This window comes from Giraffa tippelskirchi, chromosome 3 (assembly GCF_054371585.1).
Source record: "Giraffa tippelskirchi isolate mGirTip1 chromosome 3, T2T-mGirTip1v1.2.pri, whole genome shotgun sequence".
In the NCBI taxonomy this organism is placed as follows: domain Eukaryota; kingdom Metazoa; phylum Chordata; class Mammalia; order Artiodactyla; family Giraffidae; genus Giraffa; species Giraffa tippelskirchi.
The window spans coordinates 71,661,534-71,949,891 of NC_137277.1; the positions used below are offsets into that span (position 1 = coordinate 71,661,534).

Here is a 288,358-nt window from a genome sequence, read left to right on the forward strand (position 1 = left end):
TCTTCTATCCTGCTTAAACAAATACACATCATAAAGATGAAGTTGTAAGATACGTTGTAAAGTTGTAATTTTTATATGGCCAAAAGCTGACAAAATTGTAAGACATTCCAGTTGAATTATTATTGTGTATATTGGACATTCGGTTAATTAGTGAGTGATGCATAATTGAATAATAAGCTAATTACATAATTTATAAGTATATATTTATTCCATACTATTGATCTTTCTTGCCTTTATTTCAGAAAAATTAATAATTATGTGGTCATCAAGATTATCACATAATTTTGCTATGCTGCAATTTGAAATATTTTGTCCAAAATGTAAATTAAATTAAAGCATTAAAAATTTTTATTTTTTTAGACTTTTTCCTCTGAAGCAATCAAAATTATTTATTATAATACAAATGCAAAGTGAAGAGTTTTAATGAATATCACAACTTAAAATAGAAATTTACATGACAAATTTTAGTGTAATTTTTAAAAATCTGATTGCTTTATTAAAACCTTTGAGAAAACAATGTCAGCATTTGTGGTGTCCAATGTTCATCTAATTGTCAATAAAGAGATTATTATTACACCCCATGTGTCATGTATACTCTCACACAAAAAAAAGTTCAGAGTTCACATGTATTGTTTAGTATAACAAAACATTCCTCAAACTCCAAGAGCAACTATTGCAGATACTTCACTAATTTGTGTATTTTTTCCAGAAAGAGAAATTAGAATTAAACAAGAAGCCAGAAAATGGACACTCGGCACTTTGAGAAAATGATATTTAGCATCTAATATCTACTCTTCTTGTTACCTGAGAGAAAGGTTATGACAAGGTAATTATTTTGATTGTGTCCCTTTGCTGAGCATTTCTGCCACTCAAATCCTATCTGTGCAGAGAAGCAGAAAAACTGGGGAGCTCACAACAGAGAGGACTGCAGACAACACTTTGATCAAGTGATCAAGTTAACATCAGTCATCAGTAATAAAACAGACCCAAATCAAATATCACCGATGAAATGAGAACAAAACCGTCTCACTTCTGTAAGAGTCCAAGAAGAGATGCACAATCTAAATTAATTATTAGAAATGTCAGGCAGCCCCAAATAAGAACATTCTAAATTTGTCTGTAACCCTTAGAAGTGTCAATAAAACTGTCATATTAAAAAATGAGTTATATCTATGTGAAGTAATATAGAATAAACTCTAAAATATGTTTTCCTTTTGTAAAAAGCTGGAGAACAGTACTTCAATTTTGAACACACACACACACATAATTTCCAGAATGACAAAGAAACAGTTAATAGTGGCAATCTCTGGGAGTGGAATCAGATGAAGAGTGAAAGATGTTTATTTTTCTCTTCTTAATTTCCTTTCTTGTATGATTTATTTTTAACCTGAACAAATGTCTTATTTGAAGTTTTAAAATAAAATAATTTTTTAAATTCCTTTGACTCTTGTAAATTCTGTTTCTGACTCTGGAAATTAAAAACATTCTCTGGCAAAAAAGATAATTGCAGTTTTCAATTTAGTCAACCCAAGACTGATGGTAGGTCATGGTACCTGGGGTCTCATTCCATCCTTGCCATTAAGAAGCCACACTGTTTGGACAAGGCACTTCCATTCTCTGGGGTTTAATTATTCATCTTATTGATGAGATTAACTCTAACCTTAAATAAGAACTTACAATAAATGAAGACATATAACATGCTGCCAACAGAGGGCAGTAATTAACCACAAATAGTTCCATGTTCTCTGAGCAAGAAATCTATCTTTTTCATACAATAGACTATGGTTTCCAAGGCAAACCATTCAATATCATGGTATTCCAAGTCTATGCCCCCACCAGTAACACTGAAGAAGCTGAAGTAGAACAGTTCTATGAAGACCTCAAGACTTTCTAGAACTAACACCCAAAACAGATGTCCTTTTCATTACAGGGGACTGGAATGCAAAAGTAGGAAGTCAAGAATCACCTGGAGTAACAGGCAAATTTGGCCTTGGAGGACAGCATGAAGCCGGGAAAAGGCTAATAGAGTTTTGCCAAGAGAACCCACTGGTCATAGCCAACACCCTCTTCCAACAACACAAGAGAAGACTCTACACAAGGACATTATCAGTTGGTCAACACCAAAATAAGATTGATTATATTCTTTGCAGCCAAAGATGGAGAAGCTCTATACAGTCAACAAAAACAAGACCAGGAGCTGACTGTGGCTCAGATCATGAACTCCTTATTGCCAAATTCAGATTGAAATTGAAGAAAGTGGAGAAAACCACTAGACCATTCAGGTATGACCTAAATCAAATCCCTTATGACTATACAGTGGAAGTGACAAATAGATTTAAGGAACTAGATCTGATAGACAGAGTGCCTGAAGAACTATGGACAGAGGTTCGTGACGTTGTACAGGAGACAGGAATCAAGACGATCCCCAAGAAAAAGAAATGCAAAAAGCAAAATGGCTGTCTGAGGAGGCCTTACAAATAACTGTAACAATAAGGGAAGTGAAAAGCAAAGGAGAAAAGGAAAGATATACGCATTTGAATGCAGAGTTCCAAAGAATAGCAAGGAGAGATAAGAAAGCCTTCCTCAGCGATCAGTGCAAAGAAATAGAGGAAAACAATAGAATGGTAAAGAGTAGAGATCTCTTCACGAAAATTAGAGATACCGAGGGAACATTTCATGCAAAGATGGACTCGATAAAGGACAGAAATGATAGGGACCTAACAGAAGCAGAAGATATTAAGAGGTGGCAAGGATACACAGAAGAACTGTACAAAAAAGATCTTTACAACCCAGATAATCACGATGGTGTGATTACTCACCTAGAGCCAGACATCCTGGAATGTGAAGTAAGTGAGCCTTAGGAAGCATCACTACAAACAAAGCTAGTAGAGGTGATGGAATTCCAGTTGAGTTGTTTCAAATCCTGAAAGATGATGCTGTGAAAGTGCTGCACTCAATATGCCAGCAAACCTGGAAAACTCAGCAGTGGCCACAGGACTGGAAAAGGTCAGTTTTCATTCTAATCCCAAAGAAAGGCAATGCCAAAGAATGCTCAAACTACCGCACAATTGCACTTATCTCACATGCTAGTAAGGTAATGCTTAAAATTCTCCAAGCCAGGGTTCAGCAATACATGAACTGTGAATTTCCAGATGTTCAAGCTGGTTTTAGAAAGGGCAGAGGAACCAGAGATCAAATTGCCAACATCTCCTGGATCATCAAAAAAGCAACAGAGTTCCAGAAAAACATCTATCTCTGCTTCATTGACTATACCAAAACCTTTGACTGTTTGCATCTCAATAGACTGTGGAAAATTCTTAAAGAAATGGGAATACCAGACCTCCTGCCCTGCCTCTTGAGAAACCTTTTTGCAGGTCAGGAAGCAACAGTTAGAATTGGACATGGAACAACAGACTGGTTCCAAATAGGAAAAGGAGTACATCAAGGCTGTATATTGTCAGCCTACTTGTTTAACTTATATGCAAAGTACATCATGAGAAACACTGAGCTGGAAGAAGCACAAGCTGGAATCAAGATTTCTGGGAGAAATATCAATAACCTCAGATAAGCAGATGACACCACTTTTACGGCAGAAAGTGAAGAAGAACTAAAGAGCCTCTTGATGAAAGTGAAAGACAAGAGTGAAAAAGTTGGCTTAAGCCTCAACATTCAGAAAACTAAGACCATGGCATCCTGTCCCATCACTTCATGGCAGTTAAATGGGGAGACAGTGGAAACAGTGGCTGACTATTTTCCTGGGCTCCAGAATCACTGCAGTTGGTGATTGCAGCCATGAAATTAAAAGACGCTTACTCTTTGGAAAGAAAGTTATGACCAACCGAGACAGCATATTAAAAAGCAGAGTCATTAATTTGCCAACAAAGGTCCGTCTAATCAAGGATATGGTTTTTCCAGTGGTCACGTATGGATGTGAGAGTTGGACTATAAAGAATGCTGAGTGCTGAAGAATTGATACTTTTGAACTGTGGTGTTGGAGAAGACTCTTGAGAGTCCCTTGGACTGCAAGGAGATCCAACCAGCCCATCCTAAAGGAGATCAGTCCTGGGTGTTCACTGGAAGGACTGATGTTGAAGCTGAACCTCTAATTCTTTGGCCACCTGATACGAAGAGCTGACTCATTGGAAAATAACCTGATGCTGGGAAAGATTGAGGGCAGGAGAAGAAGGGGACGACAGAGGATAATATGGTTGGATGCTATCACCTACTCAATGGACATGGGTTTGGGTGAACCCCGGGAATTGGTGATGCACAGGGAGGCCTGGCGTGCTAGGGTTCAATGGGTTGCAAAGAGTCAGACACAACTGAGCGACTGAACTGAACTGAAGCTAAGATTACAATGAAGGAGAGATTGAGATGGTAGCTTGTCTCCTATACTTTTAAATTCTGGGCAGGATCACATTATCTAATCATCTAGGCTCTCTGAGAGCAGAATCTATCAAGGAATTAGCTCCCTCTATCTAAAACTATAGGAATGGAGATATAAGAATAATTCTGAGGCAAACTTTCCTTATCATTCTTAATCAATGAGAGATGTTTTGCATTATAAGTAACGATCCCTCAAACCCAGTCAATAAAGAAGGTGAATTAATATGTAGATGTTGGTAATGCAGACCAAAATAAAACTTAGCTATCTGCACACACAAGCTTTCTGGGAGGTTCAGAATGAAAGTTTGTGCTGTGAGAAGATGGACTTTTCATGCAATTTGTCGGTGTCTATCCTGGCAGTATAGGTAAGCCAGTGGTTGGAAATAATTTCCTTCCATGGGCCTATCAAATTAATCAATGTGGTGATCTTAGAGTCACTGAATCCCACTTTGGTTAAAAGAGGATAGTCTGTCCTAGCGGACTGAGAGCTTGCTGCTTTATTAACTTGAAGGAAATAAAGACTCAACTTTCCTAGTTGACACCATGCTATATTCACATCCACGGGCATCATACATTATATCTTCATCAATATGGTAAAAATAATAATACTTTATGATAAATACTTTCATTGAAATTAAAATAACACTAAAAATAACAAAACTAGCTAAAATATTATAGATGGGATTAGTAATACAAGTAATATAAATCAGAGGAATGATTAAGAATAATAGTATTACATAATAATTAAAAGGACCAAAAAACTAAAAGCATAAAATGAGTTTTAAATCTAGAAAATATGTAGAGGCAAAGCAATTAAAGTCTAGAAGATTAAAGGGTAAAACACAACATTGATAAAAGTATCAACTTCAAGGCTTAACATTTAAGTGAAGGAACAAGCAGGTAGAAGCTATCTATGTAAGTCAAGATCACTTCCTTCTCTTGACGTCTGAGATTTGACTTTCTTTGGAAAGGGTCTCCAGGCAGATTTCCTAAAAAAGGAGTATTTACTGAGATGCCAGTGAGCTCAGTACTGGTTAATCTCCCTTAGGAGCTGGACTAGAAATTTATTCTCTGCATTTTTGCTTCTTCATTCCATGGTCTTTTCTCTGTTTGTGTTCACCCAGCCACATCTATGTACACCTATGTGAAGTGAACAGAAATTTGCTCAGCCGTGTCTGATTCTTTGTGACCCCATGGACGGTAGCCCACCAGGCTCCTCTGTCCATGGAATTTTCTAGGCAGGAATACTGGAGTGGGTTGCCATGCCCTCCTCCAGGGGATGTTCCCAACCCAGGGATCAAACCCAGATCTCCTGCATTGCAGGTGGATTCTTTACCAGATGAACCACCAGGGAAGCCTAAGAATACTGGAATGGGTAGCCTATCCTCTCTCCAGTGTCTCTTCCAGACCCAGGAGTCAAACAGGGGTCTCCTGCATTGCAGGTTAATTCTTTACCAGCTGAGTCACCAGGAAAACCCATATACATCTATAATGATCCCTGAATATTCATTGGAAGGACTGATGCTCAATCTGAAACTCCAATACTTTGGCCACGTGATGTGAAGAGCCGACTCATTGGAAAAGACCCTTATGCTAGGAAAGATTGAGGAAAAGAGGAGAAGACGGCGGCAAAGAATGAGATGGTTGGATGGCATCACTGTCTCAATGGACATGAGTTTGAGCAAACTCAGAGAGACAATGAAGGACAGGGAAGCCTGGCATGCTGCAGCTCATGGGGTCTCAAAGAGTTGGACACAACTTAGCGACTGAACAATAACAACAATAATGATCCCATCCATCCTGTAATGAAAAAGGAATCCTTGGTCTTAAAAAAAAAATTCAATGAGGCAACAATTGTGAATGGCATAATTGTCAAACTCAAGGATTCTGGAGTTGGACTTATTCTTTGTAATTTTTTAAAACACTCTTTGTGCTATCATAGAGTTGATACAAAAATCAAAGGAGTACATTTAGTTAAAATAACAGAATAGTTTGGGGTACATAATGACTTTATCATTCTACTAACAAAACTTGAACTTTAAAAGACTATTTGGTGAGCAGACAAATGCTTTCTTCATTACTGGGTGCATTTCATTCATGGCAGAACCAGGGATAAGACCCTGGAAAATGTGAGACTTTATCTCACTGCTTATCAGATCGCATCTTACAGGAGGACTATCTGGACTTTTTCTCTCAAAAACATTCCCAGAAAGGATGAAAAAGCAACCTGGGCCAGAGGACCCTGTCCAAATTTTTACCTTTCACATAGAATTAGGGAGGGACAGGAAGAAACAAGAGTTATACTTCCCAAGTTCTCACAGAAGGAGTTAAGCAAACTAAAAGTGATTAGGAAAAAAATACATGAATTAAAGTGAAGTCTCAAAGTAAAATCACCAGGCCATTTAATAGACTATCTGATTCTAAAAAAACCATAAAGAAATATCTAGGAATTCAACTTATTTTATTTTTCCTCTGAGACATTACATATACTTTAAAAATATCATAAGTAGAAATAATTTATTGTCAAGTGCAATGCCTAAACACATGATACAATGATTAGCTTTCCCAACTCTCTTAGTCTATATGTTTTGCCTGATGAGGGAAAAATCACTTACTCAAGAGGTCCACCTGTTGATAATGTGATTTATCACTGAAATTCCTGTGGAGACTCTCCTGAGAGGGCTGATTATACATCAATTATGACTTTATGATAGTACATATTACCACTACTTCTCAATAATTGATTATTCTCATTTTAAACTGGGTAAGGAATATCATATTAATAAGAAATATGAATCAAATAAAACAAAATAACATGATGATTCCAGTACTTATGTTTGCATGCATGCATTTGTTTTGAGTTCCATGTAAAAATTTAACCTAATTTGAGAACTTGTTTTCCTACAGATGGAATCAGCTTGTGACCATAACATTTCTGGAAAGACTTGTATTACTGTATTACTTAATAAGAATTAAGTTTAATCTGCAACATATTTGAAGTTGATTGTTGCTTAATTTTGTTTGTACTGCTGCTTTAACATCAGTAAATTTCCAGAAAGCATTCTCTCCAAACTACTTCATATTATTCAGTGAAGTACATAGGATGAAAAGGAACACAGAACACTGGGGAGACTGAGAGCATGGAGTCTGGGGGTCTAATTTAGTCTAGTGTCCAAGGTTATATAACATAATAATACATATGTGGTCAAGATAACATATCTTTAAGAGAAGAAGGTAAAGGGGTAGGGAGTATATTATTTATCTCTTCCTAAGTTATGCTTGATAACAGAGTCCCAAAGCCTTTATTTCTTTTATCAAGAAAGGATTTATTTTCAGTCCCCTTTCTGGGTCACCTTTACTGTTAGCCAGTTTTAAAGAGTGACCTTTATGTAGGACATGTGCATCATCTGGCAGAGAAAATGAAAAATAAGTAAAGAATCATAAAACTCATAAACTTCTGATAAAGCTCATACAAATCTGAAATGTTATTTGGATTGTATGAGTGTTGGAAAGGAAAAATTAAATGTGTGGTGAGAAATGAAAAGGAGAATGTCTAGTATTTAGTGGGTACTTGGAACAGCCAAATAATGATTAAACACAAAGCACTTAAAGATACAATGGCACATAGTCAAATTGTTGGTGAGAAAAATCTTTTATCCATACAATTTTGACTGAAGAGTTGTACACACTAGAAAGGCAGACTTGTAATAAGACCTCAAAAAAGAGGTCACCCAAGCCTCAGGGAGAGAAAAGCTGAGTCCACAGAGGCCTTAAGTGACAAGGTCAGGTTGGCTAATCTTAACAATAGTTTACATCAAGTTCCTGTATTGTGTTGAGCACAAGAATACCCGCGTGTGTATAAATTACTTGGGAAACAAATGCAACTTAAATGTGAAATCAGTGTTCATTGGGGAAACAATTTCAGCTCAACTGTAGCTCATTCAGATAGAGTTCTTTACATAGTAAGAAAAAGAGATTTCTTAAATGACCTTAGGGGAAAAGTAGGTTTATTACAAGAGTATATGAAGTGAAGAATCTGCCTGACAATGCAGGAGACTCAAGGGATGCTGGTTTGATTCCTGGGTCAGGCAGATCCCCTGGAGCAGGAAATGACAACCCGTTCCAATATTCTTGCCTGGAAAATTCCATGGACAGAGGAGCCTGGCGGGCTACAGTCTGTAGGATCACAAAGAGTCAAATGTGATTGAGTGACTGAGTGTGTGCCTGTGCGTGCACACGCACACACACACACACACACACACATGTTCTTGAGTACTTAAAAAAAATCTGAATTAGGCCTGGGGAAGGACTGTTACTGTAGAACTCAGGTATCACTGTCTCATCTCTCTGTCTTGCTCTTGGTTTCATTCTTTCCCTGTTTCTCTCTCAGAGGTCACTCATCCTCTTCCTTCATCCTTTTCAACATTCTCTCTCAGCTAGCTTTCTCCACATAATCATCTCAGCCTCACCATTGTGGCTGTCAGCACTTCCTCTATCTTGGCTTTTTAGTCAAGACCCTACCACTGTATACTTTTTTCTATAGCTCTTAGTACAAGTTTCCTAAAAGGAAATCTAATCTGCTGAGTTTACCGCTACCTGAGTAGGGCCTGTAGATTGACCAAAAATGAATAATGTCCATTCCAGTCCAAGAACAGCAACTTTTCTTAACTGTCTAAGAAAGACAGGAACACTGAATGTGCTTGAGCTGCAACAGGTAATAAAGGGTAATCATTATGCTACAAAGTTCTTTTAACTTTGTTAAAAGAAAAAGTTCTATTAACTTTGTGAATAACAAACTTTCAACACACAGCAGAGTTTTGTTATGGTATGAAATCCAGAAAATGGGTGAAAAAGAAACACAGAAGAGCATTTAAATATCTGTACTCTGAAGTCAGACTGCATGATTTGAATCAGCTCCACAAACTGTATTCAAAGGTCATGCAGAGAGGGCTTTCTTCACAATCTGGTTGTGAGAATTAAAAGAGGTAATTTTGGTGACAGACATCTAAAAATTACTCAATAAATAGTAAAAACACACAAGAGGAAAAGTTACCTTGTAATAGTGAAGAACCTTTGTATTCTATTACAAATTAATCACTAAACGGATGTTGCCTATAAGATTAAATTATACACAATGGCCAATCTCTGGGAACCTTGCCTCCCACGTAATGAGCATTAAGCTAAAATACCTTTGTTTAGCTCACAAGAAAACATCCTGAGCAGTCCACCTGTGAATGACTGCAGCAGGAAAAAATTAACACAACCCCTCCAGAGACTGACCAGAATCAGGAAATGTTTGACTTAACGCCCTTCCCTTTTAGTATAAAAGAAGTCTGAACTCAAATGCAGGAAAGATGTTTCTTTGGAATATGAGCCCCCCATCTTAGATTTCCGAATAAGGTCACTATTTCTTACCTCAGAAAATTAACTTTTGATTTATTGCCTGTCCTGTGGTATGAGTTGGAGTTGGTAACAACCTCTTACCCAGAAGTCAAAGGAAAGAAGCCAGAAAACATCAAGACACAAAGACACTCAGAGATGGAAAAAACAAGAAACGGATGAATTTTCTAATCAGGTGGCTTCAGCCATCATGGCAAAGTAGATTCTTCCATCTTATGAAATATCTAGTGATCTTAGTCTGATATGATCGTAATTCCATTACAGAAATACTAAGGGTTAAGTTCAGTAATAAAGACATACAGCAGAGCAAGGTGAGTGATGTCTTTAAATACTTACATACCATTTAAAATAATAATTATGATGTAAACAACAGCAATAAACATGATAAACATCTACTGAAGGTTTGCTATGTTTGGAGCCCATGCCAACATCCATTCGATCATAGAAAAAGCAAGAGAATTCCAGAAAAACATCTACTTCTGCTTCATTGACTATGCTAAACCTTTTACTGTGTGGATCACAACAAACTGGGGAAAATCCTTCAAGAGATGGCAATAGCAGACCACCTTACTTGCCTCTTGAGACTCTGTACGCAAGTCAAGAAGCAACAGTTAGAACCGGACATCGAACAACAGACTGGTTCCAAGTTGGGAAAGAAGTACGTCAAGGCTGTATATTGTCACCCTGCTTATTTAACTTATATGCAGAGTATGTCATGCAAAATGCCATGCTGAATGAAGCACAAGCTGGAATCAAGATTTCCAGAAGAAATATCAATAACCTCAGATATGTAGATGACATCCCCCTTATAGCAGAAAGTGAAGAACTAAAGAGCCTCTTCATGAAAGTGAAAGAGGAGAGTGAAAAACCTGGCTTAAAACGGAACATTCGGAAAACTAAGATCATGGTATCCGGTCCCATCACTTCACGGCAAATAGGCAGGGAAACAGTGGAAACAGTGGCTGACTTTATTTGCTTGGGCTCCAAAATCACTGTGGATGGTGACTGCAGCCATGAAATTAAAAGACGCTTGCTCCTTGGGAGAAAAGCTATGACCAACTTAGACAACATATTAAAAAGCAGAGACATTACTATACCAACAAAGGTCTGTCTTGTCCAAGTTATGGCTTTTCCAGTAGTCACGTATGGATGTGAAAGTTGGACCATAAAGAAGACTGAGCATCGAAGAATTGATGCTTTTGAACTGTGATGTTGGAGAAGACTCCTGAGAGTCCCTTGGACTGCAAAGAGTTCCAACCAGTCCATCCTAAAGGAGATCAGTTCTGAATATTCATTGGAAGGACTGATGCTAACGCTGAAGCTCCAGTACTTTGGCCACTTGATGTGAAGAACTGACTCACTGGAAAAGACCCTGATGCTGGGCAAGATTGAAGGCAGGAGGAGAACGGGTTGACAGAGGATGAGATGGTTGGATGGCATCACCGACTCGTTGGACTTGAGTTTGAGCAAGCTCCAGGAGTTGGTGATGGACAGGGAAGCCTGGCATGCTGCAGTTCATGGGGTCGCGAAGAGCAACTGAACTGAACTGAACTGCTTTATATGTATACTTACATGTATTAATGTACATGTATTAATCTGTTTACTACTTATCAATCTTAGAAACTTTTGCTGTTATTATATTAGGGAAAAATAAACTGAGGCAGAGAGAGTTTAAATAATTAACTAAACTTACAAAGTTAGTAAGTAGCTGAGGCAGGGTTTACAGCCTAGCAGTCTTTAACAGTCAGTTTCCCAGTCGTATATGGATGACTTTGTGATCCCATGGACTGCAGCCTGCCAGGCTCCTCTGTCCATGGAATTTTAAAGTTACAGTACTGGAGTTGGGTTGCCGTTTCCTACTCCAAGGGATCTTCCTGACTCAGGGATCAAACCTGAGTTTCTTGTGTCCCCTGCATTGGCAGGCAGATTCTTTACCTCTGTGCCATCTGGGAAGCCCATCAGTCTACAGCTGACAATACATTATATTGGCTCTCTAATCAAAGGGAATTTCAGCAGCCCTCAGATTTTTTATAAATATAATGACAATGTAGATGAAATAACTAGAAGAGAAATAAAGTGCTAAAAAGGCTCACTTTATTAAGTAACAATGTAATGACAAATACGTAAAATTTTAGAATATATAGCACAAGGAGGAAGAAGTGGATTTTTAAAACTAATTACAAAAAGAATCTTGGAAAGTAAAAGAAATGGTAATTTTGAAATCTTAGTGTCAGCTGATTCCTTTGTTTCCTCCATAATAGAAAAGGCTTTTGAATAGTTTGGGGAAATTAGCCTAAAGAGAGTTGCAGTGACCTAAACAGGAAGCGTGGCTGTTCCCAGCGGCGGGTGATCTCCGAGGCTCTTCTTTGCTCCGAGAGCGACTTTGGGCTGGATAAAAGTCAAATTCTTACCTCGCCCTTTCACTACGGGCAGGATCAGATTGCATTTCTTTCATTATTCTCCACTCCCCAGTTTCTCCATCTGTTTAAAAGAAGAAGTAGAAAAGATAAATTCTCTCTTCGATGCAAGGAAGGGAAAACAAAATGACCTCAATTCTGCTTTGAAAAAATCTTTCTAAGAACTTTCTTCAGAGATTTTACTCGTGAGTACCTGGCAATATACTTTCTAGCCCATGGGAAATAACCTTTATTTCTTTTTCCTGGGGGAAAAGCAGGGTGCTGAGAGGCAAAGACTTGTAGGAAAGGACCATTGTCTATAACCCTACAATGAAAATTGACCCTTCTCTGTAAATAAACTGATTGCAATGCAAAACTAAATTCTCATCATTTTGCATTGAATTTTAAGCAAATATATCATGTTTTTTAAAGTTGGTGAGATGTACCCTTGTTTATAATTTTAAGCTTGGATTGGCAATTCTTTACTAATTGTGTTTTTATTGGAATTTTCTGAAGATTTTTTTTAATCTTTAAATATTATTTAGTAGCATATAAAGAAATACAATAAGACACCGATAGTCTTATGTTTAAAGAAAATTCTTTCATTGCCATCAATTGGTGATGTTTAAAATAAGGTATAAACAGAATTCTTGTTGTCTATTTCATTCCAGCATTAACTAATCTCAAAATATTAAGGAAGTATTTTACAAGTCTTCAAAGACAAAAGCTCATATTCTAAGATACTAAAATAAGAATAGATAGGATTGCACTATATAAAGTATAATTATATGAATTAAAGCAATAGGTTACATACCTAATATGATGTACTGTCATATTCTGGTTGCTTATAAAATGGTATTAAACTTAGCTTCTGGTAGTAAAGGAAAGCACATAATATAGAAATATACAACCACAGAACTATAATGAAACAAAAAATTATTTATGTAAAATGCTTATTTGTATGAGTATTAATGAAAAATGAAAGCAAGAGCAGTGCTGTGCAGGAAAAAAAAAGAAAAGATAAGCAACAGCCACACTGTGACTCAGTGCTCTGGAAATTAGTCACAAAATGACTTTGTATATTTGTGATAATGTAAATACACAGGGCAGAACCCAAGCAGGAAACATGCAGCCCCAAGAGTCATAGTTTATGTGTAAAAGCATAATATTTATATCAGAGGTTAAAATTGTGTCCATTTTGAGATATTGCTGAGGTTTTCAAACTAGCAAAATCCTTTCATAAAACAGTTGTAGAATTCTTTTATATATATATATGTTGTATATATATATACACACACATATATATATATCATTCCAGTGCATGATAATTTTAAGACATATAATCTATATTTTATCTAATCTTTAAATTGAAGGGAAAATAATCTCTGAAAATGTATTGGTGTGTGAAATTTTAATTAGGGGCATATGGGTTAATAAAATGATACAAAGTATCCTTAGGCATCAACAGAGATGAAATACTCTTAATATGAATACAAATACTTAACTCTGTAGATCTAAGAATATAATTAACTTTATAGATCTAAGAGTAAAACCTTAAAATATATGCTTTTAACAGTTTGAACGGTTATATGGGGAAGCCGAATTTGTCTTATTCAGGTAACCATAAAGTCTTAATAGAGAGTTTTAATGATATGTCTACTATTAATAACTTGGTTCCTTTCTCTATTAGGTATGCTGGCTTGTGCAAGTTTTGTTTTTTTGTTTTTAATTGTACAGTTTTATATCCTTAAGGTTTTGTTTTATCTCCAATGACTAGATCAAAACCCTTTTGGGAAATGTGGTCTTGTTCAAATGCATTATGCCATCAGCTGATGCTTGCTTGTTCGTAATTCTAGGTTTTATTTTCTTATTGATTGTACAACAACTACTGTGCCTAGAATCTTCTAATATAAACAGTATTGCTAAATTTAAAAATAATAATCTTTGAAATGGTTTTGTATCAAACCATAGTTTTCATAAAACTAATTCACTTCTTCCTAAGAATTAATTACCTGATCTTAGCTATCTATACTATTCAAATTCAAAACATAATTGGACAGATGACAAACTACTAGAGGAAAAAAAGCCAAGATGAAAAGGCTTTATTAATTCCCAGAACTCCTAGCAATCGAACCAAGCTGTGGATGTACTATAGATTCTTTAGGAATTGTTGGTTTATTAAATTGAGTGTCACAAACTCTTAATACAGATTTCAACTGACATCTCTACTTAATAGAAGAAAAAAATGAAAATAAGCATCATTGCCCACAAAAGGTGGGGTGGGGGAGTAGGAGATAATATGAAAAGGAAAGGAAGGTACTCAGGATAGAGTTTTAAAAAAAATCTTGTTTGTTGGTGTAAATTGAATAAGTTCAATGATAGTATTGGTTAAAAATTAGTTAATTGTATCAGTTTATCTTTGCTAGTACACCAGGTCTAAGAATTGTACTGCAGACCAACTCATCTTTTCTCAAAAAAGGCTGTCTTCAGCCACCCTTTTTTTGTTTACCATCTAAAACATTTAACTCTGCTAATTAAAGTTGCAGAGTTGTCTTTTTAAAGACAAAAATACTTTTAAATATGTTATATTTTTATAGAAATATTCCAGTACTATAATGATTTCTGATTGTTACCATGTGCATTTGGAGAAACCTGAATTCTAGACTTGAGGTGACTATTGAAGTCCTTATTTCTACATATTATATCTCACCAAAATGAAGAAAGAATGCAAGCTATTCCAGAGAGTGCTCTTTCTGCTAGACCACCTCTCGTGGGTCTCTGCGACCCTCAATGAGTGCTTTCTTAGTGTGATGTATCATCTCTGGGAGCCCAGTCCTCCTACTACTCTTCTCTCCCTGTCTTCACTTCTCCAAGTAGCAGATGCTTTGTAGAACCAGAACCTAGGATTCAGCTACCAATAGGCTTAGGGCACCCTAGTCATTTCTAATTTTCTTCTTTTCAAAACCAGTAAGAAAAGCATTGGATGCATGTCAAATCTGCTCTATTCCTCTCTTCTGGCCTTCCTTTGGGATTCTATGTTCTTTCTTAGTTGGAACAACACAATTTTTAATTATTTTAAAAACAAAAGAGATCCATGTTCCATAGTAGAAGTCCCAATGCTGCAATATTTCTATCCCAAGTTGTTCTATCTGGTAGACCACTGGTCCTGGGGAGACAGTTTTCTCTGGACTGAATAGATATTGCATGTTATTTATTGGGTTATTTCAACATCAGGAATGTGAAAGTATCCATCAATACAGCATGATATAATATAATATATCATGATAATATAGCATGACGGTGTTTTTATTACTAAGCATAGACCACCATTGACCCCCTTCTGTACCACACCCTCAGTGCCGCCACCCCCCTACTGCTGACCTCATTTTCTCTCTCCTACTCATGTTTCTCACCAACATGTATCCCATCCTTGAATCCTATAAAAACAATTTTTAAGTATCACCTCATTCTTTACTTTCCAAGGCTTATGAATGGCATAAATAGCAGAAATTGGGTGAGTCTCCAGAATAGTGCTTGTTGCAAAATATTGGTAATATTTTTAAAGTTCTTTTAGGCGTAAACTTCAGAGTATCCCAGGAAATAAAGCAAAATGTTTATACTAAAATATCATATGGTGGCTCAGATGGTAAAGAATCCACCTGCAAAGCAGGAGACCTATGTTCAACCTCTGGGTCAGGAAGATCCCCCGGAGAAGGAAATGGCAACCCACTCTAGTGTTCTTGCCTGGAGAATTCCATGGACAGAGGAGACTGGCAGTCTGTAGTCCATGGCGTCTCAAAGAGTCAGATACAACTGAGCAACTAACACTCTACTGACTCTTTTATGTGCAACTGAATTTAAATATACATGACTGTAAAATGAATGAATTTCTGATTCATGCTACAGGAATGAATTTGAAATCATTACACTAAGTGAAATAAGCCAGGTATAAAAAAGAACAAATAGTGTATAATTTTACTTACAAGGAATTTAATTTACAGTAGGCAAATTCATAGAAAAAGAAAGTAGAATAGAGGTTAACAGAGTCTGGAGGAAGGAATGAATGGTGAGTTATTACTTAATGGATACTGAATTTCTGCTTGGGGTGAGGACTGCAAAAACATATAGATATAATTAGTGGCATGAAGTTGTACACTTAAAAATACTTAAAATTGAAAAATGAGGACAAAAAAAATAATACTTTGGGTTTTTTTTTTCTGTTTCAATATACATAGTTTCTATCATTATGTCTTCAGATTTACTTGTCTTCTTCTACGTCCAATGCGTTTATCCTCCCTTCTAGCGTATTTTTCATCTCAAATATTGTTGTTTTCATCTGTGGAAATTCAGTTTGAGTCTCTATCTTCTTTCTCTATTTAACACACTCAATATTTTCTCTAGTTTCTTGAACATATGAATGCAGCTAAAATTTTAGTTTAAAGTTTCTTGTCTGTTAGTTCTATTTTCTGTGTCATTTTGAGCCTTCTCATTATATTTTACTGTTGTTTGCATGCCTTGTAATTTTTATTTGAACGGCTAATATTATGAATCTTATCTTCTTAAGTGCTGCATATGCTGTCTACCTGTAAATAATATTGAGTTTTGGTTTGAGTTGCAGTTTAACTACTTGCAAACAATCTGGTTTTTTGTTATCTCGCTGTCAGGCTTTGTTAGGCAGAGTCAGAGAAATGTTTACTCTATGGTTAATTTCCCCCCCGGGGCTGAGGAAAAAAAATGAAAAAAACTTTCTGACTACTCAGTGCACCATGAATGGAGGTTTTTGAAATTTAGGGACAAGAAATACTTGCAGCTTTACGTGTGTTTTAACTGTTATTTCCCTTTAGCCCATTAAGGTGGTTCTTTACCCAGAATTAAGTAATAGTCTCTCATGTGTGCAGTAATCGATACAAAGCTGAAGACTTGAGGCCATCTGAAGATTTCTGGGTCTCTCTTTCTGTATAGCTCTCTACTCTGTTACTCTGCCATGAATACTCTAGCCACTGTGGCCCCTCCAGAGAATGTGCTTTCTCCTAAACTCAGGGAGACCACTGGGCAATTCCAGAGCCTCCTCTTCCTGTGTTTGAATGTAGAAATTCCCTTCAGTCGGTGTGCTGGAGCAGATCGGAATATAGGGCTGAAATCTTGTTTCCTACCCTTATGGGAATCACTGCTCTTCACTGACCAATATTTAATTAGCTCAAATATTATTTAATACATTTTGACTACTCTATTTTTTTAAGTTGTTTCAGGTGGGAGAATAGAGAAGGCAATGGCAACCCACTCCAGTACTCTTGCCTGGAAAATCCCAGGAATAGGGGAGGCTGGTAGGCTGCAGTCCATGGGGTTGCTAAGAGTCGGACACGACTGAGCGACTTCACTTTCACTTTTCACTTTCATGCATTGGAGAAGGAAATGGCAACCCACTCCAGTGTTCTTGCCTGGAGAATCCCAGGGACGAGGGAGCTTGGTGGGCTGCCGTCTATGGGGTCGCACAGAGTCAGACACGACTGAAGCGACTTAGCAGCAGCAGTAGCAGCAGGTGGGAGAATAAATCCACTGTTAATCCATTATAGCTGGAAGTGGAAGAACTATTTTTCTTTAAACTTTTACTTTATATTGGCATATAGTTGATTTATGGTTTCCCTGGTGGCTCAGATGGTAAAGAATCTGCCTGCAATGCAGGAGACCCGGGTTCAATCCCTGGGTCAGGAAGATTGCCTGGAGAAGGAAGTTGCAACCCACTCCAGTACTCTTGCCTCGATAATCCCATAGACAGAGGAGCCTGGTAGGTTACAGTCCATGGGGTCACAAAGAGTTGGACACGACTGAGTGACTTCACTTTCACTTTATAGTTGATTTATAACGTTATGTTTAAGGTATACAACAAAGTGAATCAGTTATACATCTATCTATTCTTTTTCAGATTCTTATCCCATATAGGTTATTATAGAGTATTGAGTAGCGTTCCTTGTGCTGTAGAGCAAGTTCTTGTTGATTATCTGTTTTCTATTTAATATGTAGTAGTCAGCGAGTGTCCGCACTCAGCTGTGTCTGATTCTTTGCAACCCCATGGACTATAGCCCACCAGGCTTCTCTGTCCATGGGATTTCCCAGGCAGGGATACTGTAGTGGGTTGCCATTTCCTCCTCCAGGGGATCTTCCCGACCCAGGGATCAAATCTGCATCTTCTGTGGCTCCTGCATTGGCAGGTAGATTCTTTACAATTTGAGCCACCTGGGAAGATATATAGTAGTGTGTATATGTTAATCCCAAACTCCTAATTTTATCTCTCCCCCCAGACTTTCCCCTTTGGTAACCACAAATTTGTTTTTTAAATCTGTAAGTCTGCTTCTGTTTTGTAAATATGTTGTATCAGTTTTTTAGATTTCACATATAAGTGATATCATATGATATTTTTCTTTCTGTGACTTACTTGACTTAGCATTATAATCTCTAGGCCCATCCATGTTGCTGTAAATGTAGCATTTCATTCTTTTTTATGACTAATATCACATTATATATATGTACCACATCTTTATCCATTCATCTGTCGAGGGACATTTAGACTGCTTCCACATCCTGGCTATTGTAAATAGTACTGCAGTGAACACTGGAGTGGATGTATCTTTTCAAATTATAGTTTCCTTCAGATATATGCCCAGGAGTGGGATTGCTGGATCATATGGTAGCTCTATTTTTAGTTTTCTAAGGAACTTCTATATTGTTCTCCATAGTGGCTATACCAACTTACATTCCTGTCAGCACTGTAAGAGGCTTCCCCACCCTCTCCAGCATTTATTGTTTGTAGATTTTTTCAATGGCCCTTCTGACTGACATGAAGTCATACCTCATTGTAGCTTTGATTTGTATTTCTCTAATAGTTAATGTTGAACATTTTTTTCTGTGCTTTTTGTCCATCTTCCTTGGAGACATGTCTATTTATGTTTTCTGATTGGGCTGTATTTTTTTATATTGAGCTGCATGAGCTCTTTTATATATAAGATCTTTTTTATATTGAGCTGCATGAGCCATTTGTATATTTTGAAGATTGATCCCTTCATGGTCATATCATTCGTAAATATTTTCTCTCATTATGTGGGTTATCTTTCCATTTTGTTTATGGCAGTGTGGAAGAGCGTTTTTGTTTTTTTTTTAATTTAATGATACTCTGAAAAACTAAAAATGAACTTAAATAGACATATCTTAAGAGCACATAAACTGTAATTCATTGATTGTCCTGGATAAGGTAAATATTTTTTGCTTGCTATATCTCCGTTACTATGGTAAATGAGTAAATATATTTACATATTTATATAATGAATAAATTCACTATTTCTAAAAAACAATTATTTCATCTCAGATAAGCAGTTTGTTTCATTATGATTTTCTGATAACAGTAGCTGTTTGGGTGACTAATATTTTACTCTCTTATTTTAGATGACAAATTAATCCTACTAGCTTAAAACCAATCAACTGTCACTTGTTCAACAAGCATTTCCAAAATTGAGTGCTGAGTGTTATTTACCTAGAGCTGCAAGAGTTTTGTAATGAATTAAAGATTGGCTTTACTGATAGTGTCCTATCACAATTTCTCACTATTATCTTTGCTCCCCTGATTCCTGGTTATTTATATGTATTGAAAGTTTAGAAAGTTCATTGACAGCACAAATTAAAATATTTTTCTTTTTATGAAAGGAAACTTAGTTTCAGGTATTACTTGCTTAATTATATATACAAATTGAGATAAAAAGATAATCCCAAATGACAAACATTGAAAACAATGTATATTTAGCATTAGAATTTGTTTTTATAACTATGTAACAGTGTGTACATTATTCAAGTTTCTGTGCATCTTTTTGGTTTGGATCTCTTTGGATCTCTTTTAACACAGTCTATGAGGAAAGGAAACAGGCACACAATAAAGCAATCATTAGAGCATGTACATCCCGGCACTAATGCAGGTTTATAAAAAATGAGGAGATAAGCAATAAGCAATTTACCTTAGGAACACTCAAGCTCTCCTTTCAGTGGCAATAATTTTTTTCAAGTTTCACATTTTGTATGTTTTTCTCTTAAGGAATTGCTGAAGAATATGCCAGAGGAAGAAAAGTGTTTAACTAGGGAGAATTTAAATTAGCCTCAATTCCCATGGCAAGAGAGGGCTCTGTTTTCTATTCGTGGTAAACTCTGGCTGAAACTAATTTAAATCTATTTAAACTTATTAATTACAGCCCTAAAGAAAGTAAAAGTTTCCTTAGATACCAGTGTTTGCCCTGCCACTACTATGTCTACCTTGCTCTCCCACCCCCTCTTGCCTGCATTCCATATTACTATCTCCTTATTCAGAGGACGAAGAGATACAAGTGACCATCTATCCTCCTGAATGGAAGCCTCATCTGAAAAGATATGAGTGAATGAGCATTCACAGATGGTCCTCAAAAATGTATGAGGAAATATCTGAGCCATGTGTGTATTTGTTCCTTAGAAAGGAATCAATAGCTTTCCTCAGATCCCTCAGGATCTTACACATAACCATGAAAATTGTATCTGAACATGACTAAATAGTCAAAGAAACCAGTATAAAGCATTAGGATAAAAAGAGTGTCAAGTAATAATATATCCTGAAGAAGGCAAGATAAAGATTTCAAAGGTTGATAAACTTGACATAGGATGAATAAGGGTGGGGGAGAGATGCCTAAGTTATCCTATGGATAAGAAACTTTTGAGAAAAGATCTTTTTTGAAAAGCCTAGGAGGAGATTAATTTTAGAGCCTCACTTCAATCATTACCCTTGAATCAGTCTCTCAGTCATGTCCAACTCTTTGTGATCCCATGGACTGCAGCATGCCAGGCTTCCCTGTCCAACACCAACTCCCAGAACTTGCTCAAACTCATGTCCATCAAGTCCAGTGATGCCATCCACACATCTCACCCTCTGTCATCCTCTTATCCTCCTGCCTTCAGTCTTTCCCAGGATCAGGGTTTTTCAGATGAGTAGGTTCTTCGCATCAGGTGGCCAAAGTATTAGAGTTTCAGCTTCAGCATCACTCCTTCCAATGAATACACTCAGCATTAATTAATAGATTAATTATGATTAATTATGTGATCAAAGATTGATTGACTCATGGACATATAAGAGAAATGGTGGTTCTGAAATACCATTTCCATTTTTTTAATTAATTAATTAATTTTAATTGGAGGCTAATTACTTTACAACATTGTAGTAATTTTTGCCATACATTGATATGGATGAGTCATGGGTGTATATGTGTCCCCCATCCAGAACCCCCCTACCCTCCATTCCATCCCTCAGGGTTGTCCCAGTGCACTGGCTTTGAGTGCCCTGTTTCATGCATCGAACTTGAACTGGTGATCTATTTCACATATGATTATATACATATTTCAATGCTATTCTCTCAAATCATCCTACCCTCACCTTCTCCCACAGAGTCCAAAAGACTGTTCTTTACATCTGTGTCTCTTTTGCTGTCTCACATATAGGGTCATCATTACCATCTTTCTAAATTCCATATATATGCATTAATATACCATATTGGTGTTTTTCTTTCTGACTTACTTCTCTTTGTATAATAAGCTCCAGTTTCATCCACTTCATTAGAACTGATTCAAATGTGTTCTTTTTAATAGCTGAGTAATCTTCCATTGTGTATATGTACCACAGCTTTCTTATCCATTCATCTGCCAGTGGATATCTAGGTTGCTTCCATGTCCTAGCTATTGTAAACAGTGCTATGATGAACACTGAGGTACACATTGCGGTACCCGTGTCTCTTTCAATTCTGGTTTCCTCCGTGTGTATGCCCAGTGGTTTTGCTGGGTCGTATGGCATTTCTACTTCCAGTTTTTTAAGGCATCTCCACACTGTTCTCCATAGTGGCTGTACCAGTTTGCATTCCTACCAACAGTGTAAGAGGGTTCCCTTTTCTCCGCACCCTCTCCAGCATTTATTGTCTGTAGACTTTTTGATAGCAGCCATTCTGATCACGTGAGATGGTATCTCAATGTGGTTTGATTTGCATTTCTCTGATAATGAGTGATGTTGAGCATCTTTCATGTGTTTGTTAGCCATCTGTATGTCTTCTTTAGAGAAATGTCTGTTTAGTTCTTTGGCTCATTTTTTGATTGGGTCATTTATTTTTCTGGTGTTGATCTGCATGAGCTGCTTGTGTATTTTTGAGATTAATTCTTTGTCAGTTGCTTCATTTGCTATTATTTTCTCCCATTCTGAAGGCTGTCTTTTCACCTTAGAGTTTCTTTCATTGTGCAAAAGCTTTTAAGTTTAATTAGGTCCCATTTATTTATTTTTGCTTTTATTTCCTTTACTCCGGAAGGTAGGTCATAGAGGATCCTGCTGTGATTTACGTCAGAAAGTGTTTTGTCTATGTTTTCCTCTAGAAGTTTTGTAGTTTCTGGTCTTACATTTAGATCTTTAATCCATTTTGAGTTTATTTTTGTGTATGGTGTTAGAAAGTGTTCTAGTTTCATTCTGCTACAGGTGGTTGACCAGTTTCCCAGCACCACTTGTTAAAGAGATTGTCTTTTTTCCATTGTATATTCTTGCCTCCTTTGTCAAATATAAGGTGTCCATAGGAACGTGGATTTATATCTGGGCTTTCTATTTCCATTGATCTATATTTCTGTCTTTGGGCCAGTACCATACTGTCTTGATGACTGTAGCTTTGTAGTATAGTGTGAAGTCAGGCAGGTTGATTCCTCCAGTTTCAGTCTTCTTTCTCAAGATTGCTTTGGCTATTCAAGGTTTTTTGTATTTTCATACAAATTGTGAAATTATTTGTTCTAGTTTTGTGAAAAATACCGTTGGTAGCTTGATAGGGATTGCATTGAATCTATAGATTGCTTTGGGTAGTATACTCATTTTCACTATATTGATTCTTTCAATCCATGAATATAGTATATTTCTCCATCTATTTGTGTCATCTTTGATTTCTTTCACCAGTGTTTTATAGTTTTCTATATATAGGTCTTTCATTTCTTTAGGTAGATTTATTCCTAAGTATTTTATTCCTTTTGTCACAGTGGTGAATGAAATTGTTTCCTTAATTTCTCTTTCTGTTTTCTCATTGTTAGTGTATAGGAATGCAAGGGATTTCTGTGTGTTGATTTTATATCCTGTAACTTTACTGTATTCATTGATTAGCTCTAGTAATTTTCTGGTGTTATCTTTAGGGTTTTCCATGTAGAGGATCATGTCATTTGCAAACAGTGAGAGTTTTACTTCTTCTTTTCCAATCTGGATTCCTTTAATTTCTTTTTCTGCTCTGATTGCTGTGGCTAAAACTTCCAAAACTATGTTGAATAGTAGTGGTGAGAGTGGGCACCCTTGTCCTTTTCCTGACTTTAAGGGAAATGCTTTCAATTTTTCACCATTGAGGATAATGTTTGCTGTGGGTTTATCACACATGGCTTTTATTATGTTGAGGTATATTCCTTCTATGCCTGCTTTCTGGAGGGTGTTTTATCATAAATGAATGTTAAATTGTGTCAAAGGCTTTCTCTGCATCTATTGAGATAATCATATGGTTTTTATCTTTCAATTTGTTAATGTGTATTACACTGATTGATTTGTGAATATTGAAGAAGCCTTGTATCCCTGTGATAAAGCCCTCTTGGTCATGATATGTGATCTTTTTAATATGTTGTTGGGTTCTGTTTGCTAGAATTTTGTAAGATTTTTTGCATCTATGTTCATCAGTGATATTGGCCTGAAGTTTTCTTTTTTTGTGGCATCTTTGTCTGGTTTTGGTGAAATACCATTTTCTTATCCTACTAAATAATGAATGCCTAGAAAAGCAGAAAGAAATGGGAGAAAAAATAGAAGTAGCCAAAGGTCTTTCTGTATAATGTTCTTTCTTATTATGGACAGTAATGATAACAGAGAAAGACATGGTAAATATATTCACAACTTTTCTTTCTTCTCTCACATAAAAATTCATTGTATTTCTTTGTATTTTTTCCTTTCATTTGGAGTTACTGACATTAGTAGTCGAGCAGAATTGTATTCTCAGAAATCTCCATTTTGGTTTAGACATATAATACCATGTGTTTTTTTTTTATCCATCTATTTATTTATTTTCCCACTTAAAGGAAAGAAATGAAAACAGCATACTATGAAGATCTTTGCTGTTAAGTAAACTGGATTAGGGGGATTCCCTGATAGCTGAGTTGGTAAATAATCGCCTGCAATTCAGGAGTCCCCGGTTCGATTCCTGGGTCAGGAAGATCCACTGGAGAAGTGATAGGCTACCCACTCCAGTATTCTTGGGCTTCCCTGGTGGCTCAGCTGGTAAAGAATCCATCTGCAATGCTGGAGACCTGGGTTCGATTGCTGGGTTGGGAAGATCCTCTGGAGAAGGGAAAGGCTACCCACTCCAGTATTCTGGCCTGGAGAATTCCGTGGACTGTATAGTCCATGGGGTTGCAAAGAGTCAGGCACGGCTGAGCAACTTTCAGTTTCAAACTGGATTAAATTAAGAGTCCCTGTGATGAGAAAAGATGAATTCTTTCAAAGAAATGAATGCCTCCTTCTCTTGACAAAATGTCTTATATTTTTTTCATTAATTTATTTATTTTAGTTGGGGGCTAATTGCTTTACAATATTGTAGTGGTTTTTGCCATACATTGGCATGAATCAGCCATGGGTGTACATGTGTTTCCCATCCTGAAGCCCCCTCCCACCTCCCTCCCCATCCTATCCCTCTGGGTCATCCCATTGTACCAGCTCTGAGCACTTGTCTCATGCATCAAACCTGGACTGGCGTCCTGTTTCACATATGATAATATACATGTTTCAATGCTATTCTCTCAGATCGTCACACCCTCACCTTCTCCCACAGAGTCAATAAGACTGTTCTATGCATCTGTGTCTCTTTTTCTGTCTCATATAATATTTTTTTATAATTTTATATATTTTTGCTGATGGGTTTTCATTGCTGTGTGGGCTTTTCTCTAGCTGCAGGGAGCGGGGGCCCCTCTTTGGTGTGGTGCATGGTCTTCTCATTGTGGTGTCTTCTCTGTTGCAGAGTACAGGCTCGAGGCTCACAGGCTTCAGTAGCTGCCCTTCTCAGGCTCTAGAGCACAGGCTCAATAGTTGGAGCACAGGGGCTCAGTTGCTCTGTGGCATGTGGGGTCTTCCCAGACCAGTGATAGAACCCATGTCTCATGCTTTAGCAGGAGAATTCTCTACCACTGAACCATTAGGGAAGCCTTACCTTGCAAATTTAACAGTTTATCTAGATAGAGTAACTTCCCACCTTTGTTCCTAACGAGTTTTAGTAGATAATGAGCAACTATATATGGAAAATCTTTGACATTATTTCTTTTATTATGTATTTTTATTTTACTTTCCTTTATTCTTTATATTTTAAAGTAAAATATTCACTACTCTTTTTGAAATTGACTTACAAATTTCATAAATATTTTTACATGTATACATTTCCCCTATTCTTAACTTTCAGGCTTCCCAGGTGGCACTAGTGGTAAAGAACCCACTTGCCAATGCAAGAGATGCTGGTTCAATCCCTGGATTGGGAAGATCCCCTAGAGTGGGGCATTGGAACCCACTCCAGTGTTCTTGCCCGGAGAATCCCCTGGACAGTGGAGCCTGGGGGGCTACAGTCCATAGGGTTGCAAAGAGTCTAACACAACTGAAGCAACTTAGCAGGCACATTCTTAACTTTATGTCTGTACTCACTTGCTCTCTCTTATTTCTTCTCAATTTTCCTTCTCCACATCCAGATTTCTCACTCTTTTCTCTAAACTAGTAATAAGAATTAATATTCCCTGTTGCCATTTAGAGGGAGATTATTTTCCCTCTTAAAAATGTAAACACAAAATTAAAAAAATAATAATAATTGGTGAGTTTTTTGACTGACTTTACTTATAGGACTTTGGTCTAGAACAGAGACTAAAAATCCCCTACTATGATTTGATGAATTGCTAATTTCTAGAGAATGTAAATGATCTGAAATTTACTTCAGGGGGAAAAAAAGAAAATATTTGTGAAAATAGTGGGTCTTACTTGGACTTCCCTGGTGGCCCAGATGGTAAAGAATCTGCTTGCAATACAGGAGACCCAGGTTCATACCCCTGGGTTGGGAAGATCCCCTGAAGAAGAAATGTCAACCCACTCCAGTTTTCTTGCCTTGGAGAATTCCATGGTCAGCCATTCTGGCAGGCTGCAATCCAGAGTGCTGCAAAAAGCCAGACATGATTGAGGGACCAATACTTGACTTGGGTCTTAGGCTTGCATTTGCCCTTTTGGGGGCTGGTCAAAATTCCTATGTTTGAGTTGAAGCTCTGCCAATATGCAAATGAAATACTTGGGGGTGGAAATTAGTTTCTGGGATTCTGATTCCTCATTAAAAAAAAAAAAACCAGCATATTTCAGATACTTATCCTTGTATTTTACCTTATCTCTAGCCATATATATACACAGAGAAGGCAATGGCACCCCACTCCAGTACTCTTGCCTGGAAAATCTCATGGACGGAGGAGCCTGATGGGCTGCAGTCCATGGGGTCGCGAAGAGTCGGACACGACTGAGCGACTTCACTTTCACTTTTCACTTTCATGCATTGGAGAAGGAAATGGCAACCCACTCCAGTGTTCTTACCTGGAGAATCCCAGGGACGGGGGAGCCTGGTGGGCTGCCATTTATGGGGGTCTCACAGAGTCAGACACAACTGAAGCAACTTAGCAGCAGCAGCAACAGCAGCCATATATCATTGTGTGACTTTGCCTTTCATTTCAGCTTTTTTAAATTTTTAAAAATAAATTTAGTTTACATATGTTGTATGCTGTTTGGTTATTAGCATGAAGATATTCACATTTTTCTCCTGACATTGCTATTTCTTTTCCCTTTTTTTTTTTTTTGTGAGTTTTAGTTCTCATAGTATTATAATTGACAAGAAATTAAACCTCCACAATAAACAGCTTTTAACATGTCATTCCTAGAGAAAATTTCCCTGATTTATAAAATCATACCTAACAACTACTTCATTATCCAAAAGAGAGAAACAGACGTTTTTTATCAGTGAAATTGTTACACTCTGAAATAAAGATAAATGTTATGATTTGGCCTATTAGCTAACATTAAGGACTCTCACATTGAGCAATTCTCCAGAATTACGACTTCCTGTAACGAGTCACATAAAGAAAGGATTGGTCAATCTTTTAGTAAACACGATTAGAGTCAATAGTCTACAACTATTTAGGGAGGCTTGTTTTTTTGTTGTTTTGTTTATATTTTATTCTGTTTCCAATGTTAATTTACTTATCATGTTCAGAATGTTTTGCTTCATTGTTTCCCACCTTTTATCATAAGTTTGGGTATGTTTTTAAGATATAATCTGAAAATCTGACTCTTACATATGAAACATCAAGCATTATTTTAATGACAAAACAATTTTAATGCCAAGTAAAGGGGATTCTGACCTGAGCATTATAGTAATGAAATAATGAAGTTATTTTCCCGTCTTCCAAGCATCCTCCAATCAAAAACACTGAAAAAATAAAAATTAGTGAATAGCCAGTTTGTGAAAGTAGGAACAGCAAAATAATTGTCAGATTACATTTGGCTGCCAGAAGGAAAAATCCATAGCATGAGTAGCTTAAAAATGAGGCCATGTATTAGTTCACATTGCATACAAAGTTCAGAGGATGCTTCAAGATTTGTTAATTCAAAACGATGTAAGTGCTTTCCATCACTTTTTTTCCATCATTAACAGCAGGTCATCTTTATCTTGGGATCATTCACCTCAACATTACAAGGTTGTTGCTCCAGTCATAGGCATCATATACAGATAAAACAAGTGATAGGCACCATGTACCTGTCCCATATGGTTCCTTTAAAACAAAGGTCTTTTTCAAAAGTTCCCCAGCCCTGGAAGATAGCATGCTTCCTTTCTCATCTCATTGGTCAGAGATTTTTCATATAGAAATATCTAAACCAATGACTATAAGGGAAATGGAATTACCATGATTAATGTGGGTTGTGTGTGTGTGTATGCTCAGTCACTTAGTCATTTTCAACTCTTTGTGACACCAAGGATTGTAGCCCACAAGGCTCTTCTGTCAATGGGTTTTCACTAGCAAGAATACTAGAATTGGTTGCATTTCCTTCTCCAGGAAATCTTCCCTACCCATAGGTTGAACCTATCTCTTGCAACTCTTGCACTGGCAGGTGGATTTTTTAACATTAGTGCCACCTGGGAAGCCTGTATGGGTTAATGAAGAGTTGATTATTTATAAATTTAGTTCTTAGGTGGGCATAGGCTATCCTTCCCTGAGAACTGGACTTATGAACATATACATCTTACCTTCTATCAAGGAAAAGCGGCAAAGAACAGTTTTTGCATAAGTAAATTAGATGACTGCAACATCTTACAAAGTTGAAAATAAAAGACAAAAATATATCCATAATCTCACTGACCTAATTTCCCTTCTTGAAGCATATTTTTCTGTATAAACACTGATTTTTGCTTAGTTGATCTCAATGTATACATATATTTTTGTATACAGCTTTTAAAATTCACATTAACCATTATTAACCCCTACTTCATCTTCTAGTCATTATCATTACCAACTTAACTTTGTGTAATATGACATCTGGTAGGTGCATGTGCTGCTGTCTCCAATAATTGTCATAATGTTGCATATCTACATTGTTTAAAAATATAATATCATTTCTTATTCTAAAAAAACTTGATCATGCATTTAGTCATTTTCTTATTTTTAAATTCTGAAGTGTGATAGCACTAACTTAAAGTATCACGTACATTTTTTAACAAAGAAAGTATCACATTTAGGAAAAATTATTAGTTGATGATTAAATAATATGCCACTTATATACTTCCTCTTGACAACACTCTTCCAAGTTCTACCTTTTTTGTACTTTTGTTACTTTGTTGTTTAGTTTTTATCCTTTTTCTCTGTCCAGTTGATAAAATCCAACCCTGAATCCTTCAAAAGCTTAATTTCTGAATCTAGAAGGAAGCGGCACTGAATTTTGAAGACACCAATTACTATGAATTCATAGTTTGGGACTCTAGCAGCTCATAGTCCTTTAAGGTTTTCAGTATGCCATTTTATCTTACCTAGAGAAAACGTCAAACCCTCATGTTTTTAAAAAGTCTACCATTTTTGATATTTTGAACAGAAAATCTCAACCTCTTCTTCACATAGAAAATTGAATCACAGCAAGAAAATCTTCAGCTTTCTGTCTGCTCTTCAACAACTCTATCACAAAGCATATGTACACACATACCTGAAAATGTATCCTGATTTTCTCCCCACCAAGAAAATCTCATTTTAACAGAAGTTCCTCTTTTCTTCAGGCCAGGGTTAGACCTTCTTCCTTTGTGTCCAGGCTCTCATTGTCTGTTTACAATTTTCTTTTTAGCTTCTGTCTCTGCCTCTCTAGTGGCAGAAATGTATTAAACTATGTCCTCCACAAAAGTTTCCCTTCAAACACCCCCTCTCACTTTTCAGCATAGATTTATAAAATGATATCTTTAATTGCTGTTTTCACAGCCTATGTTCCAATTTCTTCCTCAGGTCACCAGCTGCCGCCCTCACTTCTGTGCCAAATATTATTTTGCAGTGTTGCAATGGTAAAGACAATACCATGTCACTAAATCCCATGCGTGATTTTTTCTTTAACTCTTGTACTTGAACCTTCTGTGTTCTAGACATTGTCAACTTGTGACAATTGTATGAAGTACTCACTTCCTTAGCATCTGTGTCACTACAGCCTCCCACATTTCCTTTTGCTTCCCTGGCTATTTCTTAATCTTCTCAGACCTATTTCCCTCATCCTTGTTCTCCACAGTTAACTTGTAGGATATTCCTTCCCAGTCCTCACACTCACCTCATTGAGTCACTGTAAGGATTATGTGAATTAATGTTTGTAAAAGCAAGGGCTCAGGGTCGGGGCAATGGGATGATCCAGAAGGATGGGATGGGGAGGGAGGTGGGTGGGGGGTACGGGAAGGGGAACACATGTTAACCCATGGCTGATTCATGTCAATGTATGGCAAAAACTATTACAATATTGTAAAGTAATTAGCCCCCAACTAAAATAAATAAATTTATTAAAAAAAAAAAAAAAAAAAAAAGAAAATAAATAAAATAAAAAAAAAAAAAAAAAAAAAGCTCTTAGAAAAACACCTGCTTCATATCAAATGCTACAGTACTTATTAATCACATCAATTGCATGCACTCCAGAAGTAATTATTTCTATATTGTTTCTCACATTTATGTTTCCATGGAGATGTCTACCATGAGCTCCATGTCTACATGTTGAGCTTCTTATTTTGTGGCTCCAACGAATGTCTCACAAATATTTAAAATGCTTCTGCTCTGGATGAAAATATTTATTTAAATATATTATAATTAGTAATACATAGTCATAGTAAAATTTTGCCTAAGATTCATGCTATTTTAGTAACACCAAATAGAATGCTTACTTTTAAATTTTTATTGAGATATACTTTACATAAACTTTGTATAAATTTAAAGTGCATGATGTGTTGATTTGATGTATTTATATATTGCAATATGATTATCACCATAGCGTTGACTAACAGCTTTATCATGTCACATGATTATCATTTCTTTTTTGTGGTTTGAACAATTAATATCTATTCTCTTAGCAACTTTGATATTTATAATCACTATGCTGTACATTAGATCTCCACGACTTATTTATCTACTGGCTGAAAGTTTACACCCTTAAATAACATCTCCCCAATTTTCCCATCCCCCAGCCACTACTAACCACCATAAAGTACCTACTTTAGACTTATGCAGATTTATCACTTAGATGAAAACCACATTGTATGTTTTTTCTAGGTTGTATCAAACACAAATTAAATAGACCATTTCTGGATGGTTTTACTGTTACATTTTTTATATATTTTTCTCATTGATGGAAAAAAATAAAACTTCTAGGTACCTGGAACTTATAAGCTTATTGTAGTCTTGAAGTTATAAGAATATACGGTAGTTATTTTTGAATGGAAAAATTAAATTGGTATCATAAAATTATAACTAAATTATTACACAATACACATAGAAAAATTCTGTGAATACATTTACTTTACTGTTATTGACTTTTTTAATATTAATAAATATAAAAGACATTGACCATTTTGTCAATTATGGTGACAAAATATATCACATTTTAATTATGTGTCATAAATAAAAATTCACTTAGATGAAGTAAACAACACATATAATAAGACCTCAAGGGCACAATTGGAATTCCTTGATAGACTATGGAATACTTAGGAGAACATACAGTCCTGAACTAGGGCAGAGACTGGTATGTAAACAACTAAGATCACCACTTCAGCCCCTCTAATGAGCTCTTGTTATTTGACCTTTTCTGGAAGTCTATACCACACCTCTCTCTACAGACCAGCAAATCATCTGACTCTGTATAGGTGTCTAACTATGGCAAGTCAGCAGTAATCAGATGTTAATGTGACTTCTTTATTATCCAATGACTAGGAATTTGGAGAGCAGACAATATGAGTAGAGAATATGGGCAGGTTTTTTTAGAATTAAGGGTGGAGAAAAGAAGAAACAATTAGTTGAATACTTACTGTCATCTTGAACAGAGGTTTAAGTTGTAATGAAGTTCATTATGTTCCCTTTCATTCCTACAGTTTCAATTAATTTTAGTTTATGTGTTTGTTTTAAATTTCTCCAGTGAGTTTTTACTTTCATTTTTGCAGAATCCTTAATTCATTGACTTGTTCCATAAACATTTATTGAGCTCCTATTAGGTACCAGAAAGAACGGATATAGTGCTACATTTAAGGACAGAGAAAACAGATAGTAAGTAAATAAATATATAATGTGTTACATAGGGGAAAATGCAGTCATTAAAAAAAAAAAAACGTGAAAGGGAATAGAATATATCATGGGGCTGTCTCAAGTGTTCAAGGCAGGATTATGTGAAGATATCATTTGAGCAGAAATTTGATACAAAACCAACATACCTATAGATTTATGAGATTGAGTCAGAGCATCATTCCAGGGGTAGAGAGGTAAGGAAATCCTGTGATAGGGATTTACCACAGAATTTCCTCTCTGCTGAGGTTGGGAGTGTCTCTACATCTTTTTCCATAGTAGTAATCATAACTTCTCATTATCCTGAAATCTTGTAGAAATGCTACATCTTAGTTTTTGGGCCCCTAAGGTAATTTAATAAACTGTATTATGCAAAATTATGAAAAAATTCGATCTTAAAATTCTCAGTAATTTCATACTTAGCCCACAAAACTGACTGGCTGAGGAAACATTATTCTCTAATTTCAAGTTACAAGGAATATATGATTTGCGATTACAGTTGAAGAATGAAGCAGAGAGGGGATTAGGGAAGGCAGTGAGGGTCTGTTTTACCTGCCAAGTCTTCCCTTCTTCTGAACTTTGATACTTTCTTCCTAAAAGAGATTATAGAGAACAGTTTTCCCAAAACACATATCCCCTCTTTGTAAATAACAACAAAAATCCAACAAAAACACATAATTTGGGAGAACTGGGTACTAAGCATCCTTCTTATGTAGGAATGTGGCAGGTCATAGCCAGTATTGTCTCAGTCTTCATTTTTAAACAACAAGAAATAGAACATGGTGGCCCGCAATTATGCCGAAAGGAAAGAACTGGCTTATACATTAAAAACCAAACTCCAGGGCTGCTGTATCCATTCCCACAGTCTAATGGCAAAAGGGAAGTTACCCTTCTTCTGAAACAGATTTAGTCACCAAATTTAGAGATACTTAAGAAACTAGGAGGACTCCTGCTATGAACTGAATTGTGTTCTTCCCACCTCAAATTCATATATTGAAACCATAACACCCAATATTATTATATTTGAAAATAGGACTCTTAGGAGATGGTGGTGATGGTGGTTTAGTCACTAAGTCATGTCTAACCCTTGTGGCCCCATGGACTGTAGCTTACCAGGCTTCTCTGTCCATGGGATTTCCAAGGCAAGAACTCTGGATGGGTTGCCATTTCCTTCTCCATTTTATGAGATAATTAATGTTAAATTGAGGTCATAAGAGTGGTGTCCTAATCTGATAGAATTGATGACAATACAAGAAGAAAAAGAGAGCCATTTCTCTCTCTACATACACACACAGAGGAAAACCATGTAAGGACATAGAAGGCAGTTTCTACAAGCCAAGGAGAGAGCTCTCCCCAAGAACCTGATCCTACCAATGCCTTGGTCTTGGACTTACCAGCCTCCAGAATTGTGAGAAATTTGTTTCTGTTGTTGAAGTGGTCTGTTGGGTTGGTTAAAAAGGTCGTTTGTGTTTTACCATAAAATGTTATGGAAAAATATGAATGAATATTTTGGCCATCTGAGTAGCTCATGGTATTTTCTTATGGTAGCCCTAGTAGACTAAGATAGCTGCTGTGAGCTTTATCCGCAAAAACACTTGTATCCTTACCTAACAAGATCCATTCAAGCCTTTTTGGTTGGTTTGAAGTGATAGCAAAGAAAAACTACCTTGAATTAGGTCTAGTTCAGCATTCTTTGGGGCTTTCTTGGTGGCTCAGGTGGTAAAGAATCTGCCTACAGTGCAGGAAACTCGGGTTCGATCTGTAGGTTGGAAAGATCCCCTGCTCTGGAGAATTACATGGACAGAGGTACCCAGTGGGCTTCAGTCCATGGGGTTGCCAAGTGTAGGACACAACTAAGCAACTATCACATAGCATTTTTGCCAGACCTCAAACCTGGACTAGGTCATTGATGGTTGCCTACCTTAAACACTAAGGCTCTTTTATTCTTTTTTTAACCAGTTGTCATATAAACATAAACTTGATGTAATAATATTATGATAATAATAATATAATATTTCATGTTCAGAGTTCCCAAAAACTTACAGCCACTGACATGGTTTGGAGCATGAGCCTATTGTAAGATGGTAACTGCCTTAATCAAATCTGCAGTATCTTTTTCAAATCTTTATTTACCATTTTTATTACAACAAAGTACACTAATGCACAGCTGCTGCTGCTAAGTCGCTTCAGTTGTGTTTGACTCTATGTGACCCCACAGATGGCAGCCCACCAGGCTCCCCCGTCCCTGGGATTCTCCGGACAAGAACACTGGAGTGGGTTGCCAGTTTCTTCTCCAATGCATGAAAGTGAAAAGTGAAAGTGAAGTTTCTCAGTCGTGTCTGACTTTTCCCGACCCCACGGGCTGCAGCCTACCAGACTCCTACGTCCATGGGATTTTCCAGGCAAGAGTACTGGAGTGGGTTGCCATTGCCTTCTCTGACTAATCCACAGAGGGATGTACAAATATAACCTTTACTAATATTTAAATTTTCTTTTACCAAACTTTTTTTTTAATCTGACAGTATAGAGTGATAACTAAGGAATTTGCTTTAGAATTAATACATCTACACAACCACTTACAAGTTGTTTTCTTAAAAAAAGTTATTTTATCACTTTGAACCACCATTTCTTTTTTTTTTTTTGCTGGAATTATTTAGGCTTTTATTTTTAATGGCATTTTATCACAGCTTCATTAATTAAGAAAAACATTATCTATTAGCCACATATGTATAAACACTGTACTTTTTTTCAGATATACATGTCAATGAATATGTGAGCTAGTTTAAAAAATATGAACTTAATTGTTGGGTAGCTGTATAGACTAGAAATAATCTTTTTACAATTTTTGCATTTGCACAAGAAGCTTGAAAAGGAACAATCCCTGTTTGTGAATTACTCTGTTGACAATTTTGGTAGAAGATTTTTGTGGTTGTTAACATCTCTATTTTTTAACTCAAATGCAGGATATGCACTTCTAAATTGTATAAATTGACATGAAACTTGTGTTTCTATGTATTTCCTAAACATATTCAGTGGGACAGATTCCCCTAGGTTAATGACCAATCATGTTTAAAAAAAATCTTTTATGATTTACTTTGTTTCCTTTGCTTTTGAATCTTCCCAGTATCCAGGGACAATCAGGTCAGTTCAGTTCAGTTGTGTCTGACTCTTTGCAACCCCATGGACTGTGTCCGGCTCTTTGCAACCAACCCATGGACTGCAGCACACCAGGCTTCCCTGTCCATCACCATCTTCTGGAGCTTGCTCAAACTCATGCCCATCAAGTCACAAATGAGGATAAATTAACAACATTCTCCTAGAGGGAGTGTGAAATATAAATGAGAAAGAAATAATAATTAAGGCTCATTGGAAACTGCTTTTTGCATTATGATTTGAAGTGACAAACAGTAATTTATCCACCCCATGGGGAAAAAAGTAGCTTAAAAGCAGGCATCTAGAAAGAAATTCTAAACAAAGACATAATCTACCATGTGAAAATTAATCCCAAATAACTCAAGAGCTGACTATAATTACATGTTTGAAATGAGACTGAAATAAAACAGGAATTTGCTCTTTTCAACTCTGATCTTTAGCCAAGATTTTTTAAAATGAATGTATATGTGGTTTCTCTTTCTTCTAAAGTTTGGGAAAAAAGAGAAAATATGATACTTAACAGACTTTCCAAGTACCTCTTTTAGATGATCCTTTGTGTAAGCTTGTTCTAATCTATTCATTCAGGCTTTGACCGATGGGTGAACCTCTGTGTCCTTTTCCCAGATATGAGAGGCAAGCCCCTAGTTTTTCTAAGGTTATGATCTATTCCCTTCTGTGTGGTTTGCTAAAGCTTGGGCCGAAAGCCCTTACCCATATATATGGATAGAGTGATGTGGAAATATTTACATAATAATATGTATAAGCACTAATGAAGTGTAGCATTAAAGCTAGTAATAGAAAACATTTAGGCAACATACTGAATCAAAACTTACAACAGTGATCACAGTAAAAACTTGCATTCATCAATTAATTGTACTTGTGGGGTTAGCAAACATGATAAATCAGTTTTTTTTTTGAGAAATCAATTTTTATCCTGTAGTTCTCATGGTGATATTGTCTAATCATTCTTCAAGTCACAATAAAGGTATATTTCAAAAAGAAATAAACATGGGCTAAGTAATTAATACATTTTTAGTTTCCTACATTATATTCAGTCTTTGTTCCACAAATCTTGTTTATTTTAAGGGTGCTTTCGGACCCTGTCCTGCCTCTGTCACTGAACTTGGCATCTAGGCATATGAAGTTGGAAAACAAATCATGGTATCTCTAACATAAATTCAATATACCTGCCCCATTGGCAGCACAGCATTATTGTCAAGGTACAGTAACCTAGTAAATAAGAAACCACTTGAAAAAATAATAAATCATTACAAAATGCAAATACTTTGTAATGATATAGCTTTGTACTTCTATTATCACTCTTGAATGTAGTGAACATACCATACTGCCAGAGCCTCAGGAAATTTGATCTTAATTTTAATTGTGGGTCATAAAAAAATAATCCTGATGTCAAAATATCCCTTATAGTGATGACTCAATGCCTCAGGCATGTGTAATTTGAGGGGTGGGTAGTTAATAAAGAGATAAAGAAGGCTCCGTACTGACTTGTTAAAATTTGGTATCTGGCAAATGTGCAGTTACACAGCCTTAGATCTCTTTTGGGAAACTGCCCAAACATTTGCATTTTCACAATGTATTTATTTGGACAATACTTTTTTCCTGAGAAAAATCTGGCTCTCAGACCTCTCACTGAGATTATGCAAGTTCAGTAACTATCAGGAACAGGAGTTGGAAGTCTAGTGAGAAATGTATTTAACAAAAATCCATGTACAGACTCTAATTGTTATGAATAGTTTGGAATTTTCAGTTGAAAATACTACTTATAAAAAGTAAATTCAAAACATAAGAAAATAAATAGAAAACTGTTAGAATCTCAATAGGACTTTTTTCTTCCTCCCCTCACTATAGATTTATTCCTATGTTTCCTTTCTTCATTCATTAGCCTTGGTATTAGGGTTCTGCAAATTCACCCACAATGAGAAACACTCGAGGAAACACAAAGGTTAGAGATAAAAACAGGCTCCAGTTTTTAGTGGGCAGCCTCCCCAGGGATCAGCCAAATTGAGTGGATGGAAGTAATAAACACCAAGAAGATAATGACTTAAGCCACTGCTGAGTAGAAAATTGAAATTATTTTTCAAGTTATAGTTTTTTATATTTTTCTGGTTGTCATGTTTTCTCTCCCTGTCTTTTCATTGGCATACTGCAAATAAATAAGCAGCCAAATGAAATTTCTTTCAGACATGGCCAAGTACTCATTGAGCTTAATTTTAAGAGTAAAATTTTTAAAAAGGAGAAGTTCAATGATATGTGATAAAGAAAATCTAAACTAAAAAGTTTAAATTATATAAGAAGTGTGATGCTAATATATATGTAAACACATGATTTTTCCAGATAAATTTATAAGATGATAAAATAACAAGACTGTACCCAAAACTAATGATAGAATAGAATAATAACTGCCTCCATGTTGTTATATGCTTTTCCCAAAATGGTGTAGTGAAAATTTAATGCCATCCTTCCAGCTTACTATGCTCTTCCATTCTTTGTGAGCTTTTTGCATTTTGCCGCCTGCCACAAGTTCTCAATCATTACCCAATACCATTTCATTTGAGTTGTGCTCTGCCAGGCACCAAAGCTGAACTACCAACATATTTTTAGCTCCAAAAGACTTTTATTCTTAAAAAAACATTCACTTTAGATTAAGATTTGTATGTCTAACCTTTCAACTACCATCAGTCAATTCAGTCGCTCAGTCGTGTCCCACTCTTTGCGACCCCGTGGACTGCAGCACACCAGGCCTACCTGTCCATCACCAGCTCCCAAAGCTTACTCAACTAATGTCCATCGAGTTGATGATGCCATCCAACCATCTCATCCTCTGTCGTCCCCTTCTCTTCCAACCCTCAATCTTTCCCAGCATCAGGGTCTTTTCAAATGAGTCAGCTCTTCGCATCAGGTGGCCAAAGTATTGGAGTTACAGCTTCAGCATCAGTCCTTCCAATGAATATTCAGGACTGATTTCCTTTAGGATGGATTGGTTGGATCTCCTTGCAGTCCTAGGGACTCTCAAGAGTTTCCTCCAACACCACAATTCAAAAGCATCAATTCTTCAGCGTTCAGCTTTCTTTATAGTCCAACTCTCGCATCCATACATGACTACTGGAAAAACCATAGCCTTGTCTAGACAGACCTTTGTTGGCAAAGTAACATCTCTGCTTTATAATATGCTATCTAGGTTGGTCATCTTTTCTTCCAAGGAGAATTTTGAGCATTACTTTGCTAGTGTGTGAGATGAGTGCAACTGTGTGGTAGTTTGAGCATTCTTTGGCATTGCCTTTCTTTGGGATTGGAATGAAAACTGACCTTCTCCAGTCCTCTGGCCAAGGACAAGTTTTCCAAATTTATTGTCACATTGAATGCAGCACTTTAACAGCATCATCTTTAGGATTAGAAATAGCTCAACTGGAATTGCATCACCTCCACTAGCTTTGTTCATAGTGATGCTTCTTAAGGCCCACTTGACTTCACATTCCAGGATGTCTGGCTCTAGGTAAGTGATCACACCATCGTGATTATCTGGGTCATGAAGATCTTTTTTGCACAGCTCTTCTGTGTATTCTTGCCACCTCTTCTTAATATCTTCTGCTTCTTTTAGGTTCATACCATTTCTGTCCTTTATTGTGTCCATCTTTGCATGAAATGTTCCCTTGGTATCTCTAATTTTCTTGAAGAGATTTCTAGTCTTTCCCATTCTATTGTTTTCCTCTATTTCTTTGCATTGATCACTGAGGAAGGCTTTTGTATCTCTCCTTTCTATTCTTTGGAACTCTGAATTCAGATGGGTATCTTTCCTTTTCTCCTTTGCCTTTTGCTTCTCTTATTTTCACAGCAATTTGTAAGGCCTCCTCAGACAACCATTTTGCCTTTTTGCACTTCTTTTTCTTGGGGATGATCTTGATCACTGCCTCATGTACAATGTCATGAACCTCCGTCCATAGTTATTCAGGCTATCAGATCTAATCCCTTGAATCTATTTGTCACTTCCACTGTGTAATCGTAAGGGATTTGATTTAGGTCATACCTGAATGTTTTAGTGGTTTTCCCTACTTTCTTCAATTTAAGTCTGAATTTGCCAATAAGGAGTTCATGATCTGAGTCACAGTCAGCTCTCAGTCTTTCTTGTGTTTGCTAACTGTATAGACCTCTCCATGTTTGGTTGCAAAGAATATAAACAATCTGATTTCAGTGTTGATCATCTGGTGATGTCCATGTGTAGAGTCTTCTCTTGTATGGTTGGAAGAGGGTATTTGCTATGACCAGTGTGTTCACCTGGAAAATATCTATTAGCCTTTGCCCTGCTTCATTCTGTACTCCCAGGCCAAAGTTTCCTGTTATTCCAGGTATTTCTTGACTTCCTACTTTTGCCATTCAGTCCACTGTAATGAAAAGGACATCTTTTTTGGGTGTTAGTCTAGAAGGTCTTGTAGGTCTTCATAGAACCATTCAACTTCAGCTTCTTCAGCATTACTGGTTGGAGCATAGATTAGGATTACCGTGATATTGAATGGTTTGCCTTGGAAATGAGCAGAGATCATTCTGTCGTTTTTGAGATTGCATCCAAGTACTTCATTTTGGACTCTTTTGTTGACTATGATGGCTACTCCGTTCTTCTAAGGGATTCTTGCCCACAGTAGTAGACATAATGGTCACCTGAGTTAAATTTATTTGTTCCAGTCCATTTTAGTTCTCTGATTCCTAAAATGTGGATGTTCACTCTTGCCATCTCTTGTTTGACCACTTCCAACTTGCCTTGATTCATGGACCTAACATTCCAGGTTCCTATGCAATGTTGCTCTTTACAGGATTGGACTTTACTTCCATCAATGGTCACATCCACAACTAGGTGCTTGTTTTTGCTTTGGCTCTGTCTCTTTATTTCTTCTGGAGTTATTCCTCCACTGATCTCCAGTAGCATATTGGGCACCTACCGACCTGGGGAGTTCATCTTTCCGTGTCCTATCTTTTTCCTTTTCATACTGTTCATGGGGTTCTCAAGGGAAGAATACTGAAGTGGTTTGCCATTCCCTTCTCCAGAAGAATAAGGGAGAAGAAGCTCAAGAATCAACAGCTTCACGTTTTGTCAGAACTCTCCACCGTGACAACTACCATTCCTAATCAAATTAGAACAAAACTTCTCTCAGTTTGGGCCTAAGGTCTTTACAAATCAGTGCTGTGTTTCAATTTTTTATTTTATTTATTATTATTTTTTTTTAGTTTAGGTACATCACATTTTATTTATTTATTTATTTTTGGCTTCATTAATTTTATTTATTTATTCATTTTTAATTAGTTTATATGTCTATTTTTTTAACTTTACAATATTGTATTTGTTTTGCCATACATTGACATGAATACACCATGGGTATACATGTTTTCCCCTTCCAGAACCCCCCTTCCCACCTCCCTTCCCATCCCATCCCTCTGGGTCATCCCACTTTCAAAGAGTCTGAGATATATTTTCAGTGAAGAATAAGGTCTATGAATATTGTCCTTCCATTTTTACAGTATACCCAAAATGATGTCAGGATTACCTAGAATGATTATGATAGCTAACATCTGGAATTAGTTATCATTCCAATGACTCTTCCATTTAATCCTCACACCCTATGAAATAGGTTTTAGTAAAATACCCAGTCTATAAATTAGTAAATAGAGAGAAAATAATGATAAACATATTGTCAAATTTATATAATTAGTAAGTCATCCAACTGGTATTTGAAGCTTTATAGTCTGTGCTGGGTTACTAGAGCTACCATGAACAAAGTATGACAAAGTGGGTAGCTGGCTTAAACAACAGAAATGTATTTCCTCGCTGTTTTGGAGGCTATAGAGTTTGAGATCAAGGTGTCACTTGCATTGATTTCTTCTAAGGCCTCTCTCCTTGGTTTATTTGTAGTCAGTCTTTCTCTGTGTGTCTGTGTTCTAATCTTTTTTTTGTAAAGACACCAGTTATATTGAATTAGGACCCACTCGGCAATGGCACCCCACTCCAGTACTCTTGCCTGGAAAATCCCATGGACGGAGGAGCCTGGTAGGCTGCAGTCCGTGGGGTCGCCAAGAGTTGGACACGACTGAGAGACTTCACTGTCACTTTTCACTTTCATAAATTGGAGAAGGAAATGGCAACCCACTCTAGTATTCTTGCCTAGAGAATCCCAGGCACGGGGGAGCCTGGTGAGCTGCCATCTATGGAGTCGCAGAGAGTTGGACACAACTGAAGCGACTTAGCAGCAGCAGCAGCAGCCAAGGACCTCATTTATCCTTAATTATCTCTTCAAAGGCCTTATATCTCCAAACACAGTCACATTCTGAGGCACTATGGTTTAAGATATTAACCTATGAATGTGGAGAGGACACAACTCTGCTCATATTACAGAGCTGGCAAAGAATTTATGTCCATAATATATAAAGAACTCCTACAATTCAATAACGAAGAGACAAAGAATCTTAAAAAAAAAAACAAACTCAAGTTATTTGGACGGTAACAGAGGAACTGGTAGTTGATACTTTTTAAATATGGTACTCAAAGAAGATAATTGAAGAAAGAATATCTGACGAGTGTCCTGACTAAAAGGACAGAGTCTTTCATTCTGGAATCTTGTATAAGAGTATTCCCATGACAGGAAATAACAAATTTAAAGTACTAAATGTAGAATGAGTATGGTTTGCTCAAGAATCAACAGCTTCAGTGGAGCCAAAGGATTAGTAGGCAGTATCCATAAAGTCAAGTAATTACAAAAAAAAAAAAAAAACTGACAGGAGATAAAGTTGAAAGAGGAACTAGGAGTGACTTATTGGACTCCTTTTCCCATGCTGAAATGATCTTACTTAATGATGATGTTGGGAATACTGCAAAACATTTCCCAGGTCCCTCTTTGTGTCTTTAACTGCCCTTAATATTGTTGCACTTAGAAAACAATCTCAAATGTAATCTGTCCTGACCAAATTTGTCCCTAATATGCACACTGATCAATACTTACATTAATTTACTAAGTTGTATGACTAACACAACAGTTCACTCAGGATATACTTGAATCCTCTGTTCACATTCTGTATCTATTCAGTGACTCAGTTTTATCAATAGTAATTCAAGATATCTGCCCCTTTACCTGTAATTCCACTGATAACCCTTAGTTCATAATTTCAATCTGATTTGCTACATTCTAGCTGCTAATTCCAATTATAATTTTGCCCTCTCAAAATCTCTCCATTTTTGTGGATTTTGTTAATAGAAAAATCATATAATGTTTTTTAATGTTTTTCTGGTTCAGAAAATCTGACTTTTTCTTTCCTGTAACATTATCTCTCAAGATATTTTTGAAAAATATTTTATGGGAAAATAGACTCTTGACATGTAGATTTAGAAATGCAGTTATGTATCTCCCATAGAGGTCACCATTGCATATTACCATATTAAGTGTTTGTTAAAAGTCCTATAGTTGAGAAACCTATATAAAAAGTTAAACTTAGATATAAATATATATTAGCCTATGAAAACTCTTTTTAATGTAACACTAATAACATCTTACTGAACTGGTATTCTAAGAACATACTTGACTAAAATGATAAAATAGATGCTACAAATTATCATTAAAGAGACTATAAAATGTAAGTTATGCAACATAACTATAAGTTATTCTGCAAAGTAAGTAAAATGTGTTACTTCATAAATTTTTAGAACTGAAATGGAAGTTAAGGACAACCTATTTCAAGTCCTGCATTTTATGAATCCGGTTCATAAACATAAATCTATTTCCAAAGGTTACTTAGATTGCTGGCAGTGCTAAACTTAGAATTTCTAGTTTATTGCCCCAGTATATAAATACTATTTTTATTCAAGATAAATAATTTTGTTTGTTGTCCACTACTATGTGCCTAGTATATGCAAAGCTATTCTCACAATTTATCTTGGCATTTAACATTACATGTGTATAGAATTCAATTGGTTGAGCATAAATTCCTTAAGGGTCAAGGCTTTCTCTAATGTTTTGAATATCCCTTAGTGTCTAACATATTATTATATACAACTAGTCACTGAATCAACACATATATGCAATATACTCTTGCTTAAATAACTTCTGATGTCAGATTACAAATTAAATGGGATTTATTAAGAGTGAAGATCCTATCTTGCTGTGACTTTACATGATGGGAGGTACAAGGAACCTCTGTGGGATCTCTTTATAAAAACCCTAATTCCTTCCTTCATGACCTAATTACCTCTGAAATGCTTCCTAATACCAAAACCTATGAGAGTTAGAACTCTACATTAAGATTTGGGGAAACACAGTCAGACCATAGCATAATCCAACCAACAATTGAATGTTCACATCCTAACCAACATTTTGTATTGTCAGTTTTTATTCATTTTAGTTGTAGTATCCCCCACAATAGTGCTAATTTGTATTTTTTGAAGAGTAACAATGTTGAGCATCTTATACTATGTTTATTGGCTATATGTATATAATCTATTGAAAAGTTCCTATACAGTCTTGTTTTGCTGATGTTTTACTTTTATTTTAGGTTTGAAGGGTTCATTAACAAAAGAAACCACTTATCACACACAATAATTTTGATATTTAATAGATTATTTGACTTAATTTCAGTATGTGTGCATGCTAAGTTGCTTCAGTCATGTCTGACTCTTTGTAACCCTATGGACCGTAGCCTGCCAGACTCCTCTGTCGATGGGATTCTCCTGGCAAGAATACTGGAGTCAGTTGCCATGCCCTTCTTCAGGGGATCTTCCTGACCCAGGGATGAGACTTGTATCTCTTATGTCTCCTTCATTGGCAGCAGGTTCTTTACCACTAATGCCACCTGGGAAGCCCAACTTAATTTCAGTATACAATTATTAAAAGAGAAAATGTAGAGACAATAGAGAAAATAACAGCACATACATCCTCAAATTCCGCCATCCAATATCTAGACTTGAACAGTGCTGGGAAGTCCCTCAGTTAACACTAATCTGGAGTCCCAGTTGGGAAAAGGTCCCAGGCAATGCGTCCACCTCATTGGCAAGACTTCAAATTGCTGTTTGGGGGATTTGTAATTGCTTGTACCCCAGGGCACAACCTGATACTGTCATCGGTTTGCATGCAAAAATGCAGCTCTGGTTTAACTTTAACTTTTACAGTGCTGTTTTTTTCACCTTGTAAGTCATAAGACTTCTTAGACCTGAGGGTAGAGGGGACAGGGGGGAGCTGGCCAGGCCCTGGGGGCTTAAAAGATTCCAAGACCCACTCCATTTCTTATCTAAAGTGCTGCCTGACTTGCTGTGCTTGCCAGCAGGCTTGGAATGCAGGCAGTGTGCAGGCAGGTCAGAAGCAGGTCAGAGGCCTGCTATTGCTGTCTTGCTTCTGAAGCCTGAATAAGACTTCCTCATTTTAATTTCCTTAACAAATCATTAATCCATTTTTAATTGGATATTTATTTGTAGCTCTTTATACATTTTCAATATATAATCTTAAGATATATGAATTTCAAATACTTCCTCACAACTTGCCTTTCCAATATCTTAATGGTATTTCCTCTGATGAACAGAATTTCTGGATTTTAGTGAAATAGAGTTATCAGTATTTTATTGTATTTAATTGGTGCTGTCTGTATCCTGATTAAAAAATGCTTGCCAACTTCCTCATAAATATATTCTCCTGTGTTTTTTTCTCCTAACATTTAATGTTTTACCTTTCACATTTAGATGGTTGAATTCTCTAGAATCAGTTTTTCTGTATGATACTAGATTGGGTAATACACATTTTTAATGGGACCAGCTATTAAGACAGTAGAGTGCAGAAAGGTACAAGGATGTATAAGAAGTGAGTTAATAAGTACACAGCTTCAGTTTGGGTTTGTTATTTATCTGGTCACTTTGCAGTGTAATACATCTTGAAATTTAAAAAACAAGTAAATTACAATAACATATAATTAAATCAGTTCTCTCTGATCACCACAAATTACAATTTTATGAATGTTATAACATGTTGTACTATTTCTTTTCAGCGGTGCACCCAAATCAGTCTTCTACATTGCTCTTAGAATTGTATTATTTAATGCTTTTGGTCACTTTTCAGAAGCAATATTATGGAGAAGAAAGAGCACTGAACTAGCAGTTTGCTCACTTGAATTCAAGATCTGTATCAGTCATTAATTAACTATGGCTTGCTAAATAGCATACTCATAATTTTTTCTGTTCAACTCCCTTTTTTTCTGGAAGCAATAGCCCACTTCTCCTGGGAGCTACACCTATCCACTCCACCCTTAAACTCAGATATTTACATTAATATTTGCAGTGTTTTGACATATTCATATTTCCTGACCCTTTTATAGAGTCCACCAAATATGTGCTAATCTCCTGTAGTTTTTGACCTCAAGCATATTGGTTCAGTGGTGGGACACTTCCCTGGCATTTCTGTGCTCAAGCTTTGTGAATCTCGTCCATGAAGAAAAGCAATCATACTGTTTTGACCAGGCCCTCCTATGCAAATGCCTTCATGTTCACGTTTCCTGTATAATAGCAGTTCCAAGTCCAAAAATTCAAGCAACCATAGATCAGGTAGTACTATAGCATTTACTATTGAAAAAAATCCAGCTGTAAGTGAACCCACATAGTTCAAATCCATATTGGTCAAAGGACAATGTTGTGTATATGTATATTTGTGCATACATTTAAGTACACATATATATATATTTGTGGATTCAAGTACTTTATGATATGATTTAGAAGGTATATAGCACTGCTACCAAATATAATTTTAAAATGTGTTAATATTTGTAGTGTCGTGAGAAAATAGGTTATCCATTTCACTAGTGATTTTAATGAAGTGTAATGCAAATTGTCATTTATCACTTTATTTATTATTTAAGACTACACTTTAATGATGTATACTGTAGCTGTGATCCACTATAGACATAAACGAAATACTCTCTAAATTGTTTTTGATGGAATATCGGTTCCTGCATTTATGAACATGTACTGATAACATTGCTCTTTCCTTCCTGATTCCGATGGCATCAGCGACTGAGAATGCGCATGCATTCTCTTCTTTTTCTCTGCCCATGCTGCGTGAACATTACACATTTCCTTCCACTTTTGAACACAAAGGAATAATAGCCTTTAAATGTGCTTTTCCATTATTTTTTGCTATGGATCTTTAAATAATTTTGAAACAGGAAGTCTCACTCTTTTCCTGAAATCTGTTTCCTATAGACTGTAAATGTGTTGATTTATGACTTAAAGTCGCTTTTCTGTGAAACTCTTTTGCATGAGATAACTCCCTAAGTTGATGGAGAAAAACTGGGGCAAACAACTGGCTATAATGTTAAGATATTTCTTTTTTCAACAGTTCTGTTTGCAATCTCATAGACAACCTGGTTAGGAAATTGTATAAAAACAGGAATATATTTTAAAGGAAACAAAGATGAACATTTGGAAATGTGTTTCTTTTTTGAACATGATAGTAAAGGGAAAGAGGAATCAGAAATTGAAAGTTGTATTCAAGAAATGATAGAAAAATTCAAATAAAATTAGTTCAGAAAAGAATAGTTTTGAAAAAGATGTGGCAAATAGAATTGCATATGAAAATGAATATTAATACGTACTTAGTCATGTTGATTAGTATTACCCATGTCTCAATTGTTGCTATTTAAGTGTGCATTTTCAAGACTGAAATATGACCTGTGTATTTGAATATTATTAGCTATAAGCACTGAAAGTATGTGTGTCTACAATACTGAATGCTAATACACATGTTTTAAATATGACTTATGGAATTTATAAAGAGATGTATGAGAATACACATTAAATGTCATAGACTGTCATAAATGTCAAAGGTATGGTTAAGATTTCTACTAAATTGTATATAAATCCACATCAACACTCTATTTATTAGGTATATCTCTGTTTTATATTTCAGAGATGATTAACATAATGAAGAAAGAACAGATTTTGGGGGTTACTGTATGTCTGCTGCTTAGCTGTGCCTCTGCCCCTCTCAATGCTGTTCCTGAGGAAACTGAAGAATATACAAACATTACAGGTAAAATGTTAGAAGTATTCATCCTTTTAATCCAAAAATTAATATATTTTTCTTCATCTTGAAGAAAAAGAAGTTTTATTGAAATGATATTTTTCCAAAACCTTAGTACAAAAAAAGTCACTTTAGGGAAAACGATCTCTCATTTCTCAGATTGTATATTAAAACCTGAAGTATCTCTGGAAAATTGCAAGTAAAAAAAATGATATAGATACAGCTCTCTATGAACCTTGATGTCACCTTTTGACTGGGGAAAGTGTGAGAAGGAAAAGGAAACAGCAGACAATGAAAGTTTCAGTTTTTCTCTCCTTCTCGCCTTTATATTCCTCAAACAAGAACTTCTCAGATGAGTCCAGTGTGAAAATACAGTCAAGCTGGATACCAGGAGATGAGGATAATAGAAGATAGTTCTACTCCCATAAAGTTCTGTGCTTAAAAATAACATACAGTTGACTCTTGAGCAATGCAGGAGCTGGTGCACCATCAGTGAAGTAAAACATCCACGTATAACTTACATTCAGCCCTCTGTATCCACAATTCCTCTATGGCTGGTGTTCTGCATGCAGATTCAGCCAACCACAGATCATGCACTACTGCAGTATTGACTGCTGAAAAAAAAAAATCTGTATAAGTGGACCCACGCCGATCAAACCCGTGTTGTTCAAGGGTCAACTGTTTTAACAATAAAGCAATAGAACAAGGAGGAGACTATGTAGTGATCATTATTATACATTTATTTCTTTCTTAAAAGTAATATTTTGTGGCAAATTAGTAAATTATTGATAGAAACTTCAACTCATTGTTAATAGTGAGAGACTGAACAAAATGAAAGCTTCTATTTGTATATGTGTTTATGATGTACAAACGATTTCCACAAATACCTTTTTATTTCATATCTCTATCAGCTCTTTAGTGTGATTTTGTTCAGTGTACTTCCCATTGGTACAGATTGAATAAATACACCTTATGTGCCTGAAACTCTGGTAGATGCTAAGGAAGATCCGATGACTGAGACTAGGTTCTCCAAAATGTCATGGTTTCACAAGGGAGACAGGTTATTTCAGTACAGTGTAGTAAGTGAAATGATAGAGGCATAGGGTGCTGCTATTGATACAAAGAAGAGGGGGGCTCATCTATACTTGGCTGTCTAAGAGCTTGGTCCTGGGAAGTCCAGATGTACATGCTACACCATTTCAGCCTGCACCCACGAATCAGACACTGGGAGCGGATTTGAAGGTCTGCCCCAGCTGACTGGTAGATGACAGGCAAACCCAGCTGGGATCAAAAGGGTCAGTCTCATCCTATCCATGAGTGAAAAGTAAAGGCTTATTGTTATATGCCACCAGAAAAAATATATTGTTGGGAAAATTCCCTAAAGATGGAATGTTATTTGATAAAGTTAAAAACCATTATGTGTCTTATCAAAGTAGGAATGTCGTCACTATGAGATGAGATCTAATCCTTCATTCTGCTCATTTCTCAAAAAAGGGATGGCTAAAATTTTAATATTCTGGAGGTAGGTAGAGAAAGAATATGGAGATTAAAGTAAATCCCAATAGGAGAAAAGCAAACAATCCCATTTTAGGAAGTGGGAGGAGAAAGAGTCCACGTATTCCCAGTATTCACCTAGTCCAAGAAGTTCTCTCAATTAGGCTGAGAAAGTGCATGCCAGTTAATCAGGAGGTTCCCAAAGTTTTTGCTACTGCCACAGTCCGCCAAGAAAACAGAATTAAGCCATCAATGATTAAACCCAAGTTTAAAATCTCTGGGTAAATACAGACCAAATCCAGCTGGATAAGGAAAAATCTTGACTGTAAACCCAGATGTGAAGACCACTCAGCTGACTGTCTGCACAGACTTATGCAGTTTTGTTTTTGTTTTTGTTTTCAATTAATCTTGTGTTAGCATGATCCTTTGTCTGTCTCAGGGCTTCCCTGGTAGCTCAGCTGGTAAAAGAATCCACCTGCAATGCAGGTGACCCTGGTTCGATTCCTGGACCAAGAAGTTCCCCTGGAGAATGGACAGGCTACCCACTCCAGTATTCGTAGGCTTCCCTGGTGGCTCAGCTGGTAAAGAATCCACCTGCAATGCGGGAGACCTGGGTTCAATCCCTGGGGTTTGGAAGATCCCCTGGAGGAGGACATGACAACCCACTCCATTAGTCTTTCCTAGAGAATCCCCATGGAGAGAGGAGCCTGCTGGGCTAGAGTCCATGGGGTCCCAAAGAGTCAGACTCAACTGAGTCATTAAGCACAGTGTCTGTCTCAATTCAATTTTGGAGATATCATCTATTACATTATGCCATGGTCACGCCATCATTTTATAGAAGTTCAGGGAAATAATGTACTAGTATTTTATTGAAAAACATTATGAGATTTTATGGCTTCTGTCATAAGTCAATAGTAGACATTTTAAAATTAAGTCAGCCAGCAGGGAGGATGAAATAGAGAAACTTCTTGATAAAACAAAAATGACAAAAAAATTGTGGTGAAAACTTTCTTAAAAAAAATTCCTTTGGACTAGGAGAGACAAAATTATCAGGCAACATTTAGAGAAAAATAAATATATTTCATAACATTTAGAATCAGATGGACCCAAGTATGCATTTGTAGTTTGTCACATGGAAGCTTTGCAAAATTAGATGAGTTTATATAAACTCTCTGACTCCTAGTATCCTAATCTATAAATAAGTGATGTAAATAACTACATTCAGATGGTTGTTATATAAAGTGCATAAAAGTATCGGCACATTTCCTAGCACAGAGAAGGCAGAGTACATGTCTGTGTTCTACCTTTCCAGAGAAACCAATCTTTTAGCGTGAGAGTCAAGTAGCATGTAGACTCCCAGGTAGTAAGTTACCTTTAAGCTCTAGGCTTCCAAGCAAATTCCAGGAGGAGGAGGATTCCAACAACCAAGGACTTGACACATCCCCAAATATTGTCTTGAGCTTTCCCTTCAATATCCCAGGAAAGGTGGAAGGAAGGGTGAAATTGTAATCCTTAGACTGTGAAAAATAAAATACAAGAAATTAATTATGAAAATGATTAAATATGAACCATAATTCTGTTTATTTCAATACTTCAGATTAAATCCCTGTTACATTGCCCTGTGTTTTCCAGGTGTATGGCCTTAGGTAGATCCTTGTCACAGTCAGTGCTTTCTTCAAGTCTCAGGAAGGAGAGTTACCCCTGACCCCCTCAGAGAAGCTTAAGTTATTAAACATGGTCACAGCATCTTGAAGTTCTTTACTATTTATATAAGTAAGTCTGAGTGTCTGCATGCGCAGGAAGTAGGGGCATAGGGTGGAGGTTACAGCCACTTAATTTTCTGTCACATCTGCCATGACAGCACGGTGCGGGACATCCACGATCAGCACACAGTTGTTAACTTTTGAAAAGGTTTATCTAAAGTAAAAAGTGAAAAAGACAGACTTTCAACCCATTTTAGTAGTGGCGTGGCTTTGTGTTTAAAGGAGCCACGTGATCACTCCCCCAATCAGGAATGATGTTGCTCAAGTGGGAGGTTGCAAGCTCACTGCAAAAAGAATAAAGAATATTCTAATGCAGGATTTGTGTAAGAAAGACCATAAAATGTGAAGGGTAAAAATGAATAATTAGATAACGACTAGTAAAATATGTTAATCAAATGAATTCTTAGTGCTTTCTTTTGGAAATTTCTATAAAATCATTACCTGCTTTCATCATTGAAACTTTTTACCATGTTATGTGGCATCCTGGAAGGGACGGGAGTTTGGGAGAGAATGGATACATGTATATGTATAGGTTGAGTCCCTTTGCTGTCCACCCAAAACTATCAGAACATTGTAATTGGCCATATCCCAATACAAAATAAAAATTTTTTAGAAAAAGGAACAACAAGAAAAAAAAAGACACTATTCTAATTTTTATAAAGTAGAATTTAGAAAAATTTTTTGAGTAGAAATTGTAAAATTCAACCTACGTTCTTGATCTAAATGTCAGTTAAGGAATCTCAGTCACACAGACCTGTGACTGTATCACTCAGTTATTGACAAGGTGTGAGATATCTGATATAAAGTTATCTGGGGGTCAGACTTAGCAGCAGCAGCAGCAGCAGATCTAAAGCCATCACTTAGAGTGTGAACTGAGAAATTAATTTTTGCAGTATTATTTTATAATTTGTAAAGTGGAGATAAAAATGCCTAATTCAGATGGTTGTTGTGATTATTAAATAACAGTTGCAAAATGTCTGGCGCACAGTAATTTCAGTAAACCGTTTGCTGTCTTTCCTGCCCAGACAACTGCTACAACTGCCGTGCGATTATCTTTTGTGTTTGTGGTGCACTACCGCCCCCTGGTGGCACTATTACTAAATAGCAGGTTGAAAATAGGCTGGTACTTCCATCTTTAGAACATAAAATGTAAAATAAACATTTGGCATGATGATAAAGAATATCAAATATATGAAAAGTCAAAAACATTGGCAATTATCAATAATAAAAATCTGATAAAATTATTATAAGAAGTAGTTTGCCTACATATACAGTATATGGCAACTCAGGTAATGCTTTCCACATTCTACAGGTGTCCTCTTTAAAGGTGCTTGTCTGAAGCCCTGCTGCAATGATTTGGTGTCTGTAAAGTTCCACAATAACTGTACCTTGGGAATCAGGATCATCATATTATATGAGAAGTGCTGTGCTGTGTTGTGCTGTGCTTAGTCACTCAGTTGTGTCCGACTCTTTGTTACCCCATGAGTATAGCCTGTCAGGCTCCTCCCTCCATGGGGATTCTCCAAGCAAGAATACTGGAGTGGGTTGCCATGCCCTCCTCCAGGGGATCTTCCCAACCCAGGGATCGAACCCAAGTCTCCCGCATTGCGGGTGGATTCTTTACCATCTGAGCCACCAGGGAAGCCCAAGAATACTGGAATGGGTAGCCTATCACTTCTCTAGGGGATCTTCCTGACCCAGGAATCAAACCAGGACCTCTTGCATTGCAGACGGATTCTTTATCAACTGAGCTACCAAGGAAGGCCTAGGAATTTCTGAAATAATGGAATATACCTATACAATTCAAAATGTCAGAATATTTGTATTCTAGCTCATTTCTTAAAATTATTGACATGACTTCTGAGATCTGATTATAAGATCAGATATTTATAAAACTGATAAGTCAAAATTTGGTCAGACCTATCTAGAGTAGATAAACATAAAACGATAATTCCAGTGACACATGATGAGCCATCTCTCAGATGTACCACCTAGTGTCTTTGATGCAAAGCCTTCTAACTTCTCACAACTTTCTAACAACTTGGAATGTTAAGTATAGAATTATCAGTCTTTAAGTAATTATAGGAATATAAATAGCATTCACAATTATGCAAAAATGTATTACTCAGAAAATGCTTTCACTTATTTTTGAATTTGAATTGACAATTGTAACTCAGTTTTAAAGGGAAACTATATATTTTTTCATAAGTCATTTTTTGTTTATATACAGTTATATATAATACTCTAAAATGCTGTTATATATTAATTTCTATAGAAAGAAGTTCTTGTGTGTATAGTGTGAAAGTGAAAGTCACTTAGTCGTGTCCAGCTCTTTGGGACCCCATGGACTCTACAGTCCATGGAATTCTCTAGGCCAGAATACTGGAGTGGGTAACCTTTCCCTTCTCCAGGGGATCTTTCCAACCAGGGATCAAACCCAGGTCTCCCGCATTGTAGGCAGATTCTTTACCAGCTGAGCCACAAGGGAAGCCAAAGAATACTGAAGTGGGTAGTCTATCCCTTCTCCAGCGGATCTTCCCGACCCAGGAATCGAACCAGGGTCTCCCACATTGCAGGTGGATTCTTTACCAATTGAGCTACCAGGGAAGCCCTTGTGTGTTTACTTTAAGAAAATAAATTATTTGGAATTTATAATAAATTACATAAATTTTCAAAATTAGGGAATAGTTTAATGTAATATGATATATACACACATATATGAACATAGATACCCTATTAATTTTTTTCATAAGGCTTGGAGTCATGTACCAGCCCTAATATTGTTGCTTTTAAAGACCTATTTTATATGTAAAAAATGATGCAACTATTGATTAGGGAGACACCTCTATGACTCAATTACATGTTGGTCAACTGGTACAAGTTTAAGCAATAATAAGAATCTATTAAAAATTTCAACATTTTCCCCTAATGGTTAATAATCAACAAAGTTTAATAAAGTTGGTAAGAGCTGTCTCATTTGGTGAGTTTGTATATTTATCCACCTTTTTGATAACTTTCATAGTTTCTTATATCAGCTTGTTTTATTATTGCTGTACTTTTCCTTAAAATTAAAATGTATTAAAAAGGAAATGAAAAGGAAGTAACATTATTACAGTATTGATGAAGGATTATATGTTATTCTTTTATTTTTACCTTGTAGATGCTGAGTTGCCACCATTGAAAGTTGTACATTCATTTTGTGCAATGAGAGCAGATGATGGCCCATGCAAAGCAATGATAAAGAGATTTTTTTTCAATATTCACACTCAACAATGTGAAGAATTTATATATGGAGGATGTGAAGGAAATCAGAATCGATTTGAAACTCTGGAAGAGTGCAAACAAAAATGTACAAGAGGTAGGTTTTTGGAGACACTATCATCCAGAAACCTTTCAGGTTATTAGATCTAATCATAGATTTGATAATTTTAGAAGAAAAGTTAAACTATTTTAACATTACAAGGAATCTTTTTTTTTTTTACTTTCTCAGTTTTAACAATTACTGTTTTTCATTTTTTGTATCAGTTATTATAAAACACATTAATTTTATTGTCTGATACACTTCTCCATAATGAAGAGGGAAAAAAACTTGTGCGCAGAACAGATTTTATATCTGCAACAAATTAAGTGTAATTCCACCTCTTTAGGGAGCTATGAGTTCACAAGAAATAAATCATTATTCACAGTGATTTAGACTTTCCTTTTTCAATATGATATAGTTTTTTCTGGGTCAAGATAATGGATTATATATATATATATGAGTTAAATCCTACTCTTTGGAACCTTGGAATAATGTAGAAAATGTTATCTCCAGTGGCTTATGAAGACGTTACTGAACCTGACTTTTCTTTTCATATTTTACTAAATTATAAGTTTTAAAATCACATCACATTCTGTTATTAAACTTAATTTAATGCTTTTATTATTTTAATTATATTAAAACTTTTTAAATTCTACAAGTTGCAATGTTTTATTTGGTTTTCTCTCTTTAGACTGAAATAAATTCTGAACAATTACTTGTCCAATTTTATCTTAATTTTATTCTTCTGAATTGAGAGCTACTTGAGAGAAAATCCTGAGTTGGCCTTATTGCCACAGTTTCTAGCCCCAGATTTCTGCCTTGCATGTTCTTAGAGTTGAACTACACTGTAAGTCTATAGATGGTATCTTTAGTTAACACTGGAGTCTTGTTTTTTGCAAAGCAGGTGGCTTGGCATTTTCACACTGATAATGCTTTCTCAAATTGCTTTTACAAAACAGCCTTGGCATCGTGATGCTCTTGGCTTGTGGGAAAAATCTCAGTGTGGTGAAAAGAGAGAGCTTTTCTCCCCTGTGATTGTTGTATGCTCCTGAGCTGACAGAAAAGAAATGATGTGAATGTATTTCTTTATCTCAGAGCACTTATTTCCCTCTTCTTCTCCATAGATGTGCTGGGAAATATAACTAACACAGATTAGGCAGTTCAGTGTTTCTCTGTAGTACATTTGGTTTTGTGATTGCCTGGTCATTTTCCATCCATCACAGATTTCTATACCTTATCCTCTTCCATACCATGCCAAGTATCCTTTTGTACTGAGTATCACTCAAGTTCAGTACCTTGGCTAGAGGTCAGGTTGCCTCATTCTTTGTAATCCTCACTTTCTCATGTAGCAGCCCACTTATTTTCATCAACTGGCCTTTTTCCTGAAATACAATTCTATTTAGCTTTTATAACTTAAAAATCTCTTATTTCATCATTGTGACAAGTTACCCTTTTTTTCAGAAATTAATCAAATATAATCATTTTGTCTTCAGTGAGTGTCCTGCTGTAATATTTTCTCAAATACCATTACTACCTAACATAACTATATGTCTTTTGCCCCCCATCTCCTCATTATCTCTTCAAAAGTCATTGACATTATTGCTTGAATATCTGAGTATTTTATATAGTAAACTACAGTTAAGAGTATTGTTGACATATAGAAAAAGAATTGCTAAACTTCAAAGAAATTACCGAAGGAGAAAATTTCATCTTCAGCTATGATAGAGTAACTGGAGATGAATTTTTCTCCTAATGTAAATAACTAAAAACTGGAAAAAAATGTATGAAGCAATTTTTTTACAGACAGTGATCAAAATGCAGTACATGATTGTGATCTCTGAGAGAAGGGAGATAATGAGGTGAGGCTGCCAGTCTCCCTGGTGTTCTGCATGAAGGTACATCTGGACCACAGTTAGAAGAGGGAAGTACAAGCGTAGCACACCAGTCTCCCTGGTGAAGGATGTGGCGATTGGAGACTGGTAAACTAATGTGGCTAGGTTCTGAGGGACAGTGTGTGAAACAGAATGGACATACAAAGTGAAAAAGCTAAAAATTCTGGATAAGGGTCCCATTGAGTTTGTTGGTGAATAATAAAGCTGCATGTACTTGATGAAATTCCATGAACTGAGAAACTAGTTAAAGGGATTTGTAAGTGGAACAACTCCCAGAGTGCTCACAATTAAGAGAAATTTTGCATTTAATTTAGTACTAGAATGAAATTAGACCTAGAGTAAAAGCTACTTTATACTTGAGATAGCAAAGCTTAAACCAAGCCTTAAAAATTCATAATTAAATACTTGCCAAAAAAGCCCTTCTTTAATTGTTGTGTTCTGTCGCTCGTTTGTGTCCTACCCTTTGTGACGCTATGGACAGCAGCACACCAGGCTTCCCTGTCTTTCACTGGCTCCCGGAACTTGCTCAAACTCATGTCCATCAAGTCAATGACGCCATCCAACCATCTCATCCTCTGTTGTCCCCTTTTCCTGCGTTCAATTTTTCCCAGCATCAGCTTGTTTTTCAGTGAGTCAGCTCTTCACATTGGGTGGCCAAAGTATTGGAGTTTCAGCTTCAGCATCAGTCCTTCCAGTGAATATTCAGGGCTGATTTCCTTTAGGATTGACTGATTTGATCTCCTTGCAGTCCAAGAGACTCTCAAGAGTCTTCTGCAGCATCACAAATCAAAAGTATCAATTCTTCAGCACTCAGCCATTTTTATGATCAAATTCTCACATCCGTACATGACTAATGGAAAAACTATATGGTTTTTTGACAATATGGACCTTCGTTGGCAAAGTGACGTCTCTGCTTTTTAATATTCTGTCTAGGTTTGTCATAGCTTTTCTTCCAAGCAGCAAGCGTCTTTTAATTTCATGGCAACAGTCATCTTCTGCAGTGATTTTGGAGCCCAAGAAAACAAAATCTGCCACTGTTTCCATTGTTTCCCCATCTATTGGCTATGATCTTAGTTTTTGGAATGATGATTCTTAAGCCAGGTTATTTCACTCTCCTCTTTCACCTTCATCAAGAGGCTCTTTAGTTCCCCTTCACTTTCTACCATAAGAGTGGCGTCATCTGCATATCTGAGGTTATTGATATTTCTTCTGGCAATCCTGATCCCAGCTTGTGCTTCATCCAGCTGAGCATTCCACATAATGCACTCTGCATCTAAGTTAGATAAGCAGGGTGACAATATACAGCTTTGACATACTCCTTTCCCAATTTGCAACCAGCCCATTATTCGTGTCTGCTTCTAACTGTTGCTTCTTAACCTGCATACAGTTTTCTCAGGAGACAGGTAAGGTGGTCTGGTATTCTCACCTCTTTAAGAATTTTCCACAGTTAGTCGTGATCCACACAAAGGGTTTAGCATGGTCAGTGAAGCAGAAGTAGGTGTTTTTCTGGAATTTCCTTGCTTTTTTCTGAGATCCAACTAATGTTGGCAATTTGACCTCTGGTTCCTTTGCCTTTTCTAAATTCAGCTTGTACATCTGGAAGTTCTTGGTTCAAGTAGTATTGAAGCCTGGCTTGAAGGTTTTTTAGCATAACCTTGCTAGCATGTGATGTGAGTGCAGCTGGGCAGTATTTTGAACATTGTTTGGCATTGCTCTTCTTTGGTATTGAAGTGGAAACTGACCTTGTCCAGTCCTGTGGCCACTGCTGAGTTTTCCAAATTTGCTGAGATATCAAGTGCATCACTTTAACAGCATCATTTTTTGGGATTTGAAATAGCTCAGCTCAGATTCCATCACCTCTACTAACATTGTTTGCAGTAATGCTTCCTAAGGCCCACTTAACTTCACATTCCAGGATGTCTGGCTCTAGATGAATGACCACATCCTTGTGGCTATCCAGGTCATTAAGACCTTTTTTGTATAGTTTCTGTGTATTCTTTCCACCTCTTCTTAATTTCTTCTGCTCTAGTATGTCCATACCATTTCTGTCCTTTATTGTGCCCATCTTTGCATGAAATATTCCCTTGGTGTCTCTAATTTTCTTAAAGAGATCTCTTGTCTTTCCCATTCTGTTGTTTCCCTCTATTTCTTTGCATTGTTCACTTAAGAAGGCTTTCTCATCTCTCCTTGCTATACTCTGGAACTCTGCATTCAGATGGGTATATCTTTCCTTTTCTTCTTTGCCTTTCCCTTCTCTCCTTTTCTCAACTATTTTTTAGGCCTCCTCAGAAAACCATTTTGCCTTCTTGCATTTCTGTTTTCTTGGGGATGGTTTTGATCACCACCTCCTGTACAATGTCATGAACCTCCATCCATAGTTCTTCAGGCACTCTGTCTGTCAGATCTAATCCCTTGAATCTATTCATCACTTCCACTGTATAATCATAAGGGATTTGATTTAGGTCATACCTGAATGGCCTAGTGGTTTTCTCTACTTCCTTCAATTTGAACCTGAATTTTGCAATAAGGAGCTGATGATCTGAGCCACAGTCAGCTCCAGGTCTTGTGTTTACTGATTATATAGAGCTTCTCCATCTTCGGCTGCAAAGAATATAACCAATCTACTTTCAGTATTGACCATTTGCTGTGTCTATGTGATGTGCAGAGTAGCCTCTTGTGTTGTTGGAGGAACGTGTTTGCTGTGAATGACTGTAAAATGTTCTTTCATGGAAGACAATAAAATCCAGCAGCCAACAGCATAATATTCAAAAATATCTATATTCCCCCCTTCCCAGAACACTAAGCATTCAAAGATGAAGCAAATTTGATCCATAATTAGGAAAAAAGTACTCAATCTTAACAGACAAGGAAATGACAAAGATGACAACATTACTCAACAAGAAATTTAAAATAGCTATTATAAATATGGTAAAGGATTTAAAGAAAACAGGAACATAATAAGTAGAAAAGTAGAATATATAAAAGTGAAGTAAATGCACTTTTTTGGTTTTGGAATGAAAACTGATCATTTCCAGTACTGTGGCCACTGCTGAGTTTTCCACGCTGCTGACATAGTGAGTGCATCACTTTAACAGCATTATCTTTTAGGATTTGAAATAGCTCAGCTCGAATTCCATCACCTCTACTAACATTGTTTGTATTAATGCTTCCTAAGGCCCACTTGACTTCACACTCCAGGATGTCTGAAAAGTACAATATATAAATAAGAAATCCAAGTCATAGTTCTCAGTTCAGTTCAGTCACTAAGTCGTGTCTGACTCTTTGCGACCCCATGGACTGCAGCACACCAGGCCTCCCTGTCCATCACCAACTTCCAGAGTTTACTCAAACTCATGTCCATTGAGTTGGTGATGCCATCCAACCACTCATCCTCTGTCATTCCCTTCTCCTCCCACCTTCCATCTTTCCCAACATCAGGGTGTTTTCCACTGAGTCAGTTCTTCACATCAGGTGGCCAAAGTACTGGAGTTTCAGCTTCAGCATCAGTCCTTCCAATGAATGTTCAGGACTGATTTCCTTTAGGATGGACTGGTTGGATCTCTTTGCAGTCCAAGGGACCCTCAAGAGTCTTCTCCAACACCACAGTTCAAAATCATCAGTTCTTTGGCGCCCAGCTTTCTTTATAATCCAACTCTCACATCCATACATGACTATTAGAAAAACCATAGCTTTGATTATATGGACCTTTGTTGGCAAACTAATGTCTCTGCTTTTTAACATGCTATCTAGGTTTCAGTGGTCTCCTAAATAAAACAAAATTTCAGCTTCAAAGACTTGAAGATATAAATCATATTTCTTCTTTCAGTTCAGTTCAGTTCAGTTGCTCAGTCGTGTCCGACTCTTTGCGACCCCATGAATTGCAGCACGCCAGGCCTCTCTGTCCATCACCAACTCCCGGAGTCTACCCAAACCCATGTCCATCGAGTCAGTTATGCCATCCAACCATCTCATCCTCTGTCGTCCCCTTCTCCTCCAGCCCCCAATCCTACCCAGCATTAGGGTCTTTTCCAATGAGTCAACCCTTCGCATGAGGTGCCCAAAGTATTGGAGTTTCAGCTTCAACATCAGACCTTCCAGTGAACACCCAGGATTGATCTCCTTTAGGATGGATTGATTGGATCTCCTTGCATTCCAAGGGACTCTCAAGAGTCTTCTCCAACACCACAGTTCAAAAGCATCAATTCTTCGGCGCTCAGCTTTCTTCACCGTCCAACTCTCACATCCATACATGACCATGGAAAAACCATAGCCTTGACTAGACGGACTTTTGTTGGCAAAGTAATGTCTCTGCTTTTAAATATGCTATCTAGGTTGGCCATAACCTTCCTTCCAAGGAGTAAGCGTCTTTTAATTTCATGGCTGCAGTCACCATCAGCAGTGATTTTGGATTTCTTCTTTAATCTCTATCAATTGTTTCTCTGAAAATTGTCAGGTTCTATGGTTGAATTTCTACAGTTGAGGTTCTACAGTTGAATTTTTTATTTTATAAGAACATATATATACTTAAATGTCTTTCCTGTAGACAACATGTAGTTAGTTCATGATTAGTTTTTTATAATCATGATATTGATATATATATATATTTATATAAGGGAAGATATATATATACATATTTGATATATCTGATATATTTTTATATCCGATATACTTAAAGCACATTAGATATTACAGAAGAAAAGATCAGTAAACTTAACGACAGAACAATAGTAACTGTTCAAGATGTAGCACACTGAGTATAAAACCAGCAAACAAAAAATAATACTGCCCAATAACCCATGAAACAAAATCAAGGAGTCTGTCAAAATGTATAATTGGAGTTTTGGCAGTTGGGACAGAAGATATGCAAACAAGAAATTGGCAAAGAATTATCCACATTTGAGCTTCCTTGGTGGCTCAGACGGTAAAGCATCTGCCCGCAATGTGGGAGACTGGGGTTCGATCCCTGGGTCTAGAAGATCACCTGGAGAAGGAAATGGCAACCCACTCCAGCATTCTTGCCTGGAAAATTCCATGGACTGAGGAGCCTGGTAGGCTACAGTCCATAGGGTCACAAAGAGTCGGACACGACTGAGCGACTTCCCCTATCCACATTTTTATGATATCCACATTTCATTTGATGAAAACTTTAACTTTTAGAACCAAGAGCTTTGACAAAATCAATAAAGAATGAATACAAAGAAAAAGAAAGCCATGTCAATGAATCACATTGCTGAAAATTGTGGATAAAAAGTAAATAAGACCAAAAGAATCCCAATTTCTCATGAATAAAAAATTCACAAGAAAATAAAATGGAATATCTTCTTTAAAGAGCTAAAGGAAAAAACAAACTGCCAATTGGTAATTTAGATCTATTAAAAATACCCTTATGATGGAGATAAATAATTTTTTCAGATTATCATTATTTGAGAAAATTGATTGCTAGCAGACTTGCACTGTGAGTAATTTTAAAGAATTTAAAACAAAAATAGGAGGGTAAACATATGAGATTACTGTTGTATGGCTCTGATACTACAGGTGAAAGTGGTATAAATTATTTGAAGTCAAATTGCCATGAATTAAAGATGCATATTAAAAGTCCCAGAATAGTCACTAAAAATAAAACAAAGAGACATAGCAAATTGACCAATAGTGAAGGTAAAATTTTTATTAAAATATTCAACCAATTCTAAAAAATACCCAGAAAAACAAGAACTGAAGACAGATGAAAAGTAGAAAACAAAGACCTAGGGATTTTTATGCAAGCATAGTGATAACTACGTTAAATTTTAATGATATTATCACCCCAAGAAAAGGCTTATAGTAGACAATATAAAAAACTAATCATGAACTAACTACATGTTGTCTATAGGAAAGATATTTTAAAAATATGGACACAGAGGTTAAAAGTTAAAAGATGAAAAAAGATATACCTTGCAAGCACAGATCATAAAAATGATTAGTAAAAGTAAACTACAGGACAAGGAATATTGGCAGGAGAAAGGGAAGATATTTTATAGGAATGAGGGCCAATTAATCAAAAAGTCATAACACTCACTGGCTGTGTGTATGCCTCAACTGTAGAACCTGAAAACTTTCAAAGAAACAACTGATAGAAGTTAAAGGAGAAATATGATTTGTATCTTATATTTATATAAGATATATGATTTATATCTTTGAAGGTGAAATTTTGTTTAATTTGAGATACCATGGAAAATTATGACTTATAAATTGCCATGCCTGAGAATAAACTCAAGCCAAATATTTCAGAGAATAGGAATTATAAATGGGTTAATTTGATATGTATCCTCAGCTGTCCTTTTGCAGGTAAAGGTGTTTTATCAGTTGTTTCCAAATATGTATAGTTTTTTTTTTTTTTTTATAAATTTATTTATTTTAGTTGGGGGCTAATTACTTTACAATATTGTAATAGTTTTTGCCATACATTGACAAGAATCAGCCATGGGTTTACATGTGTTCCCCTTCCCGGACCCCCCACCCACCTCCCTCCCCCTAAATATGTATAGTTTTGTGTGGTGTATTTACCAGTGTAATAATAGAGACATAGTAACAAAGTTAATAAGGTAGAAAAAGTTAAAATATAGTTTGTAAATGGTTTCTAGACACATGGCTTTCAAAATGTTTGTCTTTTGGTTTAGTTGCTTTTTTTCCCATAGCCTGAACAAAACATAGCCTGAAAAAACCTCTAGGGACTCGGTGGTAAGAATCCACCTATCAATACAGGAGACGTGGGTTTGATCCCTGGGTCAGGAAGATCCCCTAGAGAAAGAAATGGCTACCCACTCCAGGATTCTTGCCTGGGAAATCCCATGGACAGAGGAGCCTGGTGGGCTACAGTACAAAATAGTCAGACAAGACTTAGCGACTAAACAACAACACCTAAAACAACATTGAATTTGATTATTAGTTTTTTAAAAATAAGTGTATGAGTGTGGAAATTAAAAGAATTAGATGAAAGAGATCAAATTCCCATTTAACTTTTCAGCCAGTCCACCTCTGCAGCAGGGTTGACTGTTTACAATTAAATCATAGACTATAAATTCCTAAAACATCTTTAAAGGCTCTAGTAAGTATGCTGTTTATATCATACCAGGGGGCTTCCCTGGTAGCTCAGCTGGTAAAGAATCTGCCTGCAATGCGGGAGACCTGTGTTCAATCCCTGGGAGACCTGGGCATGGCAACCCTCTCCAATATTCTTGCTTGGAGAATCCCCATGGACAGAGGAGCCTGGTGGGCTAGAATCCATGGGGTCGCAGAGAGTCAGAAACGACTTAGCGAATAAGCACAAGTATGCTGTTTATATTAATTACTATTTTATTGGCTAGGCTAACTGTGACTTGTGGTTTTTCATGGGGATTTACATGAGAATTTTCTCCACAGGGAATTAAAGAGGATGTAAATACATTTTCCATTCTCTTAATTTTTAATTTTATTATTTTCTGTTTTATTTGTTTGGAATAGTAAAGACCTACTTAGTAACAAGAATATTCTGCCCATAGAGTCTTTTCCTGTCTAGTTAGAAAATTTCTAGGCTGACTTCAACAAATAAGAAACATTAAAAGTTAGTGTTCAGATTTTATCCTTCCCATTCCCAACAGAAAAGAAAAAGATGAAGACAGAATAGGGCAAAAAATATTTTTTTATAATTGTTAAAATGTATACAATAATTATAGAAGGCTTCCCTGATAGCTCAGTTGGTAAAGAATCTGCCTGCAATGCAAGAGATCCCGGTTCAATTCCTGGGTCTGGAAGATCCACTGGAGAAGTGATAGTCTACCCACTCCAGTATTCATGGGCTTCCCTTGTGGCTCAGCTGGTAAGGAATCAGATAATTGTGAATTAATTTTGATATTCCTAATGAAAAGTTAAAATGTAAATTCATATACATTGGAATTCAAGGAATTACTGAAACAATTAGTAAAACATACTGCCATTACTTCTTACACCATCATTAATAAATATTATATTCTGTATAAATCTAGGAAAATATCTTTGATAATTAACTGTAAACCTTATCTATGTTTTCAGACTATAAGCGGCATAAAAATAAATTGTGTGTCCATGGCTGTTCTCAGAATTCTCGAGGATAATTTAAATATACCTATAATACTAATGTGCTAAAACACATTATTTGAATTAGTTACACATATACCAGATGAATTACTCTGACTTAGGATGAAACCAGCAAGGAACAAAGTTCTCTTTTAATATTTATTGCATGAACATTGAGATCAAGCATCTCTATGACTCTTGTCAGTAGCACTTTATATTCTTTCCCTCCTTTCATAAATTAAAAATATGACACAATAGTTGCACATTATATTTTAATGTAAGCTTACTATGACAATCCACTATCTAAAAACATTAACTAGAGGTTGGTTATTTACAATAAAAAAAAATCAGATTTTCTTAACATTTAAAATATAATTAGAATTTCACACACACACACACACACACACCTTTTTTAAAAAGAGTATTGAATAAAACATAGTAAAGCTCAGAAAAGAGATGAGCCACATCACCTTATCATTCATAGACATTTTATTCTCCAGAGAATAACCTGACTGATCACTGGCTGAAAGGGGTATTTAACCAACTCATACTCATATTCTCTGTCTCTGACCTCTTTTCCCCCCCGACCTTTTATGTCTCTCTGGCCATACAAATAGTGATAAACTGCCTTATCCAAAGCTTTCCTGTATAAAACAAATGATTATACAAAAAAAAAAAAAACACTTAGTTTCCTAATGTTTATATGAACGAATTAAAACTATATATATCAATTTGAATTTCATTAACTATCATTTAAATTAGAATTTAGATTCCATACTTGAAATACAGTGGGTTAAAGACAAATAGCATTCTAATTCTTAAGTGGAGTAATTCCAATTATTCTATGAGATTCAACCAAAAATGACATCACAGGTATCTTTTGCTTCATTCCTCCTCTGTATTTGGAAATAATAATGAAATTTGTAATTGGATTAAGATAATGAGCAGGAGAATGAATCCGGAAAGGAGGTAATTCTGGTTCCTTTCACCTATACTCCCATTCCTTTATAGAAATGACCTGTTTTTACAGGCCAAGTAGTCTGCTTGAATTACTTTCATATTTCACATTATTTTAATAAAGATCTATTTTATTTTATTATTTTTTTAAAGATCTATTTTAACCATAGATATTTTGAATAGCAACCTTAGTTCACCATGAATCATTATTTTTGTAAATGGGTTAGAATGTTTTAAAATAGTTTTTGAGACATTGTTATATTGAAACATATGTGATTTCATGGTTATACTGTAATAATTTAACTAATTTAACATCTAGAGAAAATAAAAAGAAATTTATTCATTGACATTCTGTATAAGAATAATTTTAATAGTAATAAATACATCATCCTAGTTGCTAAATGTAAAGCCATAACATTATGTGATAAATTGTGGTAATTGATACACATATATTGTTTTTCTTGCAGATTATCCAAAGATGACAAGAAAGACAAAAACAACATTGCAAAAAGGTGAATGTTCATTTGTGTGCTAGTTAGTAGCATTTACATAAGGTACTTGGAAATTCAATTCTCAGCTTTCTCTGATAAGAGATTCATCATAAATCCATGTGATTTTTGAAATGGAGTTTTGTTTCAGTGGATATAATAAAAAAGGAGAAACAACATGCATGATAGTTCATAAGGGAAGACTTAAGCGCTGTGTTTACTCATTCTAATGCGGTGTGTTATCTGGTATGAGATCAGTTACCAATCCAGAGCCATGCGCATGCTATTCTAACATCTCCCAAATAGTGATTTAGATGTTGCTATTCTTTCTTTAGTTCTCAGATATCTAATCCTTTGATAACCTCAGCACTGTGTGGCTCTAGCAAGTTTCATTCAGTATTCTCCTGAGTGGATATGCCTTTGAGTTGTAAAAGTCTACATGCAAAAATATGTGGAGATATTTAACAATAAATAATTACTTTGGTCAACATTATTTAGTGTTTACATATTTTTGATTTGGGGATTTAAATTATTTTACTTACAGTTTTTAACTAAAAATGATTACATTTTGGTGAATATGTTGTAACAAGAAAGACATGCTTCTTTTTAATAAAGATCTAGAAAATGACTTTGCTCAATTACCATTCACAGCATTTACATAGGAATGAGAAAATATTGAACAAAAAGATGAAATTATTTAACTCATGACATGAAAATAAAAGAAAAGTGAGCCACCAGGAAAGCCCTAAGACATGAAAGAGCTACACAATTCAAAGTGAATTTTAGTTTTACTGACTTTGACTTAATTATGTGAGAAAGAGCTGAAAAATTCTACAACTCATTGATAAGCTTAAGACAGTTTATGGTCCAGAATTACAATCAAAATTTATAAAATAAATTCAGCAGCAAGGTTTGTACAGCCAACATAAGTAAATGTATTTATTTACAAGTTGTAAAATCACTTTCTATAAATATTGAATTAATTTTTGCAAAAGTGTTCACTACCTCAATTAAATTAAATTCTTCCTATCTGTAATATCATATTTATAAATAGGCTTTTTTGTCCATCAAGTAACAGATGATATCTTTAATATTTAAATGTTAGGATTTTTTTTCAAAAAAGTAGAATTAGGAAAAAATTATATGCAGGGAAAATTTACTAGAAAATTATGCTACTTAATTTATATTTAATGATTCAGAATTCATTCTATTTTGATACTACATATGAAAGGTAATAAAGCTATCAATTCTATTCATGTTTAAAAATGTTCAGATGCTAAAATTAATCAATAGTGAGAACCTTTAAACATACTGATTTGAAGTTAACTTTGTCATATGCCTCCTAGCATCAGCATCAGAACAGTTACAGAGGCAATGGAGATTCTCTACAACCCATTTTGGGAGAAAGTTTTGCTTCAGACAGTTACCAAGTTTGCAGCTTGGAACAAAAGTTAGGAGTGAGAATCATGTGGCTTATAGAAGTTGGTATATAGCTTAAAGCTTTCATTCTAGGTTTTAACTGAGCATCAATTTAGAGCAAGAATTGTATATACAGATTCAATACAAATATTAAAACTTTATTTATCTGAGAAATATTGGAATGAATTTCTTAATTTTTAATCATAAATATTTTAAGCTGTAGGCCTAAGCAGAATAATTTTACAAGTATGCAGTATCAACTCCTAAAATAAATTTCTGTCCTACAATGGGGTCTCATATAAATGATAGCAACTTCCAGTTGTATAATTCCTTAATTACATTTCAGCATAATTTATTACCATTTTCTCACCTTTATAGACATTATTTTTTTACCTGCTCCCTTTTGTTAAGCATAGAATTCTTGTATTGTTTGTTAATATGATTTAAAGTTTTATAAGAAGTACATACTAAGACCTAAACAAATCAAATTAGTGATCAAATGTATTTTTCTTTCTCTTATAGTATATTATAAAAATTTAAGGAAGTATAATTTTTCCTTATTTCATATAGAATACTTAACCACAAATTGTTACCATGGAAATAATAGTAACATTCACCTTAAGAAACAAGAAGCAGTAAACAGTGAACAAAACAATTTTCAAATTGGTACTCTGAGAAGTCATAGAAATAGATACTTTATATTAAAATAGTATGTTTTACTTAATAAAATAATTTTTTCATGCAGATTGATTTTTCTACTGTTGCAGAAATCATTAACATTATTAAATATATGTTCTTTTTAAAATAAACACTCGTGAATATTGCTTCCTTGAGATGGATACACCATGATTTAAGGTCTGAAAAGACTGTGCAGTGCATTTTTGCCTTTATGGTAATATATAGCTGTAGAGAGGCCAGGAAATGGGGAGGCTGGAGCTTTTCCCTAAAAATTCAAGCACAATATATCTTGCAATCATAATAATTTTGAAAATAATCTGAAGCTCTTCTTTATGAGTATGCATGTAAACAAGGCTTGTAATGTAGACCACAGTGGCACAACTTTTATAACAGCTGTGTTTAGCCTGGATTGGAGCACTATCAAAGATTGGATATTAGGCTTTTTCAAAAGCCTCTCCAATCCCTGAACATGTATTTCCTTTCTGCCTCTGCACTATTGGAGTCATTCCAATGCCTGGAAGAAAAATAAGAGACACAGTGGTGGAGGATGTCATACCTAATACAGATATTAATTTCAGCATAAGAATTTAGGAGCTTCTAAGTATAGCCGTGAAAGCCTCCACCCCCCCTCAAAACTTCTCTGTTTGTAAAAATTGAAACCATTCATAATGAAGCAGCACAGTATACTTTAAAATTAGATTACACATGTGAAAATTATGAAATTTGTGGATCTTTCCTAAATGTAGATGCACATAAGATTAACAAAAATAAATAAACCAAATTTTTGCCATAATACTTTACACTTCCAAACCAAGGGTAATAAAACCTCAATATCTTTTATTCTCTCAATTTATGAAAGAGTTGATAGTTAATGTGCTACTGATTGACTATGAGAAATTTAGAACTTGAAATTCCAATAGACTCAATGTATGACAGTTGTACATACATTGTTCTAAATGTCAAAGTGGATAAAGTATAGTTATGGATAATGTTATATTTTACCTTTTATCTTTATCTTTTCATATGTACTCCTTAAATAACTTCAACTTAACCAGTTTATATTTTTAATTAACATAATTAAATTACTCAAAAAAGAATACTACTTTCTGATGTTTTAATAATTTCTAGAAAAGCCAGATTTCTGCTTTTTGGAAGAAGATGCTGGAATCTGTCGAGGTTATATTACGAGGTATTTTTATAACAATTGGTCAAAGCAGTGTGAACGTTTCAAGTATGGTGGGTGCCTCGGTAATCTCAACAACTTTGAATCACTAGAAGAATGCAAGAACACTTGTGAAGACACATGTATGTTTATTTCTCATCTCCTTTTACTTCATTTTATAGGCATTTTTTTATTAAATAAGACATCTTAAAGGATGTTCAGATTTACCCAGATTTTATTGCAGCCATGCAAGTGAAGATCCATTGTATTCACTCTAAATCTGATATAAATTAGTCATTATCTTAATTTTTTTTTAAGAAATAGAGAATTAACAAATTTATGTGTGCTAAATTCTTTGTCGTGTCCAATTCTTTGTGACCCTATGAACCGTAACCCCCAGGCTCCTCTGTCCATGGGATTCTCCAGGGAAGAATACTGGAGTGGGTTGCCATGCCCTCTTCCAGAGGATCTTCCCAACCAGGGGTCAAACCCATGTCTCTTATGTCTACTGCATTGGCAGGTGGGTTCTTTACCAGTAGTGCCACCTAGGAAGCCCTAAGAAATTTATAGTGGAAATTATTTCCATCGAAACAAATTTTTTTAGGTTAGATTATTTAATTTTCCTTTCTGAGAATACTGTAGTAAAATTTAGGCACAAGAGTAGGACTGCTAAAATCCTTTAGATTTATAACAATTTGAGGGAAAATGGTTCTTTGGAAACTACCACTGAATATCAGTTTTATCTAGCTATAAAATTAATTAAAGGAGTGACTTAAACATTAACTGTTACCCCCTTTTGTTTTGACAAAGAACATCAAAGATACTCATTGAAATATTATAAGATATAACTATAGGTAGGTTTGAAGATTCACTGTTCACCACTTCCCAGATGGCTCAGTGGTAAAGAATCCAATTGCCAGTGCAAGAGATGCAGGAGACTCAGGTTTGGTCCCTGGGTCAGGAAGAGCCCCTGAATGAGGAAATGGCAACCCACTCCAGTATCTTTGCCTGGAAAAATCCCATGGGCAGAGGAGCCTGGCAGACTACAGTCCATAGTGTCTCAAAAGTCAGATGTGACTGAGCAAATGAGCATGCAGCACAATGTAACAAAGCAACATAAATAAAATTTCTAGACATTTACTTTTCTAAACAACTTCCGTGCTTTGTTTTATGTGTACAGTTATGAGCTTGTGACAATGTCTTCTATTTTAATTGGCTACATATGTTTTCCAGCGAATGATTTCCAGGTGGATGATTATAGAACCCAGATTGATGCTATGAATAATGCCTCCTTGACTCCTCAGCCTAGCAAGGAACCCAGCTTCTTTGGTAAGACTCTGTTTCAATTACTGCCAGAAAAATATTATCATGGTAACAACAGAAGAATGTGTATGAGAACTGTTTTTTAGAAAATTATACCTCTTGTTCTTTAATAATAGATATGATGAAATACTGAGTATTTCAGTATTTATTTCAATATTTATACTGAATATTTCAGTATTTATATCAGTACTATTATTTCAGAAATAATAATGGATGAAGTACTGAGATTCAAAACTGCTTAAGACCTTTAGTCCCAGGAAAATGATAATTTTCCTAATCTATTTTAAAGTATGCTTTGAAGTAGGTTTTTGATTACATATTATCACAAGAAAACTTTTACGTGATATTTAACTCTATGCTAAATTTATCTTATAAAATAATGGCTAGGGGTTATCAGCTTCGGTGCCTAATTGTAAATGTTTGTGATGGTAGCCTAGAATGGTCTTAAATTGAGCCTAGCATTGGCCTAGGTCTCTGGTGTCAGTCACAGGAGAGATTAGGAATTTGGTGACTAGCCATCCCTAAGGTTAAGTCACTCCAAGGGAATTTTCTTTTGGAGGTATGCAGAACTCTTTTTCTGGACTCTATCCTGTCAACATATTTGTAGAATTTAAAGAAGCATACAGGAAATATGCCCGCAAAAATGCAGAAATGTGAAAATTCTGGAAAACATAACCAGACACAACAAATATCTAGACAGAAACAATCTTGAAAAGTTGGAAGTTAATGGGATGAATGTAAGGTCCTTACTAAATTTAAAAAATCACATGTGCTCTTTCAGAAATTGAAGATTTTGCTTAGGAGCAGTCCATATAAAATTGTTAAATGTAAAGTTTGCATTGTTCAAAGAGTTCTGTAACATTAAAATTGCAACCTTAAGGTGAAAAGAGACATACTGTTTCCACCCCAGTCATGTGTCAGAAACAGTTGGGGTTCAGAATGTCTTCGAGCATCTTTCTTTACAAAAAACAAATAAGCAAGCAAAACTTCTGCCCAGATGGATTTAAGAGACTGTAATACTGACTGATTTATCTAGAATGAGGAATATAGACCTGCATTGACCTGATTATGTCTGTGGACTTGTTTCAGCCCTGAATGCAATACATTAGAAGTCACCACACTGTGACTTGGAAGGACTGGAAAGTGTAAGATGTGAGGCCTGAGAGAACATTATATATGCTCTTGGTACTTGAAACACTGTCATGTGAAAGGAGAATTCAATCCTGTACATGCCTCTCTCAGTCCTCCCTATTTCAGTCTTCCCTATTCACATGCCCTGACATGGTTCCTTATCTCCCTCAACCCAGCCTAAAAATTAGGTTTATTGAATGAAATCTAAAGCACAGATTTCTTTCTGTAAAAATGTTTATTTTTAATGTGAGGTCTTCAGAAATGGAGGAATGCCTCAGGGAGTAAAGTCCCCAAACGGAAGACACTGACGCAGTGTTCCAGCAGCACTTGAGATGGCATAAAGGGCATGCAAAATTTCAGAGGGAGTTAGACACTGTGGTATAATTCAAAATGCTTTCAGGTCCTTAGATTTTATAATTAGAGCAGTGAGTTCAATACCAAATGAAAAGAGTCTAATTTTTAAATACTATTTTGTAATAATAATAATCATAAGTATCTTTGTACTTCTAATTTTTTATCTGTGAAATTAAGTAATTTCACTTCTTGTTTCTTTGTGTCCTTCCAGCCCTGTGTCTTTCAGTGACATTTTATTTTATCCAATTAACTATCCCATGTTGAAAAGCATGCTAACTCTTATTGCTGTGAAAAATGTGAAAGTTAACAACAAATATATTATTGAATGTAAAGGTGCATGTGATAAATATATCTACCTATGAAATTAGTTTTTAATGTGTTTCAATTATTTTTGTTTGGGTTACTTTACTAATTCAAATAGAGATCATTAGTTATTTACCATTAAAATGAATAGAGTCGATTAGGAGATGGTTTTGCCTTGGAGTATAATACTTGATTTTTAGCAGGCATACTAGAAAAACAGAAAGGGGAAAATAAAGAAAAATGTGAGAAAAGAAATGTTTTAAATACTGTCTGCTAAATTTCCTCCCTAAGTTTTTATGTAGATGCACATTAAAAAGTATATTAAACAAATTAATGGTTTTAAGAGCATATCATTAACTAAGGAAGCAGTAACATTCACACCATAAATTTAAAGGGAAACAATGTTAAGAGATTTTTTTTAATTTCAAATAATAGACATTTGAGGGATAGTTCTTTCATAGTAACTGCATTTAAAATTAAGGCAAATGGTCTCCCTTTTTGTCTGGAGAACTATTTTATTTTTTCGGGTTTGTATTTGCTTCAAAATCTCAACTCCTCTAGCCATTTTGACCCCTTACCCTCTTTTCCTGGGAGCATTCTCTTCTTATTCTTTTGTTTTGCAGCATTCCTAATTTAAAACATGAAACAGTGTTGCAATAACTTCTCTCTGGTGGCTGAAACATGTAAAGGATGACAATGAAGCTCTGCCTCTAATCTTCCTAAGACCTACATGATCCCATGTCTGCTCCATCCAAGATGAGGCAGGTGGAGATGCAGCTGCTCCTTTCCATCATCTAAGACCTAGATGATCCCTTCTCCATCCCATCCAGCAGCAGAGTGTAGGAAGGCAACTGTGCCCCCACCCTTCCCAAACATAGACTATCCCTCTCTCGTCCCTTCAAAAGGCTTTGTGGAGGTATATAAACACACTCTTGATATTCCAAATCAAAAAGTGTTACATCCATTACTGCTTGCAATTATATTAATACATGTTATAATAATTTAAGAAACTACAGTTCTATGTTTACAGTAAAACCTTGTTCAAGGTTTTAGCAAATGTAAAAGGTTCTCTGTAGATGTTAGATTCTTTTGAAAAGATGTAAATCCTTTAAGATTTTGATTCAGCATACAGTGATAGAACATGCCCCACAATACAAATAGAATAGCATTCATTTAAAATTTTTGTCTTTGAAAATAATCCTTAGGTATTTGAATATTCCAAAAATACTGTGAGATTGTGTTATTGTTAAGTGAAATATTTGCAAATATAATTTTAATGTTTCTCTTTCTGATGATGATAGAAAAACATTTAAAAAATATTGTTGAATGTCACTAGAAAATGATTTGGTAATTTTTAAAATTGCTATTCTCAAACACAATGTTGCAAATTAGCATGAGAATATGTTTTTTCCAGTGAACCTTCTTGACTCAAGATATTTGAATGCTTATTAAGCACAAGTGTTAGTCACTCAGTGTCCGACTCTTTGTGACCCCATGGACTGTAGCCCGCCAGGCTTCTCTCCAGGCAAGACTACTGAAGTGGGTTGCCATTTCCTTCTCCATATTAAGCACAACTGAGGTTTAACTTTCTCCTTTCATTTCCGTATTTCAATATTAATAGGCTCCTGCATTGCAAGCAGATTCTTTACTGTCTGAGCCACCAGGAAAGCCCAATAGGCTACACAGGTGACCTCAAAGATTGAAACATGCCCTTCCTTAAAGAGGTTTTTATAAATGTTTTGTAAGCATGCCCCTGTGCACAAGTGAGAGAAAATTATTTGATTTATTGTTCTGAATTAGGATTTCCTTGTAGTTACAAGAAATGTATCCTCCATACATGCAGGAGAGAAATAATTCTAATACAATATCTCTAAATGTATGCAGTTCTGTGTATGATCTTCAGGATGAAAGACTGTCACAACTGCTTCTTGACTTTCTTGGTGTGATTGGCACTATAATATAGTGGATAAGAAAAATGACTCTGAGTCTGAAGACTTGGGCTCAAATCCCATTTCTTCCACTTACCACCTGTGCAACCTTAAAATAATTCTTAACCTCTCTGAACCTTACTTTTTCCTACTACAAAATGAGGATGGTATTAATATAGTGCTTACCTCATAGCCTTTATTGTGAGGTGAAATCATTCAATATACATAGCTCGCTTAGGACAGTGCCTGATACCTCTTCAGTGCTACATAAATATGATTCATCGTTTTTAACCCATATGATTCACAGCAATACAAGCCTTAGTTCCCAGGCCTTAGTTTCTCATCTCTAAAACAACTCTTTGTAAGTTCCCATTTTCAGGAAAAGGTGATATTTCAGCCACTTATAAAATCTCTAATTATTCAGATAAAGTTCTTCAGTACATATACTATAATAAAATGATAATCAAGCTTTAAAAGAGAATTCACAACAGAACTAAATTAATACATATATGGAAACTTAAATAGTTCAAGTGTGTTTCCTAGAAACAAATAAAGAGTACTGGTATGAAGTATTGTGGGGCTTTGGGGCAAAAAAATTTTGAGTAATTTTTCTTTACATTTTATATATTTCCACCTTTATACATTTTCAGAGTTCTGCCACCATTTTCCCATTTGAGCATTTGGTAATCACTTTTGATCACTTCTCTCCTAGTCAGTCATTAAATTTTATTACTTTCTCTGATGAAATGTCCATTCTCATCTTCTCCATTTTCAGTCTTATGTATTTTGTTCAGATTATCGTTCCTTCATGTTTAGATTACCTCAACAATCATATGTCATTCAAACTGGGATGCTAATCAAAGTAGGATGCTAAAAATTATTTATTTATTTACAATACATATTTATAGATAGAAAATTAGGATTGTGATTTTGGCAGATAAATAACATAGTTTTAAAGTGTACTACAATTTTTTCAAAAATCATATATATGTTGGAATATGATATACCAAAAAAATAAATATGAACCAGTGCTAGCTCAGGCAAACCAGATGTTATAGACTAATCAGTTCAGTTCAGTTCAGTCGCTCAGTGGTGTCTGACTCTTTGTGACCCCATGGACTGCAGCACACCAGGCTTCCCTGTCCATCACCAACTCCTGGAGCTTGCTCAAACTCATGTCCATTGAGTCGGTGATGATATCCAACCATCTCATCCTCTGTCATCTCCTTCTCTTCCCGCCTTCAGTCTTTTCCCCTTCCATAAGGAAGACTTCTTCCTCTCTCTCCCTTGGCTTTTTATTTTGATTCACTTAATAATTAAATTGTTTGATTTTTGTGTCAGCTCCGCCTTACTGACTAGATGGCAAGTTTTTTTAAAGGAAGAAACACTGGATTTTGTATTTTGTAGACTTCCCTCCTTCAGTGTTTATCCCACTGTTAGACACTGAAGAGACGACTTATATATTTTTATTTATTAATTTTGCAATCCACAGTTACAACAGAAAGAACAAATGATGGTTAGAAGAATGCTGATCACACTTACCGGGTCTTTTTGAACATCGTCTGCATTCATGCTCCATGTTCATTCTAAGATTTTATACCATTTTATTCATATGTTAATAATTGTGCTTTTGATATTTCTTTTGATACATATGGCATATGTACAGATACCTTCCATTCTGTACTGTTAATAACATTTGAATAATGTTTGAATATTTATATATAGAGAGTTAACATATTCCTCTCCATATATCTCTTTGGTAAATGTCTAAATAGCAAAGAAAAACTGTTTTCAAGTATTCATATTGGTTCTGAACCTTTTGAGTAAACCTGACTCATTCATGACAAAAGTGAGTTATCCTTCTTCTCATAGCTGACATTCTTCTGTATATCAACTGTAAATAGCTGTCTTGGGACTACCCGAGTTATATGATATTTTGGGAAAAAAAAAAAAAAACTTTAAATATATTTCAAAAGACTATTGCCAACCCAGTCTGATACTTGTTGTCTGACTGAGAAAAGGAACATCTCTATACCTGACCTAGTCCTGTGTTGCTTCCTGGCAGCCTCCAGTCAAGGGAGAGTGATTGGATGGTATTCTGAAGGCCATTTGGGTACCTGGAACTCTGTCTCTCTCCTGACTATATTCACTGTATGACATAGTGGCAGATTCCATATATATATTTGTGAAAAAAATGGGTACAAAAGAACACACACACAGATCTTTTAAAATTTTTTTGTTCTCATTAGCCTTCTGGAAGAGATATTACACTCACAAATTGCCCGCTTGGCACCAAACACCATTACTGATATAGTCAATTTAATATTTGAAAGACAATTTTGTCACCTATTTGGCCTCTTGTTGAAAATGTGATTATATAAAGAAAAATATTACAACCGTAGACACTTTTTGAAAAGAAAATAATCCCCATCAAGTAAAGAGGTATGCACTTAGCTGTATACCACAGTTAATCACTAAGCACTGTCAGCAACTCACAAAAACCCTAGTCAACAACTCGTATCCATAGTCCCAAAGAAATATCGTATTTTTCATATGGTATTCTCAGATCAAAAGACACAGAAACTTCCCTCATAATCTAAACATGTCTACATGATGAATCTGGTGCCATTGAGCTGGCTTTACAAAAATAGATGAAAACTTGTGGTAAGTATCCATCAGACCTCCTACTTCCTGGCAGGAGCGCTGGTGAGAAACAAAAATGTAGCACTTCATCTCTACCAAGATTGCTGCCATCCAAATACAGTCACCCTAGGTGACCATTGACTACTTTTTGCTAATCCTTTTCTTCCTGGCCCATCTCTGGTTGTAACAAGGATTAATTATTTTATCGTAAGATTTTGTTGTAAGATTCCTCCAGAGAAATGTTACAGATGCCTTTAAAAAAGAAAATTCACAGACCTCCATTTTGTAAATATTAATTTTATATGAACAAGTAAAATGGTGGGAATAAACTTCTTAGGCATGTGACCATAATACAACTCTTAATCAAGCTTCAGTTCAGTTCAGTCGCTCAGTCATGTCCGACTCTTTGCGACCCCATGGACTGCAACTCACCAGGCCTCCATGTCCATCACCAACTCCCGGAGCCTACTCAAACTCATTTCCATCATGTTGGTGATGTCATCCAACCATCTCATTCTCTGTCATCTCCTTCTTCCCCTGCCTTCAATCCTTCCCAGCATCAGGGTCTTTTCAAATGAGTCATTTCTTTGCATCAAGAGGCCAAAGTATTGGAGTTTCAGCTTCAGCATCAGTCCTTCCAACGAATATTCAAGACTAATCTCCTTTAGGATGGACTGGTTGGATCTCCTTGCAGTCCAAGGGATTCTCAAGAGTCTTCTCCAACACCACAGTTCAAAAGTATCAATTCTTCAGTGCTAAGCTTTCTTTATAGTCCAACTCTCACATCCATACATGACTACTGGAAAAACCATAGCTTTGACTAGATGGACCTTTGTTGGCAAAGTAATGTCTCTGCTTTTTAATATGCTGTCCAGGTTTATCATAGCTTTTCTTCCAAGGATCAATGTCTTTTAATTACATGGCTGCAGTCACCATCTGTAGTGATTTTGGAGGCCAAAAAAGTAAAGTCTGTCACTGTTTCCATTGTTTCCCGATCTATTTGCCATGAAGTAATGGGACCAGATGCCTTGATCTTAGTTCTCTGAATGTTGTTTTAAGCCAACTTTTTCATCCTCTTCTTTCACTTTCATCAGGAGGCTCTTTAGTTCTTTACTTTCTGACATAAGGTGATGTCATCTGTGTATCTGAGGTTACTGATATTTCTCCTGGCAGTCTTGATTCCAGCTTGTGCTTCATCCAGCCCAGCATGTTGCATGATGAACTGCACATAAGTTAAATGAACAGGATGACAATATACAGCCTTGACTTAACTCCTTTTGCTATTTGGAACCAGTCTGTTGTTCCATGTCCAGTTCTAACTGTTGCTTCTTGACCTGCATACAGATTTCTCAGGAGACAGGTCAGGTGGTCTGATATTCCCATCTCTTGAAGAATTTTCCACAGTTTGTTGTGATCCACACAGTCAAAGGCTTTGGTGTAGTCAATAAAGCAAGAGTAGATGTTTTTCTGTCACTCTCTTGCTTTTTTGATGATCCAGCGGATGTTGGCAATTTGATCTCTGGTTCCTCTGGCTTTTCTAAATCCAGCTTGAACATCTGGAATTTCATTCACAAATAAATACAATACAAACTACAAGTAAACTGATAATGATAATAAATAATAAAACTAATAAATTAATAATACTAATTGATTTATTTGATGGCACGTGTCTTTTGCTAATAGGGAAAAATCTCTATAACATGATTTTGGTATGGACTGCTATAGGACAGGTTAGGAATGAGATAGGACCAGGTTAGAAAAGCTTGTGCTAGTCTATGTTGTAATTCTTTTACCACCCTTTTTCTATTTGAATGCTGGACAATCTTTACAGGAATGAACTTGAAAAGCATTGATATAACATGTGTAGTGTAGGGAAATGTCAACTTTATCTTTCCTAGGGACACAGCAGAATGAGCTTTCTAGTTTGTCACTTATTAATTCTACCAAATAAATCTGACTGACTAGTGCAGATATGATCAGAGAGGGCATAAAATCCTAAAACTTTGGTCTATTTCTAAAATCTGCCCAGGTTGAACATCACAACTCAATAATTCTTGCCCTTCAAATATTTGAGCTCTCTGTATGCTGTTTGACTCAGACTGTTACTTCTAAAACTTTCCAGCCTTCTTGTTTGATAAACCTGTTTTGTTAGGTATCTTTCTCCTATTCAAACTTATTAAATTCCAACTCCACTCATATAGCTGAGGGTAAGAAGCATCTAAGATACTCTGAACCTGAGCTTCAAAGACAGATATTGAGAATCAAATATAAAGGGAAACTTGTGACTACTTTCATTTTACCTGATAATAATTAAAATATCTTTGCTCAATTATTCTTATTTTCTAGTTAGTTTTTAGAGTTTTTGTATGACATGTCATAGCCATTAAGTGCATTGACTTTATGGGCTGAAAAATGTGGGTTTAAATTCCAGTTCTGCTATTTGCAGACTCTGTTTTTGGCCTTGAAAAAAATTATACCACTTTCAGCCTCAAGTTCCTCATTTGTTATACGTGAAGAGTAATATCTCATAAAATTTTTGTGAAGATTGTGATGACTAAACTCAGTATTTAGCACAAATAACTCAAAGGTATTAATGTTTAAGTTTTTTATGATAATGGTATCAGTGATTACCCAGTACCAACAGAGTTTTATAGCAGGAAAAAAATAAAATAATAAGGGGTACCATTTGTATATATTTTATTACATTTGTATTACATTTTATAATAAACTTTTAATACAACTAAAGTATATAACCTTGATTTGAAGTTTCTTCATTTAATATATTTAATACTATGATTACCTGGAATAACATAAAGCATTTGTAAAATTCAAACATAATTATAAAATACCAATATATGTTTCACGTCTTTGGGTCTTATTTCTAATTAGAAGAATATCAAACCTGTGTTTCAACTTAATCTTATGACTTGAAGTACGGATTTGTTATACTTTTAAATTTTGGTTCAGTTCAACATACTGAGGGCCTCCTATATGAGGATTTGTCATGCAGACTGAGAGTCTAATAATAGTAAACAGAAGGTGGTTTTGTCCTTTATTGGCATGCCTGGGAAATAGGGGCATACGTAGATGTTTTCAATGTCCTATTATATGTACTTCCATTGAAGAATGTCAAAATTAAAATTTTCTGTCTTCTCAAATCTTGGGTTTTATCTTTTAACATCTTGGATTTGTTTGCCTAGGTGCTAGCTAATCCACAGGCATAGTTCACAATTCGTCTTCGTTCAGAGAATTTTCTGAAGTACGATGCTCAGTTGCTCAGCCATGTCAGACTCTTTGTGACCCCATGGACTGTAGCCTGGCCGGGCTCCTCTATCCATGGAATTTTCCAGGCAAGAATACTGGAGTGGGTTGCCATTTCTTCCTCCAGGTGATCTTCCTAACCCAGGGATTGAATCTGTGTCTCCTGAGTCCCCTCATTAGCAGGCAGATTCTTTTAACACTATGCCACCTGGGAAGCCATTTTCTAAAGTAAAGCCACATTGAAATAAAGCCATGAATACAAAATTACAAATTTGGAAGCTATTGACTATATTTTATAATATAATTACGTTTCAAAATACACTAGAAAACATTCCATCTTCTAAGTCAACTTATCTAGAAATAATAGAATTTGCCTTCTCTCTATCTGTCTCCCTACCCACATTCACTCTGGTGCTTAATTTTAGGCATTCCTGCTATAACTGCTGTAGTTAGGGTTCTCTTATATTCTGCTCTTATTCATGTCTCATACTATATTCAGCTGACACATGCCTGGTTGAATTTGTTTTATGTATAAAGATAGAAAATAATTGTCTCCTTTATCCTTTTATATGTTCAGTCATTTATTAATGTCTACATCATAAAATCAAATACGTTAGTATTCAAAGACCTTCTTAATTTGGTCTAAATTTGTTGTTCAAAGGAAAGATTTGTTATTCAGTTCCCTGAAACAATCTCAGAAGACAAAAAGAAATTTCTTCAACAAGTGATGAGGTGGTTCCTAAAACCCAAATTGGTTGGTAAAATAGAAGCCTCAATATAGGCATGTAAAATAGTACAGAAACAGAGACAGCACATAAAGATTCAATGTAAGTACAAAATTAAAAGTTTACTGCATAAATTTCAAAGCTATTACATAAGCCAGTTTCCATATAAAAATGGCTTTTGGAGCATCATTTTATAGTTTAGCAGTCATACTATATCAACTGCAATTCCTGGCAGAATATGAATGGATTCTGAATTCTGAAATCTATCATAGACCCTCTAAATGGAAGCTATCCAACTTGTTATTAATGGTGAAGTCAAGACAGCGCATTTGTTTATTAAATTCCCTTTGGAAATGGACAGAAGTCAGGTTAGTGTCTTTTATTCAATCTTAAATTTCCACAAATTATAATCTAGACCAAAATATCACATTGTGAAAAACCTTTATATTTTCTTTCATTGTAGATATCAAAGTCTGGATTTTGAATAGGTGAGTGCCTTGTGTTTATCTAGAATAAATATGTTAATTGAAAATAGTCAAGTTTATCTCCTCAAAGGGAGCAAAACATTTCTATTTCCTATACCTTTAGAGTTTGAATCAGATGATACTCAAGGACTCAAAAAATATGGAGCTATAATGTCCTTGAGAAACCATCTGCTTCATTATTTTAATTCTGTTTTTTATACTAGAGTAATTCAATGATAGTCTTAACTGCTTCGAGCTTAAATGATTTTAGGAGAAATAGTTTATGTAGTGGGTATAATTCATGTTTCCAAAGAGTAATGTCCTTATAAAAACTTCCCAACTGATGGTGATTTATTGCATTAGTAAAAACATAATTTTTTTAAATTTGAAATATTGAGTTGGCCAAATGTGCATTTGAGGTTTTTCATAAGATGTTATACAAAAACCCAAATGAAAAAGAAAAAGAAATCTTTGACTTACCCAATACAGCCTTCTTAGTGTTACTCCCTACCAAAATGTTATTATCTCTCTGTATTAACCTGGGTCAAATGTGAGTTGAGTCTGATGATCTGTTTAGGTCGTGATTAAAATAGGACAAACAAATTAGATAGTCATCAGATCAGTCATGGAGAAATACTTTCTGAGTGGGAGCTGCTATGTGCTAAGAGAGACAGTTAAGTCTGCACACCAGATCCCAGACTGTCAGAAGCAGCATTCCACACATCCTCTGATTCAGAAGTCACAAAGAGTTTCAGGCAGAGGTAATTTGATGCTTGGGACAGTTCAGCAGGTAGTGAAACTCTTTGATGAATCTGTACTGTCATCTGTCTGCTTTCAAACTTATTCCCTGCATTCTTCTTGCTCTTTCCCTCGGTTTTTGAGCAGTTTGGTCAGTGGCAAACTGTTGGAAGACTGGGTGATCAAAGGAAGACAGAGAAGTACGTCTCTCCACCAAAACTGTGGTATATGCTCCATGGTTTCAGATGAGACCAGGAGTGTTCAGGGTGATATGGCCATAGGCGTGGTTTCCGATCCCAGTGGAGAGACTCTTTTGGTTCTAGCTTTCAAGTGATGTTCCAGGCTCCTGGTCTATGATAGCAGAGGCACATTCCTTGTTACCTTTAATCTAGGAATTATAGCCCTAGATATACTATGCCAATTTGTCCTCACTTTGAAATAACACTGATTTTGTTATGGGGCCAGTTTTACTTTAGGTTGTGTGTTAGGCAAAAAGAGATGATTTGTTCCCTGTAATCAGAAATTTCTGTCTGTCTTGGAATAAGGAGCTTTAGAGCACTGCTATTAAGACAGAATAAGCAACATTTGTAAAGAAGTATACTACAAGGATATCTATAATATATGTATATATTATTATTTTCAACTTATTGTGGGCTAATATATTTTGTGTACAAAATGCTAAAGTGGAATAGATGTATAAATCATACCATGATACTTACTTACACATATACTATGAGGCATCTGTGGGTGCTTTTTGAGAATAATATTCAAAGGAGTAGCAATTTCTTCTGTTTTCTCTGTTTCTCAAATCAGGCTAATTGCTTGTGGGGTATTTCATTTGTTTCTGAGTATGGGTGATGATTTTAGAAGGTCATGGAGCTAGAAGCAATGGCAGTTGATAACTATGTTATATTCTTGGCTATGGACTGATGAGAATACACAACTCACCCATTGGAAAAGCTTGCACAATATTGGGCTCAATGTACAGCATATCTCTCCTAGGTTGTTACCAAATTCCTCTTGCATTAATCATTTTTGGAGAAAAAAGACCTCAACATTTTCAGAAAATTAAGCACACATTCTCACCAAGTACATTTTAATTATATTTTAAGACGGCAGTAATAATGCTCTATAATCCCTAAATGGGGTGAGGCAAAACATAAATTAGACTACATGATTTTTAGTCAAGTTTTTTACGAAATTCTAGGAGTTTCTTTTAAATCAGTGTCTACACACCTACTTAAAGATTAAGTAATACAATTTTAATGTGATTTCAGTTCTTGGATTTTGACACAATGTCACCTTTCTAAAGTGTTTATCATAAATTCTTCCCATAATATTTTCAATGCTTCTCTTATATTTTCAAGAATTTCTCTTTTACATGAGACATTATATCTAGACACTCTAATCTTTATTTAAATATCTAGAAAGTAGAAGGTTATAAAATTTTGTTTATCAATTTAAGGTTTTTTTCACTTTTTTTCTCAAATTGTTTTATTTATTTTTTAGTCTGTTCACCTAGGGTTCACTTGCCATCAGACCAGTTCTTGCTTTTTGTACAAACTATTTGCCTTCATTGCTACTGAATTACTCAAAGTTCTATTTTCTGCCAATATTGTACATTCAGCATATCCTCTTCATCTGCATTTGCTGTACCATGTCTTGCTATATTGATTCCTGGCCTTTCACCAAATTATCTGCAGTTTTGGTTTACTAATAATATCAAGCAGTTTAGCTCTACAACTAAAAAGACTACCAGGTTCCCCTCACTGACAGGAATTCCAGAAGGAGCTGAAAACTATCATCAGGCTGAAACCATTTTTATGCTTTATCTTAAGGAAATGAGTGATCCTTTCATTACCCTAGTTGTATTTTTTTTCTTCTATTTTTGAAAGTGGTTGGTCCCATTGACAGACCAGCCCATCTGTTTGGTTTAAACTTGTAAATGTGTGATCTTACCTGCCTTTAGCAATATTCCTTCCTTTGCAAAAATATCTAACTCATCTAGAACTGCTGGTTTAATTCACACACACAGAAAACTTATTACTAAGCTATATCATCTGGGTTCACTTTCCAAAGCTTAAGGTTAGAATTTGCTATACCTGAATCCCTGTGCTTTAAATTGTCATACGTTGTCATTCAGAACTTTGGTCAGGGAATGACCTCTTCCTTAGCTTCTGTTTGTTTCATACGGTGAGTAAAGTTTTTGCTCATCAGGACTTTATTTGCAACGTTCAACACTCACGAACAAATGATATATAAGCAATGATAATTATTTTTAAATGGATATGGTTAATAAATTTTCTTAAATTGTTGAATAGTGGTTGTTTATATTATGTAAAACTAGTTTTGTTATATGAAGAGTAATCCTGGCACTTCCCTTTAACAGATGTACCTACTTTCATATTTACTGAAGAAAGGTCTCAGTATAGTGCACACTTGGAGACTGGCTAAGCATTTTCCTGGAATTGAAATATACGAATTTTATGTTATTCATTCAGATTACCGTTTCACATAAACATGCCTAATAAGACTAATCTACAAACAATAAATATGAAAGTTTCAGACTAACTATTATATATGACTTACTATATTTTCTTGATCTTTTTAGAATTTCATGGCCCATCCTGGTGTCTGACCCCAGCAGACAGGGGATTGTGTCAAGCCAATGAGAGCAGATTCTACTACAATTCAGTCATTGGGAAATGCCGCCCATTTAAGTACAGTGGATGTGGAGGGAATGAGAACAATTTTACCTCTAAAAAAGCATGTCTTAGGACTTGTGGAAAAGGTATAGAGGGTATTCTCCCATTAACTCACTACTGTTTAAGATAATAATTGTATTGAAATCATGAAAGAATTTTAATCTGTGAAAGTATGAAATTAGTTCTATTTATGATAAGCAACAGTATTTTGATTTAACTGTGTCTTCTCAACTACATTTTGATAATATTGCCAGATACATTAACTGCAGTTCCTTTCAATGTATCTTCCTCCCCCCCAACAAAATTTAAACAAAACATTTTATTTTTTAATATTTATATACTAAGCTTTCATTTTAAAGGATTATACCAAAATATCTTTAAGCTTTCTAATGCATAGAAATTTAATGTATTTATTTTCTTCTGGAAATAAAAATGATCCATATTTATAGAGTGTGTGTGTGTTAAATCACTTTAGTCATGTCCAACTCTTCACGACCCCCTGGACTGTAGCCACCAGGCTCCTCTGTCCATGGGATTTTCCAGACAAGAATACTGGGGTGGGTTGCTATGCCCTCCTCCAGGGGATCTTCACCCAGGGATCAAATCCGAGTATCTTAAGGTTCCTGCATTAGCAGGTGGGCTCTGTACTACTAACATCACCTGGGAAGCCCCATTTATAGAGTGTTAATATGTAAATAAAAATCATCTATAACTCCACTAATCATATACAGCCACATGTCCACTTTAATAAAATAAACATTAATTTCTAGCTGAAGATGAATAATAAAAATCAATAATGTTTACCCATTTATGCAAACTGACATCCTTAGAAAGAGGATGTTTACACAAAGAAATAAACAAATGACTGTTAAACCAATTATGCTTTTTTTATTTTAAACATTAAAAGAAAATTTGAAGAAATTTTAGATTACGTTTTGTTATGTTACTTTATCATGTATAAATTTATTTATCTTCCTTTTCTAGGTTTCATCCAAAGAATATCAAAAGAAGGATTAATTAAAACCAAAAGAAAAAGAAAGAAGCAGCTAGTGAAGATAGTATATGAAGAAATTATTGTGAAAAAGATATAAATTTGTTACATTACAGCATTATTTCTACTAAATATTTTGGACAAACATTTTCATTATGATTCCTATTGTTTCTCTCCTGAAATCTTTTTAATGACAATTTCATGAATCTTCTATGCATATATTACCTGCTATTAATACGTTTGCATCAGAGTTCCTTTTCTAATCTAATCAAATTGCTTATTCTGTGGCTATAACTTATTAACTGTCTACTATGAATTTATTATTCTCTTGATTCCTTTCTAACTATCTGCCACTTAACTACAATTTATCATACTGCTGGCCCCATCGAGTCAGTCTGTTTTACCATCTGGTGGTTATCTATTTGAGAATATGTCATCACTTATTTGTTTTTATCACATGTGCAATTATATTCTTTATAGCCCATGTTCAGATTAACAAATATAACTATTAAAGATCAAGTGGTTTGGGGTTTCACATCTAAAATGGTGGCAAGCATCTTTTTCTGATTAAGATCACTCAATAATACATTTGGAAAGAGCTGGTAACAACAGAATTCTATCACATGATTCACTCCCTAGACATACTTTTGCTCCTTTTACATTAACCAGCACTTCAAACAATCTTAAGCCAAATCATATCTGAACAAAGAGAGTCAACTCTGTGTCATGTGCCTGCCTGATTTTGATTGATGTAACTTTTGTGTGCTTCCGGCCCATCTTATCAGTAAAGAGGGTTGAATAATTGTGTGTTAAATACAGATCATGATAAGAAAAATCCTGGTGGAAAAGAGGTTTTTACTGGCAATCTGAAGGAAATTATTTATGTACTTTCTAATTTTATTGTTTGACAAAATTTTCTCTTCCCCAAAATGGCAAGAATATATAAACCTCCTGAAACCTATTCATTTATAATTAGGCTTTGCACACAATGCAACCAGTAATTCATGCTTTAAAAAATGTCATACTATTTCTGTAAAAAAGGAAGACAAAATTATCAGCAAGGAAAAGTCTCCTAGAAAAATGCATGTTATTCACTCTCAGGATTTTAACATTTCTCTGCAGTTAATTCAGTTTATCCAGATCCATACCTTTCCTTCTCTGCCGAGTCATGTACAGTTTGAGATCTCAAAAGCCTCTAGATACTTTAGATTCTACAGTGTTCACTTCAAATTTCACATTTAAATTTGAACTTGTCATCTAGAAACAACTAACCATTTTGTCCATTTAGTTTAGCTTAATGATTTCTCTCTAGTAACAGTAAATAAATTCTGCCTGTTCCTCAGGCTTGAAAGTTTGACCCCAATTTTGATTTCTTATTTTCCCTCATATACAACTTATAATCATTCTCTAAACACTATTGATTGTTTTGTCATAAAGTTCATCTAACTCCCAGTCTTTTTACCTCTACTTCATTCTTCACATCATTACTGATTTAATTCTTAAGAATTAACTCCTGTGTTTCTCCACTACTCAGAATCCTTCATTGACTCATTAATTGGTACTTAACTTCACTCTATCCCCCAATTTAATTTTGATATATGTATGTATTTGTACTTATCTACACTACTCTTTCATGACTACTTCAGTTTAGTTAAAATGGTACTCATAGATCACTGAAAATGTATCTCATTACTTAGCTTATTCGTGCTGATTTCATATTTTTAAAATATGATCCCTTTCAGATCATTCATGTGAAATCAGGGACAAGCTGATGTGAACTATAAAATCACTGTCTTTTGAGGCATATAATATGAAAATTCCTAACATACATCCTGGGTCATAAAAATTGTATCATTACAAAATAATGTCAATTTTTTCACTTAAGAAAATTTTTATATCTTCTTTTCAAATATTCAGTACATAAGCACATAAATAACTGCCTTAAATTGAGTCTTCCATGAAATTTGAAACTTTTTGAAATCAAAATCTCTTGTGAAATATGTCTGTTGTATTTTATACATGGATAGCAACAGCTTTAAGTAAATGGTAAAGTCTTCTTAGGTCAAGTGGCAGGTTGCCACCAAGGACATATAAAAGCATATTCGTGACTTGACTATTTTCCCCAACAACTATTCAAAACTTCATTACTTAGTCAATAGACATACACTGAGAGATGGTTTGCAATGTTTAATGCATGTGAATATTATGTTTACTGTTTTTTTAAGTAAGATTGTCTCTGGTGGTTTTGTCTTCCCATATTTTGCATAATCGAATGTATCTAACTGTGAATTTTATATAGAATTACATTATATAGCCTTTAATGTTTATTTACTGACTTTGTTTATTCTGTTCAAAATTAACAGGTTATGCTGAAAATTGATAAAATGATTTTATTTTTTACAGTATAAGAAATAAAATACATTATCCTAAATAATAAAGTGTGACTGTTACACTTATATTAGATTAAAAAAATAAATAAATGATTTTCAGTTAAAAAGTTCTAAGACAAAGCAAAAAATCATTCCATAAGCTCCATTCTACTTGCCTCCTTTAATTGGAATTTGCTAATAATCCTTTCAATTATAAATGGACATCTATGTATTATGGTTTCTTGCTCAGCAAAGAAATTAGTATATTATTCCTTATAATCAATATATTCTACATTTACTCTATTCCATATGTATTTCTACCAATCATCTAATTGTATAAATATAATCTATTCAAATATATAGTATATGACAACACATTATATAAATGACTTCCAATCCTGACTAGCCTGTCCAGTTTTCATACCAGAGGAAAGAAAATGACATTAAAGTAACCAACTATTTAAGAGACTTTCTGATTTTTTCACCTTCTTTCTCAAGAACTTGAGCAAAAACACATCTTAGTTGACTTCCCTGCAGTCTCCTATGCTTAGGAAACCTTGATTCTTATCAGCCCCTCAGCCCAACCTCTGAACTACTCTAATCACATAGCTGAAGTCTTGACTAGAACACCACTTTTAAAGAAGTAGTCTTTATACTACTTTAAAAATACATAATAATTCATTTTACCAAAGAAAGAGAAATGTACATTTAATTGTATAATGTAACAATAAATTAGGACAATGAATATGGTCTCCTCATCACTTTACTTAAAAATGAGAAAAATTCTGACTCACACAGTCAGAAACAAAAGATGGATATTTTTTGTCACAAAATTGAAAAAGTCAAAGGTATTTGACTTCAGTATTGATGGATTTAGGATCTCATATTGTTATCAAAACTCAGTCTCTCTTCACCTCTAATTCTGCTGCCCAACATTTTTTTTTTTTTTGCTTTTATTTTCTAGCCTCAAAGATTTCAAGATGACTTCCAGAATTTAAGTCCCTTTTAAGCTCAGAGTAAAGTTTTCTAGAAAAGTTTGAACTCTCTTACCTCAAAGAATTAAATTAAAATTCTGGCCTCAGGCATGACCAGTGAAAGAAATAATTGATAAGCTAGACTTCATTAAAATTAAAAGATTCTGCTCTACAAAAGACAGTATCAAGAGCTTAGAAGACAAGCAACAGCCTAGGAGAAAATGCTTGCAGAAACACATTGGATAAAGGACTGCTATTGAAAATATACAAAAAAACTCTTAAATCTCAAGAATAAGAAAACAACCCTATTAAAAATAGATCAAAGACCTTAACAGACACCTAAAAAGACATATAGAGATGGCAAACAAGTTTATGAAAAGATATTCCATGTCATACGTCATCATGGAAATGTAAATTAAGACAACAATGAGTTACTACTACACACCCATTAGTATGGTTAAAATAAGATGCATGATACCACCAAAATCTGGAAAAGATGTGGTAAAGCAAGAGCAACTCATTCTTTGCTGGTGGAATGCAAAACAGTACAGCTACTTTGGAAGACAGTTTGACAACTTCTTTTTATACTGTTCATGGGGTTCTCAAGGCAAAAATACTAAAGTGGCTTGCCATTCTCTTCTCCAGATCAAATTGCCAACATCTGTTGGACCATAGAAAAAGCAAGAGTTCCAGAAAACCATCTGCTTTATTGACTATGCTAAAACCTTTGACTGTGTTGATCATAACAAACTGTGAAAAATTCTCAAGAGATGGGAATATCAGACCACATTACCTGCCTCCTGAGACATGTGTATGCAGTTCAAGAAGCAACAGTTAGAACCAGACATGAAACAATGGACTGGTTCCAAATTGGGAAGGAAGTACATCAAGGCTGTATATTGCCACCCTGCTTATTTAACTGACATGCAGAGTACATCATTCAAAATGCCAGGCTGGATGAAGCACAAGCTGGAATCAAGATAACTGGGAGAAATATCAATAACCGCAGATATGCAGATGACACCACCCTTATGGCAGAAAGCCATAGAGGAGGAGGAACTAGAGAGCCTCTTGAAAAAAGTGAAAGAAGAGAGTTAAAAAGTTGGCTTAAAACTCGACATCCAAAAAACTAAGATCATGGCATCTGGTCCCATCACTTCATGGCAAATAGATAGGGAAACAATGGAAACAGTGACAGACTTTATTTTCTTGGGCTCCAAAATCACTACAAATGGTGACTGTAGCCATGAATTTAAAGGCGCTTGCTTCTTGGAAGAAAAGCTATGGTCAACCTAGACAGCATATTAAAAAGCAGAGACATCACTTTGCCAACAAAGGTCCATCTAGTCAAAGCTATGATTTTTCCAGTAGTCATGTATGGATATGAGAGTTGGACCATAAAGAAAGCTACGTGCCAAAGAATTGATGCTTTTGCACTGGAGAAGACTCTTGAGAGTCTCTTGGACTGCAAAGAGGCTTGCAATCCAACCAGTCCATCCAAAAGGAAATCAGTTCTGGATATTCATTGGAAGGACTGATGCTGAGGCTGAAGCTCCAATACTTTGGCCACCTGATGTGAAGAACTGACTCATTTGAAAAGACCCTGATTCTGGGAAAGACTGAAGGCATGACGAGAAGGAGACAACAGAGGATGAGGTGGTTGGATGGCATCACTGACTCAAAGGAAATGAGTTTGAGTAAGCTCCGGGAGTTGGTGATGGACAGGGAAGCCTGATGTGCTGCTGTCCATGGGGTCATAAAGAGTCAGACATAACTGAGTGACTAACACTTTCACTTTCATAGATGAAGAGAAAATTCTAAAGGACAGGGGAAAATATGAAGGAATAGGTCACATATAGATAAGTAGGAATAAAAAAGGTATTGTGCATCTCAATGACAAGAATGGAAGGAAGCCGGGATAAAGTTGGATGTGGAAGTCTGAGGGATGTTTACTTTCTTACATATATTTAGTGCTAACTGATCTTTCAGTTACATGCCTGGAGTGCTTTGCTGAAAAATAGAAGTTAATTAAAACAAACGTAAAGTTGTTCGAGGTTTTCACTTTCCATCAGAGGCTGTGGGGAAATGTTCTGGATTGTGAACTAAGAGATATTGTTACTTATACTCAGACTGCCACTATCTGCTGGGTGAATTTGTCATCTGATTTGTTTACCACACATTGACTCAGATTTAGAAACAGTGTTTTGGATTTGACTGCTTATAAGAATTCTTCTAGTTTGGCACTTTAGAATTTTATGAAAATGCTCTCTATTTAAAAGCTAAACAAATGTAAAGATATTCTGTGATTAAAAAACAAAAGTCAGCATCGTCTAGGCTCTTCTCTTAGTAATAACCACATCCCTTGTAAGGTAAAGAGATCATTTTCATTCGGTCATCTGATGTACTTCTCCAAAGCTTGCCTTATTCAAACTGACTACATCTGTAGCAGATTGCTTTTTCAGAGTCTTCTCATTGCTAAGTCATGTCCAACTCTTTGCAACCCCAAGGGCTGTACCCTGCCAAGTTCCTCTGTCCATGGAATTTACCAGACAAGAATACTAAAGTGGGTAGCCATTCCCTTCTCCATGGGATTTTCCCAAGCCAGGGATCAAACCTGGGTCTCCCGCATTACAGGCAGATTCTTCACTGTCTGAGCCACAGGAAAGTCCCAAGAATCTGGGAACAGGCTGCCATTTCCTCCTCCAAGGGAACTTCCAGACCCAAGTATCAAGCCCCTGTCTCCTGTGTTTCCTACATTGCAGGCAAGTTTTTTACCACTGAGCCACCTGGGAACCCCATTCAATGTCTGATTAGTCCCTAAACAACAAAAGGGTTTTGTTTTATGAGAAGCTTCCAAAAGTACTACTTTACAGGGGCCCTACCTTGGAAGATTCTAAACGCCTTAATATTTGACTTTCGCTTATGCTAAAAAAACTTCTGAACCATCATTTTTTTCCCTCTTAAGACTGTATACAATTTAGAGAAAATAATGTATGTCCTTCTGATTGATAGTAAGTGTTTGAGGCATTTTAAGCTCATAAAACATTTTGAAACAATTTTGGAAGCTACGGCAGAAAGTGAAGAAGAACTAAAGAGCCTCTTGATGAAAGTGAAAGAGGAGAGTGAAAAAGTTGGCTTTAAAGCTCAACATTCAGAAAACTAAGATCATGGCATCTGGTCCCATCACTTCATGGGAAATAGATGGGGAAACAGTGGAATCAGTGGCTGACTTTATTTTTCTGGGCTCCAAAATCACTGCAGATGTCAGTGATTGCAGCCATGAATTTAAAAGATGCTTACTACTTGGAAGGAAAGTTATGACCAACATAGACAGCATATTAAAAAGCAGAGACATTCCTTTGTCAACAAAGGTCTGTCTAGTCACGGCTCTGGTTTTTCCAATGGTCATGTATGGATATGAGATTTGGACTATAAAGAAAGCTGAGCACAGAAGAATTGATGCTTTTGAACTGTGGTGTTGGAGAAGACTCTTGACAGTCTCTTGGACTGTAAGGAGATCCAACCAGCCCATGCTAAAGGAGATCAGTCCTGGGTGTTCATTGGTAGGACTGAAGTTGAAGCTGATGCTCCAATACTTTGGCCACCTGATGTGAAGAGCTGACTCATTGGAAAAGACCCTGATGCTGGGAAAGATTGAGGGCAGGAGGAGAAGGGGACGACAGAGGATAAGATGGTTGGATGGCATCACCGACTCAATGGACATGGGTTTGGGTGGACTCCGGGTGTTGGTGATGGACAGAGAGGCCTGGCATGCTGCGGTTCATGGGGTCGCAAAGAGGCGGACATGATTGAGTGACTGAACTGAACTGTCTCTTTTAATAATTATTCTTAAAAGAGCTAGCAAAATTTAATGAAGAGTAAATTATTTCTAGTACCAAATATTTTATTTCAATCTACAATTTATTCTAATATGTTTTAAGCAAATCCCATTGGACCAAAGTTAACCCATTCTTGTCAACATAGCTATTAATTTGCTCTTCTTACAATGAAGTAACATCAGCGAAGTCAGTTTTGAACCTGGGTGTCTTTGGGGTTTTATCCCATATTTAATCTGTATTTTAATAAAGATTATAATTTCAACTTGCTGACCTCTCTTAAGCTGCAGGTGCTCTCAAGTTAGCGCCAGAGGAAACTGCTACTTCCTTCTTAGTCAATTATTGGAAAGGGAAAGCAAGAATTTTGACTTTCAAAAGTGAATTTTTTTAACATATTCCCCATTCTCAACAGAATGTTCTACAAAATTTATAAATGACTCTAGGGAGATTTCCAGAGAGTTTCAAAATGTGAACAGCTGTGAGCTACCTAAATGACCCATCTTGCCAAGAAGTTTCTACTCCAGAGATGACGTAATAAACCATTACCAGTTTTTACTTAAACTATCTGCCACTATTCAATGAGAAAGTTTGTGGAGTTATAAAGCTAAGTATATGTTAGGACAATTTTTATTTAACCTTTTGCATATTCTCTTTTTCTCCTCCACAAGCAATACACATACATAATCACTTAATCAGGAAAAAATATCTTTACAATCCATTAAATCCCACAGCTTCTCTTATATATGTATTCTATGTGCGAAGTTGCTTCAATTGTGTCCAACTCTGTGCAACCCCATGGAGTGTAGCTGCCAGGCTCCTCTGTCCATGGGATCCTCCAGGCAAGAATACTGGAGTGGGTAGCCATGTCCTCCTCCAGAGGATCTTCTTGACCCAGGGGTTGAACCCATGTCTCTTTTATCTCCTGCATTAGCAGGTGGGTTCTTTACAACTAGTGCCACCCAGGAAGCCCATCCCTTGTCTATACTGGCTGCCAAAAAATTGTCAGACACAAATGAAGAAAATGTAAGTATTATGAAAGAAAAAACATAAAATACCAATCATATGCAATAATAATGAGTATAGGATTTGGATTCAAATCAATTGGATTTGCACTCAATTAGCCTGACTCTTCTTTGTCTGTGAAATGATTACAAGGGTAAATGGGAGCACACATGCATAATATAGTGTTTGCTACACTGTAAGTTTTGATATTACAATTTGTAGGATGTTTATTATTTCCAAGAGTTTTAGAATATAGTTGGGGGAAGTAGTTGTTGAGCTGCAACAATTATTCAAATAACTTAGACAATTAAAAGTTAGAGTAGGAAATTTTAGGTAAATTTTGTTTGCCAAAGTGACAATTTTATAAAATGATATCACTATAAGTAGTTTTACTGTTTACAATATTAGTAACAGAAAATTGTATATTTTAAAATTTTTTTAAAAGTTTAATTATTTTTGAGATAACTGCCTAAGAGGTGCTAATAATATTTTTAATATGGAACATGGATAAAACAGGTACAAACTAGTGAATGTTCTTTTAATTTTTCTAATGAACTTTTGTAAAACTCATCCTAAAATATTTAAATATGTCTTATGTTGCTAAGAAATGTTGTTTATAAAATGACCATCATTATTCCCTGTGTCATCCTTCCAAATATTCATAAACTTATACTATTACTCACATGTGAATAATATTGGAAATGTATGCTCTGAATAGAAAGCAGATTATGAATTGATCTGAATGGAAAAATAAATAACTTTCCTACTGAATGCTGTGCTGTTTGTCTATATTGCTAATACTCATAATTTAGTATTGTTCAGTTTGCCACACCTAACTGAAACTCTAGTAACCAATATCATTTTACTTATATTCCATATAATTTTCTTTCAGAAATACCTGCAGTAGTCTGCCAGATTAAATATTTTGCTCGTAATGTTGTAAAGGAGGACTGATTCCAAAACTAAACACCTTAATTTTCAAGTTCCAGTTCTCCCAATTTCCAGTTATGATAACTTACTAAGATTCTACTCTCTCATCTGAAAGTAAAAATAAAATATTATTCAGAGTTAAAGAAAATATCTAAAGCACATAGCATATTTCTTAAAAAATGCCAGTCATCAACAATATTACACTTCCTCCTCAATTTATCCTAAAACAGAAGGAAGTTTCCAGAAGCACTACTAAGTACTTACAGATACACTAATTAGTAACCACACGAAGTTGAATTTGTTTTCATGCTTTCTTACAATTAACCCCCCAAAAGAGGGTCCTCCAACCATAGTATTTTTAATTTTCTGAATAGTGACAAATAACCATGAGAATGTAAGTCAAGGACACCATATATAAGGAACCATGGTTAACACTGTGAACACTAACTTTGCAGAAAAGGCATAGAAACTTTTCCCAGGGAAAGATTTTCGTACTTGCTTACTTAGGCCAACCCACCACCCCAGCCTCACCCAGCCGCACAGAATAAAGCATAAAACTTGATTTGAGTGCATGACCCATTGCAAAATGATTAAAATACGAATTCCTTATCACAATCTATGTGATCCTACTTACAGCGTCCTGATATACTTGGGTGGAATTCTCTTCTCGTTCACAGGTCACTGGACTCTAGGAACTATTAAGGTCCCATACCTGAACAGGTTTTGCTTACTTGGGCTAGTATTCCTAGTAAACTCTGCTTTGGTGCCCTTCCCCCAGCCCATAATGAGGTGGTGCATTCCTCTCCCTGTTGCTGGGAGAACTGACTGCTAATAGTTCCCACCTGCATCATTCTTCAAATTGTCCCCAGCAGATAGTAGTTACTTTCCCTAGAAGTTACGCTTCCCAGAGTGGCTCATACAAGGACTGAAAAGAAGCTATGAAAGACAAACTCCTGTGCATCAAGACAGGACAAATCTTACATGCAATAAGCCGTCATCCTATGCATTAGGCCAAATCCAGATTTTACCTGAGACCACATGCTTGCTCACCTCATTTTTCTTCCAGTCCAGCTTCATTCCCTTCTTTAATGCTTTTCAGTAAGTTCAGTTCAGTCGCTCAGTCGTGTCCAACTCTTTGCGACCTGATGAATCCCAGCACGCCAGGCCTCCCTGTCCATCACCAACTCCCGGAGTCTACCCAAACCCATGTCCATCAAGTCAGTGATGCCATCCAACCATCTCATCCTCTGTCGTCCCCTTCTTCTCCTGCCCCCAGTCCTTCTCAGCATTAGGGTCTTTTCCAATGAGTCAACTCTTCGCATGAGGTGGCCAAAGTATTGGAGTTTCAGCTTCAACATCGGTCCTTCCAATGAACACCCAGGACGGATCTCCTTTAGGATGGAATGGTTGGATCTCCTTGCATTCCAAGAGACTGTCAAGAGTCTTCTCCAACACCACAGTTCAAAAGCATCAAGTCTGTGGCACTCAGCTTTCTTCACCGTCCAACTCTCACATCCATACATGACCACTGGAAAAACCATAGCCTTCCCTAGACAGACCTTTGTTGGCAAAGGAATGTCTCTGCTTTTTAATATGCTGTCTAGGTTGGTCATAACCTTCCTTCCAAGGAGTAAGAGTCTTCTAATTTCATGGCTGCAATCACCATCTGCAGTGATTTTGGTGCCCCAGAAAATAAAGTCTGACACTGTTTCCACTGTTTCCCCATCTATTTCCCATGAAGTGATGGGACCAGATGCCATGATCTTAGTTTTCTGAATGTTGAGCTTTAAGCCAACTTTTTCACTCTTCTCTTTCACTTTCATCAAGAGGCTCTTTAGTTCTTCTTCACTTTCTGCCATAAGGGTGGTGTCATCTGCATATCTGAGGTTATTGATATTTCTCCCAGCAATCTTGATTCCAGATTGTGCTTCTTCCAGTCCAGCATTTCTCATGATGTACTCTGCATATAAGTTAAATAAGCAGGGTGACAATATACAGCCTTGACGTACTCCTTTTCCTATTTGGAACCAGTTTATTGTTCCACGTCCAGTTCTAACTGTTGCTTTCTGACCTGCATACAGGTTTCTCTAGAGACAGGTCAGATGGTCTGGTAGTCCCATCTCTTTCAGAATTTTCCACAGTTTATTGTGATCCACACAGTCAAAGGCTTTGACATAGTCAATAAAGCAGAAATAGATGTTTTTCTGGAACTCTGTTGCTTTTTCGATGATCCAGCGGATGTTGGCAATTTGATCTCTGGTTCCTCTGCCTTTTCTAAAACCAGCTTGAACATCTGGAAATTCACGGTTCACGTATTGCTGAAGCCTGGCATGGAGAATATTGAGCATTACTTTACTAGCATGTGAGATGAGTGCAATTGTGCGGTAGTTTGAGCATTCTTTGGCATTGCCTTTCTTTGGGATTGGAATGAAAACTGACCGTTTCCAGTCCTGTGGCCACTGCTGAGTTTTCCAGATTTGCTGGCATATTGAGTGCAGCACTTTCACAGCATCATCTTTCAGGATTTGAAACAGCTCAACTGGAATTCCATCACCTCCACTAGCTTTGTTCATAGTGATGCTTTCTAAAGCCCACTTGACTTCATATTCCAGGATGTCTGGCTCTAGGTGAGTGATCACACCATCATGATTATCTGGGTCATGAAGATCCTTTTTGTACAGTTCTTCTGTGTATTCTTGCCACCTCTTCTTAATATCTTCTGCTTCTGTTAGGTCCATACCATTTCTGTCCTTTATTGAGCCCATCTTTGCATGAAATGTTTCCTTGGTATCTCTAATTTTCTTGAAGAGATCTCTAGTCTTTCCCATTCTGTTGTTTTCCTCTATTTCTTTGCATTGATTGCTGAGGAAGGCTTTCTTATCTCTCCTTGCTATTCAGTAAGTTATGGGAGCTCAAATCCTTCTCTCAAGACCTGCTCCTGGGCCCTATGTAGAACAGATTCCTTTCTAATCCATGGAATACCTCCTATTTCTTGACTTTTAGGTTCCAGAGTAATTATTACCTTCAGAAAATGCTCTTCTACAAAAAGTGTGTCCTCTATTCCTCTATCCCTCCCTTCCTATCTACTCAGCCCTGGTCTGTTTCAGTCATTGAACATACTCCTTTTACCAATCTGAGTATTTGAGCAATAAGAGTAAAAATAAGTGTTTTTCTATTAATAAATGTATACCTGAAGATACAAAGTAAATTCCTTGACCATGTTTCTATTATCAAGCTTTTTACTCCCAGTATCTATCCAAATGCTTGGCACATAGCAGATGATCAATTAATATGAAAATCAATTAGCATCCAAATGGATGGCTCTACTTCAGAAACTTTGCTTTCCGATGACATAACTGTTTAAAGAGATATATCTCAGGGGTAATTAATATGCTCCCAAACACTGTGTCTCAAATGTCAGCTGAGTTAAGCCAGAGCAGGTTTATAATCAATTAATCACTGATTTTTTTTTCTAACACATAGTAGTAAAACAAAGATTTTTCATGCTTGAATATAGTGAGGTCCTTGTTTTTCAGATGTGACACTTTTTACTCTGTTTTGTGATTTTGAAAATCTGATTTGTATTTCTGATCAGATAGGAGTTAATCCACTTTAACCTAGCCATAGGTTCAGAGTTGTCTAGCTTTAGATCATTTCAAATGTTTAAATATGTGTATGTCACATGTATGTACATTCATTGGAAGACAAAAGGTAGTTTAGTATATCATATTAATTTGAAGTATTTCATTTATATTGTTTCAACGTTTATTTAATGATTTTTTTTGCCTTTGCATCTAAATAGTGTATGAATTACATATTCTTTTCACTGTATATAAAATGATATCTTAATTGTATAGTATACACCAAGTATCTGCCCATTATAACTCTAGCCACCATGTGCATCAGAATGTTTTCTTAGGAATATTCTCTGTTATTGATATTTTGATTTAAAGAAAAAAACCAATAATAATTTCATTTTTTTATTTCACTGAGAGCAACTTTGGCAATTTGAGGATGCTCAACACTAGATGGCAGGATGAGACTACAGATTCCCAACTCCTCAACACTAAAAAAAACAATACTTTCTCAAAGGTGCTAAGAATTCTTAGGCAAATACACTGTATTCTTCTTTAATATATTCTTCTTTAATATATGCATTATATATAGTTCTGGGCTTCCCTGTTTACTCAGACGGTAAAGAATCTGCCTGCAACGCAGGAGACCTGGGTTTGATCCCTGAGTTGTGACGATCCCCTGGAGGAGGGCATGGCAACCCGCTCCAGTATTCTTGCCTGGAAAATTCCATGGACGGAGAAGCCTGGTGGGCTACAGTCTATAGGGTGGCAAGAGTTGGACACGACTAAGTGACTGAGCACAGCACAGCATATAGTTCCATATTCCTTTATATTTAAGAGTTTTCACTGTATACAATACAGTGATGTTAAACATGAATAAATTATTGAAAAGAGAATATAACTTGCTAATAATTTTACAAGTTATATAAATATGACAATAGCTGAATAAAATAGTCTATGCTGGGAAAACCTTCATCATATTTGGCATTCTTAGAACTTAATGATTAAATTTTTAACCAAAATATAAAGGTGTGATCAGTTAATCAAATGCTGCTTAGGTCAACATGAGTAAACACAAAGTTAAATAAACCATTTATTTTCACAATGAAGATTGATAGCAAATAAGGAGCATTTCAGAATAAATTCACAATAAATATCCAGTAATGAAAAGGGCATCTTTCTCAATGCCAACTAATGCTATCCTAGAAATAAAAACTATTTTAAACTTTTGGGAAAAGCAATTCGAGTTTCCCAGACGAATTACTCACTCTTAGTATTTTGTACCACTCGTCAGTGCAGTATGGATAAGTATTGCTAGGGTGACCGTACATAATTTTTCATCCAATCCAGGACACTTTCAAGCATAAAATATAAACTGAACTGCCCTAGCAAACTGGAGCATATGATCACCCTGATTAGGGGATTTCACCCTTAGGAAGTTCATTTTGTGAGCATTTATGAATTTTTTCTATTTTTTAATTAATTTTTAATTAGTCCATGACGTATCTCATTTGCCAGTGTTAGCTCTTCTATCAACAGGCAGCCCTTTTAGAGGAGGAGAGACTCAAACACTCATTGATATCTATAAGAAAATACTGAATTCCTTGGAAGATCCAAATCCATCAGAACTTCATAAGAATTAATGAAAAGAATAGGAAAGTTTTTAGCTAATTATAACTGATATGTTGTTTACCTATGTTGGGAAAACACATTATAAAACACTAAGAGAAATAGTATGTATAAGCTAGTAAAATAGTTTTAATTATACATATATGTATGGACCTGATGTCATGGTACTCACTTCAAATTTAAAGTTTTCTGCTCCTTTGAAATTTGTATTTATAGTAAATATTTTAAAAGCAACATTGATTTGTTGATAACTTATGTGTACAATTAGAATGAAATCAGCCCTTTGGTTTTAATAATGGAAAATAGCATATTCACTCTCAATGGCCCTGCCATCAGACCTGGGTCCTTTAACTACCTGCAGTTCATTTAGTAATAAGTTGAAAAATGCTGAGCAACTTAGGTAAAATAATAGAAGGTCATGTCAACTTACTTCCCTACTAGGATTGTTTTTATTTTAAGTTTATAAAAATTGTGTCCTCAAATTATTGGTGCATTTTAAACAAAACATAGTATACATAATTTCCTTGATGTATAAATTATGTAACTGTAAGCAATGACTTTCAGACAATTGAGAACACAGAGGAATTATTAATTTACAACACAATACCTGAAAAACTTCATAGAAATAATTTGTAAAATTCTTACACTCTTACCAGGGACAGTCTGTCCATAACACCTTTTGTTTAACAATGTTTTGTTTTGTTTTGTTGGGCAGAACTATGCTCCAAGGCAGTAGCCACACCATTCCAAAATAAGTGGTCAGTTCAAACCAAACCGCATTTTTGGCCTAACATGACTAAGTTAGTAAAATAAAATAAACAGTAATCCAGAGATTTTTAGATAGCCTCCTCCTGAGTGTTAGTCAAAGTGCATTTCAAGTGGTAATTAGTACTCCTTACTCAAGGACTATTGCTCTTGTGAGCCTTCCATGGAACCACAAATGTAAGCACAATCTCTCTTGTAGGATTCTGAAATGGACAAGTATGATTAATTATTATTTTATATGTCATTCTTCACTGAGCGTCATTCCTGAGTTCTATAGAAAACTTTACTGATAGTGCTCTGCATGGTCTCATCTAGACTGTGTTGGTAGCATTAGTTGCTAATTGAAGACAATACAGTACTTGATTCTTCATGTGCTACACAATCTATGTTGTAAACAACTAGATAACAGAATACATCCTATTTTTTCTTAATTTCCCAACACGACTAGTACAGTATCTAGCTCAAAATATAGGTTTTATCACTACTAATTAAATGATTGCAAGTGTCATTAAACGTATGTTCCGGAAAAACTATTTTATAAATAAATACAATACATAAGGCTAAATTAATATATTGATTAATGTCTCACTGGCCAAGAATTACCTCATTGGTTATTAAAATATCTTCATTTTGTTCTACTGCTTTTTTCCAAATATTTGTTGTCATGTGTGTGTGGAGATCCATATTTTTGCCTGTCCCTTCATACCCAGAGTGGCTCTCTGAAAGTCCTCATGCCATTTATTTCAACTGGAATTTATAAAACAGCAACTCTGAAGAATTTAATTAGAGGCACGCAGTTTGTCTGTTATTTCTAAATGAGGCTTTTAAATGATAACTAATAAAAATTATCCAAGGGACTTCGTGGAGTATAAGCATGCCTGACCAATAATTTAAATATAAATACTGTAATCTCTATTAGCCTTCCTATTTAGTATAGAACTTGATGTAAACTAGAAGAGAAAGAGTAATAGTTTCAGTATTTTAGGACATAAATTTACAGCATAGATTTTTTTCATTCACTAGAGTCTACTAGTATCGGGCAAATGAACGGTGAATCTTGAAAATAAAATAATTACCATCTTCTGCAAACTTACTGGCAAAAGTTTTAGTTCATAACTTAAATTCAAAAGCTATATATTAATCTCTTTCTAGGAGTCAGATGATAAGCCAAGAGTGAGTGTTGAGATGACATGAACAGTGATCATTCAGGCACATAATAAAGTCTAGTATTTTATTTTGCTCTGAATTTTAAGATGGGAACAGCAAGACTTAAATTTTGTCAAAGGCTGCACTAGAAAATATCAGAACCAGGACTGGAATTTCTTGTTTCTTGGTCACATCCTACTGCTTTTTCTGTCTTCTTAGTGGTTCCCTGATCAATGTATTCACTCCACAGTAGGATTCAGGAAAACTTGCACCTGACAATATCCACGTCAGTATTCTGATTAAAGAACCACTGTTTGTGGAGTCAGTCATAGTCTGCAACTTGGACTTTTTTTTTATCATGGCCTGAAATAAATTACTCAAAATGCAGCCTCCCAAAGCAAAGCAAAACCAAGCTCTAACTGCAAATAATGATATTCTACAACCTTGCAACCTCTGGTTATTTTCTAACTCCCAATAACTAAATAGGCATAAGTTAGTTTCTTATAAGCTTTATAATTATAATTTAATAGAGATTAGTATGTATCCTATTTATACGTATTTATTTTTATTGACCTTGATCCTATTGATCATAAAATCAACAATTATGTAATAAGTTTCTTCTGTGGATCCAAGTAATAAAAATGTCAGCAGGAACACACTGTTTATAAAACATGACTCTTCTTTAATTTATGTTGCCTGGTCTTTTGTTAATTCTACAAGGAATTTGAGCATCTCATTTTGTTCTGGAATTGCAGTAACACCAATATCTCAGTGCCTCTGATCTCAAATTGACTCAGAATTGAGAAATCACCATAATATCGTATGTTTCTAAATGTTACCTAATTTGTTGATTGAAAATGTTAAAAATATAGGAATTTTAGATATTATTTGATACCTATCTTCTAGTTTACAGATGAGAAAATTGATATCCATACAAAGCAAGTGACTTTTAGTGCTGTTTAGGTTTCAGAAATTACAATTATTGTTGTATTTCACAGATATACTATATTGTTTAAAAAAATACATTTCAAATTTAAAGCTTTCTTCCCTGATAACTTCCAATGATTTATTAAACACATTTTAGAATAAGATTATGTTTTGAGGTAAACTTTTTTGTAAAATGTAAAAGTATGTTATGTAATTTACCTTGTTTCATAATTTATAATTATAAACTATCTGCATTTTTGTTAAGGCTATTTTGAGGTACAAGGTATTAATTACTTTTTTACTTCGTAGGTGATAATATAAGTCAAATATTTTAAAATATGTGCAATCATTTAAATGTATAAGTGTTCTCAAGGTTATTTTCTCTAAAATATATATTTATAAATAATGAAAAATAATTATATATGTATATCTATACACATACAACACATGCACACACAATGGTTCTGGTTAGGACATATTCCTATGTCATGAATAAAATTTTAAAAAATGTTCAAAAAACCTGCAGGAAAGAGTTTCATCATTTAATTGTGGAAAACTGATCAGGGACTAGCTCTGATTATCAGAGGTCCAAATTAAGAAGAATTAGATCACATAACTAATCATGATGGAAAAATAGTTATTACTTTTCTGTGTTCATCTATGAAGAAAGACATGTTACATTAAAATATCCCCTTGATGCTTTGTAAAGTATAATTCAACACACACACACACACACACACACACACACACCCTAACTCCTTTAATTCTTTGAGCAGAATACTGTATTCAGATTTCCTTCAAACCATAGGCAGCTCTGTTTGACAAGTTCTAACAGAACTCAGTCAAGGTGAAATCCAGCCAGCTTTTGCTGCTAACAATGTGTTCATATAGCCTATGATCTGTGTCTGTTCAGGCTGCTTCTTGCTCCTGTCTCAGAATAAAAAAGGAGTGCTGCTTTCCTGGGGTATGCCATTTGAGAAAGAAAGTAACCTAACACTAACTGCAGGCGGGGTCAGAGTGATGTAACAGGAAGCTCTGATGTTTCCCTTCTGCTGCTGAGCACATAGAATGTGACAACCCTTCCAGTCTACTCAGAACAACACTCTCTCTCCAGCAGAGTGTCACCTCCTGCCTTAGGATCATCAAGCTCTGCTAACTGGACCTCACCCTGCCTGCAGGATCATATTGCAAGGCTTTCACCCTTCCCCACCTTGCCTGGGGGTACATTTCTTCTGCGGAATCTCAGAAAATCAAATTCCACCCTAAGAATAGTTCACCAAGAATTTCCTTAGGAGCTGTTCTGGGTAAGTGCATTATTCAAAATAAATATATTTATTCAGAGTAGTATTCTCAAGTCGTTTGACAATGTTTCTACTATAGAACTCAGTTAGTGACATTGAAATTATATTTAAACAATTTTCATTTATTTCACGTGTTAGAAAAACGACAGTATATCTCCCCAAGATGTACACAATACCTGTTTCTACTGGATAATATTATGTACAGTGCTATTCTAGAAAATAAATTTGAGAAGTAATAAAACATCTAAATGGATTTAAAGGCATACTTCTGAACAAATATCTTAATCAGGGAACAATGCCTTTTAAAATTAGCTGTACTATTAGCTAAGCTTAAATTTTGACAGCTGGAAAACCTTTTTTCCCCACAAGAGTCATTAAACTTTCCATATAATCAGTATTCTAAAAAGGAGGGTGAGAGAATACTTATGGGGGTCTTGGAGCCTCACTCACTCTGCTGTTAAACACAATGGAGAATCTAAGGAAAAGTAATAACTTTGGATTTATTATATTTGTCTTCTATTTGCCTTCTACCTCTATTTACACATACATCTCGAACTATTGAACTAATGGAATTTTCATTGTTCGCTGTTGCCAGATGTGTTTAAATCTCTTTTACTAACACTGAACTGTTTCCTCTGTGTTGGATCATGGGGTAGGCAACAAAGGAGAAAAAACAACTAGGGTTGAGAAAATGTTGGTATTTCTATATTAACTCTAATTTCAAAGCTTTTTATAGCTAATAAGTAATAGAATGTGTTGCTTCCATTTGTCTGATAACCTTATGCAAGCTTTTTCGGGACGGTGTGATATTGAGATAACAAAGAAAATAGCAAAGATTTCCCAATTGATTATATCAGATTGTTAAAGAGAAATTAAAGTGTGTTTTAAAAAAAAATAATTTCCAGGATAGAACTTACTGAAATGTTGAGATGAAACATCTGTTAATGCTTGTTTCAACAGTACAGACAATTGGACAATTTAAGAAACTAGCATCTACTTTATAAGATGTTTGTGTAGAGACATGACAAATTTATTGCTGAGGAAAATTAGATGTCAGATTTGGGTTCAAATTATATTGATTTACATAATTTTAGTGTATTTTCATACCCAAATGAAATTATAATCTGCAAAATGTCTTTCCATGGAGAAATCCTGTACTTAATCATCCGTAATCAGGCACATTAACAGTGGACCACCAACTCATTCAGAGTAATTCCTTCATAAGTTTCTACTGAATTCTTCCGTATGTTTCTCCAAATAATGGAAACTTCAATTAAGTCTTATTTTTGTGATTCTTTAAAAATATTATGGCTGGTTTCCTATCTCCTGTCATTCATTAATTGTACTAAGTTCCCTGACACATTTGTGGAAATGGATATTGTTTTTGAATGTAACTTTGTAAATAGCCATTAGATAATTAGGGGAGGAAATGGAAAGAACACATTAAATGCCTAACCCAATGTCATGGGATAGTAACAAAAACTAAAAATAGCAGTTATTTTAGTTTATTTTCTTAGAAGGAGGTATTACATTAAATTGATATCATATTTTATAATAACACATTTCCTCAAATTCTCTAATCTCTAGTTGCTAACCAAAACCCCATAATTTTCTTGAATAGCTTATCTTTGGTAACAATTATAATGATTTATAATTTTTATTTTCAAATAATAGTGTGTAATATTCAGGAATTGGCAAAGGCTTATTATTTGAGAAAATCATTGAAAATTTGAAATAAGAATTCATGTTATTATATTCTACAGTTTGCTTTCTTTAATGGTAAGGAAATATCAGAACACTGACACATGCTTTCAGCCATAAAGAATTAATTTATTTTTCTGGATGATATTACCCTATAAGATCATAAAATGAATGCACAGAATCTAATGCCAGTTCTAAATATGTAAGATAAAATATATAATTGAGAAATTACATGGGCAATGTGAGCTAAAATATGTTTTACCTGCAATATTTGGTTGACTTTAAGAATAAGCTTTTGGTTATTGCTTCAACTCTCCTCTTCCCCAGTATATCTTGGCACATGCCAAAATATAATTTGTTAGATAAAATATGTAAACTTTTAGAATACATAAGATCTTTCATTCACTTTGAAAAGCAGTGAATAACAAAATATTAAAAAGAAATCAGACTTGGGTCCGTAATTTTAAGACTATGTTAAATGAATGGCCAAGGTAGGTGTATGTACTTTTCTCACTGGTGACGCCTAGGATATGGTGAAGTTTAAATTGAGTCAACACCCTAGCATACTTAGGAGAACCTTCACATTCACTTGTACATATTTTATCACTCTTTTATGCATAACAGATATTTACTTCAGTAAAAAATTCAAATAATATCAGAACAGGAAGGTTACCTTATAAGCTCGATGTTAGCGTGGAAAAATTATTTGATAAACATATAAAATCTAATCAGAATTCAGTTAATAGTATTATTACATATTTCTAATTTAGATCATATCTATAACAATTATAGCAATATTTTGTTTTCAACCTTTACCTCCATGGTTAAAATTTGAGAATTACTTAATTTTTAAGACTTGCCTTAGTGATTGCTATAGAACAATTAACAATACTTTAAAGATCAAAATATGCATTCACTATACAAAACTTGTTTCACACTTTATGTATGAAATTGAACACAGCTTGAAAAAAAGAATTATCTTTTTAGAGATACCATGATAATGGTCAACATTTCAGAAAATAAATATATTTAAAGAACATTATTTGAAGTGATTGGTTTCGTTCCTTATCTTTGTTTACGATTCAGAGAAGCTTTTAACCCATAAACAAAAGATATATCATTGCAATGGTGTTAAAGACAGACACTCCAAGAGTCAAACTTGTAGCATCTGTTAGTTCTTGACTTAATCAGACTTTCAGAGAATGAATTTAAGATGGAAAGTCAGTATATACTTGTTCAGAAGATTTGTCTGTGTCTGATTTTGAAGTCCAGGGATGCACTATATAAATGTCTATAATTTCTTAGGAAATCTTTCTTTTTCTACCAAATTACTACTACCATGTTGCTGTTGCATTATTAAATTTAAGAAATTCTCTCATTTAATACCAGAAAATGCTCCAATGCAGTTAAAAGGAAAATAAAAGTTTATCAGAGACACAGGGTCTGCACACTAATGAGATATCTCACACATTTTCCCATTTATTCACATGGACAACCATGCCTGCCAAATTCTTTCATCAACCCATAGTTATGCAACTCAAAGTAACTGGATAGTTTTCATACCTTAATTTTAGTTTATCTACTTATAAGTTGGTGTAATTTTGAAGATATATAGACTTAACTAGTATAAAATTGCATAATATAGAATACCTTTAATTGTAAAATTTGGAATGTAAATGTTGACCTAATGTGATTTAAGGAAAAAGAACATATGATTAGATATATGATAATTAAATCAACAAAACCCATTTAAATAATAAGATATTCTTTTATACATACTATGTCATTCCAGCTTAAACAACTTAAACTTTCCATCCTCAATAAATCCAGATTATTATTTTTTCATATCTAATTTGAATTACAATATTGTTCTTTAAATCAGTAAATTAAGTAATCTGTATTTTTCATATTTGAGTTAACTTAAAATCAAATTAATTTGTTTTTAACTTTAACGTTATTTATAAAAAATGAATAAATGGATTTTAAAGACCCATTAAAATTCTTCTTAATATTAAAAAGTAAAATGGAATCATTGTCTGTGACAGAGTTAGGTTCTATGATTATTAGGTGACTGGTATTATTATCAGATAAGTTGCAAATACTTTACTAGAACATATTTCTTCCTTTTTTCCCCTTAAATTTCTTTACTTAAAAAAGACAGTATAATGCAAAACTAACACAATATATTATCGCTTGCAAAAATGGTCAAAGGGGTGTATTTACTTTTAAATATAAATCAAGTTTTAATCCTTTTCTTCCTTCATGGTTTAATTAAATGTATCATATGCTTTCTACCTTACAACCAATTAATAGGACAAAAACTCAACCCAATAGAAATCTAAATAAACAATTAACCAACCCAACCCTGTGGTATTAAGGTTTTATACCTTATTGCAGTTGTTGGATGGAGCCCAAATTTTCAGAGCAATCTTACCCGTCTTAACATGGAACATATTTTTTAAATAAAAAATGTTAATATGGCATAAACTTTTGTATAAATCTGTCATTAATTCTCTATTCAGGCTTAGGTTAACTCAGACCCGATTGTGCTTATCATAAACCATAGTGACATGAACAAGTGGTATAGTGAAATAGCAGCTAGCAGGTTTAAAAGGTGTCTGTCCCTCTCCTTCCAGCCTAGTCAGTGGGGGGTCATTAGCATATTCATGAGCACACAGACTTTGTTGTATCATTGGAAACTAAGTAAATTTGTCTTATATCCATGAACTGATTTGATACATTTTACAAATGAGTATTAGTTTGAACCCATAACCATTAGTTAACCTGACACAAATTATTATGCAGATATCTGTGCATGAACCTCAATTTGCTTCTCTTCCAAGGATAATTTGAAGAGAAAATTGGAACTTTGCTAAGTACTAGAGAAGAATAAATAATGTGATAGCAGAAAATAAGGAGGATTAAAACTGTGGGAAAAGAATGCCAGCAATACCAAATTGTTGACTTTTTTTTTCTTAATTGTGTTCATTTCAAATGTGAGGCAAAATAGGAGACTTCTTTTTATTAGATAATGTGAACCTAATATTAGGGTAACAAGCTTAAATATTTTATTAATCAATTTACATATTTATTTTAAAAATTATTTCAATGAAATTGTTTAGGTTTCAAATCTTTTTTTATGACATGACAATAAACTTTATAGGCTAAGACAAAAATACAACTTTTGTAGTTGTGTTTTAGAAATTTAGATATAGTTGTTGTTTGAAGCAGTTCCCTGGAATGGAGTATGTTTTAGACCACAATCATATTATATTTAATAAAGACATTGCTACATTTTAAATGTGTTAAACACAATTTTATTAAAGTCCCAGTTAACTAAAATATCTTGGAATTGTCAGGTTTACTTGAGTAAATACATATATTTATTGTTAGGTTGCTTTGCTTCCTGATCCTTGACATTATAAGTTGAGGATGTGTTATTGAATGAAGGATGCATTATTGGATTTTGTTGTTGTTGTTTAGTTGCTAAGTAGTGTCCAACTCTTGGAACTCATGGACTGTTGCCCACCAGGCTCCTCTGTCCATGGATTTCCAAGTCTAGAATGCTGGAGTGGGTAGCCATGCCCTCCTCCAGGGAATCTTCACAACCCAGGGATCCAAATGGAGTCTTCTGCATCAGCAGGTGGATTCTTTACTGCTGAGCCATCAGAGGAAGCCATCTGGAACTCTCTTGCTTTTCTGATGATCCAGCGGATGTTGACAATTTGATCTCTGGTTCTTCTGCCTTTTCTAAAACCATCTTGAACATCTGAAAGTTCACAGTTCATGTATTGCTGAAGCCTGGCATGGAGAATATTGAGCATTACTTTACTAGTGTGTGAGATGAGTACAATTATGTGGTAGTTTGAGCGTTCTTTGGCATTGCCTTTCTTTGGGATTGGAATGAAAACTGACCTTTTCCAGTCCTGTGGCCACTGCTGAGTTTTCCAAATTTGCTGACATATTGAATGCAGCACTTTCATAGCATCATCATTTAGGATTTGAAATATCTCAACTGGAATTCCATCACCTCACTAGCTTTGTTCGTAGTGATGCTTTCTAAAGCCCACTTGACTTCACATTCCAGGATGTCTGGCTCTAGGTGAGTGATCACACCATCGTCATTATCTGGGTCATGAAGATATTTTTTGTATAGTTCTTCTGTGTATTGTTGCTATCTTCTTATCTTCTGCTTCTGTTAGGTCCATCCCATTTCTGTCCTTTATTGAGCCCATCTTTGCATGAAATGTTTCCTTGGTATCTCTAATTTTCTTGAAGAGATCTCTAGTTTTCGCATTCTATTGTTTTCCTCTATTTCTTTGCATTGATTGCTAAGAAAGGCTTTCTTATCTCTCCTTGCTATTCTTTGGAACTCTGCATTCAAATGGGTATATCTTTCCTTTTCTCCTTTGCTTTTTGCTTCTCTTCTTTTAACAGCTATTTGTTAAAAGCTGTCTCCTCAGACAGTCATTTTGCTTTTTCTTGGGGATGGTCTTGATCCCTGTCTCCTGTACAATGTCACAAACCTCTGTCCATAGTTCATTAGGTATTCTGTCTATCAGGTCTGGTTCTTTTAATCTATTTCTCACTTCCACTGTATAATCATAAGGGATTTAATTTAGATCATACCTGAGTGGTCTAGTGGTTTTATCCACTTTCTTCAATTTAAGTCTGAATTTGGCAATAAGCAGTTCATGATCCGAGCCACAGTCAGCTCCCGGGTTGCTTTTGCTGACTGTATAGAGCTTCTCCATCTTTGGCTGCAAAGAATATAATCAATCTGATTTCAGTGTTGACCATCTTGTGATGTCCATGTGTAGAGTCTTCTCTTGTGTTGTTGAAAGAGGGTGTTTTCTATGACCAGTGTGTTCTCTTGGCAAAACTCTATTAGCCTTTGCCCTGCTTCGTTCTGTACTCCAAGGCCAAATTTGCCTGTTACTCCAGGTATTTCTTGACTTCCTACTTTTGCATTCCAATCCCCTATAATGATAAGGACATCTCTTTAGGGTGTTAGTTCTAAAAGGTCTTTATAGAATCATTCAACTTCAGCTTCTTCAGCGTTACTGGTGGGGGCATAGACTTGGATTACCGTGATGTTGAATGGTTTGCCTTGGAAACGAACAGAGATCATTCTATCGTTTTTGAGATTGCATCCAAGTACTGCATTTCAGACTCTTTTGTTGACTATGATGGCTCCTCCATTTCTTCTAAGGGATTCTTGCCCACCGTAGTAGATATAATGGTCATCTGAGTTAAATTCACCCATTCCAGTTCATTTTAGTTCACTGATTCCTAAAATGTTGATGTTCACTCTTGCCATCTCCTGTTTGACCACTTCCAATTTGCCTTGATTCATGGCCCTAATATTCCAGGTTCCTATGCAATATTGCTCTTTACAGCATCAGACTTTACTTCTATCACCAGTCACATCCACAGCTGAGTGTTGTTTTTGCTTTGGCTCCATTACTTCATTCTTTCTGGACTTATTTCTCCACTGATCTCCCATAGCAATTGGGCACCTACCGACCTGGGGAGCTCACCTTTCAGTGTCATATCTTTTTGCCTTTTTGTGCTGTTCATGGGGTTCTCAAGGCAAGAATACTGAAGTGGTTTGCCATGCCCTTCTCCAGTGGACCACATTTTGTCAGTCCTCTCCACCGTGACCTGTCCATTTTGGGTGCCCCTACATGCCATGGCTCATAGTTTCATTGAGTTAGACAAGGCTATGATCCATGTGATAAGTTTGGTTAGTTTTCTGTGATGTAGTTTTCATTTTGTCTGCCCTCTGATGGATAAGGATAAGAGACTTATGGAAGCTTCCTGATGGGAGAGACTGACTGAGGGGGAAACTGGGTCTTGTTCTGATGGGCGAGGCCATGCTCCATAAATCTTTAATCCTATTTTTTGTTGATGGGCAGGGCTGTGTTCCCTCTCTGTTGTTTGACCTGAGGCCAAACTATGGTGAAGGTAATGAAGATAATTAGGACCTTCTTCAAAAGATCCCATACAAGCACTGCCACACTCAGTACTCCTGACCCTACAGGAGGCCACTGTCGACCCACATTAAGTGTAGAGTGCGTTGTTATTCTTTCAAAGCAGTGATGGAGTAAATAAGCTTAGCTTTACAGGTTACTCCATGAGTTTAATTTTTAAGTATTTTTTTATTTACCACCTTTATCAGTTGCAAAAATAAAAAGCTATTATATCAATTAAAATATGAGCCACATTAGAGATGTGAAGCTTAATGGACTTTGGCTTTAGGTTACTCAAGTATGAACCCAAACTTCACCACTACTTAGCTACCTTTTGTGTCAAATGGAAGTGATAATCATACTGCTTTATAAGGTTTTGTTAGGAATCCAAGAAACAATGCATTGAAAATGTTTAGCACTTGGCACTTAGTAGGTATTCAACACATTTTAGTGCTCATCATAAATTTTTCGTGAACAAGCGGAAATAACTGAGGACATAACCTGCGTCTCTGCCAAAGCTTATTTCAGTCAACATACAGAGAATTAGAATACAGCCCCTTCGTTGGGCAGAGAGAGTGAACAAGTGTGATCTGTAATGTTTTTAGACTAATCACACTTTTGCAATCATCATATAACATATGCCAGAATCTAATAAAACTGATATTGCTAACCAACATTTCTACAAAGTTTGAGCACTTAAAAGATATCTTCATGCTAATAATTTTAGATGTATATTATATAGAAATTCTTGGTTTTTTTCCTTCTTTTATATATGAAGTCCAATGAAGTAAATGGTGTTCCCAAAGTCAAATGGTCATTATTGACAAAGCTCTGGTTTTTACGTTTGTGTACTATCATCCTGAATCCTAACTATTTTGTTGCACTTTTGTGTATTATATTTTACTGGATCTCTTATTATAAATGATGCTCAAAGTTGAATAACAATAATGATCCACCAGTTCCAAACTCAATTTCTTCTAACTTGCTGCTGCTGCTGCTAAGTCGCTTCAGTCGTGTCCGACTCTGTGCGACCCCATAGACGGCAACCCACCAGGCTCCGCCATCCCTGGGATTCTCCAGGCAAGAATACTGGAGTGGGTTGCCATTTCCTTCTCCAGTGCATGAACAGGAAAAGTGAAGTGAAGTCGCTCAGTCATGTCTGACTCTTAGCGACCCCATGGACTACAGCCTACCAGGCTCCTCCGTCCATGGGATTTTCCAGGCAAGAGTACTGGAGTGGGGTGCCATTGCCTTCTCCGTCTTCTAACTTAAGATAATACAAATAAATTTAGTCATGTTACTTATGTGAACTTTGTGAAATACGGTATGTTACATATAAATTTAGATGTCTGTCAAGAAATTTTTAGTTTTGACTATTTATAGCAGCTGTAGAAACTCAAAATTTAAAGAACATATAGAATGATCAAATTAAACGTCATTGGTAGGACTCCAAGTTTCTGATGGTTATTTTATTTTTTTAAAAATGTCTTTATTGAAGGGCCTTCTTATTACTGTCTAATGGTACCCACTTACATTATCTTATGTATTATGTTTCAGAAATATGATGAAAGAATACCTGTACAATAAGATTGTTAACATTCATTTAGGTTTTAGTTTAAAATAATTTATTCTGTTTTTGAATATTATATGAATTAAGATCCATATTGAGAATATAATGAAAACTACAAACTCTTTCTCCTGTACAAAAGCAACTAATCTGTATTCATAAGATAAATGTCATAGAGGCTCACATTGTGCATATAGTTGCCTGAGTTTCAAGGGACTTCCCTTTTTGATGGATCCAGTAAGAGCTGTGGATCTCATTTATAAAACTTGCTAATTAATTCAAATGACAATTTTTCTTCTAGAATGAAGTAAATTATATGTATATATTTTTCATATATCTCAGATACATTTATAAGTACCTACAAACTTAAAAAATCAGGAACAAATGGCCTATAAGATTATTTTCATCAACTAGAGCACAATATTGCATGAAAAACTGCTCTAGGAAAAACTACACAGTAGTGGAATCTGCAATTGGTAATTTTCTATCTTCTCTCCCTTTTCCTTTCACTCTGTTTCTATACCTTCACCTGCACCTGCCTAATCCTCACCCTTCTCTAAACCAAATACTCAGCAGCTACTTTCTGGCCTCAGATGGTCAAGAGAAGCATGGAAAAAAACTTGAAGAAAATTTTTTTCCTCTTTAGGAAACCTCAATATTTAAAGCCTTCAAATGATTGGACGGCTTTATCACATACATTATCAAGGATCATCTGCTTTACTTAAAGTTGACTGATGGTAGATGTTAATCACATCTACAAAATACCTTCACAGCAACATCTAGATTAACTGTGATTAGTTGTTTGATTGATCAAACAACTGGGCACCATAGCCTAGCCAAGTTAACACATAAAATAACCATAATAACTAGTTAGGGGGATTCATCTATATTTGCTCTGTTTTTATCCAAAGTGATTTAGATTTTTATATTTGGAAAGTGCTTCAAAAATTCCTGCTGGAATGATAACTGGAACTGTAGTGAATTTGCTAGTTAAATTGACAAGAACTGATATCTTAATGCCATCTGACCATGAGCATGGTACATATTCTCTAGTTATTCAAGACTTTCTCTAGAGGGATGATAGGGGCAGTCTGATGTGGTTTAAATGTATGTTGAGGATATATTTAAAGGAAATATAATACATATTATTATAATATGGAAATATTTTTTATTATAAATGGGGGACATTAAAGAGATATGACATGATATAAAGTTTCCACATTTTAAGGAAAAGGAACATTCCCCTAGGACCTTCCCAAGTTGCTCTTCCTCTTATCAAGTTAAAATATGTTCTCACTGCAATAAAATTTATTTGGGAAAATTTCTGTTCACACAGGAATTTAATCTGGTCAGAGTATAGCCATGGTTTAACTCAGTGGCTGTGCCATTATTGCTATCAAGGGTGCTAGGCTTAAATAGCATGATCCTCAGTTTTGCAAGCATCTGTGATATGCCAGGCCCTATGTTAGAGGTTAAAGGTGAGCAAGACAAGACCCAGAGTCTGGACAATATCAGCTCCACCTCAGCACAGTGTAAGACAGCACTGACTAAAGAACCTATTAACTCTTAATCTATACTGCTGGCTGTCACTGCATTTTTCATCTTGTCACAAGATCATCCTTAACTAGGATGTTTTCTAAAATGATAAAACCTGATGAGTCAGATATTTTCTGACTCATATATTTATGAGTCAGACTTATATAATTCTGACTCTGCATATATTTATTATGTTTAAGAAACCTTGGATTATAGATTGAAAGAAAAAAGCCTGAAATAAGGGATAATCTAATGGATTCTACTAGGCTCACAATTGTATGTGCTTTGATATTCTGAAATATTTTCTTAACTGCTCTGACGTAACTTCGGCATTTTAAATTTTAACAGAAAGATTTCCTTGCATCTAAATCCACCCAAACTAACAGGGTTGTGTAGCAGAAATTGTTCATTTCTTTAGGCTAAAAAGAATGTGGTTAAAGAAAGTGATATCATTAAGAATAAAGCTTTCAAGGATGTTTGGGCTCATTAATTTGAATAGGAAGTCCTTCAAATGAGATATAAACAAGGTTTAAGGTCTAGAGCAAACTGGCAGGGGTGAAATCCATAAAATAATTCTCCTAAATATTTTTTAATATTTTAATTAATTGAATTCTTCACATGAATTAACTTCTTCAATTATACAGTTTCCAAAAGGATTTCCCAACTGTGTTCCATGTTATCAGTTCAAAAATTATTAGAATTCTTACTAAGTCTTTTGATAATAAATTAATATGTTTCCATATTTAATGAAGCAGGTTCCATCCTACTTCTTTCAAAATAAATATACCAAAATCAAAGAGCTTATATTAGAGTTTTTGTATAAGTCAAACATCCTTCAAAAATTCACTAATTGTGTGAATTTTCAGACTAACGCTGAAAGCTCACAGTTCATGAAATTCTCAACTGTTACAAGTCTAGTACCGTAAGAGATTATGTATTTAAGTCTACAAAATCTCAGTTTACTCAGTTATAGTACCATACAGACCACAAAAGACTACATGTTCAAAACTTTCAATGTTGCATGTAGTTTCCAATGCTGCTGCTGCTAAGTCGCTTCAGTCGTGTCCAATTCTGTGCAACCCTATACACGGCAGCCCACCAGGCTCCCCCGTCCCTGGGATTCTCCAGGCAAGAACACTGGAGTGGGTTGCCATTTGCTAGAAGCCAGAATAAGATAAATAAATCTAGTTTATGGGATCCAAACTTAGAAGCAGGAAATTTCAGTTTAGTGTGTCCTCAGAGGGTTTCATTAAGTGTAACTATGATGTAGGTCTTGAAATAGCATGTGCTCTTGAAGAAAAAAAGTTAAATTTTTACACTGAGACAACATCCTGCTCCTAATTATTCAAAACCATTAAATCATTTTTCCTACACCCTGGTCCTTTTTTCTTCCACACATAGTTGCATAATTTTATTATCATGTGAGGAAAATAGTCTGTAAACACAATATGTAAGCTTTTCTATCTGGAGAGCTATCACAGTATATCAATTCCAATTTAAATAACTCTGGAATTAACATTTGTGGTAAAAAACAAAGATCAGGGACTTCCCCGGCAGTCCAGTGGTTAAGACACTGTACTTCCAATGCAAGAGGCACAGATTCAATCACTCGTTGGGGAACTAAGATCCTGCAAGCCACATAGTGTGGTCAATAAATAAAACAAAGATCATTGTGTATCATATTACTTTACTGATATAAAATTATAATAGAAATTAATGAAAGAATACTTATTTGAATGAATTGAGTAACTTTCTATTAATGTTTATTATGTCTCCTTTTCTCTACTCTTCATCACATATGCATCACTATAGCACCTGAATATGAAAAAAAACAAAACAAAACACTAATTGTTCTTATTTGTGGGCCTATAGTTCCTAGAGTCTGTATTTTAATAGCTCTTCTTTCTTTTACTGAGTACTTTACCTCCAAATAAGTTGATTTCTTTGCTAGTACTTCTGATATCAACTGGTGTAAGTTTGAGGGAAGGTCAACACATTATTTAAGATAAGATTAAATTTTATCTGAGTTTTTTCGTGGAGCATAGAATACTTTCCCCTCAGATAACCGTATGCCTAAGTCTCTTTCCTTTCTGTAGTCTTTGCTCAGATAAAAGCTGTTCTTTGGGGCTTAAGCTAATCACTATTTAAAATAAACCTACACCTATACCTATACCCCTTCCCCAATGGCTCAGATGGTAAAGAATCTGCCTGCAATACAGGAGACTGGGATTCAATCTCTGGGTCTGGAAGATCCCCTGGAGGAGGGCATGACAACTCACTCTAGTATTTTTGCCTGAAGAATCCCATGGACACTGGAGCCTGGGGGGCTACAATCCATGGGATCCCAAAGAGTTGGACAGGAGTGAGTGACTGACACTACAGCACTACATACCACTACAACCCTATTGTTCATCTTTACCTATTTTAGCATGTCCTTGCTTTTTTACTATAAAATCAATCACCTGGCAACAAACCATCTATCATAATTTACATATTTTCTGCTATTATTTATGTTCTGTCTATGACATTTAACCCCTAAGCTCTACAAGTGTTTACATTAGTAGGTGCTTAAAAACTGTTTAATATATGATTAAATGAATGAATGCTTCTTTCTACCAGTCTCCACAGAAAACTTGATAGTGACTCTGTGATTTTGTATGCAGTACACAATAGACATCAGAGCTGAAATTCTGAAGATGTTAGTCACTACATATTGCCAAAGAGAAAATTTTAAGAAACTAATGACTGTCTTATTATTCTTAGGTCAACCTAATATTTACCCCTTTACTGTCATTATAAAGAAAGATAAATTAATAAAGATGTTTTGGTAATGTATTTAGCATTCAGGTTTCACTGAATTCCAAGGCGTGACCTTTCAAACTGGGGTAAATGAGAAGGCTCGGTGTTTTAACAGAGAATGTTGAAGCATTTCCCTAAATGGCCAAACGATGGCTGAAATTGGCAGAATTTCTTGTTGAAACTGGCAGACTTGCCCACTGTTGCCTCCCAACAAAAGTCTTCCTCATTATTTGTTGCCTTTTTGGACAATAGCACTAAAATGTCTATAGAAGGAGAAAAAGAACACTTAGTGGTGAAATTGAAAGAAAGTAAATTAATCTTAGAGAAAAGCATATAGGGTAGGATACAAATCCTGTTTGATTGTCAAAAAATTATATATCTCTATAATAGTTGATGAGTTACATATTTCTTTATCTGTAATTTCTCAAGCTTTTAAGTATTGATTTATAAATATTTAAAGATAATTCTAAAAAGAGAGCCAAGTGTCAATGCCCTTTCATCATTGTATAGTTCTTCAAGTTTTCTAAACTTAAAGCCAGAGGACTATTTTATAAATTAAAATATATAATTGTCATTAAATAAAATCATGATTTGTTTGAAAGCTCATGATAAATTTTCGCAAAATATATCTTCCTAATTGACACAAGTCATAAATTTTAACAACTCTTTTCTATTTAGATTCTCCAAGGGTTTATGTCCATAGTATTCAGAAAAAAATATGTAGGTGTATATATAGATATTTTATATGAATGTGTCAAGGCTGTGACTTTCCTCGTGGTTCAGGTGGTAAAGAATCTGCCTATGATCCAGGAGGCCTGAGTTCAATCCCTGGGGCAGGAAGATCCTCTGGAGAAGGAAATGGCAACCTACTCCAGTATTCTTGCCTGGGAAATTCCATGGATATTTATATTTATATTCCATGGAGCCTGTGGGTTACAGTCCATGGGGTCACAAAGAGTCAGATATGACTGAACGACTAACACTATTTACACTGGTCAAGGCTGTAATTTTACTGTTCTTCAACATATCTTGTGTGACTGGATTTTAAACCACATACTAGTTCGTATTAAACAACTCTATGTACTCAATGGAGTATTGCTCAAAACATAAAAGTAAGCTATGAAATGGGTTCTTTAAGTCTTTTTGAACTTTCTAACTTTTGTTGTTGTTGTTTAGCCACTCAGTCGTGTCTGACTCTTTGTGACCCCAGGGACTGTAGCATGCCAGGGTTCCCTGTCCATTATTTCCCAGAGTTTGCTTAAACTCATGTCTATTGAGTCGATGATGCCATCCAGCCATCTCATCCTCTGTTGTCCCCTTCTCCTCCTGCCTTCAATCTTTCCCAGCATCAAGGTCTTTTCCAATGAGTCAGCCCTTTGCATCACGTAGCCAAAGTATTGGAGCTTCAACATCAATCCTTCCAATGAGTGTTGTGTTAGTTGCTCTGTTGTGTCCAACTCTTTGCGACCCCATGGACTATAGTCTGCTAGGCTCCTCTGTCCGTGGGATTCTCCAGGCAAACTGGAGTGGGTTGTCATTCCCTTCACCAGTGACTCTTCCCAACCCAGAGATTGAACCCAAGTCTTCTGCATTGCAAGCAGATTCTTTACCATCTGAGCCACCAGGAAAACCTCTTGCAATGAATATTCGGGGTTGATTTCCTTTAGGGTTGACTTGTTTGATCTCCTTGTTGTCCAAGGGACTCTCAAGACTCTTCTCCAGCACCACAGTTGGAAGGCATCAGTTCTTCGGTGCTCCACCTTTTTTATTGTCCAGCTCTCATATCCATACATGACTACTGGATAAACCATAGCTTTGACTATATGGATTTTCATGAGCAAAGTAATGTTTCTGCTTTTTAATATGCTATCTAGGTTTGTCATAGCTTTTCTTCCAAGGAGCAAGCATCTTTCTGACTTTAATGTGATGTTATCAAAGGGATTTCCCAGGTGGCACAGAGGTAAAGAACCTGCTTGCCAATGCAGGGGCACAAGAGACTTGGGTTCCATCCCTCAGTCAGGAGGATCCTCTGGAGACCCACTCCTGTTTTCTTGCCTGGGAAGTCCTATGGACAGAGGAACCTGGTGGGCTACAGTCCACGGGGTTGCAAACTGAGCATGCAAACACCAACTTATAATAAAGTTACTATTATAAAACATAAATAATAATAATGCCCTAACAAAAACTGTATTTTGTCTTAGAATTATTCTACATTCATTCTGTATATATGTTTACATATATATGATATGTTTATATATAATGTGGTCTCCTGCATGACAGGCAGATTTTTTACCATCTGAGCCACCAGGGAAGCACCATATATAATGTGACAATCCAATATTCTACAACGCACTTTCTTTTTCCCGTGTAGCTTAGAATAAACAACAATAATAATAAAAGCGGAAACCAAAAATAACTTTTAAAAGACCAAAATGTGACAATTACTAATCTAGAAGAGCTTGATGAAATGGTAGAAAGGGCAGTTAAACTTTACATAATAATAGAATAATAATAGGATTTTCAGTTCAGGTACTTGGCACATAAAATTGGAGTGCAAAAATAACTGATTTCTCACAGTGAGTAGAGACACCACACTTTCTCAAGCTAAAATCATGCCCTACAATGAAAAATGGGTACTCCCAGTAGTCCTGTTCAGCAAAAGGCAATGCCAAAATATTTGTTTACTCTCATCTAGATTCAGCAGAGGTACCATGTATTCCTGAGAACCTTTTCTAATAGAGTGCTGCTTGTAGAATGAAAAAGCTGTTTTGAAGCCTGAATAGTTGTCTAATACTAAATTAAGTCTAAAAAAATTGCTGTCAACTTAAAATAATTTCTCCAATTACTATAATTGACTCGTTATTGCATATTGGATTTAAGGGTACAGGCCAAAAATTCATTATCAGTTTTAGCAGTTCTTCAGCTCTTACATATGCTGGATCTCCTTAACTCTGTTAGGTGTCTCTTTTCTAGAGGCATAGCTTGCTAACCTGCAGCATGGAATAAGACTGTAAATCAGTTTGGTATTCCATGACGTTGCCCACAAACAAATGTTATTAGCAATTCTTTAATTATTTCTATTTTAATTCCTCTTACTAGGTCCTCACCTCATTTGTTTCTAAAGGAGTGGATGTGCTCTCCTTGTTTACATGGATCATATTTTCTAATTGTATATATTTAAACATATAATTTAAAAAGTACACAAACTCTAAACTTTTCTTCCTTGAAGTAAGACCAGGTCAGATCTGGTCACAGTGTCTAGGCAAGAGGCAAGGTGAAAGCTTTCAAGATTCACCCAGAAGTTGATGAAACCATGAATGAAAGGAACAAGATTAGAGAGTTAGGAACTACTCAGGAGAACAGAAAAGATTCAGAAAAATTATCATCTAGAGACAAATATAGATATATATATATGTAAAAATGTAATTAATTTAGTAATCATTGCTTACTGAGTCAAAAAAGTGATATAAAGCCAGAGTGAGGGGTGTGATTTGTCAGTAAAAGAAAGCAGAAAAAGAGAAGGAGAGTAAACAGAATAAAGAAAGGATAAGAGGGAGAAGATAAAAGGAGAGGCTCTAAAAGAAGATAAATTAGTTTGATAAGACATATTATTTGCCAGAAAGTTTAGGAAATAAAAATCCATCACTGAACTGCATCAATTAAACGGTGGAGATACTCTGGATACATGACCGTGGACAAAAAGTTAGTATGCAAATCCTTCTAGCTGTTTGGTATAACATGTTGGATAGGAAAATTTAACTGACCTTTTGTTTGAAGAAAACAAACAAAGCTTAAGGGTTGAGTGTTAAGCTTAAGGGTTATTCCTCTAGTAAGAGGTGACAAGTATTTATGAAGAAGTTGTGAGAAGCAAATACCACATCCTGATGGTAATCGTGTTCTAAAAGTCGGGCCTAATTGTTCACGATTCTACTTTTAAAAGTGAAAGATTCATAGAGTCTGACCCACTGGGACATCTTAGTCTGTCTAGGATAGTTTCTCAAAAGGCAGCCCAGAAATCGGGCTCCCTTAATCATACCACGTTTAAAACAGCAGACCTGGTGTGGTTAACTGCACATCTCTTGGCTCATTCCAAATCTACCAAATAAATCTGAAGTGGCTCAACATACAGAGGAAGGTGATGCTGAAATGAGTCCTGCACCCTCTGAAAACAGCTTTCTCTTTACTTTGGATTTTGTGAGAATAAGAGATGATAATATGATTGAGTGCAAATTTATAATAACAAAATTAGAGTGAACAAGGCATGTGTTTAAATCAAGTGATTCTCTAAATAATGAAAGAATAAGTGTAAATTCACACTGGACTACACATATATAACAAGATACATATTGCTTTCCCTTCTCATTCTTGCTTAGAGAATTACTAGTTTTGTGACTTGAGGTGCACATTTTCCATGTCTGAATCATTATAACTTAAAAGTCTTAGAAACTTAGTAATAATCCTAAGTACAACTTTACTCATCCTTTCTTTTTTCACTAGCCTCAAGGGGAAGTATACACACACACAAATACAAGCATACACACAGATTCACAGGTTGTTCATCATTGTTCTTTCAAAACTAACCTAAAGTCAAAGAGAATTCACACACCTAAACCACATTTGTAAAATTTAAAAAGTGTTTTAATTGTGCATATATTATGATTTAGCTATAACATCTTAAAAGGGATCTGGTCTTAACAATATTCTGACAAAAGGAAGTAAACTTTAAAATTGATCAGTGCTGTGTGAGTCATCTCCATCTCCCACCCTACATCCAAGACCTCCCTGAAATACATTGCATTTTTATATATTTTGATCCACAGAGCTATAACAAGTTCTTGATTCCATAGTAAGGAATCATACTCTGCACATTGTCCTATAAAACCTTTTTATATTTTAAAATTTTCATGCATATAAAAGATTATTAAAATAGACTGTTTAAATAAATAAATTCCTATATACCCAGAACTCATCTTGTCCATCATATTTATCACTAATTAAGTCACATGTGTGTGCCCAGAAGTAAGCCATTAGACTAAACTTGTACTAGTCATTCTCTTGCTTTACTTTATGGCTTGACCATAATCATATGTGGGAGAAGGCAATGGCAACCCACTCCAGTACTCTTGCCTGGAAAATCCCATGGACGGAAGAGCCTGGTAGGCTGCAGTCCATGGGGTCGTGAAGAATCGGACACGACTGAGCGCCTTCCCTTTCACTTTTCACTTTCATGCATTGGAGAAGGAAATGGCAACCCACTCCAGTGTTCTTGCCTGGAGAATCCCAAGGACGGAGGAGCTTGGTAGGCTGACGTCTATGGGGGTTGCACAGAGTCGGACACGATGGAAGAGACTTAGCAGCAGCAGCAGCAGCAGCAGCACAATCATATGTATTTCTAAGCAACGTATTATTTAGTTGTATATTTTTAGTTTTACTTTTATGAGAGTGGAATCCTTCTGAATATAGTCTTTGGAGACTTGCTTCTCAGTCAGCATTATGTTCTGAAGATGCATCTGTATTAATGTGTTAATTGTGGTTCTTTTCACTGCTGCAGTGCTCCTTAGTATGAATGCACAATGCCTTTATCTTTTTTTCTGCTGAGAACATTTGGATGGCTTCTACAATTTTGCTATTACAAACAAAGAAGCAATGAACAGTTTTTAACATATTTCCTTGGTACACATGTCTGAGTTTCTTTAGGGAATACATTTATGAGCGGGATTTAAGGATCCTAGCAATTCTTATACCAGTTTATTCTCCCAACAGTGTGTGAGGTTCCCATTGCATCACATCCTTTCCAATACTTCGCGTTAATGTCAAACTTTTTAATTTTTGCCAGCTTAGTGGGCGTAACATAGTATCTCATTGTGGTTTTAATTTGCATTGCCCTAATTATGAATCACGGCAACTTTGCATGTAAAACAAATTAAAATTTCCCCCGAAACATTTGTTTCTAATTGGGTAGCAGTGACTGCATGTAGAATTATGGTAAAACCAGTTTTTGCTTGTATGTTTTTGAGGAAAGGACTAGTTTTGGTTAGGGGGTCCAGGGAAAGGAAAGATTGTTTTATTGCTTTAAAGCGGGGTATGGATAAGCAGCACTTCCCATCATCACCAAGAATATAGATTGATAATGCCTAGAATTAGATGATAATGTCTAGAATCCCTCAAATTTCCATTTCCTTTAATTTAAAAATCCCATCAAATACATATCTTCTTAAAAATAGAAGGAAAGGGAATAATTCCATTCAGATGTATGTGTGTTTTTGAAAAAAAAGACTTTATTTTTCAGAGCTGTTTTCAGTTCAGTTCAGTTCAGTCACTCAGTCTGTCCAACTCTTTGCGACACCATGAATCGCAGCACATTAGGCCTCCCTGTCCATCACCAACTCCCGGAGTCTACCCAAACCGATGTCCATCAAGTCGGTGATGCCATCCAGCCATCTCATCCTCTGTCGTCCCCTTCTCCTCCTGCCCCCAGTCCTTCCCAGCATCAGGTTCTTTTCCAATGAGTCAACTCTTAGCATGAGGTTCGTGACATTGTACAGAAGACAGGGATCAAGACCATCCCCATGGAAAAGAAATGCAAAAAAGCAAAATGGCTGCCTGAGGAAGCCTTACAAATAGCTGTGAAAAGAAGAGAAGCAAAAAGCAAAGGAGAAAAGGAAAGATATTCCCATCTGAATGCAGAGTTCCAAAGAATAGTAAGGAGATAAGAAAGCCTTCCTCAGCGATCAATGCAAAGAAATAGAGGAAAACAACAGAATGGGAAAGACCAGAGATCTCTTTAAGAAAATTAGAGATACCAAGGGAACATTTCATGCAAAGATAGGCTTGATAAAGGACAGAAATGGTATGGACCTAACAGAAGCAAAAGATATTAAGAAGAGGTGGCAAGAATACACAGAAGAACTGTACAAAACAGATCTTCAGCACCCAGATAATCACAATGGTGTGATCACTCACCAAGAGCCAGACATCCTGGAATGTGAAGTCAAGTGGGCCTTAGGAAGCATCACTATGAACAAAGCTAGTGGAGGTGATGGAATTCCAGTTGAGCTGTTTCAAATCCTGAAAGATGATGCTGTGAAAGTGCTGCACTCAATATGCCAGCAAATCTGGAAAACTCAGCAGTGGCCACGGGACTGGAAAAGGTCAGTTTTCATTCTAATCCCAAAGAAAGGCAATGCCAAAGAATGCTCAAACTACCGCACAATTGCACTTATCTCACATGCTAGCAAAGTAATGCTCAAAATTCTCCAAGCCAGGCTTCAGCAATACGTGAACCGTGAACTTCCAGATGTTCAAGCTGGTTTTAGAAAAGGCAGAGGAACCAGAGATCAAATTGCAAACATCCGCTGGATCATCGAAAAAGCAAGAGAGTCCAGAAAAACATCTATTTCAGCTTTATTGACTATGCCAAAGCCTTTGACTGTGTGGATCACAATAAACTGTGGAAAATTCTGAAAGAGATGGGAATACCAGACCATCTGACCTGCCTCTTGAGAAACCTGTATGCAGGTCAGGAAGCAACAGTTAGAACTGGACATGGAACAACAGACTGGTTCCAAATAGGAAAAGGAGTATGTCAACGCTGTATATTGTCACCCTGCTTATTTAACTTATATGCAGAGTACATCATGAGAAACGCTGGGCTGAAAGAAACACAAGCTGAAATCAAGATTGCCGGGAGAAAGATCAATAACCTCAGATATGCAGATGACACCACCCTTATGGCAGAAAGCAAAGAACTAGAGCCTCTTGATGAAAGTGAAAGAGGAGAGTGAAAAAGCTGGCTTAAAGCTCAGCATTCAGAAAACTAAGATCATGGCCTCTGGTCCCATCACTTCATGGCAAATAGATGGGGAAACAGTGTTAGACTTTATTTTCTTGGGTTCCAAAATCACTGCTGATGGTGATTGCAGCCATGAAATTAAAAGACGCTTACTCCTTGGAAGGAAGGTTATGACCAACCTAGATAGCATATTTAAAAGCAGAGACATTACTTTGCCAACAAAGGTCCGTCTAGTCAAGGCTATGGTTTTTCCAGTAGTCACGTAGGGATGTGAGAGTTGGACGGTGAAGAAACCTGAGCGCCGAAGAATTGATGCTTTTGAACTGTGGTGTTGGGGAAGACTCTTGAGAGTCCCTTGGACTGCAAGGAGATCCAACCATTCCATCCTAAAGGAGATCCGTCCTGGGTGTTCATTGGAAGGACTGATGTTGAAGCTGAAACTCCAGTACTTTGGCCACCTCATGCGAAGAGTTGACTCATTGGAAAAGAGCTGTTTTAGATTCCTATAAAAGCTGAGTAGAAGGTAAAAGATACTCCACATAACCCATCCTCCTACCCCCTCCTCTATTACTCATATCCCCTATGAAAGTTGTACATTTGTTAGAATCAATTAACCTATATTGACAGATCACACCCACCAAATTCCTGTGCTCTGTGACTGCCTAGAGAGGTGGGATGGGGTAGGAGGAGGGAGGGAGATTATAAAAGGAAGAGATATTTGTATACCTACAGGTGATTCATGTTGATGTATTGCAGAAAGCAGAACAATATTGTAATTGTAAAACAATTACCCTCCAATCTGAAATAAATAGTTAAAAAAAATACTGTATGATTCACTGTTGATGTTATGCATTCTATGAATTACAACAAATATATCATGACATGTATTATGTGTTTTTTTAAAAATAATCTTTTAACTGTTTTAAATCATTCATAGTGCTTACAAGTCTCTGTAAGAAGTCATGTCTCTCTTTCTACTGTTGTAAAATTACTTAAACATAAAGTTATCCTGGAAGGCATTGCAGTTTGTGTCTTCATGTAATTCCTCATTTTGGAAACCACTTGATTGCCTTTGTATCCATTGGCTGAATTTAACTAAAGATTTCTTCAAGTTTCTGATTTCCTCTTAATAAATATACTTAGGTTTGTGTATTTGTTCTTTTAACTTCATTATTGTGCTTCACCATGGCAACAGTACATCAAGAAGGTTTATCCAACATTCTTATGTAATACATTTATTTACTGTGTTTCTAAGGTTTAGCTGATTTTGATTTCATTGTCAAACACTTCAGTCAATGGTACTGCTTGCACAAGATTAACTTTCTTTTGAATTTTCTCTAGGTATCTTTATCATTTTCATTAAAACTTTATAATATTTTCTTTGTATTTTTTGGTACTGCAGATACTGATATTTTCAGAGGAAAGTGGGAGTAATACCATGTTGACATATACATTATACTTTATTAATATATGCAATATGTTTACTAACCAAAATGATCTCATCAATATATTCACTGGTAGTCAGAAGTAATTGTTGACATTTTTGTTTTCTACTAAAGATTATCACCAAAAGGATGGAAATATTCTTTCACAGCATTTTCAGCTGTGGTTAAAATTGAAATTTCTAGAACCATCCGGGGGGGGAAAAAACACTCAATGGTCATGTCTATTTCTAGTGGCATTTTCTAGGAAGTTTGGAAAGTACTCAAAATAAACTTTAACTTTGAACCTTGTGAATTCCATATGAATGCCAGTAAAGTCTGAGACTGACAAGACTTTTTGTTATTTTTTCCAAAATAGCTAGTAGAAAATCCAGATTACTCTATGCAGAGTGTCTGTTTATGTAAAAACACACATCTCTTTAATATGATCGCTATCCTAATGACAATATATGTGAGACCATTTATAATATATTATAAATTATTAAAATATGTGAGGGTATAAAAATTTACAAACTAATTAAAATTTTTTTTATTTATATAAAAGAAGATTTTATTACAGAGATTGCTTTTAAGTAAGCTTCTTATACTTTCGGGTTTTCATGCCAGGATCTCTAGTGACTTCATGAAAATCCTTTACAATAATTCAGAAATTATTGCTGGAAGTAGCAGCAAATTGATGATCCATAAGAACAAGTTTATTTTTTTAAAAAGCCTCTCAATATAAATTAATGGAGGTAAAAAATTGCAAATGCAAATTTGAGATCTTAAAGTACTATAAGTTCAAACAAGTAAGTAAGTAAGTAAGTGTTAGTTGCCCAGTCATGACTGAGTCTTTGCGACCCCATGGACTGCAGCAGCCCACCAGGCTCTTCTGTCCATGAGATTTTCCAGGCAAGGATACTGCAGTGGGTTGCCATTTCCTTCTCCAGGGGATCTTCCTGACCCAGGGATCAAACCCGGGTTCTGCACTGCAGGCAGATTCTTTACCAACTGAGCTACAAGGGAAGCTCAAATAGTACTTTAAAGTACTTAAAGGAGTACTTTAAACTTCAAATAGTACTGTGTAAATGCAAATCAAGGTATATCTTGCCTTAAACATTATTTTGAGTCTGAAAAGAGACATGTAAACTACATATATATATATGTTAACTCTTAGTTTATCAGTGGATGAATCTCACTTGTTAGTGATACTCTATATTTAAGGAGTGCTAAATCTCATTACTGACATGGTCTAGCCTCTAGCTTCCTCTGACAAGATCTGTATCACTCTTTCCCCCTCATTCACTTCAGTTTGATCATGTTGGCTTTCTTTATATGCTTTGAACCAGTCATGTCATTCCATTTTCAGAATCATTGACCAAGCCACCCTTTCCTCCAGGAACAACTTTTCTCCTGAACATTTGAGGACGTCCACTTCTTCCTAGTGCTCAGATCTTGAACAGGCACCATCCTCCACGTACGTGTGCCTTAAAATCCTTATTCTTAACAAATGAGGTCCAAGAACAAAGTTCTTGATTACTTTCAGGTTAAAATGGTAGCAACCTAAATTACCTGAAACAATACCTTCCAACTTCCCATTAAAATGAAACATTTAAAATAGATGTTTGTGATTTTAAGAAAAGACACTAGTACATAACTTTAAGTTATGTAAAATCCCACTATCCACTAATATTATTACCGAATTCACAAGAATGTTCTCTTGTCATCTAGGGTCCTACGATGATACACCAACCACTTGTGCTACCACCAGTCAAAACTATGGATGGCCCTACCTTCAGGTACTGCATATGAATACATTACAAAAGGACATTCATGACTTAATGAAAGTAACATGTTAGATTTACAATGAAGTTGAGGACAATATGAATATGTTAACAATCATAAGAAAGATTTCACAGAATGATACATAATATAACTCCAAATAACTTCTGAATAAAGCAAAACTTTGAAAAGCAATCTAACAAACTACTGATATAGATGGACTTATGGACATCTGTCAAACTTACAAAGTCATTTCCTTGGGACCTTTGGGTAAGAATTTATCCCACATGTTTTTGTTCCCTTGCTAGAGGACTAGGAATGTTAAATTAATACAAATGGTTCTTATAAGATTTATTAATATCCTTAATTTGGTAGTATTAGCCACAAACATCACACAAAAGCACAAACACATACAAATATATAAAGTCTGTGGTTAATCTCGTTTTAACTATAAATATGTATATATATATATACATATATATATGTATATATATATATATGTATATATATATATATAACAGGAGAAGTCAATGGCAACCCACTCCAGTGCTCTTGCCTGGAAAATCCCATGGACGGCAGAGCTTGGTGGGCTGCAGTCCATGGGGTAGCGAAGAGTCGGACACGACTGAATGATTTCACTTTCACTTCTCACTTTCATGCATTGGAGAAGGAAATGGCAACCCACTCCAGTGTTCTTGCCTGGAGAATCCCAGGGACCGGGGAGCTTGGTGGGCTCCCATCCCTGGGATCGCATAGAGTCGGACTCGACTGAAGCGACTTAGCAGCAGCAGCAGCATATATATATATATAACAAATTATGTTTCACGTATAAAGTAATAGGGCTGGGTTGCTCTTTTAATCTAAATTCCTTTCCTCTGTAAAGTTCTTTGCTTTCTGATTCACATAGTCACTGTTATATTCTTACAAATGGCTATAAAACTTTCCCATAATTGGAATGTAATAGGATATCATTTATAAATAAGGCAACAGGAAAATGGTAGTTAGCTGAATTAAAGATTTAAGTTGCTCTAGCTACTATTTTTAGAACTCCCTGGCAAAGCAGTTTCAACTTCAATTGTAGGCATTAATTTCAAGTTTCAGGGGCATTGGTGCTTCCAAAAAGATTACTGTTGAAGACAGATATCTCTTCTTATTTATATTTAGCACTGTAGTTCCATATCAGATAAAATATTAATTATGTGATTATTATTATACCTCACATCCTCCTTCCTGACAAAATTAAAGCAGCTTTCCTGTCCTCACTTATTTTTAGACTGCGAAGTATTTAACAATTCAGTAATGCATCATCCCAATAAACTATAATAGCATTAATGAAAAATAAAGGCTAGTGAATTATTTTATCTTAAATTCAAAGCTGAGTGAATTAATTCCTTATTCTGACTTTAAATTCCCAAGTCATTTTGTTGGACCAAAAATAGACCCTCTATAATTATTCTTTGTCCTACAGCATGTCTTTGGGAACTCATCATTGTTGTTCTATCCTTTTATGTGTCAGCTTCCTTTGCACATTGAATCTCATATGACTCACTGTTCCTTAGAGCATGGTGTAAACGCTTGAAATGCCTACTTATAACTGACAGTTGAATTTTTCTTCCTGAACTTTTTTATGTGAAGTGGTGCCAGATCAATTTCTTAAAGCTCCAATTTTGCTTATTGGAGACATGTAAGAAAGAGCATAAAATGAAAGAAGATTCACTTACTGGGCAAAAACTGACTTTAACTTCCACTATCTGTGAGTACCAGTCATCCTCATATGGAAGTTAAGAGGATTACCCATTCTTTTCTGTCTTTCCAGCTTATAAATTCTAACATATATTGGCTAGTTTGAAGGAGATAATTTGGAAATGGCTTGAAAATGAAGTCTGAATTTAAACTGCATTCTCTTCATTAAATTGATCTCTGACTTGCAGTGTATTGGTGAGATTTTTTGTAAGACAGCAATAGCCCTGATGGTAATTTTTAAAATTTTATTTCTAGCATGAAGAGCTTAAGATGTATATGTATTTAAATTCTAGCAAGAAAGAGGTTGAAAAAATGATCTCTGGAAAAATGAAAAAATATAACTGAGAACCAGTTTGCTATCATATTAGTTTGACTCACATGCAGTTTAACTTTAACCTAATACAAGAAGCCCAGAAATGAGACCTAAGAAAGAAAACCCCTACTCTTAGTTCATCTGCCTCTGCTGTGGGATATGAGGCAAATCACCAAACATTCCTGAACTCCCACCTTCTAAATCTATAAAATGAGCAGGTTATACTGTGAGACATTCAGGTCCATTTCAGCTCTGAAATTCTGGGTCCTCTAACTGTAATCACTCTGAATTAAAGACAGGAGCTGGAAATAAAATATCATTTGAAGTTCTTTGTAATAAATAATGTGATTTGTAATAGCTCAATTCCTCTAACTCCAAATATTGTTTCATTTCTTAATTTACATAATCATTCAGTAGACTCTGAATGAGTCTTGACAAATAGGTAAAAGGTAAGAAAGAGGAAAAATCAAGGAGAATATCTCTGTTTCATTTCTTAATTTACATAATCATTCAGTAGACTCTGAATGAGACTTGACAAATAGGTAAAAGGTAAGAAAGAGGAAAAATCAAGGAGAATATCTCTGGCTAGACTGAATTTTGGCAACAGAAGGATCCATTTCTATTAATCACTAAAATTTTATATTCTTACTGAAAATTCTCTTTGACTGCATGGTAGTAAAAATATTAACTTTTAAATTTATAATAATTTAATAGATCCATTTTCACATTTAAGTCTTAAACCAATTGAAACTGAATCTCACATACAAATTTTTTCCCAAAACTGATGGAAAGTTGTAGCAATGCTTTTTATCAAATAATGCATCCATTCTATTACTGACTTAAAACATAACTAAATTGTTCTATTTGCTAAGTGATATTAACAAACTGATTTGGATTCTAGGGTCTCTTTGTCTTATCATTGCTATTTGCTTAGCTGACCTTTAAAATTATTCATTACTTTGATTGCATTACATTTATACATCATTTGGGGAAAAATTAAGCATCTTTATACATTTTATTTTTATATAAATTAATAAAAATGTCTCTTTAATAAAAATCATTTTATGTCCATGAAATAATTATATACCTTCTTCAAAATGGCTCTTCAGGCAGGAGAAATGCCTGGTTCTTAATGATCAGAATGTACTTTTACACAGAACAATGTGAAATTTTTCTCAGCAAATATTATGAATAGGTCAGAGAATCAGGAGAGAGTCAGGTTGATTAGAACAGTGAGAACTAAATTAAGGTAAATTTACAAAAAAAAGAAAGGTATTGGTATTCCACTAAACTAATGATACAAATTATAAGACTTTAACTCAAATAAGACACTTTCAGGACCCTGGATTTAATTTTGTGTTTATGACCTGGTGGTTTTTTAAAGAGAAATCTTACAAGCATATTAGTTTTCTCTAATCCAAGACCATAGTATATAAGTCCCCAAGTTGTCAGTGATTTGGTTACTACATCTCATCTGGTAAGATGGTAAGGGTACACAAGGAGCAAAAAGGCCACTGGTGTGTAATTTGAGAGGATGGCCACTGAGGGTGGGTCCATTGTGTAGCATCTCTCTCCTAGTTAAGCCTTTGACTTTGCATGTCACATAAATAGATTGGTGTTTGGTCTCCCTATCTGTAAAATAGGAGATTAAATCTGAGAAAAAGAAAAAAAAAAAAAAAGAGAGAGAGAGTTGCTCAAAATAAAAATAAACTCTAAGATTTTCCTTAATTCTAACTCTTCTTGGTCACTTTGGCTCTTGGCTTAATCATCATCTCCAAAGGGTACATTTTGCATTCTACTTTTGTCCTTTAATTTGTTATGTCCATCTTTCTTGTCCCTGAGCCACATTAAAGAAGCATTTGTAAAGAGCTATTTTAAACCTCTGTGTAGTACACCTTATCATGCCTGTAAACTCAAAACTCAAATTGTATTAAAATGTTCCCCCAAAATTATATCTTTAGTGATTAAATTACTCTTATAGATCAACTTCATGCATAACTGTCTTACCATCCCTTGAAAAATAAATAACACACTGTCTTATTGCTCAGAGTTAAAAGCAAGTAAACTAGGGGACATCATTATTCTATAAGATGTAATTAATGACCTGTTACAAAGAAGAGGTATAAAAATATATAGCATATATTTTAAATGTAATTTTTTAAAGAGTTAAAAGATACAATTTTATAATAGTTGGTATGTTAAAAAAAATACCAATTCTTACCTTTCTGTGTAATTAGCTGTGTTTCCAATAAAAATCATTCAAATAAAAATTATGGATTCAACAAAATGAGTTTAGCACAATTGATGAGTAACATTTGCTATATATACTTGTCATTTATGTTAGCTTGCATATCTCACATGCAAAATAAAGCATGAACCTAAGTATAATACACCACTTCAATAATTCAGTATTGTTCTTGATCCAGTGACTTGGGGGTTTCATTTTCAGTGCCAAAAAATCTACAAGTATTCTAATCTGTAAGAGATTTCCGTATTATAAGGCATCCTATAAAGGGTGGTATTCTTTGCAAATACACTTCTCTGAAATCTCCTTGTTACCTTACTTTTAATCAGACTCTATTTTAGTGCATAAAGTTGTTCTCTTTTGTATTGATGCCTGAAATAGTTCTTTCTTTGATCTCAATAAAAAATTCCAGACACATAAATTGTTTTGCATGTAATAGACTGCATTGAATATTTTCATATGAAATATTCAGGAGAGATTCACATATTAGCAATGTAAACAATTTCAGATCAAGTGGTAGACATCATCATTTATAAAGATCACTTGGCTTTTCCAATATCTTATCTATTTCCAGCCTCTCTCCATCTTTCTGGATCCTCTCTCTTCCTCTTTATCACTCATTTTCCTGATTCCTTTATAAGAGTGAAAATAATACATTTCTAACATTGATTCATGGAGAGGAGATTTTTCTTGTTATATTTAAGCAACTGCAAACATTTATAGTTATGTATCTGCTCTATCATATGTTATTTTTTATGTATTTTACATACAAAAAATAGTTCCTTCAGTAAGAGAAATTCTGTTAATGGTAACTATGTAATGAGTTATGATAACAATCTATTCATAATGACAAGTATTTAATATTTGATAGGTAAAAGTACGTTATAATGGAAGTTTAATGGGAACCAAGTTTTATGCAGACTTACCTGATGGCTCAGTGGACAAAGAATCTGCCTGCAATTTGGGAGACACAGGAGAAAAACCAAGTTCCATCCTTGGGTCAGCAAGATCCCCTGGAGGAGGGCATGGCAACTGGAAGAGTCACAGTCTGAAACCACTGAGCAACTAAGCACAGCACAGTACATGTTGTATGTAGTGGGCATGCATGCTTCTTCGCTTCAGTCCTGCTTGACACTTCGTGACCCCATGGACTGTAGCCCACCAGGCTCCTCTGTCCATGGGATTCTCCAGGCAAGAATAATGGAGTAGGTTGCCATGTCCTCCTCCAAGGAAATTTCCTGACCAAGGAATTGAACCCACTTCTCTAAAGTCTTCTGAATTGGTTCTTTACCACTGGCGCCAGCTGGGAAGCCCTTTATGTAGTGTAGATACTATAAGCTTTCATACATTTACCTGTTTATTCCTTTTCACATTTGCTTTACATTAAATTATAATTTGTTTTTTTCATTTTTCTGACTACAGTGCTCAGCCTAATAGTTTTCAAATGCAATGCATTTTTACTTTTGGTAAGATTGAATTTTTTTATTTCGTATGTCTTACGCTTTAGACCAATGATCTACAAACTGGGTTATGAATACACCTAAGGAGTAGGCAGAAAATGCTTGAGTACAGAAATTGATTTCCAGATCCAAAATTCCTAAGGTCTAAGCTGCCACCCAGTCATCCTTTTCACTTTTTCTTTCCTAGTTTTCCTTTTAATTCTTTACACACACACATACTATTTTACCCTTCTGAGTCTCACTATTAATATTATACAAAACATTTCTGCAGGACATAACAATCTCTGAGGCCATAAAAATGAGTACAGAGACAATGGATACACTGAAGTTTGTCAAACCTTTTTCAAAAGTACGCATGGCCTCTCTACTTTCTTCATCTCATTTGATATATTTCTAATAAAATTTTACTTTTTGTGTTTAAAAATTATGTATCAAATTTTGTAATGAATTTATTATGTTCTGATCTAGAGTATAAACTCTAGAGGCAAACTCTCTTTCAAATCCTGAATCAAATAGTTTTTTTAATCACTTGGTTAAGTTAATAAATCTACTTGTGCCTCAGTTTCCACATAGGTAAACCTGGGATAAACAGTACTTATTTTATATATATTTTAATAATGTGATCATAAAGATTGAAAAGATAAATATTACATTTTTATGTATTATAAATTGGTCATCATCTGTTATGTATCATTGGTGTTTCCAGACTTGGTGGTCACTCTCTACAAGAACTGATAGAATTTCTGCAAAAGTGAAAGTCTTAGTCACTCAGTCATGTCTGACTCTGCAACCCCATGGACTGTAGCCTGCCTGGCTCCTCTGTCTATGAAATTCTCCAGGCAAGAATACTGGAGTGAATAGCCATTCCCTTCTCCAGGGCATCTTCCTGACCCAGGGATTGAAATCCCTGCATCTCTTGCACTGCAGGCGGAATCTTTACCATTGGAGCCACCAGGGAAGCACGATAGAAGTAGAGGTGGAAATATTTAGTACTTAGATCACGGCGTAGACTTGAGTAAGTCTTGTGTTAGCTACTATTATCATTATTATTATTATTATTCTAATAAAATTGTAATGGTCAAGCGATTGAGAAAGATTTTTAAAACACTCATTCAGACAGGTAGATTTTTTTAATGAAATTTCAACCTAGGTATATGTTTTGTTGCATAAAATATTTTGATCAGGGAAGACTTCATTGAAAATTTTCCTAGGAAAAGATTAGGAGAAGTTTGCATAGTAACCATGCAAACACTTCAAAGGAAAAGGCAGATACTGCAGGATTATAGTTTTCAAACATCACTTGCTCACTCAGTGATCTACTTCTTCCTCCCTCCATCTTTCTTCCTCCGCTCTGTCTTTACTCATTCTGTTTCTCTATTATGATTTTTCCTGGTTCTGTAATGTAGTCACTTAAAAGAATTTGAAAACTAAAAAATATATTTCAGTAGAATAAAATTCTGTAAGCAAAAGGTGGATAGTGGAGTGGAATATGATGTCAAGGAGATTAAGAAATTTTCAGCTGTCAAGAGAACACTCATTTCTCTACGAGTGATTGTGTAGGTATTAAATCGTTGTTGCACTTATATTTCATTGAAAATAATATGGCCGTTACAGTTTAAAATATCAACATTTAAAATATGCCAAATATTACATTTTACAAATGACCTAGTAACTTAAATGGATGAAGTTTTAAAATTACTTTAGAAATAGCATCAACAGTAAAGTTAGAAGAACACTCTCACTAGATTGGCATGTTTAATTCATCTTTGCATTCCCTCTTCCATGAAAAGTACACTTAAAATAACTTTACTAATAAATATGCATATAACATTTTACTATGAAAATATGATGAATTATAATATCGTACCTTTCATTGTAGCATGGAGTTGTAACCAAAACATCTAACTTCATGTTCTTAACTTGACATAATTACAGGAGAATGTATTAGATCTGGATAAGGTGATGAGATACTACATATATCACATGAAAATGAGCTCTTGATGCTGTTAGTAAGAAAATAAATATAAGGCTTTGCAAATAGTGGGTTAGAAGATACCATAAGGATTTCTCTTTTGTCATTAAGGATAATAAATTATAAGGAGATTAAGAAAGGTCCTTTGCAACTGGAGCTTTTACCTCTATGTATAATAATTTACATTTGTAGTTTAGGATTAATAAATAGCTTACATTTATTTATTGATAATGAAGTTTTGTTTTCAATAATGAAGATTATTATGCATTTCCAAAACCAAAAGAGCTTGTCATTAGATGTGGAAAAACTCTAGTCTTTTTCCAAGATGCAATGATCCATAAAAAAACAATCAGTTGAACAAAGAGTACCTATCTTGAAAGAGGTTTTTATCATATCAGAAAAGCTCATTTAGTGGGATAGATCTATACTTATAATTAAGAATCAAACCCCTCTGCCAAATCTCAGCAGAGTTCATTTAACTCCAGATTAATTCTAATAGTCATTAGGGTGTGGATTTCCCCTCTGTAGGAAAACCCCAAATTAAAAAAAAAAAAAAAGCACCCTTCTCCCCCAGTAGAAAACTCTGTCTCTTTTATTTAGATACTTTATTATTGTTTCATTTTGTCTTCTATCCTATCTCCCAAAGTCCACCTTAATCTTCTTTTCAAAGCAAGTTAATTATCTTTTTATGGAATAGATCGGTTTTGATAAAATTTTCCCTCTTCCAAAATTATGCAGACGCTAGCATGAACACATCAAAGTGAAATTTTCAATCAGCCTATGCCACAGTTCATTTATACCTGTCAGGGTTATAATTTTGCAGTTTTTAACTTCAAGCCAGTTTTTCCTAAATTGCCCATTTTTATAACTTTCTTAGATTACCTAATTTTCTGTCTGTGTTAACCCATCAGTCACAATATATTTAAAAATGCCCAGATGGGCAAGTCTTGGGCTCCCCTGGTGGTTCAGCAGTAACGAATCCGCCTGTAGTGCAGGAGACCTGGGTTCGATCCCTGGATCAGGAAGATCCACTGGAGGAGGGCATAGTAACCCACTCTTGTACTCTTGCCTAGAAAATTCCATGGATAGAGGAGCCTGACAAGGCAGCAGATCATAGGGTCGCAAAGAGACGGACATGATTGAAGTGACTCAGCAGCAGCAATAGGACAGGCCTTTCCACTTTGTGGCTTGTTTGCTTAATGTAAAGTCTTGCTAATATATTTAATGATATTTATATGTCTACTAGTTATTGAAAATAAATGAAAATACATTTACATTTATTGACTTCTATTTAAGTGACCTAAAGTAATGGAGAAATGCCCAGCACCTAGAAAGAATAAAGGGTGTGGCATAGGAGGAAAACACAGTCATTTACTGTATTTTACAGGAAGTTCCTGCTGTGACTAAAAGTTCTTTGCTCTCTCAGAGACTAGATATAAGACAAAGGGAAATGCAACACAGATAACTGGTAGCTTTTAATCTGCTGAATCTAAATATGTCTGCCAATCAGAAACAGATCCTGGATTTAAAGAAAATGAGTGCTATGATTCAATGAGTCTGGGAAGTAGACCTGACAAGAATAACTCAAGAAAGCCTTTAGCTGCACTTTTACTGTTTTAGGCTGTTTTACAGAAACCAAACCTCCAGGTGAAAGTTCAACACTTCTCTGTCAAATGTTTTTCTGTTTGACACCAAATATCACCTGAAGTAAGAGAAATTCGAGTAAACAGTAACTATCAACTGACAAAGGTAAAAATGACCTCACTGGGCATATCTACATCTTTTAAATCACATTTGGCTACACTTTTAGACTTTAAGCAAGAGATCTGCCTATCTATAAGTAAAAATTATGGCCACGCTGAATTTATTATTCTTTATTATCTCACCTATAAACTTGTTTTTCACATTTACTACTATATAATTAGTAACAAATTAACTTCAAATCATTTAAGATTCCATTTTATACAGTGTGCCTATCTTAGTTACATATTTCCTGGAAAAGTTTATTATTCCCTATTTACTCTCAATTTTTTCCAAAGCCTTTGGACATTAAATAAAGGATCCTGTGACACAAAGACTGCCATATCACTGGAAACACTAATGCATGCATACACATAAAACCACAAAATACTTTAGAGTGTAGTTTACTATCAAAAGAGCAAGTTTTCAGAACCATAGCAGACTTTAGAATTTATCTCTCAGCCAAATCATAAATATATTCCTCAACACATCCAATTAAGATAGTTCCTGTGTTTCCTTTACTGGGGGAAAATGACACTGTATGCTTTTATAAATTCTCAGATTCTACCTGGTATTTCATAGAATATTTGGTGGAAATTGTATGTGAATATTCACAAACATATATACATACATACATGTAGCTTGAAACACGTTAGCTGAAATTCAAATGTATTCTGAGGAAAAAAAAACATGCAATGAAAATAAAGACAAACAAGTGTGTTTGTTTATAAAGATATATTAAATTAAAAAGAATAAGACTAAATTTATGGTTCACATTTTCTAGTGCCTAGTTTAAAAAAGTATATACTTGTAGCCAGAACAATTCTCTAACACTGTATTATTAATTCTATCATTCTCTATTACTGTTTTGAAAGTTAAGTGCATCTTCAAAAATTTTCAGTAGTGAGCAGGGAAGAGTTATTTTTTTCTCTTACAAGTCCCAACTAAATATAAATTGTAATTTCTATTCTCTCTGTTAAAGATCTGTTGCTTGGAAATATTTTGGGCCATTTCTGAGCACAGAGCTTTAAACAGTCCTGTATTCAATTTTCTAGTACATTAGATTTATAGCTTTGTAGGACTTGAGTTTAGTTCAGTTGCTCAGTTGTGTCCGACTCTTTGTGACCCCATCGACTGCAGCATGCCAGGCCTCCCTGTCCGTCACCAACTCCCAGAGCTTTCTCAAACTCACGTCAATTGAGTCGATGATGCCATCCAACCATCTCATCCTCTGTCATCCCCTTCTCCTCCCGCCTTCAATCTTTCCCAGCATCAGAGTCTTTTCCAATGAGTTAGTTCTTCACATCAGGAGGCCAAAGTTTTGGAGTTTCAGATTCAACATCAGTCCTTCCAATGAATATTCAGGACTGATTTCCTTTAGGATGGACAGGTTGGATCTCCTTGCAGTCCAAGGGACTCTCAAAGTCTTCTCAAACACCACAGTCCAAAAGCATCAATTCTTTGGCGCACAGCTTTCTTTATATTCCAACTCTTACATCCATAAACGACTACTGGAAAAACCATAGCTTTTGCTAGATAGAACTTTGTTCAGCAAAGTAATGTCTCTGCTTTTTAATATGCTGTCTAGTTTGGATATAGCTTTTCTTCCAAGAAGCAAGCGTCTTTTAATTTCATGGCTGCAGTCACCATCTGCAGTGGTTTTGGAGCCCAAGAAAATAAAGTCTGTCTCTGTTTCCATTGTTTCTCCATCTATTTGCCATGAAGTGATGGGACCAGATGCCATGATCTTAGTTTTTTTTGAATGTTGAGTTTTAAGCCAGCTTTTTCACTCTCCTTTTTGACTTTCATCAAGAGGCTCATCAGTTCCTCTTCACTTTATGCCATAAGGGTGGTGTCATCTACATATTTGTTCAGTTCAGTTCAGTCACTCAGTTGTGTCTGACTCTTTGTGACCCATTGAACCTCAGCATGCCAGGCCTCCCTGTCCACCACCAACTGCCAGAGTCTACCCAAACCCATGTCCGTTGAGTCGGTGATGCCATAAAACCATCTCATCCTCTGTCGTCCCCTTGTCCTCCTACCCTCAATCTTTCCCAGCATCAGGGTCTTTTCAAAAGAGTCAGCTCTTCGCATCAGATGGCCAAAGTATTGGAGTTTTAGCTTCAACATCAGTCCTTCCAATGAACACCCAGGACTGATCTCCTTTAGTATGGACTGGTTGGATCTCCTTGCAGTCCAAGGGACTCTCAAGAGTCTTCTCCAACACCACAGTTCAAAAGCATCAATTCTTCTGCGCTCAGCTTTCTTCACTGTCCAAATCTCACATCCATACATGATGACTGGAAAAACCATAGCCTTGACTAGACAGACCTTTGTTGACAAAATAATTTCTCTGCTTTTTAATATGCTGTCTAGGTTGGTCATAACTTTACTTCCAAGGAGTAAGTGTCTTTTAATTTCATGGCTGCAATTACCATCTGCAGTGATTTTGGAGCCCCCCCCCCCAAAAGTCAACCACTGTTTCCCCATCTATTTGCCATGAAGTGATGGGACCAGATGCCATGATCTTAGTTTTCTGAATGTTAAGCCTTATAAGCCAACTTTTTCACTCTCCTCTCTCACTTTCATCAAGAGGGTCTTTAGTTCTTCTTCACTTTCTGCCATAAGGATGGTGGCATCAACATATCTGAGGTTATTGATATTTCTCCAGGCAATCTTGATTCCAGCTTGTGCTTCCTCCAGCCCAGTGTTTCTCATGATGTACTCTGCATATAAGTTAAATAAGCAGGGTGACAATATACAACCTTGACGTACTCCTTTTCCTATTTGGATCCAGTCTGAGGTTATTGATATTTCTCCCGCCAATCTTGATTCCAGGTTCTGCTTCATCCAGCCTGGCATTTCCATGATGTACACTGCATATAAGTTAAATAAGCATGTTGACAATATAGAGCTTTGACATACTCCTTTCCTGATTTGGAACCAGTCTGTTGTTCCATATCCAGTTCTAACTGTTGCTTCCTGACCTGCATACAGGTTTCTCAGGAGGCAGGTAAGGTGGTCTGGTATTCTCATCTCTTTAAGAATTTTCCACAGTTTGTTGTGATCTCCACAGTCAAAGGCTTTGGCGTAACCAATAAAGCAGAAATAGATGGTTATCTAGAATTCTTTTGCTTTGTCTATGATCCAATGGATGTTGAAAATTTGATTTCTGGTTCCTCTGCCTTTTCTAAATCCAGCTTGAACATCTGGAAATTCATGGTTCACATACCATTGAAGCCTGGCTTGGAGAATTTTGAGGATTACTTTGCTAGCCTATGAGATGAGTGCAATTGTGCAGTAGTTTGCACATTCTTTGGCATTGCCCTTCTTTGGGATTGAAATGAAAACTAACCTTTTCCAGTCCTGTGGCCACTGCTGAGTTTTCCAAATTTGCTGGCATATTGAATGCAGCACTTTCATAGCATTATCTTTTAGGATTTGAAGTAGCTCAACTGGTATTCCATCACCTCCACTAGCTTTGTTCATAGTAATGCTTCCTAAGGCCTACTTGACTTTGCATTTCAGAATGTCTGGCTCTGAGTGATCACACCATCATGATTGTCTGGGTCGTGAAGATCTTTTTTGTATAGTTCTTCTGTATATTCTTGCCACCTCTCAATATCTTCTGCTTCTGTTAGGTCCATACTATTTCTGTCCTTTATTGAGCCCATCTTTGCATGAAATGTTCCCTTGGTATCTCTACTTTTCTTGAAGAGATCTCTAGTCTTTCCCATTCTATTGTTTCCCAGTATTTCTTTGCATTGATGACTGAGGAAGGCTTTCTTATCTCTCCTTGCTATTCTTTGTAGGACTAGATGAATCCTTATAGTTTTTTGATACAACTGATTATTTTTAAATGAAAAACTGATAAGCAGGCAGATAAAAAGGCTGATTAAAAGAAATAAAATAGTAATCTGGTGTCACAGAGTTAGTATACATTTTTCTTTAAAACATTTGTGCTGACTATTCTATGAAATGCCCACAAACTAACTATGCCCATGTCCCTTTTATCTATAAGCAACACTTAATTCTTTGTATAAATTTAATTTTTCCTCCTATTCTTCCCGACAATTTCTTTTATGTTTAACTTGGAAATTAACAAAGCATTTTTTGATATTTACTCTAAGATCATTGGTATTGTTAACAGATTTGAAAATTCTTCTTTCATGATGCCCTAAAACATGTTGTCACATACTGTTAAATCCAGACTTCAAAAAACTACTCCACTTTGGATTCATGACCTATCCATTGTCCATTGGGATCACCTAATATGCTGATGTGTCTTAAATTTCAGTGTAGCTATTGCTACAAAATCTCTCATGAAGTTTCAGTGCAAACCTGATCAAATGAATAGTATAATTGATACTTCTATTTAAAAAAAAACTGGTCCTATCAAATAAGTTTCTGAAATTGCTTTTCAAATCCTGATATGTTGACGGTAGGGGACACACATGTGCTTAGAGTCTTTGTAGCCACTCTGTCTATAGGCCACCATCTGAGTCACTAGGGAAGCCTCCTGTCAAAAGGAGATCTCTCAGTTGCCATTTTATTTTACTTTTCTCTTTTTGCATAGCAAGTTGGCCCTTATTTAGCCCCAAGGCCTTAAGAAACTGAGTAAGCAATAAGTATTTACATTGAAAAAGGATTGAGAAAATACATATTTTATTACACAAGTTGAAGCTGGATGTCTTAGCAGGAGCATCATTCAAACACTGATGAAGCATAAAAACAAAGCTCACACTGTTCACTAAATATAACTCTTTTGAGTCATTGATTTTTAAATCTGCTTGAAATGATATGGAAATACGTTAGTCTAAAAACAATAATTTGCAACTGAAATCTCAGTAATAAAGATCACTTGATCACTTGTGTGTATAATTGGGAGTTCATACTTTATCTTGAGGATGTTATTAACTCATTTCACAGGATTTTGCATACCTAGGCTAAATTTCCAGAGACAACATAGGAAAACCCAAAGGAAATGGAGCTAGGAGACATTTTTCTAGTCTCTATATTTAACCTATTGTTTGAATGTAATCAAGACATATCACTTCTTTGGTATTAAGTGTTCTCTATACAGTAAATTTTTGTACCACGTTGACTTTTTTATATTATGAAAAAAATGATATTTAAACAATAATAAATTCACAATGCTTATACTTCTGAAAGTCATGTTTTATATTGTTTTGCTAATTCTGAAAAAGAGATCTTTCTGGGGTCAGAAGATCTCAAGTCTTATGTAATTGCTCATAAAACGAGCAATTGCAAGGTAGAAATTACATAGCATTATTTAATATCATTCTTTTTTCCTGAAGTATACTTTAATGCTCTTAATAAAAACAAAGAATCAAATTTGAATGTAAATAATGGTGAAGATTATTCATTATAATATCCTCCCTATAGGATCTATCATGATGGTGGGCACATAGTAAGAAATTGCTTCAAGTTCTAAGGTGCAGACAAAGTTAGAAATTTTGGGGTTATTGAAAATATAACTTAGTATCCAGAAGTTTTTGTATCCTAACAAGATTTCAGCCACAAGAATAATGATGGAAAAGTTCATTTAGATATACTTAAGATAAATAATATAGAGCCAAGAGTAGGTTTCAAAGTGTTTGAAATTATGAAAATTGTAAGTGAACTACAGGATTACCTAGCTGACTTAAGGTACCTTGGGCTTTTACATGCATTACCTGGTAATAAGGAGGTATGTGATATTTCCTAATGAAGTTATCTTCAAATAGGGAAAAAAAATGAATAGAGCTACTTCCTCACGGGAGGTACTGCTACTGATCTATGTATACCTAAGGGTTAATCTATTCATGGCTCAGATAGTTCTATCTAAGAAAGGTACCATGTAAATTCTTGTTAGTCAGCCATTTACAGATACCCCCCCTTTAGAGTGTTCAGAGGAAATTCTTAATTAACTTTGAAACCATTAACTTAATCATTTTTCAAAACCCAGAATAGTGCATCAATATCCTGACAAGTTGGGGCTTCTCTGGTAGCTCAGCTGGTAAAGAATCTGCCTGCAATACACGAGACCTGAGTTCGATTCCTGGGTCAGGAAGACCCCCTGGAGAAGGGATAGGCTACCCACTCTAGTATTCTTTGGCTTCCCTGGTGGTTCAGATGGTAAAGAATCCTCCTGCAATGTGGGAGTTCTAGGTTCGATCCCTTAACTTAATCCTTTCTCAAAACCTAGAATATTAAATCAGTATTCTGATATATTGAAGTGTGAAGTATTAGTCACTCAGTCATGTCCAACTCTTTGCCACCCCAGGGACTGTAGCCCACCCGGTTGCTCTGTCCATGGGATTCTCCAGGCAAGAATACTGGAGGGGGTTGCCATTTTTTTCTGCAGGGGATCTTCCTGACTCAGGGATTGAACATGGGTCTCCTGCATTGCAGGCAGATTCTTTACCATTTGAGCTACCTGGGATTCCCTCTGATATGTTAGACCTACTTAGAATAAACTTTAAGACTTGCATTGCTACTTGTATTTATGTGAAATAATCCAAGACTGGATACTAGAAATTATCTTTCTTTCATCTTCCTTTCTAAGCACTAGCCTTTCCCCACACCTCTACTTTCTTTTTTTTTTTTTTTTTTTATTTATTTTTTTTTTATAAATTTATTTATTTTAGTTGGGGGCTAATTACTTTACAATATTGTAATAGTTTTTGCCATACATTGACATGAATCAGCCATGGGTTTACATGTGTTCCCCTTCCTGGACCCCCCACCCACCTCCCTCCCCATCCTTCTGGATCATCCCATTGCCCCGGCCCTGAGCCCTTGTCACATGCATCGAACATGGAATGGTGTTCTGTTTCACATATGATAATATACATGTTTCAATGCTATTCTCCCAGAACGTCCCACCCTCACCTCTACTTTCTTATATTACTTCTGTGTACATTTCAAAATTCTGTCTTTTCACTCAAGATACCACTCAAACATGTGTATTCCTGAAATGTAAATTCATGTTATCTCCTGCCAAGTTTAGATTTCAAATTAAGTTGCGTGAGGCCCATAATGGTTTGGCCTCCTCCAGCCAGTATTTGACAAGAATTCATATCTGCTTTCTTCCCTGGTGGCTCAGACGGTAAAGCTGCTGCTAAGTCGCTTCAGTCGTGTCCAACTCTGTGAGACCCCATAGACAGCAGCCCATCAGGCTCCGCCGTCCCTGGGATTCTCCAGGCAAGAACACTGGAGTGGGTTGCCATTTCCTTCTCCAATCCATGAAAGTGAAAATTGAAAGTGAAGTCGCTCAGTCGTGTCCGACTCTTCGCCACCCCATGGACTGCAGGCTACCAGGCTACTCTGTCCATGGGATTGTCCAGGCAAGAGTACTGGAGTGGGGTGCCATGTCTACAATTTGGGAGACCTGGGTTCGATGCCTGGGTCAAGAAGATTCCCTAGAGAAGGAAATTGCAACCCACTCCCATACTACTGCCTGGAAAATCCCATGGACGGAGGAGCCTGGTAGGCTACCCTCCATGGGGTCGCAAAGAGTTGGACACAACTGAGCAACTTCACTTTCACTTTTCTTTCAATGTATCCCCCTTTTTAAAATGTTTTATCTTATATTGGAGTGCAGCTGATTAACAATGTGATAGTTTTCAGTGGACAACAAAGGGACTCAGCCATACATATACATGTATCCATTCTTCCCCAAACTTCCCTCCTCTCCAGGCTGCCACATAATGTTGAGCAGAGTTTCCTGTGCTATGGACGAGATCTTGTTGGTTATTCACTTTAAATATAACAGTATCATCCCAAACTCCCTAACTACCTCTTACTCCTATTTTTCCCTGGTTGGCAACCATAAGTTTGTTCTCTGTAAATCTGTTTTGTAAATAAGTTCATTAGTCTCATTTCATTTTAAATTCTGCATAGAAGGGATGTTATTCAATATTTTTAGGATACATAAAATATATCCTTTTAACAGATTTTTAAAAAATTGTTTAGCCTGTCCTGAGCTTTGTTTATGGCTGTAGACAAATAGGTGAAACTTGGCAAAGAATAATCGTCTACAGTGATCTTCACCATAAGGACAGCTGCCTCTCCTTATTGGTCCAATTCTTTCCTTTTAAAAAAATTCAAAAGAAGAAATATACTTATGACCATTAGCCTATTTGAGCTCTACCTTCGAACAGCTTCATTATAGTGTCATTTTTACACTTTGAAAAAACAGTGATTCATTAAAGAAGAGTTTCCCAAGATATGTATGATAAGCTCATGAAAGAAATTCCTATTCCAGAATTAGTTCATTAAATGATTCTTTTAATCAGACTGATTCTTGATGCAAAAGACAGAAACTCCTCTCTTAAATTCATCTGGCAAAGATGCAGTCTTTAAACATATGAAATATCAACAGATTAATTTTGAGCACTACATGAAAACGATTTTTAATTCTCTTACAATGAAGGCTCTTTTAGAAATGTTAGCATTTACTTCGTTTTGTAGATTTTAGAGTAATTTCTATCAGGAATGTATAGTTTGGTGACAGTAGCAACTGAAGATTTGATTATTAGTAAGACAAACAGAGGTTAAGTTGACATATGAGCCAGTCTAGGTTTCCAGAAAGAGTAGTGTGTGGTTCCTGAACTAATAGTTATTAATCATAGGATTTTTTTAACTTCTATGTTTAATGGCTTAATATTATGCTATTCATCTTCATAATGCTATCAGGCAGATAGCATAGATCCTTTAGAGGTAGATTTATACTTCTAGTTAAAATAATCTAAGGAAGGCTTTTTTGATTCATTTTAATTTAACCTCACCTACAATTACTATTTTATTTAAATAATAGCTCTTCAGCAAATGAAAATATATTTGTTTTAATTTTAAATAAAAGAAATGGTCTGTTTATTAACAAGATAATTATTAAAATGAGATAATTTTTTAAATACCTTTATAAAATTCTTAGAAAATTTTCTTCAGTTTTTATTTAGAGTTAAGCTCTGAGAACTAACTCAATCCAACTGTATTACTCTACTAAGGCTACCATAAAAAAAAAAAATCACAGATTGGGAGGCTTCAAAAACAAAAGTTAATTTTCTCATGGTTCTGGATGCTGGAAGTTCAATATCTAGGTGTTGGCATGTTTGGTTTCTCTTGAGGCTCTCATATTGGCTTGCAGATGATCACATTCTCAATGTGTCTACCACAGTCTTGTCTCTGTAGGTGAGCATCCCTGGAGTTTCTTTTTCTCTGCATTAAGACATCAGATTAAGGACCCACACTTACTACCTCATTTAACCTTAATAACCTCCTTTAAGTCCCTGTCTCCAAGATTAGGGGTTATAGCTTCAACAAAATTAGTTGGAAGGGGATACAATTTACTCCACAACACTGAGAATTTCTAAGAAATTATTTCAAAGAAAATGGAGTTGAAATCGGTTGGAGTTAGTAGAAATTTTATAACTAATCCTAGGAATCCGAGTTGATTCCCTAAGTAAAAAAATAATCATCCTGTTGACCTAAAATAAATAGCCTGCCAGTTATTTCTACAGCATGAAATGGATTTATCCAGGATGAGCATCGAATTGCAATCCAGGGTCTTCAGTCATGGCAATGGAGAAGGAAATGACAGTATTCTTGCCTGGGTAATCCCACGGACAGAAGAGCCTGACGGGCTACAGTCCATGGGGTTAAAAAGAGTCAGACACGGCTCAGCGACCAAACAGACACAAATCATGGCAAGTCACATGCGAGTCACCCACAAAAAATGGAGAAGTGGCTTTTTTTATAGTGCTGGAAAGGAGGTTGGGAGGGCTATAGTAAACAGAGTCCATGGTTTTCACTGGCTGAGTTATGACAGTCTCTTATTGGCTGAACTTTTGCCAAGAAAAAAGAGGAAGTCTTTCTTCTTCCCGTTAGATTTTGCTATAGTTGTAGGGTGTGAGAGCTCCAGTTTCTGTCCTTCTGACTCTATTTTAACTGAGGCTTCTGTTTATTAATTTCTATACTTCCCTTTTTTTTGAGCAAGGTCTTTCTCTAAAAGCATGGCTGGTTAAGAGTCAGATTTTTCCAGTTTCAGTGGCTTTTTGTCCCTCAATGCCAGGAAGAATCTTTCCCAAGTGTAGTATTCCTTGTCAAAGGGAAAATGCATGGATCTTTTGAGATCATATTTAAGTAAAAAGGAGTGGTAGAAGGGAGAGCTCTCATGTAATTTTTATTTAAAGCCCGTTTGTTTTCAAGATCATCGTCACCTAATCAAAGGTTTGGCAGATGAACTTCTAAAAGGCCTGGTCTGGCTATCTCAGGAAAGTTGTCTCATCAGATGTCGTTTCCTTCAATTCCGGGAAATCTTTTCTTCCAATTAACCAGATGATATGCCTGTCAGTCAGGACTTGGTGTGTCATATGAATCCAAGAGTCTGTTCCTTAAAGTTTGGCAGTACCATGGTTGGTTAGCAGTACCTGATAGGGGTCTTTCCAATGAGGTTGAAGAGAAACTTCTGTAGGTATCTTTTCCAATCGGTAAAATTTCCAGTTTTCAAAGTATTATACTTAAGATCTTCATTTCCTGAGAGTGTACTGTGAAAAGATTGCTGTACCAAAACACGATTTTTTTTAAAAAAAAAAATAGAAGCTATCAGACTTTTGTAATATTGGAGTATATTTCCTTTTATCAGTTGTGGGTCAGAAGAGACAGGAGTCAAGGGCATGGGAGTCCTTTGGCTATCACAAAGGGTGAAAGTTTATGAGTTCCAAAAGAGTGGATCTAAGATATAGAAAAACCAATTGCAATGCTTTTGGCCAAGGTATTTGGAGGACCTCACATACTTTGCTAATTGAGTTGCAATAGAGACACTAGTGCATTCAACTAAACCAGAGGGTTAAGGGTATTAAATGCAGTGGAAATGTTGCAAAACCGGTCAAATACACAGACTTGTTAGAGTAACTGATCAGTAAAATGGATTCCTGGATCATTATGAAATTTGAGAGGAGTCTCTGGGTAGGGATAATTTTTTTTCAATATGACTTTGCTACAGGCTTCATTCCAGTGTAAAAACATGCAGACCCTGATTAAAACTTATTTATATCCATAAGACAGAGTAAGTTGCATGAAATCCACTTACCAGACCTCAAATGACCCATTAGGAAGTTTAAAATGTTCAGAAGCAATATGGACAGGCTACCCTGGGTTGTATTTTGGACAGTGGGACAAATGAGGTGAGCACTTTTTGTAGCCTTGATAATGTTTCCCCATTCATTGATTCATGAATGCTATTATTTTGTCAGTAAACCAATGTTTTAATGCATGTTCAATGGTGAGGAGTGAAAATTTGAGAGTCTACAGAAAGACTGGGTTGTAATTTGATCCAAGCCAGAGCCTTCTCTTTTTATCAAACCAACAATTGTTGAATTTTCATTCTGTTTTTTCCTTTTCTGAAGCCAATTGTTGGGCTTTTCTAGCCAGTTTATAACTTATCATTTGGGAAAATATCACTTTTGACCATGATAGCAGTTTGGCTACCATTGGTTCCTTTAAGGAAAGCAGCCCTTATGAAAATGTCAGCAGGGTGATTTCCTCTAACTTCCGGACAGTCAAGTTTAGAATTCCCTGGAATCTTAGTAATAGCTAAAGCAACAAGTAAAAATATTGCAACAGTAATTTCTGAACATAAGGAACATTTTTTGTTTTATTTTTTCTGGAAGTAAAGAAGTCACATTGCTTACACAACATTCCAAAATCATGAGCTACTCTGAAAGCATATCTACTCTCAGTATAAATATTGACAAATTTGCCCTTGGCTAAAGTACAAGCCCTTGTAAGAGCGTATGATTCAGTCTGTTAGGCTCAAGTAGACGTAGGTGAAGATGCTGCCTCAACAGTACCAAAATGTGTTCCAGCAGCGTACTCTGTAAAATGTTTTCCATTGTCACCATTTAAATAAGAATCACCGGTGAACCATGAGAATTCAGTGTTACTTAAGGGAATTTCCTGCAGGTCATCATGAAAAGTCAGGAGGTGATCCATCCGGATTAGGCAGTTGTGAGGGATTTTGTCAGTGGCAGAGGGGAGAAGAGTAGCAAGGTTAAGATTACTGCAACATGAGAGAATTATGTGAGGAGTAGTTTAAGAAAAGATTTCATAAGAGATGAGCTGACTAGTGGAGAAATGTTAAGTATGATGGGAATTCAGGAGAGCCACAATAGCATGAGATACAAAAATGGTTAGGGAGAAATCCCACAACAATGTTCTCAGTAGCCTTAACCAAAAAGGCCGTGGTAGTAATGGCTTAAAGGCAAGAAGTGTATCCTAATGCCACTGGGTCTAGTTGCTGGCTATAGTATCCTATGGGTAAATGGTGGTTCCTATGTTTTTGAGTGACCACTCCAAGGACATTTGCTTCCTTTTCATATGCAAAAAGAAAAAAAGGAATCTGATCATTGAGATGCCCTAGAGCAAGTGAGTTCATCAGACTCTTCTTTATGGTCTTAAAGATTGTATCATCCAGTTTTTAACCACAAAATTGGGTCAAGGTTGCTGTTGTTGAATAAAGCATACAGAGGTTTGGGCATAAGAGAGAAATTTATAATCCAATTTTGGCAATAACTAACCTGAAAAAACCTTGCAGTTGGTGCTTTGTTTTATGCAAGTTCCCCACAAAAATGGAGAGGAGATCTCTTTTATAGAGGAGGAAAGGAAGTTGGGAGAACTATAGTAAATGAATGGTCCATGGCTTTTCATTGGCTAAGTTGTGATAGTTTCTTGTTGGCTGAGCCAAGAAAGAAGATAAAGTCTTTCTTCTTCCTCTTGAGCTTTACTATCATTTTAGGGCATGAGAGCTCTCCTTTCTGGCCTCCCGGCTCTATTTTAATTGAGATTCTATTTATTAATTTTTACAGTTGATCTTTTCTATATAGCAGTAACTTTCCAATTTAAATTGTTATGTAACAGCTTCTTACATATCAGCCCTTCAATAAGAACTTTCAGCCAACATTTTATGAACTATTCATAATTAGAAACTCTTTCATGGCTGAATGTCAAGTTAATGTCAGAAACACTGCTAGTTTCCTGTCATAGACACTATTAGATATGACAGAAGCTTATAAAAATATTTTTACATTAATAAGTTTACTTTTGAAATCTATACTCTTCCTCAGATTCTTCAGAAGGATTTCTCTTTCTCTTGTGATTCAATATTTTTAAAGCTATCCCTTTTTTTAAAAAATTTATTTTATTTTGTCAGCTCATCATAGCCTGAAGTTAGATCTGCTTGCCAAAAGACATCTTGAGAATTTCCCTTGTTTATGCTCACTGTTTTCTAGGGCTTCATCAAACCTGCTGTCATGTCAAAGTTTAAAGGCAAGCAGATGAACATAACTTTTAGTCAAGTCTCAATATTTAGAAAACATTTATCTAGATTTTTCTAGTGTGGAATTGCCTCATGTGTTATATCCAATCATCTGGAACTCTCACCCTTTGACCAATAGAATGCATAAAAACCTCTTCACCAGGGTTCTTGCCACTTCCTCCTTCCCCATGGGGCTGGACTTGTGAGATTAACCCTTAACCATAGAGAATATTGAGATAGCACCAGTGTCTACTCCTAACCAAATCAATCAATCAACAAAATGTATTTCTTGTTTTCTGGGAAATAAAATTTCTGGATGAATGGGGGAAGTACAAAAAGAATATACATATTTCTCACATTGTTTTGTTTTAAAAACTAAAACACCTATAGTTAGTAACTGAACTCTGATCTCCTGCGTTGCAGGCAGATTCTTTACCATCTGAGTCACAAAGGCCCTTGTGCATAGGTTACCATTTAAATGCCATTTTAAACCAAGATTCACATGTGCGCTTTGAGTTTAGACATTACTTATTCAATTATGATACAATTAATTTTATTATGAAAGAAAAATTATGTTTTTAGTATCCTATAGATCTAGCTGCTAATAATTACGATCTCTTTTAGTGCAAAGTAGATTTTAAATTAGTTCATTATGACATGCTGCTGCCTATATTACTATGTGAGCAGTGAGTTTAAAATGTGGTCATCTATTTATAACTTTAATTTTTAAGTTACTTTTATATTTAGGAGTGCTTCCCTGATAGCTCAGTTGCCTGCAATGCAAGAGACCCCAGTTTGATTCCTGTCTCAGGAACATCCACTGGAGAAGGGATAGGCTACTGACTCCAGTATGCTTGGGTTTCCCTTGTGGCTCAGCTGGTAAAGAATCTGCCTGCAATGTGGGATACCCGGGTTTAACCTGGGTTATATCCCTGGGTTTGGAAGATATCCTGGAGAAGGAAAAGTCTACCCACTCCAGTATTCTCGCATGGAGAATTCCATGGACTGACAGTCTGTGGGGTCACAAAGAGTAGGACATGACTGAGTGACTTTCACTTTATATTTAGGAATGAAATATTATTGACTGATATTGAGGAATTCAAATACATCCTAGTATAACAGTATGCTAATTAACCTCAGGCAGCTACACTTATACAACTTTCCAGACCTGTGACCCTAATAAAACACAGTAAAAAAAAAGAACTTTGTTCCCATAAATGAAATTTTGCATAAATAAAATATTTGCTATGCTGATGTCCCTGTTTAGATATGGTGCTTCCCATTTCTCTTACTGTGTGAAAATTAAAGATATTCAATATTAAATATATCATAATAATAAGCCACATTTTTTGAGTCAACACTAATATGTCAGTAAATGTTAGCTCACTACATACTAACACATCAGCCCTAAATAGGATATAATTATTCACATTTTATGTAAGATATCAAAGTTAGAGGGAAAAAATGATTTGCCTAAGTTGCATAGGTGCATAGTGTCAGTTTACATCAGAGCACAAAGAAATACGTCATCAATCTGTGACTAACTCTATAATAAGAGTCTTTTTCACTTTCCCGAAGATGTAAATTTGAGAAAGCAAATCTGGTTTGCCTTCTCTGGTATTTTGTATCTTGTGTGTTCATGCTCAGTTGGAATGTAGTCATCGAGGCTCCTCTGTCTATGGAATTTTACCAGCAAGAATACTGGAGTGGGTTGCCATTTCTGACTCCAAGGTATCTTTCTGAGTCCAAGGACAGAACTCATGTCTCTTGCATCTGCTGCATTGGCAGGCAGATTCTTTATCATTGTGCAACCTGGGAAGCTCATTTTATTAATATATCTATTGAGACATAAATCACAGTTTTTTGTGTCAACTCAGGTGCTGTCAACACCCAAGTTTTCCCTTTGATAAAGATTATTTTAAGGTCAAGAAAAAGAAATGCAAGAAGGTAAAGTGGTTGTATGAGGAGGCCTTACAAATAGCTGAGAAAAGAAGAGAAGCAAAAGACAAGGGAGAAAGGGAAAGATATACCCAACTGAATGCAGAGTTGCAGAGAATAGCAAGGAGAGATAAGAAAACCTTCTTAGGTGAATGAAACAAAGAGGAAAACAATAGAATGGGAAAGATTAGAAATCTGTTCAAAAAAATTGGAGATATCAAGGGAATATTTCATGAAAGGATAGGCATGATAAAGGACAGAAATGGTAAGGGCCTAGCAGAAGCACAAGGGACTAAGAAAAGGTGGCAAGACTACAGAGGAGAATTACCCAAAAAAGTCTTAATGACATGGATAACCACAGTAGTGTGGTTACTCACCTAGAGCCAAACATCCTGGAGTGTGAAACCAAGTGGCTCTTAGGAACATAGCTGTGGAGGTGATGGAATTCCAGTTGAGCTATTTCAAATCTTAAAATATGACGTCTGCACTCATTATGTCAGCAAATTTGGAAAACTCAGCTATGGCCACAGGACTGGAAAGGCCAGTTTTCATTCCAGTCCTATAGAAGGGCAATGCCAAAGAATGTCTAAACTACTGTACAATTGCACTTATTTCAAATGCTAACAAAGTTATTCTCAAAATCCTTCAAACCTGGCTTCAACACTACTTGAACCAAGAACATCCAGATGTATAAGCTGGACTTAGAAAAGGCAGAAAAACCAGAGATCAAGTTGCCAACACTCTCTGGATCATAGAGAAAGCAAGGGAATTCCAAAAATATCTACTTCTACTTCATTGACTTTGCTAAAGCCTTTGACTGTATGGATCACAAAAACCTGTGGAAAATTGTTAAAGAGATGGGAATACCAGACCACTTACCTGCCTCCTGAGAAACCTGTATGCAGGTCATGAAGCAACAGTTAGAACGGGACATGTAAAAACGGGCTGGTTATAAATTTGGAAAGGAGTACAGTTGTTTATTGTCACCCTGCTTATTTAGCTTATAAGCAGAGTACATCATGTGATATATCAGACTGGATAAATTACAAGCTGGAATCAAGACTGCCAGGAGAAAAATCAATAATCATCTTCAGATATGTAGATGATACCACCGTAATGGCAGAAAGTGAAGAGTAACTATAGAGCCTCTTGATGAGGGTGAAAGAGGAGAGTGAAAAAACTGGCTTAAAACTCAACATTCAAAAAATGAAGATCATGGCATCTGGTCCCATCATTTCATGGCAAATAGATGGGGAAATTTTTGAAACAGTGACTTTAATGTGACAGACCATAATGAAGGCTGAGCACTGAAGAATTCATGCTTTCAAGTTCTGGTGTTGGAGAAGACTCTTGAGAGTCCCTTGAATAAAAAGAGATTAAAGCAGTCAATGCTAAAGAAATCAACCCTGAATATTCATTGGAAGGACTGATGTTGAAGCTGAAGCGCCAATATTTTGGCCACCTGAGCCTGGTGTACTACAGTCCATTGGATGGCAAAGAGTTGGGCATAACTTAGGGACTCAACAACAACAATAATTATTAATACTTAGGAGAGTTCTTCTTCCTATAAGGAAAAATGATTTTCATTATATGCTGAAAACTTAGTCTGCTCCAAACTGTTCTCTTGGTATGTGAATAACAATGTCTTAAATAATATTGTAGTTCTATAACATTCTCTTGATTTCCTCATATTGGAGGGGGAGATAATATTTAATTAACTGATAAAAAGTATGATATAAAAACTATGCTAGAGCTGCCATCAGCTAAATAGCAATTACCCTAAAAAGTTTAAGATACTAAGGCTGACAGTAATCACATATAATAGCATACAATGTCAAGGAAAACAGAATGAGTGTTTTAGTTCAGTTCAGTTCAGTCTCACAGTCATGTCTGACTCTTTGTGACCCCATGGGCTGCAGCACACCAGGCCTCCCTGTCCATCACCAACTCCTGGAGTTTGCTCAAACTCAAGTCCATTGAGTTGGTGATGCCATGCAACCATCTCATCCTCTGTAGTCCCCTTCTCCTCCCACCTTCAATCTTTGCCAGCATCATGATCTTTTCAAATGAGTCAGCTATTCGCATCAGGTGGACAAAGCATTGGAGTTTCAGCTTCAACATCAGTCCGTCCAATGAATACCCAGGACTGATCTCCTTTAGGATGGACTGGTTGGATCTCCTTGCAGTCCAAGGGGCTCTCAAGAGTCTTCTCCAACAACACAGTTCAAAAGCATCAATTCTTCAGCGCTCAGCTTTCTTTATAGTCCAGCTCTCACATCCATACATGACTACTGGAAAAACCATAGCCTCGACTAGACGGACCTTTGTTGACAAAGTAATGTCTCTGCTTTTTAATATGCTTTCTAGGTTGGTCATAACTTTCCTTCCAAGGAGCAAGCATCTTTTAATTTCATGGCTGCAGTCACCATCTGCAGGGATTTTGGAGCCCCCCAAAATACAGTCTGTCACTGTTTCCATTGTTTCCCCATCTATTTGCCATGAAGTAATGGGACTGGATGCCATGATCTTAGTTTTCGGAATGTTGAGTCTTAAGCCAAATTTTTCACTCTCCTCTTTCATTTTCATCAAGAGGCTTTTTAGTTCTTCTTCACTTTCTGTCATAAGGATGGTGTCATCTGCATATCTGAGGTTATTGATATTTCTCCCAGCAATCTTGATTCCAGCTTGTGCTTCCTGCAGCCCAGCTTTTCTCATGATGTACTCTGCATATAAGGTAAATAAGCAGGGTGACAATATATAGCCTTGACGTATTCCTTTCCTGATTTGGATCCTGTCTGTTGTTCCATGTCCAGTTCTAACTGTTGCTTCCTGACCTGCATACAGATTTCTCAAGAGGCAGGTCAGGTGGTCTGATATTCCCATCTCTTTCAGAATTTTCCACAGTTTATTGTGATCCACACAGTCAGAGGGTTTGGCACAGTCAGTAAAACAGAAGTAGATGTTTTTCTGGAACTCACTCTGGCTTTTTGGATGATCCAATGGATGTTGGCAATTTGATCTCTGGTTTCTCTACCTTTCTAAATCCCCAGCTTGAACATCTGGAAGTTCATGGTTCACATATTGCTGAAGCCTGGCTTGAAGAATTTTGAGCATTACTTTGCTAGCATGTAAGATGAGTGCAACTGTGCAGTAGTTTGAGCATTCTTTGGCATTGCCTCTCTTTGGGATTGGAATGAAAACTGACCTTTTCCAGTCCTGTGGCCACTGCTGAGTTTTCCAGATTTGCTGGCATATTGAGTGCAGCACTTTCACAGCATCATCTTTCAGGATTTGAAATAGTTCAATTGGAATTCCATCACCTCCACTAGCTTTGTTCATAGTGATGCTTCCTAAGGCCCACTTGACTTCACATTCCAGGATGTCTGGCTCTAGGTGAGTGATCACACCATCATGATTATCTGGGTCATGAAGATATTTTTTGTATAGTTCTTCTGTGTATTGTTGCTATCTTCTTATCTTCTGCTTCTGTTAGGTCCATCCCATTTCTGCCCTTTATTGAGCCCATCTTTGCATGAAATGTTCCCTTGGTATCTCTAATTTTCTTGAGATCTTAGTCTTTCACATTCTATTGTTTTCCTCTATTTCTTTGCACTGATCACTGAGAAAGGCTTTCTTATTTCTCTTTGCTCTTCTTTGGAACTCTGCATTCAGATGGCTATGTCTTTCCTTTTCTCCTTTGCTTCCCTTCTTTCTGTAGCTATTTGTAAGGCCTCCTCACACAACCATTTTACCTTTTTGCATTTCTTTTTCTTGTGGATGGTCTTGATCACTGCCTCCTGTACAGTGTCAGGAACCTCTGTCCATAGTTCTTCAGGCACTCTATCAGAGCTAATCACTTGAATCTCTTTGTCACTTCCACTGTATAATCATAATGGATTTGATTTAGGTCATACCTGAATGGACTAGTGTTTTTCCCTACTTTCTTCAATTTAAGTCTGAATTTGACCATAAAGAGTTAATGATCTGAGCCACAGGCAGCTCCCATCTTGTTTTTGCTGACTCGATAGAACTTCTCCATCTTTGGCTGCAAAGAATATAATCAATCTGACTCTGGTATTGACTATCTGGTGATGTCCATGTGTAAAGTCCTCTTGTGCTGTTGGATTCCGGGTGTTTGACCAGTGAGTTCTCTTGGCAAAGCAATATTAGCCTTTGCCCTGTTTCATTCTGTACTCCAAGGCAAAACTTCTTTAAATTTCAAAATCTATTTAAAAGTCAAAGTTCTGAGAGGTAAATACTGTGCCTATTTGATATTCCTGCTTTTCTCTGTCTTTAAAAAAATATTTTTGCACTTGTTCCTTCCCCTTTTGAAATAGTCTCTCTCTCTCTCTCTCATTCTCTCTCTGACAGATGCTTAGATCACAATATCTCCTTTATTGTTCCTGAGGAATATCCTGACACTACTAAGGTTTTTTCCAAAATGAAAACAAATAAGTTTGTAAAGCTGATCCAATGGAGGAGAAGAGGGGGGAAGAAAAAAGACTTCAGTGTTGTAAACATTTTCCCAGAGATTTCAAGGCTATTATCCATCATTATTTGATAAACAGAGTCAATTAAAAGCATTCACATGTAAAACTTCCCTTTACAAAGAGCTCACAGTATTGCTACAGTCCTGGGAGAAAACTAGGAGGAGACAAAAAGGGAAGAAAGGAAAAGACTAGACCTCTAACCAAGAGGAATGGTAAACATTTTGTGTGTTCTGAATTAATTTATTTGTGCTTTCTTGAAAAAGTAATTGCTACTTAATTTTTAGGAAAAAGCAAGTTCTATATTTCCATAAAATGTTGTTTAATTATGAACTACGCAGAGCATGAAGTAACAGAGAATAGAGTAAAAATGGTAAAGAAAAACCTGCATTTGTAAATATTTTTTTTCTTGGTCACACTCTTGTTTAGCTGTAACTGGAGAAGTACAATCATTTCACTCAACTCTGCAATGATTAAATTATTATTATTTTTTTTTATAAAATATTCTTGGTAGCTTTTCTGAGATGGGAGGATTTGTATACAAATTACAATAAAATTGAAAATCTGTTCTGGATCAGCACAAAAGAAAAAAAAAAAAACCTGCTGAAGGGAGGTTTAAAATTTTCACTTGTACAGGACATAGGCTCCAGTGCAAGATCATAGTGAATTCATTGATTTACTTCATTTAGTAGGTATTTAGGCTTCCATATCATCCTACCTTTTAAAAAGAAAGATATATAGTATGTAATATAATTTTATGGATATCACATGGGCATCTTTGAGTTTTATTCCTAGGTTGTCTATTTCTTAATTGTTTTAAATAAACTTTAATGTATACTGTCATGCTTCTTAAAAGTGTTGCCTTATTTATTAAGGCATTGGGAAGAGAAAAAAAAATTCACTGAAGTTTTTTAGCGAGTTTTAAAAAATCTACACACTGTAGATTTTTACAGCTAAAAATCAAAATCTAAAAATAAGTTTTGTAAGCATATATATGTATGTGTATATATATATATATATATATATATATATATCAATATAGTATCAAATCTCAAAATAGCATTATTTTGCAAACTGTAATATTTTGTTGTATGCTTATAAAAACTAGTGAGGAAAATTTTCCTTTAGTTTAGCTTTCAATACTTAATGGATTTGCAGTAATACAGCATTACTGAGATATAAAAACTATAGCATTGCCCCTCAGAAAAACAGAATTAAACACAAAGTACCTTAAAAATCTAGTGTAATACTCTTACTTTACAGATTAAAAAAAAAAAAAAAAACTGAGACTACCAAAGATAAAAGATTTTGTTCAAAATATATACAGATTGTTTAGTGACAGAAACCAAGACAACATGTAGAGGTGAAAATCCTAGTCATCGTATTGCACTATGCACAAGAAGCTTTAGGTCACATCTGTTGTTGCTAGAGCCAGCCTAGACTCCTCTTTCTCTGTGATCCCCAGACTGGCCAAAATTAAAACCCTGCATTTATTCAACACTCGACTCAAATCTATTGAAATGCTTTAAATGCAATATTTTACCTAAACATATGCTTAATGCTAAAGAAAACTTTAATATGAAGTAGCATATATGCTCAAACTACTGCACAATTGCAGTCATCTCACATGCTAGTCAAGTAATGCTCAAAATTCTCCAAGCCAGGCTTCAGCAATACGTGAACCATGAACTTCCAGATGTTCATGCTGGATTTAGAAAAGGCAGAGGAATCAGAGATCAAATTGCCAACATTTGCTGGATCATCAAAAAAGCAAGAGAGTTCCAGAAAAATATCTATTTCTGCTTTATTGACTATGCCAAAGCTTTTGACTGTGTGGATCACAATAAACGGTGGAAAATTCTGAAAGAGATGGGAATACCAGACCACCTGACCTGCCTCTTGAGAAATCTGTATGCAGATCAGCAAGCAACAGTTAGAACTGGACATGAAACAACAGACTGGCTCCAAATAGGAAAAGGAGTACTCATGAGAAAAGCTGGGCTGGATAAACCAGAAGCTGGAATCAAGATTACTGGGAGAAATATCAATAACCTCAGATATGCAGATGACACCACCCTTATGGCAGAAAGTGAAGAAGAATTAAAAAGCCTCTTGATGAAAGTGAGAGAGGAGAGTGAAAAAGTTGGCTTAAAGCTCAACATTCAGAAAACTAAGATCATGGCGTCCAGTCCTATCACTTAATGGCAAATAGATGGGGAAACAGTGGAAACTTGGCTGAATTTATTTTGGGGGGCTCAAAAATCATTGCAGATGGTGACTGTAGCCAAGAAATTAAAAGACGCTTATCCTTGCAAGGAAAGTTATGACCAACCTAGATAGCATATTAAAAAGCAGAGACATTACTTTGTCAACAAAGGTCCGTCTAGTCAAGGCTATGGTTTTTCCAGTAGTCATGTATGGATGTGAGAGTAGGACTATAAAGAAAGCTGAGCACCAAAGAATTGATGGTTTTGAACTGTGATGTTGGAGAAGACTCTTGAGAGCCCCTTGGACTGCAAGGAGATCCAACCAGTCCATCCTAATGGAGATCAATCCTGAATATTCATTGGAAGGACTGATGTTGAAGCTGAAACTCCAATACTTTGACCACCTGATGTGAAGAACTGACTCGTTTGAAAAGACCCTGTTGCTGGGAAGGATTGAAGGCGGAGGAGAAGGGGACCACAGAGGGTGCATGGTTGCATGGCATCATCAACTCAATAGACAAGAGTTTAAGTAAACTCCGGGAGTTGGTGATGGACAGGGAGGCCTGGTGTGCTGCAGTCCATGGGGTCACAAAGTATGGGACACAACTGAGCAACTGAACTGAACTGGGCATATATTTATATCTCACTGTGTGTATCTCAGCCTTTAGTTTATGCCCAATGATTTCTCATTCTTTTATTTTTAAATTTAGATTTTTTCTCTTAGCATATAAAAGTCAGCACACTTTTCTAGGATTAACAGGCAAAAATATACTTACTAGCCTTTTGAATATACACTGTTTTAGAATTAAAAGAAATAGTTCATTTGAAAGTGTTCACCACTTGCCCATTTTAATTGCCATATTATCACCCACCAATTTTTAAAAAATTTCTTCAACAGTATGATAGTAAACATTTTTGAACTAGTTGAAGTGCTTTTCTTTATTTGATGAATGAATGAGACAAACTGTTTTAACTAGTCTTATACTCTTCCTAAATACACTTGAATTTTGCTGTGATCAGACTTTATTAATCATTAAAACAATGTTAATCTTTATAATTAGACATATTTGTGATGCATATTTATTTCATTTGTTTATTCATTTGAAAAATGGTTAAGATTACTACACACAAGGCAACGTCCTGGGGACCCAAGGGTTAGCAAAGCAGGGCCCTCAAATGCCTCAAATAGCATTCACATTTGGTGGGAGAAAGTAAGAAAACAGACTGAATTAAGTCTAATGTAGTAGTGTGCTGTAAGAGGGTGGGCCTCTCCAGGGTGGGAACATTAGGGACATAAGGAGTTCAGAGAGGGTTTCTTCAGGATGAGAGAGCCAAAATTAAGCCCTGAAAATACAGTAATTAGATCCTTCATAAAGCATCATTAGCATTATTGCACAAAACAGTTCTATTTTTTTCTCCCAAGAATTCTGCTTTTCTTATATCTGCTGACTGAAAGATATTCCAGTTGATTAGTTAATGTGTGTATTTAATATGTAAATTCCATCACCCCTTCCTTGTGTAGGAAATAAAATGGAAATGCTGTCCTTCTGTCTTCCAGTTTTGGCTTGCTCCCTCTCTGTCTCTCTCCCTCTTTCTCTCCTTCTTTCTCTCTCTCCTATGTAAGAACACACATACACACACACACACACACACACACAAACCAAACCACATCTTTTTTCAAAAGTTATTAGTTGCTTATTTTAAGTACCAAACACAGGGTAAGCAGTGATTACTTTTTATCTTCTTTATCTATTCATCTGTCTATGGACATATAGGTTGCTTCCATGTCCTGGCTATTGAATATAGTGCTGCATGCAATGAACACTGGGGTACATGGGTCTTTTAGAATTGTGGTTTTCTCAAGGTATATGTCCAGTAGTGTGATTGCCGGGTCACATGGTAGATTTGGGCTTCCCTGGTGGCTCAGATGGTAAAGAATCCTCCTGCAATGCAGGAGACCTAGGTTCGATACCTGGGTTGGGAAGAGCCCTTGGAGGCGGGCATAGCAACTCACTCCAGTCTTCTTGACTGGAGAATCACCACAGACAGAGGAGCCTGGCAGCCTATGGTCCATGGGATCACAAAGAGTCGGACACACTGAGTGATGACAGCACATGGTATATTTATTCCTAGCTTTTTTTTTTTTTTTAAGGAATCTCCGTAGTGTTCTCCATAATGGCTGTATCAGTTTACATTCCCACCAACCGTGCAGGAGAGTTTCCCTTTCTCCACATCCTCTCCAGCATTTATTGTTTGGAGATTTTTTTGATGATGGCCCTCTGACTGGTGTGAGGTGATAACTCATTGTAGGTTTTTTTTTGCATTTCTCTAATAGTGATGTTGAGCATCTTTTCATGTGTTTATTGGCCATCTATATATCTTCTTTGAAGAAATGCCTGTTTAGGCCTTTTGCCCATTTTTTTTTTTTTGATTGAGCTGTTTGTTTTTCTGTATTGAGCTCTATGAGCTGCTTATATATTTTAGAGACTAATCTTTGTCAGTTGCTTCATTTGGAATTATTTTCTCCCTTTCTGAGGGTTTTCTTTTCATTTTGTTTATTGTTTCTTTTGCTTTGCAAAAGCTTTTAAGTTTAATTAGGTCCCATTTGTTTATTTTTGTTTTATTTCCATTGCACTAGGAGGTGGGTCATCAAGATCTTGCTGTGAATTATGTCAAAGAATGTACTGCCTATGTTTTCCTCTAAGAGCTTTATGGTTTCTGGCCTTACATTTATGTCTTTAGTCCATTTTGAGTTTATTTTGTGTATGATGAAAATGCTCTAATTTCATTCTTTTATGTGTAGCTGTCCAGTTTTCCCAGCACCACTTACTGAAGAGGCTGTCTTTTCTCCATTGCATATTCTTGCCTCTTAGGTCAAACATAAGGTGCCCATAGGTGCTTGGATTTATCTCTGGGCTTTCTATCTTGTTCCACTGGTCTATATTTCTGTTTTGTGCCAGTACTGTACTGTCTTGATGACTATAGCTTTGTAGTATAATTTGAAGTCAGGAATGTTTATTCCTCCAGCTCCATTAAGTAATGATTACTGTAAGAGACCATAGATACACACACACAAGCAGACTAACAAATAATGTTAAGCTCCCCAATACTTTCTCTTTTTTTCTCCTCCTTTTTCTTATCAATTGTACCCACCATTATACAGAGGTGGAATCCCCATAAGATTTTCTTCACAATAAATATATTTAACAGAAAATTTCAGTTTGAATTGTGATTGTAATATTCTAAACATCTTCATTAGTTAATGAATTTATTTCCAATTTTTAAGTACATATAATTTTCATGAAATACTGAGCTGAATCAAACAATTACATGTAATTTTCATAACATATTAAGAGCTAAATCCAAATATATACAATTTTACAAAACAAATTATTTTTTAGCTTAAAATTATTTTAGATGATGAAGTATTGCATTTATTGTTTCTTTGCCACAAATAAACATATCAACATTTTTCTTTTCTTTTTCTATTTTGGCTGCGGATGGTCTTGAGGTAGTCCAGAATTAAGCGTTGACAATAAGAAGGAAAATGATAAAGTTCCGCTACTTACAGCCCCATATTCACACTATTTTATATTAAAAGGGAACATTATGTTTTAAAACAAAAGTAGTATGATTTAATTAATAAATAATAAATTATTAATTTATTTTATGTTTATATGTCTGTATTAAATTTTATTTGTTTTTGACCACAAAGTAAGCTTAATGAAGAACTGCTGCATTATTTTTCTCCTTCAACTATTTACATATTATATCTTTGCACCATTCTGTCTCCACCTAATAACTCCCTGCTCTTTCCAGATAATATATCTGACACCATCAGTTTTACTTTTTTTTAAATCAAGGAATTAAGAAAATCAAAAACAACAATTGATAATGCAGATGCAGAAATCTTCATAAAGTATGTATTTGTGACAAAGCAAAAAAGGTTTTACCTCCTTAATAATATTGTCCTGGGAATCTAAAGAGGAGACTTGAGTGCCAGTGTTTATTAGTTTCTCAAAAAAAAGTCCCCATTAATATATCTATACATATTTTCATATATGCATGCATACATGCATGCTGTCGCTTCAGTCATGGCCAACTCTTTGCAACCCTATGTACCATAGCCCGCCAGTCTCTTCTGTCCATGGGATTCTCCCGGCAAGAATACTGGAGTGGGTTGCCATGTTATGCCCTACTCCATGGGATATTCCTGACCCAGGGATCGAACCAGCATCTTCTGTGGCTCCTGCATTAGCAGGTGGATTCTTTACTGCTGAGTCGCCAGGGAAGCCCCCTAAAGCCCCCTAAAATAGCGTGCTTCCCTGGGGGCTCAGCGGTAAAGATTATACCTGCAATTCAGAAGACTCAAGTTTGATCTCTGTGTTGGGAAGATCCCCTGGAGGAGGGCATAACATGGCAACCCACTCCAGTCTTCTTGCCTGGGAAATCTCAAGAAGAGAGGAGACTGGTGGGCTGTAGTCCATGGGGTCATGAAAGAGTCGGACACAACTTAGCGACTAAACAAAAACAACAATATGTGTGTGTATATACATGAAATGGCACCTCCTAACAGAGCAAGAGTTAGCAGTGTTATGTAGAGAGCAAAGTAGTAGTTTTCATAAGAAGACATAAATGATTTTGGATATAATATTCATTGTCACTTCCTTTTGGCCATGTTAAATCCCATGACTTTGATGGCCAATAATCTCCTCCTTTACAGAAAGTGGAGAGAGTTGGCATTGTTAAATATTCACGTATAATTTTACCCCAAATTGCAAGTCTTGTCACTGGGATCAATTAAAGCAAACTTTGGCATTCCCTTCTCCTGCGGGGGAGAAGAGAGACCATTACTTTCATAGTACTTATCACTTCCCAGATAGCAATAGGTGATTATGTGGGTTTGGGTTATTACATTTAACCATCACAAGTGAAATGTTATGCTCACCTGAGAACTACAGAAACCAGGTAAAAAAGTGGCTCTTCAAGCTATGTTTCTCTTTTATTTACTTTCCTCTTATTCCTTCTCCTCTTCCTCCTAGTTCTCTTCCTCTTCTCCTTATTGTTATTTTTTTTTTCTTTTCTGAGATTGCTATTTTTATTACTGTGTACAAAGACTTTTGCTGGGGAAACACTTCTCTCTGGAAAGACAGACTCACATAGCACAACAACCTGAGTTGCAGTGTGACAGACGTGCCCCAGCAATGCCTGGGATTCGTTTTGAAGTGACCAAGACAGATTTCAGGATATTATGATTCTTTTCTTTTCCTCCAAAAGAAAAAAAAAAAGAAAGATCAACATACTTGGTACCTAAAGAATCTTTTCATAGGATTAATTTATTTTCTTTAGATTATTTTAACTTTACAAAACAAACATTTATTTTCTGTAGTAATTTTTTTCTCCTTATTTGGAAGAAATTCCTACTTTAGTGGACAGATTTTTCACTTGACTTAAAATGATGACTTTTTTGGTAAATTGTTTCTTCTGTTGTTTCTTCAGGGTATTTTGCATTTTCATGAAGATGCACTGTCTTAAGATTCAGTGAGAGGAGGGATAGTCAGGTTAGAAAAATGCTTTACTGATATTGTTAAGACCTATTACACCATGTCAAGTGTGATAGGGCATTTTTTTTCCCCCTTTAACACATCCTGGTCCAGTTAAGGCTAAGATTCAGAAAAAGTGCTTGGCACAACAATTTAGCAGGAAAGAAAGCTATTTTAAAAGTCTTTTGGGAACATGTTTGTGAAACAGGAAAAAACATACAATTGAGTTGATAATAGCACTTCGTAAAGGTTAGACTCGCTGAAAGGGACTTGCCATAATTTTTCACAGGGAACGTGTTGTTCTTAAGCAGCCGTCTCACTTAAGCATGGCTTAATTCAGCAAGGAGCTTCTTCCTGTGCAACTTCTCTTGCACTGGAAAATCTATTTTTAAATTACAACCCAGATTTAGTCACAGGACTAAATAATTAAAAATAAGTTGTTTGGTATGTGCAACATTACAGCAGTAGTAGAGAGCATCATGGGACAGGGTGCCTAGGAAATGTCTCAAGTCACATATCCAGGTTTCCCCCCACTGATTCCCTACCGACCCTCAAGTTCCTGCAGGCTGGCACCTCTACCCTACTCACACAAGCCTTGCTCTTTTAGGAACCTATGCCTTTGTGTTCCTAGCTCCTAGTCCCTAGAATGCTCTACCTATACTGTCTATAAACACACAGTTTTCCTTTTGAAGGAAAGACTGTCTAAAATTCCACTAGTGTTTGGAATGTGCTCTAATTCAATTCCATATATATCTCTTAGCGTACACTGTCTATTCTCTTCACATTATAGATAGCTTTTCTGGACAAAATGGCACCTTTTGCTGTTCTATTGGGAGAAGGAAATGGCAACCCACTCCAGTATTCTTGCTTAGAGAATCCTGTGGTTGGAGGAGCCTGGCGGGCTGCTGTCCATAGGGCCGCACAGAATCGGACATGACAGAAGCGACTTAGCATGAATGCATGAATTGGAGAAGGAAATGGCAACCCACTCCAGTATTCTTGCCTAGAGAATCTCAGGGACGGAAGAGCCTGGTGGGCTGCTGTCTATGGGGTCGCACAGAGTCAGACACGACTGAAGCGACTTAGCAGCAGCAGCAGCAGCTGTTCTATTATATGATGATGAGTGTGAACATTTTATTTCAAGGCCCTTCCTTACTAACTTTCAGAATTATGTAGACAAATACTCAGGCACTTTCTTTGTCAAAATCTCATCTGGACTCATATATTTTCCCAGCATCTATTTTCCTCTGTTGTATTCCCTATATCCCTTGTTGGAAGCCAGAGACTCATATTAGAATTGAGGGACTTCCTTTAAGGACTTCAATTAGGGACTTCATTAATTACACTCAGCTGAATTCTCATATCTTCATAGATTAAATCTATTTAATATCTCTGACTTATTTATTTATTTATTTAATTTATTTTTTAATAAATTTATTTATTTTAGTTGGGGACTAATTACTTTACAATATTGTAGTGGTTTTTGTCATACATTGACATGAATCAGCCTTGGGTTTACATGTGTTCCCCATCCTGAACCCCCCTCCCACCTCCCTCCCCATCCCATCCCTCTGGGTCATCCCATTGCCCCAGCCCTGAGCATTTGTCTCATGCATCGAACCTGGAATGGTGTTCTGTTTCACATATGATAATATACATGTTTCGATGCTATTCTCTCAGAACGTCCCACCCTCACCTTCTCCCTCAGAGTCCATAAGACTGTTCTATGCATCTGTCTCTTATTCTGTCTCTGGCTTTTAAATATTCCTATCCATGCCCATCATTATTAATCTTAGTTCCAGCCTCCCTGATTCTTTTTTTGCCTCATTTCCTTAGAAGTCATTGCAGTATTCTAATTTGTCTCTTTCTGTAGAGCTGCCCTTGTCACCATTTTTGAATTAATCCTCCTACTTTGTAAAAGGAAAATCTTGACATAGTGTTCTACTGCTTAATTTCTCTACAATTAGCATTATTATTTTTTTGCAGCTGGGTTAGCAAATTTTTAGAAAACACGTCATGACTTCTGAGGTGATGCCCATGGCAGACATCAATGATGCCTCAGGGAAGCTCACTGAGTCGAGATGTAACCCAGTCACTGCTCAGAGCAAGAGTGCCGCCTGCCATCACCAGCAATTAGAGTGGGCACAGAGATGAAAATCTCTAGCTTACAGCATCAGATCAAAACTCTTCAACATGACAGAAGATACCATCTTTAATTTGCATCCCTGTCTTTCAAGAAGGTCTTACCTCTTATATACTTGCATCTGTTTAGTACCTGACACTTTCAAATTATTGAATTAAAAAGAAAAAATAAATGTTTGGCCATGCCATGCAGCATGCAGGATCTTAGTTCTTTAAGCAGGGATGGAATCCATGCTCCCTCCAGTGAAAGGGAAGAGTCTTAAGCCCTGGGCTACCAAGGAAGTCCATCAAATTATAGATTTATTGAAACTCTACTTAAGTGTAAAATTGTGTTTGTTTCTCCCTCAACACATGCATGTAAGTGCACAAACATGCTTCTCCCATGTAAAATGCACCATTCTCTGATCAAACACTAAAAAATATTTATTGACTATCTATACACTTTATTGGGCTTCCCAGGTGATGCAGTGGTAAAGAATCAGTCTGTTAATGAAGGAGATACAGGAGACATGGATTCGATCCCTGGGTTGGGAAGATCCCCTGGAGTAGGAAATGGCAACCCATTCCAGTATTCTTGCCTGGAAAATTCCATGGACAGAGGAGCCTGGCAGGCTACAGTCCATGGAGTTGCAAAGAGTCTGACAGGACTGAGCCACTGAGCGTGCATGCACAATTTATTAACTACTACTATTATTAACTACTAACTAACTACTAACTACTACTATTATTAACTACTACTATTATTCGTTTTCCCCTATAAAATTTTTTACTATCTCAAGATAAAAAATTAAAGCATTTCTGGATCTCTAGCACTTGGCATAGGTTTTGAAATATATATTTCAAACAAAGAAATTTTATATTTCAATAAATGGTTGAATGAATGAATGAGTATATTAAAAATATTAAGACGGAGTTATGTTTAATGGTTGTGAGAAAAAGAATTTTGTAATGGTAAAAATTTCAGTATTATCAACATTCTGTTTGATATTTTAGAAAAGTAATGAAAAAATAGAGTTAATTTAAATAAAGCATGCACTTACCTGGGATACACACACATTGATTTTCTCTTTCCTTCCTTATTCACTCCCCCTTTCTTCTTTCCTTCCTTCTTTCCTTTTTTCCTGTCATGTTTTTTAACCTATTAATAACTTCATAAAAGGGAAATATTTGTGATATAAGAATTTTAACCAGGGTTTATTTCCAGGAGTGAACTATAGTTCAATAATTTTTCTTTTCTTTCTTGCTAATTCTCCTGTATGCTGTTTCTTTTTTGTTATAGCTTATAATAACACAATTAAAACATGCCAAAATGGGATAAAAAAATCTGCATTTTTGTATATAAATTATCAGTTTTTCACTTCTATAAGAAAATGAAAATGTCATGGGATTCTCTACCAATCTCCAGCTCTCAGCTGATTATCTCTGCTTGGCTTCACTTTTAAAACAGGTTTTCTCCATATGATAGAAAGGATGTATGAGTGCATGCATGCATGCTCAGTCATGTCTGATTCTTTGCGACCCCCAGACTGTAGCCCGCCAGGCTCCTCTGTCCATGGGATTTCCCCGGCAAGAATACTGGAGGAATTTCCTTCGCCAAGAAGGATGTATGAGGACAGCCCCATAACAATGTACTATTTGCTTTGCAACTCCAACAGAAAATCTTCCCAGATAACACTAAAATAAATGTCCCAGGGAGAATTTTGATGGTATAGCTTAGACCACATTTCCATGCCTAAATCAATCTAAAACAGAGGATTGTGTTAATCTGACCTCTTTTCAATCACTTCCCACCTCAGCAGGGCAGCCTCACTTCAACCAGAGTGAATAGATTTTCCAGAGGAAAGAGAGGGTCATTTTATCAGGGAAAAAAGAGAAAATGTGCTGGACTGACCATATCAGTAGAGTTCCTATGCTTCCTACATGCTAGTAGGTGCTGTATGCATGTTTGATTTGAGAGAAATTGAAAACGTCAAAAAACAAAAATACCGTAACATTTATGGTGGACTACTATATTAATTTAAATTAAAATTTCAGTAGAATTACGTATTTTCTGATTTTATTGTCTGAGGAAGAAAACATGTTTTCGCATAGAACTTGACTCCTGACTTCATGGAGAAGTAGATATAAAGCTTGGAATCCAAAGAGCTGGAAAGATGTGTTTCACTTCTATGCTCTTGGACAAGCAGTTCTTTCCATATTAAATCGCCTGGAGCAAATGTCCCATTAAGTACAAAGCATTTTTTTAGGTCCTCTCCTACCTTTTACTAATTGGGCTGATATTTGGCCACTTGCCTCTTTCAAATAAAAAGAAGGTGACCAAAATCATCGGAAATGGCTAATTATACCCACAATGGGAAAATAATTCCTGTGAGTAAGTACTTCAGAGTGTAAAATGAAGTCCAAAATTTAATCGTAATATTATCTTTCTTTAATGGTTATTCAACTATTCAACCTGGAATGTTCATTAGATAAGCAAGTAAGCACAGAGTCAATGTTTTTCTTTTTGGTTCCAATACATTGTTAGTAAAGACTGTTACAGTTAACATAAAATTAAAGTCAAATTTGAGAGGTTTTATATCTTGTTTTTAATTGGATTAATGTTATATTCTTTACAATGTGACTGATTATAGTGTGTACAGACAATTTGCTAGAGCAGTATTAGGAAATATGAAGTTATTTATTAACTAGGACATATTTGGGAATAGACTTGTTATTACTCACTTAATTTGATATTTCCATAACTGACTTAATGAAGAATAGAAACATTTCTGCATAATATGAAAAATCAAGATGCTTATGACAATCATCTTGAAATATAGGGTTAATTTTCACCTATAATGCTATTACAATTGTGGCAAATAACTTAAACCTATAATAGCTTAAACAAAATAACTTAAACTTAATTCTATTTCAAACATTTTAATGTAATATAATAATAATAAAAACAGCTAACACTTACTGAGTTGTAAAATGTTTACGTATATTATCTCATTTTATTTTCACAATAGCTTTCTGGTTTAAAACTATTTTGCAAATGAGAAAACTATTCTTATTGAAGTTGTTTAACTTGCAAGTGTGAGGCTGAGTTGGGTTTTAAAATCACAAAGTTTTAAGTCATATTTGAGGCCAGCATAACTACTGCCTCTGCTTGTAACTGATATCACACAGTGTTCCTTGATTATACTAATTATAAATATCAGTTGGGTGTTACTTTATTTCAGTCACTCTCTGGAAAAAGGAAAACTGTATCGTTAGTCAATGGGACAATATTTACAATATATGTTTTCTTAGCATTTGGAGTTTAATAGTTATTATTAAAATAAGTGTTAGACACTCAGTTGTGTCCGTCTCTTCAAAACTACTTTCTAGAGGTTTTTATGAGAGTTTTTGTTGCCTTTTTAAATATTAGATGTGCTTTTATATGCCAAGTAACGCACAGGATTTTGATGAATTAAATGTAATAATCTTTCTTACTCTTTCATTAATTAACTTGTGGAGTATATTGTTGAATCTTTCCTTAACATGTGCTGTAATTTCTGGCACCCTATGATTTTTAAATTTTTACCTAGGTCATTTCTGTTAAGAAAAAAAGAGATAAAAACCCAATGTAGCCAAATTTCAGAAATTGTTGGTTTCCAGTATTAGAAGCATTAAGGCTATTCCAATGATGATGGTAATAAGTTTAGCTTGGCCTAGATGAACTGATCAGGTTCCATTCTGAGAAGTCTGGCAAGAGGGCTTATGAAGTATGTTTGCTTTTCTAATTTCAGTTTTGTGCAGTGCAGAAGAGAGAACCAGACTTTTTTGTAAATGGCCTTTCAAAAGTAATACTGGCTCTTAAAAAGAGGCAGTATATAAAGAGGTGAAATCAAGAGGTGATTTTTGTATTTATTTTTGGCCTAGATACGTTTTCCCTGAATTCTCATATAACAAAAGAAAAAGCATTTAGCCAAGTGGTCCACTTTCCACTGCCTTAGATTCAAAATCACTCTTTTTGGGTAATTGGTAGTAGGAGACCTAGGGAAAGTCTTCCTGAGCCAGGAAAAACAGTGTCAGGAATGACTTTGATTCAAGAATATTTTGGACTTGGGTTACTTTCAACAAAACTGTTCCTATATTAACTATCTTTTAAGATATAAATTTTGAACCTTTATTCAATATTTATCATATCCTACTCCTTTGTTTTACAAATGAGACACCTGGGAAGGTGTGTAACTTGCTCAGACTCATTGACTGACAGTGTACTGCCCAAGGCCCAGCCTTGGCTTCCTGTCTTAAATGTTGCGAAATCATTCCTTTTTAGAATCTCATGAATGTCTCTTATGGACTGTGTATATAAGCACTGAACTAAGTCTCTAAAATCAGCGTAAAATTACCACTCTCTAACTTGATGAATATTTGCATTGACAGCACAAATTAGGTGAAAGTAATTGCTCAATAAATAGAGTAAGATGACAAACTGAATTTCTAGAGGCATTTCGTCATCTAAGTTGCATTTTAAAGTGCCTAAGAGTGAGACAATACATATGCTTTTTATTTTGGTACTTGAGCAGAATGGCAAGTCTGAATTGTCAAGCCATTTACTAATGTAAGTTAAAAAAAAATCACAATATTTCTAAATAATATATGTTAAAAAAAAAGTCACAACATTTCTAAGGAAAAGAATTAAAATGAAGAAATTGTATGAAAAAAATGTGCTTTATGAATAAAAATAAAATGCAATGCAATGAATGGATGGTTAAGTAAAATAACTGAAAAGGCAAAATAGAAATGTATTCTGCACTTATTAATCCTTAATTATCAAAATAAAAGACTCCATCCTCTAAGTCATGATCGTCCAGGGCAAAGGGGCCCAGATACAGGGTCAGAGATTCCGAGTTCTTAAATTGGTGTCAGCCCTAAATATCTATGTGACCTTGGCCAAGTCACTAAAACATGTATGATAGACTTTCCTAGTTCATTCAGTTGAAATTAGTGTTGTAGTGACAAATTGTTCTAACATGGGTTGAGACGATCTCCTGGAGAAAGGCATGGCTACCCACTCCAGTATTATTGCATGGAGAATCCCTTGGACAGAGAAGGCTGGCAGGCTACAGTTCATTGTGTTGCAAAGAGTCAGACACAACTGAGCAACTAACATTTTCACTTTTTTCAGTAATAATGATAATAGCAAGAGCTAATGCTTTTTGGGTATCTATTATAAAACAAATTCTTTACATTATCATACAATTTAACACACTGACAAGAAGAGTTATGAGAAAAAATTCTAGGAAGCACTGATTCCGCCACTACTTGTACACCCACTTTGAGGACAAGAAATAGACTTTAGTGAGTTTAAGTTTGTAAAAGCTTAAGCTTGTAGTTATGGCTCTCTGACTCCAGCATACATCTAACCAGGATGCAAGAGAAAATAAGAAGCTAAAGATCAAGTTGACTATTTATTCTCTAGTAGGGTAAGTTCAGTTCAGTTCAGTTGCTCAGTTGTGTCCAACTCTTTGTGACCTCATGGACTGCAGCACGCCAGGCTTCCCCGTCCATCACCACTTCTGGAGCTTGCTCAAACTCATGTGCATCGAGTCAGTGATGCCATCTACTTTCTACTCTAGTTAGATAAACCATGCAGAAAAAAGTTGAGTTGATTTTCTCCAAATCATAGAGCAATTTAAGAGCAGCTGGAAAGAGATTCTCTTAGCTAATGTGATTGCCTTGCAGTATTAATGAATATACAGACAGTCTCCAACTTAACATAGTTTGACTTTATGATAATGTGAAAGCAATACGCATTCAGTAGAAACCCTACTTTCTTTTGAATTGTGACCTTTTCCCAGGCTGGCAATATGTGGTATGACATTCTGTTGTGATTCTGGACAGGGCAGAGAGCCAAAGTTCCCAGTCATACACAAGATCATGAGGATAAACAGCTGATACAACCATTCTGTACTCATACAATTTTCTGTTTTTCACTTTCACTACAGTATTCAATACATTGGGCTTCCCTAGTAGCTCAGATGTAAAGCATCTGCTTGCAGTGAAGGAGACCTGGGTTCAGTCCCTGGGTTGGGAAGATCCCCTGGAGAAGGAAATGGTAACCCACTGCAGTATTCTTGCTTGGAGAATACCATGGACAGAGGAACCTGGAAGGCTACAGTCCAGGGGATTGCAAAGAATTGGGCACAACTGAGTGACTAACACTCACACTCAATACATTACATGAGATATTCAACACTTGATTATAAAATAGTATTTTTGTTACATGATTTTGCCCAACTGCAGGCTAATGTAAGTGTTCTGAGTATGTTTAAAGTAAGCTATGGTATTTGGTATGTTAGATGTATTAAATGCATTTTCAACTTATAATATTTTCAATTTATGATTTATCAGGACATAGACCCATGATAAATTGAAAAAGATCTGCATTCTAAAGTTAGGAGGAAGGACTGGCCAGTTGGCAAGCAGAAAATTACCACGTAGTTTTGATGGGAAAATTAATATTTTATAAGGATAAGGATTTCTAGTTAGTTTTTTCTCACAGCTCTAGCAAATTGCCATAAATTTAGTAGTTTGAACAACACATGTTTATTATCTCACAGTTCTATGGGTCAGAAGCCCTATGGGCTTGGCTAGTTTCTCTATTTCAAGTCTCACAAGGCCAAAGTCAAGTGTTGGCAGAGCTGTGTTCTCTTCTGAAGGTCCTGGAGAGTATATGCTTCTGGACTCATTCAGGTTGTTGCTAAATTCAGTTCCTTGAGGATGTCCAGTTGAGGTGCACATTTGCTTGCTGGCTGTTGGCTTAAGGGGCACCTTTGTCTCCTAGGGTCTGGTTTCTGGCCCTTGCACATGAGCTCCTGCATGGCATAGCCAGCAACAGTGGATCAACTCCTTTTTGTTGCTATTATCTTCTGCTTCCTTCCTTCTGCTGCACTTTGGACTCTTCAACGTTATCCTTCTATTTGAAGGGCTTAGTTTAGGCCTACCAGGATAATGCATGAAAATTTAGAATAATCTTCCTATTTTAAGATCTATTACCTTAAAATCACAGATTCTGGGGATTATGTATGGGAATCTTTGGAGGCTCATTATTCTGCCTATCACAAGATTCTGTCTGTACCACTGGTTCTCAACTCAAGTTGCATATTCCTGCATCACCTAGGAAACTTGATAAAAAGCTTATCCCTTGGCCACAATCAAGATGCACTGAACCTGAATCTTTTGGAGTACAATCTGGGCAATGACTTTTTAAAGGTGTCAGAAAATTATAATATGTTTGAGACAGCTGAGAACATCCTACAACACCAGATTTCTTCAACTTGATTGAATTCATTTTGTAAATAACCTACTCAAAACCTACTATCTGTGTACCCCCTTTATACCCCCAATTTGCTAGGGTTTGAAGTCACAGGGATGAACATGTCTGGGGAGTAATTTCCTTGGTTCTGTCTCACTGCAGCAAAAATTTGAAGTGATGTACTTACCAGTATTATAGCTCAGTTTTATTTAGAAAGCAAAGGAAAATACATTCTCAAGGCATGAGGGCGGCCAACCCAAAAGACGGGAAGAGAAGAGAAGACCCCAGCTCAATTTTGGCTCCTCTCTTTATGTTTTTTTCTCCTCCCCTTGAGCCTGCCCTATGTAAACTAGGCTAACTAGAAGGCTGTTTGCTTCACCTGAGGTCCTCACTCTGGTCCTCGGACCTTCCTTTATTCTATTTTCGTGGGTTTTCCCCTTCTTTGTCTTTTAGCCACTGCTATTTTGGACTCCTTTTTCCTATCCTAACTACCTAACAAATATGATGCACGTCCTATTCTTCATGTGCTCACAATCCAGAGGCACGAAGAGTATAGAGTAATAATTATATTACATGCAATGTTTTAACACATATATTTGAATAACTTGCCCTGCAAGTTCTGAGGTAGTAATTGTGCCTGGGAACACTGCAGAATATTTTGCTTGATTTATACTTAACAGCACTTTTAAAATAGTCTGGCCAGCACGTAGAGACAGAGGAATATAAGTGTGTCCAGGTTTCAGCATGGCCAAATGAGGATGATGTGTTTTTATTGTGCTTCCCAAAATTTAGCAAGCCAAGAATTTCCTCGGGTGCGGACAAAAAGTACTCCCACGTTCTTCTGAAGGTTCTGATTCAAAGTTTCTGTTCTGGGGCCTAGACATTCTAACGTGTTCAGCAAGTTCTGGGGATGATTCTGATACAGGTGATCCATTAACCCTCACTCTGTGGAACCCTGGTGTATGTTACAAAAGTGATTTGTTACTTGTTCATTCAATAATGAAAGCCTCAAGACTTACTATTAAAAAAAAAAAAAGGCTTAATAGTTTGAATTTCTTACATCCCAGTAACAGATCTTCAAGAAAGAGAAGTCTCTTTATATTTTAATTTTCTTACTGCTTCACGTATTAAAAGTGTTAGGAACAGTCCAGGTCAAGATGGGGGTGGGGAAATAAAATCTTACAGGGCATTTCTTTCTCAAAGACTCTAGTGGAATTAAAGATGGTAATTAGCAGGAATCATTCTAGCACAAAGACTTAGGTTTTGCCAAAAAATAAGCAGTGAGAAGATAATAAAAAGTAACCAGGATCTTGTACTTGAACACTTTTCTAGTGGCACAGTCTGTTCCACATAGTGTGAATGAGAGAAAGAAGTTGGCATTTGCCATAGACAAGTAAGATATGGGGAGTGAAGGGTGCTTTTTCCTTGTTTTGAATCCGGAAAAATGGAGCTTGTTTAATATGCCATAAAGGAAGGCAAGTACTTGGACAGGAAACAGCCTCACTTTGCTCACACAAAGTTTCAGGATACTTAATGGCAAATTAGATATTTGTGGGAAATGCTTCTGTTAGCCAGTTTTATAGTAACTGGATAAATAAATGGAGGAGAGAACATGGCTTAAGGCCTGTGACAATCCAAGATATTTTGGAAATGGAGGAGTGGAAGATGAAAATTGGTTTTTTGTCTTAATTTTGGAGTGAACATACACTTTTAATATTACGGTTAGATGAGCCAACTAAAAATAAGAATTTTTACTAAGAAAAATTTATGAAAAGTGTGTACATGTATAATAAAAATTTGAGAAAATAAGAAGCAATTTTGAAAGGCACTGGATTTATGTTTTTGTGTTCTGGTAAATGATTAAGTCACACTGATTTATTATGTTTAGGTAGAATAAAACATTTTTTTTTTTACACTGATCAAGCCAAGAAGATTGGTTAAATTTTGTGGATTTGGAAACACAAAACTGTTAAAAAAAAAAGGAGAACTGCCTTGTGTTGCTCATCTACTGCAGTTTTAAGAAATGAACCCAGAATGATGCTACACAAAGCAATGAGTGACTAGGAAGCTATATTTCAAAAGTTATTTGAGGTCTTAAGTCAAAGTTCTTTCTGTGATGAAATACGTCATTTAAATTTTATTTTGGTGATTCTTTGAGCAAGAAGCTTGCAGATTATTTATAAACTATTTTTTATTTCATGTATACAGTAAAGAAAGTTATTTTATTTCTAATAGTAAAACCAAATCTTCTCTTTTAATTTTGAGCTGTGATAATAGTATTTACAGGATCTGTGAGACTAGGCTAGCAGTTAAAAAGAGAAAATGCCAGTAACTACTACTAGTACCACTGTGATTACAGATTCACTTACAAGTTTAAAGTAGAGCTTTCTCAGTTTTGAAGAAGTGCTTTTCCTGTTAAACAAACCTGAGCTCACTTGGAAAATCCACGGGCAGAATTAGTCATTTAATTTGACCTCCTTTAATTATGTACTTGATCTTTATTCAGAATTAAATGGGAACTACTATATTTCAGCAAGCAATGTGAAACTCAATTGTCAACAAATAATTTAACTAGATATGAGAAATTTACAATGATTTACTTAACATCTTTGGTCAATTAATATAATGTGAACTTCAGGAAAGATAAATCTGGAATAAGCTAAACATAGAGGAGAGAACCACTTGCTAAATGAACATATGAGAAGCTATATACAAAGAACCAGTGAGTTGGTTAAGTATGATTAATTGTAAGCTGAGGCATACAGTTAAGCATACTTCTGACAATAATCATGCCATTATACTCATAAATATGAGGCTTAATCTAAACTGACCTTCAGATGTATCTGCAGTGGCATTATTTGTATGCCCAGTCACGATTCTTACATTATTGATGTAAGAATTGATGTAAGATGCAAGAATCTTGGTAAAAGGGGTGATTCTTCCATCACTAGCATTTTCATGCCATATGTCTGCCAGGAAGGAAATTTGATAAATCCTTTGTAGGGTAGAAGACTCAAGCAAATTGGATCACTGCATGAAATAGACATTACTAGATCTAAAGAGTACTAGTAAGTATCCACCATGTTGTTGAGAAACTGCCACCCAAACTTGCTGCTTAGAAGTTTGATAAAACCGGGGATCATAAACCTGCCCCCTTAATTAGGAATACTACAAATTTACACAGTACAGAATATAATCGTGTTCTTAGTAGTCCACTTTCCAGATCACTAGGGAATAGGGTGAAGTAAGAAAGCTACAAAAATGGAATTACTTGCACTGACCAATATTTTGTGAGTTGGATAAACTCATCTTAATTATTGGTGCCAGGATGATCCTTTGAACACTAAGAGATATTTCACCGAGATATTTTTTGGAATTCTGATTTTGAAACCCATTAGCCAAGCAACAAAAATAGCTGCTAGTGTTGCATGAAGTGTTTTTCAAGTATGTTGGATATAGGAAAACTTCAAATGTTTTTTGAGGCAACTTTTCCTTCAATTTTTGAGCCCAGGTACACATTGAGGGTAATTCAATCCTGCATTGTGTAAATCATTAAAGCATTGTTCCATAAAAATCTGATTTCCAAATTAAATAATATTCCTTTACATTTTCATTTGCAACTTTGTATTTTATACATATTTAATACAGAAAAAACGTGGACTACTAATATTTTAAATTTAGCTTAAGCTTTATGACTTCTAAAGACAGTACGGTAAACTACTGTTTATTCAATCCAAATACCCAACCAACCACTGAACTCCAAAAATGAATAAAAGACTTTTATTTTGTAAGAAAGTAAACATGCTGAAGTTTCCCCTCAATTTTCAGTGTCAGTATAGATTCAAACACTACTTACAGTCTTCTAATAAAAGAAATGATAATTCACTGATAGTTACAGTTAGTGTTCCTGCTTGTAAGCTTAAACTCCTAAAGTACTTTATTGCTTCATTTTTTCATTTATTCCAGACACAAAGAAAAGAAAGATCAATATGGTTTCTGTCTGTGAGGAACCACATCAGCTAGGGAATTAGACTTAAATAACCAAGACTAACACATTCCAATAAATATTAGATAAAATGGGTAGCCGTTTCCTTCTCCAGGGGATCGTCCCAACCCAGGGATCAAACCAGGTCTCCCACATTGCAGATGGATTCTTTACCATCTGAGCCACCACGAAAGCTCAAATTATTCAAACGAAGTTTAAAAGACAGTTTAATTTAAAAGTTCTTTTATTGTATTCTAGTTTTTTGATATTTACTTAAAATAGTCAATTGCTCAGTGTTTCAACCATCCTGGATAAATGAAAATTGACATAAACTTCTCCATATAGTGGAAAACAACAAATATTTGTGAAAAAACTCAAATATTGTAAGCAAGAGATTTTAAAAAATCAGAGTAGCTTAATAAAAATATCATCTTACTAGTGACATTTTCTTTGAAAATTTTAAATTATCATGGAAATGATTTTGTTCATTGAAATAAAATTATTATATCAATATTTCAGGTCATGACCTCCAGATTTAAGACATTCTTCAAGACAATTTTGAATATGATCCAAGAGAAAATGTGATTTGAGTCTGGAGACAATTGTGAATGTAAGTATCAGAAAATTAGATTTTTCTCATGGTACAATGTAATAAAAACTAAAATATCAACTCATTAATCATTAAATTGCAAAAACTTTGATTCATTGTTTTCTCTCTATTGCAACATGATTTTTTAAATCTAAAATTAATGTAATACTTTATTTTTTGGTTGTATTTTTTTAAGTTCAGCTAATCTTAAAAACCCAGTGTAGCTGACCGAAAAGAAAACTTTACTTGGAAGATTGCTGCAATAAAAAGAGAAGTTTCTTTTAGGTAAGTCATTGATGAGGTCAAGCAGTGGCATAGATTCTGTGTGCTAGTTAATGGTGTGCTCTCATTGCATGCAATAATACAAATGATAAGTAAAATGAAGAAAAGATTTTTATAATTCTTATTCTAACATTTGCCCTGTAATAGAAATCACATTTCCTAACGAAATTAAATCTAAGTTCATAGTTCACTGGCAAATATTCATTGATTAGATTTTTATCTCCTTTGAAAAATATTTTTAACTCAGCTAAATTATATTTTGTGACTAAACCATGGTCACTTATATCTCATTAAAATGCTACCAGAGTAGATTGCTGAGGGAACTTCTGGAGAGTAAGTGCCATACACTTTACTCCTGCAATGTTTGCCTCTTAGAATTAAGAAGTTAGCAGGGATCTATATCTAACATTACAAACACTTGACAGAAATACTTTTATTTGCTATTGTCCATATCCTTTAAATTTATTTTAGTAATATAGATGGGTTAGGGAACTATTTTTATTATAAAAAGTGAACCCTGCAGTAAAGAGTAATTTCTATTAAAGTCCATTTTTTATGACTTATAGATGATAGCTTTCAAGGAATGGGCCCAAATTCAATTTTTCCCTTAAACTGTTGAAGAGTCATAAAATTAAAAATAAGATTAATACTTATTGGAAATAAATAAGCTTTATAGTAAAATATGCTATCAAAAGTTGTGCTTTTATGTCTTGTGAGACTTTGATACTTTTTATCATTTTATCCTAATTTTTTAATCCAAATTTTGGTAAAGATAAGGATATGTAAAATAGATTACCAGTGGGAATCTGCTGTATGACACAGGGAACTCAAACCTGGGCTCTGTAACAACCTAGAGGGGTGGGATGGGGTGGTTCATGACGGAGGGGGCATATATATACCTACGGCTGAATCATGTTGATGTTTGACAGAAACCAAAAAAAATAAGATGATTTCTAATTATTTAAAATTACATCTGTAAGAGGCTTTCCTGCTTGAAAAGCTACTAAATTAAATCATAATGTATTTAATTTAGCTCTTTAGCAATTTAAACCATGATGCTTTTAATATTTGTAATTCATAAAACTGTTAATCAAATCCTTAAAGCTAAATTATTGTGTTGGTTTTATTTTTTGGTTTTTTTTATCGTGAGGTTTAAAAGAAATTTCCATTAGAGCCATGTATATTTATTTGATATATATTACTGAATTATATTTTTTATTTTCTATTGCAGTTTAATTTATATATATAGCATATTTCATTTTGGCTTTAATGATGGAGAAAAAGCTTTTCCTGTCTTTTCTGTTCCTCTTGCCTTTTTTCATGGTAAGCATAAATTTCTCTAATGTATCCCCTTACCTATGATTATTTCTGTTTTAACTTCTAATATACCCATCATTGATAAGTGTTAATAATACAAAATTACATACATATAGTTATTTGATGCATAAATAAAGTGTACTTTTATATCTAATCAACACAGCAATAATGCATTTTCTTTCAGTGTACGCTTTATAGGCCTTTAGTCCTGTAACAGGCACCCTAGTATTATGTTGCATTGGGAGGGGTGGTATCAAAGTGAGGAAATATGCTAGATACAAAAGTGCAGACACCAGAGGAAAGTAATTACTAGAGTTTGAAAAAAAAAAAAATGGAATGGCTGTATAGCACAGTTATACATAATAGATGAAATATTTTCAATCAGACCTGCTGATTCTGAGTGTGCTATGTTAAAAAAGCAATTCCAGCCTGTTGATTTTCTTCCCATTCTGCCAACTGATTGACTTGTATTGACTGAAAAGCATTTTGGAACCAATCACTATGTTTTAAATTAATTTCCTCATCCATTCATTCAAATAAGTATTAAATGTCCATTTTCTGACAGGCATTGATACTAAGTTTTGGGCAGATGTGTATATGAGTATGTGCACTCCGGCATGCCTCTGCATGTATATGCAGGGGAGGTGGGGCTGGAAGTGGAGAGTAGACTGAAGATGACTAAAAAGCAATTGCTGTGCTAGAGGGGCTGTATGCTTTATACATTTAATGTTATTTTTATTTACAGAAATATTTTGTTCCCATTTTTCTCCTTTATTAAAGCAGTGACTATACTCTTACTACAACAACAACAAATACTCTTATCATATGTATGAGAAACTGAGAGACATAATCTCGTCGAACTCTGTGCCAGCAAATAATTTTCCTGTGGTGTTTCCAAGTAAACCCCAGGAAGAGTCAAGCAAACAGACTCAAGAAAAATATAGAAAACCTAAGTGGGAAAAAAGCACGACTACATTCCTGTTAGCATTTGTATTTAAAAACATTCTCAAGTCTAGGAGCAGTCCAGATTCTACACTTCTCAGATGTTATCTTAGGTAAACAGACTAGAATTCAATAAACAGGACTCCTGTTTCTTCGGCTCCCACCCTCAACTGATCATGCCAATGAGCTGCACAGGCCAAAGCTGGTTCCCTGCAGGTAATTCTGTAACAGATTACCAACCTGATTACTGTAATTTAAGGAATCGTGACCGTTTCTCTTGAATTCATTCAGACAACATGCATATCTGACTTTTAAAGTAAGAATAAAAATGATATTGGTTTTATGCAATTCTAAAAACTGAGAACAGGAGAAAAATATTTTTCCTTGATGTTGTAAATTTCCATTTTTAACTTGTGCAGCACAACAACTGCATAAATCTTTGTTAAGAAATTCTAACCAATCTAAGAATGAAAGAGTTAATGTTGAATGGTGGTGAGGTGATGGGAAAACTAGAGTGGTACCACACACTTAGGGACTATTGCTATTTATTTTACATTTAAATTAAGTTCAACTTACTGCTAGAGAACAGCAGTAAGAAAATTAAGAATAAGGAATCAACATAGGAATAGAAAAATAACTATTTATGGAAAATATATAGGAATAATGCAAAAGCAAAGAAGAAAAAAAGTTGAAGAGAGGTTTATATAGGCTTCATGCTATGAAATAAGGAAAAAACGTCATGTAGAAACTAAAGTCGGAGAAGGCAATGGCAACCCACTCCAGTACTCTTGCCTGGAAAATCCCATGGACGGAGGAGCCTGGTAGGCTGCAGTCCATGGGGTTGCTAAGAGTCGGACACGGCTGAGCGACTTCACTTTCACTTTTCACTTTCATACATTGGAGAAGGAAATGGCAACCCACTCCAGTGTTCTTGCCTGGAGAATCCCAGGGACTGGGGAGCCTGGTGGGCTGCCGTCTATGGGGTCACACAGAGTAGGATACGACTAAAGCGACTTAGCAGAAGTAGCAGCAGCAGAAACTAAAGTGTAAGTGAAACTTAAAATAATGCTACTAAAGTGGAAGAATATAAATATAGACCTTGTCTAAAACATTTATTGATGTGCATACAATTAAAATTCTATTAGCCAACAGCATAAATGAACTAGTCATTGTTTTATCAAAATGTAAATATAAAAATGGCAACAATTTTGAGCATTTACCATGTGCCAATACTTCCCCTTCGTTATCTTGATACTATTTTAACCTATTTTACAATAAGAAAGCAGAGGTTTTGGTGGGGCTGTGTGGTAGGGTGGAGGTTAAATATCTTTTCTACATTGCCAGGTTAAAAAGGAGAGGTGGAGTTTGAATAGAGCTGTCTGCATTCCAGAAAGCTGGCCTGGAGCTGGCCCCCACAGGCTCTGAGGGGAAACTGTGGACTGTACTTCCCAGTGCTGCCACTGGCAACTCTTGGTGGTGGTTGGATATTGGACGTGGTGGGGATATTTACACCATGGAAACTGGCAAACACTGAAAGTCAGGAAGTTCCCCCCGGAGCCTGTTGACCATGCAGCACATCACCGTACTTACTATTTTTCACTGTGACAGACTGTCTCTAACATTCTCACAATTCTGAAATTTTATTTTCTTTAATGCCCTAGATTCTTGTTATAGCAGAATCAGAAGAAGAGAACCCCAGTGACTTAATTCAGCTGGGTGTTACTAGAAATAAAATCATGACGGCTCAATATGAATGTTACCAAAAAATTATGCAAGACCCTGTTCAACAAACAGAAGGTAAACATGACTAATTTTAAATGCATTTGTTATAGTTTATAAGAAAACTACCCCATTACATCATTGCAGGTCCCTTAGGTTCAATGACTTTGATCTTCAGTTTATGTGATCTATATTTCTTTTTTTCACAAACTTCTTGATAGGAGCTTAAAGTGACAATTTTTTTTTGCATAACACCTACTATGTATAGTACATTTGGTAGCAAAGTTAATGAAATCCATGAATTTCTGTTTCCATTAGATATTTTTAAGGTATTTTTGAAAGATTTATTGAAGGCCTACTACGTGTCACATATATGCCTTAATTCTGAGTAGCACAAGTAGAGTTGCCAGATTTAGCAAAACCAAAAAGAAAATCCAAAGCACAAAAACACCATGTATTTTACCTGGCAACCTTAAAGACAGGATTATCTTTAAAATATAAAATGCATGTCATGTCAATGTATGGCAAAAACTACTACAATATTGTAAAGTAATTAGCCCCCAACTAAAATAAATAAATTTATTTAAAAAAATATATAAAATGCAAAACTCATAGTGGAACAAAGTAAAATATTTAGATATTTAGATATTTTTAAATCAGTAGAAACAAATAATTTAGGGAGAAAATAGTTATAGTATAAAACATGCTTGTTATATACATCATATGTTAAAAGTAGGTTACTGTTAATATTTGTAAGTGTCAAAATGAACTTGCTTGTGAGAAAGAGAAAAAAAAGCATTTTTCTGTATTGATCAATTCTTGGAATCTTAATCTAACCAATATAAATTGTCCAACTTAAAAGCAGTTTGATATATCTGTCCAAGTATTTTTATTACAATATATATCCAGTTAAAACATATCTCTAAAATATGTCAGACAATGACAAGCTATCTGATATTAGTTCAGTAGGGACTGCATTATCAAATACTGGAGAAGGAAATGGCAACCCACTCCAGTATTCTTGCCTGGAGAATCCCAGGGACGGCAGAGCCTGGTGGGCTGCCGTCTATGGAGTTGCACAGAGTTGGACATGACTGAAGCGACTTAGCAGCAGCAGCAGCATTATCAAATAGTTAAAATCTGTGTACAAATTCTGTGCTAACTGATCTGGCTTCTCACTTTATTCCATTAAAGTCTAAGTGTTATTAGTTTAAAATTATTGTATTAATGCCTTCCAAGTGATCTAGATATGTGTGCAAGCTAGCTTCAAATCTAATTTCTTAATAATAGAAATATATTTATGAGAGTTTTATAATAAAATAATTTTGTGATAAAGTTCAGGATCACTACATAATAAATCATCCTCTTGGAGATTCATAACGTTCTCTGTAATTTTGAACACTGTAAAAAATCCTGCAATGAAGAAATGTGTTTAACTTTGTGTTTTCCAAATCTATTTGACCACAAAAACTTTTTTAACAGAAGACCTTTTCATGTCTCACTCAAATGCCATATAACACAGCTGGGAAAATTCTAGACCTTTCCATCTATCATGTAGTTAGTGTTGTGGAATCTTTTGAAACTCTGTAAGGACTTGTCTAAAGTGCTTTCTAAAATGGGATCAGGAAAATTTTCTCTGATAGGGTACAAAATGTATTTTATTTGGTAATAATGTGGATGCAAGCTATTTAAATAAAGAGTTTGAAATCACAGGAGGGAAAACAGACTATATGAGTTTTATTTTTAATTAGAAATATTTAGATTTTCAGGCCAATAGAATGTTTTCTACTTCTGTGAAGCCTAGATTGATTCTGAAATTGCTGTGCAAATCTGTTAATAATAATAAATGGCTCATGCAACATTCAAGTTTCTATCTATGTATGCTTATGGCAAAAAATTACCCTCTTTGATTACGGACTGTTATATAACTTTAGAAAGTTTTAGTCATTTTATTTCCCTATGCCTTTAAACTGTTTTTTTTCATGTAAGAGGTTCTTTCTTTTAATGTAGGTAAGAAAAGAATGTGAGATTAAATACTTTTACTTCATTTGAAAAGAAAAGGAGAGAAAAATAAGAGCTAGAATTTGGTGGAAAGGCCTAAATAAGTGTGTGTCAGGGTTAATGTGGTAAAATAGGAAATATTGGAATGTTCATTTGTTCACCTCAAAAAATACTATAACTTGCCCTAAGAATACAGTTTCTAAAATAAAACACATTTCCAATTTCCCATATTTTTTGAATTCCAAAAATAGGGACACTAATAAACCAATACTTTATGGTTAAGGAAAACCAGCAGAGACCATGTAATTTATTGGCTAGATAGCTACCTTTGAGAATGAGAATTAAAGCTAAACATATATTTGTTTAGATATTTCTTAATTTAACAATTAGTTATTCTAATAATTACTTTGTGAATAATCCAAGTAGTTGTTATAAAGATTTTATATGATGTCTTCATTTTCAGTAGACAGTCTGTATTCCCTGTTAGTGTATGTCAACCATGAAGACTTCATGTATTTCTGTATAACTAGAGGGAGGTTAGTAAGCCCTAATTTTTACTCTCTCCTTAAGGCATTTATTGTAACAGAACCTGGGATGGATGGCTGTGCTGGAATGATGTTGCTGCAGGAACGGAATCAATGCAGCACTGCCCTGATTACTTTCAGGATTTTGATCCTTCAGGTAAAAGCAGAAATTTATAAAGAAATCTCCTTGACATCTATTTAATAAACCCTCAGTTAACTAAATTACTATTTCCTTTTCAATATTAAAGAAAAAGTTACAAAAATTTGTGACCAAGATGGAAACTGGTTTAGACATCCAGCAAGCAACAGAACATGGACAAATTATACCCAATGTAATGTTAACACACATGAGAAAGTGAAGGTACGTAATAATTATAAATTCAAACTGAATTTACACTATCTACTTTAAAAGTTAGTTACTGATACAATACCGGAGAAAATTTAGCTAGTGTTCATTCATTCCACTGTAAAGCCTTTTCATAATAAAAACAGTCAAGAAAAATATCTTCATAGAAATAATTATTATACATTTAGTCATTACACTGAAGAAGCAATCCAGCTAAGTAGTTGTCTATTTACAAGTCAGTGTCTCAGTACTGTAGTTTAGAATTTTCCAAAGTAAACATACTTTAAAAGTGTAAGAAAAAAGACATTTTCATCTGTGGTGGAATTCCTATAATTACACTCAGGAATTGTGTTCAAGAGAAAAAGACAACAAGCCCAGCGGGGTTTAAACAGACCTATCTGTCCCAGCCAAAGACTTTCATCCTGACTGGCTGTTAGGTCACCCTCACTGGCATTCCCACTTTTAATGTCCATCATACATTAAAGTCAAGGTTAGCATAGTTTGTCATAACAATAAAGTTTTGATACAGAATGCCTGCACGTATCTGCACATGTGTGTATGTGGAGGCCGTTTGTCACAGTGATTAAAACTAAGTTCTGGTTTCTCACTTCCTGTTTCTACTCTTTATCAACTGTGACCCTGGGCAAACTATAACATCTGCCTCAGTCCCTTCCCGTGTAAAATGAGGATAATGAACCCATCCTCAAGGTTTTCACAGGAATTGACTAAATACAAGGAAAATATTTAGGAAACTAACAAGTCTATGGTAAGCATTTGATAACTGCCAGCTCTCATTATAAATCATGTACTCTTTATTTATTCAGAGAAGGGTTTGAACATATATATATATATATAAATACACATTAAAATGGTAAGTTACAATAGACTAAAAACAAAAATCAAAGAGATAAAGTTAAAACCAAGAAAAATAATATATTTGTACAGATCAGAGGCCCTTATACATTATTATAGTGAGATTTGTTTTGGAGCATCAAATTTGTCAAATGGAAAAAAGAAACCTAGTTGGGAAAAAAGCCTTACCTGGTGTCTAAATTAAACAAACAAAAAATCATCAATTTAAGGTGCACAAACTGATGGAGTGAAAATTGTCAATGTCCTCCAAAATTTAAAATGCTGGTTTCACATTTTATAAACTTAGGTCAATAAATTTATTTCTTCATATGTTTAATATGACTTCTAACTTCTTAATTAAAAAGAGCAATTTATAAATTTTGATATCACCTGATAAATTTTTTAAGATATTCTTCATTCAAGGTGTATTCAAATACTTATTGGCTTGCTTGCTAAAGGCTTAGGTTATCAGATCACATGTTTTTAAAAACAGATGTTATTTTATTGATTTGAAGCTTATACACATGTAGAACTATAGCATTGATATTAGCATTAATTAATTTTTTTATTCATACAAATTACAGACTGCACTGAATTTGTTTTACCTGACTATAATTGGACATGTATTATCTATTGCATCACTGCTTATCTCACTTGGCATATTCTTTTATTTCAAGTAAGTACATGCAAAATATTTTTTTAATTTACTGATTATCTTTGGTGAATGCAATGTCATATCCATGTTTATGTCATGTGCTGATAAAATACATGAAATATAGATGATTTATAATGTTTAAAATAAATTGATATTTAAGATAATTTGAAATATTTTGACTTTATCTTGACTTTATAAAATATAAAGAAAGGAGATTGATGAACTGTCTGAAGCTTAACTTGCCATGCAGTAAGAAAGGAACCAAAATCAATATGCAAACCTATCTGTATTTGCTTTGGAAATTGTGAAATATTAGAGGCCTTCCCAATTAAATTTTCAACTTCTTGGTCAATTTTACTATCAGTATACATGGTACATTGTAAGAACTGTATCTTGTGCAAAAAATAGCAATGACATTTAATATATACTATTAAAAACAATAATTTCAATATTTGTGGCTAGGTTAATTTTCCTGGTGATGTGGGGATAATCTTTAAAATGGTTAAATTATGATTTGAATTTTGCTTGCAGTTTATTCTTTTGGAAGCTGGAGGGAGAGTCAGTTCCAACTTAATTTTTAATAAAAATATAGTTGATTTACAATGTTTCAGGTATACACCAAAGTGAGTCAGTTATATGTACATACAGGTGTCCGTGTGAGTGTGTGTGTGTGTATATGTATATATATATATGTATATATATATACGTATATATATATATATATGTGCATGTGGCAATGTGTGTCAAGTCACTTCAGTCATGTCTGACTCTTTGTGACACTATGAACTGTAGCCTGCCAGGCTCCCCTATCCATGGGATTCTCCAGACAAGAATACTAGAGTGGGTTGCAATGCCCTCCTCCAGGGGATCTTCTCAATCCAGGGATCCAAACTATGTCTCTTATGTCTGTCTCCTGCATTGGCAGGCAGTTTCTTTACCACTAACACCCTCCTTGGAAAGCCTGTATGTATGTATGCATGTATATATACAATATATATACATGTTCTATGCTGTGCTTAGTCACTCAGATTCAACCCAGAGTTTGAATCCAGGTCTCCCGCATTGCAGGCAGATTCTTTACCGTCTGAGTACCAGGGAAGTCCAAGAATACTGGAGTGGGAAGTCTATCCCTTCTCCAGGAGATCTTCCCAACTCAGGAATTGAACTGCGGTTTCCTGCATTGATGGCAGATTTTTTACCAGCTGAGCTACCAGGGAAACCCAAATATATGCATATGTATACACACACACACACACACACACACGCACACACACACACACACCATCTCTCACCATCTCCAGGAGATGCATACTTATATACACACACACATCTCTCACCATCTCTAGTATATATGCATACTTATGTGTATACACACACCATCTCTCACCATCTCCAGGAGGTGGTGAAGGACAGGGAAACCTGACGTGCTGCAGTCCATGGGATGGGGTCACAAAGAGTTGGATACAACTAAGCGACTGGACAACATCAATATACACACACATATTCTTTTCAGATTTTTTCCTACTAGAGGTTATTATAAAATACTGAATATAGTTCCCTATGCTATACAATAGGACCTTATTCTATTCTATGTATAGTAGTGTTATCTGTTAATCCTAAATTCCCATTTTACCATTTTACCCTCCTCTTCTAATTTCTTAATTCTATCCATTAGCTGTGATTTTCTGAATTGATAGGAAAGTAAATTCTAAAACATGCATGCATTATCTTATACGTTAACATGGTCCTCATAAACATGATGACCACTAGTAATTACAGAATGCAGTGTAAAGAGTAACTGTGCTTTATTGTATCATCACTACTGTCACTGTCATTGTCTCTCTCTTACTCTCTTTCCCCTGCTCTCCTTCTCCCTCCCCCCTACTTCTCCTCCTTCTTCTTCTCCTCCTTCATCTTCTTCAACAATTATCTTTGAACATGATTCAGAACTGACTACAGTAATAGCACATCAAAATAATTCAAATCCAAAAATTATTAGATAACTGGATGTTAGGTTTGTTTTTAACTGGAACACCAGCTTTTAGCCCACAGTTCATCATAATTCAAAGTACAACAAATAATATATGAACTAAATGATTATCTTCCATGGGTTCAAAATCATAGGGTCTAGAGATTGTATCATAATTTCTGTTTTTGGAAACTTGTACCTCCTTAAGAACCTTAAACATGAATTACTTTGGGGAATTTTAATGGCACTTTTGATTTAAGACATTATCTAGGCATCATTAGAAACTAAAAAAATTCCACTCTGAATAAAATTAATTCAACATTTGTGTACATTTTAAAATGTGACTTTCTTACAAAATTGTATAAAAATGTATCAAAATAAGTTAAAGAGAATTTTTACCCTCAAATATGGAAAACATTTCTTAAAGAATTAAATTTACAATTAATTTAATTTAATCTAAATTGCCATTAAAATTTAATTGCCATTTGAATTCAATTGCCAATTGAATTTAATTGCCATTAAAATTCCCCAAAGTAACTCATATTGAAGGTTCTTAAGGCACAAGTTTCCAAAAACAGAAATTATGATACAATCTCTAGATAATTTGTAACAAATTATCAAAAAGTTCTTGCTCAAAACAAGTTGTCAATTCTTAATCACTGCCTTTATAATTAATTACATAATATCAGTTGCTTATATACAGTTAAATAAAACTTCATGTCTTTACTCTTGAATGTATTCTTAGCTTATGTAAGATGTGAAATGAATACTTTGAAGTATGAAAAGCTTCATTATGACTGTCTAATAGATTAAAACATGGAAAATAAACCATTTTCCAAAGTGACAATTTTTAAAGAAAGCCCTCAGTTCTACAGTGATAAATTATGCCAATTGACAAACTGAAATAATACTGCTGATGTTAACAAATTTATTGGTAAAATATGGCACTAAAACTTGGCTAATATTTAATTTTGTAACTTTAAAACACAAAATGAAATTAAAATTTCAACATCTCACTATTAGTTTAAGAAAGATATGGTTCCTTTTTCTTCTTTGCTCCTGAAAGCAAAATCTTTACAATTTATAAATGTATCTAAATTTGAAAAAACAACTCTTTTGGATATTAGAACTAAATGATACACTGAAATCTATGCAGTGCTTCCCAAGTGGCTCAGTGGCAAAGAATCCACCTGCAGTGCAGGAGCTGCTGGAGGTGCTGGTTTGATCCCTGGGTTGGGAAGATCTCCTGAGTAGAAAATGGCAACTCACTCCAGTATCCTTGCCTGGAAAATTCCGTGGAGAGAGGAGCTGGTAGGCTACAGTCCATAGGGTTGCAAAGAGTCAGGCACGATTGAGAGACTCAGTATGCATTCAAGAACTCAGATACTTAGTTCATTAAAATTATACATTACCACACATACAGACACAAAGAGAGGATTAATTTAAATGTAACTAATATTAGCTAAGATTCTTTTTTATTTTTTAAGTGGAGGAAAAATGCTTTACAAGATTGTGTTCGTTTCTGCCGTACAGCGATGCAGATCAGCCATAATTATATGTGTATATATACATATACGTATATGTATATCCTCCCTCTTGAGCCTCCTTACTTTCTCGCCATTCCACTCCTCTAGGTCTCACAGAGCGCCAGACTGGACTCCCTGTGTTAGACAGCAACTTCTCACTAGTTATCTATTTCACGCATGATAGTGCATATATGTCAATGCTATTTTTGTCATTCATTCCACCATCTCTTTTCCCTGATGTGTCCACAAGTCCATTCTCTACATCCCTATCTTTATTGCTTCCCTGAAAATAGGTTCATCAGTTTCATTTTTCTAGATTCCATATATATGCATTAAAATACAATATTTGTTTTTCTCTTTCTGAGAGAACTCACTCTGTATAATAGACTCTAGGTTCATCCACTTCACTACAACTGACTCAAATTCATCCTTTTTTATCATGGAGTAATATTCCATTGTGTATATGTACCACATCTTCTTTATCCATTTATATATCAATGGATATCTAGGTTGCTTCCATGTCGTGGCTATTGTCAATACTGCTGCAATGAACACTGGGATACAAGTGTCTTATAGAATTGTGATTTTCTCAGGGTATATGCCCAGTAGTGGAATTGCTGGGGCATATGGTTGATTTATTCCCAGTTTTTAAGGAATCTCCATACTGTTCTCCATAATGGCTGTATCAGTTTTCATTCCCACCAACAGTGCAGGAGGGTTCCCTTTTCTCCATATCCTCTCCAGCATTTGTTTGTAGATTTTTTTGATGATGGCCATTTTGACTAATATGAGGTGATACCTCGTCTTTTCATGCATTTATTGGTCATAAAATTCTTTTTTTAACATGGAAATTTTATGACTATGATTAGGAATAAAATAGATCATCCTCTACCCTAAGAGATCATAAGAGTTATTTAAGACTATTTTAAATATCTTCTTGGAAAAAAGGTATGTTCTAAATATTTCTAACCTCAGGAAGAAGAATGTAAATATTAACTAAAAACAAACTATAATCTTGAGAAATAAGAATTGTACTGAGATGGATGAAACTGGAGCCCATTATACAGAGTGAAGTAAGCCAGAAAGAAAAACAACAATACAGTATACTAATGCATATATATGGAATTTGAAAGATGGTAACGATAACCCTATATGCGAGACAGAATAAGAGACACAGATGCATAGAACAATTTTATGGACTCTGAGGGAGAAGGTGAGGGTGGGACGTTCTGGGAGAATAGCATTGAAACATGTATATTATCATATGTGAAACAGAACACCATTCCATGTTCGATGCATGAGACAAGGGCTCAGGGCCGGGGCAATGGGATGACCCAGAGGGATGGGATGGGGAAGAAGGTGGGTGGGGGTCCAGGAAGGGGAACACATGTAAACCCATGGCTGATTCATGTCAATGTATGGCAAAAACTATTACAATATTGTAAAGTAATTAGCCCCCAACTAAAATAAATAAATTTATTAAAAAAAAAAAAGAATTGTACTTAAATTTGAAATAATTTTAAAAATTGAAAACAATTTACTTTTTTTCTTTCTAAATAAATATAAGAAACATATATGAATTGGGCAACTTCATGTATTTTCTCAGTTTTATTTCATACTAATTTGGTTTTACTCAGTTTTATTTATAATGTACAAGTTATTTTAACTATTTTTACAACTTAGTTTTATATAATTCTTCCTAAGAAGTTTTTTAAACAAACGTTTAATTGAATAACTAATATTCCATTTAGTAAGCTGACAGAAGTTTATGAAATGATTCTTCAATTTTTGAAAATTAACATTGTTTCCAGTTTTTGTTATTAATAATAAACACTGCAATGGACATTTTTCAGCCATAACTTTTCCCATATTTTACCCTATTTTTTTAGGCTACATTCCCAGAGACTTGTGATTTCTTTACAAAAGGGTATATATCTTTTTATGGCTCTTGAAATATATCATCTTGAAAGTATTTCAAAATCAACATGTTCAAAACAAATTCATGATATCTACTTTCTCATAACCCAAAGCAGTTCTTCTTCCAAAGTGACCCATCTTTACAAACAACACCACCAGCAACCTAGTTGCATAAGCTATAAATTTAGGAGCAATCTTCAATATCTTCTTAATTTTCCTCTCATCATTCTCTTCTCATGCTCTGTGGATAAAACCTCCTAACAGCCCTTCAGTCTATCCAATTTGTTTCATCTCTTCTGCTACCACCACCAACCTAGTCCTATCCAGCCTCAGTATGTTCACTTTCACCACCTTCATTCAATTCAAAGCAGTAAAGCCAGAATATTTTCAAATATTTATTTTAAATATTGATCTGATTTTGTCATCCCTTGCTTTAAAAATTTACATAAAGTCAGTCAATAATGTATCCTATAATTGAATATTCTATTCTCTCCCCCATTCCTCTAGCTTAGTTAAATGCATTCATCTTTCAGATCTAAGCTTTAGAATTATTTCTTCAGTGAAATCGCTGTGATTTTTTTTATTGTAGTATTTCTGAAACTGTAACTAGTTTATGCTGGATATGGAATAAATTTTTAACTACCATTTATGAGCCCACCATCTCTGCAGGTTTAATACTAATACAGCTGAGACTCTCCAGATTAAATGATCACTTTTTATTTTGCATGTAATAAGCCAAAATATTCAGGCACATTAAATTTCTGAAGGACAGAAAGTTAAGAATAGCAGTTGCATTGCATGCTGAAATGAGTAATTAAAAAGAGAACAAGAGTGTCCTAGAATTCCACACACTATGGGGCAGGCAAGTTTGAATTTTAAGTATATAAATAAAGTTCTGAATTAATTCCATAAAACCAATTGCAAAATTAACAGTTTCTTTATGAAAGAACCTGATCTAACTGAGCAAATGCTTACCGTGGACTAATAAGGCAATAGTGGGACTGCCAAGTGAAAATAATATTGCAGGCCAAACTATACATAAATGCAAAGTATCCAGTTTAAATCTCTAATTAGACCAGTCATTTACTCTGTCCACTATGGGCTGACTTTGTAAGAGGAAAAGAGGATGCCATAAAAATTGACTTATCAGGACAGTAATGAAATTGAAGAAAATACTATCAGCTGATCATGGAGTCAAGGTACCAAAAATGTTAAGCCAAATGACAAAGTAAACAGGGAACAACAGATGACTTCAATAATCCAAAATGTTATAAATAGGAATAGAGTTTGTATAAAACATATAGGGAAAAAAATATTTGGCTCAATTAAAAAAAATAAACTCTAACAGCTAAACAAAATAGAAAGAACCATCAGCTGACCAGCTGACCTCCCTGTCACTCAAGATGTTCAGATATTAGATGTCAATTAGATTAGGAATTTTGAAATAGGTGATTTCTCTACTGGGTTCATAGCGGCACCTAATGATCTGTAATGCTACTTCCAATGCCAAGTCTATAATTTAGATATTATTTTCTTCAATTTCTTTATATCTTTTAAACAAAATATAAAATTTCAATATCAGGAAAGTTAGCATTTGTGAAAAAATTTTGCAGCCTGAAAGCAATCTACACAGATAATCTATATTATTATTGCTTAGGAATTGAAAGAAAATCTGTTTCAGTGTTTTTATTGTATTTGCATATATTAAAATTATATTTTAAAAGCAAATACTATTCAACCAATGCTCACAAGTAATTTAAAATTTTAATTTAAGACTTAAACTTTTGAACTTCAGAATTAATTTATTTTCTTCATGGAAATAAGACTTATAAAAACTGAAATTATGTGTATACAAAGCACTTTAGCTTTAAACATACAAACTGTAGACCCATTTCTGATTTTAAAAGAGAAATTAAAAAAATTAATGTTGTCCTAAATATTGTATTCATGTTCAACATATTAATAAACTTTATTTTTTCAGAAAAAAAATCAGGCTTTCTTTTATTAAAAAAATCAAAAATACTGTATGTAATGTATATGTCTGTGTGTGTGTGTGTGTGTTAAATGTCAAAAATTTCCAAGCTTTAAAAAAAAAAAATTGTGGCATGCTACATAGGCAAAACCTCATAAAAGCAAATAAATATCTTGCCAATATGTGGAGTTTGGTTCTTGGCCTCTGCATAAAAGAAAAATTAAGATTTTCAACTAATTACATTGCTTATTTTTAGAGTTTATCTTGAAACTACAGTTAACTATTCATTTTCCAAAGAAAACTAAAAAACATTCTTTTTTAATTTTTTTTAATTTTTCTTCAGCTTTTATTTATTTATTTATTTTTTGTTTTAATTGGAGGCTAATTACTTTACAATATTGTGGTGGTTTTTAACATACAATCGCATGAATCAGCCATGGGTGTACATGTATTCCCCATCCTGACCCTCCCTCCCACCTCCCTCCCCATCCCATCCCTCAGGGTCATCCCAGTGCACCAGCCCTGAGCACGCTGCCTTATGCATAGAACCTGGACTGGCGATCTATTTCACATATGATAATATACATGTTTCAATGCTATTCTCTCAAATCATCCCACCCTTGCTTTCTCCTACATAGTCCAACAGTCTGTTCTTTACATCTGTGTCTCTTTTGCTGTCTCCCATATAGGGTAATCATTACCAGCTTTCTAAATTCCATATATATGCGTATTGGTGTTTTTCTTTCTGACTTACTTCACTTTGTATAATAGGCTCCAGTTTCATCCACCTCATTAGAACTGATTCAAATGCATTCTTTTTAATATCTGAGTAATATTCCATTGTGTATATGCACCACAGCTTTCTTATCCATTCATCTGTTGATGGACATCTAGGTGGCTTCCATGTCCTGGCTATTGTAAACAGTGCTGCGATGAACATTGGGGTACACGCATCTCTTTCAATTCTGGTTTCCTCAGTGTGTATGCCCAGCAGTGGGAATGCTGAATTGTATGGCAGTTCTATTTCCAGTTTTTTAAGGAATCTCCACACTGTTCTCCATAGTGGCTATACTAGTTTGCATTCCCACCAACAGTGTAAGAGGGTTCCTTTTTCTCTGAACCTTCTCCAGCATTTATTATTTATAGACTTTTTGATAGCAGCCATTCTGACAGGTGTGAGATGGTACCTCATTGTGGTTTTGATTTGCATTTCTCTGATAATGAGTGATGTTGAGCATCTTTTCATGTGTTTGTTAGCCATGTGTATGTCTTCTTTGGAGAAGTGTCTGTTCAGTTCTTTGGCCTGCTTTTTGATTAGGTCGTTTATTTTTCTGGAACTGAGCTGCATGAGCTGCTTGTATATATTTGAGATTAATTCCTTGTCTGTTGCTTCGTTTGCTATTATTTTCTTCCATTCTGAAGGCTGTTTTTTCACCTTGCTTATAGTTTCCATCATTGTTTAAAAGCTTTTAAATTTAATTAGGTCCCATTTGTTAATTTTTGCTTTTATTTCCTTTACTCTGGAAGGTGGACCATAGAGGATCTTGCTGCGATTTATGTCAGAGAGTGTTTTGCCCCTGTTTTCCTCTAGGAGTTTTATAGTTTCTGGTCTTACATTTAGATCTTTAATCCATTTGGAGTTTATTTTTGTGTATGGTGTTAGAAAGTGTTCTAGTTTCATTCTTTTACAAGTGGTTGACCAGTTTTCCCAGCACCACTTGTTAAAGAGATTGTCATTTCTCCATTGTATATTCTTGCCTCCTTTGTCAAAGATAAGGTGTCCATAGGTGTGTGGATATATGGCTGGGCTTTCTATTTTGTTCCATTGATGTATGTTTCTGTCTTTGTGCCAGTACCATAGTGTCTTGATGACTGTTGCTTTGTAGTATAGTCTTAAGTCAGGCAGGTTGATTCCTCCAGTTCCATTCTTCTTTCTGAAGACTGCTTTGGCTATTTGAGGTTTTTTGTAATTCCATACAAATTGTGAAATTATTTCTTCTAATTGGAAGGTAAACTACAAGGCCACCATCACCCTAATACCAAAAGCACACAAAGATGCCACAAAAAAAGAAAACTACAGGCCAATATCACTGATGAGCATAGATGCAAAAATCCTTAACAAAATTCTAGCAAACAGAATCCAACATCATATTAAAAAGATCATACATCATGACCAAGTGGGCTTTATCCCAGGGATGCAAGGATTCTTCAGTATTCACAAATCAATCAATGTAATACACCATATTCAAATTAAAAGATAAAAGCCACATGATTATCTCAATAGATGCAGAGAAAGCCTTTGACAAAATTCAACATCCATTTATGATAAAAAAAAAACCCTCCAGAAAGCAGGCATAGAAGGAACATACCTCAACATAATAAAAGCTATATATGACAAACCCACAGCAAACATTATCCTCAATGGTGAAAAATTGAAAGCGTTTCCCCTAAAGTCAGAAACAAGACAAGGGTGCCCACTCTCACCACTGATATTCAACATAGTTCTGGAAGTTTTGGCCACAGCAATCAGAACAGGAAAGGAAATAAAAGGAATCCAGATTGGAAAAGAAGTAAAACTCTCACTGTTTTTAGATGGTATGATCCTCTACATCGAAAACACTAAAGACTCCACCAGAAAATTACTAGAGCTAATCAATGAATACAGTAAACTTGCAGGATATAAAATTAACACACAGAAATCCCTTGCATTCCTATACACTAACAATGAGAAAACAGAAAGAGAAATTAAGGAAACAATTCCATTCACCATTGCAATGAAAAGAATAAAATACTTGGGAATAAATCTACCTAAGAAAACAAAAGACCTATATATAGAAAACTAGAAAACACAGATGAAAGAAATCAAAGATGACACAAATAGATGGAGAAATATACCATGTTCATGGATCAGAAGAATCCATATAGTGAAAATGAGTATACTAGCCAAAGCAATCTATAGATTCAATGCAATCCCTATCAAGCTAACAAAGGTAAAAAAGATTCTTTAGTGGTGAGTTAGCACAATATACTTGATTTCAGGCACAAGTTAATTCTAATGGATAGTGAAATACAGTGATTAAAAAAATGGGATATATGCAAATCTTGCCATCTCACACTTACTAATAGTATGGACTTATTCTGATTTATGCTTTTCAGGTAGCCTGTTTCCTTATAATGAGTCATATCATTATTTGAAATATTGGCAGAGAAGATTCACAAAGTACATGGCATATAGCAATTTTCCAATAAATGGTAAAAGGAACAAATTTTGCCCTTAGACTGTATCAGTCATGTAGGCATGTAGACTATACTTACTTAGTCATCTAATATTATACCTATATAATGGTTCAGTTCAGTTCAGTTGCTCAGTCATGTCCAAGATTTTGTGACCCCGTGGACTGCAGCATGCCTGGCTACCCTATCCATCACCAACTCCCGGAGCTGACTCAAACTCACATCCATCGAATTGGTGATACTATCCAACCACCTCATCCTCAGTCAACCCTTTCTCTTCCTGCCTTCAATCTTTCCCAGCATTGGAACTTTTCCAATGATTCAGTTCTTCGCAGCAGGTGGCCAAAGTATTGGAGTTTCAGCTTCAGCATCACTCTTTCCAATGAATATTCAGGACTGATTTCCTTTAGGATTGGCTGGTTTGATCTCCTTGCAGTCCAAGGGACTGTCAAGAGTTTTCTCCAACACCAGCATTCAAAAGCATCAATTTTTCAGTGCTCAGCTTTCTTTATATTCCAGCTCTCACCTCCATACATGACTACTGGAAAAACCATAACTTTGACTAGTTGGACCTTAGTTGACATAGTACTGTCTCTGCTTTTTAATATGCTGTCCAAAGAGCAAGCATCTTTTAATTTCATGGCTGCAGTCACCATCCACAGTGATTTTGTGGCCCAAAAAAATAAAGTTTGTCACTGTTTCCATTGTTTCCCCGTCTATTGCCATGAAGTGATAGGACTGGATGCCATGATCTTAGTTTTCTGAATGTTGTGCTTTAAGCCAACTTTTTCACTCTCCTCTTTCACTTTCATCAAGAGGCTTTTTAGTTCTTCTTCACTTTCTGCCATAACAGTGGTGTCATCTGCATATCTGAGGTTATTGATATTTCTCTCAGCAGTCTTGATTCCAGCTTGTGCTTCATATAGTCTGGCATTTTGCATGATGTATTCTGCATATAAGTTAAATCAGCAGGGTGACAATATACAGCCTTGACAGACTCCTTTCCTGATTTGGAACCAGTCTGTTGTTCCATGTCCAATTCTAACTGTTGCTTCTCAACCTTCGTACAGATTTCTCAGGAGGCAGATAAGGTGGTCTGGTATTCCCATCTCTTTAAGAATTTTCCATAGTGTATTGTGATCCACACAGTCAAAGCTTTGCCATAGTCAATAAAGCAGAAGTAAATGTTTTTCTGGAATTCTCTTGCTTTTTTGATGATCCAACAGATGCTGGCAATTTGATCTCTGGTTCCTCTACCTTTTCTACATCCAGCTTGAACATCTGGAAATTCACAGTTCACGTACAGTTGAAGCCTGGCTTGGAGAATGTTGAGCATTACTTTGCTAGCATGTGAGATGAGTGCAATTGTGTGATAGTTTGAACATTCTTTGGCATTGCCTTTCTTGGGGATTGGAATGAAAACTGACCTTTTCCAGTCCTGTGGCCACTGCTGAGTTTTCCAAATTTGCTGGCATATTGAGTGCAGCACTTTCACAGCATCATCTTTTAGGATTTGAAATAGCTCAACTGGAATTCTATCACCTCCACAAGCTTTGTTTGTAGTGATGCTTCCCAAGGCCCACTTGACTTCAGACTGCAGAATGTCTAGCTCTAAGTGAGTGATCACACCATCATGGTTATCTGTGTCATGAAGATCTTCTTTGTATAGTTCTTCCATGTATTCTTGCCACCTCTTCCTAATATCTTCTCCTTCTGTTAGGTCCACACCATTTCTATCCTTTATTGTGCCCATCTTTCCGGGAAATGTTCCCTTGGTATCTCTACTGTTCTTGAAGAAATCTGTACTCTTTCCTATTCTATTGCTTTCCTCTATTTCTTTGCATTCATCATTGAGGAAGGCTTTCTTGTCTCTCCTTGCTATTCTTTGGAATGCTGCATTCCAATGGGTGTATCTTTCCTTTTCTCCTCTGCCTTTTGCTTCTCTTCTTTTCTCAGCTATTTGTAAGGCCTCCTCAGACAACCATTTTGCCTTTTTGCATTTCTTTTTCTTGGGGATGGTCTTCATCACAACCTCCTGTACAATGTCATGAACCTCCATCTATACTTCTTCAGGCACTAGGTCTATCAGATCTAATCCCTTGGGTCTATTTGTCACTTCCACTGTATAATCATAAGGGACTTGATCTAGGTCATACTTGGATGGTCTTGTGGTTTTCCGTACTTTCTTCAGTTTAAGTCTGAATTTGGCAATAAGGAGTTCATGATTTGAGCCAAAGTCAGCTCCCGGTCTTGTTTTTGCTGACTGTATAGAGCTTCTCCATCTTTGTCTGTAAAGAATATAATCAATCTAATTTCGGTATTGACCACCTGGTGATGTCCATGTGTAGAGTCAGTAATACAAAATAAAAATCAAAAACAATAAAAAATTATTGTGGAGCAACAAAGAGCTATGGGAAGACATTGAAGGAAAGACTCATTTTGACTCACAGAGTCAGAAGATTCCTAAGGTGATAAACTCAATGAAACAAGTGCTGAATAAAGGGCAGAACTTAAACAAGCAGAAATTGTAAGATAAGAAATGAAGAGATCATCTAACTCAAGGCCTAGTTTTACTTATATTCTACATAGTTAATTAAGTTACCTAGGGTTCCTCTCCATATGTGTACTTCTGTTTGGCTTAGTAATGTTGTCTTTATTTATCTTTTAAAAATGGAGAATTTGACCAGAAAGAAGCAAAGCTTCAGATTCATTTTTCTTTTTTATTAGACAAACTCAGGCTTTAGATAAAACATGGGAAACCGGGATCAAATTTGACCTAAGTATAGCATTCTAAATGCCTTCTTCTGTTTTAGACATCCTTCATTACTGGTGAGTGGTTAAGAGTATGTTCTCTAAACAGGCATATCTGCTCTCAGATTCTACCTTCTTCAGCTTCTTGATGCCTAGCATTCAATAACTTTTTAAATTTCTCTAATCGTCAATTTCACATCTTTAAAATGCAGATTCTATTATTATCTATATTGTAATTGAGATGATATGCATGCATTGTTAAGTGAAAGAGTCTCATTTAAAAAACACTATTACTGGCACAGTTATCACTTTTGCTCTCTCTTATTAGTCCATTGAAAGATTTTATATAAACATTTAGCCCTGATGGACATATTTTAACAGTGAGCTCTTTAAAAATATAATTAAAGAACACAATTTCTAGTTTTATGTGTGCCATATTTTTAAAAGAAATTGTTATAACATTCCCATAGAAAAATTGATCTTGGTGAGGCAGTAGTGAGGCTGGTTGATTGCAAATGTCCAACCTGGAGCCCATCTATCTCCTACCTCAAAATCAATACACAATGAATGAACAGTTCGTTGTATAATTATGTCAGTAAAAATTGTGATTAAGTATTAATAAATTAGTAAAAAATAATAAAACTTTGTTTATGTCCACAATATACCACATAGCTGACTCAGAACTTGAATTTGTAGTCTTTGATTTTAACACACTCTTATTACATACTCCCCAGAACTATCTATTAAAATAGGAAAAGCCACTATCAACACAAAACAACTGTGTGCTAAAATAAGAAATAATGGAAAGTACATGACAAAGCTAGTGCCATGAGAGCAGGAGTCATCACTGCTTGTTTCTTTACATGTTTCAGGGCTTAGTATGTAATCTTGTGCATAGTAGGCACTTAACACATTTTTAAGGAATGAAGACATGAATGGGTTTGGAAACATTTTTGTAGGATGGAATTTTCCATGACTTATCTGTGACCTTGGACAAGTCCCTTGAATTTGTCTGGCCTCTGTTATCTCCTCAACAAACAAAGACATTAGACTAAGACTCTACAAATCTAACCAGTAGAATTATCTGTGTAAAATAATATAGGATACCCTGCAGCTAGATCCAAAGAGAACCAAGGATATCTCAGAAAATGCTTAACTGAATGGTTAATAAAGTGTGTTAACACAGTCAGGAGCAATAGAAATCTTTGCTTTCTTCCAACTAACCTGGAAACAATTCCTTGGAGAGCTGATGCTTCACATAAAATCATTGTGTACAAAAATCTATCAATATCTCACTTCTGCTTCAGAACCCAGCTCCTCAAACTGCAGTCATTCTTGCTTAGTAGAGGGTAGAGGCAGCTTTTTCTTTTTCATTTGTCAAATGAAGGCCGCTGGTCCATCCTAATAAAAACCAAGACGGGACAAAAAGTTGATTTAGGATACTGTTTGTTATTTTTTATTTCGAGAGAAAAAAGAAAAGTCTACTACGCAGCCATGCTTTAAATTAAAAACAGAGAACATGAAACACTATTTACCAGATATACTTCAGTTTTATATTAGAGTCAATTAAAGGAAAGAGAGTGGTAGATAAAAAGAAAGGGAACAGAAAGGGAGGGGAAGAGAGAGAGACAGACCTTTAGGATTTGCCAAGCCCTGAGAGGTAATGACTCTTACTCATAATGATCCCTGGAAAAACAAAGCAGAACCCTTTAGATAAAAAAAATAAATAAGGTTTACTGGAATTAGCTATAAATTACATTTTCGTTACTGTTTAATATCTGAGAGCATAGCAAATCTTGCTGTTACATTTACTTAGACAAAGAACTTCCTCTTCTTACACATAAAAGAGCACATGTAACCTGCATGTGGAAAAAGGTAGCTTTTTTTTTTTAAATCATCTTAAATTTGCTGACATTTCAGGGAGTGCTTCTGAATAATTTTAAAGCCAAGTTGTATATTTGTACCTATATCATTTTTAGGTAGTTGAGATAATGTCCTGAATAAAATTCAGCAAAAAAAAATCTATCCAGTTGATAGACCAAAGCTTTCTCAGCTTAATAAAATGATCCTTTAATGCTTACATTTTTGCTTTCAGGGCAAGTGTAACAAATTCTCACCTTTTTTTAAGATCATATATGAAAATATTCAATCAATATTGTGAACCTTTATCTCATTTCCAGTTTCTTCATATATCACTTGAAATTCGAACAAATATGGTTTTCCTCTTTAAGCTATAATTTTTTGCCTGAAAACTATTTATGATTGAATCTTTAAATTGATTTTGAACAAAGCTAACTATTTAAAGAAACCCTACATTGAAACAGAGAAAAGAGAGTCTTCCTCTACAAACCATACTCTGATGAACCTGTTTTTACAAATCAGAACTATCACTTAAATAGGTTGTGTAAAATCTGGAAAATCTGCACTGTTTAGAAGTCTATTATACAGAATGAGGTCAGTCAGAAAGAAAAACACCAATACAGTATATTAACGCATATATATGGAATTTAGAAAGATGGTAACGATGACCCTATATGTGAGACAGCAAAAGAGACACAGATGTAAAGAACAGACTTTTGGACTCTGTGGGAGAAGGCGAGGGTGGGATGATTTAAGAGAATAGCATTGCAACATGTGTATTATCATACGTGAAGCAGATCTCCGGTCCAGGTTCAATGCATGAGACAGGGTGCTCAGGGCTGGTGCACTGGGATGACCCTGAGGGATGGGATCGGGAGGGTAGTGGGAGGGGCGTTCAGGATGGGGAACACATGTACACCCATGGCTGATTCATGTGAATGTATGGCAAAAACCACTACAATATTGTGAAGTAATTATCCTCCAATTAAAATAAATAAATTAATTTAAAATAAAAAAAGACACGAAGTTTTGACAGTGGCTGAGTCCAGAATAGACATGTAGTGGTCCTTGAGTAACATCCCTATGAGTGCTCGCCCAGGACCATCCTTGTTTGCTCCACTCTTGTGATAAGAGTGTATTCATTGTTGGTTTGTTGTGCCTACAGTTCTGAGATACATTCTATTCTATTGTAGTATCCTAGGCTTCTTTCAGCTTAACACTGGATGTTGTTAAATTAACTGGTTTTTCATATAATGTTTTATTAGGGCATGCTCAGTGAGTCCATTTCCAAATTAATTAATTTAATCAATGTGCTGAAAAATCCTTTCCTCTCAAAATGGATGTGATGAGAGGTGAAATATTCCTATTTAGTAATGTTAGTCTTGGCTGGAAAGATTTTTAAATATGTACAGTGTAATTATATAATAAAAGCATTGCATTTCCACATTAGCGTATCAGATTTAAATAAGGACAAACTGTTACAAGAAGTAATGGATTTACTCTAACAAAAACCAGCTCCTCTATAATGTAATTGCTAGTACTAGTTTATAGAGGAGTCCAAGTATGGAAACAGAAAGTAAATAACTGAATTAAAGAATTTGGACTTATTTTAAAGAGTAAATTTATTATTTAAACTACAACTATATATTAAAGATAAAATACTTCTGTTGATATTTTTATAAATATGAAACAATTTATAAGTGTACTTATAAAGTATATTCAAACATAATTACTATTTAAGCATAAGTAAATTTTCATGGGAACAAAACGATAAATTGTTCCAAAAATGCAAATGACCCACTGCTTGGTACAAAAACTAGACCATTATTTGAATGGATTAAAACTTCATAATTTGAAATAAAAGGCACATAAGTAACGTCTTTCTTCCCCAAATCATAATATGATTTGCAATCTCATTTGGCTCAGTGGTAATGAATCCTCCTGCCATGGAGGAGACGCAGCTTCAATCCTGGGTCAGGAAGATCCCTTGAAGAAGGTAATGGCAACCCACTCCAGCATTCTGTCTGTGGAAAATCTCATGAACAGAGGAGCTTGGCAGGCTATAGTCCACTGGGTCACAAAGAGTCAGATATGACTTAGTGACTAAACAACAAACCTTCCACTCTTGTAGACTTTTCTTGACCATATTCACTGATATGACTATATACAAGGAGAAAGCAAAGTAAGCCCTTCCATCTATAGCATCTTCTTAGTAGTTAGGAAAAACAAAACCCAAGAATGATTAGGTGTTACTTATCTAGTTAGCATTTGCCGATGGAACATTAAGAAGTAACATAAAAGTATGAGCTGCAGAATCAAAAAGTCATTTAGTAACTTATGCTCTTTAAATTTAATTTTCCTAATTTTAATATTAAAAAAAAAACAGTGTGGCATTTTTCTTCGTGCTTGATTCACATTTTCCGTCCTTTTTGCTGCTCAAAAACCTTAAGCTTTAACTTTGTAAAACAAAAAAAAAAACAAGTTTGACTCAGAATGCCGTCTCTGTTTGGAATGTTTTTCTCGCCTATCTTCTCTAGTTTCAGTTCTAACTTGAGTATTTCCCTCACTCTGGCCATATTGTTCAGTTGCCCCGTCATGTCAGACTCTTTGTGACCCCCTGGACTGAAGCATGCCAGGTCTCCCTGTCCCTCACCATCTCCTGGAGTTTGCCCAGTTCGTGTTCATTGCATTGGTGATACCATCCAGCCATCTCATCCTCTGATGCCCTCTTCTCCTTCTGCCCTCAATCTTTCCCAGGATCAGGGACTTTTTCAATGATTTGTCTGTTTGCATCAGATGACAAAAATACTGGAGATTCAGCTTCAGCATCAGTCTTTCCAGCGAATATTCAGAGTTGATCTCCCTTAAGATTGATTGGTTTGATCTCCAAGCTGTCCAAGGGACATATAGGAGTTTTCTCCAGCACCACAGTTCAAAGGCATCAATTATTTGGCATTCTGCCTTCTTTACAGTCCAGCTCTCACAACCATACATGACCACCGGGAAGAAGCACTGCTGTTAATAAGGCTAGTAGATGCAATGAAATTCCATAACTATTCAAATCCATAAAGGATGATGCCATCAAGGTTTTGCATTCATTATGTCAGCAAATCTGGAAGACCCAGCAGTGGCCACGTGACTGGAAAAGGTCAATCCTCATCTCAATTCCCAAGAAGCATAGTACCAAAGAATGTGCTAACCATCAGACAATCGCACTCATCTCCCATGCTAGGAAGGTCTTTAACTTATGCAAACCAAGAACTTCCAGATGTCCAAGCTCAGTTTAGAAAAAGAAGAGGAACTGGAAATCAAATTGCCAACATTCGCTGGATTATAGAGAAAGCAAGAGAATTTCAGAAAAACAATGATCTCTGCTTCATCAACTACACTAAACCCTTTGACTGTGTGGATCATGACAAACTGTGGAAAACTCTTAGAGCGATGGAAATACCAGACCATCTTACCAGTCTCCTGAGAAACCTGTATGCAAGTCAGGAAGCAACAGTTAGAGCCCTGTATGGAACAACTGATAGGTTCAAGAGGGAGAAAGGAGTACAACAGGACTGTCTGCTGTCACCTGTTTGGTTAACCTATATGCTCATCACATCATGAGAAATGCCAGGTTAGAGAGTTACAAGCCAGAATCAAGATAGGCAGGAGAAACACCAACAACCTCAGGTATGTGGATGATACCACTTTAATGACAGAAAGCAAAGAGGAACTAAAGAGCCTCTTGATGAGGGTGAAGAAGGAAAGTGAAAGAGCCAGCTTAAGACTAAATAATAAAAAAACTAAAATCATGACATCCGCCCCCATTACTGCTTAGTAAACAGAAGAGGAAAAGTGGAAGTAGCGACAGATTTCCTCTTCTTGGGCTCCAAAATCACTGCGCATGGTGACTGCAGCCATAAAATCATAAGATGATTGCTTCTTGACAGGAAAGCTATGACAAACCTAGATAGTGTGTTGAAAAGCAGAGACGTTATACTGGAGGAGGGAATGGCAAACCGCCCCATTATACTTGCTGTTAGAACCTTATGAACTGTATAAAAGGCCACAGCCTTTATCAATCTCATAATCCTATTTTAACTTCTAAAAAGCATATAACACTACCTAGAATTGCATTATGTAATGTATGTATCCATTTACCCTCCGCTGTCCCATGAGGAACGAGATCAGGATCTTGCTCAAAATGTCCACAATTGCTTCCCTAGTTATCCAGAAACAGTGCACAAAAAATATATTATTATGCATCAAAAATAGTTATAAATAACTAAGTGAATATTAAGAGACTCAATAGGATTGTGACCTGGAGAAACTTACCTCCTTTTTATTAAGGGATTATGATATTTTCAAGGGGTTAGATAATGAATGTAAAGTACTCATCTCTGTGGCTTGGATATTGTAAAGGCTCCTATTTTATGATGTCTGTTGTTATTATGAATTTTATCTCTAAAAGGGTTGTTTTTGGTTTGATTTTGATTTTTGCAGTTTTGTGGGTCTTTTTGGGGTTTGCTTTTTTTTTTTTTTTTTTTGTTTTGTTTTGAGGGGCAGGAGATTGTGTAAGAATCGCAGGCATTTAGAAGGCCAGACTATTTCTTCTTTAATTCTCTGCCCACTAGGAGACCAGGAAGTCCACTTACACTGGGGCAGTTCATAGCAAACTATTTGGCCACATAAAATGAGCATGTCTATTCCTTATGCAGCCTGTACTTACATGTAACATTAGATGAGCAATCTTGAAAGGCATGGGAGGAGGGACCGTGATGGAGACCTCTCTAGCAGGACTTCATTGGGCACCTTGGTTGAAACACTCTTGGACTCTTTCTAAATCTGACCAAATGGATCACCAGCAGCCTCCAAAGAGAGTTAATGCTAGAGGTTATGTCTACTTTGTGTCATATATAACCAAGTAATTCCAACAACTCAAGGTTCTGTATCCAGTAGACCAAAGATAGCCATACTGCTTATTCTTTCCATATATTTATTGCTTTCTGCCTGTTGTTTTTGGCACTATTCTGATTGGCACAGGATTTTCTTTCAGATACATGGTTTGTGTTTTCTTGTGGAAAAAGCCAAGCATTTGGGAAATTAAATTAGATAAATAAGCATAAAGAAACAGTACAATGTAGAGTGGGCAATTCTTTCATTGCTTGTGTTTCCTCCTTCCATGAATAGTTTTGCTCAGGATTAGCACTGAGTAAAGTAGTTTGGAAATTTCTATCTCATGTCAAAAACAAATGGGAAACAAAGGCAACTATTTTGTTCATACTGTGACAGAACTTTGACTGTAGAACAGCATGATACCTGGGGTCAGCATGGTAAGGAAAGTGGTAATTTGCAGACAATGCTAGGAAGGATAAAATACCTAAGGAAGAAAATTTAGGTTGCTTGACCTGTTGCCCTTTATCACATGGAAATTATCTTTCTGATGCTAAATTCTTGTGTTTTTAATAAAAAGGTGACAATACACCATTTTATTGCATTACTTAAAACATGGGTAGTTTTATGTTTCTCATACAAAACGATGCAATTTTATTATTTGTGAGAGAAAACTATTAGAGAATTTAATTAAAATTAGCCATATGAAAACTATGTTGAAAATAATAGTTAATCTAACTTGGAATATTCACTATAGGTTAGATATTATACTAAGCACTAGACATGATCTAACTCATTTAACCTTCCAACCAATCCTATGTAGTACTATTGTTATCCTATATTATAGAAAGACTTCCCTGGTGGCTCAGATGGTAAAGCGTCTGTCTACAATGTGGGAGATCCGGGTTCGATCCCTGGGTGGGGAAGATCTCCTGGAGAAGGAAATGGCAACCCACTCCAGTATCCTTGTCTGGAAAATCCCATGGGCGGAGGAGCCTGGTGGACTACAGTCCATGGGGTCGCAGAGTTGGACACGACTTTACTTTCACTTTCATTATAGAAAAAGAAATGAAACAGAAACAGAAGATTATGTATTTTAAATAGCCTGTGCAAAGTCACACTTTCAGTAGGTGGCACAGTCCAGATTTAATCTCAGGTCAGGTTTCAACTTGATGTTACCTGCTTCTAGTTGTTCCAATAGAAAATTGAAAGGCATGGTTACATTACACATGGTGTATAATGGGCTTGTTGACACACTTATGCCAACTGCCTCTATAACTCTGCTAGTGCATAGTGTGCATATAACTTAGTGCCTATAACTCTGTCAAAAGTGCATATTGAGGTAGTGTTCTAAAATAATTATATGTGGAGAATATGAAATGGAAACAATCCAGACCCACAAACCACATTTTCTATTCTGTGGTTATACTAGGATAATATTTCAAGAAAGCAGACAGAGATTTTCATAAAACAATCTCTAAGCTTACAAAACAGTTTATATATATATATATATATATATATATATATATATATATATATAGTTAAATAATCACATTTAAAAATTTGGAATAGGTTATATTGGTTGCAGGTTAGCATTTGGAAAAAACCCAACTATTTTAGTATTTCATTTAAACAAACCAATGTGTTTACCAAGTATGTATTTTGGTTTTTATTTTCAAGTTGATTTTATTTGGCCTAATGCATTTATATATATTAATGAATGATTTTAAAAGAAAACAGCATGCATCACTAGAAAAATGTGAACCATTTTTACCACTAGATACTGATATAGATCATGTCAGGTAGCATTTGTCTACATTTAAGTTGCACAGAACCTGGAGAAAGAAATAGAAGAAACCAAAGCTATAGGCTAATGTTGTGGATAGTAGGACATATTTTATACAAACCAACCTGAAAATGATTTGGCAATGGTTCACTATGTTACAACAATATAGAGAGGATATGGAATATCAGGATTTCTAAAGCAGAAGTATATGGTTTGAGTTATATATGGCAGGTTATCTATGTTGACCATATTATTAGGGTAATTTTGTAAAACATTCAAAATAAGCTTTACGTGTCTATTGAAATGATTTCATATGTCCTCTCAAGTATTTGTTTGGCTTTGATTTCAATAATTCATTTACAACGGAATTTCATTCTATCATTTCACATTTTTTTCCCATAATATGGTATTGTGCTTAGTCACTCAGTTGTGTCTGACACTTTGAGACGCTATGGACTGTAACCCACTAGGCTCATCTGTCCATGGGGTTCTCCAGGCAAGAAGACTGGCGTGGGTTGCCATGCTCTCCTCCAGGGAATCACCCAACCCAGGGATTGAAGCCATGTCTCCTGAGTCTCCTGCATTACAGATGAATTCTTTACTGCTGTGCCATTGGGGAAGCCCCCTATGGCATTGTTTGAGTCTAGAGGGAAATGTGGTATATTTTTTTATCACATAGTAAAAGAATAAGAAACATTTTATTTTTGTCTGTATTCACAATAATCACAATTTTAAATGAGAGTAGACACCAGCAGCTCATTTTTAAATCTTTAACTTTCAAGCTGGATTGAGATAGTAGAGTCATTAGAAAAGTGGGAATTCTCAGAGAAACAGAAATACAAGCTATCATAGAGAAAAGAAGAAAGTTTAAATGAACACAAGAAAAATTAAATTTGTTTTCCAACTAACTACAGTTGGCATTTTATTTTATTTACTTTCAATCTTTTCACATGTGAATGCTATAAATATCAACAGTCATAAATGCTGTTTGTTTTATGTTCCTCAGCTCATATCTTTCAGCTCCTACTTCTATCATGAACAGCTATTTTTGAAAACCTTTTTTTAATGTTTGTTTTCATTCATTCCAATTTAGTTCTTAACAAATATTTCTGATGCTGTCTAAGCAAACCCTCCTACTCTTTTGGTCATAATTTGAAAACTATGAAATTTTGTTTATATATATATATGTCTTAACCAATGGACCTGGATATAAGTGTGTTCAGCAGAAAAGGGCAAAACAACCCAGTTAAGGAAAACATTTTTTTCCCATGATGGTAGCTGAGTTATCTAAATTCTGTTACTAAAAAAGGGCATGGTCATTTTACATTTGCATGGGTAAGCAGTCTTTCCCTAAATAATAGTTGGTATTCCATAGACACAGGGTAAACTCAAGACAGGCATTTAAAAATAAGACCATGTGGACAAATTCTTTGTGTTCATAATTTTCAACATAGAAGAGTTCTAAATTAAGAGAAGTAAACTACACATAATGGGCATAAATGATTTGAAAAAGAATATTTTTGTTAGACTGCTCATATTCATTAATTCTCTTCACTCTCATTGAACACAAAACACTCGTCACTGCTGTGGCATTTTATCAAAAATAGAGCCATCTTTGCCTCAATGATGTCTTCACTTAAATAGCAAGACTCATGCTACTCCTTTATTCAAAAACTTTCAAAGAGTGTTCTTCTCTTTAGAGTATCATTTTTACACTGTTTCTTGAGCCCTGTCTGCTTCTCACTACTATCATGCATTGCAAAGTCAAGTCAAATTAAGGACTCTCTAATATGAAAATACCAGCAGCTCGCAGCTGTTTCTGTTTTGATGGACTCCAGATGGACTCCACAGTTGTTGGTCTGTGACTGTCTCACACACAGTGATTGATCTGTGGGCCATCTTGTTCATGAAGCCTTTCAAAGAAGTTTCCCTGAGAGCACCCACCTCTGTGAAAGGCATGCATTGGAATTCCATAAATCTTGATTTGGATTGGATTCACTTTCAAGTCCTTTAAATTACTAGAGCTATACATAGGATCACAGACCTATAGCTGCAAGAGATTTCAGAGACAATATAGCTTAAACTATTCATTTTAAAATATAGAAAACCTTGGCATCCCAGCATAACTATAATATTCTGTGAACACAGTCTGTTTAATATAAGGTGATAGTTAAAACCTTCTTAAAGTTTCCAAAGTAGATGTCATTGGCTTGAGTTATATAGGATGGGTTATCTAGGTTGATCATCTTAATTGCATAATTGTGTGAAAATGAAAATGAGCTTTAAGTCTTTCTAATGAGATGATTTCTCATGTCTTCCTACATATATGTTCTGTTTTGATATTAAGTATTCAGTTTCTAGTGAAATCTTGTCTATTATTTTAAAACTTTACCCATAATAATTATTCATAAAAGAGGTAGTACTTGAGAGGGTCTTTGATCATAGGTAAGGCAACCATATACAATCTTGTAGAGCAGATGTGGATTCAAGCTGAAGAGCAGCAGTACTTGTCATTAATGACATCTGCTCCTGAAATCTATTTCTATAGATTTAGAAATAAATCTAGCAAGTTTTTAAATTTTGTTTTACACATGAGAACTTGCAGTAAAAGGGGGTAATATTTTTATGTCTTACCTATGGCTAGGCCAATTGAAAAAAAAAATTCAGTAAAGCTGAACGAATCTCATTGGTTGCTAAAACTATATTTTTATCAACTCATTTCTTCTTTTTTTATTTTAAATTTATTTGTTTTAATTGGAGCTAATTACTTTACAATATTGTGCTGGTTTGGGGTTCAGGATGGGGGGACACATGTACACTCGTGACTGATTCATATCGATGTGTGGCAAAAACTCGTCTCTTCTAAATACAATGTTATTCTTCTCATGATTGGTCTACATAATCACCGCTACCATACAGGAGATGTACCAACAGAACAACCATAAATAACCATAAAAAGACTATATAAATAGAACTGCCTATGTGGCATAATGAAAAGAACCTTATCTGTGTGAGAATTTGATGACAATTTCAAAGTTTCAAATTAATTAGCTGCATGATTTTTGATCAGTTATCTATCTTCACTGAATATGAGTTTCTACATCTTCAGAATGAATCAGAATATTAATCATGATGAGAGATTAAGGGAAGACATTTATGTAGAGGCCTTGTACAAATTCCCTGTCCTTATATATGTCTACCTGTACTGAACCAACTCATGTGTCTCTATGTTTTAAGCAATTATAGGTTTTCCCTAATTAAGATTTTAAGATGAGTAATTAAGATGAGTAAATCTTGGGGAGAAAAAAATACTTCTTCCAAATTTGGAACAGCTGCTATGAATTGTGAAAGTATCTCATTTGAATGATTGTTAACACAAAATGTAGAAACATTTTATGATGTCAACACACTTCGGTTTTTCTTGCCTTTCAGGAGCCTAAGTTGCCAAAGGATTACCCTGCACAAAAATTTGTTCTTCTCCTTCGTTTGTAATTCTGTCATAACAATCATTCATCTCACTGCAGTGGCCAACAACCAGGCCTTAGTGGCCACAAATCCTGTAAGTAAAATAAGGTCTAAGTTCAAGGGGTTAATGGGGAAGAAATAAGAGAGGTAGGGAGCAGGGGTTCATACATGTATATGTGTACAATTAAGTACTAATATATGCATATTTTATGTCTGACACATAAAGAGCATGTATATGTAGCTATATTCCAATTGAGAAAGGTAACTATATCTCAATATTCCCCAAGTTATAAATATTGAACAGCAAAAGGAAAAATACTTTGTTTCAGTTATTGATATGTTACATGTTTTCACCTCGTTTTATGGTTAGAATCTTGCTGCTGGTGGGACATAGTATTTACTCAACCAAATTTAAAAAAAATCAATCAAAGCAACTAACTCTGTGTAGTTAGAAAAAGACAGGACATGAAAATGGAAAATGTAAATTATATGCTTGGTATCAGGCTGACTTAAAAGAGTTAATAAAACCAGGGGAGAAATGACTTATATGTGTATAATGTTAAATTTTACCAACATAAAATTTTTAAAATGCTCTACCCAATCCTAATTGCCTCAGCAAGCCATTATAAAGTGTTCCCTACCATCGCTTTGGAAGCACAGGTTTTACAATAAGTATCAAAAGACATACAAAATAAGCACAGAAACTATCATAACATAAAAACTATATTTTAAAAACATAACCTGACATTTACTTATATAAAGGTATATATTTTCTGCAAACTCTATGGGCATTTAAGCTATATTTAAATTAAAATATCTGCATAAATAGCAATCATAAATTTTGAGTTTTTTAATTGCCTGCTTTTATAATATTTGTAGCATCTATACTACAGTTTTGAATGTAGATTTGTATGCACATGTATATATGCATACATAAAGCAGTTTTTTAAAGATTAAGTTATCTAGTTATTGAAATGAAGGAAGGGAAGGAATTTTCACTAAATGAGTCAATAACCAATCTTCTCATATGTGTTTTATGTATGCTTTTAGGGTGACTTCCAAAATTCTAAAATCCCCTGCATTATTTGCACATGTACATCCGGATTGCTTAATCTTGTATATGTTCCACTCTAAAGTCACTGGGTGAGGAAACACTGGTGTATAATTAGCAAAACAAAAAAATTAGCAAATATCCTACTATTTTAGAGTGCATTTCTCTAGAGCAACGAGATTCAGAGTTTTGTCATAAAGCTTCAGAGAAAGAGACTTTAAATATTATGCTTATATACAAGGATGTTCTATTTAACACATAAGTTGCAAAATGTAATATAGTTACTTTTAGTATATTCTTGGAAAATTTATTATCTGTTTATAACACCAATGCTGTCATAAAAATGTTTTTCTACAGCATGCTTTTTTATCATAATAGTTTGTCGATTAATTCTTTAATGAAATCAGGGGTCAGAAGCCCCATTGTATGTGCTGTGGGCTCAGTCGTGTCTGACTCTTTGTGACCCCATGGACTATAGCCTGCTCAGCTCCTCTGTCCATGTGATATCTCAGGCAAGAATATTGGAGTGGGTTGTCATTTCTTTCTCCAGGGATCTTCCCAACCCAGTGATCGAACCCTTGTCTCCTGCATTGGCAGACAGATTCTTTACCACTGAGCCACCTGGGAATTGTCCCAATTAGATATGTGCATCTAAAAACTATACAAATAAAATTTTATATATGAGGCCTATTATTTCTATATACGTAGTTAAATAACTCAGCTTTATTTTTGAGAGAACATTTAATACAATGTGTTTGATATCATACATATTGCAGATGTATTTAATAAAAGAACAGGTTTTTAATTATCCTCAGTCAGAAGGTATAACATATGATCGAGAAAACAAAATTGTGTTCAGGGTGTAGCTTTGATTAATGTTGTATGAATATTATCAAATCATTTAACTTCTTCAATACTCAGTTTTTTGTCTATAAAATATGTGACTAGTGATAAAGCATGCCTCACAGAATTACTTTTGGGATTACATAAAATAATACACAAAAAAATATTTTTAAGCCAGCTCAATACACAAATGTTGTTACTAGTACTCTATGATAATCTAATATTTATTTTCTAGCGCATCTAATTTCCAGTTTTCCTTTTAGTGAAAAAAGCTTCTTATTCTAAAAACAATGATAATGTCCACTAAGTATTTGAGTTCCAGTCTGAAAACTGGAGTTGATGGGAGTAATTGGCTGTGTATTTCTGGGAGAGCTTTAAATTTATTCCTCTTATTGATGGAGTAAACAATATCTCTTACTCCTCTGTGTTTTCTTTATGCAATATTTAAACCTCTCTCTTCCTGTTTCTTTAAGAGTAAAAAAAAAAAAACAAAAGAAAGTGAAGACCTCAGGAAAAGAAGAAGGAAAAGCATAACTTTTCCTTCTTTTACCTACATGAAATCCTCAAATCCTGTATTTAAATAAAAAAAAAGAAGAATGGGTTCATTAGATTATTATTTAATAAGCATACACACTAATAGCATGCAGGGCTTCCTCAAGTATTTGGCACTTTTCATGAATGCTTTTAAAATTATTCATATAATTATTAAAAGTTTTCCAATAGAATGTAACAATCAAGGAGTTCATGATGACATAGTTAAAATAGACATAAAGTCATTCATGGGCAAACTTTTTTACTTGTAATTACACGATAGCTAGAACAATATTAAGAAAATACACATCCACCAAATGTAGTAAATTTGGAATTTGCGTATTTCCTTGGAGATGTATCATAAATCTCTGGAGTCAGTGGCTAAATACTTTAAGGAGGCACCATTAGATAGGAATGAAAACTGGCCTTTACAAATCTGAATCATTAGTGGGAAAAATTTGGTGTAGAAAAGAGAAACTAAACTAGAACATTGCTTTACATGTTCATTTATAAACAACTAAATATTGATTGCTTTCTGGGAATCCCTTGGTGTTCCAGTGGTTAGGACTGTGTTTCCACTGCTGGGGCCCAGATTCCATCCCTGGTCAGGGACCTAAGATCTCCCAAGATGTGTGACACAGCTAAAAATATACATACACATATGTATATGTGTATGTGTGTATGTGTGTGTGTGTATAACGTATATATTACTTTCTTTTTTCCCTCATAGGTTAGTTGTAAAGTGTCCCAGTTCATTCATCTTTACCTGATGGGCTGTAACTACTTTTGGATGCTTTGTGAAGGCATTTACCTACACACACTTGTCGTAGTGGCTGTATTTGCAGAGAAGCAGCACTTGATGTGGTATTATTTTCTTGGCTGGGGTAAGTGCCATTATGCGTATCTACTGATTCATCTTTTAAAAAAGCTTTTGAAGGATGCAGAGTTCCTTTGTAATAAAAATAAACACTTATGATTAATCATTTTTAAAACAATATCAACTGATTAACCTTTGCTTATTGCTGTAAATTAAAATATTTAAAGTGCCACTGACTCACTGTTTTCAGTAACTACAGGACAATTAATGATACAAGTATTTTTTTTTCTATTTAATATTCCAGTGTATGTTTTGGCTGAATATGTAGTGACTAAAACAATAGAATTATAAATTAAAGGATCTAGTCTTTGCAGTATTCTGAATTTCCTTTTTCCTCATGTACAAAATGAGGGCATTGGTCTTAACTAGCTTTGAACTTCCATTCTAAAATTGTTTAAAAAAAATTATCATTTTAATAGTAGAGGATTCAGAGGATTTGAATTGACAGCCAAAAAAATCTTTTTCCACACAATCATCTGACATGTTATTATTCGCAAAGCATATTTCTTAAATAACTGGAATAAAGAGAAACATAAAATGTTAAAAAGGAATGCTATAGAACTAGTTTCCAGAAAAAAAACTGAAATTATATTTATATATCTATCCATCTATCTATTTATCCAATCAGATAATAGAATTAGAGATATAGAGGTACCATAAACACACCATCTTTATTTTTTCACTGACATAAATATTATTTCTATTGACTGCTTGATATTACTGATAATAAAAATTTCAGATATATGTTTCCCAAGTGAGTGCAATTTTTGCTCAGTAACCTCCATGTGTGTGTGCTCAGCTGTATGCAACTCTTTGCAACCCCATGGACTGTAGCCCCCAGGCTCCTCTGTCCATGGGATTTCCCAGGCAAGAATACTGAAGTGAGTTGTCATTTCCTCCTCCAGGGGATCTTTCCAACCCAGGACCAAATCCTCATCTCTTGTGTCTCCTGCATTGGCAGGTGGATTCTTTACCACTGCACCACCTGGAAGCCCATGTATTGAGGCTATTAGTATATCCAGGTTACTTTTATAAAAGATATCTTCATTTATCTTTGAAATATCTGATTTAGAATGCTAAGAGCATGCAAAATTTCTGATATATAAACCATCTCTCTCTTTCTTTTCTTCTTCACGTAGTCAGTCTCAACTTCTTCCCACATCTGATTATCTACAAAATATTGGCCAATTCCATCTTACAGAAAATATGTGGATTCTGAATTTCTTCTAAGCTTCTGAGAATAGGCAGCACATTTATGAACTTAGGCTCTGGAGTCCATTGATTCAAAATGACTCATTTTAGAATAAATTATACACACACATACCTGAAAATATAGATACCTAACACTTTACCAAATTTACTGTTCAACTAGACAGATAATACTTACTTGATAAGCATATAACGGCCAGTTATTTTTTCTCCTAGACTATCTCTGAGTTTCAAGTTTCATGATATATTTTGGGAATTCCATCTATAGAGAAAGTTGCCTATTTATTCTCTGTTTGACATTTACAGGATTTCCACTGATTCCTGCTTGTATTCACGCTGTTGCCAGAAGATTATATTACAATGACAAGTAAGATAATCTCTCTTTTTTATTTCAATTGGAAGTAATTAGAATGCAAATATTCAACATAATTTCCCTGCTTTTTCCCCTAGCTGCTGGATCAGTTCTGATACGCAGCTTCTCTACATTATCCATGGCCCAATTTGTGCTGCTTTATTGGTATGTAATTAAAATGCTTCATTTTCCATCATTGTTCATAGCGCAACTTTATTTCTTGAAACATCTAGCCTATGGTATCCTTTAGGATTTCAGTGGACATAGACAGCATACTCACAGTGTTTGATTGAAGAGGGTTTAATGAAGGTGTTGTTTTATTTGAGGGCTTTTTGAAATAACTGGAGGGCTTATTTGAAGTGTTGGCAAAAAGAGTAAAGGAACTAATTCATAAGGATGGTGAGCTAGCAGGGGCCAACAGTGGGAAGCAATTATCATGGCTAGACTTGAACAGAAGACGAGAGGGCAGAACAGTGTTCCTGGGGTTGGGTGAGTGTGAGGAGGGCTGGCCCAGTAGGAAGTCTGGCCTTGGGTAGAGGAACATAGCTACCGCCAAAACCACAGCCTAACAGGGAAAAAGGAGAAAGAAATGCTCAAACTTCTTTTTTTGCCCATGCTCTGATCTCCTGGTTCCTCCCATTAGCCAAATGCAGCACATGTCTGAGGGCAAGCAAGTCTGGTGATGACGTGGTCCTCAGAGTTGCCTCAGAACCTCCAGGGGTGCAGAACAGAGCAGAGGAGGGATCTAGTGAGTGTGGGTGGCAATCAGGAAAAACTTACACACCTGTGATGGTAAAAAGACTAATATTCCAATAAAGGAAGACATTAATTTGGAAAAAAGAGAGTACTGCTTAAACTGTTGTTTTTTATTATAATGATCAGGACTTAATCCAACTGCATCAATTGGACATTTTTAAGTGTGGTTGCAGGGAAACAAATGAAATTCAGAACTTTTATTGCATTGTTCCAATGGGGAAATAAATTAACATGCTTTCTCTCACAGAGCATTAGAAACCAGAACACAATTACAGTCTCTAAGACTGTAGTTACAGCTGATACTTAATTATACATAAAAATTCAAAAATTCAAACCCTTGTTCTCAGGTTCTTTTTTTTTAGGGAAATAGTCTATTATTTTACTATATTTGCTAGCTAGAGTTTAGTACATGGTTATGTTAGAATACTATTCAAGCCATTCTCAAGTGTATCGTTGTTAAGTTATTTTCAGAAGTGTCACAATTAAGAGGATAAATTCTAGAAGCTAATTGCCTGGGTCTGAATACTTCTTCTACCTCTTACTTGCAGTGTGACTTTATGCAATTAAACTAACCACTCTAGTCCTCAAAGTCCTTTACTTGCAAAATATAGGATGTAATAACAGACTTTTAATTTTTCGACAAGCAATTAAATGAGTTAATACAAAGTGCTTATCCAGGCATGTGTGAAGCACAGAAAGAGTGTCAAATTTCTGGTTTGTGCTTGGCTACGAGACATGCAGTTCAAAACAATCAACACATGGAACTTACTACATATCATGGAAATTTTACTGTACCTTAATGTAGACTCTAGGAACATTTCAGAGGCAGACCACCTCCCCCCACTTGCTAGGAACATGTGTGACACACTGTTCAAGCCATATCCTGAGAAATCCTAGATTTGTATTCTTGGGAAGAACCAGCATTGAAACCTAGCCCTACCATTGCTGGTTGTGTATCTCAGGGCAAGTTTTGTTTTGAGCTTCTCTGTGCCTTTGTTTTTCATCTATAACTATAAAAAAATAAGAATAAATACCTCACAGGGTGTTGTATGGATTAAAGGAGAGGTGTCTTGTAAAGCAATTAACACAATGCTTAGAATATAGTAACCTCTCAAAAAAAGTTTTTAAAAGATTTTCATTTATAATTTCTACATGATACCATGATTCTGTTTTGAGAAAAATACAAAGAAATCATGATTATTTGGGTAGGGGTGGGGGGGGGTCATCCAGAACCTTATAGGGCAAATACAAGGTAAAATTTTATTATAAGAAATCTGACTCTAGAGAGAGGTATGAAATTCAAAATTCTAAATCAGAAGGTTAAGGAAATAACAAATGCACTTAACAAGTGGGAAATGTAACAGCAATTAGCACAGTTCTTGAAAGAGCTTGTCCACATCAACATTGGGAGGAAAGAGAACGTGGTGCAATTAGGATAAAATATTACATAGGAATATAGCCCATCTAGCTACTCAGTAAGAAAGGAAGTGAAAATCCACATTATGTTCATAACCCTTTTTCTATATTTTTCTGGCCTGACCAAAGATTAGGAGCCCTTTTTTTTCTGCCAAGATAAAATGTTCTGCCTTTGTTTAAGCTCTAGGTCTTTCACTGGGCAATTCCAAGGTCTTGGGAGGTGCTCTAGCAATTGTTTATATGGTCACATGTTTTTTGCACAATTTTTATAAATAAAATATTTCAACCACAATCAGTTTCTTTCCACTCAGACTTCCTCTGCCACATTTTCCCTTGACCAGGGTGGTAATAGAGTGGCTACAGCACATTCGAGATCTTGCTAAGGGGAAATTAAGAGAGGATACATTTAATTTGCGTTTAATGAGAAATGTTTAGCTCACCTCAGTGCACAGTTAAGTGATTGCTGGCTAATCTAGTAAGGGAGTACTTTCAGGGATCCTACTGCCACTGGGCTCAGGCTTCCTGCTGTGACCCTAGGTGGTATCATGGTGTGAAAAATGTTCCGTTGTACCTACCACCTATGCGAACTTTATGGGCGTTGGAGTTAATATGTTTCTTCTTTTTTAGTTACTTAGTTTTTCTCTAAGATAGATGAGATTCAGGTGTAATTTATCTGAACTTCACAATTCTTACTCTATTTGTATTTAAAATAAATGGAAGTATTTGCAGAAAATCAGGAGGACATTCTCATTTCTAGTTTCACATTTTAAATCAGACTTGCATTTTGGAGAAGCACTTTGCATTTAGAAGTTTTCTTATAATGGGCATCTAAATTGCAACATTTATACTGATTTTTACAATTGTGATTTTTGCATATTAGGACTATAAAATATTCTAAATTTATAAACAGATAAAATGGCATTCTTCTTCTTCTTCTATGGGTTGTTATTAATTTCCACTTAGTCAAAACTTTTAAAATAACAGTGAATGCCCTGGGAGGGAATACAGTAGGATAGGTGGAATAGCAGCTGATGTGTTGGTTCATCACATTTCATTTTTACACCTGTTGAAGTGGCTTATGTGGCTTTTGTCTTTAACAGAGACATTCCTATGTCTGTAACCATGTTTCTTTTCATAGATGTGTTTCCATCAGGACTATAGTTAGCTGTTTATTTTTGAAACATATGCTCCATTGAATTCTCTAAAAGAATAGTAGTGGAATATTTTTATGCCCAGTTATTTTCATAATACATGCCTCAAATCAGCAAATGTATGTTATTTGTCCATTGCTTTCTATATTAGATGAGATACTATCATTATTTTTCTTATTAATAGAAGCATGTAGATGTAAATTGCATATTTGTATGCAGTTTGAAAATTTTAGATTATTAAACAAAGCACAGACGCTAAAAGTCAGGGTGAGAAAAAAGGAAAGAGAACAGCATATTAGAAAAAGACCCCTAAGTGGCTTTTCTGGGGCTAATGTCTGTAGTTCTATGGAAGGCATAGGAATGAGCATAGAGGAAATAGACAAAATAACAGATATTGACATGGGTAAAGATAAGAAAGAAAGTATAATTCAGCCAAAGAGCAAGAGAGAGAGAAATATATTTCAGTAGAACTCTGCTCATTTCCTGAACACTATATTTTTGAAGTTTTATATCTCCCTTTCAAAGGGAACATTTTCTCTTGGGGAAAGTTGTTAATTCACAGGACTTTAAAATCACAGAAAGTAATTAACAGAAGGTTCTGTTGGGTGCCAAAATTTTTTTAACCCTAGGATGATCTAGGTTGAATATCAACTAGTTTAAGTATGTGATTCAGCTTCTTCAGAAGGATGAAGATTATAGTACTATAATGGAGAGCTGGGATGATTTTTGTTACATACACACACACAAATAACACAGGAAGGAAAAATTAAAAATATGAAAATGGCTATTATGATATAATACATATTAGGATGGGCTTCCCAGGTGGCTCTAGGGGTAAAGAACCCACCTACCAATGCAGGAGACATAAGAGACACAGTTTTGATCCCCAGGTGAGGAAGATCCTCTGGAGGAAGACATGGCAACCATTCCATTATTCTTCCCTGGAAAATTCCATGAACCCAGGAGCCTGGCGGGCTACAGTCCATGGGGTCGCAAAGAGTTAGACAAGACTAAAGCAACTTAGCACACACACACATATTTGGAAAGTACCTCATATGGACACTAATACAGAGTAGAGACTTAAAATAATTAGCCTTTGTTACAAACAATTGTTTCCTTTCTTTTGGATAAAAATATTCAAAGTTTTGGTGTTCTTAATCATAGCATGATTTTAAAATATTGCATAAGAAAATAAACTAAAAAACACAATCAGATGTTACTCAACTGAACGTGGTCCACAATAACACCACTATAATTTTATTTTTTAAGATTTATTTATTTATTATTTATTTTTAAGTCCATTAAAATTGATGTACTTTTTAAATTAATAAATGACAATTCCAATATCTAAAGGAAACAAAAACAGTATGTCAAAGATATTAATATCTGCACCCCCTGTTCATGGCAGCATTATCCACAATAGCTAAGACATGGAAACAACCTAAAAAGGATACACACACACACACACAAACACACACATGCATTACTATTTAGCCACAAAAAATGAGGAAGTCCTGACAGTGGAGACAACATGAATGAAACTTGAGGGCATTACACCAAGCGAAATAAGTTAGACAGAGAAAGACAGATACTGTATTATCTCACTTATACGTGGAATCTAAACAAATAGACAAGCTCATAGAAGAAAAGAGATCATATTTGCAGCTGCCCTTCGGGGTTGGGGATGGACAAATTGGATATGAAGATTGTCAAAAAGCACAAAATTCCAGGTGTAAGATAAAGGAGAACAAGGAATGTTATGTATAACATGATGATTATTGTTATCACCACTGTATGATATATATGTAAGTTGCTGAGAATAAATTGTAAGAGTTCTCAGCATAAGGAAATTTATATATATGTATATATACACATATATACACACTTTTTTGGTATCTATATCAGATGGTTGGCATTAGCTTAATGTATTGTGGTTATCATTTCACAAAATATATGTGAGATTAAATCATTATGCTATGCAACATAAACTTAAATAGTGTCGATTATGTGTCAGTAAAGCTGGAGAAAAAAACTAAAAGAAAATTCAACAGCAGAAATAAAAATTAATATTTAAGCAAGTATTCTCTTCAACAGAACATATTCTTATGTACAAAAATATTCTAAAATTTATAAAATCAGTGATTCTTCAGTAAAGATTCTTAATATGAAATAATTTCCATATGCCATTTTATTTTCTTTTAGGTGAATCTTTTTTTCCTATTAAATATTGTACGTGTTCTTATCACCAAATTAAAAGTTACTCACCAAGCAGAATCCAATCTCTACATGAAAGCTGTGAGAGCTACGCTTATCCTGGTGCCATTACTTGGCATTGAATTTGTGCTGATTCCATGGCGACCTGAAGGGAAGATTGCAGAAGAGATATATGATTACATCATAAACATCCTCATGCACTATCAGGTATGGTGTTCTTGCATCAAGAAGGCACCTTGTGATGTTTGGATGTAAATTTACATATAGCTTTGACTTCATTTTTGACTACCTATACAGCAAATTGATTACCAAAAACTGTATCTTTTCCATTTGGAATCAGATAATTTTATTTTTCTTTTACAGGGCCTCTTGGTATCTACAATTTTCTGCTTCTTTAATGGAGAGGTATGATGACTGATTTTATTTCTTTTATCATTTTGTGTTTGTAATACATTTTTTTCCTTTAAAAAAGAGAAAGAATTATAAATTCCTTAGGAATAAGTATTTCAAATTCCATTTCTGTCAGAAAAAAGAACCGCAGAGCTCTTTGCTGCTGCTGCTAAGTCGCTTCAGTCATGTCCGACTCTGTGCGACCCCATAGATGGCAGCCCACCAGGCTCCGCCATCCCTGGGATTCTCCAGGCAAGAATACTGGAGTGGGTTGCCATGGCCTTCTCCAGTGCATGAAAGGGAAAAGTGAAAGTGAAGTTGCTCAGTCGGGTCCGACTCTCAGTGACCCCATGGACTGTAGCCCACCAGGCTCCTCCATCCATGGGACTTTCCAGGCAAGAGTACTGGAGTGGGGTGCCATTGTCTTCTTCGAGAGGTTCTTTAAATATATGCAATTCTTCTTCCCAAAAGTTCAGGTCAAATTAGAGTTGAGGCTAGGGCAAATTCAGACTCACTTTAAAATATTCTGTCAATGTCTTTTATTCATCTAGTCTTTCAATTTACCTTTTGAACTAATCCTACTAATTCTTGACTTGGTCCTAGGCACAGTGTTAGACAATCCTTATCTTCATCGAACATACACTCCAATGGGAAATAAAACAGCCTCATTTTTATTTTCTCTCTTTCTCTGTTGGCCTTGTCCACAATGTGGTCTTTGGAAACATTTTTATGTCAAATAAAAAAGATTTCTAAAAATTTAAACCCAGTTATGCACAGAAGAGTGGCAGTAGATTAAGAAACGTAGTAGAGTACTCTAATTCATAACATGGCAGTGTGTTCTCAGATAGTTCAGGATTTTTATCCAAGGCTTTCCTAATTGGAAAGTTTCAGGCATTTTAGAAATTGGTACCACATTTCTTATGCATGTGAATAGAACTATAGCTCAGTGGTTTGGGCTATATTGCTTTAGTTCTTTATATGCTTTTAATCTACTTGACAAATGTTAACCTGTTGGAGGATTTTGGCAAAATTCAACAAAGTTTAGAAATTCAGACAGCAAATGATAAGACTGGAACACTTGTAACTGTGAAACTTATCACAAAGCTTCAGACTGGCAACACATGGAACCAGTTAACATAACTTTATAAGAATCATTTCTATGCAACTAACTGATGTCAGAAATTATGTACATGTCATGAAAAACTATAAAATATTTTTCTCTTGTTTATGGGATAGTTTACTTTCTCTCAGCACATAAAACTTCATATTTTATTTCTTAATTTTAAAATACAGATTTTATTATACATATATATTTATTTATAATGGCATATAGAAGTATCAGACATATTTAAGTGGTCTCTTCATGATTCTTGTGCTGTGTAGAGGACAAGGGTGACTTTTTCTGAAGTGAAAAGTAGAGACAGAGAATGCAATTAGAAAGAATAGATACATTGTTTGTTTTGATAATAAAATTCAAATAGTGTTTATTGTGTAACTATAAATTTATTGTTATATAAACTGAATTAGACAATCCAACTTCTGCCTATATAGGATTTTACAATTAAATATAGATAAGACAGCTACAATATGACATAAAGCATGTATGAACTAAGAAAGATATACCTTTGCATCTGCAGGAACAGATGTTATTTTTATAAAGGACATTTTTTTTAAATGTACAAATCATAACATTAGTAAAATATTTAGTGATGGAAGGCAGTGTAGAATAAAGGCACTGACACAATAATACATTTAAAGCCAAAGATGCCACTTTGTTCGTGGCTGTAACATCTTAGGAAATACTCTGAACCCAAAGGAGTCCCAGTGTGTACTTCTAGTCAAAGGATAGAAAAGCAAGTTCCTTACACAAATCTCAGAGGGATTAATGTAAACTAGGAATATAAAGTTTTTAGCACCATGCTCCAACCTCAGTAGATAGTACATTAAAGATTCCTTATTAGGTTTGTCAAATCACTCATTTATAAAAATATATGTATAAATGGGTACATTACTCGTATTGGAATCAAATCCCAAATTGACCCTTATATTTAGAAAGAGTGCTCAGGGAATATTTAAACTAATTCCTAACACTCTTATTGCACTTTATCCACGTAAGCAGTAGAAACACAGGCCTTGATATTTTGCCATGTCCTAAAATTGAGAACATTTTGGCATTAGAAAATTATAATAATATAAAATCTTTGAGCCAAGTTGTTACCAAATCCTTTAGCTCTCCAATATCTGTCCCCCTTTCTTCATCTCTGGATATAATCCCTGTTTGTGTATGGATTCATTTCTCATCTTAAGAAATACTATAACCCTTCTTTTTTTGTCTCTTTGCCTCTAGTTTTTCCCATTCTCATAACACAAAGACATGCTGTCAAATTCATTTTGTGTGGTTCCAACTATGTCATATACTTCTTAAAATCATTTGCTCAGACTAATTTCCTTGCTTTCCACATTAGGTCAAACAGTTTGCCTTTGTCTTAATATCTCTATTTACTTTTTTATTCTCACATTTTATTTTTATTTCTCAGCCAAAATATTCTTATTTGCATTTCTCACTAGTTAAATAACTGTGGCTTGACAAGTCCTCAGGTTGCTTTCATCTCAAGTCCACTCAATCAAAAAAATATGCACCATTAGCATAAACTAGGGACTCTGGTCATTGGAAGGGCCCTCATCAGACATGGAAACGTACAGATGATGGAGCTGGAGGTGTGTTTGAATATTCTCGTTTATGCTTACTGACTCAATATAAAGAAAATCATTTGTGTCTTATGTTAAATTAACACCAAAGTCATTATATGGGCTTCCCAGGTGGTGCTAGTAGTAAAAAACACTCCTGCCAATGCAGGAGACACAAGAGACGCAAGTTCGATCCCTGTGTCTGGGAAGATCCCCTGGAGGACGGAGGGCATGGCAAGCCACCCCAGAATTCCCACTTGGAGAATTCCATGGACAGAGGAGCCTGGAGGGCTACGGTCCGTATAGTCACAAAGAGCCAGACACAACCGAAGCGACTTAGCACACATGCCCAAAGTCATTGTATATGGCCTACCTAGTTCTGATCTCTAGCACCAAACAGAAGGAAGAGTAATTTAACTTCAAATTTAGAAGAGAGGGATCTAAATACAAAAAAAGGAGAGTGATGACATTCCTAATTTTTTTTTTCACAATGCTCATCCCATTTGTAATTTTCCGTTCAACATGTTCTTCCCTCTGGGTGGAAAGCTACATGAGGATTAAAAACTCTGTTCTTTTTTTTTTCCCCCAGAATGTAGCTTAATATTTGTCATATGGTAATCACTTAGTAAAAATGAGTGCTACTGATGTTGATGATGATGATTTATTTATTTATTTATGATTTATTTATTTCCTGTATCCCTAACTTCTTTTTCTTTTATCTCTTTTCTTGTCACCAATTATCTCATTCTTTTCTAAATGTTGCTCATGCCAGCTTGTGAGAATGCAGATTAATTACTTAACAGCTAGACATTCAAGTGCATTTTAGCTTCAAAGAGAAAGCATAGAAAATAAAATATGAATTTTTCTGTAGTCTATACTAAAAAACAAAGTAATTACAATCATTGCCTAATATAAAGATGGTTTACTCAATTTCATATTTTAATTAAGAGAAGAAAGTAATATTATTTACCCATTAATATCAGTGACTTTTTTAAAAGAAAAGCTTTTGTATATAATTAATTTTATTGTACTATTAGACATATTATCTTCATCTCATTTAATTAGTTGCTCTTTCCCTTTTGTTTCTTTCTGTTTTATAGGTTCAAGCAATTCTGAGAAGAAACTGGAATCAATATAAAATCCAATTTGGAAACAACTTTTCCCACTCAGATACTCTCCGTAGTGCATCTTACACAGTTTCAACAATCAGTGATGGCACGGGTTACAGTCATGACTGTCTAAGTGAACACTTAAATGGAAAAAGCATCCACGATACTGAAAACGTGGTCATAAAACCGGAAAAGTTATACGATTGATAATAGAGGGTGTATTGCTGAACTATTTTTTGCCACTCCTAACTCAAGGACTTGGATCCATGACTTTACAACCACAAGACTTCAGTATTAGATGAATTATTTGAAGGTGACAAAGAAAACCCTCATGAATTCAGTAGTGTGTTGATAAATGTTTTACACTAGCTCCATGGGGGAAAATTGTCTTGCTCTATGATTTTTGCCAGTTTTTATGTTGTAAATATTCCCACCATGACTGATTTCCAGCTATCAGCTTAACATTGCTGCATGTGGAACTGGGTAAAGATGAGCACATTCTATTCCTGTAGGTTGGTTTGAGCCACCTCGAGCACACTACTGCATGAATCCACAAATAATTATAAAAGTTCATAGACACAGTGGGCACAATTCCACTCCTGTTGCCTAAAGAGGCCTAGTGAAGGCTTATAGATTTGGAGGGAAAATGATCTTTCATTTGTTTTTAAAATCTGTTTCCCAAGTTCATTGGTGCAATTGAGTTTTTACACAGAAAAGGTTCTAGCTCTTTTGTTTTTATTTTTTAAAATGGACCCGATAATTAATTATTCCTCTTGGCTTACTGTCTTCTCCCCAGGAGAAATATTGAGCAGAACTGCTGTTGACTTCTTATTTACTGGTTCGTCACAGTTATACCCTTTGTCATATGCATTTTTTGAGACTTGATGAATAGTATATATGACATGCAATCCTGCTTTGGTATCTTTAGGGAGACATCTTGGTTGATACTACAAAACATGTTGTCAACTACTTTCCTATCTTACTACACAAATGAGAAGGAATTCATGTCCATGTACCTGTAAATAGACACCTTGCCCCTTCCATTTCTACTATATGGACAAATTAGCAATTATTTTACATGAAGGAAATCAATGAAGGGTTTATTATTTCCTCAAAAGTTTGTAAAAAATTGTGAAAAATGAGCTTGTAAATACTCTGTCATTCTATTTTATAGCCTCAAATATTTACAATCTACATAATTTTTAAAACAAATGCTTAATGTAACAAAGTGTGCATGCTAATATCTGATACTGTCTCTGGGCTAATTTTATAATAAAATAGAATCTGGAATTCTATATTTGTTAAATATTTTAAAGACAACCAGATGTCAGCATCAGAAGTTTGAGAACTAGGTTTGAGAAATATCTATGATAAGATATAAAATATTTATTTAAAAATCCCTCAAGGCAATTGTTTTATTGAATATGTTTGCTTTGGTGATTCAGATCTTAATAATAGGTATGTTTGACATAGTTTTCCTTTTATTTTGACGATGAATTTTCATTCTAATCCAGAAAATTTAAATGACTTCTGTAACAAAAGCCTGTTTGTTACTCTTTTGGTTTTTATCCCATTAAAAATATTACTTTTCTGACTTACTATAAGATGATATATATAGTTTTGGAAATACTCCAGGCTATTTTTTAAAAGTAGACAAATATATATCACACACAATGTTTTAATATTTTAATAAAGCTAGTATATATGATGATACAATACAGTGAAAGACCTGAATGTAACAGTGGGTAAGAATTTTTGTTGGAACATTTATGGAATGAAATTAAGATGGAAGAAATCTTCACTAATGAATTAAAGTGATATTTAAATGGGATTCATTTTCCCTAATGTCATTTTCCACTGAAATTTCTGAAATTCATAAGTCAATTTTGGCAGGAGAATTCATTATTTTTCTCTTTTTGTGGTGTGTCAATCTGCTTAAAATAGATTAGACTAATGACTTAGTCATCACAGGTTTTTTCTTAAGCTGTAAATAAATGGTAAGTCCAGAAGTCCTCTGAGATTGTCCAGGAAAATCATCTAAATTAATAAGAATTAACTTATTAAAAGGCCTGATCAATAGATTTATGATTTATCTATACACATGTAAAAGCTGTATTGTTAGTCTCAGATTTATGGATTTCAAATCAAGTTGTCATAAAAAGGAATGCAGGCTGTTCTGGACTTTCTAATGCCTAAATTATATAATTCCTTTAAATACACTTACTTTTAGCCATTTATTATTCAAAGACACAGATTCAAATCCTTTGCTGGCACTGTTCATATGTTTCAGCATTGTACCAGACAAACTATCAAGTCTCAATCATAAATGACAATAGAAAATGTCAAATTATCAGCAAGCATCATATTAAAAATACATTGTTAACTTTCAAGTATTTTTATTGTGCTTTTATCATATTCAGTTTAGATCAGATTTCCTTTTTGGCCAGGATTTATCTATTGTACCACCTTTAGGTGTAGACAGTCCATGATTAATGAGTGTTAGTTTTGTACCCATATATTTTTGGAAGTAATATTTTTAAATATTAGACTTCTCTAAAGCTGAAGTACTAATAATTAAGATCTCCTTTGTATTTTACTCATGAAGAAAAAGTAAAACATATAATTTTTAAAAACAAACTGCTTTGGTATCTAAAAGCTTACTGGGGAATTTCTAACTTTTAAAATGTAAATCTGCTACTTTTCTGCAAGTACTTGCAAAAGTCATTTTAATTTTTTTAAAATTCTAGTCTTTCATTTTTTAAAATTCTAAATTTATTTAGTGCGTTTATTCGTAGGTATGCATTCTGGCATTTAGTGTTTGTTCTAATGTAATCCAATGTATATAGAAGTAGTGATAGCTGTTGTGCTGTATTTATTGCTTGATAACTTTTTTTACAATGTGAACTTATTTTAATTTTCACTTGGTTTTAATATGCTAATAAAAACTATCATTTCTTTTATTTCTAAAACATACCCAAGATATTCTGATCAATTAACTCATGTTATGCCTACTTAATGTATATCTCTATATTTTGATTGTATGAAAATATTAAAGTTATGAGCTAACATTGATTTTCACTCATGTTTACTAGAGTGCTGAATAATCTAAATTATAATGATTTTTAATTCTTTATAGCAACCAGTGGAACACTTAAAATTGATGAGTATATCTCAATTACCCTCTTTGAAGTCTTCCATAATCCTATAAATCATTCTATAAAGCGATTTGTTTTGTAAGCTAGAAGATTCTAAATAAACTACAATGTATGCAAATTCCTTCTTAGACTGAAAGAAAGGAAAAGATGCCCAGGGATAAGAAAATGCAGAGATGTGTCTCCTTTCTTCAATATGCTCCATTGTAATAGTTTTGTATTGAATAATAGAAAGGAAAAGAACCATTTAAATATACACTTCACTCATTTCAAGTTGTTTTTAGTGTATTATATTAGTGTTGTCACCACAGTCAATTTTAGTACATTTTCATGACTTCAGGAGCTAACCACCTATCCTTTGCTATCACCTCTATCATCCCATTCCAGCTGTCATCCAAGCCCTAAGAACACTAACCTACTTTCTTTCTCAGTAGACTTCCCTATTCCGGACTTTCATATGAATGGAATCGTATGGAATATGGTGTTTTGTGACTGACTTCTTTCACCTGTAATTTTTTCAGGGTTCATCATGTTTTAAATTGTCTCATCATTTCATTCCTTTCTTTGCCTAAATTATTAAATTGTATGGATTTACAAATTTTGTTTATCCATCTGTCTGTTGATGGACATTTGTGTTGTTCTGATCTTTTGGCTATTATGAATAATGCTATTATAAATACTTGTGTAAATTTTACTTGGTAATATTTCCAGAAGTAAAAATGTTGGGTCATTTGTGTTGGGTTGAGTTAAATGTGTCTGAGGTCTATCAGACTGCTTTCCAAATCAACTGAATCATTTCACATTCCCATTGGCAATGTTTGAGGGTTCCTCTTTTTCCACATACTTCCCAATACTTGTTATTATCTGTCTTTTGTACTTAATTCATCCTAGAGTGTGTGAAATGGTATCCTGTGGTTTTAATTTGCATTTATTTGATGGCTAATTATGTTGAACACCGTTTCATATTTTTATTGGCCATTTGTATATTTTGGGGGGAGAAGCATCTATTCAAACACTTTGTCCTTTTTAAACTGGAATTTTGTCTTTTTATTATTGAATTGAAAGAGTTCTTCATGTATTCCCGATACAGGTCCCTATCAGATATACCATTTGCAAACCTTTTCTCTCATTCTATGGGTCATATTGTCACTTTTTTAATGGTGCTCTTCATAGCACAGAAGTCTAGTATCTTGATGAAATACAGTTTATATATTGCTTATTTTGGTTCTTAGTCTTTCGTTGTCTTTTCTAAAAATTCTTTGCCAAATTGAAGATCATTAAGATCTACTTAGTTTCTTCAAAGGGATTTACAGTTTTTGCTCTTATGTTTAGGTCTTTGGTCCATTTTGAGTTAATTTTTGTATATCGTGTGAGTTGTTCAGTCACTAAGTCGTGTCTGACTCTATGTGACCCCATGGACTGCACCATGCCAGGCTCCTGTGTCCTCTGCTATCTCCCAGATTTTGCTCAAATTCATGTCCATTGAGTCCATGATGCTATCTAACCATCTCATCCTCTGTCACCCCCTTCCCCTCCTGACCTCAATCTTTCCCAACATCAGGGTCTTTTCCAAGGAGTCTGCTCTTTCCATCAGGTGGCCAAAGTATTGGGGCTTCAGATATCAGTCCTTCAATGAATATTCAAGATTGATTTCCTTTAGGATTTACTGGTTTGATCTCCTTGCAGTCCAGTGGACTCTCAAGGGTCTTCTCCAGCATTGCAATTCAAAAGCATCAATTCTTTGGTATTCAGCCTTCTTTATGGTCCAACTCCCACATCCATACATGACTAAGGAAAAAAACCATAGCTTTGACTAGATGGACCTTTGTTGGCAAAGTGATGTCTCTGATTTTTAATATAATGTTTAAGGTTATCAAAGATTTTCTTCCAAGGAGCAAGCATCTTTTAATTTCATGGCTGCATTCAACATCGGCTGTGATTTTGGAGCCCCCCAAAAGAAAATCTGCCATTGCTTCACTTTTCTCCTTCTATCTGCCATGAAGTGATGGTACTGGATGCCATGATCTTAGTTTCCTAAATGTTGAGTTTCAAGCCAGCTTTTTCATTCTCCTCTTTCACCCTCATCAAGAGGCTCTTTAGTTCCTCTTCACTTTCTGACATCAGAGTGGTATCATCTGCGTATTTGTGGTTGTTGATATTTCTCCCAGCAATTTTTATTCCAGCCTGTGGTTCATCCAGTCTGGAATTTCGCATGATGTACTCTGCCTATAAGTTAAATAAGTAGGGTGACAATATATAGGCTTGTAATACCTCTTTCCTAATTTTGAACCCAGTCAGTTGTTCCACGTAAGGTTTGTACCATTATTTCTTGATCTGCATTAAGGTTTCTTAGGAGACGGGTAAAGTAGTCTAGTGTTTCCATCTCTTTAACAATTTTCCACAGTTTTTTGTGATCCACGAAGACTTTTGCATAGTCAATGAAGTGGAAGTAGATGTTTTTCAGGAATTCCCTTTCTTTTTCTATGGTCCAATGGATGTTGGCAATTTGATTTCTGGTTCCTCTGCTTTTTCTGGACTTAGCTTGTACAAGTTCTTGGTTCATATACTGCTGAAGCCTAGCATGAAGGATTTTGAGCATAACCTTACTAGCATATGAAATGAGCACAGTTGTACGATAGCTGGAACATTGTTTACAATTGCCCTTCTTTGGGATTGGAATGAAAACTGACCTTTTCCAGTCCTGTGGCCACTGCTGAGTGTTCAAAATTTGCTGACATATTGAGTACAGCAACATCTTTTAAGATTTTAAGTAGCTCAGATGGAATTCCATCACTTCCACCAGCTTTGTTTGTAGTAATGCTTCCTAAGAACCATTTGATTTCACACTCCAGGATGTCTGGTTCTGGGTAAGTGACCACAGCATTGTGGTTAGGCTTCCCAGGTAGCTGGCAAAGAATCTGCCCAGTTTGATTCCTGGGTCGGGAGCTCCCCTGGAGAAGGGATAGGCTATCCAGTCCAGTATTCTTGGGCTTCCCATGTGGGGTCAGATGGTAAAGAATGTGCCTGCAATGCGGGAGACCTGGATTCAATCCCTGCATTGGGAAGATCTCGGAGGAGGACATGGCAACCCACTCCAGTATTCTAGCCTGGAGAATCCCCATGGACACAGGAGTCTGGCAGGCTACAGTCCATTGGGTTACAATGAGTCAGACAACTGGGTAACTTGGCACACAGAGGTCATTTAGAGGGCTTCCCAGGTGGTGCTAGACCTTTCTTGTATAGCTCTTCTGTGTATTCTTGCCACCTCTCCTTAATCTGCTCCTTTCTGCTCCCCTAGGTTGCTACAATTTCTGTCCTTTATCATGCCCATCCTTGCATGAAGTGTTCTCTTGATATCTCCCATTTTCTTGGAGATATCTAGTCTTTCCCATTCTATTGTTTTCCTCTATTTCTTTGCATTTTTCATTGAAGAGGGCCTTCTTATCTTTCCTTGTTATTCTCTTGAATGCTGCATTCAGTTTGGTGTATCTTTACCATTCTCCCTTGCCTTTCACTTTTCTTCTTTCCTCAGCTATTTGTAAAGCCTCCTCAGATTACCACTTTGCCTTCTGGCATTTCTTTTTCTTTAGGATGATTTTTCTCACTGCCTCCTGTGTAACATTCAGTTCAGTTCAGTTCAGTTCAGTCTCACAGTCATGTCTGACTCCTTGCGGCCCCATGGATTTCAGCACACCAGTTTTCCCTGTCCATCACCAACTCCCGGAGCCTACCCAAATTCATGTCCATTGAGTCATTGATGCCATTCAACCGTCTCATCCTCTGTTGTCCCCCTCTCTTCCTGCCTTCAATCCTTCCCAGCATCAGGGTCTTTTCAAGGAGTCAGTACTTCCCATCAGGTGGCCAAGGTATTGGAGTTTCAGCTATAGCATCAGTCCTTCCAATGAATATTCAGGACTGATTTCCTTTAGGATTGATTGGTTTGACTTCCTGCAGTCCAAGGGACTCTCAAGAGTCTTCTCCAACACCACCATTCAAAAGCATCAATTCTTTGCTGCTCAGCTTTATTTATAGTCCAACTCTTACATCTGTACATGACTACTGGAAAAACCATAGCTTTGACTAGACGGACCTTTGTTGGTAAAGTAGTGTCTCTCTGCTTTTAAATATGCTGTCTAGGTTGGTCATAGCTTTTCTTCCAAGGAGCAAGTGTCTTTTAATTTCATGGCTGCAGTCACCATCTGCAGTGATTTTGGAGCCCAAAACAATAGTCTCTCACTGTTTCCATCATTTCTCCAGACTGGATGCCATGATCTTAGTTTTTTGAATGTTGAGTTTTAAGCTAACTTTTTCACTCTCCTCTTTCACTTTGATCAAGAGGCTCGTTAGTTCCTCTTCACTTTCTGCTATAATGTTGGTATCATCTGCATATTTGAGGTTATTGATATTTCTTCTGCCAGTCTTGACTCCAGCTTGTGCTTCATCCAGCCCAGCATTTCTCATGATGTACTCTGCATATAAGTTAAATAAGCAAGGTGACAATATACAGCCTTGATGTACTCCTTTCCCAATTTGAAACCAGTCTGTTGTTCTATGTCCAGGTCTAACTGTTGCTTCTTGACTTGCATCCAGGTTTCTCAAAAGGCAGGTCAAGTGGTCTGGTATTCCCATCCCTTTAAAAATTTTCCACTGTTTGTTGTGATCTACAGAGTCAAAGGCTTTGGCATAGCCAATAAAGCAGAAATAAATGTTTTTCTGGAATTCTCCTGATTTTTCTATTTTCCAAAAGATGCTGGCAATTTGATCTCTGGTTTCTCTGCTTTTTCTAAATCCAGCTTGAACATCTGGAAGTTCATGGTTCACATACTGTTGAAGCCGTACTTGGAGAATTTTGAGCACTACTTTGCTAGCACTTGAGATGAGTGCAATTGTGTGGTAGTTTGAACATTCTTTGGCACTGCCTTTCTTTGGCATTGGGATGAAAACTGACCTTTTCCAGTCCTGTGGCCACTGCTGAGTTTTCCAAATTTGCTGTCATATTGAGGGCAGCACTTTAACAGCATCATGTTTTAGAATTTGAAATAGTTCAGCTGGAATTCCATCACCATCACTAGCTTTGTTCATAGTAATGCTTCTTAAGGCCCACTTGACTTCAGACTCCAGGATGTCTGGCTCTAAGTGAGTGATCACACCATCATGGTTATCTGGGTCATGAAGAACTTCTTTTGCATAGTTCTTCTGTGTATTCTTGACACCTCTTCTTAATATCTTCTGCTTCTGTTAGGTCCATACCATTTCTGTCTTTTATTGTGCCCATCTTTGCATGAAATGTTCCCTTGATAGCTCTAATTTTCTTGAAGTAATCTCTAGTCTTTCCTATTCTATTGTTTCCCTCTATTTCTTTGGATTGTCGCTGAGGAACACTTTCTTCTCTCTCTTTGCTATTCTTTGGGACTCTGCATTCAGATGTGTATATCTTTCCTTTTCTCCTTTGCCTTTAGCTTTAGTGTTTAGTATAATACTACCAACCACTTTCATAGTTCTTCGGGCAATTTCTACCAGAACTAATCCCTTGAACTTATTCATCATGTCCGCTGTATAATCATGGGCTTCCCTGGAAGCTCAGCTGGTAAAGAATCTGCCAGCAAGGCATGAGACCTGGTTCACTTCCTGGGTAGGGAAACTAGTGGAGCTAGCTCTAAGAGAAGGGATAGGCTACCCACTCCAGTATTCTTGTGCTTCCCAGGTGGCTCACATGGTAAGGAATCCACCTGCAATGAGGGAGACCTGGGTTCCATCCCTGGGTTGGGAAGATCCCCTGGAGGAGAGCATGGTAACCCACACCGGTATTCTTCCTGGGAGAATCCCCATGCACAGAGGAGCCTGGCAGGTTACAGTCCACGAGGTTGCAAAGAGTCAGACACGACTGAGCAGCTAAGCACAGCACTGTATAATCATTAGGGATTTGATTTAGTCCTAATAGGTTTTCCCTATTTTCTTCAATTTAAGCCTGAACTTTGAATAGGGCTGATGATCTGAGGCACAGTCATCTCCAGGTGTTGTTTTGGCTGACTGCAGAGCTTCTTTATCTTCAGTTGCAAAGAATGTAATCAATCTGTTTTCAGTATTGACCATTTAGTGATGTCCATATGTAGACTCATCTCTTTTATTGTTAGAAAAGGATGCTTGCCATGTCCAGTGTGTTCTCTTGACAAAACTTAGCACAGTGTGAGATAAGAGGCCAAATCTATTCTTTTGCACGTAGCTATCCATTTACACCAGGCTTCCCAAGCTCAGATAGTAAAGAATCTGCCTGCAACACAGGAGACCCAGGTTCAATCCCTCAGTTGGGAAGAACCTCTGGAGAAGGGAATGGCTACCCAGTCCAGTATTCTTGTCTGGAGAATCCCATGGACAGAGGAACCTGGTGGACTGTAACCCATGGGTTGCAAAGAGTTGGACATGACTGAGTGACTAACACTTTCACTTTTCAACCTTTGTCCCAGAAATATTTGTTAAAAATTATTTTTCTGCATGGAAGAATATATTTGTCTACAAGGATGAATCTGGAGTAGGAGACTGCAACCTATTCCAGTATTATTTCCTAGAAAATTCCATTGACAGAGAAACCTGGCAAGCTATAGTCCATGGGACAGAGTCAGCTACAACAGAGCACACACACATTTACAAGAATGAAACAATATTTAGAAATCTATTACCTTAATACACCATATTAATAGCATTAAGGAGAAAAAATCTAATAGTTATCTTCAAGATCGCGCAGAAGCATTTGACACAATTCAATTACATACTTAATTTTAAAATTTAAATTAAATAAGGAATTTATATACAGACACTTCATTTACATGACAAAAGATGACTCAGCCTCCAAATGGCTATCATGTCAATAGAAGAATATTGGAAGCTTTGTCGCTAGAGTCGGGATCAGGATGTAAATGTTTGTATATCACCACCATTATTTAGTATCCAGCTAGATGAACAAGCCAGTGTAACTTGACAATGCAAAACAAGATAAAACTAAACAAAATAGAAGTTAAAAAATATAGAAAGGTGCAGAATACTATCAAGATTTTCTAATGATAGATATGGACCTACCTGGAATGCTAATCTAAGCAGTAAGAGAATTCAGAAATGTAGAAACATAGAAAGTAAATGTGCACAAATCAATATTTTTTGTAAATACATATAACAACCAGATAGAAGAATCAGTGGGGGAAAAAAAGGAGCAAATGCCATTTGTTATGGCATCAAGAGAAACAAAATATATAAGAACAAATAAAACAAGAAATAAGTGAAATACATTTTGAATATTACTAATGGTCACAACAGAAGGTAACAGTTCATGGCAAACCACCATGTTCTTGAATAGGAGAAACATCTTAAAGATGTCATTTGGCCCCTAAATAAATTATAAAGTATTTATGATCCAAATAAAAATAGTAGATACTTATTTTGAAACCAGATGTCCTGATTCTAAATTTCATATACAGTCAACCCTTAGTATCATTAGAGGATCAGTTCCAGGGCACTCCTCCTCCCTGCTGATACCAAAACCTACAGACACTCAAGTCCCTTATGTAAAATACCATAGTATTTATATATGACCTACACACACTATATATACGTTAAAGCATGTCTATATTACTTTTAATATTGAATACAATGTAAATACTACATAAATAGTAAATACAATGTAAATGCTATGTAAATAGTTGCCAGGTAGGTGGCAAATTCAAGTTTTGCTTTTTAGGACTTTCTAAAAGTTGTTTTCCATTCAAGGCTGCTTTCCATTCTGCAGACACAGAAACCTCAAATAGAGAAGGATGACTTTAGAGTAAAAGTAAATAGTCATGAAGTTTCTAAATAACAGGGGTTAGGAGATAAGCCCTGACAGATATATAACCCAATAATTAAAACAGTGGTAACAGTACATGATGAGAAGGACAGAAACTAGGAGGAGGGGAAATGTGTATGCAGAGCACTTTTTAAAACAGAAATAGTAATCAGAATGGGAAGTGCAATGTTCATTGCAGCATTATTTACAATAGCCTTGTCATGGAAGATATCTAGAGTCCATTGACAGATGAATGGATAAAGAAATTGTGGCACATATATACAATGGAGTATTACTCAGTCTTTAAAAGGAACAAATTCAAATCAGTTCTAGTGAGGCAGGTGATCCTAGAGCCTGTTATATAGAGTGAAGTAAATCAGAAAAATAAAAATAAATATCTTATATTAACATGTAAATATGGAATCTAGAAAAAAGTGGTACTGATGAACCTATTTGTAGGGCAGAAATGGAGATGCAGACAGGAAATATCTTGCAGAAATAGCAGGGGAAGGAGAAGGTGGGATAAATTGAAAGAGTAGCATTGAAACATATGCACTACCATGTGCAAAGTAGATAGCTAGTGGGAAGTTTCTGTATAGCAGAGGGAGCTCATTCTGGTATGCTGTGACTATCTAGAGGGGTAGGATGGGGTGGGGATGAGATGGAGATTCAAGAGGGAGGGGATGTATGTATACTTAACGGTTGATTCAGGTTGCTGAATGGCAGAAACCAACACAACATTGTAAAGCAATTATATTACAATTAAATATATATGGAGGTGATGGAATTCCAGTTGAGCTATTTCAAACCCTTAAAGATGATGCTGTGAAAGTGCTGCCCTCAATATGCCAGCAAATCTGGAAAACTCAGCAGTGGCCACAAGACTGGAAAAGTTCAGTTTTCATTCCAATCACAAAGAAAGGCAAGGTTCAAACTACCGCACAATTGCACTCATCTCACATGCTAGCAAAGTAATGCTCAAAACTCTCCAAGCCAGGCTTCAACAGTACGTGAGCCATGAATTTCCAGATGTTCAAGCTGGATTTAGAAAAGGCAGAGAAACCAGAGATTAGATTGCCAACGTCCGTTGGATCATCGAAAAAGCAAGAGAGTTCCAGAAAAAAACATCTACTTCTGCTTTATTGACTATGCCAAAGCTTTTGACTGTGCAGATCACAACTGTGGGAAACTGTTAAAGAGATGGGAATGCCAGACCACCTGACCTGCCTTTTGAGAAACCTGGACGCAGGTCAAGAAAACAACAATTAGACCTGGACATGGAACAACAGACTGGTTTCAAATTGGGAAAGGAGTACATCAAGGCTGTATATTGTCACCCTATTTATTTAACTTATATGAAGAGTACACCATGCCAAACGCTAGGCTGGATGAAGCACAAGCTGGAGTCAAGATTTCTGGGAGAAATATCAATGACATCAGATATGCGGATGTCACCACCCTTATGGCAGAAAGTGAAGAAGAACTAAAGAGCCTCTTGATGAAAGTGAAAGAGGAGAGTGAAAAAGTTGGCTTAAAGCTCAACATTCAGAAAACTAAGATCATGGGATCTGGTCCCATCACTTCATGGCAAATAGATGGGGAAACAATGGAAACAGTGACAGTTTATTTTGGGGGGCTCCATAATCACTGCAGATGGTGACTGCAGCCATGAAATTAAAAGACACTTGCTCCTTGGAAGAAAAGCTATGACCAACCTAGACAGCATATTAAAAAGCAGAGACACTACTTTACCAACAAAGGTCCATCTAGTCAAAGCTATGGTTTTTCCAGTAGTCATGTATGGAGGTGAGAGCTGGAATATAAAGAAAACTTAGTGCTGAAGAATTGATACTTTTGAATGGTGGTGTTGGAGAAGACTCTGAGAGTCCCTTGGACTGCAAGGAGATTCAACCAGTCCATGCTAAAAGAAATCAGTCCTGAATATTCATTGGAAAGACTTATGCTGAAGCTGAAACTCCAATCTTTGGCCACCTGATGAAAAGAATTGACTCATTGGGAAAGACCCTGATGCTGGGAAAGAGTGAAGGTGGGAGGAAAGGGGGCTGACAGAGGATGAGATGGTTAGCATTACCAATGCGATGGACATGAGTTTGAGTAGGATCAGGGAGTTGGTGATGGACCAGGGAGTCTAGAGTGCTTCAGTCCATGAGGTCACAAAGAGTTGGACATGACTGAGCGACTGAACTGAACATATATAAATGAAAAAAAGAATGGGGAGTGGAATGACATCGTCAGCAGAGAACCATTAATTCCTGTCCTTTCTCATTTTCTCTTCTTTGGAAATGTGCCACCAGGAATAGAAACAGGTATAGTTGGTAATGGTTGCTCTCTTGGCCTTAAAACAGTAAACACATTGAAACTATCACCTGTTACGTGTAAAATTCTGTAGAAAAAAAGCCATCCTCCTCATTAATTTTTGCATGGGGAAAAGGTGTGATGTTAGTTAAAGTTACAGCTAATAACTCTAACTTCAAGGTACAGTTATTAGCATATAATTTCCGTGATTTCATAGAATCATGGACACTGAACTACACCTGAGGATGACCTAGGAGTACTTAACCTTCCATATATATCCTTAGCCTACATTTTCAGCAATGTTGAATGGATATTATATTGTTTCTAAATTCTATCTATGTTTTCTTCTCTCAGATCCCAGCTAGAAGGCATTTCTCTGGCCTTCTGAGAGCTAACATTTTCATCATACAATTTTGTTTTAATGTGTTTTTTATATAGTTTTGCCATTTCAATTTCTGTTACACTTTTAGCTTTCCTTTGACCTTTTTTTTTCTTTATCTTATCTCAGTCTATATATTATATTCCATCTATTAGTTTCTGAAATTTTCTGAAAACACATTCATATACTTAATCCCCAGTCTCTTATTGTTTATTCCATGTCTTAGTTCACTCACTTTTCATAACAAAAATGCCATAGGTTGGGTGGTTTATTCAACAGAAATTTATTTCTCACAATTCTGGAGGATGGAAAGCCCAATTTCAAGATTCCAGCAAGGTGCCAAGATTAAACTTTCATCCTGAGCCCTCTTCTCTTTAATTGTAGGCAGCTGTCATCTGGCTGTGTGCTCATATGACCTCTTCTTTGGGTATGTAGAGAGACTGAGCTACCTGGTGTCTCTTCTTATAGTGACACTAATCCTAATTTTCAGGGCCCCACCTTTATGATCTCATTTAAACTTAATTCAGTAAAGAATCTGCCTGCAATGCAGGAGATCTGTGTTTGATCCCTGGGTTGGAAAGTTTCCCTAGGGAAGGGATGGCTACCCACTCCAGAATTCTTGCCTGGAAACTTCTTGGACAGAAGAGCCTGGTGGGCTACAGTCCATCGGATTCCAAAGAGTCAGATACCACTGAGGACTAACACTTTCACTTTTTTTCAATTTTTCACTTCCTCAGAGGCTCCATCTCCAAATGTAGCCCCGCTGGGGGTTAGTGCTTCAACATATGAATTTGGGAGGGACACAAACATTCAGTGCATAACACCCCATTATTTCATTACAAGTTCTCTGTCTATAACACATTACCTCATACAAACAAAACATACAGCAAACAAAACATAACAACAAAACTAAAATTTCATTCCTCCTACAAATCAGATAGTGTCCCCTTTTCTGAAATGAGTTTTGCAAAAATTGTCATTGTTTAAGTCTATTTCCAGTCAGTTACTGATGGCTATCTTCTTGATCTTCTTCATGAGACAACCAGTTTCCTCACAAGCTTCAAAATTCTCTTTCCTTTAAGGTTCATTTTGGTTGCTCTACACTTTTATTTCTTTGTATTCATGTAATAAATACAACTAGTCATTTTTCTCCTTTGGATTCTGTGTCCAGGAAGCTTACCCAGCTGTATCAGTCTTATTTTCACTCTTACTTAGTCATAAAAAAACTGTGTAGGAATGTTCTTCATCTCTAAGGATAAACAAAGAGCTCTTGCTATAAAAAACAAACAAACAAAAACCTCTCCAGGTCTGCACACCCAGGACAGTTTCTGAGGCTGCAGTTTACACTCCAATGTGTGCTCCATAAATTTAAGGTAACTATATACATTTGTTTACTCGAGTCTAGGTTTGTTGTTTATTCTTCTGGCATCAACTCCAGATTAGCATTTGCAGTACTGGCCTCAGATCCATGAGAAAGGAGCTGTGTTCTTCTCCTGGCAGTTTAGAGACTCTTAACTCTGTCTTAACATTTCATGAGTTGAGGAGTTATCTGAGCCAAGGAAACATGTCCACCTAAAGCTTAAACCTCCCATTTTAATTATATCCTGAGAACCCTGGAGCCATAGAGCTCCCTGCCCCAGTGGCTTATGCTCACCCCCAGGGACTGCACAAGTCATTTGGCTGGATTCTCCTGTCAGATGGTGGACCCGGCCTCTTCTGTGCCCATCCCTAGTCTCAAGGTGTGGCCACAGGATGGGTATTTACATTGAGAAGTTGAACAGGAATCAAATGGGCAGGCTGAAATGAGCACTTAAACCCACATGAGAGGTCCTGTCAGTGTAGGAAGGAACTGGGGATGGACCAAAAAGGGTCTTCTGGGGGCTAGGGGCCAGTTCATCCTGTACCAGCATGTTCCTGAGCAAAACTCCAAGAGTCCTAAGAATCCTGAGAAATTGAAATTTGAAATTTATCTTCTTGGTGTTTTGAGTATTTACGTGTAAAGATAGATACCAAAAGTTACCTAATAGTGTGTGGCTTCCTTTATATACTTGGTATATGTCAAGTATATGGGCTTTAATTTGTACCCTTGCTTCAGGCTCCACAGATACTAGGAAAAAGTCTCAGTAATTTTCCTAGAATAAACACTTCTTAGTTTGGATAATAAATTATATGTTCCCTTATTCACTTCTACTCTAAACCTTCCCTGACCCCATTTGAAAAGTACCTATTAAATGGTTGAACTTCTCTTGTTTTTTTTCTTTTCCTTTTCTTTTTTACACATAGATGTAGTTCTTACTTTTATTATGCACCCTAAACCTTACATTTTCCCATTATTTTCAACCAGTCATAAAAATAATTCTCGGCAATAACCATGAAAATAGCTAGTTTTAATCATGTTATTCTAATAACTCTATTGATCAAATATTATACCTTCCAGGTCCTGTGAAGCACGGACCACCTCTGAAGGTAACTAACAATCTTTGACTTGCTAAATGGAATTGCAGTAGGGTTCCAACAAAAGTCATGTTTCTTCCGCTGATAAATTTTTAAACCCAGATTCATGGCTGTTCTAAAGATCATTGAAAATTCTTTATTTCCTGGCATTAACATAATAATAAATATCTACTGTCTTCCAAACATTGACTTAAACATCAGAGTTTGGGGGAGAGGGGCAGTTCATTGTTCTTTCTCTGGAGACAAGTGTTCTTAAGCAGAAGCCTTTTTTCTTCTAAGGATCTTCCCATTCTCTCCTGAAGAGAAACAGCAAGTTTTCCTCCCTCTGCTTTTGTTCAACCTCCAAATGTAGATATTATGCATGATAAATAGACAGAACAAAAAAGACTGATTTCCCTCTCTTTCTGCTGTAGAAATCCACTCAGTTCTGTCCATGTGAGACAGATTTGCCCTGCCCTTTGTCTTTCTTAAACTTTTCTTCTGCAGCTGTCTTCAGACATTTCTATACCCCTGACTAAAGCTAATGGAGAAAACTTAGTAAACTGTATGGCCAAAATACTTTACTGAATTCTTACTACTGCCAATCCTTTGCAGACACTTACTCCCCACTAAGATGCTCACAGGTTATTTCTGCATGGTAGTCTTTTTGTTTCATGCCTCCTCACTACCTCTGGTGCCCTGAACAGCTATAACAACTGAAGAGACTTTCTTTTCCTCTACTCTACCTGACAAATCAGATAGTGTTATTGTGTTAGTCACCCAGTTGTGTCTGGCTCTTTGTGACCCCATGGACTATAACCCGCCAGAATCTTCTGTCCATGGGATTCTCCAGGCAAGAATACTGGAGTGGGTTGCCATTTCCTCCTCCATGTGTTCCTTTATTTGCTATATTAGACTCCTTCCTCTATTTTGTAAGAGCTTGGTACATAGCAGGAACTCAACAAATAATGGTTTCTCTTCCCTTGTCTATTAAGAAATATATTTGAATCAGTAAGGCAAATGTGATCCTCAGTTGATTAACAAAATTGAGCCTTTGTAAACCTATGTCAATGTCATACTGTTTCCAAAATATAAAGTTAGACTAGAAGTCAGTGTCAGTATTTGATACTAAAAACAGTATCAAATTGTTCATAACAAAAAGAGACAATACAGAAAAAAATATTTTACGAGAAAACCCCTCAGAATACTTTTTACTATCATTTGATAATCAGGGTTTGGGAGAATAATCTCAAATAAGAGAGCTGAAAGGCAAAGACATGGTTTCAAAATATGTTGAGTGTGTTTGTTACATGTTTGTTACATGTCCAACTCTTGGCTTCCAAAATGAGGAATTGGTAAAAATTCTTTTGTAAAATGTCCCACCTACAAATTAGGAACATTTTTTTTTTCCTGGCAGTCTATTGTCTTTTCTATCTCATGATGAAAGTAGATTCATCCTTTCATACTCTGATTATTTCCTCTTTGAGCAGTCATCAGGGGCTGAAATAGAAAGAATACTTTGTTGTTCTTTTCATTCAGTTGATCTCCAATGGTGGCCAGACCAGGTCTCATTGGCTGCCTGACTCCCTATAGCCATGCCCAGTAAGGCCAGAACACAGAAGCAGAAATGTGGAATAAATGGAAGTCATGACCCTGAACTGTGCTCCGTAACCTTTACTTGTTTATGTGATCTTTGAATAACCATTTCCTCAAATGAGCTAGCAGTGACAAGACAAAAACCTCACTGTTTCTAAAAGGCTCTAAAGAATGCAGAGGTGTCAGTTAAGACAAAGTGACAGGTAAAGATTTGCAAAGCATGTGAAAAGTAATTGTAAACATAATGAATATGAAGGTCTTGTGTGATTAAGCAGGAAAATATGTAGTACTGTTGTAATTTCCAGTAAACTCTCAAATCAGCTCTGCTTTAACTGTCACAGGTGTTAGGTCACAAGGTACCCTGAGGGAGAACAATTTACTCTATGGCTTCCGGACCACATTTGATTCACATCCTGTCTCCTATGTTGTTTTACAATGTATTACATTTATCAGATTAAAAAGTAAGCATATTTTAGATGGGCTTAAAATCACACATCTTGCAGGGTTTTTATTCCCTTGCTGTAATGTATATAGATAGAATTCAGGGGATACATGAATTTAGATGCACAGAAAACTCCTACGTTTATTTTTGTTGACTGCTGGATGAAATCTGAATCTCCTTCAATTAGGAATGTAGGCATAAACCAAAATAGCATTAGTGATATCTGTGACTTTGTCACCAATATAAATCACAGATCCAGTCACATCACATTGTGATTGTTGCAGATATCTAGAAATAATATTTTTATCATCAGTATTTTGAAACTATGTTAGTTATTAGATTGCCCTTGGATCTTCTTAAATTTATTATAAAGAAAAATGTGTATTACGGTATCACAAATTTGTCTTTAATATTTGGATAACTAAATTTTAATATATCTATTTTTTGTACTCTATAATTTTATTTCAGATATTTTAAAATATTATTCTGAAAAAAAGATACAACACTTTACCATACTGTAAAAGAGGTCAAAAAATACACAAAATAGTGAAAAGCCATAGTTTAGAAGAGCAGTAGTTGAGAAAAATTGAGCATGTATCAGAATCCCAGAGAGCCCCATCCCAGACCTTTTGATTTAGCCAGTCTGGGGGGACCTGAGAACCTGCATTTCAAACAAATTCCCAGGTGATACCGATTCAATTGGTCCAAGGACTACACTTTGTAAATGAATGTAGCAGCATTACTTGGAAGAAAGAATGGGCAGCTCATAAAATCAAAGCAAATCAATTGCTTAAAAATATTATAACGATTTTGGCAAGGAACAGTTCAGAAAAACTTCAAGATCACACATATTAAAAAGAAATGCGTAAATGATTTTCTTGCTATCAGGGCACAGCAAATCCACTGTATGAAAATTTATATCTTAAACAGCAGGTTTCCTCTCATAACAATATCAATATAAATCAATGGAAAATATCAGCACCATTATCAAAGATAAAATGCATTTTTACCTTGATCAAGGAAAGAAATCTGCAAGTTAAGATGTATTCTCTAACGTATATCCTTCAAAACTCAGTGTTGTTTCTGAGTGATGAATGATCCATTGTAAGGATACAGAACTCATTCTATTCCTTATTCCTACCCAGGGCACTTTTCAGAAACCTATCCAAGACAGGAAATTTTTAAAACCAATTATGAAATTTAATATAAACTAATGAATAGTGAAGGGATCTTTACATCTATAATTCATTTAAATTCTGAAGGTTGACTTTCTATTTATAATTCAGAATTAGTCTTGCTCCAAATTAGATTAACTGTCTCTGGAATCTAATTTCTGCTTGAGCATGTCCATCTCAGGCAAAGGTATTTTTAAAAGTTGTGTGGTGATAAACTCTTGTTGTACAGCCTCTTCTCCTTGTGACTTTAAATTTTTTAATTAATATTAGCTACTGAGTTATATGTGTGTTAATGGATTAGGCTATATATTTAGCAACTCTTCATTAGCAAAAGAAAAAAACAGATGCACAAAGAGTGAAAGGAAAAAAAGATGGTGCAACTGCAAATCAATATATGTGGTATTCTCTATACACTATGTTCTAGAAATTGATGTCCAGCCCAGAATTCTAACATAATTCCATTCTCCTGGACCCAGTGTATACAAGTTCTTTGTCTATACAACCATTTCATTCAAATTTAGCTTACACCTTAAAAGAAAAGGTAATATTTGACTGAGTATAGAGGGAGCTAGAGTGAGAAAAAAATATGAGGGACAGCCTTAATATATGTTAAAGGAAAGTTATACACTCGAACAATACTCCCAGGATGGTGGGCAGTTTTCAGACCTGAGTGAAGGCACATCAATAAATATGTGGGAAAATCAGCAAGAAAATAAGTTTAGTAAATTTAAATAAGTCCTACCAAATTTGATGCCAGAATTTAGAATTTGAGAATCCCAAGTAGAAAATTAGATTTCTTAAAGGATAAGGCCGGAGTCACTTCACTGTTAAACATGACTTTTTACTGACAAAAGAAGCAACAAGGAAAATTATTGAAATACAGATGCTACTCTATAAAGAAAAATTACTTCTTCATCTCCTTTTTGTCAAAATAAATGAAAGTTTACATTAGCATTCAAGATCTCTAAGACATTCCAAGGTTATTCTAGTTCAGAGAACAAGCATCTGGGAAAAGCATTAGTAGAATTATTATCATATCTAATAGTTTCAAGTGTTTGAGAGAGGATGAACTTATTGAGTAGTAAATAATAATAGCTCATCACGTGATTCATTTGATATCATTCTCTTTCTTGTCAAAAGTAAGAAAAAGATAATGTAGCTCTGAAATTTGCATCGCTAATGGCTGGGGTTAGTCATCATTAGACTCTTGACAGTCCCTTGGACTGCAAGGAGATCAAACCAGTCAATCCTAAAGGATATCAATCCTGAATATTCATTGGAAGGAGTGATGCTGAAGCTGAAACTCCAATACTTTGGCCACCTGATGCGAAGAACCAACTCATTAGAAAAGACCCTGATGCTGGGAAAGATTGAAGGTAGGAGGAGAAGGGGATGAGAGAGGATGAGATGGTTGGATGGAATCACTAATTCAATGCACACGAGTTTCAGCAAACTCCCTGATATAGTGAAGAGCAGGGAAGTCTGGCGTGCTGCAGTCCATGGGGTCGCAAAGAGTCAGACATCACTGAGCAACTGAACAACAAGTCATCATTTCATATTTTCCCATTTTCCTGTCAATAGAATCCACTTTTTAGAGTGATTACTTTCCTTGAAATAAAGAGATACTTAATATGTCTGTCAGAAAGGGAGAAAAATCTTGGTGTTGCTGAAAAGATTTTGATTGTGAGATAAAAAAATCTTAATAAATCTAATAAAAATCACTGAAACTGCTAGAGGGATTTTAGAGTACAGGGCCCATATGGGAAACTGGAAACTAAGGCTTTCCAAGTAACTGATCTTGGGAGCAAGCACATTAAAGGAGTTTCAGAAAATCAATGGTTTTTCTGGATGCCTGGTAACAGTTTACGGGAAATGCACCATATAAGAAGACAAGTTAGATGAAAAGATGGAGGGAGTGGTGAGGAGGAGTTTTAAAGGAGAAGCAGGCTGGGTCCTGTAGTGTTCAGCTGCACAGGATTCTAGTTACAAAAGGTCACAATGCTCATTCTAGTTCTGTCATTTTCTACCTTAGAACAATGTGATTAACTTAGATTGTACCTTTTTGGTTTCTTCCTCAGCAAGAAGGCAAGAATAGCAACTTTTGGACTATGTATGGATCAAATTGGTTAAGATTTTTATATGTCTAGTGGGGTGCTAAGAACTGGAGTCTCTTTCAATGAATACAGTTTTAGGATTAAGCTTGGTAAATAGCTAATATTGTATTATGTATTTTGCTGGATACTTTATCTTATATTTATAATTATTATTAATACTATGGGTGCATGCTCAGTCATTTCAGTTGTGTCTGACTCTTTGTGACCCCACGGATTGGAGACTGCCAGGCTCTTTTGTCCATGAAATTTTCCTGGCAAGAATATTCCAGTGGGTTACCATGTCCTCCTCCTCCAAAGGATCTTCCTGACCCGAGGATCAAACTTGCATCTCCTGCAGGCAGATTCTTTATCACTGAGCCATGGGAAGCCCTAATAATTGCTATGTGTGCTGGGTGTGTTAGTTTTCATTGGTGTCCAACTCTTTGCAACCGCATGAACTGTAGCCCACGAGCCTTCTCTGTCCACAGGATTTCCCAGGCAAGAATACTGGAAAAAATAAATAAATAAATAAAAAAGAATAATGGAGTGCGTTGCCATTCCCTTCTCCAGGGAATATTCCTGACCCAGAGATCAAACCTGGGTCTCCCACATTGCAGGTTCTTTACCTTCTGAGCCACCAGGGAAGCTCAAATAATTACTATAATAATTACTATATCAAAATTAAAGTTGTCCAATTTTTCTTAGCTATTTATTTCATATTAGTTCATTTCTTCTTAATTAAAACCTCTGCAAAATAAGTGGAGAATGCAATGGCATCCCACTCCAGTACTCTTGCCTGGAAAATCCCATGGACAGAGGAGCCTGGTAGGCTGCAGTCCATGGGGTTGCTAAGAGTCAGACATGACTGAGCGACTTCACTTTCACTTTTCACTTTCATGCATTGGAGAAGGAAATGGCAACCCACTCCAGTGTTCTTGCCTGGAGAATCCCAGGGACGGGGGAGCCTGGTGGGCTGCCGTCTATGGGGTCGCACAGAGTCGGACACGACTGAAGCGACTTAGCAGTAGCAGCAGCAGCAAGATAAGTATTATAATTTAATAATTATAATTGTTATTTAATTATAAACTATAGTTTACCTACTGTGAGATAGTGGATAAATTAAGTCATTTGTCTAAGTTACGTGGTCATAAATTTGAAAGTGAAGGATTATATCTTGGGCCAGACTTTGATACTATCTACAACTGGATGTGTCATTTGTTTTTAGAGTTCAATAGTTAAAATATGAAAAGAACATTTGCATTTCTAATTGACGAATTAAAAACTTTGCTTATGCAAATCCTGTTTTCTATAGGAATTGTAGATACTGATGTGTGGCTATTGATAATGGGTGAGTGGTGAGGATGACTGGGAGAATTTTTTGTAGAATTGTCATTTCAAGTAATCAGCAATTTGGTAAGCCTTTTGATAGAAATTCCCATTTTGATAGAACTAAATCCCATTTAGTTCATGCTTTTGATTCATCAAAAAGAGATTATGTATCAGATATTAGATAGCTCTATAACGATATTAGAAGTTCTATAGTGAAATGCATCTTTAATAGAAATGTCATTCTTAGTAAGAGGACTGCAGTATAAAACCTGAATGTAACTATAATGGCCTACTCATAATGGACTATTTTGCTAACAAAATTATTGTTACTGCAGAAATCTTATTTCACTGCAATGCCAACCCACTTCAATATTCTTGCCTGGAGAATCCCATGGACAGAGGGGCCTGGTGGGCTACAGTCTATGGGGTCACAAAGAGTTGGACACAACTGAGTGACTTTCACTTTGACATACAATGTGACATATATTGCTGTTAATTGTGTGCCAAGCAAGCACACAGAATACCTTTGAAAATGCTTATTAAATAAGTAAATGAATAAATTAAAATCTTTCACACTTACTGCTCTTACCAATGACACGAATATCCTCTTACTTCTCAATCTCTCCAAAACGTTGTTTGACAAGTTGAATTTTTTAAACTCTAAGTTTTATGATGTTGTTGATGTTTTTGTTTGCTTACCTACTTTTTTGATCAGTTTTCCCTGCCATCTTTACTGACTGTCCCTCTTCTAAACATGTCATAAGTGCAAGCTTTTACAGGTTGCCATTAATTATCTTCTTCAGTCATAGTCATTCTCCCTAAGTGACCCCAATTAGTGCCATGGCTTCAACTATTATATTTATACTGAAGAAACAGAAAGAGGAGAGGGAAGGTATGAAAGAGAAAGGGGGAAATACAAAAGGAAGGGATTAAGCAATGGAGGTGGGGAAGAAGGAAGGGAAAGAAAGAGATAAAAGAAAGAAGAAGAGAGGAAGAAAAAAAGAGGGAGGAAGAGAAGGTGGGGAGAAGGGAAACCAGCTAGTGTAAATAGCAAGCCAGTATCCCACAATCATCTCATATCCATATGTCTAAAGTAGAACTACTTACCTTTCCTGTTAATCATCTTCCCCCAGTATTTTATATTTAATGAGCATTCTTATCTTCTGTTTTTGCTTAAGTTCAAAGTTTAAGAATACTTCTAATACAGTCTTCTTACTTGGCTATCTATATTCAATCTCCATTGCTTATTAATTTGTCCTCACTAATGTCTCAAATATTGTTCTGTTTTTCTTTGAGTACCTTAGTTCAGTTCCTTAAAGTCTTTCACTTGAAGTACTATTTCTTCCTATTGTCTGTCCTCCTTTAGCTGATCTCACTGATGTTTAAGCAGTTATCTACATGTTACTCCCAACATACAGTCTTTTTTACCCACATCAAATTGGGTCATTTCATTTTTCCTGCATAAAATTTCTCAATCGCTCAGTCGTGTCCGGCTCTTTGCGACCCCGTGAACCACAGCACACCAGGCCTCCCTGTCCATCACCAACTCCTGGAGTCCACCCAAACCCATGTCCATTGATTCGGTGATGCCATACAACCATCTCATCCTCTGTTGTCCCCTTCTCCTCCTGCCTTCAATCTTTCCCAGCATCAGGGTCTTTTCCAATGAGTCAGCTCTTCACATCAGGTGGCCACACTATTGGAGTTTCAGCTTCAACATCAGTCCTTCCAATGAACACCCAGGACTGATCTCCTTTAGGATGGACTGGTTGGATCTCCTTGCAGTCCAAAGGACTCTCAAGAGTCTTCTCCAACACCACAGTTCAAAAGCATCAATTCTTCTGCGCTCAGCTTTCTTTATAGTCCAACTCTCACATCCATACATAACTACTGGAAAAACCATATCCTTGACTAGATGGACCTGTATTGGCAAAGTAATGTCTCTGCTTTTTAATATGCTGTCTAGGTTGGTCAAAACTTTCTTTCCAAGGAGTAAGAGTCTTTTAATTTCATAGCTGCAATCACCATCTGCAGTGATTTTGGAGCCCAGAAAAATAAAGTCAGCCACTGTTTCCACTGTTTCCCCATCTATTTGCCATGAAGTGATGGGACAGGATGCCGTGATCTTAGTTTTCTGAATGGTGAGCTTTAAGCCAACTTTTTCACACTCCTCTTTCACATTCATCAAGAGGTTCTTTAGTTCTTCTTCACTTTCTGCCATAAGGATGGTGTCATCTGCATATCTGAGGTTATTGATATTTCTCCCGGCAATCTTGATTCCAGCTTGTGCTTCCTCTAGCACAGCATTTCTCATGATGTACTCGGCATAGAAGTTAAATAAGCAGGGTGACAATATACAGCCTTGATGTACTGTTTTTCCTATTTGGAACCAGTCTGTTGTTCCATGTCCTGTTCTAACTGTTGCTTCCTGACCTGCATACAGGTTTCTCAAGAGACAGGTCAGATGGTCTGGTACTCCCTTCACTTTCAGAATTTTCCACAGTTTATTGTGATCCACACAGTCAAAGGCTTTGGCATAGTCAGTAAAGCAGAAATAGATGTTTTTCTGGAACTCTCTTGCTTTTTCAATGATCCAGGGGATGTTGGCAGTTTGATCTCTGATTCTTCCGCCTTGTCTAAAACCAGCTTGAACATCTGGAAGTTCACGGTTCACATATTGCTGAAGCCTGGCTTGGAGAATTTTAAGCATTACTTTACTAGTGTGTGAGATGAGTGCAATTGTGTGGTAGTTTGAGCATTCTTTGGCATTGCCTTTCTTTAGGATTGGAATGAAAATTGACCTTTTCCCATCCTGTGGCCACTGCTGAGTTGTCCAAATTTGCTGGTATATTGACTGCAGCACTTTCACAGCATCATCTTTCAGGATTTGAAATAGCTCAACTGGAATTCCATCTATGGAATATAGCTATGGAATTCCATAGCTTTGTTTGTAGTGATCTTCCTAAGGCCCACTTGACTTCACATTCTAGGATGTCTGGCTCTGAGTGAGCACACCATCGTGATTATCTGGGTCATGAAGATGTTTTTTGTATAGCTCTTCTGTGTATTCTTGCCACCTCTTCTTAATATCTTCTGCTTCTGTTAGGTCCATACCATTTCTGTCCTTTATTGAGCCCATCTTTGCATAAAATGTTCCCTTGGTATCTCTAATTTTCTTGAAAAGATCTCTAGTCTTTTCCATTCTATTGTTTTTCTCTATTTCTTTGCACTGATCACTGAGGAAGGCTTTCTTATCTCCCCTTGCTATGCTTTGGAACTCTGCATTCAGATGGGTATATCTTTTCTTTTCCTCTTTGCTTTTGCTTCCCTTCTTTTCACAGCTGTTTGTAAAGCCTCCTCAGACAGCCATTTTGCTTTTTTGCATTTCTTTTTCATAGGTCATAAAGTTCAAAACCTTTTGCACAGAATGTTACAATCTATTTCTCTACCCACCTTTTCCTCCCTTCTCTAGGGTTTTGTGTCAAGCACACTGACATCCTTGTTCCCTGAACACCCAGCATGCTTTGTGCATGTTGTGCCTGGAATACCCCACTCCATCTCCTCCTCTTGGCAAACTTCTGCTCATCAGTCAGCACCAGTTCAAATGAATCTCATCTGTGGCCTTTCCTCACTCCCTCAGGCAAGTAGTTGTTCTGTTTTCCTCTCCCAAAGGAGTCATGTTCACACAGTGATTATATCAGTGGTTACATGCTATATTAGTAATTGGTTTTGATATCTGTTTTCTCCAATACACTGCTGTATTCATCTGTCACCATCCCTAATATAAAAAATGTACAGTAATTAAAATTTATGCATGCATATATGAATATTTACAAGCTACAATTCCACTCAATATTCTTTTAAAATTATTTCATTTTGTCCTTTGAACTTAATGTAATGATGGTCAGTATAATAATGATTTAGCTAGTTCAAAATTTTGATACACTATAATATAATTTTAATTATTTAAAATGAATTAACTATTTAAATATTTTGTATTTTTAGAAATGATGATGACTAATATAAACTGCATGCCACATTTCAGGCATACATAGACTCATCAATATGAATTCCATCTCTTACCTTAGATCTGCTTCTTAATCTTCCTGTGTCAGCCTTCGTGACAGGTTATTAATTGATTTCTCTTGTTAAGTCTACAAATTTAAGTCTCTTCTTTTGTAGTTTTTAAATTTGATTTGGCTTGAGTATTATAAATAAGTTACAATTGTGTTATAAAAAATAAATGCCTTTCAAGGAAGAATCTATTGGCCTCTCAGAGAGTAAAATCTGTGGCCTTAGTGATAGAATTTTATGGAAGATATTGTGGGTATTTTAAAGATCTGTTCCACTTCCTTGTAAGGGAAACAAGTTATATTTAAGAATACTGATGTTTACTAAGAAAAACAGTAACAATTTTTTTTTTTTAATTTGATCACACTATGCAGCATGTGGGATCTTAGTTCCCCAGCCAGGGATAGAGACCACATGTCCTACAGTGGAAGGGCAGAGTCTTAACCACTAGATCATCAAGAAAGTCACTATAGTAATCAACTTATATTCAGTGGCAGTTGAAATATCCTGCCTGATTTGTAGTTGTGTTCTTTATACTTCTCTCATTTATTCAAGAAAATATTTATTCAGTTTCTATACTGTGCAAGATAATGTGCAAGAGATACAACCAATGGTGAAAAAAGACAGTCAGGGTACCTGTCTTCACAGCACATTTATAGTCTTCATTTAATATTATATAATATATTACCAGTCAGTCTTAAAGGATATCAACAATGAATATTCATTGGAAGGACTGATGGTGAAGCTGCAGCTCCAATAATTTGGCCACCTGATGCAAAGAGCTGATTCAATGGAAAAGATCCTGATGCTGGGAAAGATAGAAGGCAGGAGGAGAAGCAGACAACAGAAAATGAGATGATTGGATGGCATCGTTGACATAATGAACATGAGATTGAGCAAACTCTGAGAGACTGGGAAGGATAGAGAAGCCTAGCATGCTGCAGTCCAAGAGTTCACAGAGTTGGACACAACTTAGAGACTGAACAACAAATTAATATTATTAGGTCTATTGGCCAAAAGATTTGTAAAGCATTTTATTACTAAATAAATGCATCATTAAATATATGTCATCAATATATGTGAGGGCTCTATATTGATACCTTGCTTATTTCACATATATAGAGAGTACATCATGCAAAATGCCAGGCTGGATGAAACACAAGCTGAAATCAAGATTGCCAGGAGAAATATCAATAATCCCAGATGTGGAGATGACACTACCCTTATGGCAGAAAGTGAAGAAGAACTAAAGAGCCTCTGATGAAGGTGAAAGATGAGAGGGAAAAAACTGGCTTAAAACTCAGCAATCAAGAAACTAGGATCATGGCATCTGGTCCCATCACTTCATGGCAAGTAGATTGGGAAAGAATGGAAACAATGACAGACTTTATTTTCTTGGGATCCAAAATCACTTCAGATGGTGACTGCAGCCATGAAATAAAAAAACGCGTGCTCCTTGGAAGAAAAGCTATGACCAACCTAGACAGCGTATTAAAAAGCAGAGACATTTCTTTGCCAACAAAGGTCTGCAGAGTCAAAGCTATGGTTTTTCCAGTAGTCATGTATGAATGTGAGAGTTGGACCATAAAGAAGGCTGAACGCTGAAGAATTGAGGCTTTTGAACCATGGTGCTGGAGAAGACTCTTGAGAGTCCCTTGGACTGCAAGGAGATCAAACCAGTCAATCCTAAAGGAAATCAACCCTGAATATTCATTGGAAGGACTGATGCTGAAGCTGAAGCTCCAATACTTTGGCCACCTGATGTGAAGAGCTGACTCATTGGAAAAGACTCTGATGCTGAGAAAGATTGAAGGCAGGAGGAGAAGGGGACAACAGAGGATGAGATGGTTGGATGGCATCACTGACTTGATGTACATGAGTTTGAGCAAGCTTCAGGAGTTGGTGATGGACTGGGAAGCCTGGCGTGCTGCAGTCCATGGGGGTCTCAAAGAGTCAGATATGTGTGAGCGACTGAAAAACAACAACAATAGTACGCCTTGTGTGCTAAGTTCCATCAGTCGTGTCTTATTCTGTGTGACCCTATAGACTGTAGCCCACCAGGCTCCTCTGTCCATGGGATTCTCCAGGCAAGAATACTGGAGTGAGTTGCCATGCCCTCCTCCAGGGGATATTCCCACCCAGTAATTGGAGAAGGCAATGGCACCCCACTCCAGTACTCTAGCCTGGAAAATCCCATGGACAGAGGAGCCTGGTAGGCTGCAGTCCATGGGGTTGCTAAGAGTCGGACACGACTGAGTGACTTCACTTTCACTTTTCACTTTCACGCACTGGAGAAGGAAATGGCAACCCACTCCAGTGTTGTTGCCTGGAGAATCCCAGGGACGGGGAGCCTGGTGGGCTGCCGTCTATGGGGTCGCGCAGAGTAGGACACGACTGAAGCGACTTAGCAGTAGCAGCAGCAATCGAACCCAAGTCTCTTACATCTCCTGCATTGAGAGGTGGGTTCTTTACCACTAGCACCACCTGGGAAGCACCCTGCTATATTTAAAATGGATAACCAACAAGGACCTACCGTATAGTACAGGGAACTCTGCTCAATGTTATATAGCAGCCTGGATGGGAAAGGAATTTGGGGGAGATGGATACATGTATATGTATGACTGAGCCCTTCACTGTTCACCTGAGACTATCTCAATATTGTTAATTGGCTATACCCCAATAAAAAATGAAAAGTTAAATTTAAAAAAATTCCTATTATTAATCAGAATTTCAGATAAAAGAGAAATCTGTATGCTATATGTGATGAAAGAGAAAAAAGCTAGGAAATTCAGTAGTTAAAATAGCTAATAAATAAGTAATAAATACAAATCCATCTGCCAATGCAGGAGATGCGGGTTTGATTCCTGGGTCAGGAATATCCTATGGAGAAGGAAATGGCAATCCACTCCAATGTTCTTGCCTGTGAAATCCCATGGACGGAAGAAATTGGCGGGCTATAGTCCATGGAGTTGCAAAAGAGTCAGACACAACCTAGCAACTAAACAACAACAAAAATAAATAAGTGGGGTGTGACGGTTTTAAAGCATATATAGGAAGTGACTGGGTTATTAATATTTAAGAGATTTTACTACCATATTATCTGTTTTAAAGAAAGAGCAACTTCCACAAATTCAATAAACTCATAAATATATATAAAAGGAAAAGGAATTTTATTTTCTTATTTTTTGCCTCCAAATAAATTTTCCCTGACAGTGTGAATATACCTGTAAAACACAGTCCCAAACTGTAACACAGAAGCTTTTAAGAAAAAGTACAGTTTTCAAGGCAATTCTAATGAATATGATCATCAAGTCTCTTTGCCCTATGGCGAGTAGGGTGAAGAGTTATTAGACCTTATTTGGCCTGCTAATATGCATTTAGGTGTACAGATGAGAAAGAAGAGTGAGACAGAAAAACCATGGTACTTAATGTGAGCCCCAAGAACTGGCTTTAGGATGTAAAATAATTTGCAGTATTTTTTAATGGATAAAGAGTCGATAACAATCATCAGATTCTCCAAGGAACCTATAATTATCCAGAAGTTTAAGAACCCAAAAAGTAGGAGAGAGGATAAAATCAGAAATAAAATATTTCCAAGGCAATAATTAAGAGTACTTTTGAGAACCAATTTTCTTTTAAGTTTGTAGAATTCTAAAATTAAATAGAACATTTACAAATATAATTAGCTTTCAAAACTGCTGCTGCTACTTTGTTTACTATTTGGAATAGAGATAAAGAGGTAACTGAAACAGAAAATTTCCCCTGTCATTTAGATGTTTTAGCAATTGCTACAAACAACTTTTGGGAAGGTATTTTTACATCTACAATTATCAAAGTCATCTCAGTAAAGATTTGTCTTTGGTTTATTCATATAAACTTTACTTTGAATTTTGCTCTTAAGGATGCCTGAAATTATGATTTGTATTCTGTATCATAATTATATTTACTATTGTAAATTAAGTATTCTATATATATCCAGAAGGTGTTTCAGAAACAGAGATTAAAAAAATTAAATTCACTCATGTCATTATGATCTATTTTTCAAGTGATTTTTAAAAATATCAAAAAAGTGATTTTAATCACTTTTTAAGTGATTAAAAAGTGTTAGTCAAACTAAATGCAATAACATCTACATATTTTGAGGGAATAGTTTTTGAATATAGAGTATGTGCCATCTTTCTCAGAGTTTTGAGAGTTTACTTAATAAATGAATTACAGCTCATCTTTACTGAAGTCACTTTCTGATAAATAGCCAACATTAAGAAATAAATAAATATAAGGCAGTTTGTGAATTCCAGCCTTCTTGGCGAGTCACAATTGGTGTGTTGTTATCTTGGCTTGAGGACAATAGTCATAATTACTTTCCTCTAAACAGCTGAATTCAATCCAACTCACAATGTCATAAGTTTATGAATCTGTTGTAGCAAAAATTAAGGTTAGCAATGAGGTAAAATGCCACTGAAAAAACATTTTTCAAACCTTCCCAATCCCCTACTCCCCTTTCTTATTTCATCAAATTGGAGTCACTCCCAATTTTAAAGGAATCACAGATTGAATTGTACTTTCCCAGCCACTGTTTGTCCAGTGAGTTCAACAAACACATATGTAGCCAGAAAACATTTTTCCTTTTGTGTATGTGGCTTTTCATGTGTATTAAAATCATGTTCTTTAGTTTTGCTTAAATATTGTGGTTATTACATCATTATAAATATATTCACATACATTTATTCTAGACAACAGTTTCTGAGAGACGTTTAATGTTAAAATGATTGTGTCTTGAGTTAGAATTTTCTAGATTTGAACAAATAAAAATTGTTGATTTTTATATTTCTCAATTTTCAAAGCAATATTAATAATATTATTAATTCAGTAATACAAATTAAAATCATATTTACATCACTGATGACAATAGAAAATGATCAATAATTTCAATGAACTTAAAATTACTCAATTCTCTGAAAAAAAACTGAAGAAAAAAGGTGTGTAAGTGTGTGTGTATATGTGGAAGCAAAAAGAAAGGGAAAAGTCATATAGATAAGGAGGAAGTATAGGACCCTGAGGTACTCAGCAATGAACCTGCAAGTCCAAGAATAAGAATAGTGGGTCCGGTGGAGGATTTTTATCAAAAATAAAAGAGCACTGATTGGAAAGAAAATTGCATGATGTGACTAAAATTTTCACCAGGGATTATCCTACCAGGATAGATAAAAGGGAACAAATAAAAATTTTTCACAGAGGCATGCAAAGAAATATTTTGTAAGATTTTTATTATGAAAAGAGAGAGAAAGAAGAGATGGGGAAGACTGAAATTTTATGCCCAAGGGCCTGGAAGGATGATCACTGAAGTCATGCAAGGGACAGAATAGCGAAAGAACATTTAAAGGAAAACAGATGGTCTAAGGTCAAACATGATAATAGTCATAGTACAGAAGTTATTAATGCTAATTTTAAAATTATAACGTGTATAGTACATTTTGTGTCATCAGTGTTTTCATGTGCGTGTTACCTCATTTGACTTGATAAGGAAGAAGAATGGCCAGTAAAAGAAAAAAAATGGAGGTCAACTAGACACTGAATTATCATTTAGACATTAGGAAAAAATTAGAAAACAGCTAATATCACTTATTTAGTGTTACCCTAAGTGCCTGACATGATACTGCTTTTTAAATCTACTCTTTTAATTGTCACAATAAATTTTTCAGTTATTATATCTCCATTTTGCAGATGGGAAACAGATTCACAGAGCTTTTGTCAAAGATCACATAACTAGGAAATAGCACAGGCACCCATCTCAGAGATGACTGGCCAGAAACATTCAATATATTTTTTTTTAATTCCTAGGTCAATCAAGGCTGAAAGACCTTTCTAAAATAAATACAAAAATCAAATCTCTCGGCTGCTTATTCACTATTCAACTCTATACTATTTTGGTTAAAAAGTAAGTGAATCAAATATAATCTAACGAAAATATTTGTTACTATGATGAGACAGATATTAACTAGACTTACTGTGATAATCATTTTTTAATACATGAAAACATTTAATCATACTTTGCACACCTGAAATTAATATAATGCTATATGTAAGTTAGGGCTTCCCTAGTAGTTTAGCTGGTAAAGAATCCACCTGCAATGGAGGAGACCCCAGTTTGAATCCTGGGTAGGGAAGATTCCTTGGAAAAGGATAGGCTGCCCACTCCAGTATTCTTGGGCTTCCCTGGTGGCTTAGATGGTAAAGAATCTGCCTGCAATGCAGGAGACCTGGGTTTGATCCCTGGGTTGGGAAGGCCCCTGGAGGAGGGCATGGCAACCCACTCCAGTATTCTTGCCTGGAGAATCCCCATGGACAGAGGAGCCTGGCAGGCTACAGTCCACAGGGTCACACACAGTCAGACATGACTGAGCGACTAAGCACATAGCACAGCACAGTGCACATATCAGTTATCCTCCAATAAAAAACAATCTATAACTTATATCCACTAAGGAAAAATAAAGTTAGGCAAATACATTTATTTACATGTTCTCCATATCAAGTACTCTTCTAAGTACTCTAGAACATAATCTTTACAATTTCTCTGTTAATACAATTTCATTCCCTCATGTGTCCTTTAATTACCCAGAGGCTCACCAACAGAAACGGGATAACATGCTCTACATAGGTCCCTTCCTGCAGATGGAGGGAAGTGAGAACAATAGCAGCAGCAAACATTTAGGTTAGTGCTTCTATACACCAGGGTATTGCCAAGCACTTTACATACATTAGTTCAGTCAGTACTCACAGCAGCTTAATGAAGTGAATGCCATAGTATGATCCTCATTTTATTGATGAGTGAAGAAAGATACAGAGCAGGTAAGTAGTTTTCCGAAATTTCCAGGGATACAATCAACAGATTCAGGATTTGAATGGATGTCCTCTGCCTCTGGAGCCTGTGCTACAAGTACATACATTGTACTGACTTTGTACAACTTAATAAAGGAGACTTAGTACCCTTGTCATGGTTCTAGAAGCCTGCAGAGGTCTGAAGTAAAGAAAATGTTGACCATTTAAAGAAACAGTAAATTAAACAGGATAAAGAGTGGGCATTTTTATTTGCAACCCAACCTCTACCAACAAAACAAAATGTAACACAGAGACAGCTTATTTATATTCATAGTTCATGATTTTTAAACATATAGGGAAAAAGATATTGCAACTATCAAATCAAAGAGTGGTTAAATTAAGAATACAGTTGACTACCATTGATATTTTCGTATCCAGCACTGAAATGTCAAGAAAGACTGTGAGAATGTCAAATTTTAAACATTCAAAGGGTGAATGTACCTAAATATGCAGACAAATGGAAGAGGAAAAGAAGATGTCCTTTTGCTCTCTGATACACTCTGAATTGTAACTCTTGAAAATACAAATATCAGTGAAATTAATACTAGCTATAAATAGCCTTGTAAATCATTCCAGGTTTTTTTTTCTCACATTCTGAGAGTAGAGAGATGCGGTTTCATGTTTAGATGTGGTTTCATGTTTAACACTGTATTTCTTTATCAATTGGCGCTTCTTCCTTATGTTGCAATAATGATATAAAAATTCTGAATCACAATTTATGTAGATGTAACTAAAAACATTAAAAAGTGACATGATTCTTACAAAAACTGTTCTTGCTAAATATAAATGACAGAATTGAAACATGCCAGCTAACATTTAGATTTTTATTCATAAATAAAATTAGAGTCCAAGCAAATATTAGACATTTTACCATTCAGTTCTCCTCTGAGTTAGAAATTGTGAGAAGTTCCTTTGATGTTATTAATTCCATTAACTCCATATTAAGGTTTTCCCATGTTTGGCAGTAACTAAACTGACCAGATTATCTTTTCCATCTTCTATCCTTTGCATATAACCAATACACATAGCAAGTACCATAAATGATAACATCGTTATTCTCAATTGTCTGTATTTAAGGAAAAACATTTTCCTATGGATGATAACATGGCTGTTGAGGAAATACTAAAAAAGAAAAAGAAAAAAGTCAGTCAAGAACCTTTTAATAGTACCTCCAGATTTATCTCAATCTCCTAAAATCTACTATGGTTTTTGTAGGTTTTACATGTGTCAGTATCAAATTTTGAAAATAATGCCAAGAAGATCTCTCAAATTCTCTCGTAAGATCCTGAAAGAAATGAACTTCTTTTTTACCTAATTTAATTTACAAATTAATAATAGTTTTAAATTTATAATTACTCTCAAGGTTCTATTTTGAAAAACCATAGTTTGTGGACTAAATGAATGAATGATTAAAATGTCTTCCAGGTGTGTCTCCTGCTGTCAGATCTTTTATTAAAGATCTTGGAAAAAAGTAGAATTTTTTGATATAACAAGTTTATTGACTAACTCCTTGTGAATTAGCACAAATATCACTTCCTCAAAGCAGTCTCCCAAAGTATCTTCCCATCCCTTTTCCCTATTTAGTTACTGGTCATCCTGTTAGCCTGTTTGGTTTATTCAATCATTTTTTATCTTTTCATTTACTTGCTTACATATTAAAGGTGTGTTTGCGTCCACTGAAATGCAGACTCCATAAGGTCAGGGAGTTTTTCTGTCTTGCAGACAGTTGTCTCCCTTGTGCTTAGAGATAGATGCTCAGTAAGCTTTGCTTAAGAATAGATGAATGCCCATAATAATGACTGGTGATAATGATATGGAAGACTTGTTTTGTTAGTTGTTGTTATTCTAATTTGCTGATGTGGCCATAATTGTCTACCTACTTTTTGTTTCACCAGTTATTGGAGGCAACTTGTAAAGGTATGCTAACCAGGTAATGTGTATGAGCATGAAACTAAAAATAAATATAACAGATTGAGTTATTTCAACAGTAAGATTACAAAGTTAATGTATTTACTTATTGACTCAACAAATGCTTATTGAGTACTTCATGTCAGTCAACTGGCTAGGTGCTAGAGATACAGCATGGGTAAGATGGATAGAAATACCATCATTACAATTTGTTTGTGGGTAGGGTGCATTATAACTACCAACCAAATAATAAAGATTGTATCAGATACTATTAAAAAGGAAATACAGATGATATCTCACCTAGCTTTGTAAAGGGGAAAGGAGGATCAGCAAAGACTCCCTGTGAAAGTTAGAGTTAGAGTGAGCTCTAAGGAAAACAAACAAGCAGGTAAGAGGCAACAGGGAGATTGTTCCAAGAAGAGTGATTCAGATTTGGAAATTTAGTTAAATTTGAAATCTATTGTACATATTTGATACTACATTCAAAATGATTTCTCTAAATATTTATGCATATATACAAGTACATTGCTGTTGTTTACGTCATGTCCAACTCTTTGTGACCCCACAGACTGTAGCCCGCAAAGTTCCTCTGTCCATGGAATTTTCCAGGCAAGAATACTGGAGTGGGTTGCCATTTCCTTCTCTAGGGGATCTTCCTGACCCAGAGAACGAAACTGCATCTCTTGTATTGAAGGTGGATTCTTTACCACTGAGCCACCCAGGAAGGCCACGAGTACATTATAGAGAAAAAAAAATTTTTTGTCAGCAGTATCTTCCAAATAATCTATAAAAGTAAAAATGTTTCTAAGTATAGGTTAAGAGCCCTTTCAACCTAATTGAACTGTGATTTTACAGCCAATGAATCACAGACTCTTAGAACATACATCATACTTTTACAAACAGAAAATCTCCACTCTTCCCAGAAATGGATCTGTTTTTCATTTTCATGAAGGTAGACTATTGACATTTCAAGGTCGCACAAAATGATAGGCAGTCAGAGAATTCTCCTTAAGACTGATCAATTTATCAAACTCAAGTCATAAAAAGAGAGACAAGAATAGAATGGTGGTTATCCTGGCAGTGGTAGGATTTGGGGGAATTGGGGAGGTATTATTTAAGGTACAAACTCATACCAGTAGATAAGTCCTATAGATCTAATATGTAGCATAATAATGATAGAGAAAAACACTGTACTATAAATTCAAAGTTACTAAGAGACTAGATCTTAATTGTTCCCACTACAAAAAAAAAAAAAAAGAAATGATGATTATGTGACATGAAAGAAGTCTCAGCTACTGCTTTGCTGAAAATCACATTGCAATATACAATATATCCACCAGTGTATACCTTAAACATGCACAATGTTCTATATAAATTACATCACAATGATTTTTTTAATTGAGAAAGAGCTGCTGAAGAAGGGATAGGCTACCCACTCCAGTATTCTTGGGCTTCCCTGGTGGCTCAGCTGGTAAAGAATATGCCTGCAATGTGGGAGATCTGGACTTGATCCCTGGGTTGGGAAGATCCCCTGGAGAAGGGAAAGGCTACCTACTCCAGTATTCTGGCCTGGAGAATTCTATGGACTGTATAGTCCATGGGGTAGTAAGCTACTGTTGGTTATGGGAAACTCTTGTTTTTTGTTTTCTGTCTAAGAGGAAAGCCTTTTAATACTTTTCATTAAAAAATAAAAATTTTGAGAACAAAATAATAGTTTTACTCCTAATTATGACATAAAGCGAACAGATTTAATTCAAATTAACATAGATTTAAAAGATAATAGACATACTCTGAAGTATAGAGAAAAGTGAAGCTAAAATTTTTAAATTTTGTATTTTAGGCTGATATATTAAAATGTAGGAGCATTCTTAGTTAAAGAAGTATAAAACTGGAAAATACATTTTGATTCAAAATAAATACATGCAATGTTTTTCAAACATATTAAAACAATTCTTTTCAGATTAAATGTGGTCATTTCAACACAAGAAGATACAAAATTAAATCAAGCATTTTAATATTCAAGAATTTAACACAGATTTCTAAAAGAAAAATATGGTTCTTAAAGGCAGAAGTGTACCATCCTCATTCATATTGGCTGAATATAATATAAGGTGTTGGCTACTTTGAAGAGTCTCACAATTTGTTAAGAAAAACACAAAAGCCTTAGTCTTTATCTAGATCCCTATAGTATAACAGAATGGAGGTAAAATTAAGGGTTAGTGTAATTATAAGCTATCCTTCCCATTTTGTCATTCGAAGATGATATTGGGGAAAAATACCTCAAAATCACAGTTTCATACAAAATGTACATATTCCTCTAAAATATGAGATAGAACGTTCTTCCTCCCTGAGAATACTTCTATCAGATTATTTTTGTCATCCTTTATGATGCACATAAATAAACTTTTTATCATTTTTGTTTTCTCTTTGGCTTGGAGAACTGGGGTACCTTGCAAAGATTTGCAGCTGTCAGTCTTTCCTTAGCTTAATGAATATTCATCACCATTTGCAAAGATAGAATGACAAGGAAAACTTTCAGCTCTTGTAATATATGACAATTTGGCCAGCTCTTAATGATTGCTTTCTGTGCTTGAAAACTGAATTACACTAGTAGGGAATTATTGAAGGAAAATTCCTGTAAAGAGGAGGAAGAAAAATGATTGAAGAGATATGAAACAGTATGATTATAAAAATCATTCAAAAAATTTAATCTCAGAAAATTTTAGTTTCAAATAATATTCTACTCACTCTAGAATTGTGCTGTTACTCATGAATACAATTTATTTCATTAGTATTCATATGTATTCATCTCAAAATCACTTAAATGATTTCTAAAGTAGATTAAAGAAATGGTCACTTGGGACTTCAATAGAAAGACTGTTAGAATAGTGTCCTGTTAATTACTGAAAATAAGATATGCTTCATTGTTAACACATTGTTCTTAATGACATTAAATTCTTATTTGTTTTGCTGAGTAGAGCTTTTTTTTTCAGGTAAATTATGATTTCTGGGTGAGATAAAAAGCTTTTTAAAAACTCCTACTATATGGATATTTTATTTAACATAATTTAGACATTTGGTAAACAGTATTGTTGCATTCAGAAAACAAAGCTCAAAAAAACTCTTGCTGTAATATAAAATTAAGTACAATCTCATTTAAAACAAACAAATAAAATAACAAAACAAGAAGTACTCACAGACAAGTAATTTCTCATTTTCTTTGCCTTGCTTTTGCCATGAAGTCTTTTTTCTTTTATATTTAAAAGTTGTTGAAAGTAAAGAATCATTACAAAATCATATAATAAACAATGTTGTAAGAAACATTAAATGTAGGAACATTAAATATTTAAGAAACATAAAATGTGAAAACATTCTCTAGTGGGATATTGATTCACCTAAATTAGGGGTCCCTAACCTCCAGGACCTATGCCTGATGATCTGAGGTGGAGCTAATGTAATAATAACAGAAATAAAGTGCACAATAAATGTAATGTGCTTGAATCATTCTCAAACCATGACCTCTGCCCCAGTCCATGGAAAAATTGCCTTCAACAAAACTGGTCCCTGGTGCCAAAATGGTTGGAGACCACTGATACATCAAAACATACAAAATCCATTAAAAGGGAAAAAATGTACTCCTTAAAAAGTTTATGTAAAATATGACCAGGTTATTATCATTAAAAGGTATTAAAGGGAAATAAATTGTTTATTTGTTAATAGAAAAGACTGATCCATAAATCAGAAAACCATATCTAAAAACCAATATATTTCATTCATGTCCTTAACATCTCAAGCCGTTAAATGATTCTTCTATGTATAGTACTTCACTACCTGGTTAATTTTTAGCAGTGTTATGAGGCTGCTGAGTGTTAACACACATACACATACACAGGCACACACAAACACAAGGTCTTTAGAATTTCCTGAATACAACAACAATCTATTTATATTCAGACACTTTATACCAAAGAGGGCTATTTTTAGAATGAATCACATCCTGGTCTTCAAAAACAATGGGATAAAACTGGGTACTAAATACAAGGGCAATATTTCCACTGTGTAAAGGAAATGTGTGTGTGTGTCACTGTGTGTGCATGTGTATACATCTCTCCAAAAAGCTGTCAATGATTGATTGAATCCTCTACATATTTTGTAATACATTTTATCACATGAATACTGTGGTTTCAAATGATCCCAAATCATTCTTTTTTTTTTTTTGCTTTTTCTGAGTTCTTCAATCAATAACACTATTGGTGATTGTATTTTGTTTTTAAAGTAAAATGATTATTATTACCAAATAAAGGATTATTAGTTTTACTATTTCTACCTATTTCTCCTCCTGAGCCCCACTGAAACTTTTCTTCAGATCTTAGAAAATAACGCTCTTTCCCAAAAGAAAATGGAATTTCTGTGAATCAACTTGTCCAGGGCAGCTTGCAAACAGATGGGAGAGTCCTGCTGTTTTTGAACTTCTGCCATACAAAGCTAGTACACACAGAAAGGCACTCTTCGAGAATCACTTGTTTGTGTTGTTTCTAAATGGAGGTGTTGTTGTCCACATGCATACACTAAATAATATTTTGCTTTTTTAAAAAACTACAAAGAAGTTTTGCCAAATCAAAGCTCTAAAATAATATACATTGTAGTGAATGGATATCTGTTTCTGATATCAACATGACATCTGTAATATTTACCCATTATTTCCCCTAATAACAGAAAAAAATTAAAAAGTATTACAAAAGATGTAGTGGAAAAAATTTAAAGAGAATTATTTTTCTTTCCTCAGGTAAAATTTCTATTTTAATTTTAAGTTATTTTTCTATGTTAATATATATTTCTGAAATTAGTAAAAATATGATTTTACTATATGATTCTCTATAGAAAATTTTGAAATCGAATATAAAATATTTTAGTTTTAGTTGGAAACATTTTTTACCAATGTTCATATGCTGGAAGTAGAAATTATACTATTTCCAGAATACACACACACATACACACACACACACACACACACACACGTATCCTCAATTTGCCAACTAAATTGTAAGGATCATGTGTTTGAACATTCCATGCTTAAGCACACATTATAGATATATTGTTATTGAATTTGAAAACTCTTTTTTTTTTTTTAAACCATGCAGATTTTGGCTTTGTCGTTTGAAAATTTTAATTACATGGCCATTGTCCAGATAATTACTTAAAAGAACTATAGACTTGATTAACGTACAAGTATTAGAAAAAATTTTGTTTTTTTCACTATGCCATGCTATGCTAAGTCGCTGCAGTCGTGTCCGACTCTGTGCGACCCCATAGAGGGCAGCCCACCAGGCTCCCCCGTCCCTGAGATTCTCCAGGCAAGAACACTGGAGTGGGCTGCCATTTCCTTCTCCAATGCATGAAAGTGAAAAGTGAAAGTGAAGTCGCTCAGTCGTGTCTGACTCTTCGCGACCCCATGGACTGCAGCCCACCAGGCTCCTCCGTCCATGGGATTTTCCAGGCAAGAGTACTGAGGGGGTTGCCATTGCATTCTCTGACTTTTGCCTATTGGGCTTCAAAAACTTAAAGAAAGAGAAAATGGGAAAGAAACAGGGAAGGGAAGGAAAGACGGGTAGGAAAGTACTCACAATGTGTATTTTTCAGAGTGGCTTTCTGACTGCACCCTTCTGTAACTGTAAATATGATGGCAGAAATTTTGAAATTCTCTGCAGTGGCAGTTTTCTAACAGACTTATGCAGTAGATGAAGCCTCTCAACACCTACTTCCTCTAAAAAAAGGCTCCAATTCAGAGAATCCTTCTACCATTGCAACAGGAAAAGAATTACACCAATTTTGGCTGTAATGATCACCTTAGTTACCAGTAGAGGGAGAACTCCAATTAAACTGCCAAATTTTATATACTCTATGACAGTGCTAAAAAAAAAAAAAAAATGCATCTATACTAGGTGAGTATGCATTTAGCAAAAATCGCTTTTATAGTGAAAGTCTTGCAGTCATGTCAACAGTCCATGGAATTCTCCAGGCCAGGATACTGGAGTGGGTAGCCTTTCCCTTCTCCAGGGGATCTTCCCAACCCAGGGATCGAACCCAGGTCTTCCACATTGCAGGCAGATTCTTTACCAGGTGAGCCACAAGGGAAGCCTATTATACTGTACTATTCCATTCTTGAGCAACTCAAACTTGGTAAGGGATGATGGGGCAAGAAACAGGAGATGTTTCAGCCAAAATTTAATACACTGTTTAAAATTACACAAGAAAAATCTATGTAAAATATTCTAGGTGCACCAAACAGGAGGAAAACAGTGGGACTTAGATGGCTAAATTATTAATAAATTATACTCAACATTACAGACATGCTGTACAACTATGGGCATTGAAGAGATGTCAAAAGATTTGAGTTCCAACAAGACAAATTCTTACACCGATTCTGAGCATTACAAAGCATCTTTAACCAGGAAGAATGCTATCCAAGACTTCAGACTCCATCCCCACCATCTCTTTAAAAAAGCTATTTTGCGTGGAGAATCTCCATCTGTATCCCAGTTATGGCCTCCTGCCACTCACTTTTTGCTTCTCCTAACGGGGCCCTGGTTCTTGGCCCTTGCCTTCTATGTTGCCACCTTACTGGCTCTACCTCTGTCAACCTGACTTCCTTACCTTCATCTTAGTTGGGTTATCTGAGAAAAGTCCTGGCTCTTTTCTTTCCTAGTGGTTCCCTCTTTGGGTATTATTTCTTTATAGTGAGCTATACCACACAGAATTTTTCAAAATTATAATGTGGTAATGAGGGTACAAGCAGTATTTTTGTTTCTTGATTTTTATTTTACCTCTTATATAAGCTACTACCCCTGGTATAAATACAGCAGATTGGTTTCTTGGGCCTCCTATATTTCTCCATTACTAAATGTTACACCCACCTTCCACTGTTTTTCCAGGCATACTTTCCATCATTGCAGACCATTTTGTCAAGTCTAGATTTCTGACCTGGGCTGTACTTTGCTGCGCTTTTCTAACCTACTGTCATGGTTTTGATCTGGAAGAAAAGAATTAATTTTTATGCTCTCTAGAATTAATTCTTTTCAGGTTCTACCACTGCCATTTTTTTATATCCTTGTCTCTATTAATAATTGCTATTTGTATTGTGTTGAAGCATGCTGAATATACAATTATAGAATGAAGCACTGTAATTGTCTAAATTTATGGAAGCAGAAAAGTTATCCTATTTCCATGATCAGTTCAACTATGACAAATTTCACAAATGATCCATAATTAAATGAGGATTCAAGATAAAAATATAAATAAGCATATATACTAATAATAAACATAAGATTTTTACTTGGGGGGGTTACAGAAATCCTAACATGTCATTCATCCACTCAACAGATACTTATTTTATTATGTACCAAATACTATCCTCTAGAATGGAGTGTTTATTAATTCATCCAATCAACAAAATTTATGTTTTCTCTATATCTGCTACTATCCTATAAGGAAGGCATTGACTCAAAGAATTTATAATCTAGTGAAAGAGATACATAGGTCCTCAAATAGTTGCATATGAAAAACCAAAGTGATCAGAGATTTATATGAAAAAATGATAGAGGAAGGTTAAGTCATTGTGCATACAGAAGCCAGAAAAAAAAAAAAATCCCTCCTGGACACAGTGTACTACCAAGGAAGGATAAAATATATAATAGACACAGAAGATAAAAACACTCTTGGTAGAGACAATGTAGAGACAATTCAAAGACATAAATGCATGCCATCGAAAGAATAACTTCTTCATGACCATTACATAGGGAAAAAATTCTGAGACATAGGAAATAAGGCTGAAAAGAAAGGGAGGAGTCAGATAATAAAGGTACTTGAATTCTTGTTGAAAAGACCTTGATTTAAACCTGTAAGCAAGTAAGCAAGGGGCAATCATTAAATGATTGTTAGTAGATCAAAATAGCACTTTAGAATAGAATTTCTAACTACTGCTTGGCTGACAGGCTAAAGTGGAGGATGCTATAACAGTGGCAAGTAGAATGGGGGAACAAAAGGCAGAATAATTGAGACATATCTACAAGGTACATTAAGTCTCAAATGAAACAGTGGAAAATGGAAAACAAGGGAAGAGATCAGAACTGCATATTGAATATTACACAATGCAATATACTAGAAATCAATAACAAAATAATGAACAGAATGCAGACTTTTCTGGAAACATTCCATATCCATATATAAACGTGCAATTTTCTGAATTTCAAAGACACAAAGAAAATTTCAAATATTTTCAAAACAGAAGCTTTCTCTAAAGCTTATCCAATTAGCCACTCAAATTCTTACAATATTTCCTGTTGCCTAGTGAAATGCAGACTTTGAGTGTTTAGGATTCCCTATGGTCAGCTTTTATTTTACTCTTTCTGCTACTCCTCACATCTTTTACAGCAGCCAAAGTGGATTTCATCCCCCCTACCTAAAATCAACATGGATGGTCCTACTTCTCGTCCACCTGCAATGATTGAATTTCTATAATTTTTTCTGGACTATATTAATTTTGTTTTTTTCTCAGTGCATGTTCCTTACCCCCTCTCAGTGTTCTCATGTTAGTTTGTTTATTCTCTAGTAAGATTTTTAATATCTTTAAGTTATATATAGAGTTCTCTATGTGTTTGCCTGAACACTCTATGCTTAGATTAAAATATACTTGAATACATGGTTTATATAACTTGCTTTTTTAGCCACTTCAGTTCCATAGCACAAGTCTGTCTAAAATAGTTTTTGGAAAATAATAACACTGTGAGAGAGAAAGAGAAAAAAAGAAGAGATAGAAGAAGAAAATAATACTAATATTAAAATCATTCAGATGGGAAAAATTGAGACAAGAAATGTTTGTTGGCTTGAAGCTTTCATTGTTTTGATTCATAAGACCTCATTAGGCAAGTGTTTTTGGCGTGTAAAATCCCATATATTATGTGATTGTGGTTAAGTTGAGTAAATGAAATTCAAGGTGAGTTACATAAGACAATCACCTTGGAAACAGAAACAGAAAACCGTATGTTGTCTTATGAAGAGACCGTTTATAACAGATTCCATGAGAGCTCAATTTTAAAATACCATGTTTCTGTTATGATGAAACGCTATAGCACCCCCTTTGATGAATGAACACAGAAGCACATTCTCATACAAGAACAAGAAAGCCCTAGGGGTCCATCAAGTTAAACTGATGCGCCATTCAGGCACTGTTTTCTTTATTCCCATGATATCTATCTTCTGCATTCTTGAACAGCACTAGTAACAGAAGCTCATTTTGCTAAGACACGTCTCTGGATAGTCTAGCTGAAGCTGTTTCTCCTTTTCTTCTCTCTCTTTCTCTCCCTTTCACCTTGCCTCTTCCTATCCTTCTCTCTCTCAGCTATTACTTAAGTATTACAGTATTTAACTGATTTTTTTTCAGTTAGCCATATCCAATTTCTCATGAGTTCCTCATGTGAACCTCAAACCTGAAACCTCATTTCTCAGCTTGATATGAATCAATTTGTCCAAGATTATTTAAAAACAAATGCTTTCTAGTTCTAAGTCACTAAAATGTTAAGTTGTGCTTAGAGTTTAATCACTTTATAACTGTGGGACATTTTAACAAATGAAAGATATAACATACCCTTTGAGAAATAATATAAGGCTATTTGCTTTTCTGATCTTTTCTCTGGTACACCAAGTTATAAAAAGGTGAACTTTTGCTCAATAGAAGATACAATTGTATGATTTTCCCTTCTAAAGATGATATAAAAAACACACTTTTTGAAAAATCAGGATTCTCATTTATTAACACTGGGCACTAAGTGTGGAATTTTAAATTTAGTATATAAAACAATAGACATTAATTATAGTTTCATAAATATATAAAAATTACAATGGTCATAAGAATGATGAAAGCCAAACTCATTTACTCCCTGTGGGAAGAAAAAAGGAGGAAAAATACAAATCATATTTTAACTCTTAAAAATGAGACAGGTATCTAAAACAAATATAGCCAAGTGTAAAAATTTGACAAAACTATTATGTATTAAAACACCTCCTATCTACTGAAGTCTTACTAATACCATTAATTGCTTTATGTCTATTATTAGAACAATCTATAAAAAAAGTGAGGGGAGCATGGCAACCCACTCGAGTATTCTTGCCTGGAGAATGCCATGGACAGAGGATCCTGGTGAGCTACAGTCCATGGGGTCACAAAGAGTCAGACAGGACTGAAGCAACTTAGAATGCATAAGAAAAGTACTGTGTTCTTTCCATTTTATAGAATAAAAACTGAGGCAGGAGAATTAAATAGGCTGCCTAAAAATTACACAGTAAATAAAAGGTTGAACTGGGTTTACACCCATGCATTTTGTCTCTTGAGGCCTTGTTCTTAATCACTGTATTACGAAACTTGTTTTATTTTTCCTCTTTTACTTCTTTGTGTACTTGAGGTAGTTCATATTTTTTAATGAACATGAAAATAGAAAAATCAGTACATAAATGTTAGTTAAGCTGAAAAAATATATTTTTAAATATTTACATGGAAGCTATGGCACTAGATGTTATGGTTTGTGAATACAAAGATTAGTAATGGCCATTTATCATGACACTCATATTCATGACACAGGTACTATTTCACAGAAGCACAAGTTTAAGAGACATGAAAACTAAGATTTTGAGTATTTTCATAAGAAAATCTGAATTCTGATTGTTTAACATATTGATTCAGCCATCCTTTGGACCCAGAGACTTAGATTATTTTTTTCACCGCATGCCCATCCTAAAGGAGATTAGTCCTGGGTGTTCATTAGAAGGACTGATGTTGAAGCTGAAACTCCAATACATGGGCCACCTAATGCGAAGAGCTGCCTCATTGGAAAAGACCCTGATACTAGGAAAGATTGAGGGCGGGAGAAGGGGACGACAGAGGATGAGATGGTTGGATGGCATCACCGACTCGATGGACATGGATTTGGGTGGACTCAGGGAGTTGGTGATGGACAGGGAGACCTGGAGTGCTGCGGTTCATGGGGTCACAACGAGTCGGACACGACTGAGTGACTGAACTGAACTGATCTCTTTTTAGAACAATAGTATGAAATTTTCTCAAAAGTCAAAGTAGGAGTGAAGAATTGAGATTTAGATGTCCCAAATTCAGAAAGAATCAGAAGATTGGATATTCTAATATATCTCAGTGATGACTAAACAAAAAATTATTCAAATAGATTATTTTTTTATGGTATGTGATTGATTTAAATACTTAGAGCAAGTTACAGACTCAGTGGTTGACTATTTCCTATTCTCAGTTCTCCTGTTGTTTCTCTACAAAATGTTCTTTACTCTTTATCCCACCAATTCCAGCCACTTCAGTACTTTAAGCGACCATTCTGTTTCCTTTGCTCAGCATGATTGCTATGCTCCTATTTGGACTATCCATCTCTGTGCTGACATCTAGAAAATGCCTCCAGGCAGAAAACCAACTATTCTGGGGTTTATCTTTTTTGTTTCCTTTATCTTAGATATATTTGTAATTTTTGTTCAAAATTTGAAAACAATTATTTAACATTAGCTTCAATTTTTAGATTATTTATGGTGGGCAGCCACTACAACTAGCAATTCAATTATTTTTAGAAGTTGCTAATATAGATTTGAAATACTTAGAAAAGATGCATCCTTGGTGTGTATCCATTATGTACATATGTGTATGCAACATTTATTAAATTAAATTTTAAGAGATAATTAATATTTCACAATTTCACAATCACTATCTAACCTTAGGCACATAATATTTCTACTAATCTTATTTTTTACCTTTTTTTTCCTTTGCCTAAAGTAGAAAGCACTTGCTCAAGACCACACAGGCAGAATTGGAACCTAAGTCTTTTTATGCTAATTTCTGTGTTCTTTCCAAAATGGACAAAAAAATATAAAAAAAAAGGGCCCAAGGTATTAGGGAACATCTTCCTGTCCACTCAAAGCTTTAAGCCTTAATATACACACTCATATTCCATCATCAGGCTTTAATTATGACAGGCTAAGCTACAGAAGCCATCTGGAAAGAAGAAATTTCCCCACCCATTGCTTCTTCCCACTGACTTTAATATGACCTGTGAATACTGTTAACAAATAACAGCTGTCTTGAATCCATACAGCATTTAATTGCCATTTGTTTGCCTTAGCTTCTTGCAACTATTTCAGGAGGGAAAGAGGTCTGAATTCATCACTGAGGATCCTCACATATTGAACTATGAAAATTAGTTGTATTTGCTTTATTTTGATCTCTTCAATGTCACTTATATTGCTTTACTTACACAGAGTTAGAAATAGCCAAAACAATAATAATAGCTGAAGCTTAAGAAATATTTTAGAGATGACATATTATTAAAATATACTATCTTTGTGAATAAGAGCCATATAGCAGAATCACTGAAAAATAAACCATTTGTTTTCTTATAGAGTTTTATATACTAGATTAGAAAAATACATTTTTGTCCTCTTAGTGTTTACTTGTAATGCTTTTCAAACTGCTTATAACAGTTTCTTTGTTTGTAAAATGAGTGGGTTGGATCCTTGAAGTCCTTCTGGTTCTTCCTAATTTGTAATTCCATAGAGAGATGTATTTCTATTGAAGGCAGAGTGCAGGCGTCAATGCACCTCTCACCGGCCCCTTGCTCTTTTGTCAGTGAACACACACAGAATCTGGGATTCACTTAGGAAAATCTGAATTGAAGTTTCTTCTTCTTATTAGCTACACTTTTGCTCTTAGGAAAGTTATTAAATATATATGAGAAAACTATGAAGGAGATTTTATATATGTACTACTCATTGGGAAAATCAAAACATATACTACAAAATAAGTTTAAAGACAAAGTAATTGTGTGAGAGAACACTTTGCAAATTGTGAAATATTTTACAAATGCAAGGAAGTTAATATAATAATAATTAAGTGCAAAAAGAGAGGGGGGGATATAAAAGAAATAGCTTCAGCTAGACTACCCAGAGACATGCCTTAGCAAACGAAGGTTCTGCTACTAGTGCTATTCAAGAATGCAGGAAATAGAATCATGTTCAGTTCAGTCGCTCAGTTGTGTCCAACTCTTTGCGACCCCATGGACTGCAGCACGCCAGGCCTCCCTGTCCATCACCAACTCCCGAAGTTTACTCAAACTCATGTCCATTGAGTTAGTGATGCCATCCAACCATCTCATCCTCTGACATCCCCTTCTCCCGCCTTCAATCTTTCCCAGCATCAGGGTAATTTCAAATGAGTCAATTCTTCCCATCAGGTGGCCAAAGTATTGGAGCTTCACCTTCAGCATCAGTCCTTCCAGTGAATATTCAGGACTGATTTCCTTTAGGATGGACTGGTTGGATCTCCTTGCAGTCCAAGGGACTCTCAAGAGTCTTCTCCAACACCACAGTTCAAAAGCATCAATTCTTTGGCACTCAAATTTCTTTATAGTCCAACTCTCACATTCATACATGACTACTGGAAAAACCACAGCTTTGACTAGACGGACCTTTGTTGGCAAAGTAATGTCTCTGCTTTAACCCCAGACGCTCGCATCTGCCACCAGCAAGTGGGGGCTGAAGGGAGAGGAGCGGGCGGCACTGCTTAGGGTAAGGCCGGGCCCGAATGCCCTGAGGGCAATCTGAGGGAGCTAACGTGAGATAGCAACCTAAACTGTGGGACAGCCAGAGAGAGAGAACTATCCCGCTAAAAGCCCAAATCTAAGGCACTGCCGGCCTGCTCACAGAACAAAGGACTGAGCAATACCAGAGGAGAGCTAGCCGGCTGAGGACCGCCCCATCCTCCGCCGGACGCAGTGGGCAGGCAGGGCCAGCCAGAGCTGGAAAGGGATGAACTCGGCCCCAGAGAGGGCACCCCCTATCAAACTGCAAACAGGCTTCCAGTTTCTAAGCAAAGACTGCCTGACATTCCGGAGGGTTGACAGCCGCCAGGAGGGTTGCAGTCAGAGACCAGCTCCCCAGAACTGACGCAAAGCACACCAGAGCTGGGCACGCCTAGAAACCGAGGCAGGGACCAGGGAGGTGATAAGTTGCACCGCCCCAACAGGGAAGAGTGCGCTCGCCAAACTCCTGTCTGCCTGAGCTGCTCCGACCAGGGATCCGCACAAACCGCAGGCCCAACTGAGTCTGCGCCTTTGTGGAGTACCCAGGAACCTGAACCTGAGCAGCTTAGACCTGGGAAGGGCACGCATCTCAGGGCCCACTCCCCGGCAGAGTAGCCTGAAGCCTGAGCAGGGCAGACCGGGAAAGCACACACGCCGTGAGTGGGGGCAAACCCAGTGCGTCCGAGACACTGCGAGCTCTCCACACACATGCCAGTAATATTGGTTTGCAGTGATCCTCCCTCCCCACAGCACGACTGAACAAGCGAACCTAAAGAGACCACCTCCGCCCCTTTGTGGCAGGGGGGAAATTAGACATTGAAGAAACCTGCAAACAGAAGCCAAATAAACAGAGGGAAGCACTTTGGAAGTGACAGTCCAACAGATTAAAATCCCTGTAGTTAACACCAACTACATTGAAAGGGGCCTATAGATCTTGAAAAGTATAAGCAGGAACAAGGATCCATCTGAAACTAAACTGAGCCCACACTGCTCACAACAGCTCCAGAGAAAGTCCTGGATATATTTTTACTATTATCATTTTTTTTTAATTTTTTAAATTTTTTTTCTTTTTTCTTTAAGTCCTCTATTACACCTTTAATTTTCATTTTTATAACCCACTATTACCTTGCAAAAAAAAAATACCCTATTTTTAAAGCAAACTGCATACATATATCTTATATTTTTTGTGATTTTGTTTTTGTTCTTTTATATTGTATTTTTTTAAGAGTCTAACTTCTACTCTAGATTTTTAATCTTTGTTTTACATATTTGATATCAATTTTGTACATTTAAGAACCCAATTTTTAGTACCAATTTTTACTCAGGAGTGTGATTACTGGCTTGATTACTCTCTCCCCCTACTGACGCTCTTTCTTCTCCCCCAGGGAATCTCTATCTCCCACCCTCCTCCTTCTCTTCTCAACCCAATTCTGTGAATCTCTGAGGGTGTTCTGGGCACCGGAGAACACTTCGGGAACAGAATACTACCCAGATCTCTCTCTCCCCTCTTGATTCCTTCCTTTCTACTCATGCTACCTCTATTACCTTCCTCCCCCCTCTTATGTATCTCTGTGAACCTATCTGAGGGTTCCAGACTGTGGAGAGCACAGAGGGAAGTGCTTACTGGCTAGACTGCTCTCTCCACGTTTGAGTCCCCCTCTTCTCCTCCTGGTCACCTCAATCCCCCCTACCTCCCTCTTCACCTCTCCATGTAACTTGGTGAACCTCTCTGGGTATCCCTCACTGTGGAGAATCTTTTCACCATTAACCTAAAAGTTTTATTATCAATGCTGTATGGATGGAGAAGTCTTGAGGCTACTGCAAGAATAAGACTGAAAGCCAGAGGAAACATTAATTAATAAGAGATCATCCAAAAGCCTCCACATATACACTGAAACCAAGCTCCACCCAAGAGCCAATAAATTCCAGAGCAAGACATACCACACAAATTCTCCAGCAATGCAGGAACATAGCCCTGAGCATCAATATACAGGCTGCCCAGAGGCACACCAAATCCATAGACATCTCAAAACTCAATACTGAACACTCCATTGCACTCTAGAGAGAAGAAATCCAGCTCCATCCACCAGAACACCAACACAAGCTCCCCCAACCAGGAAACCTTGACAAGCCACCCGTCCAACCCCACCCACAGTGAGGAACCTCCACAATAAAGAGGAACTTCAAACTACGAGAATACAGAAAGGCCACCCCAAACACAGCAATCTAAACAAGATGAAAAGGCAGAGAAATACTCAGCAAGTAAAGGAAAATGATAAATGCCCACCAAACCAAACAAAAGAGGAGGAGATAGGGAATTTATCTGAAAAAGAATTTAGAATAATGATAATAAAAATGATCCAAAATCTTGAAAGCAAATGGAGTTACAGATAAATACCCTGGAGACAAATATTGAGAAGATGCAAGAAATGCTTAAAAAGGACATAGAAGAAATAAAGAAGAGTCAATATATAATGAATAATGAAATAAAGAAGATAAAAGACACTCTGGAGGGAACCAACAGTAGAATAACAGAGGCAGAAGATAGGATAAGTGAGGTAGAAGAGAGAATGGTGGAAATAAACGAAGCAGAGAAGAAAAAAGAAAAAAAAAGAATCAAAACGAATGAGGACAACCGCATGGACCTCTGGGACGATGTGAAACGCCCCAACATTTGAATCATAGGAGTCCCAGAAGAAGATAAAAGGAAAGGCCATGAAAAAATACTCGAGGAGATAATAGTTGAAAATTTCCCTAAAATGGGGAAGGAAATAGTCACAGAAGTCCAAGAAACCCAGGGAGTCCCAAACAGGATAAACCCAAGGCAAAACACCCCAAGACACATATTAATCAAAATAACAAAGATCAAACACAAAGAACAAATACTAAAAGCAGCAAAGGAAAAACAACAAATAACACACAAGGGGATCCCCATAAGGATAACAGCTGATCTTTCAATAGAAACTCTTCAGGCTAGAAGGGAATGGCAGGACATACTTAAAGTAATGAAAGAGAATAATCTATAATACAGATTATTGTACCCAAAAAGGATCTTATTCAGATATGAAGGAGAATTAAAAAGCTTTACAGACAAGCAAAAGCTGAGAGAATTCAGCACCACCAAACCAGCTCTCCAACAAATGCTAAAGGATCTTCTCTAAACAGGAAACACAGAAAGGGTGTTTAAACACGAACTCAAAAAAACAAAGTAAATGGCAACGGGACCATACTTATCAATAATTACCTTAAATGTAAATGGGTTGAATGCCCCAATCAAAAGACAAAGGCTGGCTGAATGGATACAAAAACAAGACCCCTACATATGCTGTCTACTAGAGACCCACCTCAAAACTAGGGACACATACAGACTGAAAGTGAAGGGCTGGAAAAAGATATTTCATGCAAACGGAGACCAAAGAAAGCAGGAGTCGCAATACTCATTTCAGATAAAATAGACTTTAAAATTAAGGCTGTGAAAAGAGACAAAGAAGGACACTACATAATGATCAAAGGATCAATCCAAGAAGAAGATATAACAATTATAAATATATATGCACCCAACATAGGAGCACCACAATATGTACGGCAAATACTAACAAGTATGAAAGGGGTAATTAACAATAACACAATAATAGTGGGAGACTTTAATACCCCACTCACACGTATGGATAGATCAACTAAACATAAAATTAACAAGGAAACACAAACTTTAAATGATACAATGGGCAAGTTAGATTTAATTGATATTTACAGGACATTCCACCCCAAAACAATCAATTTCACCTTTTTCTCAAGTGCACATGGAACTTTCTCCAGGATAGATCACATCCTGGGCCATAAATCTAGCCTTGATAAATTCAAAAACATTGAAATCATCCCAATAATCTTCTCTGACCACAATGCAATAAGATTAGACCTCAATTACAGGAAAAAAAAACTATTAAAAATTCCAACATATGGAGGCTAAACAACACGCTTCTGAATAACCAACAAATCACAGAAGAAATAAAAAAAGAAATCAAAATATGCATAGAAACAAATGAAAATGAAAACACAACAACCCAAAACCTATGGGACACTGTAAAAGCAATGCTAAGGGTAAGGTTCATAGCAATACAGGCGTACCTCAAGAAACAAGAAAAAAATCAAATAAATAACCTAACTCTACAGCTAAGGCAACTAGAGAAGGAAGAAATGAAGAACCCCAGGGTTAGTGGAAGGAAAGAAATCGTAAAAATTAGGGCAGAAATAAATGCAAAAGAAACAAAAGAGACCATAGCAAAAATCAACAAAACTAAAAGCTGGTTTTTCGAGAAGATAAACAAAATTGACAAGCCATTTGCCAGACTCATCAAGAAACAAAGGGGGAAGAATCAAATCAACAAAATTAGGAATGAAAATGGAGAGATCACAACAGACTCCACAGAAATACAAAGGATCATAAGAGACTACTACCAACAGCTATATGCCAATAAAATGGACAACTTGGAAGAAATGGACAAATTCTTAGAAAAGTATAATTTTCCAAAACTGAACCAGGAAGAAATAGAAGATCTTAACAGACCCATCACAAGCACAGAAATCGAAACTGTAATCAGAAATCTTCCAGCAAACAAAAGCCCAGGACAAGATGGCTTCACAGCAAAATTCTACCAAAAATTTAGATAAGAGCTAATACTTATCCTGCTCAAACTCTTCCAGAAAATTGCAGAAGAAGGTAAACTTCCAAACTCATCTATGAAGCCACCATCACCCTAATTCCAAAACCAGAAAAAGATGCCACAAAAAAAGAAAACTACAGGCCAATATCACTGATGAATATAGATGCAAAAATCCTTAATAAAATTCTAGCAAACAGAATCCAACAACATATTAAAAAGATCATACATCATGACTAAGTGGGCTTTATCCCAGGAATGCAAGGTTTCTTTAATATCCGCAAATCAATGAATGTAATACACCACATTAACAAATTGAAAGATAAAAACCATATGATTATCTCAATAGATGCAGAAAAAGCCTTTGACAAAATTCAACATCCATTTATGATAAAAACCCTCCAGAAAGCAGGAATAGAAGGAATATACCTCAGCATAATAAAAGGTATATATGACAAACACACAGCAAACATTATCCTCAATGGTGAAAAATTGAAAGCATTTCCCCTAAAGTCAGGAACAAGACAAGGGTGCCCACTTTCACCACTACTATTCAACATAGTTTTGGAAGTTTTGGCCACAGCAATCGGAGCTGAAAAAGAAATAAAAGGAATCCAGATAGGAAAAGAAGAAGTAAAACTCTCACTGTTTGCAGATGACATGATCCTCTACATAGAAAACCCTAAAGATTCTGCCAGAAAATTACTAGAGCTAATCAATGAATATAGTAAATTTGCAGGATATAAAATTAACACACAGAAATCCCTTGCATTCCTATACACCAATAATGAGAAAACAGAAAGAGAAATTAAGGAAACAATACCATTCACCATTGCAACAAAAAGAATAAAATACTTAGGAATATATCTACCTAAAGAAACAAAAGACTTATATACAGAAAACTATAAAACACTGAGGAAAGAAATCAAAGAGGACACAAACAGATGGAGAAATATACCATGTACATGGATTGGAAGAATTAATATAGTGAAAATGAGTATACTACCCAAAGCAATCTATAGATTCAATGCAATCCCTATCAAGCTACCAATGGTATTTTTCACAGAACTAGAACAAACAATTTCACAATTTGTATGAAAATATAAAAAACCTCGAATAGCCAAAGCAATCTTGAGAAAGAAGAATGGAACTGGAGCAATCAACCTGCCTGACTTCAGGCTCTACAAAGCCACAGTCATCAAGACAGTATGGTACTGGCACAAAGATAGAAACATAGATCAATGGAACAAAATTGAAATCCCAGAGATAACTCCGCGCACCTATGGACACCTTATCTTCGACAAAGGAGGCAAGAATATACAATGGAGAAAAGACAATCTCTTTAACAAGTGGTGCTGGGAAAACTGGTCAACCACTTGTAAAAGAATGAAACTAGAACACTTTCTAACACCATACACAAAAATAAACTTCAAATGGATTAAAGATCTAAATGTAAGACCAGAAACTATAAAACTCCTACAGGAAAACATAGGCAAAACACTCTCCGACATAAATCACAGCAGGATCCTCCATGACCCACCTCCCAGAATATTGGAAATAAAAGCAAAAATAAACAAATGGGGCCTAATTAAAATTAAAAGCTTTTGCACAATGAAAGAAACTATAAGCAAGGTGAAAAGACAGCCTTCAGAATGGGAGAAAATAATAGCAAACGAAGCAACAAACAATTAATCTCAAAAATATACAAGCAACTCTTGCAACTGAATTCCAGAAAAATAAACGACCCAATCAAAAAATGGGCCAAAGAACTAAACAGACATTTCTCCAAAGAAGACATACAGATGGCTAACAAACACATGAAAAGATGCTCAACATCACTCATTATTAGAGAAATGCAAATCAAACCACAATGAGGTACCATTTCACGCCAGTCAGAATGGCTGCTATCCAAAAGTCTACAAGCAATAAATGCTGGAGAGGGTGTGGAGAAAAGGGACCCCTCTTACACTGTTGGTGGGAATGCAAACTAGTACAGCCACTATGGAGAACAGTGTGGAGATTCCTTAAAAAACTGGGAATAGAACTGCCATACGAACCAGCAATCCCACTGCTGGGCATACACACCGAGGAAACCAGAATTGAAAGAGACACGTGTACCCCAATGTTCATTGGAGCACTGTTTACAATAGCCAGGACATGGAAGCAACCTAGATGTCCATCAGCAGACGAATGGCTAAGGAAGCAGTGGTACATATACACAATGGAATATTACTCAGCCATTAAAAAGAATACTTTTTTGTATGTATTTTGTATGTATTTTTTGTATGGCAAAAACCATTACAATATTGTAAAGTAATTAGCCCCCAACTAAAATAAATAAATTTATTAAAATAAATAAATAAATAAATAAAAATAAAAACTAAAATAAATAAATAAATAAAAAGAATACATTTGAATCAGTTCTATTGAGATGGATGAAACTGGAGCCCATTATACAGAGTGAAGTAAGCCAGAAAGAAAAACACCAATACAGTATACTAATGCATATATATGGAATGTGAAAGATGGTATCGATAACCCTATATGCGAGACAGAATAAGAGACACAGATGCATAGAACAGTCTTATGGACTCTGAGGGAGAAGGTGAGGGTGGGACGTTCTGAGAGAATAGCATTGAAACAATGTATATTATCATATGTGAAACAGAACACCATTCCAGGTTCGATGCATAAGACAAATGCTCAGGGCTGGGGCAATGGGATGACCCAGAGGGATGGGATGGGGAGGGATGTGGGAGGGGGGTTCAGGATGGGGAACACATGTAAACCCATGGCTGATTCATGTCAATGTTTGGCAAAAACCACTACAATATTGTAAAGTAATTAGCCCCCAACTAAAATAAATACATTTATTTAAAAAAAAAATGCTATCTAGGTTGGTCAGTTAGGAAGGGTCATTTCGAAGCTTTTTAAGTGATCGGTCTTTGGTAAGAGCTCTTACTCCACAGATTGGGAAGCCATGTGGGCATTGCGCCTGTTGCTAGATACACGTTTTCAACAGTTGAATTCAGATAAGGAAAATAGCCAAACTTTTTCTCCATAGATGCCCTGAATCCACTATTAGATAGACTTAGTTCCAATCAACATTTATTATCCTTCATTAATTGTTGGAGAAGGAAATGGCAACCCACTCCAGTATTCTTGCCTGGAGAATTTCACGGAAAAAGGAGCCTGGTGGGCTACAGTCCACAAGGTCGCAAAGAATTGGACATGACTGAGGGACTTTCACTTTCACTTTCATCAGTTGTTCTCCTCTCTGAGCAGTGGATCATAATGATCCTTCACATCTCCAGTGATTAAAACCAATTCAAAGTTTCTAGTGCTCCAATTAAGGTATATTTCAATTTTCCAATACAAAAATAATTCTGAAATATGGTCATTAGATCCTTTGGGAAAAGCACAGAGAAAAGTTAACAGCACATACTTGTAGTGATATATCACATCCATTTTTAAGGTGATTTGTTTCACCTGGATTGATTATATTCTTTGCAGGTTGACATTATTCTTTGCAGCCAAAGATGGAGAAGCTCTAAACAGTCAGTAAAAACAAGACCTGGAGCTGACTCTGACTCAGATCAGGAGGTTCATATTGCAAAATTCAAGCTCAAATTGAAGAACGTGGGAAAAAAGAAATTGTAGGTCTTTGGTACATACTTATAGTGATATTTCACATCCATTTTCAAAGTGTTAGGCTCACCTTTATTCAAGAGATTCCGGTTCTTCATTCTTGCAAATGTCTACAAAATTACTAGGTTCTTGAAACTGGACTATCTCAGTTTTGATGATAGAAGTAAGGCCTGGAATTAGTTGTATTTTGTGGGTTTTGCAAAATATAGATCAACATTTAAGAGGGAATTCCCAGTTGGCTCATGTTAAAGAATCCACCTGCCAATGCAGGAAATGTAGGAAATTTGGGTTTGATCCCTGGGTGGGAAGATCCTCTGGAAGAGGAAATGGCAACTCCCTCCAGTATTCTTGCCTGGAAATCCCATGGGCAGAGGAATGTGGTGGGCCACAGTCCATGGAGTCATAAAGAGTTGGACATGAGTTAGCCACTAAGTACACACACACATAGTATTTTAGAAGGCTGTTCATCTATTTCAGTTCTAGAAACTGAGCAATTAGCCAGTACTAATGGAAATGTCATTCTGAAATTGTGGTAACCATCCAATCCATTCTGTCCTTTGGAGTAACCATTCCTACCATGACTCTTCTCAGTTAAATACCACAATTTCTTAGGCTTTGCCATTTCTACCATTTCTGTTGAAATCAGGTAATGCTTTTTTTTTTTTACTTGACCTTGCATTTTCACCCTCAAATTTCAAGCAGTAAAAACATTTTCAAGATTTTTTAATGCACTGCTGTATGAAATGCCCTTTGGACCTGCTGTCGATCACAGTGAATGTCACACATGATAAATTCACTCTAATGTTCCTATGACCATAAACTTCTGGAGATTCTTTTGTTAATCTAAAGTGCTATATAGAAGCAACATTCAGGGGGCTAAACCTCACTGAAAATGGGTTACAGTTTCAATCAGTCAATTGAGCGATATACTAGAGCTGCTGCTCATGATAACATATTAATCCAAGAATCTCTGGATGGTATGATAATATTGGTAAATTTGACTCGAATTCCATGTTTTACTCTCTTTGTTCTAATAGCCTTAGAAAAAATTCCATACATATTCTTCAAATTCCTACCAAAATAAAAATTGGGCATTTTTTTGATTGCAGAATTAGTGCCCTTATACGGTGTACAAGCTACATCTTCCTAGGTTTACACCTTCAAATAAAATCTTGCAATGCTGTGAATTCAAGTTACATTGCTACTGTTTATCCACAGAATCAAGTTTGGGGCCTTATTTCTATCTGCAGCAGCCTTGCAGCAATTAGAGGAAAAATAATTTCAGGGCAATTCTAGAAGTTCTCTGGTTGTCTGACAATGACTTGACCTGATTAAAATAGTCAGCTTGACATTTTATTTCCATAGTCTCCCAGGTCGAGTCGAAGGCAATTGCCTAACCCTCCATTTAGTCATCTTTTACTCAATTAAAATCAAGTGCAGCAGACTCTCGGTCTCCCCAAATTTTCTCTTCATTAGGAACTTAATACAAGACAACCATAGAAAGTTATTTGAATAACTATTTTTCCACTGCATGATTTTGACAACCATCCTCCAATTTTCCACTAGCAGTAAGATCATCACGACATTTAAATTCAATTAGATCAAATCACAATTCCTAGATGCCTGTCTTTGTGTGGATATGTTTCTTTGTTTCATTTCTTATATCAAGAACTCTATTGATCAATGTTCAGTCAGGAGAAAATAATAATAGCAAATCCAGTAGACAGTGATGATTTAAGTAATAAAATTTGTTACAAAGCTTTTGGTAGTATGGAAAGACCAAATGATATAAATGGTACTGGAAAAGCAAAAGGGAGAAAATCAAGTCCGAGGCTGAGTTGATGGAGAGCTATTATCTCCTCTCCTTTTCTTAGAAAAACATAAGAGCTTGGAACTAGATAGTGTTAAATTAGTTTTCCATCCTGCAGCCCCAGTGATAAAGAATATAAATGGATAATCATTTATACATGAGACAAGACACACCATCCAGCACACAGGAGTAATTCTTAGCTTAAATTCCATCAAAATCTCACCCTTTTTTCTCATATATATCTAAATAGACTCACTAATGTCATATCCATAGACTACTATCTGCATACCAGTACTACATAGGTATATTTAAGGCCCAAAATGCTTAGTAGCTCTGGGTTAAAACTAGTATTAGGTGTGATTGCAGTTAGTATTTGTGGTAAAAGAGTACTGATGGAGGAAAAATGGAGTACTCCATTTCTCAAGACTTTGCAGCCCTTTGTGGAAAAGTAAAGACCTTGCTAAGGAAATGAATGATCATCTTAAAATACATCTATCTTTAGTTTACTGATGTATTCTCAACAACAGCTGCTGTCCACACTGACTAATCTTGAGCCCATGTCTAGGTCATGAGATTTCAACCAGCATCTCTATAAGTGATGTGAATTGATAAGAAACATCAGAATGGATGCTCCAAGATTGGTTTGCTTTAGATGGTTTCTTGCTTTTTAAAAAAATTTCCTTCAGTATTTACATAGGACTAAAGGAATAGTCATACAATACAACGAGGCCTTTGACTGTGTGGATCACAACAAACTGTGGAAGATTCTTAAACAGATGAGAGTACCAGACCACCTTACCACCTGTCTCCTGAGAAAGCTGTATGTTAGTCAAAAAGCAACAGTATAAACTGGACCTTGAACAACTGACTGGTTCAAAACTGGGAGAGGAATACAACAGGGCTATATATTGTCACCCTGCTTATTTAACTTCTATGCAACATACATCATGTGCAAGGCTGGGCTAGATGTCTCACAAGCTGAAATCAAGATTGCTGGGAGAAATATCAACAGCATCAGACATGCAGATGATACCACTCTAATGGCAGAAAGTGAAGAAGAACTAAACAGTCTCTTGATGAGGGTGAAAGAGCAGAGTGAAAAAGCTGGCTTAAAACTCAACATTCGAAAAAACCAAGATCATGCTTCTGGTCCCATCGCTTAATGATAAACAGAAGCAGAAAAAGTGGAAGCAGTGACTTTTTTTATTTTCCTAGGTTCCAAAAATCACTGCAATCCAATCACCCTTGGACAGTGAGGAGATCAGACCAGTCAATCTCAAGGGAAATCAACACTGAATACTCATTGAAAGGATTGATGCTGAACCTCCAGTATTTTGGTCACATGATATGAACAGCCGACTCATT

The 288,358-nt window shown here is 35.6% G+C and overlaps 2 protein-coding genes across 9 annotated transcripts; both read left to right on the top strand.

Moving 5' to 3' along the window:
* The first annotated feature begins 12,101 nt into the window (after window positions 1-12,101).
* On the top strand, window positions 12,102-87,512 carry TFPI (tissue factor pathway inhibitor). The gene is made up of 8 exons (XM_081579433.1): window positions 12,102-12,388; window positions 47,171-47,293; window positions 53,702-53,899; window positions 65,229-65,273; window positions 68,475-68,651; window positions 69,742-69,837; window positions 83,990-84,169; window positions 85,068-87,512. The coding sequence occupies exons 2-8, from the start codon at window positions 47,173-47,175 to the stop codon at window positions 85,172-85,174; spliced, it is 924 nt and encodes a 307-aa protein (XP_081435559.1). The 5' UTR covers window positions 12,102-12,388; window positions 47,171-47,172; the 3' UTR covers window positions 85,175-87,512.
* A 15,766-nt stretch (window positions 87,513-103,278) lies between these two features.
* On the top strand, window positions 103,279-230,729 carry CALCRL (calcitonin receptor like receptor). 8 transcript variants are annotated; one of them, XM_081579434.1, is made up of 16 exons: window positions 103,289-103,531; window positions 128,048-128,115; window positions 178,996-179,086; window positions 179,262-179,350; window positions 180,579-180,670; window positions 183,268-183,403; window positions 185,897-186,007; window positions 186,099-186,211; window positions 187,633-187,724; window positions 213,032-213,158; window positions 216,220-216,373; window positions 217,882-217,942; window positions 218,026-218,092; window positions 223,453-223,671; window positions 223,828-223,869; window positions 227,643-230,729. In XM_081579434.1, the coding sequence occupies exons 5-16, from the start codon at window positions 180,617-180,619 to the stop codon at window positions 227,856-227,858; spliced, it is 1,392 nt and encodes a 463-aa protein (XP_081435560.1). In that variant the 5' UTR covers window positions 103,289-103,531; window positions 128,048-128,115; window positions 178,996-179,086; window positions 179,262-179,350; window positions 180,579-180,616; the 3' UTR covers window positions 227,859-230,729. The 8 variants fall into 8 exon arrangements, with proteins under 8 accessions (XP_081435564.1, XP_081435561.1, XP_081435567.1 ...); XM_081579436.1 differs by having other exon boundaries at window positions 103,297-103,531; window positions 179,267-179,350; XM_081579438.1 differs by lacking the exon at window positions 128,048-128,115 and having other exon boundaries at window positions 103,279-103,531; window positions 180,579-180,749; window positions 183,215-183,403.
* Window positions 230,730-288,358: the final 57,629 nt, after the last annotated feature.

Bases quoted from the DNA above. Each gene is read 5' to 3' on its own strand.
- TFPI (XM_081579433.1), top strand. From the start codon at position 47,173: ATGATTAACATAATGAAGAAAGAACAGATTTTGGGGGTTACTGTATGT. The intron at 47,294-53,701 runs GTAAAATGTTAG...TTTACCTTGTAG, and splicing joins AGAATATACAAACATTACAG to ATGCTGAGTTGCCACCATTG. The intron at 68,652-69,741 runs GTATGTTTATTT...TATGTTTTCCAG, and splicing joins GAACACTTGTGAAGACACAT to CGAATGATTTCCAGGTGGAT.
- CALCRL (XM_081579435.1), top strand. From the start codon at position 180,617: ATGATGGAGAAAAAGCTTTTCCTGTCTTTTCTGTTCCTCTTGCCTTTT. The intron at 186,212-187,632 runs GTACGTAATAAT...TACAAATTACAG, and splicing joins ACACACATGAGAAAGTGAAG to ACTGCACTGAATTTGTTTTA. The intron at 218,093-223,452 runs GTATGTAATTAA...ATTTTCTTTTAG, and splicing joins CAATTTGTGCTGCTTTATTG to GTGAATCTTTTTTTCCTATT.